General features: G+C 33.7%; 7 protein-coding genes across 9 annotated transcripts; 4 read left to right on the top strand and 3 right to left on the bottom strand.

Annotated features, from left to right (window-relative positions):
• Positions 1-24,708: 24,708 nt before the first annotated feature.
• On the bottom strand, positions 24,709-240,415 carry LOC129938618 (uncharacterized). Of its 2 annotated transcripts, none has more exons than XM_056046283.1 (9): positions 239,354-240,415; positions 155,696-155,805; positions 133,219-133,317; positions 115,320-115,455; positions 114,954-115,090; positions 105,974-106,178; positions 101,620-101,761; positions 38,809-39,149; positions 24,709-26,363 (listed from the first exon to the last, which is right to left on the bottom strand). In XM_056046283.1, the coding sequence occupies exons 1-9, from the start codon at positions 239,433-239,435 to the stop codon at positions 26,215-26,217; spliced, it is 1,401 nt and encodes a 466-aa protein (XP_055902258.1). In that variant the 5' UTR covers positions 239,436-240,415; the 3' UTR covers positions 24,709-26,214. The 2 variants fall into 2 exon arrangements, with proteins under 2 accessions (XP_055902258.1, XP_055902259.1); XM_056046284.1 differs by lacking the exon at positions 239,354-240,415 and adding an exon at positions 212,678-212,791 and having other exon boundaries at positions 24,710-26,363.
• LOC129938620 (uncharacterized) lies at positions 57,430-58,854 on the top strand. The gene is made up of 2 exons (XM_056046286.1): positions 57,430-57,565; positions 57,635-58,854. Exons 1-2 carry the CDS (start codon positions 57,551-57,553, stop codon positions 58,784-58,786), a joined length of 1,167 nt encoding a protein of 388 aa, XP_055902261.1. The 5' UTR covers positions 57,430-57,550; the 3' UTR covers positions 58,787-58,854.
• Positions 82,309-83,856, top strand: LOC129938619 (keratin, type I cytoskeletal 9-like). Its single transcript, XM_056046285.1, has 2 exons — positions 82,309-82,462; positions 82,533-83,856. Exons 1-2 carry the CDS (start codon positions 82,448-82,450, stop codon positions 83,751-83,753), a joined length of 1,236 nt encoding a protein of 411 aa, XP_055902260.1. The 5' UTR covers positions 82,309-82,447; the 3' UTR covers positions 83,754-83,856.
• LOC129938617 (ice nucleation protein-like) lies at positions 84,519-86,366 on the bottom strand. Of its 2 annotated transcripts, XM_056046282.1 has the most exons (3): positions 86,227-86,366; positions 85,729-86,170; positions 84,519-85,686 (listed from the first exon to the last, which is right to left on the bottom strand). In XM_056046282.1, exons 1-3 carry the CDS (start codon positions 86,239-86,241, stop codon positions 84,587-84,589), a joined length of 1,557 nt encoding a protein of 518 aa, XP_055902257.1. In that variant the 5' UTR covers positions 86,242-86,366; the 3' UTR covers positions 84,519-84,586. The 2 variants fall into 2 exon arrangements, with proteins under 2 accessions (XP_055902257.1, XP_055902256.1); XM_056046281.1 differs by having other exon boundaries at positions 84,519-86,170.
• Positions 120,627-123,906, top strand: LOC129938616 (mucin-19-like). The gene is made up of 2 exons (XM_056046280.1): positions 120,627-120,671; positions 120,730-123,906. The coding sequence occupies exons 1-2, from the start codon at positions 120,648-120,650 to the stop codon at positions 123,799-123,801; spliced, it is 3,096 nt and encodes a 1,031-aa protein (XP_055902255.1). The 5' UTR covers positions 120,627-120,647; the 3' UTR covers positions 123,802-123,906.
• A 15,131-nt stretch (positions 240,416-255,546) lies between the features above and the next one.
• Positions 255,547-264,564, bottom strand: LOC129942702 (uncharacterized). The gene is made up of 8 exons (XM_056051752.1): positions 264,348-264,564; positions 264,098-264,255; positions 263,919-264,026; positions 260,592-260,661; positions 260,131-260,346; positions 259,882-260,036; positions 259,703-259,816; positions 255,547-255,683 (listed from the first exon to the last, which is right to left on the bottom strand). Exons 1-8 carry the CDS (start codon positions 264,501-264,503, stop codon positions 255,563-255,565), a joined length of 1,098 nt encoding a protein of 365 aa, XP_055907727.1. The 5' UTR covers positions 264,504-264,564; the 3' UTR covers positions 255,547-255,562.
• A 7,950-nt stretch (positions 264,565-272,514) lies between these two features.
• Positions 272,515-286,961, top strand: LOC129942713 (uncharacterized). The gene is made up of 9 exons (XM_056051761.1): positions 272,515-272,770; positions 273,225-273,702; positions 278,791-279,003; positions 279,079-279,348; positions 279,440-279,459; positions 279,719-280,033; positions 285,781-286,360; positions 286,440-286,658; positions 286,712-286,961. Exons 1-9 carry the CDS (start codon positions 272,515-272,517, stop codon positions 286,959-286,961), a joined length of 2,601 nt encoding a protein of 866 aa, XP_055907736.1.
• Positions 286,962-288,358: the final 1,397 nt, after the last annotated feature.

A 288,358-nucleotide genomic window follows, 5' to 3' on the forward strand; every position in this document is an offset into this window, starting at 1 on the left:
GCAGTAGTGAATGATTTGCTTATTTAGGGAGAATTAAAACCACATTTAATTAAAAAAAATAATTGGTGCAAAGGCCATATTGTGGTAAGGGCTGATAAGCAACATCATTCCTAATGTTTATGGCACTGCCATGGTGGGAAATGAATAAAGAGTTGACAAAAGGCGCTTGTTGGTTGAATCCCAGGTCCACCCGGACAGTAATCCCATCATAAATTAGTAAGTACGGATCCTTTTTTACTTATTAATTAGATCCTCAGGTCTAAAAAGTCCGTAGTCGGATATAGGGCCTCGACTTCTTTCACAAGCCATCTTGTGCAGTTTCTATATAGCTATGTGTTTGATCTCTCTAAGCTATCTATGCGATGCAACCTCGAATGTATTCGCTACAGGTGCTTTTCGGTCTCCCTGCGCTACTCTTCTGCCCTCTTCTGCTTATCGTTACCGTTATTCCCCAGGTGAAGAATCCAAATAAATGTACACATTTGCTCGGAACGATGGTAACTTTTTCTCCAAATTGAGAACGCTATTTCTTAACTCAGCCGTATTCGGTTCCGCCTTTAGTAGCGGAAATATTTTCAAAATACTGAAAACCGTCGTTTGTTTCTACTCGTTGTTGAGTAATATTCAAATGTTTATCATCAGATCAATTATCCTATGAGATAGCAAGCATACATCGTCTGCAATTTTAGATGTTCCTAGTCAGAGTCCATCTTATCCCTTGATTTTCTGTCAAAGCTGCCTGCAACACTTGACTGATCACCAAAAAAACAGAATTGGTATGCGCCCTGTAAGTGTCCACTTTGGACTTTAAACTCTTTGACATCCCACCTCAAGTGCGTGGTCTATTTTTGTCATTGTAGAAGTGCAACTTCGTGTAGTTGTCAACGAGTGCGGTAGACTTGTCAAATTGTCAGCTCAACATATTTCTTTAATTGCATTAGAATAAACGCAAAGAGAGGTAAATCAGCTTAAAAATCCAGGTCTACAGATCTTATCTTAAATCAAAAATAAATCAATTTCCTTTGACCCATGAAATTCAAAAACAGTGTAAATTTTGACAGATCTTTATAAAAAAATTGATTTATGCACTCCATGGAAAAATAAATCAATCCATACTTACCAATTTTGTTTTTGTTTTAAGAGTCCCTAAAAGTTCTTCACAATGGTTGAAGAATAGAAAAAAAAAACTCAATTTAAATGCAACTTAAGTAACTTTTAATAAAAAGATATTCATGGTTACATTATTCATTTTGTTTTATTTACATTTACATATAATTTTATTCTCTTTCTTAAAGCTTTGAAAAATAACTTGTCCTCTATTCATTAACACACACATTGCCAATTCACAATTTTTCTAGTTATTTTTTTTTTTAAGTTTTTCTTTTTTTGTTATAATTTTGCGAGTAACGAATAGGTGAATATTTAGATTCAATATTATTTTGTTTTTAATTTTGTATGTTTAGATGCCATGGTTTTAATGTTGAATGTTAAATGTCAAATGATTTGAATGATGATTGTTTAAAGTGGTGTGATTCATGATTCGGAACAGAATTCAAAAATCGAATTAAATATAATTAACTCGGAGGGTTTTCGGTATCAACAGATTTGTATATAATTTGAAACTTAAAAGAAGGAAGTTTTATTTTTCTTATTTTTAAAAAGGATAATGGCATTTATATAATTTATTTATACGTTAACATAAATTTGCAATTTATTATTAATTTAATTTTAATAATAATTAATAACGTACGCGCATCTCATGCAATAATAAATACTTTCTTTCTTTTTGTTTTATAAATATTTTTATTTTGTTTGGCTTATGAACCTACATTTATGAAAAGTTTTGATTTTGTTTTGTTAGTTTGCTGTTGTATTAAAATTTCGTATTTTGTTTTTAATTTTTAAACAATAAATAAAGTTTTGTTGTGTGGATCAATTTTTTAATAATAATTTCATTTTTATTTTTATAATAAGGTTATGGTGAATATTTTAATAATATTTATGTTTTCATGTGTAAATTATAACAACAATACATTTATACATTTCTCTCGTATTTTTATTTTTTAAAGTATCATTAGGATTTTTTTTTTAATTTTTTTGAGTTGACAAACAAATAGTTTATATATTTTTTAGTTTATATATTTGGTATTTATAGTTTTTTTTTCATTAATTTTTCAAGGTATTTGTCCTTGTAACACAGTTAAATTACAACATTAATGATATGTATTGTGTATTGCTATGACACTTAAACACCGGATTCGTTTTATTTTTGCACAAGTATTACAATGAGTTTGTTTTGTTTAATTGTTTAAATATTTGTTGTTTGTTTTGTTTTGTAGATATGTCGTAGTAATTTTTAAGGTTGGTATTTAAATTGTTTAATTTTTGTTTTTTAAATGCGCATAGAAAGATTTTTATAATATATTTTAAAAAGCTTAAGTACTTTCTTTAAGTTTAAGTTTAGGAAAAGAAAAATTAACATAAATATAAAATCAATGATAAAGAAGAAAAATTATGTTTTTGTTGCTCCGTTGATTTGCGTAAAACATCGTTTGCATAAATATTTTTTATTACTGAATTTAAAAAAAATATTTTGCGTAGGTTCGTGGGGGTGGTGGGATGTGATGGGTGGAATTTTTGGTATGAATGTAGTAAAATGCTCAGTTTTGGTTTTCTTATTCGCGTTGTTGGTTGATTTATTATGATGATTGATTGCAGGTATTTCATTGGAATATTACATACAATTTATTTTATTTTTGGCGGCGATAAGATTGCGCTTATGTGTGGATGGGGAAAGGAATAAATAATATGTCTTTGAGAAATGGAAAAAATGTTAGCTAAGGGATGTTTAATGGATTCTGGGCACAGAAGGAGATTTTAAATTTTAATGAAGGTATACGTAAATCTAAAAATACACCTTCAAATTATGCGGAATATTTCCGATTGTCAAGAAGAGGGAGCTGATTGAATAAACTTAGAATTTTATCTGAATGGGATGGACACATTTTTGTATAAAAATAACTCTTTTTCTTGAAAGTATAAATAGGGATATGAGTAATTTTTGCCTAAGCCATAAATGCGATTAAAATAAAACGTTTTTAAGAATTGAAATATGTTAAATGTGGCACGCACACGATACGGTCTACAAAAACAAGCTAAACTGATACTCATGGCTTAAAAATAATAGTAATATATGCGAACGGTTACTTGTTAAGCCAGTCTTTAACAAATTTCGATCTCAATCGGTTTGATTTCGGAACTGCACACTAAAGTTTGAGATCTAGAAAAGGGAGAAAGGGTTTGACAGGAGATGTCGATGCACATTGGTTTTGAATTATTAAATATTGCTATGACTGGGAAATACAGAGTGTGGTAAGGCATTCCACGTTCACGTAGTACTGTTAAAGCCGACAGTTTGGCCGAAGTTGGGTAAGCATTCCTAGAATAGCAAGTATTACGGTTGAACTGTTTAAGGGGAGGACTGAAACTGAATAAAACAAGTATTTACTCTTACTTGCCAGCAAATACTTGAGAGGCTAGTAAAACCCGGAAAATGCCAATTTTGGTGTGAATAAACGCAAGTAAATAATTTTGTAGCAAGTAAATATTCGTCTGTTCGCAAGTCAACCCGACCCCACGAAAGATGGCTGCATTTATGAACCTGCGTGGTGTGCAACGTTATAGAGATTTAAGTCCCGATCTATCTAAGGGACTTCTACGGTTTGAGAGCAAAAACGTAGATTTTCTCACTTTGCACTTTCTTGATGAAAACACTGATGCAAGGGGTGGAGGATTAACTGCACGGAATAAGATGGAAATTTGTCTGAGATGATCCAGGATTCCAAAGTGGTTTTGCCAATGACATGAGGGTTGAAAAAAGTACCGTCAGCAGAACGTTTGAAGTGTATTGGATAAAATAGTGTGGAAGTCTGAAGATTGGATTAAATTTCCACGCATTATTGAAGACATGGATCAGGCCAAGGCAGATTAGGCTTCAAAATTTCGCATTCCGACTGTCATTAGTGCTAAAAACAGGAAACAAAACAAGTCACAACATTAAATGATGCGTAGTCTGTGTGGCGCTACAAGTATTTACTTGACTTTTTTGGGAATTCAGTTGTTTCGCGAATAAATACTTGCTAGTATACCCTCTGGTTGACGAGTACACGGTCACAAGTAAACTCGACGCTTTATTCACATCGGTTTACTTGGAGTTTAAATACTCGTTACACCTTACTTGTAAGTAAATACTCGTCGTACACGTATTTACACCGCCCATTGGCTATTTCTCTAGAGCATACACCTTTAAAGCAAAGGTAAGAAAGGGTGAGACAAGAAACTTTACGACGGTGTTCAAGCTACGCAAAGGAACTAATAATGATATTATCATCAATACTGTTGCAATACTTGCAGGAGCACCAGCCCAGAGATGTATACTCAAACTTTGCACGTATATAAGTCTTGTAGAAAACAGCCAGATCAGAAGGAAAGACACATTTCTTGCAGCACCTTAAAAAACCCAAACACCGTAATTAACATCCCATGGGGACATCGCGTATGTAATCGTTCCACAAGAGCTGGTTGGTAAGTTGATGCAAGTGTCATCCAAGGGTAATGGCAATGAAGTATTATCTCACTTTTATGAATTAAAAGTTTCAGGCAGGAGACTATTAATAAAAATGAGAAAGAGTGTTGGAGATAAAACGGAACCCTGGGGTACACCACCATTTATTTCTTGATTTTCAGACTTGAATCCATCTATTACTACTTGTTTAGAACGATCCGAAAGTTAATTACTAATCGAATGAAGGAGGGCTTCATGAAAGCTCAAAGCATGCATTTTCAATCAGAGACCCTGATGCCAAACGCTTTCAAATGCTTTGGAAATATCAAGCGCAATAATCATACTTTCTACCAAACGATTTTAGGATATGCTCCACTGTTCGGTGAGATGAACCATGAGATCACCAGTGGACCTATTGCCGCGAAAGCCATATTGTCACGTATTGAGAAGCTTTCGAGATATTTCTTATGCTAAAAATTAATCTGCGTTTCCATGACCTTGGAAAGAAGAGACATAAGTGCAATCGGTTGGTACAGTTAGAGTATGAGAAAGATTCACTTTTTTGGGAATGGAATGAACAAATGCTGTTTTCCACTTGCTCGAAAAGTCCTGAGAAGTAGGACAGATAAAAAAGATTACGCAGTAGTTTTACCAGTGTTGAAGAACACCTCTTCAGAACAATAGCTAGAATCAAACTATGCGTTTTCTTTAGGTCTGATGTGTTTCGTTCCGTTCCCAAGAGTATCAAACTTGTTATCATATCAGTGGTGTTGTCAACGTTACTATCGAGGAAGCTTTGCGACCGGTTAATGGTCCTTAAATAAGAATTGAGGACGTCCCAGTTGACTTTTTCTTAATGCTTAACGGTTCTCGTAGGACCTCTTTCTTTAATTGGACAGTTTTAACACCATGGTCCGATGTGCCTAGAAAAGAAAGAACACTGAAAGTATACTTATCAGTGTCTGAGGTAAGAAACAAGTGAAGATTGTTTTCTGCTCGACCTTCCACGTCCGAAATTCGAGTGAACTAGTTGACCAACTGAGTCACATTCCATCGGGTATTGCTTGTCCCGAATATTAAAGCCATAAAGATTTGTGTTGATTGAAATCGCCCGTAACAACAATTTTAGTGCGAGGATAGGGCGAAACAATTCTTTGAATGGAATCAAACAGAGCATCAAACTTGCGGGAAGTTTATATTCTGTCTAGATTAGGGCTTCAATAAGGGAAGCAATAGTGGTTATTTGCGTAAAATTTAAACCACATACAATTAAAGAAAGAATTGGTGCAAAGACCTGATAAGTAAAATCATTCCTTATGTATATGGCGTGGTTATGATAGGAAAAGAATAGTAAGTAAAATATTTTTGAAGCTTCAGATAGATATTTTTAAATTCAAAAAATAACTGAGAGGACATTTTTAAAAATTAGTTGAAAAATTAGGATAAAATGTAAATACATACTATCTATATAAGAATCAAGAATAGTTTCAAGATGTTGTTCTTTAACTTTCGGGTACAGTCCACGAATGTTTCCAATAATAAGTAAATGTTCAAAATTCCTACAGCTTTCTAATTAGTAATTTGCTAAAACTCTCAAAACAGTAGATTGTCGACCAAAAACAAATTTGGTTTGTATTTTAAATTTTAGAAAACTTCTTAGAAAAAGTAGTCGTAAAGAGTAAGTTAAAGTTAAATAAACACACCTTCTGGTTTAGATCATACCATTATTTAAGTTACAAATAATGACACTATGACTTTGTAATATATTTAAGTGTATAGGTAAGCTATATGAAAGTCAGAAACTGTATATTAATAAAAAGGAAATCTTCATTTTCTTCAAAGTAAAAATGAAACTTTCTCGAAACTATAACAATTTAAATAAAATGTTCAATACATTTTCCAAGTTAATAATAATTAAAATCAAAAATGCGCCACATCCAAGGACCATTTCTAAATGAAACCGCTAATTGGTTTCCTAAACAAAACAGTATTTTGAAAAACTCAAAAACAGAACACAAATCACATTTTTCTGACTAAGTATACATCGTTAAATTCAAGTTTCTTAAGCAACAATCTTAAGTCATTTTTAAGTGTAATCAAGTCTTTTTGAAAAATCCCATCTTCGAGTTGCAACAAAACCATAAAGATTTAATTAATGAAATTTTTTCAATATGAAAGTATAAGAGATAAATTAAAAAAAAGTCAACATTTTCTAAACGCTGTCATAATAAACAATTTAGACAAAAACAACATTAATAAAATACCTATGTATGTCGAAATATGGATTTTTTCCAATGAAAGTGTTTTTTGTTTTTGAATGAATGGATAATGGGTAAATGATTATCAGCAATCTGTTTGCATTTCTTTTATCTCTCATTTCTCATATTTTATTTTATTTTGTTTTTTTTTAATTTTTCATCCATTGATTTCTTAATAATTTTGTATTCTTATCTATTTCTCTTATAATTAATATATATAAACACATCTATGTGTATTAGGTAAATTTTCATTAATAATAATTTAATTTTGTATATAAGTTATGTTAGTTTTACATGTATAATGTATGTACTTCTGTCTTATTATGTAAATATATATATATAATTAGGTTACTTACTTTCATTATCTTATATTTTATGTATATATATTTTTTTGTGATTTTTTCATATTTTTTTCTTATTTAATTTTATTTAGTTAATAATAGACAGCGTAGCATAGGAAGACGTCAATACCTGCATAAGACATTTTAGCCATATTTTTTTTTATTTTTTTATTTTAATATAATTTCTCAGTATCCATTAAAATATTTATTTTTTTAAAAAAATGTTTTATTTTATACTTGATTCTTATTTTTGTTTTATTTAATTTTACTTATTTCATTTAACATTGTCTTGTTGATGTTGGTTTTATTTTTTATTTCAATTTTCTTCTTAGAAAAACAAAAAACATCTTTTGGTAATAAATTTTCTATGTTTTCTCTTTTTTTATAAAATGTTTATATAAATAAAATTTAATATATAGTTTGTTTTTTAAATAATATAGTAGTTTTATTTTACATATGATAAATATAAAAAAATTACATTTTGCTAATTGTCTTATGATTCTTAAGATCCTTTTGGATTTTCATAAAGTTGTTTCATTTAATTGGTTATTAATTTTTATTATAATTTTTATTAAATTATATTGGACTGCTTTGGTTTTTGTTTTTTAAGAATATAATAATGGAAATATATTAGGCTGCAGGTTGAAAGATTATTAAATTGAAAAATAAATAAATAAAATTATAGAATCTTACAATATTATAACGTACCCTAACTACTAATATTGTTTTTCTGTTTAATGTGAACTTATAAGTCTTAAAGCATTGATTTATATACATGGTAATTTTAGAAAGAAAACATTTTAATTTAAAGTGCGGATAATAATATTAAAGATCATATGAGAAAAATATTAAAAATGAAAAACAAATTAGAAGAAATAATAACTAGGGCAGTAGATGTGACAATAAAAATGGTTGCAGAAGTTGCAACTGCAATGTTATTTTTTTATTTGACTTTGTTTGTAGTTTTTAAAAAATTCGCATGGAATCCAAAGATATCAGTGTGTACCTTTAGGCACTAACAAACAAATACTATTTCAAGTTCATAAAGTAAGGCTAGAGTAAATTTGACTATGAAAGACTATAGTCGCTTTTTCGAAAAAAGGCTTTTAAATTTTGGATCCAATAGATCTGTATTTGTTTCCACAGATACCGTAGATTGGTACCAATTTTAGATTAACTTGTGGATTCAAGACGTAAAATTTCATCGTTACTATTTTTTGGAAGGAATCAGGAATAGACATATGAATATCCGGATAAGTTAATTTCCGAAGTTGAAGAAATTAGAGAGAGTCTTGATAAGAACAATGTGACTTTCCTCACACTTTTAGACTTCTCAAAAGCATTTGACACCGTTGACCACCATATTTTATGCACCAAACTACGAGATAAATTCCAGTTCGTGTCTTCATCAGTGAAACTAGTTTTTTCATATTTATCCTCAAGGTATCAAGCAGTCGTTGCTAATAATCAAACGTCTACCTTCCTTCCGCTTAGTCGAGGTGTCCCCCAAGGATCAATTTTGGGACCTCTTCTATTTACCATGTATATAAATGAACTGCCGTCTCTAGGATTCAACTCGTCATTTCATATGTATGCTGACGACGTTCAACTTAGATATAGCTGTTCTCTAGGTCTAATTGAAAATGGAGGTTATGAGATAAACGAAGACCTAAATAAGGTCCTACACTGGTCTCAATCTAATGGGCTCTGTTTAAACCCAACCAAAACAAAATGTCTTATTATTTCCAGAAACCCATTAGAAACGACGTATTTTCCTCCAATACTGCTTAACAATATTCCAGTTCAGTTTGTTGAATCTGCTAAAAACCTAGGAGTAGTATTTAACAGAAACCTCACCTGGACAAACCATATAAATACGACAATTGGAAGAGTGTATGGAGGCTTACGAATGTTATGGACCACCCAAAAAATTACCCCAATTAAAACAAGAATGATACTAGCTAAATCACTTCTCATTCCCCTATTACTATACGGTTGTGAAATTTTTAGTAATTGTGATTTCAGGGACAAAAGGAAGCTTAATGTTGTTTATAACAGTGTGGCAAGGTATGTCTCTGGTCTGCGGAGATATGAACATATTTCTGCATACTCGAAAATAATACATGGCGCCTCTCTAGAAAATGTATTTGCTTTAAGAACTTTATTAATGCTTCATAGTATTCTGCAAACAAAAAAACCACCATATCTTTATAGCAAAATTCAATTTCCTCGTTCAACTAGAAGTTATGATCTGACTCCATTACGCTATTCTTACCTTGTTTCTAGTCGTCAATTTTTTATACACGCGGTTCGATTGTGGAATTCCCTACCCCTGCCCATAAAGATGATTGGATGCAGCACTCGGTTCAAGACGAGACTTAGACAATACTTTGGAGACTCTCGATGATAAACTTTTTCGATTATATTTAACTAATTTTATTACCTTTCAATTTGTTAAATGCAACTATTCTTTCTTTTTCATTTAATTTATCATAAAGTAATTTTGCATTTTGTTTTTTATTAGTTTTTAAATCTTTCTTTGATAATGTTAATCAGTTTTTTTTTCACTTAACATCATAAACATTTTTAAATAGTATGTTAATACTGAAACTTGCGCTATCTTAAAAGATATTGTATCTTATTGTGTAAGCTAATTCCATCAAATAAATAAATAAATAAATAAAATCTTCTTAATTCAGAATAGTCATTTTTGACTTAAATGTGACACTTCTTCAAAAATACAATTAAATTTTAAGAATGCATCAAAATAAACAAAAATCTACTAAATAAAACAAAACGTACGTCGAAAGTGAATTTAAATCACTTTTCAATTTCACGTGAAATGTAATTGCATGTTCTTCAATTAGATCGATTTCGAAAACTTCGAAATAGCATCGAACTGTCAGAAATGAAGGATTATCTATTTTTATTATGTTTTTGAATTAAAATGTTTGCTGTTTTGAAGATGGATGCAATGTTATTGACAATTTTAAGTGAAAACAATTGAAGAGAAAAACTAAAAAGCCGAATTTTTCCAAACAAAAAAAATATAATGAATTTACTTGACACAATGTAAGTGTGTGAAAATTATGTAGAAAAGCAAATTCTTGATTTCCCCTTTAAGCTTTCATTATAATTTTAGATTAAGCAAAGACAATTTTTTTTAATACCTTTATCGAATCCTTCAGTTCAAAAACTTGTTGGAACCCTCCGATTCCTAGCAGAAGTAAGGTATCAAAGATCAATTCATAGAAATAAAAATTGTGATTTGAATGCGATCAAAAAATGGGACAAACCGAAATACAGAACATTCATTTGCATGTTCGAAAATCCAATTCAAAATAACGAATTGTGTGAACACCCAAACTCACTTTCGCAAACTAGATTCCCAATAAGTAAATGCAGAACATGAGCATTTCCTCCGTATTTATTTCTGAAGTGAATTTATGAAAACGTATTCTTGAGAAAAAAAAAATGTACTTTTCCAATTTTGATCTCACGAACCAATAACGCTAGGGACTTGAACTAAATGTATGTTATATATTGTAACCTGATACCAAACAAATATATTTTTTGAAAAAATCCAAGAAACGGTTTTTTTTATAAATCAAAATAACTGAAAGAAAAATTGTCATTTCGAAAACTGAACGAATAGAAAATGATTTTATCTCCAAAAAGATTGTGTGCAACGAAAAATAACGTTTTTAATATCTGGAAACATTTTTTGAGAAAAATCAAATTAACGGTTTTTTATAAAAATAAAAACCTAAGAAAAACATTACTCAAAAAATCGATTTGACACATTTCTTACAAAAAATAAAAACCTAAACAAAAAAATTAATATACGTTGGTAAAAATTGATTTTCTACTAAAATATCTTTTCAAAACTTTGAGATATTGGCTTTTGTTGGTTTTGATCAAGTTTAAATATAAAAATACATTAGTAAACATTAAGAAAAACATGTTTTAGGTCGTTATCGCCCAATTTCCTGAAAAGCTTTAAGAATCAATTTAAAACTCGTTATTTTTAAAATATTTAGAACTCGAGTATTTCTTCACATCTAATCATTTATGTGAAACACAATTTTAAATCATTTTTGAATTCTTGGCATTTAAAATCTTGGTTAAATCAAACTGAGTTTTAACGTGTTTTTTTGCTATTTTATTTTGGATTTAGGATTTGATATTTTCACTTTTTTCGAAATAAAAATTGTGCTCCCTTTTTTTATTGTATTTCGTTTAAAGTTGGTGTTATTATTTTTTTGATAAATGAATGAAGATCAAAAGACATTAGTATTTTAGGACGAATAAAAGCTTTGTAAATTATAGCCAGATCAGAAGGGCTAAGAAACTTCTTGTATCGTCGGAGAAAACCTAAACACTTTGCAGCATTTTTGGCAGCATTCAGAGCTTGATGCCAAACTCTATCAAATGCCTTTGAAGTATCAAGTGCAATAATCTTACTTTCTACAAAACGATGTAAAGATTTGTTCCACTGTTCGGTGAGATGAACCATGAGATCACCAGTGCACCTATTGCTACGAAAGCCATACTGTCGGTCTTTAAGAAGCTTCCGTTCTTCAAAATATTTCTTAAGCTGGAAATTGATCAGCGTTTCAACGACCTTTGTGAGAAGGGACGTTAGTGCAATTGGACGGTATTAAGGGAGAGGAGTATTAGCCTTTTTTAGGGACAGGCTGGACAAATGCAGTTTTCCATCCACTCGGAAAGAAACTAGTAGAAAAGACAGATGGAAAAGCTTACGCAGTGCTTTTGCCAGCGTTGAAGAACACCTCTTCAAAACAATAGCGGGGATACTATCCGAGCCAGCGGATTTGTGAATGTCAAGATCTTTTACTACTCTAGCAACTGTACCAGTGCGAAAGAAGATTTGTCCCATAGAAACGCTTACGCTTTCAAGTATACTAGGAGTCATGCATTGTTGGCAGCATCGAATTAACAGGAAACTGTGCTGCAACAAATTAGCTTTATCAATCGAGCTTACAAAAGGAGTGTCATTGGAAACGAGCGTAGGAACTGACGATGACGTAGTGTTGATCACATTTTTTACAAATGATTAGAAATTTGTACTAACTTTTATGACTTTGTAGTATTTTATGCCGTGATTTCTGGCAATGCAAAAATTTAATGCCTCGTATATGTCCGTGATAGGTCTTTCTAGCTTGCTTGAACTTATTCCAGTTCTCCTCAGTTGGGTTGGCTTTGTAATTCCGGAAACTTACATATTTGACCCTGATAATATCTTTACAGCTCGAACCAAACCAGGAGTTTGGCATGAGAAATTAGCAGATATGATACAATGGTCTGATGTGCCTAGAGGTGATAATACACTAACCGAATATTTATTACGATCAGATGTAAGAAACAAGTCTACAGTGTTGGCGGACTGACCTGCAACGTCAGGAATCCGAGTTGGCTCGTCAGTCAGTTGACAAGTTAGTTAGTCAGGTGGCTTAACTCAGCAAAAATCTCGACACACCTTCCTTCGGATGTTGTCTGACGAGAATAGCGCAGCCACGAAGAATTGTGTACATTAAAATCGCCCGTAACAACGATCTCACTGTGCGGAAAATAGAATACATTTCTCCTGATAGAGTCGGTCAGCGTTTCGAATTCTTTAGAAGTCGAATTGCTATCCAGACTTGGGCTACGATAAATAAAACACGTGTGAATGATGCGCCTGGACGGTGCATTTAAACCACATATAGTTAAAATTTGTGTTGGTGCACTGAAAATATTTTGGTAGAAGTTGATAGGAAACATCATTCCGAACATATACTGCTAGACCATGATGAGAAAAGAATAAAGTCAGTAAGCTATAACCGTAAAGGTTAAACTCCGAGTGGTCAGTGGTTTCACCAACCTGAGTTTCGCTTAGTGCCAAAACAGCTGTCCTGTTCAAAATAGTATGAATGTATGCAGCATTGAAATTTGTCCTAAGCCCATGAATGTTGCTTTACTGAACACAAAACTAAACAGCCATCACATTTTTGTTAAATCGTGGTTTTGGTTTTGTTTGTGTTGTTTATTTCCTTTTTTGTTTATAATTACTAACTAGTTATTAGTTATTTTTATTTTATTTGTCTTATGTTTTTTGAGCAATAATTTTTAATAAAAACAATATTTTTATCCAATTGGAAAGAAGAATTCTTGACTTTTTTCAACATTAGGCTTCGGCTGAAAATTTTCTTTCAACTTAATAATTCGGCTTTGGCTTCTGCTGAAAGTCGTGCACTATTAAAAATATTATCTACCAAAAGCTCGTAGGGCCCTTAGTGGCATACATCTCTTAATAATTTCGCTTAGAAGCAATATCAGGGATCGAGGAGACCCACAGTTTATATGCCGAATCCGAACGACATAGTTGAGAAAACACTTTTCGCAGCAAAAACTTCTATTGAAACACAATTACTAGCAAGAGGCAGTACTTCGTCGTAAAAACTCAAGAAGGTACAGGCCGGAATTTAAGGCCGTTACCATCACGTCACAAGTAAAAATGAATTAATAATGTATTTAAAACACAATTGTACATTACTTCCTATTCAATGTCATGAAAGAGTATCAAGGCAATTTTCTCAGATTCATTTAACTTGATGCTTCTTTCAAAAACGAAAAGAAAATAATACCAAAATTTGACCTTTTCATTCCTTCTAACTTGATTAACTTGTGGCATTTGAACTTGAAATATAGAAAAACAAAAACAATATTTTTTATTACAAGCACGAAATCTACAAGTTGATATATAAACAACTTATAACTAGGACTCTGGGAAACCTTAAATGTGTACATAATGTACAATATACATTTGAAAAGTAGGTATATAGGGTAGCATAATATATGTGTAAAAATTTAATAAAAGGGAAAGAAATATTTATATTAATTTAACCTTTTTCCATATGCAAAGGATGTATGTCGTCTAGTTTCCGAAAATACCGACCTACTTTACACGAAAACACAATGCATGCTCAACTATTAAGACTAATTAACTACAGCTTATGCCATTGTTATACCTCTATACATACATACGAGTAGGTTAGTAGGAATAAAACTCGCATCAAGGGAAATATTCTTCTACTGCTCTTGACATAATCATAATGGAGGTGACGTCAAATATAAAGTCCTGATGAAAAAAAAGAAAGAAAGAAACTTAAGTGAATACATTTACTTTTTGGTCTACATCTGCGCATCCATTTTGTGGTGATGATGTGGGGATGTGGCGGCGACGACGACGGACGGACGGACGGACGGGGACATCTATGAAAAGACACAGTGATACATCTTCCTCATGTAATTTTCATTTGAGTTCATTATTTATGCGATACCGTTATATGTTTGTACACAACTATACACTCAACATTATGTTGATGTACCTACTTGTGTACACCTACACCTTATTGTAGAGGGTGGATCAAAATTTTCCTTATAATTTGAAAATATCATAGCTCTTCTGTTTAGGGTTCTTATCGAACGCACCGAGATTAACTTAAATAACCTACAGAGCTTTAGAGAAACCAAACTAATAAACTAAATAATAAAAAAATTTAGTATAAAAATAAATATTCGATTTATTAAACTCAAGAAATTTATTGACATAATTTTAATGTTCGAAATCCACTTTCTGTGCACATCATTATATGGCATGGTATAGGACGATTTCGTCAACAAGGTGCTGTAGTTGAAGCGACTAAGGTAAATGTGGAATGCATTCAGTTTTGTGGAGAGTCCAAAAACACCTACACGAAGGCGGTCTCAACGTGCTGTATCCCGCAGTTCTGCTGTACCGTACAAAATCCAATTTAGCAAGACTTAGAGTCAGCAGTATGTTTAGTCGTTTACAAGAAATGGCAAAACAACAAAATGATTTTATTCAACATCTCATAATCAGTGACAAAGCTCATTCATTTCCACTTTAATGGATTCATTAACAAACAAAATTTCTGATAATGGGTCAGAAACTCAAAGGTTTATCTTTAAACACAATGCCGACAATAATGTAACCACATGACCAAAGGTATCGCTGAACTTTGATCTAAACATTGGCGAGGCCATCAATTGCTGATAGTGCTAACTCTTAAATCCACAATGGCATTATCAACTTTTCGGTGACCTAATAATTTCATTAGACTTTTTTTTTCTGCGGAGTTATTTGAAGGGCAAAGTGTATTTAAAAAAACCCATCATTATCCTTCAGCGAAAGGAGAACTTTCGTGGTAAAAGACAGGCTCTAATCCCAGACATCCTGCTGTTACGAAAAACGCTCCAGAAATATTCATCTCTTTTATTTTAAAGCGTCTGCTCACTTCAGGATATTAAAAGTTAATACCGATTCTTTAAATTGGGAAGTCATTTTTTACCCACCCTTTATTTACAAACTTGCCTACAAACACAAATGCTTAAGTGCATATCTAATTGCAAAGTGCTTGTGTATGTGTGTGGATTTTATAGAGGAATGTAAACAACTATGCGATGCCTTCAAGTGCTTATGCCGGAAAAATATCAAGAATAGTTCATGGCTTTTAATCCATGATGGGCATGCCTCTACCAAACTAATGCAAATTTTGGTAGATTATACGAAAGATTCTACCTGTACTGTACTGTACACCCTTAGGCATATAGCCCTCTCTATAACACACACAACAGCATGAATGTAAAGGTAAAACGTAGGTATACTCGTACCTACTATTAAAGTGTTGAGATGAAGTGATGAACTTTGAAGTGAAGACACATAATTTTATTTAAGGACAATGTAAACAAAACAAAAACAAAAATTCCAAGGACTTTCAAGCAATGGAACTTGTGGTAATACGTATTCGTATTTTGCTTTGTTGAGATGAATTCGGATTACAGTCATTTGCTTACAGTCATTTACTTTCAAAGCCAATAAGCTCATTTACATTTTAGCTATAGGAACATAATACGAGTATGTAGGTTAGGTTAGGTAACATTCGTTTGGTTTTAAAAGGCTCAAATAAAATATTTCGGACAAACGATTTTTTTGAAAACTGAATCTTAAACATAAAAATAAATTCATGTGTTTTATGAAATACTTTTGAAAGGAATCTCGAAATCTATGTAATCTAGCCGTTCAAATGCTTTCACTGTAATTGCTCTATATCTTTTTAAAAGGCTCATGATGTTGATTGTGCTGTGGCAAAAGCCTCCGCAATATGGGTTATAAATACCTTTCATAAATTTGTACATAATTCAGAAAAAAAATTGCTGTATGAAATCTAACTTATTGGATGAATGTATGTATGTCATTTAGGTTTGATTTATAGTCTTATGTAACATTTTTTTTAAATACAAAAATTTAATGTTGGAAAACAACTTCTAGCATATGGAACGTTATTCCTTCGACAATTACATGAATTTTTCTGCAAAGAACGAACAGAGAACTTTTGACAAATTTGGTAGTCAAATTGATAAATTTCAGAAAACGACCGAGATAGCTAATAGGACAATTTTCGGTTGTCAATTTTGAGATCTGAAATATATCGTTTACGAATAATAACTTAAAGTTAGTTGTAACGTTGTTTTTTTGCAAAAGCAGTTTTACATCTTTAATTATAAAAGACTTTCTTTACCTGGGTGTTACCCTTATCCATCAGATGGCTGATTTAAAAACTTATTTATGAAATCCATTAGAACAAATCTAAAAGGCAATGTATATTTGACATTAAAAATGGTCTCCAGTCCTCACCATGCAGCGGTTGACTCTTGTTCAGAATTTACATCAGCCATTCCAGCGATCTGATAGATAGCCTAACTCAGGGAATTGCCTACGTCAACGACCTAATTGCGTAAAGAACGGTCCCAAAAATTGAGGTTATCAAGACAATTTTGAAGCGTGACGTCGACAAGATTCAGCAATATTACGATGAATGGAAATTGAAAGTAGAAATGAGAAACTATTCTGTTCAGAACTTGAGAAAACTAGTTGCTGTGGGACGAAATTGACAGCCACCGGCTAATAAAAGTGGAGTACAGTATGTTGGCATTTAGTTTGTTCAGTATTTGTATTTCTACAGACATATGAGTGCTGCTATGGACAGAGCTAGGTGAGCTCTCGCCCCCAAAAATCTGGTTTTAGCAGCCGTCTCCTTTGCTACATGACCCTCATCTAGCCGATGATTGTCTACATATGGTTCCACGTTATCCCATGTCAAATATAAAAGATTTTGGTATTTAAGAGGCAATGTCTTAATTACAAAGGTTGCTATTCCCACCAAGTTCTATGGAACAGCAATGTCCCCGACCAACAGCTTAATTTTTGGGGCTTATTTTACCAATAACGAATACAACGGAAATTCGCGTTAAAGCCCTATCGCGCCAGTTGGTTTCGAGGGCTTATACAGGTAAAAGAGCTCGTTTACAACGTATCGTAGAACCGTAGATATGCGACTCCATAACTGCCGAGAAGTCATCGCACTGGACGGAGTTAAACGGCTTTGGTTGAGTAGGATACAGGTCCGATAGAAACTGGAGAGATATTGTGAAGCAAGATGAGTAAGATGGTTAAATTATTCAAAGCAGCAGGTGATGACTAGGTAAGGAGCACGCACCAATTCATCAAATATTGTCGAAAGAAAACATGCCCCATAAGTGGAATCTGAACATAGTTAAGCCAATACACAAAAAAGGAGACCCTCTGAATTGCGCCAACTACAAGGGCATCAGTCTAATGAAAATTGCATATAAGATCCTTTCTGCCGTATTATGTGAGCCTCTGAAACCGTTCGTTCGTCAACAACCTGATAGGTAATTATCAGTGCGTCTTCAGACCAGGAAAGTCCACTATTGATCAAAATTTAAAATACGGCAGGTGTTGGAACAAACCCTGTAACATCAAATCAATACCCACTATTTCTTTATCAACTTAAAAGCCGCGTATAACAGAAGCTATAGGCAAGAGTTTGCAGAGCAATGTCCTTGTCAAACTTTATCCGTTGGTACAGACAGAATGACGATATAGAATGCAAGCTGCTCTATAAAGGTCGGAAAATATCTCACCAATGCATTTAATGTCAAAAAAGGTTGTTGACAAGGAGATGCACTGTCATGAGACTTCTTCAAAATCGTTTTGGAAATGATTGTATGCAAAACTCAACCGTCATCCAAAGTTCTATCGAATTAATCGCATACGCCGATGATATTGAGATAATTGAAGGTCAAAGCGTGATGGAGTGCTTTTTGGGAATTGCGAAGAAATGGAAGAAGATGGGTTTAGTGGTCAATGTCATCAAAAAAGGACATTGAATAACGACATCTTATACAAAACGTCACAATAGACAGCTATAACTTTGAAGTAATTAAGTACTTTATCTACCTTGGGACGTTTTTTTAATTCAGAAAACGTTACCAGCTCTGAAATCAAACGAAGAATAGCTCTTGCTTCTTTGAACTTAGAAGGTAATTGAGTAGTAAAGTCCTTTTGCGAGCATGTAAAATCATCATCCATAAGACACTCATCATCCCGGTTCTCATTTATGACGCTAAGACCTGGACCCTTTTAAAGAAAGATGAGTGTGTCTTAGGATGCTTCTAGAGAAAAAATTCTGCTGGTAATTTTTGGTCCCGCACGCATAGAAGGAGAGTATACAGCAACACGGCCTTACAGCGACACTTACTTGGTTAAAGAATAAACATCCGACTGGTGGGTCATGTAGAGCGAATGCACGGACAACAACGCTCCAGCCTCCGGAATCCAATAACAGTAGATAAAGACCGCAAAGCAGGTAGCGTACCAGGTGGGAAAAGGTCTTTTATCTTTTCTGAAGGAATTCAAATAATAATTTCGGTCACATCTACAGAAAAATATAAAGCAACGTTTTAAATTATTATAAACAATATTAATAAAAATTATAAAGTTAAATACTTATAAACGCATATTTTCCATGATTTTTATAAACAATCACACTAAATCTAGCACACTTAAAGCACGATATAATATATATATATTTTTATTTTGTTTTAACTCTTAGGGCAATAAGAGAATATGGGCTATAATGTGAAGGGCTTCATTTTATTTTAAATTTTTTTTTACTAAATATACAAATATTTATAACTTTTAGAAAAACATATTTTTTTATTTTTCATTAGTTCTTAATGATTTCTATCCATTTTTTAAAAGTATAATTCCCTAGCTACGATTTTATCTCAATAGTTTGATGCTTTTTACACTTATCTGATAACTACTTATAGAGCAGCTACCACTGGTCACTGCTATTTTTATTTTTTAAATATAATTTAATTATTTTTTTTCTTTTAACACTTTGGTAGATTGAAAATGTTTTATAGTATACTTATTTTCAATACAGAGAAATCTGCTGAAAATTTAATTAATTTAATTTAATTTAATTTTTATTTTTGTATTTACAATAGTTATAAACATTTATCAATTTTATCTAACAATTATTATTATTTTATTTATATACAGGAGAAAAACTTAACGTTATATAGTTTAGTTTTATTCTTTTATTTAATTTGTTACAAATTTTAGCCAATTATGGAAAATTCTAACGCTATTTAGTACAAAAAATATGACCCTCAAGGTGTCGTGACGTGTCGGTTGGATTTTAAATATTGATGGTTTATATTAATAATTTTCCAACCCCTCTTATTTGTTCAATTGACAAAGTTCTCTTCGAACAGTTAAGTATTGTTTTTTTTTATATTTTATTAACTAGATATTTTTAAATTTAATTTAAAACTGATTGTTTTTTTAAGCTTCATCGTTTTTATGTATTTTCATTTTTTCTTCAACAAAATTTGAATTCTTTTGTTTTTGGATGTGTCAATAGAAAAGTTTCGCAAAATATGGGATGCACATCAAAAGTTCATAAATATGAATTTCTCAATATTTTACTCAAAAATAATTGTTTGTTAATTTCCTTTTTGTTTTTTGTAGGGTGGTTTCAATTACAATGCTGTATTAATTTGATTTTTTATTTCCAACAACTAAATTGTTGTTATAATGTTTAATTTTGTTTTCTTGGTCTTTAATTAGGGATGGATCATTTCCATTCTGAATTCTTCTAAGATTTTTGTTTGGTTTCAACTCTGTAAGGGTTTTTGAGTTTGTTTTTTTACTGTAATTTCCAAATAGATTGATATTCGTTCGTATTTGACAATATTTTAACAATTTTATAAACAATTCTTGAAATCCTTTTAGTTCTTCTTTTTGCTTATTGAATTTTTAACAGGCAGGTACGACGAAAATCTGCACCAAATTCTTCATTGAAATCTTTGTATTTTTTTTAAACATATAGTTGACAAAACAATTGATAAAAATAAAAACAGAATTTAAAAAAGGCCAACAAATATCTCTGATCAATATTATCCATGATATTTATTTAATAAAATAAAAAGTAAAAATAATATTGAAAAACATTAAATAGTGTATTAAATAACGTTCACTCACTTTTAAAATTTTAAACTCTCGCTCACTTTTAAAATTTTGAACTCTCATCACGAGCCTAAAGTTTCTTGAAGACAAAATTACTGTTTTTAGAATCAATACCTAAAAAATGTTCAAACTGTTGATTATTTTTATAATTTTTGATTTAATTAAATTAAATACAGAAGTCAGTCCAAAAATATTCATAATTATATTAATATTAGAACATTTTCAGTAAATTTCTTTTTCACAAAGAACACAAAAGTGGATTAAAATTTAGATTGGAAAATTAAACAAGAATGCAAAAATTTAAATGATTGTTTTCAGCAGTTTAAATCTTTGAAAATTATTATTAAATTAAATTATTTTATGTTTAATTGATTATTTTGTTTTGTGTGTAAATATTTAATAGGCAATGATTTTTATTCCTAAATTTGAAAGTGACCAAGTTATACAAATACGAGTATGTTAATACAGGCACATATTAAAAATTAATTTTACTACCCGTGTTTTGTTGGAAAACCTATCAATAGTAAAGTAGGATTTTACACGAATATCAAAAACAATATCCGCAGTATGAAAACTACCGATAAAAGTTAAAGTAAAATCTTACTACGGATGGGTTTTTGACATTTATACGAGTCTCGAATGGATCTTATGTGATTTCTTTTCATTGGTAAGATTGAAATCGCATTTGTATTTTGATGGCTGTGTTCGTTGAGTATTTGTTAATGAAAATGGACTAACTGGGCTTATTTCGCAAGAGAAAACAATAGATAAGATATTTAAGTTTTGCTTTGTTCCAACCAAAGGCTTATGTCAGTTTAGATTAAATAAATCTTGTTAGTGTTTCCACCGCAGAAGAAGATTTAAAAATGGTTAAATTTGACAGCACTTTGATAAATGATGTTTCAATGTTTCTTATGAAGTGCAAGTGAGATAGTTTAATTCGTGTTAACCAATGAAGAACTGAATTGTTCAGCACCATATAAGATTTTTGCTAACCACTCCATGTGCAATTTTTTTTTAATTTGAAAAAAAACTATATTTTTTGTGCACGAACACGCAAATAAACAGACCATAATGCATTATCTGTAAAACCAACTTCTCTCCACAGGTTTTTCTTTACAAATGTTGACTCGACTCCGATCCCGGACAGAAATCGAGTCGAATCAAGCCCATTTCAACTTGATTCAGTTATATAAAGAATTGAGGCGAGCTTCAAGCTCGCTTCAAAACCCCATAATAATTTAGTAGTCTATGAAAAAACCCCCTACTTGAAATTTTGTATTTTATGTCAAAGCTGCAATTGTTAAATGAACTTTTTTTTTATAAAATCTGAATTTCAAGATGTATTCCTAACATTTCTTCTTGAAAATTGTCCATTTTATTAGCTGAAGTTAATTTTAGCTTTTAATATTCACAAATTTCTTGTATTTGTGTTTCTTCTTTCAGTTATAAAAATTTTTAAATACAAAAATGTCACTACTGCCGATGGGTTTTCTTGGGAATTTTCTACTATACTATTTATAGAATTCCAGAAAAATACGGGTATTGTTCAAAAATGTAGATTTAAATCTTAATCGAAAATCATGATAAAAATACAACAATTTAATGTTTTTTTATATTTGGTTTAGTTTATCCAAGATTTATTTGAGTGCCTGACTAAGTTTAAAAAAAAGATTCACTTCGTTACACATGAATAATAATACAAGCTTTTTTAGTTTTTTATATGACGATATTTTTCAATGTTTTTTTTTTGGAAAAACCCAAATGTGGAATGAATGAGGTTTATGTTACAAACAAAATTTTTCGAGTAAGTTATTAAACAAAAGTTTTACGATGGTTTTTGTCGAAGAAGGAAATAAAAAGTACCTATTTTTTCGTGTCACATGAATAGGGACAAGATCTTCTTTACATATTAGCTTGTTTGAAATCAGAGAAAAGGATACTCTGATTCTTTGAGAGCTTAGTACGAGATAGAATCAAGAAGTATGGGTAGAAGTAAGGGTATAACCAAGGTTGAAATAGGACAAATTCGAGCTTACCGGGATCTTAGCAAAATTATCCGTTTTATAGCCAGCGAAATTAGAAGTACTCAAATATTGTATACAACTAGACGCAAGAGCCACGCCTTAATTTTGCAACATATAACATCTGATGGAATCGAGCATACCATAAGCCGTCTTTAACGATTAAAACAAAATGTGATTTGGACGGACCTCGTGAATATAACTGCTATTTCCATGATTTAAGAAGGAATAAATCTATCTTGAAAAATGGCACAGGAAAGGGGGTGATGTAATGGTATGGGGAGCAGCTCGATTTTCAAAGCTCTAAAATAATGCAAATCACTTAAAAATCGATTTTAAAACGAGCTTTACCGCAGTTTTTAAAATTATTGGGTGGACAACGATGGACTTTCCAACAAGATAATGCACCAATATATGCCACACGAACAACAAAAGCCTGGGCCTAATATTCTCATGATTTGAATATCAAGGAAAATATGTGTGGTTGGCTTTCATAAAAAGTCTACAAAGGAAAACGACAATACCAAAAAAACGAACAGATTATTGAAGCCATTAAACGGTCCTGAACACAAATTTCACTCAATTATCTAACAGCACTCTATGAATCCAAACTTGAAGTAATGCAGAAATCAGGAGGCAGCACACAAGACAAAAATAAAAAATATCTTAGCTGAGGTAAGTTTTTCGTCGATCGTAGAAAAAAAAGAACTCCTTACGTCAAGGCTTGTATAGCAAAAATATTTGAATCCTATGACTTTCCCCGTCGTTTGGAATCTACGAAAGCCTCTACAACTTTAATATTTGCAAGAAAATCAGCATTGACCCAACAATTAAAAAGATAGATGTCTAGTGAAACCCTCCTTGGCTATTCTCGAATTAATCCATCAACGATGCACTCGCTCGATTGAAAAAAATTCAACTCCGAAATGGATATATCTCCAGCATTTTATCGAATTGATCAATCTTTTCATCAGTAACAATTGGTACCCCTTTCGCTATCGTTGACCAAGACATTAATTAATTTCTTCAGAAAAGCTACCACCATTTTTCTCTGCATTCTCAGCCGAAGCCTTAGCGGTTTAATAAACGACGCAATTCGCCTACAAATCCATAAAAAAAACAGTGATATGCATGGAAAGTTTTTCAACTTTAGCCACCATCGAAAATAATCGATTATCTTACATTTGCAAAATCTGAAATAACGTCATCAAACTTGAAAAAGCAATAACGATATTTTGGTTGCCAGACTATATCAGAGTAAAAGGCAATGGAACAGTGGAACAGGAACAGCAACTTAACAATTTCAAAATACCAACCTATACCAGAAATGATATTTTAAAATTGACTTGCTCTTATTTGCATTATACAAAATTAATAGATTGGTCTCATTATCATCACCACTATTCTTTTATCAACCAAAATCGCAGCTCAATTATCTACCCTACATCTATAACGCCTGCAATCATGAACAAACGCTTTACCAGGTTAAGGATTGGACATACCCAGCTCTGCCACGGTCACCTACTAAATAAAGACCCTTGACCCGTTTACCTCCTCTGCCAACTTAATATCTAGCCCACCATCCACCATTTAACTACAGACTCACCGAAAATCAATGAAATTTTTTACTAATTTTTTTAACAATAATCTACAAAATTTCCTTTTGTTTTTTTCCGAATAACAACCAATTTTCAAAATATTAAAAGTATTTAATATACATCAGAATATTCAACCTTTACTTACTTAGAACCTCTGCGGGGCGGTGGAAGTAAATACTCTTATTTATTTCGAGCGCCTACTTGCAGCTGGCAACCTAAAACATCATAAAATTCAAAATACTACTTTTATCATTTTAGCTACAAGCCCTATAGTTGCTATTAGCTTTTACCTAAACCATAAGATTTATTGTTATTTTTTTTACTTTAAATTGTCTTAAAGGTAAATTTAGATCTTGTCTTGTTGGGATCTTTTTAAGACCATCTTCGGAAAAACCATCATAAGACTTGTTTTTATCAACTTAATCCATAGATGTATGCTTGCTAGATATGTAAACCTCATTCATTCCACATTGGGGTCATTGCAAAAATCCTGTTTTTGAAAGAGATATTCAAATAAAATCCGAAAAAAGCTTATTTAAATGAAAAACAAAAATATATACAAATTATTTTTAAAATGGAAAAACACTTTCGGCATTATTTTTAGATTTCAGACATCACAAAACAGGAAACCGTTGACACGCTCTGCAAATATAAACTTAGTACAAATCTTTTCTGTTAATATTTTGAAACAAAATAATATTGTCAGATTTTCCAATTCATTTCACTGATTTGTTCTTCATAAATTCAAATGCAATATTAATCTAATTGCATCGAAAATTCTGTCTCACTGAAAAAGAACTATAGAATTTACATTTTTAGAATTGACATTTGCTAACAATTTTTCGGAATTGGAGATTTTTGGTATACTTTTTGCCAACTTGAATTTGAAAAATGTATATTAATAATAAGATTGTCACTATTTAAGATTTATAAAATTTAAAAAGTGTACCTATCTGTAATATTCTAAGGATTCAAATTATAGCAAAACACATTTTATTAAAAAAAAGTTAAGTTAACTACTTCAAAAGTAGTATTTAGAAAAACTTAATAAGATTGAATTTTAACAACTTTAAATAATTGTAACCAAACTTAAGTCTCATAATTAAGATGGTCGTTTAAATGAAAGACCAATAAGCAAAACCTCTTAATTGATTTAAAACAAATCCTCTATCTACTGATTTTCTTACAACGGTCTTTGTTTTTTTTTTTTTTTTTATTAGTGTTTTATTTTTATATATCTTTAAAATAGTTTTCCTTTTTTCCTACAATTATAATTATTTTGTTTTATTTTCTTTTATTCTTACAAAAAATAGTTTCACTTCGAAATTTCTTTCAAATGTACAAAGAGAAATATACAATTAAATATTACAATAAAAATAAAACAATGTTCCCCATTTTTAAATTAAAAAAAAATTATACAATCTCCTAATCATTAGATACTTTTTTTACTGAATGTCTTCTATTTTATGAGCTTTTGTTAATAGATTTCAGTTAATGGATTTATTTTATTTTATTCTAACACAATTTCTCATTATGTTTTTATTTTTTTTGTCCCATTTTTCATTTATTTTCTTATGAAAATTATTTTATACAAAAAAGTTTGTTCATTTCTTTTACATTAAAAAATTATTGTATTTTGTTCACTTTAACAAAAATATCTTAATATTTAATCATTAATTTATTGTGGTTGAAGAGTTTTGTTTTTTTGTTTGGGTTTTATTGTTTTTACACAACTTAAACCTTAACGCACAATAATTGTTTGACATTCATTTTTTAAGTTTTTGTTTTTTGATATTTTTAATTATTACAAACTCTCCTTTATCTTTACAATAAAAAATAATATCAAAATTTTTGTTTCATCAATTTGTTTTTAGTACTTTTATTTTGTTTTTCTTTATCATAATTTGGTAGGTACGTTGTTTGATCGAATAAAAATCTATTAACTAAAAATGTATGTATAAATATGCTTAAAAATAAGTTTTTAAAAAATGATTGACAGTAATTTAAATTCTTAAAAAGATTAAACAAGATAAGAGTGTTGTCACTGGCCATATGTGTATGCTTGAAGCGAAGGAACCATTCCCTAGTGCGGCCATTCCGATGCTGGGCGGTGTTGTTTCTGAAGCAGTCTCTGGTGGCCTTTCGACGTCCACTGAAAAGTAAATAAAAGTGATGTTTTGAAGATATTACTTGAAACGTTTCTGGGATCTCTAAATTCTTGATAGTGAGATATTAATTTGAAATTATCTTGTCTTAGAAAAAAGTTGACCATATTCCTGACCATTTGCAGATAAGATTAACTTTAATAAAATCTTCCCTTTCATGTAAACTGTGGTAAGTGGCTACAACTACAAGGACAAGGAATTATAAGGGTATACGAAATATGTTATTAAGTTCCAGGGTAAGTTCTTATAGTGTGAAGTTTATTTTATGATAACCCAACCATGAGAAAAGAATTAGGGACAGGAGTGGATCAAAAGATTATGTGTTGTTTAATGTTTACCAAAACTCCATAAACGGGATTTTTCAACGCAAAATAAGAATACAAAAAAGTGAAAGCTGTGAAGGGGATATGAACTTTTGAAGGCCTTGAGTTTTTTTTTGGGACAATCTGCTTATGCAAATTTGGGTATCGTCGTATAGATTTTGCAAAAGAAACTTTTGGGAAGTTTTAAACAGTAGATGGCATCTAGTTACTTTGAATATTAATAAATTAATTTTTTTGGTCAAACGAAACTTTTTGACCAAGACCCGAAATAACTTTTGGGAGGTGATGCACACATGTCGAAGAAAAAACAAAGAAGACATCTTTTGTAGGTGATTATTTGTTTTTAATTTTTAGTTCTGTCTAAAATCTTTAAGTATCCAATATGTTTCAATAATGAAACCCTTTTGCTGTTTTTGTAGATGACAGCTTGTTTTAATCGAGTTATGTTTCTAGGAAATGTCAAAATATGAAGTTGTAATTTATTTAAAGCTTTACTTAAAAGGTATAAATATTTAGGTCTGTACTATTTGAAAATCGAAAACATTCTGGTGTTTTGGAACAATTTCATACAAGGTCAGCCTTATTTTTAAACAGGCAGATGTTTCTCGGTCTAAATCTTGACAAAAGGTCAAGTATCCGCGGAATGAAATGATGTAGCTCTATGCTTGAAGAAAGTTAAAAAATATTAAAAACTTATTTCCAAAGTGAGTCCCATGTAGCCAAACAATCTGCTTTAAAATTAAATGAAATTTCAAATCCAACTTCAAAATGAATGCAGGTTATTGATATATTTCTTTTTAAAATTTCAAATCGGACTCACATTCACATGTTTTTTTTTTTTTTTAGCGCACTAAAGGGTTAATGAATACCCTTATATTGATTAAACACAATGCGAACAATTGGGAAAGGTGGATAGGATTAGAAAGGAGAAACCGATGCACATTGGTTTTGAACGTCTGCACATTGTAATGAGTGGAAAATAATGAACCTGGTAAAACATTCCACATTCGTGTAGTGCAGCTAAAGAAAGAATCTCTGTACTTAACAGTACGTCCGAAATTGGGCTCTAGGGTAATCTGATGGGCATTCCTAGCAGTACTGGTATTACGGTTGAATTGTTTAAGGGGAGGAAAGCAGCTGGCTGTTTCAATAGAGCATTGTTTATAAAAGTAACGATAAAACAATGACAGGCATGACGCATGAGACCTTGCGGCTGTGTTCAAAAAAAACAAATGTAGAATGTAATGTAAGAGAACGATGTTCAATAATTTTTAGAGCTATTTTCTTCAATTCTATTCAGAAGACTCAACTACGTTATTGGAGCACCAGCCCAAATATGCGAGTTATACTCAAGTTTTGGACGAATGAAAGCTTTGCAAATTATGGCCAGATCACAAGGGGTAAAAAACTTATTGCATCGTCGGGGAAAACCTAAACAAAAAGCACCGTTTTCATCGATGTCAAATATGGAATCACTCCACAAAAAGTGGTGTGTGATTTATTTATTTATTTAGCTTAATACAAGCTATCATAACTTAACTTAACTTAAAACTAGCTTAACATTTTTTTTTTTTTTTTTTTTTTTTTTTGCAGTTCTTGTTATCAGTTTTCAACATTAATTCATGTGGGCCCTAAGGCCCACATCAAAGCTCTTTAATGTACAAGAACTTACAATTTTGATTTTACTTAACTTAAAATTACAGGGGACAGGGGATTCGGACTCAAAAAGGGAAAAAGTAAAGGGTATCTTTCAGATGGGATTTGGAAATGTTGAAATCGAAAACTACCATAGCAGCGTTGCAGTGACGAAGAATTCTGGACATTGGTTCAAAGTGCCCGTAATTAGTGCGGTGATGAGGGATATAGAAAAGGGAAACAGATCGCAGATTTCGAGGGTTAGTGTTAAGATGAATATCACTCAGGAGTGCCGGGGAATCTATATTGCCCATTAACAATTGGTGAGCAAACAATATATCAGCGTTTTTGCGTCTAATATATAACGGTTGCAAGCCTATCAGTTTTAGTCGATCAGCATAAGGAGGCAAGTTGGATGTATCATCCCAGGGGAGGCCACGTAAGGCAAATCGAACGAAACGTCTTTGAACATTTTCAATTCTGAGTGAATGGTTTTCATAAAAGGGAGACCATACTTGGCATGCATATTCAAGATGTGGACGGACTAGGGAAATGTAAAGCGCTTTAGTAACATAGGGGTTGGAAAATTCTTTTGACCATCTCTTAATAAAACCGAGAGATCTATTAGCTTTATTAATAATTTGGTCAAAATGGGAATGGAAATTCAGGTGTTTGTCACACATAATACCAAGATCTCTAATAGAATCGACTACGTTGACGGCGTCATTAAGGAAGTAGTATACTCTATGAGATGGAATTTGTTTGCGCGAAAAGGTCATTTGTTTACATTTACCTACATTTAACTCTAGGAAATTATGCATGCACCAAACAAAAAAGATATTAAGATCATTTTGTAAAAGTAAGGAATCAGATGGAGTAGAGATAATCTTAAAAATTTTCTTATCATCCGCAAACATTAGGATATCTGAGTTTTTTAATTTAAGACAGACATCGTTAACAGATAAGACGAAGAGAAGGGGGCCAAGGTGACTACCTTGTGGGACTCCAGAAGTTGCATGTATAGGACTGGAGACTGAGTTACGGAAAAGGACTCTATAAGTTCTATTCGCAAGATAGGAGCTTATCCAGTTTATAAATATAGATGGAAAGCCTAGAGCTCTTAGTTTGAGATAAATTATGTTATGGGATATTTTATCAAAGGCTTTGCTGTAATCAGTGTATACGACATCAACTTCTTTGCCATTCTCAAGGGCTGACAAAACTTTGGATATAAATTCAATTAAGTTAGTCGTAGTGGATCTACCTTTAAGAAAACCATGTTGAGCGGGGGAGAATAAAGGCTTGCAATGGAAATAAACGGAATCATAAACTAAGCTTTCAAAAAGTTTTGGAATGCATGAAAGTTTAGCAATAGGTCTATAATTGTTAATTTCAGTTTTATTGCCTTGTTTATGAATGGGAAATATAAATGAATCTTTCCATATATGAGGAAACACACCTTGGGAAAGAGAGAGTTCAAAGAGTGCAGTTAGAGGCTTTGACAGAGAATGCATACATTTTTTTAGAACAACTGATGGGACGCCATCAGGACCAGGGCTAAAGTTTTCTTTGAGGCTTACGATTTTGGCAAGTACCATTTCTTCAGTTATTGTAAACGATGAAAGGGAGGTTTGAGTGCAACCATCTAAATAACTAAAGTAGTGTGGATCAGGATCATGCAGATGTTCAGTATACGATTTGCTAAAGTAATTAGCAAATAGATTTGATATGGTTGTTGGATCAGAGTAGATTATATTGGAGAAACTCATTGAAGGTGGAAACCCATCAGATTTACGTTTGACATTTATAAACTTGAAAAATTTCCTTGCATCAGAAAGAAGGTTATTTTCCATTTGGTTAAGGTATTGGTTATAAAGGGATTCCCTTAATTCAGAGAAAGAATTATAGGCGAGAAGATAGTTGTTGTGATCAGTATCAGATTTGGACTGTAAAAAGATCTTCCAAAGCTTGTTACGGGTATTTCTTAGGCTACGGAGCTCTCTGTTGTACCAAGGGGGAGCGGAGGTGAAATCTTTTCTACGAGAGAACGGTACTGATTCTTCAATACAGTACGAAAGAATCAAATAAAACCAATTTGTAAGGGACTCAACTGTTAATTGGAGGGATCTTAATTCAAAATCGGCTGAGCTAAGAAGATTGTTAAGTTTGGAGAAATCAGCCCTACGAAAATCATAACAGTAATTTTCCATTTCAAAAAAGTTGTCTTCAAATTCAATGGGGAAGGAGAGATTAAGGGGTGGATGATAGCGATCCAAGGTTGAGAGAAGATGAGGGCTCGGGGATACAACACAGTTATCGCAATCAGATGAGAATATGAGATCGAGGTGTCTCCCCATAAAGTTTCCTACTCCATTTAGTTGAAAAAGACCACAATCAGACAGACGATCAATGAACAGCGATTCAGATTCAGAAGAGATGTTAGTTGGAAAGAAGGATGTCTGATCATCTGAGGTGGACCAATTGAGATGGGGAAGATTAAAGTCACCTAGAACGATGATTAAATCATTAGGTTGCACTAGTTCAAGCAGATAATCAATGGCATTAACAGCGGCTTGGTATGCTTTAATTTGTTGGGCTGGCCGAATGTAACAACAAAGGACAAAAAGACAAAACTTAGGGAGTGTAACCTTAGCTGATACACCTTCAAATTCGATTGAAGTGGGAATACAGAGTAATGAACTTTCAAAATTATTAGCGATAGCTAAAAGCACACCACGACCGTGTGTATTACTCGCACATTCCACGACATCCATTCGATAGATGGAATAGTCGTTAGTGAAGAGTTCAGTACTAAGGATATCAGGTGTGAGGTTGGTTTCGGTAAGGGCAAAGATGTCATAAGGAAGGTTTTGGGAGTTATTAAAGACGGCAGAAGTTTTAGACCTTAACCCTCTTACATTTTGATAGTAAAGGCTAAGACATTTAGGTTTAGTGGTCTTTAGGTTAGGAGCGATAGTATTTCTTCATATCTGCACGGGATTTTTGGATATGAGATAGTCGTTTTGAAGAGATAAAAGACGCAAAAGAGGTAAGGTCTTCTCTCACTTTTTGAGGAGAAATTTCAAGGCCATCATGAAATTTCAAGAAAATTTCCATAAGTGCATCACGTTTGGTAGGGAGGCCTTCTTGGGAGATTAAAACCTTAATGTTTGTATTTGTTTTACCTTCAAAGCAAACAGAATCTGGTTTGTCGTGCAGGAAAGCTAGGTAAAGACGAACATTATTGTAGATTTTGTGGTCTCTAAGACGGGACATAACATACCGATCATTAATATTGGCCTCAGATAAATGTTTAGTTAATTTAACATTTGGAGGGATCATTGGGTTAAGGAATCCTTGAGGTTCTTGGGAAACTGATGAGGAAGAAGTAGGGTTAATGGTGTGAGAATGAATGAAATTTGTATAAGCGGGTATTTTAGCAGGAGCATCAACCATCGGAGAGCAAAAACCAAGACCCGGATGAGAGGTTTTAAAAGAAACTCGTTTGGGTGGAGGCTTTACAGATGTGGGAGAAGTTTTTCGTTTAAGGGACGAAAGTTGGTTGGAGAGAGAAAAGTTTGGAAAGATTTGTGTTTTAAGGGTCCAGTTAGTTTCAATATTTTTTTTGGGATAAGGTTTGATATTAGGTTGGTGATTAGGTTGGGGATTAGGTTTAGGACTAGGTTTAAGATTAGGTTTGGGATTAGGTTTGGGATTAGGTTTGGGAATAGGTTTGGAATTAGGTTTAGATTTGTTAGACTTAATTAGATTATTATTGCTACTCATACTGGAAAGCCGCATTTGCCCAATTTGTAAGTATCCTTTTTGGTGATGAAACATCCAGTTATATTTGGAGGGAATCAGGAACTTGAATCTTCTTCCAGACAATTGAAGACATTCGCAGATATTGACACAGTATTCTCTTTTGAAATAGGAGCGAACCCATGTAGCATCAGCATATCCGGGACAATTATTAAGCACGAACCATGTATTATTAGCAGATTCAAGCCTGCTTAGTCTCAAATTCCAGTCCGATAACTTCCAGGAATGGCCACATTTGTTAATTATTTCCTCCTCTGCAATAGTATTCGCTGAGGTGGTTTGTTGCAGAGAGTCAGCAGCCGGGTTTGCCGCAAGAATTTCATCACGAATGGATACGTTCGCGATATCACATGACGGTATGCCGGGTTGTTTAATGATGTCGTAGAGAAGCGATTCAATTTTTTGAGATTTAACATTAAGGCTTTCAAGCTCGCGGTACACACTCGTATATTTCTGTTCTTGATTGCTTATATCGTAAGCAATAGATATGAGTGCCGTTGAAACCCGAGTAAGCATACAATTAATGTTTTCGAATTCGTTAACGAGTCTGAGGTTTGTAACTTCACTCATTTGATTGGAGGAGGGGGAGAGCCGTGATGACGAACTTTGCAAACAGCAATCAATATCAGATTTTAGTAGGTTTAACTGGTCAGACAAGTTTTTTTTCAGATCGTTTGCCGACCAAGTAAGCACCTTTAACTTATCGTCAATGTCTACACGAAGAGAATTCAACCCACCTATGACGTCACAATATTGTTTTTCCAAAGAACGTATCGTGGAAAGGCACTGCGTAGACGATTGTTGACATTGGATGTTTGAGTCCTCAACACTGTTACAAACATGATCAAATTTCTTGGAGAGATTAGAAATTTGATCTTGGCAAACCGAATGTTCGTTAGATAGGGATTCTTTTAAACATTGAATTGCAATCATAATATCCGACACAGATATTTTATTGCATTCATCGCAATAAAACGCAAAATTGCGTAGATAGTCTTTTAGGTAAACACTCGCCTTTCTGGCCAAGCCAACACAAGAGGGGTGTAAGTATTTCCCACAAAGGCCACTGCACTTTAATAGTTCCGCGTTTGAGTCAACGATGACACACATTTTATTGGCGCACGACATAATTAATCAAAAAAGAAATAATATGGTTTTTTTTGTTAAAGTTATTGTTTAGTTGCTTTTAATTTTTTCTATGCTTGTTAGTACACAAGAAGAAAAAAATGCTGGTGTAATGGGAAACGGCGATGGGCAGTAAAGTAGGTCGGGTAAGAATTATCACACGCGCTGCGAGTATATTGATATATATATTTTTTTTTTGATTTGTAATTGATTAATTGGGGTCGGTAAAAAGGTGGCAAAAGGCAACTGAGGAGCGAAAAGAAAATGCGACTGCACTTGACGAAGGTTAGGTGTATGTGATGTTCATACCTAGGTCTTTTAGTTGTTTAATCTCCTCGATACAAGCACCACCCATGGATAGTGGCACTGGGGGAGGGTTACGCTTTTGTGACAGAAGACATCATTGAGTTTTCAAAACATTAGATTCTACACGGTGTTTGATTCCTCATTGGACAATGCTGACAATATAGAAATTTAATGAGATTATCATACGATGCCGTTCGTTGGTAGTCCACATCCTTGGGACAAGAATGAGAATCTAAAAACGAGCATGAAAAGCTGAGAGTAATGTCATCAGCGAAACAATTTAGTGGGTTCGAAGTTTTAGACAAAAGATCATTCATAAAAATAAGGAATAGCGTCGGAGACAAAACGGAGCCCTGGGGCGCACCAGCGTTTATATTGTGGATATCAGATTTAAACCTGTCCAATACTTCTTGAATTGAACGGTCCAAAAAGTAATTTCCAGCCCAACAAAGAAGAGATTCATCAATACAAAAATCACGCATTTTCGATAAGAGAGCTTGATGCCAAACTCTATCAAATGGCTTTGAAATATCAAGCAATAATCTTATTTTCTCCAAGACGATGTAAAGATTTGTTCCACTGTTTGGTGAAATAAACAATGAGATCACCAGTGGGCCTATTGCGACGAAAGCCATACTGCCGGTCATTAAGAAGCTTCCGTTCTTCAAGATATTTCTTAAGCTGAAAATTGAACAGCGTTTCCATGACCTTGGAAAGAAGGGACGTAAGTGCGATTCGAAGACAGTTTTAGGGGGAGGAGGATTCGCCTTTTTTGGGACAGGCTGGACAAATGCCGTTTTCCATCCACTCGGAACGAGACCTGAGGAGTAGGACAGATGGAAAAGCTCACGCAGTGGTTTTGCCAGCGTTGAAGAACACCGCTTCAGAACAATAGTGGGGATACTATCCGGGCCAGCGGATTTGTGAATGTCAGGATCTTTTACTCGTAGTTCTCTAGTAACTGTACGGGTGCGAAGGAAGATTCGTCGCATGGAATAGTTTACGCTTTCAAGTACAGGATCAGTCGTGTCACAGCAAACCATTGTGCAAGCAAATTGGCTTTATCAATCGAGCTTACAAAAGGAGTGTCATTGAAAACGTAGTGTTGCGCACATTTTTTACAAATGACAAGAAATGTATACTACTTTTGGGACTTTGAAGTATTTTTTGGCGTAATTTCTGGTAATGCAAAAATGTATTGCCTCGTATATGTCCGTGATAAGTCTTTCTAGTTGGTTTTATTCCGGTAATTCCGGAAACATACATCTTTGATTCTAATAACCTCTTAACAGCTCGAATCAAACCATGAATTTTGTTTAGGATCTCATTCCACAAAGAATTAAGTTTGTAACCATATCTGCGCTGGAATCTACGTCAATATAGAGGAACCAGTTAAAATTTCTAAAGAAGTCGTTGCGACCGTTCCAGTTGGTTTTTTCATATTGCCATATGGTTCTCGTAGGTTTGTTTTCCTTAACTGGGGTTTCTTGGCATGAGAAATTAGCAGATATGGCACAATGGTCTGGTGTGCCTAGAGGTGATAATACACTAACCGCATATTTATTAGGATCAGACGTATGAAACAAGCCTAGAGTGTTAGCGGATTGGCCTGCAGCGTCAGGAATCCGAGTTGGCTCGTCAACTAACTGAGTCAGGTGGTTTAACTCATCAAAAATCTAGACACACCTTCCTTCGGATGTTGTCTGACCAGAATAGCCAAGAAGAATTGTGTACATTGAAATCGCCCGTAACAAAGATCTCATTGTGCGGAAAATGGGATACAATTCTCCTGATAGAGTCAGCGCACCAAATTCGTTAGAAGTCGAATTGCTATCCAGACTTGGGCTACGATAAAAAAACACGTGTGAAAGATGCACCTTTGAACGGTGAATGTAAACCACATAAATTTAAAATTTGTGTTGGTGCATTAACCATATTGTGGTAGAAGTTGATAGGCAGCATCTTTCCGTAAATAAAATAAATTGGGTGGCGCAACAGCCCGTTGAGAACTAGGACCTAGTGACTTACAACTCCCAACCATTCCTGTGTGCAAGTAATGTTGTCAGGAATGGAATAATATACATAAGTATGATTTCAAAAATCTGAAAGAAACCTAAACCATTTTATGTTTTCAACAGGAAGAGACAAAAAGGTGTGAAAGTTTGTTTAGTTCTTGTAATGCATCTGTTGTCAACACAATTCTATTTTACCAAGTGTTTGAAATATGGTTATTACAAAATATAAACAAAATTTTGAAACGGGTATTTTTAAAACTTTAGCAAATAGTTAAAATGAAAGTTTCGTTTCCAAATCAGAGCGAAAAATTAAGTCCAACACGTATTTTTCAAAACTATCGAAGTTTAAAATAAAGGTTTGCTCAAAACTTCATTGAGAGTCAAGTAAAGATTCATAACTTATGAAAATTTCCAAACATTAAGGAAGATACCAAAATGATTTAAATTGTATCTAAAAGAGAAATATTTGTACTTAGGAAAATCATTTCTTGCTAAAACCCAATCTTAAATTCTTTTTAGCATTATTAAGGGGCCATTTATTAAAAACCTGATGTGATGGACACATTTCAAGGCGAAATTCAACTTTAAGACATCTTAATGATTTAAAAAAGTATTGTTTTGTTTGTGGGACAGAAAAAAACGCTTTACCTTAATCAGCTGAAAAACTTTAAGTTTGAACTCAATTAAAACAATGGTTTTGGACTGTAGAGGCTAGGACGGACAGATAGATGGATGGAATGGGGGACCCACTTTTTTCCAACTTCTATACAATCGTAAAGTTTGATTTAAGCCTTGAGTATCGAATGTAAAAATAATGAGAGAACTTAAAAATCAGACTCTTGCAAGACTTAATGTATGTTTTTTGTTTACCCTGCAAATTAAAATGAATATACTGTTTGTACTGAAATTTAAGGTGTATGTCACTTTTTATTTTAGCAAAGCTTAAAAATTCTAATATTCCCGGTAAGAGCAAATACCTGCATGCGACTCATTCGTGCATGTTTAACATAATTTCGCTTTATACCCAAGTACAAAGATTCACCCTACTTACTTCCACCTAAAATAAATTAAACCAATAAAATCTGACGAATCAAGCCACATAATGTACCCTTCATGTCGTTCTACACTTTTATTACCAGCATATACAATGTCTCTTAATAGATCCACCTTCGTCATAAAAAAATAAAATAGGTTTCATTTCAAAACCTGAGAAGAGCCACGCAGTATATTACCTTGAAGACATGCTCGTATCTTCAGTCTTCTTTACCATTTAAGCGTCTGGGCTGCTTTCAACGTGTTTCAATGATCAACTCTCTACTATGGCCATTCAATGTTCCTTCCTTACATAACTTCTTAGGATTCTTTCAGCTTTTTTTTCCGACGACGACGACGTAGTCCTGGCAGGGAAAATGTTTTGTCCCCATGAAGATGTTGGGCATAATATAAATTATTCTTTTTGTTTTGTGAAAATGAATTATCCTAAAATGTGTTTCATTGCCAACCATAAAAAATGTAAAGTTATATGGATGGATTGAATTGCCAGGATCCTAAACAGATGCAGACAAAAACGAAAAGACGAACGAAGAGAAGGGAACAATAAAAAAAGTATTATAAACTCCTTCAAAAATTCTTATTATTTATTACATCGTCGCCATAGTACCTACATTACCCATGTACCCGTAATGTATAAATGAAGAAAAAGGTTGGGTTGGGCATACAAATTTGATTCCATTATAAATAATTTATAATCTACTTTACTTATGAAGATTTTAAGTACATTTACGGGTAGGATGGTACGTGAACATTGTACAATTGCAGATACTTTGTTGCTTATTAAAACAAGGATATGCTCTTAGTATAAGGAAAAGTTCTTTAATTGGCAAGGCTTGACATACAGTGAATGTGATGGAATTTTTTATGAATATAGCAAACACTGTAATTATTGAAGAGTTGAAAAGAAGAAAGCGTAAAGTGACATTTTTAAAAGTTATATATTACAATAAAAGTCAGCATGCTTAGTTGTATGGAGAAATTGATCCTGTCAAAATGTTTAAATGTTCGTGTCATTTTGATACTCAAATTTTATTGTGACATGAACATTTTCAACATTGCATGCTGTTTTTGAGTATTTTACACAAATTTAAAATTAAAAGAGGCTGGAACACAGCCCACATTCTAACATTCCATCCGTTCCCAACTTTGCATTTTTATATATACTCTTTGAGCATTTGTCAACACCAGTAAAAATAAATTTATATGGGCATGTATTGAACCCAAGACCTCTGGCATGTCAGTCCTACTCATTAACCATTCCGCCTAAGGTTCAACTAACAAACAATCATAAATGCTTTTAATCAAGAATTATCTTATTGCAATGAATTAGGTTTGTATGATTTGGAATGATTAGGCAGAAACAGCAGTTCATCTCTAAAAGCCATCTTTTAAGTTTGATCACGGAGAGAAACACATCTTTAAGACGTAAATAAATTGGTAAAACATTGACATTTAAATGAAACATTAAGTTTATAAATAACTTACGAACAATGAATTAAATATTGAACTGAATCCAATCTTTGGAAGCTATGCGGGGAAATTTTCATTTGCAAATTTTCAAATTATAAAAAAGTCACGAATATGCCTAACACTGGATACAAATTGAAAATTAACCTAAATGTATTAAACAAAGGATTATCCCGGAGAAATTCACAATAAGGTAAAAATGCAGTTATTGTTCTTTCAATTTGGGTTCGGGAAACAAAAAGGTCTACAATTATTTAAACCCAAGCGACGTCCCGAAGGTAAAAAAACACATAGTTTACTCCCAGAGCGTAAATTTTTACACTTTGTTGTTTCCGTGTTACAATTTCCAATAAATTTTGTGTTTATATAGAAAAGGACAATGTTTTCATGTAATTTCCTATTTCTTTAAATATTTTATTAAATTTAAAAAGCAAACAGTTGATATTAATCCGCAAGTTTTTGTCGCGTGTTTTCCCTTAACAATTACATATTCGTATGAAATTTCAACAAATTTACAAAAACTAGGAAATGACATGAAAACATGAATTTGCTCAACACTTTTAGTCTTTTTTTTTCGTCCTTAGGGGAAATAAAATATTAAGGTTCAAATAAAAATTAAAAAAGAAACAAAAACAAAATAAGAATTTAAGATCATGAAAAGTTGTTTGGTATGGTTATACACTCACCTTTAACCGAGTACGTTTTGTAATCGGCATATTGTTCGCCAAGGCCGACTTGTGTCGGTATTGTCGCCAGACACGTTATTTCCAGACGACCATTGCTCCCAATATGCTGTTCCCCTAATTCCATATTCAACTGGCTAATGGAAAACATACCCATTGCCATTAGATTGGATGTAGCCGATGGTGTAATTGGGGTCGAACGTAATGGGAAGTCACCACTGCCTGCAAGTGCATTGTAAATACTGGCCATAGCACCAGAACTCGAGCCAGCCAAACCACTGTTGCTCCTTAAAGCTAGTAGGTTAGCTCCACTACTTCTCCTATATTTACGGTTTGATGAGTTTCTGTAAAAAGATATAGATACATAAAGGTTAGGTTTACACAACATAACATGGATAAAGTTTATTCGAAGGTAATATAAAGGACTAATATTAGGAAAGTACATATCCTTAACCACTTTAGTAACAGAGAAATACCTAAAAGCAATTGAGGAGAATTGTAAATTTTCTATAACTATGATAAGATGTTTTTATAAAGGTAGTCAAAATGTTTTTGTGTCGTTACTCTTCTTCATAAAATCAAAAATTCTTTATTTAGTTTTAAAATTAACGCAAAGCTTTGAGAGCATTAGAACATAGAGATTTCAAGCTGTACATTATGTAGTCGGCCGTATTTGAGTGGTAGGCTCTGATCATCTCATTGGCACAGGAAACGTTTTCCACTAAACAACTTATTTTATAAAATATGATCCATTATTAAGAGAAATTAAATCCACAGTGTAGGTCAAAAGTGACTTCCAAATATAAAAATCTCTCTTCTTTTTCAAAGTACTGATAAACAAAATGTTGGAAGATTAGCTAAAAATGATTTTGGTGTTGATGGCAAGATTTTGTCAACAAGGAGCTGCAGTTGATTTTCCTCGTGCTGGAAAACATAACACCGCCTGAATTAAGCCCTGGCAACAATTAAAACCAATCCTCAAGAATGTGTTGTTTGTGCTTACTTACTTACTTACGGTGGCACTTCAGGGGTCTAAAGGGTCGACCTGGGCCGTAACCAACATGCGTCTTCAGAGAGCTTAGTCCCTAGCTAGCTGTCCAGTTTCACACGTCAAGTTGGTAATTGTTCTCTCATTTACGGGCGGCACCTAAGTCGTGGTTTTATCTATGTTCCACGCCGTCCCTCGGGATTGGATCCGAAGACCTTCCGGGTTGGATTGTTGAGTAGATATCCATTAACTCTACATGACCCAGCCATCTAAGTCATTGGATTCTTATTCTTTTAATAAGGTCAGTGTTGCTGTACAATTTGTCGTTGTATCTTCTCCTCCACTCTTCACTGGAGACGGTACCAACGATCACCCGAAGAATTATTCTCTCTCGAAGCATTCTAAGACGATCCCATCTTTATTTAACAGGGTCCAGGCCTCATCATGACAAATGAGAACCGCGATGAAGACTTTAATTGCCTTGAATTTTCAAGAGCTATTCTGCGTTTGATTTTAGCTGTCTGAATTTATTGCGGTGTCTACGAGTAGGTAGACAAAGTCCTTAACTACCTCAAAGTTAAAGCCGTCCATGGAGACGGTTTGTCCAAGACATCCCCGTTCAACGTCTTTTTTTGATGACAGCATAATTATACTTGATTTTTCCCTCATTAACCACTAAACTCTTCTTTTTCTCCGTTTCCGTGGCAATGCTTAAAAGCCATACACTGACATACGCTTTTAACTTCGAACTATGTTATATCATCGGCGTATCTGAGTAATTGGATGTAATTTTAGAAGATTGTGCCTCAAGTGTTGACATCAAATGTATAGAGGGAGATCTTTCCAGACCTTCATAAGGCAGCGTGCATTCTGTAGAAACGGGTAAGTTTGACCGTAATGACAAAACTAGACATTTATCGGTAACGCTCTTCCCTATAGATTCTGTCATACGAGGCTTTAAAATCGATAAAGACATGGTGGGTATTGATTTGAAGTTCCTGGGTTTTTTCCAGGATATGCCATAACGTGAATATTTGGCCGATAGTGTACTTCCCTGGTCCAAAACCACACTGATTTGAACCTATACTTATTACTCCAGAAAGGATCTTCTAAGCGATGTTCAGGATACTGATGTGCCTGTAGTTGGCGCAATTCAGAGGGTCTCAATTCTAGTGTGTGGAAATTCCACTCATCGGGTATGCTTTGTTCTGACAAAACTTTGCAGATGAGTTGGCTCATACTCCCTAACAAGTCATCGCTGGCTGCTTTGAATATTTCGTCAGCGATGCCGTCAGCTCCAGCAGCTTTATTGGACTTTAGTTTCATATAACTATCTAGACTTTGTTTGCTTCATTTAGGTTGAGTGGTTTTATCACCCTTACAGCTGAATTTGATTCGTCATTTCAGTTAAATAATTTAAGAAATGGGTTTTTCCATATTCTCGACAAAGACGGTCCTACTACGTTGTTCCCCTAACCATCCTTACAGGTTTTTGCAGCGCCGCCCTTTTGTATGCCTGTTGCTTAGCTGCTTTCGCTTGCCGACACTCTTCGTCAAACCAGGGGTTTTGCTGTGGTGGCCGTGTGAAACCAAAAACTTCAAGCAAGATAACATTGCTACTGGTTTCCAAAGTGCTGGCAGCATATTACTTCTTAAGAGGTTGTTAGAGACTCGATTGGAAAAGAAAATAACAGTCTCTTGCTGTTGAAGCTATCTGAGGTCGAATCTTCTCACAGTACATCCTTGTGTTGGCTTAGATCGGGGTATCCGTAGGTTACAACGAAGAAGTGGCCTAATCAATGTTGGCCCTTTAGAAGTGTCGTACGCCGATCGCCATGTGGTCAGTCTTATTAACAGGCGATCTCCATGTCCCCTTGTGGATATCAAGATGTGTGAACTGTGTAGGTACTAGAAGGTCTGGCCGCGCCGGTTGGGACATGCACGCATATGAAGCTTATGTTTGCATTGGCTTTGATGTGGATGGTTGATATTCACCGTGGGGCACTAGTCTGCCATTTGAACATCGTACATATACACATAATTTTATATTCATTATTGAGCGGTGCGCAAAACCCGTCCTTATGTTAAGTGTCTCAACACACCACCCCCCCTAATTAAAAGTCTGGTGCCTATTTGCTACTCTTACCAAAGACACACAAAGTTTGGACTAATTTCCTTCCTCTTAATACGACGAATATTGCATTCATTGAAAAAAGCAAGTATCTAAACTCGTAAGCTTACTCTATTTATTTATTTAGCTTAATACAAGCTATCATAACTTAACTTAACTTAACACTAGCTTAACATTTTTTTTTTTTTTTTCTAATTCAGCGGTCGACTTTAAGCAACTTGGAATTCTATAAGTAGATATGATGATAACTTTTTCTGCTTTATATACTTTCCAACATTTCTTAATTAAATAGTTCTATTTAATTAAATTTTCAAATTAAGTTTAATAAAGAATATTCTTGAAAATATTTGGTAAATCTATAGAAATGTTGGTTTCAGTTATTCTCAGTGACCTAGAGAAACAAAATTAAATATTAAGAATTCAATGAATGCAATTGTTCCTTCCTAAAATAGTATATTACCATGCATATGCAAGTATATATAAGCAATTGATTAATATTATTTGAGTGTAAATAAATGAAACACATCTAACTTATATAGGACCACAACATTAATAAGTATTCGTATTATGATGAGTTGATAGTGTTACTAAAATATGGTATGGTTCTTTGGAATAAACTCAATTGTATGTCTCTTTGAGCTCTATTTGAGCCTTTAACTATTACCTTATATTTCGAAAAAAAAGTCCCATATACCTGTTATATCTGATAACCCAATTTCTGGGAACTGCACAACATGTTAGTTTTTTCTTTTTACACTAACATATATTTGCTATATCATAATATATGTACGAGTATATACATATATCATCAGGTATCTTAATCGCAATATTGGTTGTTACTTTTGCTTCTGAAGATGGCCATGATTGATTTTCAGATATCCTGTTTGCGTTCCTACAGAAAATATGTAGAACGGAAAATGCAGGGTGTATCTGTGTTTGCGTATGAGGAAAACTCTATTTCAATCTTTATCTTAAACTATTATTATTATCCATAAATAAGTGCCATAAGTGCCATAAGTATAGTGCAGAACTTTAAAGGTGTAATGTTTGCTCTATAAGAAAAAGGATACGGTAGAGTCGTTATTTCAATGATTGCTTCATCCGTGAGTTTAACTTTGCTGGCAGGAATATAGTCTGAGATATGGAGTTGCATCTTTTAACTTGATTTTAATATGAAAACATTTTAGTTCTTTACTGTTTAACTACAATAAAACAATGGTATAATTATACAAGAGATATTTTAGTTTCATTAACTTGGTTTGAATTAAATAACCGAATAAAACATCAACGTTCATTTCCTTTTTATTCAAAGTATATGGATACAATTTTCTCGGACTAATAATTAACGGGAGTGTAACGTTCGGCTTAACCCTTATGATTCGTTACACCAAGCTAAAAAAAGGAATTAGAGGTCTTAAACTTTTCAACAAGGAACCACCTACAGAGGATGAATCAATTAATAGAAAAGTGCAATGAATTTCGACAACCATTTGAAAAACCAAAATCCAAACGATATTAGTACTTTTAAAAACTTATACAAAAATAGTGTAGCACCAATAATAATAGAACGTTAATTTATAATTATATAATAATATAAAAGGAATAAGGAAAAAACATATGGTATAAGGACATTTGAACGATTTCTAAACAACCTTATTTCTACAAGAGCTGTACACGTGGAGAAGATGACAACATATATCACTAGCTTTTGCAAAATTAACAAAACAAAACCACATTAGAGCATATTATAACTCTGGGCGATGACAAAATTAAATACGTTGAAGACTATATAATATACTTATGAAAAATCAAATCTTTTAAGAACCAAGAAAAGCAAGAAATTAACAGACGAATCACAAACAGCTAGAAACAATTCTGTAGTCTCATACAGATTTTAGAACTTATTCTATAGGTGCTCACATAAGGATTACAAATCACGAAGAAATCAAACAAACAATACCCGCATTATTGACAAAATAGCTATTAGTAAAAAAACTTGAATTGAGTTAAGCAGGACATATTTTTGGACTTCAGGATAAAGTATGAACTAGTGGCGGTGCTTCGAACGTTAGTTTTCTTGGCGAAGTAATTATTTACTCCAATGTGGCTTTCCTTAACTCGACTTTAAATACACCAACCAGAACCAGAAGCAATATTGAAAAACTCTCTAACTGACATGATAACCTCAGCAAAAAGTCTGAAGATATAGACACATCATGGGTTTTCACTGTGGGATAGTAAGTTTACCCCGTGTAGTCTCAATGTAGCCAGTATTAGGTGTTATCGAAAAGGGTTGAGAAAAGACGGCCTCTAGAAAATGCTTCAAAAATAAACAGAAGAACATCTTTCTCTATGATACAGTATAGAAGAAAGTCGAAAACCAAAACGAAAAAATCCTGCTAACAACTCATAAACTTCACCTCTTGATTGATAAGCTTTTTCCTTCCTCTTATAGTTTAACTAAGCTCTAAACAAACATCTAGTACGAACTATAGACAATTGAATTTAAGAGTTACTCCTTTTGGATATGCAATCTTTTGTTTAGTATACTTGCGCACAATTGTTGCATACTTCTCATAAGTAGGAACAAAAATAGTTAACTTAACTAACTTACTGTCGATAACAAGTAAATTAATGTTACATGAACAAGTTGTTTGAAACTTAAAATATGAATACATTATTTTTCAGTTGATTTAATAAAGGGTTTTCAATTGGAGTGGGTAAATTTGGGTGTGGTGGCCACACCCAGATTGGTGGGTGGCCAAATTGAAGGATTCCAATTTTGGCCAAAAAATCGAGGGGTATTTTTGGAGGAATGGCTGTGTTAACAAGCAAAAACATCAACCCACGCGAGGTTCACCAAGTGATAATGCATCCTTAAAAGGTTGACGTTTGATGTGGCTGGGTGGTGTTATTGGTCCGCACTTTTTTCAAAACGACGTTAGTTGAGGTCACTGTCAACAGTGACCGCTAAATAACGATGATAACTAATTTCTTGTGGTCCAAATTGAACCATATGGACTTGGACGACATGTGGTTCCAACAGGAAGGCGTAATGTTATCTATCTCAGTGGTGATGGGAATTGGCCATCAAGGTCATGCGGTTTGACCCCGCTAGACTTTTTCCTGTGGGGTTCCTTGTAGCCGCAGGTCTATGCAGGTAAACCACAATGGACCCATGCCCTAAAGGTAAACATAACAAAGGTCATCGCTCAAATTCAGCCGGATCTATGCTAAACAGTCATTGAAAATTGGACCACTCGAATCCGTTCCACAGTAAGAAGTCGAGGCGGGCATTTGAATGATGTCATATTCCACACTTAATGTATATACGACTTTTAAATGAAAAAATAATGTTGTTAACACACAGCTATATTTTATTTTAATTTATTTATTGAATTCGTTAAACAAACTTACGTTAAAACTTAAGACTAATATTACATTTATTCCCAGATCAATACTTTTACAATGGTTTAAGCAATTTGCAAAAAAAAGGTAAACTGAAGTGTTGAAAAAATTTAATATAAATGTTTTACTTTTAAAATTATCGCTTACGGAATATTCCAAAAAGTAATACTTGTTGTAAACTGAAATCAATTGGTTGAGGGGACTGTTTTTACCATAGTTTGATCTTTTTGATGTAGGACGTAAAGGATCTTATCTTCAAATACTTGAACGTCTATAAATAAGGTTTAATTGTTCCAAAATTGATGGAGATATGACTGATCCATTGATTAATTTTGTAATAAAGCATAGCTGAATGTAGTCTCTGTGTTTAGAAAGCGATGGAAGATTTATGATCGTAAGCTTAGGATTTAGGGTGATGGAAGTTCGAGCCTATTGGAACATGGGAAGAAACGGAGGCAGAAGCGCATGAATCTTCTTTGTACTCCTTCTATTCTGTTTATATGGACTGAATAAAAGGGAGCCCATATTATGCAGCCATATTCCAATAATGGTCTAACAAATGTTATATAAAACAGTTTAAGAATATAAGGGTCACGAAAATCATGTGAAAATCGTTTTAAAAATCCGAGTGCCTTATTTGCTTTTTTAATTATATGTATAGTCATTATGATTTCAAAAAGTAAATTTTGAGTCAAGAATAATACCTAGGTCGGTGAAAAAAGAGAGTTTAATCAAATAAGAAGAGTCAAGAGTGAAAGTCAAAACATTTTGTTTGCGTAAAAGCTTATTTATTTAGTAAAAGCTTATTTATAAAACACCATTCGCGAAAACTATTAAGATCATCTTGTAGGAGTAAACAGTCGTCAAGTGAGTCGATACGTTTGAAAATTTGAATGTCATCAGCGTAAATTAAAACAGATGAGTGTTTTATAATAGAAGCTAAGTCGTTAACGTACAAAATAAACAGTAAAGTTACTAAGTGGCTACCTTGTGGTACGCCAGAGTTGGTATTAAAAAATATGATGACTGCTCATTCCTAAAAACTACGCTGTATGATCTATTATATACGTACGACGAAACCAAACTAACAAATTTATCGTAAGAACCTTGGGATTTAAGTTTGGAAGTTACAGTTTTATGGCACAATTTATCAAAGGCCTTACTGAAATCTATGAAGACACCGTCAACTTGTGTCCGTTTTTTAAACCAATCTGTAACTGTAGACTTATTTTGAACAAAACCATGTTGACTGTCACAAATTATAGACTTAAAATTAAACAATAAGACCTTACAAATAATGGACTCAAATAACTTAGGGATGACGAACAGTTTTGCAACGGGACGAAAATTTTGTATTGTTTTCATTTCAACATCTACCCAAACCTATTGAAAAACCCTTTATTTTCACAATTCTTTTTAACTGAGAAAATTTCAAAAACTTTTAATTTACCTATTTCCTAATATTTTCTTTAAAATGGTATAAAAATCGTTCATCTGGTAGTTGTCTATTCCTATTTCCAAAATTGTTTTATTAGTGTATAGACTTATAAAACTATTAATTTAATTAATTTACATTAGACTATTTTTAACAAAAAAAATAAACATTTCTAAATGTCTACAATTTAAAAACATTTTAACACTTAAAACTTTCTGTCGTTGACTATGGTTTCAGAATTATATTGCCATTACCTAGCGTATTAAAGTTGGTATTGTAATAAAATGAAAAAGAAAAATATGATTTGCTATGATAAAGAGCTATAAATACTCTTCAGTGCGGCTGAGACACATCCCTTATGGTTGTTTGCTTTTTGCAATTTTCCTAAACTACTGTTCATGGGTCGTTAAATTTCAACTTGAGTTTTCATGGCTGATGGTGGGCGGATCTGAACGAAGGTATTATATGTTCGTATAATTAAAACACCTCTGCATTGAGAGAAGAAGACGTCAAAGGAAGTGATTTTAACTTCTTTTTAATGTACGCATATCCATATGCGGGCTAAAATACAAGTAGACATACATAGATACGAGTTTGTATAGGTTTAATATATTATTAAGCATATACAGTAATAGGCTGGTATAAACATTTTAAGAGTGGGAGTCTATATCGAAGAAGAACTAAGTAATGCTGTATGAGAGATGAGGAGGATGTTCTTGATGCTCTAAAGGAAAAAAAGGTTTGTTTTAATCTGAAGATTGACTTTTATTTACGACGATTCCCATGAGATAGGCGTAGATTGATGTAAATTGAAACAGTTTTAGTAGAAAAAGTTTTTAAAGGTAATTTTAGCTTGAGAGCAAGTTGAGTCTGTATTTAACTTTCACTTTCGTAAGTGGAGAGTGAAATAATAAAAATGTTAGAAAATATTAGCTTAAACAATTGTTGAAACTAGCATCTTAAAATATTTCAATTTGACTTTCATTTCGTTGAACAATGCACTCAATCATTCTATAAACGAAGCAGTCTAAAATGTCAAGAAATGACGACTCGACGAAGAAGAAATGCTTTGTCGGTATGCATGCTTGTAGCTATTAGGTTAGTGATAAGTATACTTAGATTTTAACGAGACTCAACTATACAACAATTTCCTTTTAAAAATGAAAAAAAATAACGCTGAAATTTGTAACCAAAAAACACCAAATCCAGGGTTGGATAACCGCAGAAAAAAGCTGATCTTTGTATAAGTAGAGATGCAATTTATAAAGGATGGAAGAATAATCTACGAAATGAAAGTTTCAAATCAAAATACAAAAAATTAGAAACTATGCTAACAAACAAAATCCATATAAAAAAATCGAACTTTAACAAAAATGAAATATTGAACTCAAAACATGATTCGAAAAAAACCTGGAGTATAACAAACAAAATATTGGGTACAAATAAAGCGTCTGTGGATGAAGTATTACAACACAATCTTAAACGTCTAACGTTGCTGACATCACTCAAGAACTTGCTGAAGTTTTCGCAACACAAACAAAAGTCATCAAAAATATGCAAGTAAAAAACATCAAGACAGCGTTGTTAACAACATTCTCAATGAATAGATGTAGGAGAGGCTGATTAAATCAAAATAATAATATACTTCAAAGTTTGAATCCTAATAAAAGCCCAGGTGCTGACAGATTATAGGGATGTGACAATAAATCAATGCAAACCTATTAGCACCATTGTTTCAACGAACTGTGAACAGAAGTTTGAAGTTTGAGTGTGTTCCGAAATTTTTTGAAGACTTCAGTCATTCGTCCCATCTTTAATGGAGGAAACAAAAGTGAAAGTCACAATCAAAGGCCAATGTTGAATAATGTCTAAGAAGTTGTTGTAAGACGACTAAACACGCTTATTGAAAAAGACTGCCTGCTGCAATCCAATCAATATGGATTTCAAAAAGGTAAAAGTACGGGAAGACTTCTTGGCGAATTCTGTAATACTGTTAACATGTGTCTTAATAAAAACCATCACGTATTGGTTATGTTCGTGGACTTCAGAAAGGCATTTGATACGTTGAATCACGATAAACTTTTTGGTGTCCTTAACAGAATTAGAATTAGGAGAACTCTATGGAAATGGATGGAGACCTATCTCATAGGAAGAACATTTAGAATTAAGGGAAGAAGCAGCACACATGGAGTACCACAAGCGTCAAAACTGGGTCCGGTCCATTTTATACTTTTAACAAATGCAGTTCTACGGATTTTTAAGGAAGGCACAGCTTTTGAATATGCAGACGATATAGCTATTGTTGTCAGGCACATGTGTTTTGAAACCGCGATGGTGAAACGATTTTTGATTAGTCATGAACGCAACCCAAACGAAAATTATGCACATTCGTGCACCAAACAAACAGTAAGAGACTGTCAACATTTTCTCTAAGATATGGAGTATTTGCTTGGGGAAATGCCTCAAAGACGCATGCAGATAAACTTGTTAACCTACAGAGGAGAATTGCAAACTATTTTACAAATCTTAAAAAAATTCGTGATTTTAAAAAACGTAAAAAATGTTTTTCTTAAATTAGCATTATGTATTTATGTATTTTTTTTAATTAATATAAAACTGTTTAGTATTAAAATTCAATCGATTCATATTCTTTGTAACTTCAACCACCTACAGATAAGCAAAGGCTTTCTGGCTAGCATAACTATTATTGTTTAACTTTTGAATTATGATCAAATAAAAATCTTTAAAAAATCAATCTATCTATATATCCTTCTATCTATATATCTATCTCTCAATCTCTCAATTTTTGGATCTATCTAAAAGCTTTAAATCGATACAGCTTACAGCATACGTAATATGTATATTCTATTATATTGACACATAACCTTCATTTATGAGAAAATCGATATTACTGGTAAGAACTAACTTCAAATGCACATTTAACAGAAAAACGATTTCCCTTTTTAATCTAATATTTTTCGCAACCAGAAGTCATTCCACGAATTTGAACACACAAAAAAAACCTAAAATATTTTATGTAGGTAATTATATTTAGTGTTAACGCTATGCCCACATAAGAAAGTACTAAGTATATTTTCATCGCACTTTTTAAAGCTATTCAATTCGTAAACCTATATATGAACTAAAAAGCCCTTAAAATCCATTAAAGCAGCCCCATTCACTCTCAGTTTCTAATTAGAACTATAGCATCGCGTCCTCCGTTGACATTGGTTCTATGCTTAGTCTTTGAGATATCCTATTTAAATCCCTTAAATAATTCAAGTATTTATAATTGCTATGAAATTTCCTCCACACACACTAAACACACACAATCGGATAGATAATAGAAGGCACATTACATGCAATCTTAAGTATATTAACGTACATTCACAACTACTTACACATAAATTCCCACATATAAATACCACTCTCCGATACCCCCAAACGCTACATCTACCGCCCCCGTCATTGCTCGTGGTACCCACCAGTCTTCGAAATAACTTTAATCCCTTGTTAAAACCATTAAAACTGGCTTTAAACTTTAATTAACTTGAGTACATATACCTACCTATCTATGTATATATAAGTAGTGTATGTATGTAATTTTGTATTTTTCCCTTTCTAAATACTTAAACGCTTATAGCAGAGCTGGAACAGAACTTTTATACCAGGAGCATGGAGCATGGAGCACCAACACCCGAAGTAACCAGCATATCGATTTCTTTGCTCAAACGAAAGAAGTAGGTTTGTGTTAGATGAGGCAGCCAGAGCGGTAGTGTGCCGAAGAACTATTAACAAGGACGAAAGATCCTTCCATTCGAAAAAGAAGAAGCTTCTCAGAAATAATTTTCGTTTTCTTATTTCCCTCACTAAGGATATCTTTTGCTTCTTTTTTGTTCACCCTTGAAGAAAAGTTTATGGGGCACATGAAAAAGAATATTGCAGGAAGCTTCTTCATCCTCCTTCAAAGGACAAAACGATGATGATTTTTCTCGATTTGCTGCTCTCTATGTAATGAAGTAAACTTTTAAATCAAAAGAATATGGGCAAGGGTATTCTTAGGAAAGTTTTGTACTTTGACAATTGAAAGCAACAAAAAAGAATTAAATAAAAATAAAATGTTCTATACCCAAACTTTTAGAAGATTTTCGTTTATATTTTTCTTTGTCCTCGTCCTTTATGGAGTTGTCAATATGACATGGACTTTATGTTGTAATTGAAAAACAATCCAGACTTAAAAACACTCTGTTAAAAAAAATAATATCTCATGTGACAATCTTTCAGATACAACTTTAAGCCTCTTTTTGCGTTCCACTCTCTCTCTCTCTATATAACAACCAACTTTGTCAGGCCAGAATTTAAAAAAATAAACTTCTTCCAGTTCGATTACTTTTGTTTTGCTAATTGCATCTGTATTACTTATTGTTATGTATTTACACTTCATTTCTTAATTCTGAGAACTTAGCAGATGTGTATCATTTCAAAATAACCACCACTCGTTATGGGTTCATAAACTTTTCGAAATACCAACATCGACAGGTTTTAGATGATTCTATGTAGATTCAGATAATGTAAAATTGGCCAGGAAAATCGATCTTTAAATCAATTTACGTTCTTGCTAAGCTATCATGAAAGTCTGCATCAATGGGCTGAAAAGCTTAGAGTGTTGATTTTATTTCGTTAGTGTCACGTTTTTAAACGGAAATATGAAGGTAAGGTATATTATATTTTATCTTTCGATGTATTGTTTTTTTGTTTTCAGTTTTTTGCTTGACAGAAGTTTGAGAATTATAAGCAAAGTTATCTTAAGTACAATACAAGGATATCAACATTTTTATACCCGCTCTTAAATCCATGTATACGCATTGTATAGACCCAGGGAAGAGCTCTACAAAGCAATGCCTAGTTTTGTCATCCCTGTCAAACTTATCCGTTTATGCAGAATGACGATGAAGAATGCACGATGCTCTATCAGGGTAGGAAGGGATCTCACCGATGCATTTGATGTCAAAAAACGTTTTAGATGAGGCGATGCACTTTCATGCGATTTCTTCAATATCGTTCTGGAAAGAATTGTGCAAAACTCAACCGTCAACACTAAAGGCACAATCTTCCAAAGGTCCATCCAATTACTCGGATACGCAGATAATATTGACATAATTGGAAGGTCAAAGCTTGATATCAGTGGAGTGTTTTTGAGCATTGCGACGGAAGCGAAGAAGATGAGTTTAGTGGTCAATAAGACCAAGTTTATGCTGTTATCAAAAAAGGGCATTGAATAACGACGTCTTGGACAAAACGTCACCATGGACAGCTATATCTTTGAGGTGGTTAGGGACTTTGCCTTCCTAGGCATCGCTTTAAATATAGACAACGACACAAGCACTGAAATCAGACGAAGAATAAGTAATGCAAATCGCTATTTCTTTGGACTTAGAAGGCAATTGAGTAGTAAAGTCCTCTCTCGAGCATCTAAAATCACGATCTATAAGACACTCATTATCCCGGTTCTTATTTATGGCGCTGAGGCCTGGATTCTGTCAAAGAAAGATGAGACCGTCTCAGGATGCTTCGAGAAAAAAATTCTTCGGATGATTAACGACGAACTATACGGGCTGTAGAGCGACACTGACTAATAGTTAACAGAATTTAAGTCCAACGGTTTAAAAAGGTAGGTCATGTCCAGCGGAAGGACATCAACGCTCCAGCCCGAAAGGTCTTCGAATCCAATGAATAGGGGCGGCGCAGTAGAGGAAGACCGCTACACAGACAGAGACAACTAGCTAGTGATTCACCTGGCTGGAAAAACTGGAGACCAAACTGGCTAGAGACGCATGTTAATTGAGGCCCAGGTCCACCCGGACTGTAGCACCACCTTAAGTAAGTAAGTTACAGACCCATAAGAAAGGAAGATGGTGGGAGAAAATACAACGTCGAACGGCTTCAATCGCAAAAGATTGCTAAATCATTCTACGACCTAGTCACAAGTAACCTCTCTCTAAGTTCTCTGCCGCCAAGACAATGTATCGAGAACTAGTGGCAACATTGCCAAGATGCAATTAAAGAATCTGCGTCTGACTTGCTGGGTTTTAAGCAGTCATCAACAAGAAAACAATGGTTTGATGAGAAATGTCGGCAGGCAAATGCAGCCAAAAATGAAGCACGCAAAGCGTCGCTGCATAGAATGGCGAGACCTGCTTATGACCTCTATCACGAGCAGAAGAAGAGAAAGGAACGGCGACTTTTTTGAAGGAAAAAATTTAAAAGCGTGCGGTCCAAAATGTTGAGAGGTTTAAAAGTAGATATGAAGTCCAAAAGGTTTATGAGCAGATGAAACGGAATTTACAAGTACATAAACCTCGAGCCGAAGGCTGCAAGGACGAAAGTGGAAACATCATAGTGGAACCACAGTCAATGCTAAGGATATGGAAGGACCACTTCTGCAGACTGTATAACGGCGACGACGACGAAATGAATTCAATTCCGCTGTCAGGCGGATGACAAAACATTCCCATCTCCCCGACTTAGACGAAGTAAAGATTGCCATATCTGATCGGAAGTCTAACAAAGCCACATTATCAACTGGCTTGAAAGCCAAGCTCTTCAAAGCATCTGGAGATAATTATAACCCATGAACATCAAATCGACACTAACCATCTCTTCATCAAATTCAAGACAACATATGACTGCACGTACAGGGATTCGAAAGTTCGTGCTTGGAAACAACTTAACTGAAACTTTCGATGTAAAAAGAGTCCTTTGACAAGACGATGCACTGATATGCTGTTTTTTTAACGTCGAACTTGAAAGAATTGTGCTAAGCTCATGCTCACATGTCACCACTAAGAGTACTGAGAGTGTGATTTCAATGGGGCTTTTGCGAGGCAGAGGCGGCAAAATTTAAAGGTTTATGATTGTAAAACAAAGTAACATCTCGGTCTAGGACTTTGTCCACCTAGGCTCCACCATGAACACAGAAACCAACACCAGCGCTAAAATCAAAGATAAAATTACTCTTGCTAACCGTTGTTTCTTGAGATTAAGAAAGCAATTTAGTAGTAAAGACTCTCATTATCTCCGACCTGATATAGCGGTGCAAAAGCATGCACTATGACCAAAGCCGATGCAAGCTACTTGGGTCATTTCGAGAGTAACTTTCTTATCGTGATCTAAAATCCTATGGAAGTTGAGTGGACGAGAAGATGGAACGATGAGTTGTACAGTGACGTAGACTAGGCCAAACGGATACAAATCCAACGACTGAGATGGCTGGGTCACGTAGAGCACATGGAAACCAATGCTCCAGCCCGGAAGGTTCTTCGAATCCAATCCTGAGGAACGGCGCAGTAGAGCAAAACCGCAACTCAGGTGGTGCACGCAGGTGGATGAAGACTACAACCAACTGAGCTGGCTGGAGACGTACGTTGGTTGAGGCCCAGGTCTGCCTTGGACTGTAGCGCCACTGAAAGTTAGTAAGTTAGTAACATGCAACCAATTTTGCAAAATTAACTGTTTTGAATACGTCTTTTAAATACAAACTAGGCCCCTCGTAGTAACCGTTCCACCTTAATTTAAAAAAAAGTTTTCACGGGTGCTGCATCTTGCAAGGAATTGCAAATCCTTCAAGAGTAAGTCTTGTCATGAAAAAGTGCTTTCTCAAATTAGGCGTTCGGATTCAGCATATAAACTGTAGGTCCCTTCCATCTTTGACAACATTACTCGTACACAGGAATGGATAGAGTTGTAAGTCAGATATAAATAAAATGCACGACTGGGTCGCACGAACTTGCTCCTGTATGTTAAGAGTCTGTTTAAAAAAGTACTTTTATAAATTTGAAAATATACCTGTAAAATAAGTTTGTCTTCAAAGATATAAATGCCATTTGATTTGTCAAAAAAACCGTGCGATCTTTGTATATGACAACCATAGTACTCTCATGAGCATAAACTTTTAGGGCGACCAGATGCCGAGTCGTTGGCGTGGCGTTAGTATCGAAAGTGGAGAAATTCAGAGGGAGCGAGAAGACAATATTATTTTCATTCCCTTAAGCAGCCAGCAGAATAAGGGAGATAAGATAATCCACCCAAAAAGTCAACACAATTTCCTTCATTTTATTTGAGTCTATCCTTGTATATGTTTTCACATAAAGAGCTTCCATATGATGGTTGATGAATTTGTTGTTGTTTTTTTATATCAATGCACTTTATATACCTAAAAAAAGGAAAAGTAAAACAAAATGGCTTAATATTGTATCTAATAAGGGGATGAAAGACACTTTTGCATGCTTACGACAGCTGTTTAGGATCTTTTACCGATATTTATTTATATTTACATTCATAAGTCTGCTTTTACTTGAGTACGATCTTTGTATATGAAAAATGGTTTCTTTTATGTATAAAGCTACGATGGGATTCATATAGATTCAACTAGTTCCTTAAAAGCTTTTTTCCTTTTGATAGCTTTATTGTAATTTCATATTAGAAGAACCAGGATGGAAAATAATAAGATAAGAAAGAGGCATGAATGTTTAAATTGTAAAGCGATCGCCTATTGGTTGTGTAGTTAGGTAGCAGGCATATAGTTCATTATGCAGATAGATAGATAAGGACATGTTTATGATGATAATGAAGGAATGTTATTGGTAGCTAAAAGGTATATACTAAATTCCTTACTTACTACAAGTTTTCAGCGCTAACATGGAGTTTTTACGTTCAGTTTATTTATTTTGTTAAACTTTAAAAAAAACAACAAGCATACGAACAGGTACAAGAAATTGCTATTCATGTGTTGTTTACAGTCAGGATTTTGTGCGTTTTGGATTTTAGTTATGAAGTGACACGTAAGCAGTAGTTGTAGAAGTTGTACGTAATACCTTTATAAATGGGTATAATGTGTATACGTTGAAAAAGTGATTCTAAGAGAAAATACATATATACTCTCTCTCTGGCCCGTTTCTTTAACTTGTAATTACTAAGTATTTATTCTTTTATATAGTCGAAGGCAAGTAAATCATGTGTGAAACAACGTTATTCGTAAAGAATAATATTTAAAAATCACATATACAAAGTTACCATGATAATACTTCTTGATAGACACTTTAAAATAGATTGTTGATTAAATATATCATATAAATGTGTACCAAATGCATTAATTTGGATTAAAGATATGAATGCAATTACAACTTCGTCAAAATAATGCGCTCTTTCGGGCTCATGCATAGTGAAAATATTAAAAAAAAAATATTTTAATATTCAAAATTTCACCCGAAAAAAAAGTTTGTCTTCAAAAATTTAAATGCCATTTTATAAATAAAAAAACCTTTGATTTTTCAAATTTTTTTTTTGAAAATCGTTAGAGCGGTTTTTTTTTAAATTAATTTTTTATATATAAAATTTTTAAATTTTGTTCTAAAAATATTTTTGGTATGCAGTTGTTTAGTGATTGTAAATGCACGCTATTCATTTGAGTTTCGTTAAAAAATGTTAAACCGTTTTTGAGATATAGAATTTTGAAAAAAAAAATTCAATATTTTCTTAAAAATCCAAACAATACAAAATTGCACTTTTGTAAATCAGATATTGTTAAGGCAGTATAAGAGCTTATTCAGAAAAAAAATTATTAAAATCGGTCTATAAGTTGCTGAGAAAATTAAAAAACAAAATAACGGTTCTATGAGCGGTACCTTTTCTGAGCAATACAAAAATATGTTTTTATTTTTAAAAGAATCCAAATAAAAAAATAAAATTTTAGAGGAAATTTAAAAAAAATCTATCGGTTTGTTTTTGAGAAAATTCGAATTTTCGTTTTTCGACCAAAAAAATTGTATGGGGGCCACTGTTAATTTTGATCTTAAAAAAAAAATGAAAAAAACGCCTAACGCGAATCTGCTCAAAACCTTAACTTCCAAGTTTGAACTCAATCGACCCAATGGTTTAGGCTGTAGGAGCGTGGACAGACAGACAAAACTGACCGGACGGAATCGCGGGACCCACTTTTTTCGACTTCTCTACCATCGTAATATCATGTTTGATTAAAATCTCGAGTTCGAAATTTTGCACGAATGCAAAACTTGCCATATAGTTCCTATATGTCGCAAGTAAAAATATTAAAAAGGCCTGTTCTCTTCTCATCCGCTTTTCCGATTTTATGAACAGAAAGCTTTTTAAAACTATAACAAATCCTAGATTTTCGGAAGTTAACAATGAAAGGCATTGAAGTTTATGAACCCGATTTTCAACACATAGTTCAAGTTACTGTGGGAGTTAACGGCAAACGCCCACTAACAGGTGTCAATTGCACCTTTGATGTATTTAACAATTATATTATTGTATTGAAATTTTGCATCTGTTTCATTAACATTTTTAATCGATTCCCCGTGGATACAACAATTCAAAATATAATAATTGTACGTTTATATTATAATTACAGTGGTTTTATTCAACATTAAACAAAAAAAATACAGTTACACAGTTCAAAAATTCATGACGTATTTAGCATAAATTACTAACTTCTTAAAAGTATAATAACCATAAAATACATTAAACATAGAAATGGTACATAAATCCATTTGTGGTAATCATATGGCACATTCCAATTCTGGGTTCAATGGTCTTATAAAACAGGGCACCAGTTAAGAACTGCTTTAGTTTTCTTCTATTTATTATAGTTCTACAAGAATAAATTAGATATTACGCCTGATATCTGACAAGTATAAAAATTCACAGTTTATCTAAACATCTAGTTCAGTTTTCGCAAGACATCGAGGTAGCAAGACGCACAAACATGAGATCATTCTTTGTAAGTTAGAACAATAAATTTACCTAAGCCTATACATTTTTGACTGTGAACTTATGTTTTTTGTTTTAGATTCTTGGATTATTAGCTGCATCAGCTAGTGCTGGTGTGTTGTCTGGTTACAACTATGGTCCAGGAGTATCAGGTATCCGTGAGGAGATTTTGCCTGCAGCAGCAAGTTCTTCTGGACACAAATCAGGACATTACAACAGCGGCAGCTACAGCAATGGTGGAATCATAAGCTCAGGAAGCAGCAACTTCAACAACGGTCACTACCAACAATACTCCATTGGTATTGATGATCTTGACTACGTTCCTCAGACCGTTCAATACAGCAAACAATTCTACCATTTCGACGCCCCAGCTGAAGCTCAATTAGAAGGAAGAATCACCAAGCAGTTGAGTAACTCTTTGAAGAAGAACCTCCAAGTTGTATTCATTAAGGCCCCAGAAAATAACGTTGCCACCAATGCCGCACTTCAGTTGGCCAAGCAAGCTATCGAACAAAAGACTGCTATCTATGTTCTCTCTAAGCAACACGATGAAGCACAATTGGTGGGACAACTCCAACAAATCCAAGAGAATGTACAGACCGCTCCTGAAGTTCGTTTTGTAAAGTACAGGACCCCCGAAGATGTTCAACGCGCCAAGCAATCCATCCAAGCTCAATACGACAACGTTGGAGGAGTTTCTGAAATCTACAACGGTGGATACGCCCCAGTTTTGAACTACGCTAGCGCCGGCAAGCCATTCCAATTCGTTTTCGGAGAACCAAACAACAAGGCATCTGGCAAATACTACAAGACAGTTTACAACAAATCAGGACCCTTAAACCTTAGCTCAGCTCAATCTAGCGGAACCGAAAGCTTGGCTTCAGGATCAGGAATTTCCACTTCAGGATCTGGATCAGCTAACTTCGCCCTTGGCGCAAGTGGATCAGGAAGCTTCACTTCAGGATCAAAATCAACAAAACTCGCCTCAGGCTCAAGCTTCAGCTCCCCTCAATCAATTGGAACATCAAGCATCATTTCCGAATCTGCACCAACCAACATCAAATCCGAATCAAGCTTTAGCTCCCTATCTTTCGGATCATCAAGCAACTTGGGTTCTGCATCTGGAGCAGCACAATTGAATGAAGCCGCTAGTTCTGCTGGTTCTTCAAACATTTCCGGAACCGGATCTTTCATCTCTAGTGAGTCGTACTTGCCTCCTCTCAAAAAATGAACGCGAAATCTAATAACACAGTATTTTCAATCAAAGTTTAATAAATAAATCAGCATTAAAAACTAAAATAGTCTTAATAGTTTCTCTCATCGCACATGTTAACAATATTAGTTTATTGTTTTTTTTTTTTTGTTCGTTTCAGAGTACAATGAACCAGCGTTTTTAGTTGGCTTCTAATTTGAATAGGAATTGCTATTAATTTACATAGTGGAGAATCTCAAGGGATTTAAAACAATAATGAATAGGCGATGATTCTGCGTGATGTATATTACGATTTAATTAATTCAATTTAATTAAATTGACGTTATTTGTTTAATTTTTGCATCAATTCTCGATAAATTGGTCGTTTTAAAATAGAACGAAATGCGTCAGAAAAAATAGGGTGTGGACAGGTAGACACGTTTTACATAATTAAGGCATCATTTTATTTAAAACTATTCAGAGTGAAGAAATTATCCTTAACAACAAATTTTAACATACACTGGAAACGACTGATGTGTCTATTAAACAATTTAATTAAATAAATAAGAAATTTATTCCAAAAATTAAAAAAAAAATTCTCTAACAAAATATTGTCGACAAAATCGTAAATGATTTTTACTTTTATCACACTTCTGAAAATATGCAATTGTGTTTCTAATAATTTTATAAAATTATTGAGAAAAAATTAAATTATAGTTTATATATCATTGTTATGCCATTTTCTGAAAGAATTTCTTAAGGCTCCTAAGACTTTGCAGGGTCAGAAGTTCATTTGGGTGGGTTAAAAGTATAATTAAATTGATTAGATGGCGCAACAGTTCGTTGAGAACAAGGGCCTACAGACTTACAACTGTTAACCATTCCTGTGTGAATAATGTTGTTATGGATGGAGTCGAACTACAGTTTTCAAGCCGAATCCGAACGGCTAATTTGAGAAAGCACTTTTCCATGACAATAATTACTCTTGAAGGATTTGCAGTTCCTCGCAACAGCCATGGTTAGGTTATGTTAAAGTTTCTGAAGGTAATAGGCTAGTTTAATTGTGATACCACATGAATCTTGAGGTTTTCTAATAAGCTTAATGAAACCAGTTTGAGTCCCTTGCGAAACATTAGAGACTGATCATTTTAATATGATTGAGATCGGTTAGATCAGTTTCTGAATTTCTTTTGAGAACACGCCTAGTTGCTTGGCGTGCTTAGACAATGCCCATGATCGTTTTAAATCTAGAATAGGCCACATGTTTCTTGCAACCTTACACGTGGTGTTGTTATTTCACCTCGTGTTTGGCTTCTTCATAGCATCTGGCACTAGCAATAGTTAACATATAGCGATTGGTAAGCCAGTATTAGCCAACCGTGGTATAATGGTTTGTACTGTACCATTTCTGATGGCGAGTTCATCTGCCTTTCAAATTTCTGGAATGTCTCTATGACCCGGCAGGTAGCAAAGGTGAATATTAAACTTTTGTGCCATCTCCATTAGAGATGATCGACAGATTTGACCCGTTATATAGTTTGGACAGACAGATTCTAATTATTTTACTACGTGAGAAAACACGAATATCAGTTGTTGATATCACATTTTCTTTAGGCCAGGACAAGACTTCTTTTATCGCCAAAAGTTCATGCTATACAATGATTCCAGAAAGATCGGGAAGGAATATAGAAATCTGGAAGTTTAAATCGAATTGGAGTTGGGGGATGGTGTAGTCTGTGTGAAGTGGTCCTGGACGCTCTCTTAAAATGTTTAAAAACTCACTTGAGAGATTTACTTTGACCATCTGCTAAAACCTGAATTTTAAGTGGGATTGACGAGAGTGCTAGTGCAGTTCACAAGAGGCGGTTTTGGTGACCTTTAGGCGTGGAGTCATTATTAGTACCAGCGGCAACAAGTACACCTTTTACTTATTCAACTCCAGCAGTTTGCTGCGGTACACCTCCAGCCCCCAATGATACACCAGATGCCTTTAAGATTCTTGCAGCTTGCCGCCTTTGCATTCTTGTAATAGAGGTGTACTTTCAATAGTATTGTTTGGGCCAATGTTTACAACTCTGCCAGTACTAGAATTAGGTATCGCTACCTTCGTACTCTCGTTGCTTCCAGTAACAGAAGAGCGTCCATGGATAGCAGATGCTACCTTATCTGTATTAGCCAAAGGTGAATCGGCAGCAGACTTCAGCGCCAAACTGCCACCCGGTCTAGAAGTAACACCGGTCTTAGCATTATCTTCATTGGAAATTGGTGACATCGGATTGTATACCGTTTTTATGTGAGAGAGGGTAATGATCGTGGAGTGTAATCGATATAAACGTTCTTTGGTTTCAGGATTCATCTGTATAAAGTTCTCGAGAAATAATGACCTTACTCAGTTTCTACAATTCGTTAAGTTAACGCTCAAGTAGAAGCGCCAAAGGCAAACACCCGTGAAAAAACTTTGGATGGCGTAAAATTGAAACTAAAGACATCTGAGAAGACAGTGCAACGCTCTAACCATCACACCAGGGGTGCTACTGCTAAGTTATGAACTTATCACCCATCCAAGTGAGACCAAAGTTCAGATAAAAAGTTTATACACTTTTAGCCCACATAAGTGATCCAATAGTCAGCAGGAGGAATGCAAACATATGTAAGTTTTAACACGTTGTATCGCAAATTATTTGCTTTCTTTCTGACCACTTTCTGGTACAATTTTTATAAGCCATGAGTTCAATATTTTTTTGAAAATGAGTTTAACAATTTAATTATAAGTTCGTAAATATTTTTTTTTGTGTAATACATGTCTCGGTTATGTCTAGTTTTTTAAATATTAAAATAGATTGTTAGTATGACTAAAGTATGGACTTTTGACTCACTTACATACAAACAATATTATAAACTTATGAACGACTGTATCTTGGACTTTTGGCGAGCTCGGGTGGCTTTAAAGACATTATGCACGTAAGGGCTTTAAACTTACCTAAATGATTAAAAAGCCTATTAAGAATGTTGGCCCATGGACTTTTGAACCTTTGTTAATGTGACTAATTATTTTAAAAGCTCTTTTTTGAATACTGTCCAAGAGGCTTAAATAAGTAACTGGAGCACCAACCCAAAGATGAGAGTTATATTCAAGTTTCGGACGTATATAGGTTTTGTAGATTGTAGCCAGATCAGATGGGGAGAAAAATTTCTTGCATCATCTAAGAAAAACCTAGAAATCTTGCCGCATTTTTGCCGCATCACGTATGTATCGCTCCACAAAAGGTGGTTGCTGATGCACGTTCCAATGATGTGGAGATTTGGAATTGCCACTAATGGATAGTTACAAAGAGGGTGTATTTCGCGTTAACTATACAATACAGCATTGGGTATTCAAAGCATTAAATTCCACTCGGTTTTTTATTCCCCATTGTGCAATTATATGTAGGTCGGAATTAAATGAGATAATCATTATTTTGCCGTTGCAGTTCGACATCCAACGAGGAGGGTTGGGAGTCTGTGAACGAATATGAAAAGCTAAGAATGCTATCGTCAGCGAAACAATGTATTGGATTAAAAGTAGCAGACAGGAGATCATTTATAAAAATGAGGAAAAGGGTCGGAGACAAAACGGAGCCCTGGAGCACACCAGCATTTATATTATGGGTTTCAGACTTGAATCCGTCAAAAACAAGTTTGTATTGAACGGTTCAAAAGAAAATTTCAAATCCAACGAAGAAGAGATTCGCCAATACCAAAAGCACGCATTTTTTTCTAAAAAAACAGACTTTATCAAATGCCTTTGAAATATCAAGTGCAATAATCTTACTTTCTTGCATTGATCGGTGAGATGAACCATAAGATCAACAGTGGACCAATTGCTACGAAAACCGTATTGCCGGTCATTAAGAAGCTTGCGTTCCTCAAGATATTTCTTAAGCTAATAATTAATCAGTGTTTCCATGACTTTGGAGAGAAGGGACGTTAGTGCTTTTGGTCGTTAATTTGTGGGAGAAGAAGATTCGCTTTCCAACTACTCGGAACGAGACTCAAAGAATAAGATAGATGGAAAAGCTTACTTGGTTTTGCTAGCGTGGAAGAACATCTCTTCATAATAATAGCGGGGCTACCATCTGGGTCAGTGGATCTTTAAGAACTCCCGGTACAGTTCGAGTACGAAAAAAATTGGTCCCATAGAATCATTATAAAAAAAACACGTCCAAGAACTGGTGGAACCATGACACTATCTGGTAGGGCGGAAATTTCGGCGAACTGTTTTACAAATAAGTTGTCTTTATCAATAGAGCTAACTAAAGAAGTGTCATTGACAACAAGTGTAGGAACAGAGGAAGAATTCCTCAGTTTTTTTACGAATGACCAAAAATTCTTACTGCCTTTGGGACATTGCAGTATTTTTCGCAGTGATTGTTGGTCATGCAAAAATTTGGTTTTTTTGCAACCTTCCTGATGACTTGCTGAAACCTTTTCCGGTTTTCTTCAGTTGGGTTGGCTTTAAAACACCGGAAGCTCACCACTTTCTCCTTAATAAACTCTTTGCAACTCGAATAAAACCTGATCTAACCTAAGGTTAAATACCTTCACCCCTATTCAGGATAAAGGCTTCCTATCTGCACTTTAGTCTACGTCGCTACCAAGGAAGCATAGCGACCAGTTAAAGATCCAGAAGAAATTTTTGAGACCGTCCAAGTTGGCTTTCTCGTACTTCCAAACGGTTCTCTTTATAGCTTTTTTTTTAACTGGATTTGTTTGGCACGAGAAATAAGCAGATATGACACTGTGGTCCGATGTGCCCAGAGGCGTCAATACACTGATTGTGTATTTATCAGGATCAGAAGTGAGAAAGAAGTCAAGTGTATTTACTGCTCGGCCGTTAACGTCTGATATTTGAGTAGGCTCATTGACAAGCTGAGTAAGATGGTTGATCTCAATAAAAATCTTAGCACACACTCCATCAGGTGAACATAGAAATCGCCCGTAATAACGATTTCAGTGTGAAGATAGAGGATAATAATTCTTCGTATAGAGTCAGACAGAGCATCCAATTCCTGAAAAGCCGAAACTCTGTCCAGGTTTGGGCTCAGCAGTATCGGAATCTTCACCTACTTGGGTTTCACTCAATGTCGAAATAGTTGGTCTGTTAAAAATAGTGTGTATGTACACAGACAGAAAATTCGATCTCAGCCTTCTCAGTTTAAACAAGTCTTTTTTTTTTCTTCTACAAAACATTTTCTAATGCTGATTTCCATAGTTGTGACCAATATGCCAAATTCTTCCTATTAAAGATGACTTTCCTGGAATAAAAATTTACTATAATGGTTAGCTCATGTTGAATTTTTTGCATGCCACATTTTCTTGCTAAGTAGGTTACAAAAAATCATCCTGAATTTCTTGCAATAAATTTATATTCACGAGAAAACATATACAATACACATTTTAATTTGCTTTGGCTCGAAGAACGGCCTAGATGGTACAGTACTGTATTGCTTTCAAGATTAGCTACCCACAAACGTATATCCTTGCTGGTTGTAAATGATTTTTTTAACGCCTACTACCTTTTTTATGCCTTATCTTAAAAAGAGATTCGGTATTTAATAATTAATTATAGTGTCAAATTCATTTCTACTATAAATAAACAACGAAATCAACATGTAAATGAAAGAAAAATACATTATACTCGTAAACCTACATATATGTATGTATACTTACGGTAGTATACATGTGTTTATAGATTTACCTATAGATAGGCATGATGTATGTTAATGCTTGTGTAATTGAATGAGATCCAAAATTAGATAAAAAATTTAGGACATGAATATTCGTAGAACTGATGAGGATGACGCAAATTAGTTCAAGAATAAAACAAGAAACAACATCAAAAAAATCCTTATGACGTCATATCACGTTGCCCTAGTCATGCATGATACCAGATAAAATATGTACAAGTACGCGATAGACATCATACAATACGTATTTCAAATAAGTAAATGATATGGAATTGTTTTCCCAATAATCCCGTATTTATTGTCATGGCATATTGATTTAAAACAAATCCAATATAAGAATAGGTTTCCAATAAATTGAAAATTTTATTATTATCTATTCTCAAAGCCAAGGATTTGTTTGTTTTTTTTTTCTTTTATGTTGTCTTACATTATTTAGATCATAAAAGTAGATGTGTATTTGAAATTAGTAATTTTTACGTCGTAAGAATTTATCGTAGATTGAATTTGTCTTGAAATTCATTTGATTAAAATTCATTATATATTTGATTACATAAATTAAGTTGGATTTAATTGAATAAAAGCATTTATAATAATACAAGTTAAAGCTTGGTCTATTTTTAGCTTCAGAATTGTAGTAAAATAAAACGTTTTAACAATAATTTTCATAACGAAAACTAAACCACTTCCCACACTTATAATTATGTACACTCAACCCACCATCACTAAAATCATGTTTCCATTCCTCAAGGTGTAATCTACCCCAAGTTCTTAGAAGTAAGGAGAACTGAACAATTTAATTTTAGAATTTCTTTCATTTCTACAGAATCGAGTACATTTTATGAAAAAATATCGCTGAAAAAAAAAATAATAAACTTCGTTCTCCGTGATTCTCATTAAATGAAGGCACAAGCTTGTAAGAGATTTAAGAAACAGTTTTATTGTGTTGTAAAGAACCGTGTTCGAGATAACATAACACTAGAAATCGTTTTGTTCTAAATTTCATCCTTAATTTGAAAATGTCAATATGATATTGTTTAAGGTATTTTAACACTTTAGTGCACAAATGGTGTCAAGTTCACATTTTGCATTAATTCTTAAACACACTTGATATAGATATTTTAATTATTTATGAACAAAATAACTTCAAAAATGTAAAAATTCGTTTTTAAATATCTGTCTTTCGTAGTCCTTTCAGCTTACATCTCTGCCCCTCAATACATTATCCCCTACATGTGAAGTTTATTTCAATTTAGATTTACGTTTATATCCCAAACGCGATCTGTATTGTTTTATTTAAGTTAACTTGTTTTGATCTTCAGGTTTATTCGCGAACAAATTAAATTTTGCAAAGTAGATAAATTTAATCAAAATATTATTTAGGTTGACTGCTTCGATATATAAATAATTAAAAATGACTTTGATATCCACATCGCGTAGACAAATATTTGTTTTGTTCAATATGCAAGGACTAATTACCATGTCAATTTCAGAAGTTCTCTCATTAATATGTTTAAATTCATTTACGACGAGCAAACCTTAACAATATAATTTTGTTGATTTTGTGTATACACATAGCAAAGTTAAAAATAACTCACTTGGATGGGATTGTTATGTTAAAGTTAATTAAGTATTAATTACAAAAGCTCACTAATAGCTAAAACTTGTTATAAGACTTAAATAATATATGTATACGAAAACAAAAATCGATTGATTTTTTTTTTCTCACGGATACGGATTACTGCTTGCCAGGAATTGACAAATCCTCTAACAAAGAGTATCTGATGCCACACAAAACAAAAGTAAAACTTTGATAGAACATTGTTGGTCATCTCTACTCCTCACCTGCCAACAATAATAACAATGAGCTAGAAAGGAAATCTTAGGCTTGTAGAGACTCTCCCATTCTCCACGAGTTTTCGCACCATCGAATTTAATTTGGTTTCATATTATGTTCAAGTGCTTTATTGATGGTATCTTTTTTGTTTTGTGAATTATTTCCGTCATGCCAAATTAGAAATATTATATTGATTTAAATTGTAGCATAGTTTGAGGAGTTAAGATAATATAAAGAAGTACAAAATTTTTAGATACAATTTGGTAAAATCAAAGTTGCCAATTTTATACATATGGAAAAATATGCTGTTCAAATAGAAGCTTTAAATTACACTTAAACAAAGTTTAAATACACATATAGTCAGGTAAACTTAACCTCAACAACTTAACCTCTTGAAGAATTCATGAAAATAAGACTATAAAAACATCATACTTTTAATTTATTCGTTGTTATGATAGTAATTTTTTAAAATTATTTAAAGCTGTGGTGACGAAAATTATGTAATTTTTCTATTCTATTCTAAGAACAAATTGTGGTTAAAAATAAACCCTGTCATTGAGTAACTTTCCATCAAAGAGTATTTAATATTTATTATATGTTCATTTATTTATTACATAGATATGCAAATGATCAAAGTGTTAATTTTGTGATGTTTTTGCAGACATAGGGAGGGCATTGTATCTTCTAGCAAAACAAAGGTTTAATTTATTCAAAATTGAGTGTGCTTGTGTTTAAGAAATGAAACAAAAATAGAAAATAATTAACATTTATAAATAGTAAAATTGGATAATGATTTGAAAATTTTTGATTTGTTTCTTTTTGCGGTTTTCATTTTATTATTGAATAGAAATATGAATTTTAAGAAGATTCATATTCATTAACCTTTAATAATGTACAAGCATATGTTTGATTTTTGTATTAATGTTAATGTTAATGTTTAAGTCAATGATATGCTGAAGTCATAGGTTTTTCTTGGTTCAGTAAAAATATGCTAAACAAATTCCTAACAAAATCATAGACAAAAATATGCAAACAAAATTTTCCAGTTTTAATGAAAAATAAACTAAAAATAATCAACACAGTCTCAAATAAATTAATTCAGACCAATAAAAGATATTGATGCAAATTTTAGGCCTTGAACTTGATTTTGATAGAACTTAATAAAATTAGAGTAAACAGACTAATATGGTTTCTGAAGGCAATCAAGAAAATGTTTAGGACTTATTAAAGTCTTTTGCTTATGATATTGATAATAAGAAGTAAAAAAAGGTGAGAGACTTTAGTTTTTTTTAGCTTTATTTTATGCGCTCATAAAGTTGGAATTTGATTTTATAAATTTTTGTTTTCATTTCATATTTATTTTTTAAATTATAGATTTTTATTTTAAATCTGAATAGGTTCAGATTAATTAAATTTATTTTTGTATGTCTCCACATTAAGGAAATTGTTTATAGGAATTATTGATTTTTTTTCTATCCGTCTATCCTAATTGGAATAACCAAACCATGATGTCGATGTAATGTGTCTTTTATTATGGTAAGGGTGGTCAATGAACTTACTTACAACTTGGATCTTTTACCTAAAATATTATGGAATAATACTTACGAACAAGTCTTCAAAGAGCGCTTAGATGCGTTGCTACTTAATCATTAATCAATGGATTTTAATACATTAGAAGACATTATTAAAAAAGCATATTGGCATAAAGGAAAGAAAAGCCAAGCTTCAGTGTATAAAGAAGGTTGGTTCAATTAAAGCTGCAAAAAAAGCAAGAGATGTGTCTTATGCACGACTTAAAGTTTTTCGCAGAACCAGTAGTAACATTTTCAAGAACATATATTTGGAAGTGAATCGAAGGTTAAAGGCAATATGTGCAGTAAGTAGAAATTATACTTTGAATCCGAAGCAAGAAAGTTAAGTCTAGCAATGAGCTCTTCTGAATTTTGGAATCTAGCTTGGATTTAAAATGGAAAAAGTATACTGTTAGCCTTATATTAGAAGTACCCGTGGCATGATGGTGCGTTAGACTGTCATGTCAGAGAGCTTGGGTTCGATCCCTGCATATAGGATTAAAAATATTAAAGTATTTTTCATAGGTACTGCCTCTTGCAAGGAATTGACAAATTCTCCAAGAGTAATTCTTTCTCAATTTAGCCGTTCGGATTCGGCTTAAAACTAAAGGTTCCCGCCATCCCTGACAACAGGAATGGCTGAGAGTTTTAAGTCACTAGGCTTTAGTTCTCAACGGGCTGTTGCGAAACCCAATTAAGACAAAAATTCAACAAATCTTGAACCGTACCCCAAAGAATATTTTGATGTTTGGCCATGCTTTCGGACAAAGAGGTACGGGGCAATAAGCTTATCCAAAAGCTGACTGTGTTGATAAATCAAGATTGTATACACATGAAAAAGTTAGTACTAATGACGCATCGAACTATAGAAGTATGTCCTCCCTTAATGCCACATATAAAGTTTTCACTGCTGCGCTCCAGAATCGACTTAAAGTGTGGATAGCTTCAAAAAATCTGTTAAGCGAATTCCTAAATGGTTTTGGATCTGGATATTCCACTATTGATCATGTATTTGAGATAAAAAGTATTGCTGAGTCAGTAGCAAGAAATAATAAATTATATCTTCTTTTTGTAGACTTCAGATCGGCTTTTAATACACTAGATCGCGATGCTCTTATTTAAAAGCTATACGGACTTCGTATGACTGAAAAGTTTGGAAAAACTCAGCAGTTTTGACTGGAAAAATAAATCGGAGTGGTTTGCAACTCAATCCGAAGTCCAATAAAGGTGCACCCTTAGTCCAAACCTTGTTGCTCTTTATATAAATGACTTAGTAAACTGTTTACCTGGTGGTATTGAATATGGAGGACTGCAAATCAAAGTTCTGCTATACGATATGTGGAACCTTGAAGTGAATCTGGAGAAATCCAAAGTCATTATAGTCAAGAAGGGAAATGGAAGAGCGAGTTCGAACGATTGTATAAATTTAATATCTTGTAGTGCTGAAGCCATGGCGGAGTCTATTTTATTCTATGCTGCATAGACATAGTAAGCGAAAAAAAAGAATCAGTTAAAAAACTTTTAAGGTTCCTCATCAAAAGAACTTTTTATCTTCCGCCAAACTTTATGAATATGTAGGAAACTGGGATGTCACTACTGTTCATCAAGACACTTAAATTTTAAATCAATTATATTCACATGGCGGATCACCATCTTCCTTAGAGAGGATGATATTTTGAGGAATGGCACGAGCTGGCAGAAAGATGCGATATGGATCATAGCTTAAGTACAGAAGAACCAAGAAGACATCGGTGTATAAGTTTATCAAAAAAGAAAACCAAAGATATAGAACTAAATAAAAAAGAAGCTGAAAGTTCTCTCCGCCGATCAATAATCATCTTTATTATTTCCAGAGCCAAAATCTTAATAACGTACCACATAGAAGTGTTCTACCAGTCCATTGTGATCTTTGTAACGGAAAAAAAAGGAGGATATCATACATTTTCTAGGAAAATGTCCAATCTTAAGAGAGATTAGACGAAAAGTATTCGGAAATGACTGTTTTCGTGTACTCCACTATTTAATGTGATGGATGTTAATAAACTATACACATACGTGAAGACAAGACTGCACTTAAATATATGAGCAACAAGAACGCCAACTTTTAAACAAATAAAAAAATACTTTTAATTAAAATAAAAATAAAAGTCATGGTAGAATAAGTTTTTGAATATATTTTAAATTGTAACTAATCTTTACCGAAATTCATTAATAAAATCTAGTCTAATCTAAAACATTGTCTTTTCGAAGCTAAACTGAATAAAAATAGCAGATGGGAAAAGTACAAGAGCACATATATTGATAAAAAGATAATTAGAGTAACTAGGTATGTGACTGAATCGAAGTTCCGTAAAAATATAAAGCAAATAACTCCAAGGCTCTAATGGATACCTCAGGAGGAAGAGAGATTCCAAGAAAGATTAAATCTTCACGTTGGGTCGCTGCCACCCCCAAGTCCCTCTGCAATTGACCAATTAGTAGAACAAACAAGCGAAATTATTAGATCACCTGCTTCCCGTATTAGTAGTCCCAAGCAGCTGCAACCCAAAAATAAATGGTTTGATTCCGAATGTATAAGGCTTAGAACAAAATCTTTCGCTATCCTTAAGTTATTTAGAAGATTTAATTTAGACCATTTTAAGTCTGCCATATCTGGAAGCTAACACAATATACAAACAGGCCTGCGAGGCTAAAAAGTTTAGTTATATACTTAATTTAGCGACCAGCTTAGAAAGGTGTAAGGTTTCAAAAAATTTTTTGTTAAAATGTACGGGAGTTGGGTGGAAACAATCGTATGTTTTCAAGTGTATTACTAACTGAAGTTGTGGCATCCCATTTCCGATCCTTGTTGACATGTCAAGATGACTTCCACTCGTTTCATTACGCTTGTCCAGACACAGTCGATAATTTGCTTGATTCTGTAATGAACTGGAACTTACTCTTTTAAGTCCCCTGGAATTGATGGCATTCCCGTGGAATTTCTAAAAAAATTCATCTTTAAAATACATGCAATATCTTCTTTCTTTCTATAACAACTTGTTCAATTCCGCTTGCATTCCCACGAGCTTTAACAAAGCTGTTATATTTTCAATATTGAAGAAAGGTGATGCTAGCTTACCTGAGAATTACAGAGGTATTTCAATATTAAATTCCAATAGAAGAGTATTTGCTAGAATCCTATACAAAAGACTTATCATTTGGGTAGAATCAAACAATCGCTTAAGTATGTTTTAAGCTGATTTTCGTGAGGGCTTTTCAACGGTTGTATTTTTACTCTATCGAGTATTGCTAGCAAATTTATCGAAAAGAAAAAGAAGATTTATGCTTGCTTTATCGACTCAAAAGCTGCATTTGATACCGTCACTCGTCACGCTCTTATTTACAAAATGGCCTCACTTGGTATATCTAGAAAATTTCTAAATATCTACGAAAATTTTGTATGTAGAACTTATGCTACAATTTGGGATTGGGCCGAGGTTTCAAATTGGTTTCAAACGACTGCAGGTGTTCCCCAAGAGAGAGCGAGAGCTTTAGGTACAATTTTCAGAGCAAGGGTTGAAATATTAAACTTTAATTATATTGCGAATCGGTTAGGTCTACCTCTCCTTTGCAATTATTGTAGCAGAAATGAGCATGAAGATATTAACTATTTCATATTTGTCCGATACTGCAAGAAATTTGAGGGCTCTATTTTCAAAATAGTGTCATCTCTAGAGAACAAATGTTTGGTGTAATGAACGAATCCGTTGGTTGGACAAATCTCTCTATGTCCTGTGACCATGCTTTGAATTATCGAAGAAGCTTTTCAACCTTTTTTTTTAATTCTGTTTTCCTAAAAATATAACTTACAAATTTTTAAAAATTTATAAAAATTTAAACTAAAACGCAAAAATCAATAGTTATTAAAAGATCATTTATTTTTCATATTTTTTCTTATAACTTATCTAATGAAAATCTACCAACAATTTATTTTCTTATTTTATTAAAGAAAATGTTATCTTCTAGCAGACACCAATCTTGCCATGTTCAGATATTATTTTGGTTTTCAAATTTAAAAAATAATTTTTTTTTTAATCAAATAAAGGCATAATAATAATAGCAAAAAGCAAAACGTTGTTCAAATAAAATCTAACATTCATCTGCTTACTAAAAGTAAAGACCCTGAAATCAAGCCTTGAGGTATATTTCTCGCAATTGGCAGAACCCGGAATGTTTGATTTTCAACTCTCAAACACCAAGGGAGCCTAAGCTTCCATTAAGTACCCCATTTCTAAAATGCGTCTGCTGATAAGGTAGGTTTGTTCCAAAAATAAGGTTTTTAAATATGGGCGGATAAGCAGTTAGGCCCAAGGTTTTTCTGCCCGCCCTGCTGATTTGAAATCTATATGCAAACCTCAATAGCTTCGTAACAGATTTTTTTCATTCGTCGGATGAGTTAGTTAGCCTTGCAGTTTTCTATATACCACGTCATACGCTTTGCATTTCTGGTATTCAATCCTGGTCGGCTAATGAGATAGGGACCGGTCCTGGACTAATGGTTTTAAGTCAGAAAGGCATGATAAATTTTAATCTTATATCCTATTTCAGTTTTGTAGTGAAACATTTATTTCCCTCGAGGTTTTCAAAAATTACATCCATAAGTCATTATCTTTTAGGCAAATTGTGGAAAATATCTTTAACTCAATTTTAATCTATTCAAGGACTGTATTTCAATTTCCAAATTTCTGTGATCCGAAATATAAGAACAATCTGACATATTTTATGTTTTGCTTGTATTTTTCAAAACTTACAGAGTCTTTTAACCTTTTTTAAGATTGAAAATAGTGTAAAAGAAAAAAAAGTAGATCCTGCAAAAGCTTTCAAGTAGTATTGCTGCATTAAACATCTGTCTCCAACATTTCCTTAGAAGAACTATTTGTTCTATGAACTAAATTAATGCACAAGACCATTAGTACGTCCATAGAACAAAAGTATAAGAAAAGGGGAATTTGTTATGGTTTTCAATAAAAAGAGAAATAATAATAAAAAAAGCATAAGAACATCCGTTTTTAGTTATTGTTGTGTAGGTTCTTCTAACTAAGCTTGGAAAATGACCATCATTGTTCAACGTACAAGGACATAGTTAAGCAAAAAATAAACTTTGCAAGCAATTCATAAGACTGTCTCTATTTCAGGTTACACTACTATTTCTATAGTATCGTTCCTTGTAGGAGGCCAGCAAGTATATTCTGGTAAAAAGTGCATATTCTAGTGTAATTATCTTAAAGGTTCTTATTGGGTTTGTGATATTTTTAGAAATCAACACAAAAATTCTTTTTCGAACTTGTTTCGATATTATTTTAAAATATTAAATAAAATACAAAGCGTCCCAAAAAAATATCTCAAGTATTACCTAAAATTTAAATTGAAAATTGAATATTCAATATTTTAAGTGTACGGTTACCTTATTCAAGATGTTCAAGATCTGGTCCCAAAATTCTATACCATAAACATCTTCGTTTCGTTACGTATTCAAAGCTGTCATCTCGTATTAAGAAGGTAGGAGTAACTTTCTCCTTAAGTACCAACAACACTAATGGAATCCTTATCTAATTTCAAGAAATTGTTGGTAAGTTGTCTTATACAAACTGGATCTGAAGACCATTACGACCGTGCCATTTTTATTGTTGTAGTTATGACCATGTTACTAAATCCTAATTTACCATCTTTATTTTCACGTTTCACTTAAAATATGTATTCCACTGGAGTGTGCGGTAAATCATTTTGACAACAATGAATTAAAAGGAGGTCGGTAAGGGTATGGTATGAAGGAGTACTGTATAATGCCATCACTATACGTTCGTTTCGCAATCTCGATTGGAAGGACAAAACAAGCCAAAATGTCTGCTGTAGCGTGCGCCTTCTAGAAAAGGCACCTAATTTTCGTAGTCTAATGGATCTTTTGTGTGCGACTCCTTTTGGTTTTATTTTTATATAGATATGTTTTTGTTACTCATTTCAAGGCATTTTTTTTTTTTATTTTTCAAACAGAACACAGAAGAGAAAAAACAGAAATATAAAGAAGGAAGAAAATAGGAAGCACAATGATGAGTACAAAGTTGAAATGTCCATTGTCCATTTATTCAGTTGTCAAGTACTTTATTATTTTTATTTCTCATAGTTCTTGGGAAAAAAACACCAAAATTAATTAAGATTGTGTTTTTGCAATCATCAAACCAATACGATGAAGTCTAACAAGAACAAGAACATTGTGTACTTGAATAATGATTTAGAATGCTAATCAATTTTATTCAATATTTTTTTTTTAATTAAACTGAAATCTTAAAAAAACTGTGGATGTGGACATCGATGACGGAAAACTTGGGCCAATCTTGAAATAGGCATCTTCCCACTTTTTTTGTTGACTCTTTCTGGATCTTATAACATCGTTTGTGAAATAAAAGAAATTTTGAAAATAAATCAGAACTGAAGTACCATAAGCACATTTTTTTTTAAGAAATGTGTCTGTTTTGGAAAGACCTAAATGTAATTTTCTATACATATTTATAAAAAGAAGCTAAGATACACCCCACACTGTTAGATTCCCATTTATGGTCTATGTTTTTCTAATGAGCCAAATGGCCATTTAAGAAACTTGAAAAAAAATCACTCAATACTTGAAGTTTAAGCTGTTTTCTTTTTTTTTAATCTGTATTGAAACTACCCTTTTTATTTTACCAAAAGTTAAAAATACTATTTTGTGTTATATGACATAAGTTTAAAGTCGATAGCTTTTTTTGTTCTCCCGTTATATGAATAGAAATTAGTTTTTAACATTTTTGTAAAAATTACATTACATGTCAAAAGTTGCATAAGATTCTTTTGGAATAATCAGTGTCACAAATATTATTTTTCGGTGCTTTGGATTTATGAAAAAAACTGCTTCTTAAATTTGTTCAAGTTCATACCAGTTAAGTATGTACGAACAATGTAACGGGTTATGCATTTTTAAAAAGTATAGGGCTGGAATGCGACATCTGACAAACTATTTTGTTAGACCAATTTTTTGTTTTTTCAGTTGAGAGTCTGACATTCACGAAAATAGATCGCTTAACTATCTCACAACGCATACACATTGTTAAAACCTCCTTCAAAAATAGTGCCACCTGTTTTGAGGAAATTATGGTTTACATAATCGTCCAACTGCGCAAGCGATTGGAAATATCGCTGCTGTAAGAGAAAGTTCTGCCGAAGATCCGAATGTGTTGATTCCTCGTCGTTCTTAAATCAGGGCTGTTTTACAGCACATTATGGCGTATTCTGCATCCATATAAAGTCCAACTTATATAAAAACTAATGCCAGCTGATCATTAACAACGACGAAGATACTCGTACTGTCGTCGTCAATTCGGAGCGTTATTGTCATGTGATAACCGACTTTTTTTGTGTGCTATTAAAGGAAGCAACTTGATTTGTGATTTATGGTCAGGATGTGGACGGTTTGAGAATGATTGCCTATGCAGATGAAGTTGCTATAGCAGCCACAGGAAAGCATCTTAACACCCTAAAAGAACTTTTATAAAATGCCTTATACAAACGTATACTCTTGGCGACTTGGACTGGGTGTCCAAAACCGATGTAGTTCTATTTTCGGGTGAACAAAATACATATGTTTACCTTTCCTATATTATAAGCTATTAAATCAAAGTTCCCAGAAGAGGAGTAGAAGATACGGTCTGGCAGTATAGTAGAGTGCTTAGAAAAAGCTAAAAAGCGCGACAAACAAAATAAAGTCGCTGTCACAATAATCGGTGTCACAACTGGGCACTGTCAAATAGGAAAACAAGCCCTGAGGGTGCTTCTGATTTTGCAGATGTTGAATGGATGAGGAAGACTAAACATTTCTTAACCTACTTTGTTTATACCCTGCTCCAGCTCAAAACTGTAGTATTACCTAGGAAAACTTATCTATAATGATCAAATGATCTCAATCATATTCAAATGATCAGTTTTCACGTTTTATAAGAGACTTAAACTGGTTTCATTGAGCTTAGAAGAAAGCTCCAAGATTCATGTGGTATTACAATTGGTCATTAAACTGTCCTTAGTGTGTCCTACTACATCACGGACAGCCACTTTAACCTAACCATGGCCTAGTAGCTTACAACTCGTGTCATATCAGGGACCTACAATTTATATGCCGAATGCGAACAGCTTATTTGAGAAAGCACTTTTCATGGCGAGAATTACTCTTGGAAGATTTGTCAATGTTCAGACACGTGAAAAAACTTTAGAAGCAAAGTCAAGGATTAAACCCAAGAGCTCTGACATGACAGTAACACGCATTAACCAATTTAAAACTTAAAGCTGTGAATTAAAAAGAACGCAACAAGATAATTTTTATGACTTACCCAAACTTAAAACAGATAATATGTAAGTTTCAGCTGTTATATAACTACAAAAATACCAAAAATATGTTATCGTGTAACTACAGTTTTAAAGATAGTGTCAAGTTCATTAGGTTCAGAACAATGAAACTCTCACATAGGTGAACACTCTTTCAGCATTAAGTAAGTTGGAAAATGCGATATATGTACATTATGATTTCAAATCAAACTACGTTAGCCAAAATATTTCCTTCATTACAGATAACTCAGCTTAATTACAGCACCAAGCTTCTATTCCATCAGCTCATAACATGGTATGGAAAGGTAGACTGTATTAGCAGGACGAGCACTAAAAAGTATCCCACTTAATTTGTAATCGGGCATGGAGCAATAAATAGCAGAAAAGAAGTAACGGCACCCTTAATGGAGCCAAGGCCGTAGTCTGCTATCGGGGACGTTATGCTCGAGAAATAACTTCCCATACAATGTCATTGTCGGGCTAAACTTCTGCTGGGGAAGTATAGTAAGATACGATGTTTATTTCTTTTATTTATTTAATTATTCAGCTTAATACAAGCTATAACTGAACATAACTTAATTTAACTTATTATTTTTTTTTTAGTTCTTGTTATCAGTTTTCAAAATTAGTTCATGTGTGCTCTAGGGCCTCTTTAATGTACAAGAACTAACAATTTTACTTTTATTAGATTTAGTTACATAGGGGTTGAAAAATTCTCTTGGCCATCTCTTAATAAAAACGAGAGATCTATTAGCTTTATTAATAATTTCTTCAAAATGGTAATGATCTCTAATAGAATCGACTACGTTGACGGCGTCATTATTAGAGATGTGATTTTTTTGAGCGAAAAGGTCATTTGTTTACATTTACCTACATTATACTCTTGGAGATTATGTATGCACCAAACAAATTAAGATCTATTTGTAAAAGTAAGGAATCAGATGGGGTTGAGATAATCTTAAAAATGCTCTTATCATCCGCAAACATATGGATATCTGAGTAAGACAGACAACGTTAACAGCTAAGATGAAGAAAAGGGGGCCAAGGTGAGTTCCTTGTGGGACTCAAGAAGTTTGATATAAATTATCTTATGGGATATATTATCAAAGGCTTTGCTGTAATCAGTGTATACAACATCAAATTCATTATCATTCTCATGGGCTGACAAAACTTTTGATATAAATTCAAATAAGTTAGTCGTATTAAATATTTCTTAGGAATCGAACCCAAGACCTCTCGCATGACAGTCCAAGGCACTAACCATTATGCCATGGGTACTACCTTTACAACAGATGGTAACTGCAAATTGAATAACACATAATCTAATCTTGAACAATTGAAAATTGAAGAGCAATAGCTCTTTTGTAATGACAAACACTTCTGGAAAATTTCATGTTATGACGTAATGAACTTTATTCTTATTAAATACCCGAAATAGCAAAACTCTTCAAAGAAACTTTTTCAAAGTACTTATTGAACATTTTTCACTTGATCCTATATGCCTCATATATAGGTAGATTTTTCTCAAACCTCATCATTCTCTTAATGGTTAATTTTAAAACTGGAATGGGGAAACTATGTCTACTCTGATGTATACATTAGTTTTCGAAGTATTTTTTTTTTTTTTCGAATTAGGTCAAAAAGGAGTCAACGTCGTTTTGGAGTACGTATTTTTAGATTATTTTACAAAAAATGTTAATATGTCGACAGACTTGTTGTTATTCCTGAAGATAAGACAACCAGTTAAAAGCTTACAGTAAAAATACCCTTGACTTACAATCTAATCTCACAAATGTTTGAGCCTTCTTTCTTTGAAACAATTGAGTGTATGAATAAAGCGAAGCAGATTTTCGCGATCTTATGAGACTTTGTCAACAATTTTTGGAACACCAAAAGGAATGAGTTCCCATTTAACTATTTTTCATATTGTTTCATACAAAACAAATTTATAAACTTTTTATTCTTAGCCAAGAAAAGAAAAGAAAAATATTTTTATAAGTCAGGGTCTATCCCAATGGAAACAAATCTAATTAATTAATTAATTAAGATTTGATTCAAAGGAATCGATACTACACTTTGAGATTATTCTTCACATTAATGTCTAAAATTATTCAAAATAGGCCTTAGGGATTTAAGCATTTAAAAACTTAAATTTGATACATGTACATTATGTCAAAAGCAGCCTATTAGGCTTCACCAAAGCCGCTAAATTTATACAACAAAACAACCCATAATATCATAGGTTTAATCACTCTTTAAGGGAAGTCCAATACTTCAGGCTATCACAATGGATCTATATTGATCTACACGGAGAGAATTGAAAAATCACTAATTGCTAAATTTTAGGTTGCAATTTACGAAAACCCTTTTTTTAGTAAATCAAGACGATTTTATTATAAAATGAATGAGAAAGTTGTAATTCAGCATTCAAATCTTCGTAAAATACAAAATTTTATAATTTGGTAATTATTATCAAAAGTTTTAATTCGAGCTTGTTGAAATCAAAGTAAATTGCAACTTTTGAGTCGCAATCTACTACTTTAGGGGAATAATTTAATTTGACTAATCATTAATCTTGTTTTGCGAAATGTATGCGGTGATTTAAGCATTCTCAATTCTCAAATCAATAAAATATAATCACAATAGGTATAAATATTCAATCTGCAATATTGTAATTTAAGAAAAACATATTTGCTGATTTAAGAAAAAAGCTAAACAGTAAATTAAAATTCTTTTAGTCTTAATCTAGTCTTTTCAGGGTAATAATTTAAAAATATTTATATGGTGATTTGCATGCACTCAATCCAATTTTTTATTATGTTTTTTTTTGTTACTTCGCTTACTATCTACAATACAAATACAATACGCTCTTCGCGCCAACCGTCGCGTCGTGGAGACGTGGAGCCACTTTTTTTGTTTGTGCATGCCAAAGTGCTATGCGTATTTATGCATTTACATTACATAGCTACATAGATTTTTGATTATCTCGATGGAAGAATTGTAGAATATTTCTCAATACCAATATTTGCTTTGTCTATTTGATGATATTTTATATTATATAAATATCATGGGCTCTTGCTGAGTTTGACAAGGTGGGACAAGGGGGGACGGGGGTCTATGGTAACGTGACTTTCGCCATTCATTAAAACATTTTTTATTAGTATTTCTTTTGACTATTTTTTTATTTTGCTGCTGCAGCTGGCAGTTACCCGTTGATATTTATTTTCCTTTGATGACGTCGTTCTCGGTGGCAAGTACCGCTTATCACGACACTATGAAAAAGGGTGTGGCCTGCGCACGTGTATGTTGATGGTCTGATTTCGATTCGATCGTCAACGTCGTCGATGATGAGGATGCGCAACGTTAATGTGGTTGTTGTTGCGCTCGTGCCCAAAAATCTGCTGGACGAAGAATAATTTCTTGTTAGCGCCGCCGTTGCTCTGCACATATGGTTGATGTGCAATAGAATTTTCACTTAGTGATGATGTTTTTGGGTGTCCCGCTCCCGAATTGCATTGTAGTGTATAAACACACATATAATCTTAGCATTTTCAGCTATGTATGTGGCTGGCTTTGCACTGGGCTTCTGAGTTGAAATTCCTGAAATTTCATATCATTCGATTCATTCGTAAACAGTCGCGCGTGCGTTAATATATTGTTTTTGTCAAGTGGTGTAAAAATAAAAATTTCAACAAAAAGGAAATTAATTGTTCATTTAACTATTTAATATCACAGATTTGGAATCCTTAAGGTTACTGAATGAAAGTGATTTGATAACACTATTTCCAACAGATGTGGGCAACCGGGCCAAATTGCGTTCTAAAATAGAAGATTGGCGAAACAGTGTAAATACATTTTAATTGTTTTTACCGGTTTATCTGACGAATAATTTTATCCCTCGGTGGGTTTATATAAATCATTTGTAAGAAATTCGTATAATTTTCTCTTAAAATTCCTTTTTTTCAGAAATTGAATTCAAAGGAAATGTTTATAAAATTAGTTATAATTTATTTAAAAGTGACATGTTTTTTAAAATTGTTGACATTGCTTTTTTTGATAATAAAATGTATATAATAGTTAAGGAAGTAATAATAGAAAGTATAGATAAGCACTATGGATGTTTTGTTATATCCCATATAAAAGAAGACATTGAAATATTTGACATCAATACTTTTGAGAGAAAACCTTTCCTGTGCTATAAAATAGCCGACGGCCGAGATGTCTTTAAACCTTCAAATATATTATATAATAAAACTGTAATATAAATAATAAAACTATCATGTAAATAATAAAACTTGGAGTAAAAAAAATAATAAAAATAGTATAATATATTTTAATTTTAAGTTTCTAAATTTGTATTTTTAGAAATAAGTTAAAAACAATAAAAAAAAAAAGAATTCTTTCAAATGTGTCGTTCTTTTATATACTATTGATTTTTTAAATTATTATTCTCTAGTACAAACAAAATACAATGGTACGGAAATGAAAAATGAGTAAAGGTGTGGATTTTCTTATTGCATTACTACTGACAGAAATTATTTTCAGTTTCCTTCATAAAGATAAAGATAAGAGTTTTCGTTCACAACTAAGAAGAGTAAAACCACTCAATTTTTTAACTACCATTAAACTTCAAAAGATAAGACTACACTCTTGAATTCAAAAATAAATATGATATATTTGTGAATTAAGAACGATAGTTTTTAAATTAAAAAGAAATATTCTTAAATTGCGACGAAAATGCTGAAAAAAATAAGCAAATTGATATTCAAAAGTTGCAATTACGAATATATTCATTGCAATTTGTAACAAAAACTTATAATTCGGCGCGTGATCAACTAAAAAAATATCCCTGAGAATACGAAAACCAATAAGTTTATGTTGTAAATCATAATGAAGATTGTTGATTTTGCAAAAAATTGTTCTTGAATCTCTACATGATTCCTTGAAAATAAAAAGTAAATTAATCTTTAAAAGCTACAAATTGCTGCAGAAACTGTTTAAAATTACGACTCAAAAGTTGCAATTTAAAGATAACTAAGTATCAAAACTGTGACTGTCATTTGCAAACTGCAGAATAACCTGTTTCAAATTACGACTCAAAAGTTGCAATTTAAAGATAACTAAGTATCAAAACTGTGACTGTCATTTGCAAACTGCAGAATAACCTGTTTCAAATTACGACTCAAAAGTTGCAATTTAAAAAAAAGAAGTAGCAAAACATTAGTTGTCATTTGCAAACTAATGTATATTGTCGCAGTCTAAGAAAACAAGGGTTGAAATTTGCCACTTGTGTGTGTAGGTATTTAAAAAAACGAATCATAATCTACAAGAAAACAATTTCAATCCACAAACTCCTGCTGAAATTCACGATTAAAATTAACATTAAATTGATACAAATTAATATCAAATTGCAATTCGCTGTTTGAAATATTTGTTTTCCTCGGTCTAATTATTGCTACTCAAATGTAGTGAAATATGATTTTTGAGTGTCAATATCTTCATTTTGCTCATTTTATGAAATTGCAAACAAAAAGTAGCAATTTACTTATTTCGAAGCCAAGGTCCAAAACTGGATTCATTTTTCGTGATTTGTAGCTTATTTTTCTTGATCTGATCTAAGAATTCTTTCCGTGTAAGTGTGGCGATAACGTCATCAACCTAACCTAACCTAACCATGTATGTGAAAAGCAAACAGCCAAATTTACCATTAGACGCGTTTTCAGTTTCATTTAATTTACGTCACAAATTGGTCACGGATCTATGGTGATTTATCTTCATCAACAAATTGTGTATTTGCCTAGAATAAATGTTTTGTTTTGTTTGAAAGAATATTCTAGCTTAAAGGGGTTTCACACTCATAGGATTGGTAACCACAAGAAGCTAACAAATTAGCATAAACATAAAATAAAAATGAAAAATTAAAAACTCAATAATGAATAAATCTATATGGGATTAAGGAATTTCTCCAATGTTCTAACTTCAAGAATTAAGCAGGCATCATCAGCTTTATTAAAAATTCATTTTTTGTTTGCTATTGTTGATTATAATAAAATTATGGTTTTCTGATTTTTTGGCCAGTTCCATCCTTTTGCAACTTAGAGTAGGTATATAAAACTCCCTGGCTCAGTGGAAGATCTAGTTCAGTTTGACAAGTCAACGAAGAAGTAAGACGTAAGAGTTAATCATGAGATCTTTCATTGTGAGTTCGAGCACTAAGCTTTTTTAGATTTTATTTTGAACATTTCTAATGTTTGGTTTAATTATTATAGATTCTAGGATTTTTGGCAGTTGCCAGTGCTGGTGTTTTGCCTGGTTACAACTACGGACCAGGTCTATCAGGCACCAGTTCATCTGGATCTTCTGGAAGCCTTATCGGACAAGGATCAAGCTATAATTCTGTTATTGGCAGCAGCGGTGGATCCAGTGGAGGGCTTATTGGTTCGGGAAGTGGCATTATTAGCTCTGGATTGGGAAGCTCAAGTGGATATGGAAGTGGTTTGATCAGCAGTGGAGGTTATGGAGGTAGCTCAGGAGGCAGCATTATCAGCAGCGGAGGTTATGGAGGTAGCTCAGGAGGCAGCCTCATCAGCAGTGGAGGATATGGAGGCAGCTCAGGGGGCAGCCTCATCAGCAGCGGAGGATATGGAAGCAGCTCAGGGGGCAGCCTCATTAGCAGTGGAGGATACAGGCAAGGTGGATCCTCTGGTACCACACTCAACATTGGAATCAATGCCCTCGACTCAGTTCCACAGACTGTCGAATACAGCAAACAATTCTACCACTTCACCGCACCCGAAGAAGCCCACGAAGAAGGTCAGGTCATGAGGCAGTTGAGCAATGTCTTAAAGAAGAACCTCCAGGTTGTCTTCATCAAGGCTCCCGAAAACAACGCCGCCACCAATGCAGCCCTTCAGTTGGCCAAACAAGCTATTGAACAAAGAACAGCTATCTATGTGCTTTCCAAACAAAACGACGGCTCTCAATTGGTTGGACAACTCCAACAAATTCAAGAGAACGTACAAACCACCCCTGAGGTTAGATTCATCAAGTACAGGACACCTGAAGATGTGCAACGTGCCAAGGCTGAGATCCAATCTCAATACAATAACTTTGGAGGAGCAACTGAGAACTTCGACGGAGGTGTTGCCCCTGTTTTGAATTACGCTAGTCCTGCTCAAGCTACCCAACAGTTCATTGGTGGTTCATCCCAATTGATCGGAGGTGGAAGCAGCTATGGATCCGGATCAGGTCAATTGATCTCTGGTGGTGGAAGCAGTACCTACGGATCCGGATCAGGTCAATTGATTGGTGGAGGAATCAGCTATGGATCATCAGGATCGAAAATTGGATCCCAATTGATTGGATCAGGATCCAATCTTAGCTCTTCTCAAATTATTGGATCAGGAACTGGATCATCATCTCATTCGATTGGAGGTTCTGGTTCAACCTCTTCTTCTAGCTACTTGCCACCAACTCCTTTCAAGAAATAAGTCTGAAAGTCTGTGTTTAAGTATGAAGCTTATAAAATTAAGATTAAATTGTTAGTTACTTTTTTTTGAATAATAAATAATTACGAGTATGAAGATTTTTAAATGACTTATTGTGTTTTGAATGAAGCTCTAATTACTTTTAAACGTTTTAACGCATCACTGGTCCCCTTGACAATATTATAAATAATACTCGGAATTTTAAAAAATTAAGCTTTAAGGACCATTGTAGTGTTTCGCTTTTTTTTTATTCGACGGGAATGTGCTTTTCAGTGTTACCAATGAGAAACACGCTCCTTAAAGCTTGTAAAAGATCTTCAAAATACTTTTAATTAAAAATATTTACTTGATTTAAAGTTAACACAAACTAAGTTCAAATTCGTACTAAAATGCTGATGAATTAATGAGCAGTGTATAGCTAGCAGCGTTTTTTAATACAGATAAGGAAGAATTTATTTATGCACAATCAATTTTAAAATATTGTACATTTTTTAATTCCATTTGCATTCAAATTTTGAGAAGAATATTGGAGAAGATGCGTATTTCAAGTTGAAAAACATTTTCGCACTTTTCAATTTTTAAACTGCCAAAGAAAAGTCCACGTGCTGTATAAGCTCTGTAAAATCTAAGAAACATACCTTACTCAGGAATACAAACTAGGTTGGGTTTTGAAAGTTCCAACAAAAATGTTCCTCAATCTTAGATCTTAAGTGAAAAATGCAAGACAACAAAATAAGATTAAAAAATAAAAGAAAAACATTTTATCAGTTAAAATTCTACTGTATTTCGTTTTATTCACTGAAATATTATTAAAATTACTTTAACATTATAACACTTTACTTTTTCTTCAAAGGGGGGAGAATTTGTGTTGTTTCGGGTGAACTGTAAGAGACTACATTGTTTGAACCCAAACCGTAATTTCCCGAATTCAGAATGGAACCACCATTGACAATTTTAGTTGAACTGATTCCAGATCTGTATATTGGGCTGATTGTTGATCCAATAGTCAATGGGCTGATGGTTGAACCATAGGTCAATGGGCTGATGGTTGAACCGATGGTCAATGGGGCAACAGTTGAACGAATTGATCCCACAACAGGGGTAGATCCAATAATTCTGGTTGACCCGATCGAAACAGGGGAACTTCCAATAATTTTGGTTGATCCAAGGCCAGATGATATCAAGGGACCATTGTCAATGATGGTGGTGGTAGGTCCAAGACCGGATCCCAAAACAGAACCACCTCCAATAATATTTGTAGATCCAAGACCGGATCCCAAAACAGCACCACCTCCAATAATATTTGTAGATCCCAAACCAGATCCCAAAAGAGCACCACCACTGGACAATGTACTGACTCCACTAGCGTAGTTTAGAACTGGAGCAACACCCCCATCGTATGACTCAGAAGATCCTCCAGTATTTTCGTATTGAGCTTGAATGATTTCCTTGGCGTAGGCAAGATCCTGAGGAGTCCTGTATTTGACAATCCTGACATCAGGTACGGTGGGTACGTTCTCTTGGATTTGTTGAAGTTGTCCAACCAATTGAGCACCATCGTTTTGCTTGCTAAGGACATAAATATCAGTCTTCTGTTCAATAGCTTGTTTGGCCAATTGGAGAGCGGCACTGGTTGCGGCGTTGTTTTCGGGTGCCTTGATAAAGACGACCTGAAGGTTCTTCTTCAAGACGTTGCTAAGTTGCTTGGTGACGGTTCCTTCTTCTTGGATCTCTTCGGGTGCCTCGAAATGGAAGAATTGTTTGCTGTATTCAACAGTCTGGGGAATTGAGTCTAGAGAGGGAATTCCAATGACGTTGGAAACTCCACCGCTAACGAGGCCGCTTCCTCCGCTGATGATTTGACTTCCTCCACCAATACCAACGAGTCCACTGCCTCCACTGATGATTTGGCTTCCTCCATTGATGAGTCCACTGCCTCCACTAATGATTTGGCTTCCTCCATTGATGAGTCCACTGCCTCCGCTAATGATTTGACCTCCTCCATTGATAAGTCCACTACCTGAGCCAATCAAACCACCAGCTCCAATAAGCCTACCTCCATATCCACCAGTACTGATAAGACCGCCTCCATTGCCAATGATACCACCTCCGTTGCTAATAATTCCACTGCCATAACGGTTTCCAATTAGTCCACTTCCATATCCTCCGGTACTGATCACACGGGTGTTTCCAGTGTTGATCAATCCGTTGCCAATGAGGTTTCCTGAACTGATGATACCACTGTTTCCAGTGGAAATCAAACGGTTTCCGATAAGTCCTCCAGTACCAGCAAGTCCAATATTACCAACCAAAGAGCTTCCACTTCCTTGCAAACTTTCAGTCAGTGGTCTTGCTGTTGTACTGTAGCTGTAACCGCTCAAGTCTCCAGCACTGGACGCTGCTACCAAAAAACCTAAAATCTTTAAACACACAGAATGTTAGAAGAATACAAATATTTTGCAAGGATAAAACTTACAATGAATACTCTCATTGTTGCGTCCTGCTTTGTCGTTGGATAAAGAGAAATGAACTAGATTTTACACTTCGCATCTTGGTTTTATATAGTTGCAGTCGATGACTCAAAAAAGCATCAATAGTTAAGAAGCCTGAAACAACCAAGCTCAACAAAAAAAAAAAACTCCTTTCAAAAAACAGGTCGCAAGTCCCAACTGGAGCTGTTCTAACTTGATTTTGCATCTGCATCTTTTACTTTCATATTGATACAATTGTTACTTTTTTGTATCGCTTATTAATATGCAAATTATGTATTTAATCCTAAATTTTATTTTAAATGCAAAGAACAAAATTATAAGATTTCTTTTATCATAGGTTAAAGCAAATTAACTTAAATATCAAAGCACAACGAACTTTAGTGCGGCAACTAAACGCAATTCTTTAAATTAGAAAGGTACTTAAAGAAGCAAGATCAAGATCAATAGTTTAGTTGAATATTAATTTGTGGTTAAAAGCAGACTTGTTTGCTAAAAGTTAAAAAATAAACCACTTTTAGTTTTGATCTTTTTTAAACATAAAGATGTAGTTTCTAAAGTCTAGTTTAAAGTTGGATACGTAGCTTCTAAAACCACTTAGCATGCTTAAAGCACTCTTCATATTCATTTTTAAATAAAATAAGTTTAAATAAATAGATAAACTTATCGGCAGCGAACTTAAGGGAGCTTCGGAAAATGTATGAAGTTCAACGAATAACTTTGCAAAGGTTTTTAAAAAGCGGTACTTAACCTAGGAGAGCAATAAAAATACTAGGGAGTTTCAAACCCGTGTTTTTAATCTCCCAGGAACAAGAGTTAGGCAACTATTTCTAGGATATGGAGGGTCGTTTGTTTGGGTTTCCCATGAAAGAATTTCGACAACTTTTATTTAAGGTCGCAGAAAAACTGAGCTGACAAATATAATATTGGGCTGATAATTCCTGGGAATGTAACACTAATGCTGCATTGAGAAAACCAACGTCTTTAGCTTGAGTGTTTGTGCGAGCTGCTGGAAATATGTACAGATTTTTATGTGATAGAATACTTAATGTAGATGAGACAGGGATCACAACAGTCGCAAAGAGTCTTCAACGACTTAAGAGCGGAAAATGTGCATAAGCGCTTATGGCTCGAACATGCCATCAAAATTATTTTTCCTCGCAGGAGAATGAAAATAGAGCTCATAGATGGAGCACCACCTAATTCATGGACTAAGTGTAATGAGAAGGGATGTATAACGAAAGACTTGTTTAGAAATGGATTAAAAAGTTTATGGAGTGGTCACGCGCATAGTAAGAGCTTCCCGCTTTGTTGCTTTTGGATTGACATGCTAACTATGTTTAAAGTTATTGATACAGCAAGGCATTATGGTGTGGTTATGCTTTGTTTTGAACCACAATACACTCATCGGCTGCAACCTTTAGGTGTAAGCTTTATGAAGGTCTTGAACTCATATTACGTTCTTGAAGTAAAAAAATGGTTAAGGCAACTTCCTGGAAGGACAGTAAATCACTATCAAGCTAGTCAATTTTTTGGTGAAGCCTATCTCAAAGTGGCTACATTTCAGTGGCTATAAACGGTTTCAAGAAAAATCCAGATGTTTTCGAAGATCATGACTTTTAACCATGCGAAACACCAACATTCCAAGTGAAGAGAATGTATGGCATTTAGATGGAACAGCTTTAGTTGACTGGATCAGCCTGTTTCAAATTTTTAAAAAATGATTCTTTGATGTAACCTTTGAATGTAAATATTTCAAAGACTGTCTCAAATAAGAACTCAAGTTCTGTGGGTGCTTAACCCTCAACATCTTCATATCCAAAAGCACCAGAAAAAAAAGAGTTTCAAAACGCAGAGAAAAACAGCTATTGTTATAACTGATTCGTCGTTCAAAGCTAAACTTGAGGCTGGTTTTAGAAGCATTAATTCTGTCTAAGGAACTGATGCCTTTAACAAAAAACGAAGAAAAACAATAGCATTTTCTGAAAGCGGTGGGGTAGAATTTCTTTATTAAATAAATCAAAAATAAATTCGGTGGCAACAGTCTTGACAACTAGGGCCTAGTATCTTATAACTCTCAACCAATTCTGTGTGCGAGTACTGCTGTCAGGGATGGAGGGGACCTACAATTTCAAGCCGACTCCAAACGGCTAATTGAAAAAAAGCACTTTTCATGATCAAAATAACTCTTGGAGGATTTATCAATTCCTCGCAAAGGGCGGTACCCGCTTTAGATGGCACAGATAGGGATTGAACCCAAGACCTTTGTTATGACAGTCGAACGCACCCTAAAACTATAAAACAAGTATGTAAACCGGCCAAGGCTAAAAACCCCATCCCGACTACCCACTATCAAGTGCCGATTAAAGCCACCAAAACTGGTTCTCCTGCTTCACCCTATCAGTTCGGTCCCGTTCGGACACAGCCCTACTGAATCGAACGAGCTATGACCGAACGACTTGTGCTATGACGTCCCAAATGTATAGGAGTCGCCTATCCACGGTTCGTCGTCTGACGTGGTAGATTAGCGGAACTGCCAATCTATCCCGTATCAGTCCGCTTCTATCTAAAAAGAGGAATGCCTCTGGTGGAATGAAGCCGCTCAAGCGTGCACTCTCAAAATACTTGTCGTTCGGTTAGAACGCCCCGAAAATTAAATTGTTGGTCGAAGACATAGCTCTTGCAATGTGTCCTCGAACGAGTTTTATCATGAAATTGTCAATGCCTCGTTGGAATAGTAATGCACATAAGAAGATTCGGCTGTTCGATATAAGCCGGTACAGCGTCGTCGTAAACACTGCCGCTCGAACACCCGAAACTTCTCCAACTGGGAAGGGGCAAGATTGAACCACACAGGACCATAATAAACGATCATTGGCCGTATGAGGGCCATGTAGCAAATTACCTTCACTCTGGGGTCAAGCCGACTGCTAAAAAAGCAGCCGTTTCGTCAGAGCGAAGGTTTCTCTGGCCCTGGTCAGTGCAGCATTTATATGTCTGTCGAAATATAAATACTGATCTAACCAGATACACAGTCGAACGCGCTTAAATCAAGCCACGGGTACTACAATGCATTTATTGAGTAGATTTATATTTTCCATCAAGAGAAGGATTGGTGTCCTGCAGAACCCACGTAAAGTGGGCCCATTTCTTTTGTGCTGTCGGAAAGGATGGAGATGACGAGTCAAGCCACTGTACACAGTTCCTTGCTTGTGCCAATTCCGCACAAGCTTGTTTTTGAAAATGGTAAAAAAGGTTTTTGTTATATTTGTTGCCCATTTTGACCCACTTTCCACTACAAATTTTAATTTTGGTTAAATGATCTTCGAAACAGACACATTCTCAATCCAGATGTCTTCAATATTTTTAATACAATTTCTAGATATATTTACTTCAAAACTAAAGCCCGTCTATACTCGCTTTATTTCTGTTTGGAATCTAATATTTGCATTTTTAATTAACCATTAAAGCATAAAATATTTTATGTTCTTTGCTATTACATATATTGGAGTTGTTTAAACCTCTCTTTAAAAGTTTTTAAAAATCTCAAAAACTCATTCATTGAACTTAAAATAACCGTAAACTTGCATTGTTCCCAAAGATAAAAGTGTGACATATTTTTACCTATAAAACTATTAAAGCCAATTAAAGACAAATTCGAGAAAGCAAAATGTACGAAAATTGGTTTGGCTAAATGGTTCCATTATACTTAAATCATTCTTATAATATTCTCGCTAGCAAAATCCATAATGTAATACAACATTTTGAAAATAAATTATTTATAAATATCTAGAAACCATCTTTGTAATGTGGTAATTAAAAAAAACTAAAACACTATAAAATTAGTTAACTACTTCTTAAGTGAGTTGAATTATCACCCGTAACGAGTCAAGAGAAGGTGTTACTTTTTCTTATAAATAATAAATAAGTAAGCAAAATTAATCAAGTTCTAAAACTTGAAAGATTAATCAGCCTTCTAAAGACACTTTCAGTTGACAAACAAAATGTATTGTTCTTTTTTGAAACCAGTTCTAGTTCTAAACCCAAAGAACTTAATATTATGCAACTAACAAAAGAACTATTGACACGAGAAAAAAGTTAAATAAATAAAATTAAAATATTAGCAATTCAAATTTAGAAATTGCTTTAATCCAACAATGACTAATTATATTGGCTGATGGTGAAATTTTCAAAATCTTTATTTTGTTTTGTTTTTGGTTTTTGAATTATGTAATGAGATATTTTGTGTAGATTGAACTTGAAAAAACCGATTCTTGATGGGATATTTATACATTTTGTCAAAAAAGCAGTTTTAGTGTCAAACTTGTTTTGTAGAAGATGCAATAAAAATAAAATAAAACAAACAAAACGGAAAAAATAAAGGCAGGTATATAATATGAAGTGATTTTTATCATATGGCTTTGGGCGTAGCGCAGGTGTGATCAAAATAAAAGCCTGTTCTTGAAATAATTATTTTAAAAAAAAATCCATGAATAAAAAGTGGTTCAAAATAATTGTAATTTAAGCGAGGTAACATTAAAAAATCAATATTTTGAGATGTATACTTTAATAAAATATTATTCGATCTTATGTTTTTAATGAGACAAGTATTGGTTTAATTTTAACAAACAAATAAAAACCAATGGAAAAGTTCGAAAAATTGGGGCCTGTCTCCGTACACCTGGGCAGTCAATATACTAGAACTTGAGCTGGATCCTAAACTAGTAGATCCTATTTGTTGATATTTGGTACAAAACATTTTGTGTGTGATTCCCCTTAAGTAAGGGTATAATATATTTTATTTTTTTTATTATTTAATCTAGAATTTATTCCATACAGCTATATCACTTTTTTAAAACTAGTTCTACAACAAAACAAAGTAAATCGAAGATAGTTTCGAGTTTAAGTTTTTTTTAGAATATATTCTAAAACAACTCTTTTTATATTTTTAAAACTAGTTCTACAGCAAAACTAAGTAAATCTAATATAGATTCGAGTTTAAGTTTTCTAGACGTTTGTTTAAGATGTAAGATGTGTGAAAAGAGGCAAAATTCGAATACAAAGCTCTTTGAAGGTTAAGGTTTTTAAGTTTATCCATTTGACTTTCTGCAAACAACCACCTTTTATGCTTATGAAAATTGTTGAAAAATTCAGTTTACCTTAATTCAAAACTACTAATCTTTCAAAGGCACTTATCGCAAAGAAAACGTCCTAAGTATTAAAGTCAACGAGTTTTTCCCTAGTTCTTAGACTTTTCACATAATGCGAACAAACAGCCGCTGATTCTGCTCCTAGAAGCACTTGACTTATAGCTTGTTTCACTATGTCATCATCCGTGGTGAGCCTTTTTTATACTTTTGGACCTTTTGTTATGTCATCCCTTAACTTTTCAAGGTGTTCGACTAATTCTTTGACATATTGAGGACCGTAAATTTCACGTTGAAATCCGAAATATATAGTCCTCACTTAGTTTTCTGGAGTCGAAAGACGAACAGTTTACTCTGGTTTAAATCATGTATTAAACAGCAATGTTGAACTATCATTTTCTGAGCTGCCCTCTGCAACAAATTCTCGGTTACGCACTAACGTCCAACGTCCCTTCTTTCCTTTAGTAACGAAGTGATATGTACCACAATAAAGGCTCTGATAAACAACAAAGCGTTAGGGCTAGAACGCATTTCTGTAGAACTGTTGCAAGCCGCGCCAAGTTTAGCGAGCTTGGGAAGCTCAGGGCTTTTTGAAGAGTGCAAAAAGAGAATGATAGATGCGATGATGACAACACCAAGAACATCTACGAGCAGTGTTTTAGCTACGATATTAAAATTGTCCTGTACAATTTTGATGTCAAGATAGGAACTGAAAGAGAATACATCTTTAGGGGAAAAATAGTTAATAACAGATTGCACGACAACACTTCCAAAAGCTGATTCAGACTTATTGATTTTGCTGCTTGGCAAAATGTCATGACAGCAAGTACGCGTTTTATATACTTCAACATCCACAAAGGAACTTGGAGTTCTCTACCTTCGATCGAGTCACAAGAAAATTATTCCGAAGTTCCCTGCCGGCAGCACAATGTATCGAGAAACAGTAGCAATATTGCCATCATGCAATCATAGAAGCCGACTCTGATGTGCTGGGTATCAAGCAGCCTTTCCTTGGCTTGATGAGAAATGTCAGCAGGCAAATGCATAGAAGGACGAGAGCTGCTCAGGAGCTCTATGAGCGGAAGAGGAGAGATGAACACCGACTTTTCAGAACCAAAAAAAAAGAGAATGAGAAGCGTACGGTTGTGGATGTTTACAGGTTCAAAAGCAGAAATGAAGACCGTATTAGTAGGTGAAACGAAATTCACAAGTACATACATTTTGAACCAAAGATTGCAAAGACCAAAGTACGAACATTATATTGGAATCGCAGTCAATGCTAAGGACCATTTCTGCGGACTGCATGACGGCCACGGAAAACCAAAATGAAAGTGAAAGGCTGTCAGGCAGGATGATCGATTAAATATAGACAAAGTAAGCTTACAATCATGTCCTCTCTTCTAAAAGACGAACTAATGTTTGCCATATCTAAGCTGAAATCTTTAACAAAAGTTTTGGATTTGGGTAAGGAGCATGCACAAACTTATCTGATGAAGGGAACCTCAGTATTGTTTGACCGATAGTGAAAAAAGAAGACCACATAAACTGCATTAACTGGACGAATCAGTTTACTTAACATGAACGTCTAAAGCTAAATGTCTACAACCTAATAAGTATTTGTCAGTGTGGTCTTAGACCAGGAAATTTTACAGTCGATCAAATATTCACACATCGGTAGGTCCTGAAAAAAATCCAAAAACATCAAATCGTTACCCACCATCCCCTTATCGATTTCAAGACCGCACTTAGCAGCATCTATAGGGACGAGCTTTATAGAAACATTTTTAGTTTTGGCATCTCTGCCTAACTAGTTGCGCTGCTTCATAAAGGTTGGAAACAATTTAAAAGAACCTTTCGATGTCAAAAAGGCTTTAGACAAGGTGGCACGTTGTCATGCGATTTCTTTAAAATTATCCTTGAAAGAATAGTTAAGAGCTTCCAAGTCAACGAAAGAGGCGATATATTTCAAAACTCTGTCAAATTACCAGCATTTCCTTATGACATTTACATAATCGGAAGAACCCAGTGTGATGTAAATGGGGCGGCGAAAAAAGGTTTACCGGTTAATGGGAGCTGCATACTGTCAACTATTCTGTTCTTATAAAAAACGGATTAGTAAGATGAACTCTGACAACACGTTAGCTGAAACGTCTAAACTAAAAAGGTGATGTATACTTTTTACCTAATTTTATAGTAGATATACATACATTATTTGACAACAATTGATGAAAAGGCTGCAAAACCGTGGGGAGAAAGAAATATCACACCATGGTCTCGCCATATTTATTAGGAATAATGTTGCATATCAACTTTTACCACAATACGGTCATTGTAACAACTCTCTTTTAAAACTTAAAAAAAAAACTTATACTAAACTTATACTGGTTAAAACTTTCCATGAATAAGAACATCATTCACTAATGTTTTCTTCTGTGTCCTCACACTGAAATTGTTATTAAGGGCGATTTTAATGTTCACTGAGTTCAACAATCTTAATCAGCTCTTCAATAAGCCTACTCTTATATCAGACGTTAACAGCCAAGCAGAAAATACCCTTGACTTGTTTCTCACTTCTGATCCTGATAAATACAGAATCAATACATTGACGCCTCTAGACACATCGGACCACTAACTTCTACAGTTAATGAAAAAGCTCAAAGGAGAACCGTTTGGCAATGAGAGAAAGCCAACTGGACCTGTAACTGGTTGGTAGCGACGTAGGCTCCAGTGCAGATATGATTTCTAGTATGACTCATCTGGGAATGGAATCTTTTATCCCGAATAGGGTTAAAAGTAATAAAATCAAAACTGGAAAATGTCCTACAAGCCAGGAAGGCTGCAACGCTTATATTCGAATGACCAAATTTTTAAATCTTAGTCGGTTTCTCGTTGTCAACGACACTCCTTTATTTAGATCTGTTGATAAAGCCAACTTATTTGCCAGGCAGTTCGCCTAAAATTCCAACTAACCAGATAGTGTCATGGTTTACCCAGTTATTGAACGTGTAAAGGATTCTGTGGGTCCCATCTTATTTCGTACTTGAACTATGGCGAGAGTTTTTAAAGATCTCAATATTCATAAATCTACTGGCCCTGATGATATCCCCGCTATTAGTATGAAGAGGTGTTCTCGTTCCGAGTAGTCTGCTTGTTCCGAGCAGTTGGAAAACTATATTTGTTCAGCCAATCCCAAGGCGAATCTTCTTCTCCCACAAATTATCGATCAAAAGCATAACGTCCCTTCTTTGCAAGGTCAAGGAAACGTTGATTAATTATCAGCTTAAGAAATATCTTGAGGAACGGACGCTTCTTAATGACCGGCAACACAGTTTTCGTAGCAATAGGTACACTGGTGATCTCACCGGACAGTGAAAAAAATCTTAACATCGTTTTGGAGAAAGTAAAATTATTGCAATTGATATTTCAAAGGCATTTGATAAAGTCTGGTGTCTTGCTCTTTTAGAGAAAATGCGTGCTGTTGCTAGTGTCGAATCTCTTCTCCGTTGGATTAGAAATTTTCTTTCAAACCGTTCAATACAAGTTTTTTTTAACGGATTCAAGCCTGAAACCCATAATATGAATGCTGATGTGCCCCAGGGCTCCGTTTTGTCTTCGACCCTTTTCCTCATTTTTATAAATGATCTCCTGTCTGCTACTTCTAATCCAATACATTGTTTCGCTGACGATAGCACTCTCAGCTTTTCAAATTCGTTTCCAGACTCCCAACCCTCCTTGTTGGATGTCGAACTGCAACGGTAAAATATGATAATCTTATTAAATTCCGACCTACACAGCATGTACAATGGGGAATAAAAAACCACTTGGAATTTAATGCTTCGAAAACCCAATACTGTCTTGTATCATCAAAGCGAGAAACACCCTCTTTGCCACTATCCATGAGTGGCACTTGCATCAACAAAACTGAAAATCCCGACATCCTCAGAACGTGCATCAGCAACCACCTTTTGTGGAGCGATCACATACACGATGTCGCCAAAAATGCCGCAAGATGGCTAGGTTTTCTGAGAAGATGCAAGAATTTGTTTCAACGTCTGATCTGGCTACAATTTACAAAACCTATACCTATACGTCCGAAACTTGAACTCTCATCTCTGAGCTGGTGCTCCAGTAACTAATTTAAGCCTCCTGGGCAGTATTCGAAGAAAACCTTTTAAAACGATTGGTGACATTAATATCATCAACTCGTTTACGTCAATTGAACTTCGAAGAAAAGATTCTTGACTCACCCTTTCTTACCGTTATTTTAATGGAGTATGCTCTAGTGAAATAACCAGTTGCATTACTCCCCTTAAACAATTTAACCGTTAAACCCGCACTTCTAGAAGTGTCCACCAGTTTACCCTTGAGCCTAACATCGGACGTACTATGAAGTACTGAGATTCATTTTTAAACTGTACTTCGCGAATGTGGAATGCCTTGCCACGCTTTATTTTTCCCTGTTATTGCAATGTTCAGGAATTCAAAATCAATGCGAAACCTCTTATCCAATGCTTCCTTCTTTTCCTAATACCCTAATGTACACACTGTGTCTTTTTCATATTAAGATATACAAAACCCTTTTAGTGTTCGCTTATAAAAATTTAAAAAAATATCGTTTATAAGTACATTGAAGAACTATATAGCAACCAATTGACACTATTTTATACGAGTTTGCAAGTGACAGTGGATTTCGAAATAATTGCATGTGACAGTCAGCTGACTCAAGAAGTCATAAAATTCTGAAGACCGAGAAACAAATAGAGAAGAACAGTTGAAGTGAATTCGTCGAGAATGGGAAAGAGTTGGATGGAGCTCATCGGTAACCGCATACGATGGCGCGTAGGAGTAGTTGAGGCCCTATGTCCCGCTTGGGATTACCTACACACTTTAAAAGTCTGAGGACCGAATTAAGCATAGTTATATATTATTTTGTTATTTATCTTGTTATGAAAATTGTTTTAAAAAATACTTTAAAATAGTGAATACCTAAGACTTTTATTTTTAAATAAGCTTGATATTAAGTTAAGCTTGGACAATGATATGGATATACATTTTATAGCAAAATAACTCCAAGGCATGTATATTTAATCGATATCTACTTTTTATTGCTTAAACCCAAAAACGAGAATTTTTAATTAAAACACGATATGGGTAACAACTGACAATGTTACAATATTCTACCCCAATAAAATTTTTTTATTCTCTATAACCTTTAACCTCTCTACCCACGATACCCAACTACTTCTACAACATAGCAAGAATAAAAAGTATAGTGTCATTCACCAACCATGCCCAATAACGGTTGCTCTCAAACCACCTGAGGCTAGACAACTAGAAAAGTCACGTCATCCGTTTGGTCTTATGATGGCATTTGTTAGCAACACCAAAGAAAACAATTTTTTAAAATCAAAATGAAAAAAAAACAAAACCCACCCTTTACCTTGTGAAACCCAAACCATTTGAACCAAAATACCTATGTACATAAATGAAACTGGAACAAATGGAGGAGGGAAAAATTAAAAGTTTTTTTTTCAGCCCACCTTTTTTTTACCCTATACCCAGCCTTACCTTGCCATCTCCGCTCAACTGCGACTGGGAGGAATAACATTCTTTTGATGGGAAATTCCTTTCTTTCTCGTCCATGGACGGATATCATACGGCCGGCCAGCGGCGGAGGCGTTATAGCTCTTTTTTTTAGTTTTTAAAAGTCTACAAAAAACCTCAACCTTTGTTGTGATTGTGTCAAAACGCCAACAGGTGAAAGTTAGCCCATAAGTTGACCCTTACGAATAGCTAAACGTCGTCGTGTCGGTTCCTTAGGCCAAAGGTCTCATAGAAGTCAACTTGGGACACACAAGGTTTTCAAACATTTTTTACCTTTTTTTAACTTCCGTTTTACCCATATTCTGTGTACTGTATTTATAGATTATATTGGATCGAAAAGCTTGGAGTTGAATTAGTGTTTATGAGTAATATGCATGCATGCCACTTGCCGACAAATTCCTTGTCCATAGAAAAAGACCAAGTTTTGCTGAAATGTGGTGCTAAATTGTCAATTTTTGTCGTAAGCAGTCTCGACTCCTTGCGACCATGCCGAGTACCTTATTTTCACATTTTAACACATGGAATTGTGGGCGGCTTTGGCTTGAAATATTTTCTTCACAAAATCATTTTATTTTTTTTTTTCAAAGCAAGAAAATCAAGTGAATTATTATGGCTATGGCTACCTGAAATATTTTAGCTTGCGTGCCTTCAATTTTAATTTAAAGCAATGCAAACGTTATGTCGATTATAATTAGCGACATAACCTTGTTATAACATGCATTTAAGGATTTATGAATAGGTAAGGTATGTGTTTTGAGCAAGCAGTTAATATGCAGTCAAGTAGCGCATGTACATAGGTTTAGGTATGGTGGGTACTGGGTGGGTAGCGCAATGAAGTTAAATTTGCATAAAAGCTTTAGCCTTCTTGTGACGCCTTTAAGGAGTGAACATACATGAAAGGCTTGTAATTCCCCAAATGTTTGTGTGTTCAATTATTTTATAATGCATAAAAGAGAATTGTAATTAACTTGTATAGGAAAAGAGGTACCTCGATGTAATACTTATGACGATGAAATTTTTATAGACACGTACTTGTAAAAGGTGACATTTTTATAGACACGTACTTGTAAGAGTCTAACAAAGAATTTGATATTAGGTCTTACGATAAAGTTATGTCACATGTCTTTGTACATAAGAGTATCTTGCTGTTGACGTTTTAAAAAAAATGTTTTTCCAATAAGAATAATTTTGGCGCTACCGACCTGTGTGAACTAGGGCCTTACTCAACAAATTTGATTATCTAGCTCCTCTACTGCACTATCCTGTGGGCGGGGATTCGTAGATTTTCCGGGCAGGAGCATTGGTTTACTTGCACTCTACGAGTAAGTGACCCAGCCATCTCAGTTGTTGAACAGCTCGCCGTTCCATCGTCTCCTCCCCTCCCCTTGTTTACATACGGGACTATAGGTCATCCGAAGAACTATACTTTCTCGAGATGGCATAAGGTACTTTCATCCGCTTTTGTCATAGTACATGCTTCTGCTACGTATAGCAGGACGGGGATAATGAGGGTCTTATATAGCGACACTTAGGTAATTCGAGAGATGACTTTGCTACTCAACTGCTTTCTTAGCCCAAAAAGAAAGAGTAATTCTTCATTTGATCTCAGAGCTGCTGTGGTTTTCGGTGTTCATAGCGGACCCTAGCTAGACAAAGCCCTTAAGTACCTCAAAGTTAAGGCTGTCAATGGTGACATTTTGACGAGACGTCGGTCGTGAGTATTGTAAGTCCTTGCTTGCCTTACTTTGTGTTGGCTTCATTAACCATTAAACACATTTTTTCCACCTCTGTATGAATGCTCACAAAAGCCCCGTTGACATCACGCTCATATATTCTGATTATGTCAATATCATCAACATACCTTAGTTATTGGGCAGACTTTTGAAAGATGGCGCCTCTTGTGTTTACATGAGAGATCTACACTATTCTTTCAAGGACCATGTTAGAAAAATCGCATGACAGCGTATCTATTTGTCTAAGACCTTTTTTGACATCTTGTCTTGCACAAATGGACTACTTTGGCATTGATGCCAAAACTAGATATGGCTCTATATACATAGCTCGTCAATGTAGATGCTCTCATAGGTGGCATTGAAATCGAAGAACAGATGGAGGGCGTCGATGTGATGGTCTCGGGTTTTTTCTAGGTTTTGCCGCAATATTAATATTTCATCGACTGTGGTCTTTTCTGGTCCAAAACAACACTGATAAGGATCTATCAAGTTGTTGACTATAAGATTTACACGTTTACATATTAATGCAGAGAAGATTATGTTAGAGACTTTTAGCAGAAAAGCTTTTGTTAGTCATGTTAAGTAGACTGATTCTTCTATAGTTAGCAATACTGAGGTATGCTTTCTCCCGCGCATACCTTACAGATAAGTTTGTGCATGCTCCTTTCCAAATTATCCCCAGCTGCTTTGAAGAGCATTCAAGCTATCTGCTCCAGCTGCTTTGTTAGACTTCAGCTTAGATATGTCAATCTTAACTTCGCCTTAGTCGGTAAGACGGTATTGTTGGCTCTTGTCGTCTTAATTGGATCATCATGATTGACAGTCTGCTGAATGGTCCTTTCATATCCCTTACATAGACTGTACTTCCACTTCGATTCGAGGTTTATGTACTTGTAAATTTCGTTTCACCTGCTCAGAAAACATCTCATCATCTTATCGTGCTCTCTCTATTTTCTTTTGAGAAGTTAGCATTCCTGTCTCCTCTAATGCTCATCGGAGCACTCATTAGTAGCTCTCGTCGTTCTATGCAGCATTGTCTTGCGTGCTTATTATTTGTCTGCATTTGCCTGCCTCATCAAACCAGAGGCTGCTTGAAACTCACAACGTCAGACAAGGCTTCTCTGTTTGTCATCTTGGCAATGTTGCCACTTATTACCGAAAAATTGTGTTGGCGGCAGAGAACTTCGATAGAGTTCTCTTTCGATTGTAGCCGTTCGACGTTGTATCTTCTTCCAGAATTGTTTTTTTTTGCCTTTGGTCTGGAAACCCAAAGTGCTACCTTGGGTTCAACGATCTAATGGTCCGAGTCGATGTCAGCTCCTCGAAAATTTCGGACATCTATGATTATGAGGAGAAACAAGTACTCGATCAATAGTTTTGGTTGCCAAATTATATACTTTAACGATTTAAACGTCCTGCCACGTCCATATTGAACAGAAAAAACTGCAAGTTCCCAGAAGTAGTAAAAATGTTTGGTCATTTGTAAAAAAAAACATGAGAAATTCTTCATATTTCACGGTTTCTACGATTGTTTCCAAAAACACTTTCTTTATTAGCTCTTTAAAGAAATCTAAACTCTGCTAGGAATTTTCGCCACCAATTCAATGCCGTGCTACCAGAGAGTGTTATGACTTAGTCTGTACTTGAGGGAGTAAATGACTTTATATGAGACCAATTTTCTTCCGTACTCGTACCGTAGCTTAAAGATCTCGAAATTTACAAATCTGCTGGCCTGGATTTGTCTGAAAAATACCTGCTATTGTTCTTCAACGCTGTCCCAACCACTATTTATACTTTTTCATTTATTTGACTCTTCAGGTCTTGCCCTGATCGAATGGGATATTGCGCAGCCCCTAATACATAAGACGTGAATTTGTATACAATTGTAATTATCCATCGAATGAACTTCGTCCGATTTTCCAAGATCATGCAAACGCAGAATGATTTTGAAATTAAGAAAGATCTTGAAGGTCGAAGTCTTTTTGATAGCCGGCTGTACGAATTTTGGTAATCTCATTACTCATCTCACTAAACAATTGACCAAATCCTTACACTGTTTTGGAAAAAGTAAATAAGAACATTTATATTTCCAAAAAGTTATACTCCTATCTCTGGGCCCTTGCCCAAGAAACCTTTTTAAGCCCTTTTAGAACGTATTAAACAGTTCAACATTTATACTCTTATTTCTAGAAATGCCTTCAGTTTACCCTTTGGTCGTACTGTTATGTAAAGATATTAGTTCTTTACCCCGTACTGCGCGAATGTGAAATGCTTTTCCATATTCTGTTTTAACTATTTTATTCATCGCAATGTTAAAGAATTCAAAAGCAATGCACATCGATACCTTAGATTATGGATCAGTAAAACTGTTGGCTAGATGTCTGGTATCAAGAGGTATTTAACGGCCCTCTTCTTAATTCGAGAATAGACCATGTTCGGAATCACTTTGATATACATCAAAACAAGAAGATCTGTATACTGATAACAACAAGAAAACAATATCACCGGTAGATACTTTTTAGACGAAAAATCCTCGTAAATTTTTGTTGAATAAATGAAATGTCCTAGTTCCTTTTAAAATGGGAGTAAGTCAAATTTAAAGTATCATACAGAGTCTGAAAAATTTTGTGTTGTTTCATTAAGAATTTAAGTCACTGGACCTTAAAGGGAAGATATAAAGTATGTTAACCTTATTTCGGTTTTTGATTTAAGTTCCATGTGAATTATGTCTACGGAAGTTGTGTTATCCCACCATTAGACATTACCGACTTTTTTTTCTGCGAGCAATGAATTTGGATGTCAAAATGTTAATGGTGTTATTAAACTTACAATTCTCCTCCTTTCAATAAAATCAATAAAATTATAAAACTTTATATTTAAACACTAAATAACTTACCTGTGTTTCCTTGTCTCTAAATATTTATTGTCAAAATTATTGTGATTCATTTTATGAATGCTTGTCAAAGAGCCGAAAGGATTGTTATGGACATTTGCTGAATGATGTTGGCCATGATGATTAGAATGGGCGATGAGGTCTTCTGAAATTTATAACAAAAAAAAGAAACACACAATAAATACAAACATTTATTATAAATAATTATACAATGGTAGTTATATCTGACTTGACTAAACAACAAATATTAACTTCAAAATTTGCCTTTTCTCTCAGTCTATAAATTTCTGTTTTTCGAGGAAACAGGAAAGTTTAAACATTAAAATCGTGATGATGAAGGTACAACCTAAATAAGTCTAAGTACTTGTTCAAAGTTGGACCACCTGCTGCCACAAAAGTAAACAGTCCAACACAACATAACACTACACCATCCTGCAAAGGATAATGGTTATGAGAAAATTCATTGGATTTCGCCCTCAGAACGTTGATATTTCCAATCGATTGGTTATTTCAATTTGAACATGATGACATCATTATCATGTGTTTTCCTATATAAATAAGTAATAAGGGCAGCAAAATTCTGTTAATGTGTCGGATATAGCTGTGAACCATAGTTAAGTCATGTGTAACGCTACAAAATATATGTACGTATGTACCTTTGTGTGAAAGTACTTAAACTTCTCCTATACGCCTACATGATGTAAATTTGGAAAGTAGGTGTATATAGTTACCTTTTGCTTTAAGGATGTAATTATGTGAAAATCAATACTTGGTATAATTTCTGGCATATATACAAATATGTAGTTTTTCTCTTAATATAAAACATTAAAACACGCATTCAACATTTCTGCACCTAGCTACCTCAATAAAAAAATAAAGTGATATATAAGTGTATTTAATTGAATTAACTTTTAAAATAAACAAATGAACATTGAGTTTTTTTAATTAAATGCAAATAATATGTACATATATCTATAAATACTGGAAATATCGATCTCGTAATGAATTTTATGAAAATTGCTTCCAATTCAATGGAGACTTTTTTTTGTGAGAGAAATGGGATTTTAAGGTTATAATTGTGTTTAATTCTCCTGCAGTGAAATAATGGAAAACCCTTATGTCTGAATTGCAAATAATTTATAAATTAAAGTTAATAAATTGCAGATTTTGAAAGTGTTAAATCTTTAATACGCAAGGGTAGCGCGATAGAAGAATCTTCTGAGGCCTACAGACTACGGAACATTCCTTGAACTAATAAAACCATGCCAAATTTTCAAAAATATGCAGATGACTATTGAAAACTTCAAGTAGAGAAACGCTGAACTTGCTACTGGATTTTTACTTTGCACGATGTCCCCTAACAGTAACTTGCATCAATAAAATTAGTTCAAGTTCCAATGTAACATACCAACAAGGTCTGATCACAAGTGACAAGCTGCAAAGGGCTCTCAACAGCTTCGAACAATCTAAATCTGCAGGAATAGATAGCATAATACCAGCCAAACTATAAAATGTCTCAGACATAATTGTACCAATCCTTAAGTCAATTTTTTCCAGCATTCTTTATTTAGTCAATATTCCCTCAAAATGGAGAGAAATGAAAGTTGTTGTCATACCCACAGTAGAAAAATGCAACCAAGTCAGCCTTAAAGAACCACAACCTATAAGTATATCATCATTCCTTAGAAAGATTTATTGATATTCATTTAAGGGCAAGTATTGATACAAGACTGCTGCCTATGTCTCAACATGACTATTGTAAAGGCAAATTGGTGAAAATGGCGTTCCATACCTTAGTGCAAACAACGAGAGCGCATTTGCAATCAAATGTTCTGGCTTAAAGAAAACGTGATATCAACATCTGATATCAGTATTTTCTCAGATAGTCAGGCCGCTATCAAATCTCTGGACTCTGTCTCTACAAACTCTATAACAGTCCATAATTGTCGATCATCTCTAATGGAGATAGCACAACAGTTTGATGTTCAACTTTGCTGGCTTTCGGGCCGGGCCATATAGGTATTCCAAGAAATTGTAAGGCAGATGAACTTGTTTATCTAATCACTAAAAGTAAACTATTACCAATCCAAGATGCTATCAAGAAGGCAAACCATAGGTCAAGAAAAACATGTGGTCTAAACTTGATTTAAGGCACACAAGGTGCTTGCTGTCTCTAAGCAGATGTCATAACCGGGCACTGTCAAATATTAAAGCAAACTACGCGGGTAGCCGTATTCTCAAATGACGTTTGCAAAAGTGAAATACCTAGGAGAATTCTTCTATAACGATGTAAACGATCTCAATCATATGAAAATAATCAGTCTTTAACGTTTCGTAAGGGACTTATCATTGAGCTAAGAAGAAAGCCTCAAGATTCCGGCCTTAGTGCGTTCTACTCCATCACGGAAAGCCACTATAACCTTGGACGAATGAAGGCTTTATAAATAACAGCTGAATCAAAAGGGGTGCAAAATTTCTTGCACCGGCATCGGAGAAATCTTAAGCAACTAGCAACATCTTTGGCAATGTCGGTGAAATTTAATAAGTTTCCTTGATGCAATCAGGGATAGGTGCAACTGGGTGGGATATGCTTTAAAAACAGGAGACGGCATTGAGTTTTGGAAGCATTCAATTCTACAAAGTTAATAATTCCTCATTGGACAGTACATAAGGTTCCATTGAAGTTCCATATCCGTAGGAGAAGGATGTGAAAATGGAAGCGAATAGCTGGGGTTTCGTCAGCGAAACAGTTTAATGGATCAGAAGTGGCAGATAAGAGACAGTTTATGAACATGAGGAAGAGATTTGGGGACAAGACGAGTTTCAGATTTAAAATCATACAAAACAATTTTATTGAACGTTAAGTTTCTAATCCAAAGAAGAAGAGATTCATCAATACCAGAAGTACGCATTTTCGATAAGAGATCTTGGTGCCAAACTCTATTAAATGCTTTTGAATTATCAAGTGCAATAATCCTTCTTGCTCAAAAACAATTTACAAATACTCATTGGATGTATATACCATCAAATCACCGGTGGACCTATTGCTACCAAAGCCATGCCGGCGATAATTAGGAAGATTTCGATACTCAAGTTAATACTTAAGCTTATAATTACTTAGCCTTTCCATGACCTTGGAAAGAAGCGACGTGAGCGCTATAGACGATAGTTGGAGGGTGAATATAATTCATCTTTTTTAGGGACACGCTAGACAAATGCTGTTTTCCATCTGCACTGAAGGAGACCTGTTAATGATTGTTACGGTAATTTTGCAAAATTTTAGTCGTATTTTGTACAGATTTATTCTATTCAGTCTTTTTATCTGTATAAGTTAACTTGAAAAACTATTTTAGAAGAGACAAACTTTTTAGCTTTGACAATGTTTGGAAGCGATGATATTATTAAAATAAAAACATGGAAAAATGTTCTTCCAAGTAATCTTAAACGACATCTCGAAACTCTAAACTATGGCGAAAAAATTGTGTAACTTTTGTACTATAAACCTTAAATACAAAAAGTACTCCGGGAGTTGAAAGTTTTTGGAAGCCCCTGATGTTGAAAATGTTTAATTTTTTCTATAATAACTTATTGTGTGATAACGAGGGAACGTTATATACGGCGATGACTACCTATTTCCTCTGAGCGCTGTGCGGCATACAGCTCAGAACACGTTATTCTAGAAATTCAGCAAGAACTATTCTAAATCATTGCAACTTTTCCAACCTTAGTTTATTCCCGTACGAATATTAAAACTAATAAAATAAACTTAGGAAGATTTACATTTTGAAAAATATGTTTGAAACATATTTTTTGAAGTTATAATTTAAATTGTGCAAAATAAATAGTAGCAATGTTCAAAAAATATATAAAATTAAATTAATTTTTAAACTCCAAAGCATACGATTTTAAAGTTCTTATAGCCAATCAAAAACTATTTGGCTTCAGGGGATAAGATATATGGTATACATAGTACATTCTATACGGGTAAGTACACTGAACATGAACAATACATGGATTTTGGCCTTTCCAAACTTTGTTCAGTAAACCTTAACGATTTACGAACTATGAACATGAGCACAATAACTGGAAGGACCATAAGCATACACTTTACACAATATATGTAGGTACGATACACATTAAAGGAACTGCATATGGTCCAATTTAAAGTCTGGTCCTTCCTTTCTAAAATAGGAATCGAAATAACTATAGGTAAAATTTTGTATCGTATAGCTTGAAAATATAATCATTAAGGTTCTCCAAAAGGCGGTGTTGGGATGGAGGAAGGAGTGGTTCTTAAAATTTATTTGTAACAACAAGGATGAAATTCAATTAAACAAAGTGCTAGCACATTAATTACCTCTCCAGTTGCTGCCACCCGATGCGATTCTCAGGCTCTTGTCGTATCTATCAACTCCTGGTAGATGGTATTGTTGAGGATGGTGATATTCGTGTTGATAATATTGTTGTTGTAGTTGTTGTTGGTGTTGCTGTTGACTCTTCCGATGGTTATTTTTGCCACTCATCGAATAGACATGATGTGTTCGTACATATTTTTCATCGACCTACATTATATGGCCAATTTGAGAGGGAATCAGTGATTTATTGACAATAACAACAAAAGGAAATATTTGTAAAAAAAAGTAGAAGAATTTCGAACATAAAAATACTAATGAGTTATTGATACCATTTAATATAATTAAAAATCTATTCTCGATGACACCACACCTCAAACGGAAAATATAGAGTTTAGAAATTCCCATACAGCCAAATGTCCCCATAGTTTGTTTTAAGTTAATGATGCACCCACCTAAAATATTTTATGGACTTCTGACAATAAATGTTTGTAAAAACTATCAATTCATTTTCTTTGAACATTTAACTAGACGCAAAAACTGTTTCCTTCTATTCTTATACTATTTCCAAATCATAAATTCACCAGGTTTTTCTTTAGATCAATTCAAATTCAGTCAATATAAAAGTTAATTGAAGTCGAAAGCATTACTGATTCGTAGCTTATATGGAGTCTTCTAAACTCCTACCCGTAGTACCCGTGACATGATGGGTACTGCGTTGGACTTGTCATGCCAGAGGTCTTGGATTCAAACCGTGCCTGTGCCCTTTAAATTTTTTTCACGGGCACTGGCTCTTGCGAGGAATTTACAAACTCCCCAACAGTAATGCTTATCATGAAAAGTGCTCTTTCAAACTAGCCGTTCGGATTCGGCTTGAAACTCTAGGCCTTCTCCATTCCTGTAAACTACTTACTAAAACAAACAAGTGTATTTTTCAATTCAAAATTTAAGCTCATGAAGTTTAAAGTTAAAAATTATTTGAAATTGGCGAAATTAAGAAATCAAACTCTAATCTAATGAAACGTTCTGTATGGTAAATTATTAAAAGTAAGGACTTATAAAAGAAATATTGACGAACAAAATTGCCAGGTAAATGCAATTCTAATAAGATTAAAATGCGCCTATTGCACCGAGGGTCACACCTCAACTGATCCTACTTGTCCAAATTGGACGAAAATTGTTTGCTTTAAAAGAAGAGCTTTCTTCTAGAAACAAAAGAACATCGTTCTCTACAATGACACCTCAGATAAACACTCATCAAATGTATGTACCAAATGTCAACGATTTCCCATCTCTTCAATTTCATTGATTAAACCTAAGCGCCGCCGATTTCTACTCAAGCTAATAAGAACGTTGCTAATCAATAGCAGGCTAAGTAAATTAAATTCTGATCACTTGCCTATAGGCATTAGTACGCAGATGAAACTAAAGGTCTGGCCCTCCAGGTTGGGTGTTGTGCCGTCGGGGTGACTTCCTGACCACGTACAAAATACCTTAGTTGGGAATCACCAACAACCCTCGGATACGGACGGATTTGCTTTTGACAATCCACGCAAAAGAAATAAGGACAACGAACTTTGGATCTGTACGTAGAATATTAGGTCCCCCAACAGACCACGTGCAGCCGAATAATTTGCGGAAGCCCTAAACTGCTGCAAGGCAGATATTACCACCATCCAAGAAGTGGGATTTGATGAACCGGCCAAACGCAAACTAAAAGACTGCGATTTATACTACGTCAACTGCTTCCGAGAAAAAAGACAACATCTATTTGGGTGGATTTTTCGTAGGAACTAGACTCAGGCAAAAAGTCTTGAGTTTCAACAGTGTGAGCGCGCGCATCACGACAATCCGCATCAAGGCTAAATTCCCCAACATAAGCGTATTCGCGTATGCCCCCAACAGAAGAGAAAGATGAAGACGTCAAATAAAAAACAAATACAATTCTTCGAGCTCTTGGACAAGGCTTATGAGCAGTGCCCTGGCTATGCTATGACATTAAAATTATCTTAGGAGATGTTAACGCCAAGCTAGGAAGAGAAGTCATCTTTGGTGGCGTAATCGGGATACAGGCTGCACGACACCACCTTCGATAACGAATTCAGGCTGATCGATTTCTCTGCTGGGCGAGACGTTCTGGTAGTTAGTACGCAGTTCACACATCTCAATATCCACAAGGGGACATGGAAATCTCCTGATCAATCAACTGTCAAAGTGTCAACCAGATTGACCACATTATATACACAGGCATACAAAGCGGCGCCGAACAGAAGAACCAGAGCTGCTCTCGAGCTATACGAGCAGAAGAGGAGAGAGGAACACCGGCTTCTTAGATGGAAAAAAAGAGAGCATGAGAAGCGCGCGATCGAGGAGATAGAGGGATGTCGCAACAGGAATGATATTCGTGTAAAAAAAACCTTCCAAGGGTACCAGCCACGAATCGAAGCATGTAAGGACAAGCAGGGGAACATCGTAATAGAACCGCAGTCTATATTGAAAACATGGATAGAGCACTTCTCAAATTTATAAAGCGGCGATGACGAACCGTCTGCTGAATTATTCAAAGGCGATGACTTGGTATGGAGCAGTAGCATGGTCGATTCTGAACATTGCATATAAAATCCTTTCTAATGTCAACAGCAATTCGTCAACAACGTGATATGTCCTCATGAGTGTGACGTCAGACCAGGGAAGGCCACCATTGATCAAATATTTACGTCAGATCATAGAAAAAAAACTACGAATTTTAAATCGATACATATAGGAAGGAGCTCTACAGAGCAAGAAGAAAAGAATTGGGCAAAACTCAACCGACACAACTAGAGGCATAATCTTCCAAAGGAAAAGATGAAACTCTCATTACGAAAAAAGGGAAGGTTGTTCTTGAAGAGCATTTGAGTTTATTGAAAGAGCTTTATCTGAATACTTAAGACATCTCTCCTTTGATGAAAAAGTTGTTGATAAAGCTGAAGGTGTAGTTATTGGAAGCGATGTAAACACGGGTTCCAAGGGAGATTTAATTCATCGTTTGGAACTAGAGCTATGAAAACCGTTGCAATGGTTCTTATGCCAATTGGATGCAAACGAACTACATTGAGACACTTATGTGAGCATCTAGATAGAACTACGACCGCACCACGTAGTTTTACAAGTATTTTAAGAAATAAGTTGAAAGACCGTGAGAACTTGATAGTAGTGTTATTACAGGCAGTCGGATGTAGCCTTCAGGATATCAACATTGACCAATGGTACTTATTTGAAATTTTTTTAAGCTAAAAGGGGTTTGTAATGAAAGTTTAAAGAAAAGAAAATCTGTTAAAGCCTCTCACTCACGATGGCTAACAACTGGGAATCGAATTTTAAGGCTAAATCTTTCAATTTTTACTCCATCAGAAAATCTACTATTGGCGGTCAATTTCATAATAAAAAACTGTACCCCAATGTGGTTTGAAATAAAAACTCAACGCCAGTCTAAAAACGGTACTCCATACCTTCAAAATACCATTATGTTGACAATGTCTGAAAATGTCTGAAAATTTAAAATTAGTAATTGATGCTGTTATTCAGAGAAACAGCTACTTTGGACATCGGGAAAATATTTAAATTGCAATAATTGTAGACGAAAGAGCTGCAATACGAGTTTTGGCTTTGTAAAGAGTTTAAAAAAGCAAGAGAGCAGCAGAATGGAGTTTACCCAAATTCAGTGCGGTCTTTCGTTGTACCAAAATTCAAATTTAATGATAAGGACTACATTGACCTAATCGAGTGGAATTGGGGTATTTTTTTTTAGTGGTTGTATTCAAGATCCTAAATTGATTAAAACACTTATTTTTCCTTACGGCGTTAAGATTGTAACTGGAGCTTCGGCTGCTGTTTGTTCCTCAATAAGACGTGATGGATTTATAAGAGCAAATATTTTGTTTAACTTGTAGTTTTTGCTGTTCTGAACTTGTTTAAACTTGTTTAATCAGACTGAACAATAAATTATTTATGTTCGAAAAATTAATTTGTATTCTATGTACTTTTTTGGATTCATGAGACTTTTTATTGACCTTGGGGCATTGCAAGATCAGAATTTTTTTTCAAAATGTTTGTTTGCCTGTTATTGTAATATATTGTGACAACTTTTGCTTAGTGCCCGAAAACTGAATTTTAAGAAAACAAAAATCGAGCCAATTTATTATGCACGTTCTTTAAAGTTTTAATATAACTTTTACATGCTTAACTTTTGACTGAAATCCACCCCTTCTCTTTGCATCTAATTATATCGACCATCGTTCTCACAAATATTTCAATTAAGTAAATTGGCGGCTTTTAAATATATGTAGATAAAGATTTAGCCCATTTCTTGGAACTTTCTATCAAATCTGTGCCTCCCGATTCTTTGTTCTTGACCCCAAAATTATTTTTGTATTAAATGTTTTTTTTTTTATGAAATTGATGATTTCCAAGCAAACATCATTATAGCTTCATATATCTTCATTCCATAACGACTCTTCATTTCCTTTCATAAATTTAGCCTAATGACACATTTTGAACACAAAAAAAGAGCAGTGCTACTATAAAATATAAATAATTCAACATTCTTTCAGTGAGGAAAATACTGCTAATGACATCATAAAATTTAATATTCAACGTTATAACTCTTATAACCTAAACTTCTACAATAACCGTTTGTATAACTTTTGACTTTGATTGTAAAAAACAAAAATTCAATTTTCATAAATTCGTTATTGGGCTGGAATTGTTTTTTCGACAACCGCTAAATTAATCAAATCCCCCAAGCATGGAAAATTTCTTCAGTCTTTATACATTCTTTAGGTAGGTATACAAATAAATATATATACATACATATGTAAATTGCCAATATTATTCAAGGATCGCCTTCACTTTTCCAAAGAAAAACCTACACCATATAGCGGCATTATTTACATAAATCATTTTAACAATTTCATTTATTTCACTTTACAAGAGGGAAAAGCTTATGGATAAGGTCGCAAAGCAAATAAATTGACATGCCATTAAATATATCTCGGAATCTTATTTCCATCTTCAAGGTTTTGCATGTAGATTTATGTATGTTAAATAATCATGTTCTCAAGTAGCATTTTTTGAAAAGCTCAAACAAACAAGAAAAATAAAATTAAGATAACAATAACGACAATGACAACGAAGCCAACACTAACTTGAGAACTGTCGAATTTTATTCACATGTTGTTTTTCAAACCATATTCTACCTCAAAATGTTGCACAAATTTTACGATTTAAAGTTCTTTCAGTACACAAGAGAATCTATAGTATTGTAGGTATACCAAAGATGCAACCAAATTTAATGTTATAAGGCTAATTCATAATTTATAGCTACCTACATATTTCCCTTCTGTTCTGATGTTGCTGAAACTGGAATCTGGAATGTGAGTTGGGTAAAGAAGATTGTAGGCTGCAGGATTACCTACGCTACGAGTATCTAAGCCTTTTATGTTGATGGTATGAGAGTTGTGAGGGCCGATTATGGTGAACGAACGTTGTTTATGTAACCGCAGGGATGTGTAGACCCATTTTATAACCAAGCAGATGGTAAAATTGTGAGCATCCAGTGGATAGAGGACCTATACCTAAGGACCTGCTACTTGTTGGGTTATGTTAGAATTATTTGTTTTAAATTTCCTACTCATACTCGTACACTTTAAAAGAGTTGTTAAAAGGACCGCATTTGGTAGAAAGAAAGTTAAAGGCTCCATGATTAATTCTCCATTGGTAATTCTTGAGTTTCTTGTCATGAAAATTGATTCCTAGTTAGGCGTTCGAATTTGGTCTATAAGCTGTAATTTCCCTCCATCTTTGGCATGATAAGAGTTGTAAGCCACTATACCCGTAGGTATGATAGGAAAGGTTATAGTGGTTGTCCGTGATGGAGTAGGACGAACTAATTCCAGTTAAATGGCCCATTGTGACACCACATGAATCTTGAGGCCTTCTTTCAAGCTCAATGAAACTATTTTGAGTTCTCTACGGAACGTGAAGCACTGACAGGATTGAGATCGTAATAGAAGAACTATTCTGTTTTTGAGCTAGACAGGGCATGTACAGTGGAAGTATAGAACTGTTCTGTCCTCTTTGTCATCAAAACAGCTTCTGCAAAAATCATTTAGAATACGCCTTGCCACGTGGCGAGCTTCCCTTTTCGAAAGTGCCCGGTTATGACACCTATTATCGAGCTTATATGCGATCTGCTTAGATATAGTAAGCACCTTGATCGCTTTAAATTTTGTATTGTCCCGATGTTTTTTGTGACATGTCACGTTGCGATGTTATTTCACTTGGTGTTTGTCTTCTTCGTAGTACCCGTAGCGTGATGGTTAGTGCGTTGGATTGTCATGCAAGGGGTCTTGGGTTCATTCCCTGGCTGTCCAACTAACTTTTTTCACGGGTGCTGCCTCTTGCAAAGAATTGACAAATCCTCCAAGAGTAATTCTTGTCATGAAAACTTGCTTTCTCAAATTTGCAGTTCGGATTCGGCATTTAAACTGTAGGTCCTTACATCTCTGACAGTATTACTCGCACACAGGAATGGTTGAGAGTTGTAAGTCACTAGGCCCTGGTTCTTTATGGACTGTTGCGCTACCTAATTTATTTATTTAGTTTGTCTTCTTCATAGCGTCTTGCATTAGCGGCAGCTATTCCAGCACTATCCAAAGGTAGTGGAATTGGTAGTATTGAACAATTTCTGGCAAGTTAATCTGCTTAAAATTTCTTTGAATGTCTTTATTGATCGACAGTTGTGGCATGTTAAAGAGTTTCCAGAAATTTGATATTGGCCTCAATATCTGAGAAAATATCAGTTGTAGATATCACTTCTTTATCCACCTCTAACAAGCTTCTATGATTGGTAAGGCGGAATGGTAGACTTAATGTAAGTTGTTCAGAGTACAGATCTTAACCAATAAGTTAAGTTTTATCGAATTATAGCTGGGGGATCGTGTGCCCGTGTGCTTTGGAATTCATTCTAAATACTTCAGAATTAAGGAGTGCCCATTGTTGTTGTAAACTTATAGCATTGAAGCTCTGAGCAAAGCTTGCTGCTTTTTGTTTGCTAAGTATATCAAGTCTAAGGTAGAGTAGGGTATCCTGGAGAGGGGATAGAAAAGCACCTTGTGGTGTCCCTCTACTAAGGAATCTTCTAGCAGAAGAGTTTTGATGTAATTATTTTTCTAGTCAGCATAAGTATTACCCTTGGCATGATGGTAAGTGCGTTGGACTTTTATGCAAAAGGTCTTGGGTTAGATCCCTACCTGTGCCACCTAAAGTTGTATTCACCGGTACCGAAGAATTAAAAAATTCTCCAAGAGTAATTCATGTCATGAAAAAGTGCTTTCTCAATTTAGCCGTTCGGAATTGGCATACAAACTGTAGGTCCCTTCCATCCCTGCAATTACTCGTACACAGGAATGGTTGAGAGTTGTATAATTTATTTTTTAATTTATTTAGTCAGCATTAAATGAATTAACTCCCCAAGCAAACAATCTACATTCAGAGATGTTATTGCAGATTTGTCCATGTTTTTAAAGGCGTCTTTGGTGTCAAGGAAAGCAACCGATTTGCATTTACAGTAGGCACAGTAGAAATAGACAGAAGCCTTGAATCAATACTTGCCCTTAAATGAATATCAATCAAATTTCTAAGGTCTTAAGAACAATTGATGATAGACTTATAGTTCGCAGGTCATTTGGGTTGACTTGCGAGCATTCTCCTGCTTGTCAAGGTGTTCAAAAGAAAGAGAAATGTCAGTAGACTATGGGAACTGAATTTGTTTTGTATTTATTAAGTTTCTTTTAAAAAATTGTGTTTGCAAAACATACAAACATACTTTGCGTAACTTAAATTGAGAACAAAAATTATTTACGGGAGCTCCCGCACGGGTATACGCTATAGTTGAATATGTTTTATTTAATATTGTGTAAGCTTTAAACTAGGTGTCGAATCTTTCACTCCACAAACAAGTGTTTCAGCCCCTTAGCATATTCACTGTTTCTTTGGAAGATATGCATTCATTCCTTTACCAAACCCTCCTTTGGCACCCTCAAGGTTAGGTCCGAGTCTAGAAGTTTGAAATGTTTCTTTTGCATTAAAATAAATCAGTCGTTGCCTTTCCTAGACCTAGGTAATTGCACTTTTCATTATGGCGACTTGAAGTAAGGCTAACTTTAAAAAAATTAAGCATATTTTACGATCTATGAAAACTTCGTGATCTTTGACATTTAATTTTTTAAAGTTCAAGTGCAATAATGCCAATTTTCAGCGGTTGTACTTTTAACCGCCTCGTACAAATATGTTGGTCTTATTTTTAAAAATAATTTGGTTTTATTTCACTTTGTCAAAGTGCAATATGATCAACTGCTGAAAAATGCCTATATTTCATTTTTGTAAAGTGCATTAAGGCCATATTTTGAAAGTTGGTCTTATATTTTAAGACAACAAAATAATGGTATGTAATCAAGTTTCGACCTCGTACTACATCTCTCATTTTGACATTTTGAGGTGAAACAAATATTTTACACTGGACTTTCAAAGCCTATTTCATGCCTATTCATGTGTGTATGCTAACTCTTTCCATTGCCGTCCTAAGTACAAAAAAAAAGAAATTAAAATTCATTGCCTATCTACTTTTACGGATACCAAATGACCTCATCCATATGCATTAGACATTTTGAAAACAAGAAAATACTTCCCTGCCGCATGAAGGATATGAATTTTTTGTTGTTTTTTCTTATTCCCTTTTTTTCTGTTTGTGGTTGAAATTTCCCTTTTCTCTGATTCAAAGGACCTACACGTTTAATTTTCAACAAAACACTACTTATAGCGGGTGCTAATTAGTGAGTTTGGTTGGAGTTGAAAGTATTTTCGCTAATTTAAACGAGTGTTTACATCTGTATGAGTGTATATATGTTTACTGTACGTATGTGAGAATGTGTTAGTTAGTTATACCTTTTTGCCATTAATTAACCAAGTTATGTGCGGAGCGGGATGTGCTCTGGTTGTATTACACATGGCTAATATACGTTCGCCTATAATGAATGGGGTCCTTTTGCGAAATTTTATCGTCGGTGGTCCTGTCTGGGGAACTGTAAACAAAAATAATAAATTCAAATATATTTCCTTTTTTTTGTTGTTTTTTGTTAAATTGGGTTATCCTCAATTTTGGGTAAAGGTAAATTTAAAATGAGTTGTATTTATTTTTTAATGATTCTGTTTTAAGTAAAAGGTGAATTTATTCATAAGATTTTATAATTTATGTTTCAAATGTAGGCATTTGTATGGTTATACGTTTATGAAGGTTAGAAAAATACTTACTGAACACGTTTAAATATTCATCGGATGATGCTTTAGTAAAAATTGGTGTGTCCGTTGAAACTTCACAGTAATAATGTCCCGACGCATCAAAGTTCAGTTTTTTCAATGTCACTTGTGTCTCGTTAGAGTTTTCAAACTGAAAAGAATACAAAATTTCTATTGAGCTCATTTTTACTTAAACAAGAAAGTTAATCAATCTTATTTCTTAAAAAAATTTAAATCAAAGTTGAATCTCATAAATTTTTTAAGACTTATCGAAGCCCCATTAAATGTTTTGACATCTCGATTTTGCTTTATTCAAAGTAAGTAAGTACCTAATCGTTAATCATTCGCTTATTAATGTATTAAGGATGGCTTCGATTTAACCTGATATGATGGATTGGTTCACAAATACGGCTTCGCACATCTGTTTGATGGTAATTTGTTTGTGTTGTTTATTACTTTATACATATTATAAAACAGTTTCATTGTATTAATTACCTTTTGTCATTAAATAAAAAGTAGTTTTTAGTCTTAGAGTATTATGGAGTGTCTATATGATGCAGTTATTTTAGTAATATAGGTAAAAATACTAAATCCGGTTTTATTTCTTCAATTAATTGAAATTCAAATAACGGTATGTAGATAATACAAATGAGAGATAGCTAATTAAAAATGTTGAAAACCGTAATTTAAATACCTATATGCACAACTTGACCATAAATCTTTTTGTTTTTTTGGCAATTTATATATTTTTTTTAAATGCATAAATTAAAAAAAAAATTAAATGTGAAACTAAATTAACACTCAATTATAAAAATAAAATATCACTTGAAATTGTAATATATTGTTCTGTTCCTAACTTAAAAAAGCGGTACGACGAACAATATTACTTACGTACGTACTATCTACATTAAAACGCTGATTAATTATCAGTCTACCGGTGATCTGATCACTTATCTAACCGAAAAGTGGAACAAATCTGTACATCGTTTAAGAGAGAATAAGATTATTGCGCTTGATATTTCAAAAGCATTTGACAGAGTTTGGCACCAAGCTCTCATCAATAATGCGTGCTTTTGTTTTTGATGACTTTTTTCTTCGTTGGATTAGAAACTATAGTTCTTACCGTTCAATACAAGTTGTATTGAATGGTTTCACATCTGAAACTCAAAAAGTAAATGCTGGTGTTTCCCAGGGTTCCATTTTGTCGCCCCGAATTCTTGTCTGCAACTTCTAATCCATTACAATGTTTCGCTGACAACCCCTTAGCTTTTCATATTCGGTTTAAGATTCACATCCTTTTCTTTAGGATTTGCAACTTCAACGGCAGCGTGTGATAAGCTCATCAAATTTCGATCTCAACTGCATTGTCAATTTTCTACACAATTCTACAGCACTGTGTGGAATTTAATGCTGATTTGATCACATATTTGATATGACCAAAAATGCTGCTAGGTGCCAAGAATTTTGACGACAGTGTAATTTGCAAAAGCCTCCATTCGTCCGAAACTTTAACATCTACAACTCGTATATCTGGGCAGGAGCCCTATAACAAGTTTAAGTTTCTGGGACAGGATCCAAAAAATCATAGGCGATAGAACTATAACCAAAAGAATTACTTCACTCTACCGGTATTTTTACATAAAGTGTTCTGTCGAGTTAGCGAAATGTATCCCCCCTCAGACAATTCAGTCGTAATACTTGCACTTCCTGGAATGTCAAGCATCGAGAATGTGGGATGCTGTACCAAACTCTGTTTTTCCCTTTAATTTTGATATTAAAAACTTTGACACCAATGTGCACCGGTATCGCCCCTAAAACCCTTTCTTTTTTTCCTTAAGCTCGCACTGTGTTTAAATTTTAAACATGTCAAAGGAACTAATATCCCCTGGAGTGCCCGTTAATTATTTAAAAAAAAAACATTGTACGTGAACTAGGGCCTCAACGAACAAACCTCTCCATCTAGCTCGTTCCTTAGATGTCTCAGTTACGCAATCCAAGTTGGCAGAGGTCACTTTTCACGTGTACGCTTCGATCATCAGTTCTCCTCTACTGCGTTGTTCTACGTTAATTCGAAGACTTTCCCTGCCGGACCATTGATTTCCATGCACTTAACTGTCCCAGCTATCTTAGATCACCCGAAGAGCTTTTCTCTCGAAACGACTCATGGTGCTTTCACCCGCTCTTGTCCTAGTCCATGCTTCTACAATTTAGATATATGTAGCAGGACGGAGCTGCTAAGGGTCTTTTATATATTCAAGGGCTTCACTACTCAATTGCTTTCTAAGCCCAAAGAAACAGAGCTTTGCAAGAGTAATTTTTCGTTTGAACTCAGCGCTGGTGTTGTTTGCTGCATTCACAGCGGAGCCCAGTTTTTCTTGTATTCGAATTCTTCATGGCCTTTCTGCACAAACGTATGAGTTTGGAAGATGCCAAAATTAGACATGTCTCTATTAATTCGTCCCTGCTGAATAGTGCTGATGCGTCCTTGATGAAGACAGAAAATTTTTCTAGTCTATTAGTTCATGTTAGGTCTCTTATTAATTTACCTGTAGAAATAGTCTTGAGTGAAATTTGGGTATACAATTTTGAATTAAGTCCATATAATATACCGGTATACTCTTTATTTGCCAATTGTAATAACTCATATTCTGCTGGAGGTGTAGCTGGGTATGTTAAGGATGGTAATATGTGCAATTGATTTAAATTAAGTCTCACTAGCGCTGACACAATGTATCTATCGATTGTGTTCGATAATTTTACCTATACTATACTGTGCTTATATAGATTACATGGATTTAATAAAAAAAATTCATTGACGAATTTAGCAATATTCTTAAAACTATAAAGACAAAAAATTTAATTGTTATTTAGATAATGATTCCGAAAATTATTTTTTTACAATGGCTTCTAATGGTCTTAAGAGTTTTATTAACGAACCAACCCGCGTGACCGATTCAACTGAAAGTTGCATTGATCACATATTTTTAAGATCTCATAAGAATGATACAAACTAATTTAGTGTCCATGATTTTAAGCTTACTGATCACAGAATGACTGTGCTTACTTATCATAGTATTCATATAAGTTTTGAGAAACTGAAACCAACAGCTAATCAAACGAAATATAAAATTGATTTTGAATTATTAAAAGAATGCTTGAAATACGAATTCTGGGAGCAAGTTTATTTAGAAAGTGACGCTTCCATTCTATTAGATCAGTTTATAAATATTTTACAAAACCACATAAAATCATGTTCCTTTGCATCTAGGCAAAAGTTCAGTAGCCAACAATTTTTAAGGCCTTGGATGAATTCTTATCTTCTTCATCAAATTAAAAAGAAGAAAAAAATAAGCATGAAATGTATGAAACATATACAAAAATAAAAAACTTAAGAAACATTATGGAAACGTATGCAAAACTGTGTCTGAAAAGATAGAAAATAATCGTAATAATTACTACTCCGATATGATTGCAAGAACTGATGAGAATTTACGAGAAGAATGGAGAGTAGTTGATAAAATTTTAGGGACTGTAACAATATCAAATTATTATATATAATATTATTTCTAATAAATGCAATTGCTCAAATTCTTCAGATTTCGAAGATATCCAAGTTCACAGCTTTATTTTTGAAGAGATAACTTCGAGAGAAATCTATAATGTTATTTTGGGCTTAAGAAATAGAAATCCATGCACGACTGATGGTGTATCAAGTGTATTTTTGAAACATATTGCCCTCTAAGTAGTAGACGTCTTGTGTTTCTTATTCAACCAAAGTATTTATAGGGGTTGCTTTCCTGATAACATTAAATGCGCCGAGGTTATAGAACTTTTTAAAGAAGGTTGCAGAAAAAAGATTTCGGATTACAGACCTGTATCTCTCCTCTCCACTTTTTCTAAGATCTTTGAAAAATTACTAAAAGTTCGTATTGTGTTTTTAGATAAATTTTAATTTTTTTGCAGCAATCAAAGTTTTTGTTAAATAGTTTTTAAGTATGAAATGAGTTCAATAACTGCCCAAACCATCTAAAGTTTTTTTCACGGGTACTGCTTCTTGGGAGGAATTGACAAATCCTCCCAAAGTTATTCTTTTCAAGAAAAGTGATTTTTCAAATTTGCTCTTGGGGTTCGTCTTAAAACTCTAGGTCCCCCATCCGTCAAAACATTACTCGAACACAGGAATGGTTCAGAGTTGTAAGTCAGTAGGCCCTAGTTCTCAACGGAAGGTTGCGCCGCCTAATTTAATGTATTTATTTTTAAGCCAGAGTAGTTTTCGGTGGTGACCCTGACCGTAATAACTAATAACTTAATTGAAATTAATTCAAACAAAAGAACTCAACTTCTATAATCATCCAATACCACGGCATAAAAGGCATAATATAGCACCAACCATTAATAATGTTTTGTAATTACAGTACAAATCATAGAAAAGTTCTTAATAATATTGTTATATTAATATAATATAAATAAAATATTCTAAATGTCACCAAATCAAATTCAAATTGTTCACTCAAAAAAAGAGAAAGTTGTTTCATTTGGTTTGTATCAGTCATTTAAAAGTACTAAAAAAAGGTGGAACTTCAAGTTCAAGAAAAATTATTTGATAATTCTCTTATTTTTGGCTCAGTCAGATATTTATTTAATAGCACAGAATAAGAATGTATTCACTTCTTCCATGAGATGGTCCTCCTGTTATAATAAAAGTGAAAATTGTAACCATTCATTAAGTTCTGAATGATATTATTTTTCATTTTCATGATTCATTTGGAAACAGTTTTTGGTTTTCTGAGTAACTTGTTTTATTAACATCCGGCATCTTTATCTGGGTTTTTTAGAATTTAGAAAAACCTTCCCATAAAAAAGTGATGAGCGCCATACGAAATATGATAAAGAAGAATAACTTAATCGAGTAAAATAATGACATTAAAAAATGACAAACAAACCTTAAGTGTAGATCAACATAACCATCGTTAGTAATAAGTTAATTTTCCCAGGTTAAGACAGCTACTTGGGCAGCTTAATTCTTGTTTTGGGTGACCAAATTTAGTTCCTATTGATCACGTCAATCTTATTTGCATATTCATATACCACGCTCATAAGAGGCTCCATCAAGTTAGATGTTTGTTATTTGTTGATCTTCAATCTTCTTACCTATTCTAAGAAGACTTTTTCAGATTATGTTAATATCGAGTCTATAAACATTCTTCAGTTTGGTTCTCTTCAATTAACAATTTGAGATTTTTTTGTTGTTGCTTTGTTTAAGATTGTATATAAAAATCAAACGTTGATTCTTGAAATGATTGTAGATTCAATTAAGTCTGCGACAGGGAAGGTAGCATAAAGATGAGGTCTTATACGAGTATTATTGTGAGTTGTTATAAACTTAAACAGCTTAAAATTGTGTACGTGATTACCCATTAATTAGGTTTTCAGTTTTTTTATAGTACAAGCTTGTGCAGCAAGTTTGGGACACCACGATGAAGTCAAAGTTTCAAAAACAACAGCTGAAACAAGTGTGCACTCTGCTGACATAAAACCAGAAACACCGCATCCTATTGGAAATCCAGTATCGGTAAGCGGACCAAACAGTGATCATCATCATGCCACAACAACATTAAACGAAGCAATAGGTGTTCAGAAACTGGAAGAAGCTATTGAGACTGTGCATCAAGAAAGCATTAGCAGCCCAGCTTCTGATATTGGTGCTAATACACTGGAAGCATTCAAAAAAGTAGTAACTTCCGAAGAATTGAAAGAAGAACTCCCAACAAACAAAGGTGAAGAAACAAAGAAGACAGAGGGCTTAACCACTGGCGAATCAGTCAAGCAAAACAGTAAAGATCTCAGCACACAAACTGCTAACCATATACACGCTAGACAAACAAATCAGCTAGTTGGATCTGGAAGTGAAATAATTCAAAATGGTGGATACTTTGGCATTAATAATGGCATTGGAAATGGTTTGCTAAGCTCTGGAGAAGGTGCCGTTAGAACTGATAACTTTGCCAATATCGGAAAACTTCTTCCACCAACACAAAATATAGTCTATAATCAAGGAATTTCTGGTAGTGGCGGATTAGTCAGCACTGGAAACCTAGTTAGCTCTGGAGGATTATTAAGTTCCAATCAGTTTGTAAATTCTGGAAGACTAGTTGGAATTGGTAATTCTGGAGGCATTATTGGCTCTGGTGGTTTGGGACAAGCTGCTGGCATTCTAGGAGCGAATAATGTTTTAAACAACTACCAAAGTGGTAACATTGGTATCGGAAGCCAAACTATTCCAACCTCTGTTGAAAGTAATCGAAGAATACTTATTGGTTTAGATGAACTAAACTCGGTTCCACAAACTGTTGAATACAGCAAACAGTTCTATCATTTCGAAGCACCCGAAGAGATCCAAGAAAGTGGGCAAATAACCAAGCAGCTGAGTAACGTATTGAAGAAAAATCTTCAAGTCATCTTCATCAATGCTCCCGAGAACACAGCAGCTACCAATGCTGCTCTCCAGTTAGCTAAACAAGCAATTGAACAAAGAACGGCTATATATGTTCTAAGTAAGGAATCTGAACCTGCACAATTAGTTGGTCAATTGCAACAAATCCAAGAAAATATTCAAAATAAGCCTGAGGTAAGAATTATTAAGTACCGAACCGCAGAAGATCTTGAACGTGCTAAACTGGAAATTCAATCGCAATATGAAGCTACCGGTGGCAGTACGGAAACTTTTAATGGAGGCGTTGTTCCAGTTTTAAATTATGCAAGCGATGCAGAAGCTTATAGGGAAGTCGGAAATTTGTTGGGAACAGGTATTGTTTCGGCGACACATTTAGGAGCCAGTGGCATCGACGACGGCCATCATGCTGCGAGTTCGAATGTTGAATCTACTATTGGGGGTCAGAATATTTTGGCAGGAAAGCAAGCTTTACTTGGATCAAGCATTGGTCAATTGAATCTAATTAAGAGCTCTAATACTGGATCAACGGGTCTTGTTGGAAGCGGTGGTCTTTTGTATTCAGGACCTTCAATAGTTTCAAAATCAAGTGGTTCAGTGCAAAGCACAACAATTACATCACCAGTTTTATTAGGAAACACTGCAACACAAGTAGGAACAAGTTCTGGATCAACAAAATTTTTAACAACATCAGGTCCCTTAATAAGTTCATCGAACTCTCTAGGCAGTAGTTCGATTTCTGGATCTAGCACTGGATACACACGAGAACTTGGAAGTAATTCGATAGTAGCACCAATATCAAAAATTCCAACTAACAGCGGTGTTGGACTTAAAACAAACGCAAACATTGCATCCGGAAGTAAAAGTAACACTTTAGTTGATGCTTACACTTTTAAAGTTAACGATGGTTTTGGTAGTAGCTCTTTGCAAAAATCACAAAGTGGATTGTCCAGTGGTCCATTAGTTGGTACAAGTTCTGGAATACCAAATTATATTGTGGGCGGTGCCCAACCCGATTCATTGATTGGTTCGTTAAAAGTTATTGGCACTGGTTCTTTAGTTGGCGGAAGTACTGGAACAGTTAAACAAACTGAAGGTAGTTCTTCTTTGGGCTCTATTCAATCTGGATTGCAAACAGGATTGAGTTCAGACTTAAACAAAATTGTAAGTGGAACAAGTTTCACTACTGGAAGTTCACTAGGATCAAGTTCTAGTTCATCAAATATTATTGGCGATGGAACATCAAATATCGTTGGAAGTGGTTCATTGTTGGGATCAAGCTCCGGAAGCAAAACTTCAACTTTGTCAATTGGAACTGGATCGTCAAACATTGTTGGAACCGGTTCATTGTTGGGATCAAGCTCTGGAAGCAAAACTTTATCAATTGGAACTGGATCATCAAACATTGTTGGAACAAGTTCAGTGTTGGGATCAACCTCAGGAAGCAAACCTTCAACTTTGTTAGTTGGAACTGGATCATCAAACATTGTTGGAAGTGGATCGGTTTTAAAATCCGATTCTGTAAGCCATGCTACAGGATCTAGCTCACTACATAGTACTGGGTCAACCAACACTATTGGAAGTGCATCATCGCAAGGCTCTAGTTCAGAACTAAGCCAGACTTCTGTTTCATCAACAGGAACACCCAAAACTATTGGAACTGGTTCGTCAGTCGGAAGTTATGCTTCCCACGTAACTATTGAATCATCAAAATTAAGCAACAGTGAATCTCTATCAAGTGCTGGATCAGAAAATCTCGCTATTAAAAGTAAATCAATTGGATCATTAGATTCCGATTTGGATGGTGTGTCTGTGTTAAGTTCGACAAAAATTGATCATGACCTCGACGTAACAAAAAATAGTGGTACCAAGAAATCAGAATCTGAAAGTGATTATGTCTCAGGACTGGGAATTGGAACGTCGATTGGTGAATACGTCAAAAAAGATGAATATACTGGTTCATCATCTGATAAGGTATTATCAGTTGATGCAAAGGAAACTTCGATCAGCAGGCAATATTTACCTCCGAGTTTAAAAAAAAACTAATTAAAGATATAACCAATGTTTTGATTATTCGTTTTCTTAAAAAGTAATACCTAATGTTAAAAAGTTTTAAAGCCTAAGATATGAAATAAATATGTATTAAAAATGGATGTTGCTTTTATTTCAAAACTACTTAACACTGAACCAATTTTATCAAATCATGTGTCAAATGAGAGAAAATTTGTCAAGAGAATTCGAAATGCATTTTAAGAATATACATTTATAATTTGTTGAAAAACTATTATTTTTATTATAAAGAAAACATAAAATACTGATAAAAAACATATCAACAGAAATGGTTTGTTTATTTGAACGGACTAATCGAACACACAAACCATATCTTTCCGGTTTATTTCCCGGTATTTCATATTTTTTGGAATGAGTTTTAGGATAAGCAAGGCCAAGGGATAAACCGTGCACAATGTTTTTTAAAAGGTGTGGACAAAGATGATCTGAAGAAAACAAAATCTCACCCCAAGAACAAAATGTGACACTGGTTAATCGAAGATTAATGGTTTGTTTACTTGAACGTAATGTCTGTCAGTATTGACGTTCTAACCAACACGTCGACGTTGCAGGTGATTTCTTAATTACAGCATGAAGTTTGTTTTGCGCTTATCAAAATGTTAAATCCATTTTTGCATCCTCTGCTCAAATCAATTCTTCCGATTATGTAAATGTCATCAGCACATGCTTGTAATTGGACAAACACCTCTAGTGTTGATGTAAATGATTTGAACTATTTATTCAAGGACGATGTTAAAGAAATAGCATGACAGCGCATCACCTTGTTTAAGCCTTTGTTGACATTGAAAGGTTCTGTTACAGAGAGCTCGTGAGCAGCTCTAGTTCTTCTATGCAGTGCCGCTTTACGTGCCCTTTGTTTTACTCCACATCAAACCAGAGATTTCTTGTTGAGGGCTGTTGGAAACTATTGCATCTTGTCAAAGTTGCCAATGGTTCTCGATACCCTGCTCTGGCTTAGGTCTGAAAACCCGACGTTCTACCTTGGCCCTGACGAGGTAGTGGTCCTCGAAAAATTTGGACCTCCAAATCTATCTGCGTGACAGTAGATTGATCTGAAGAACTCCAAGTTCCCTTGTAGATATTGAGGTGTGAAAAATGCGTACTGGATTCCATGACTTTTCGCCCCGCAGCACAATCAATCGTCCCTTCCCAGCTTGGTATTAAAATCGCCCAGGACAATTTTAATACCGGACCTAGGACACTGCTCATACGTTTGTCTAAGAGCTCGAAAAACATGTTCTTGGTTTTGTCAGCTTTATATAAGTGGAACCAGGATGAAAAACAAAGTTTGGGATGATAAAAAAATGTGTATCTATTATCAGCTTAAAAGACTAACGATAATCTTGAGAAAGGTCAATGTATTAGGTATGTGGAAAGAGTTATACAACTATGTTTTTAATTTAATTATATATCAAGAATAATCATTTAATAGTACAGTTATGCGATAGGTACAATAGCCGAAAATACTAAAAACCTTTTTTTTTAATCCAACCACTATCCAAATACAGTTTAACATAAAATAATCTAAAAAAAAACTGTTTGCAAAAGTAAACCATATCATTTAGCAACCTATTTATAGCTGAGTTTTTTTTAAACATTCAAGAAGTTGACATTTTATCCACCCTTTTGTATTTATCCTTTTTGCCATACCATTAAAAATTGTAAATTAGTTAACCCCGATTATATCTTTGTATCTATTTCAGCAAAGGCATTTTAATTTCTACCCAAGCCACGCAAATGTAATGTGTGTGTCTAAAAAAAAACAAACAAACACAACTACCTACACAAAACGCACTTATCTAGAAATCTTGAATTTGTTCATATATTTTACATTAAGTACATTGTGTATTACAACATCTAACAATATTCGTATTTGATTATAAATCTCGTTGCCTCAAAGTATAGGCAAAATAAACCTCCCTTCAATAAAAAGCCAGTGGGTATATTACAATTTATACAAAATACAAACCTCTTTCGTCTTCCAACAAAAGTTATTTGTTCCTTGTAAATGGCTCAAAGCTAAATGAGTTTTTTCTTATGTCTACATACAACTTGAAGTAACATTTCCTTACCAACGACATAGAACAACAACAACAACATGCAGAGAACACGACAGCAATGAGATACGAAATCAGGTGCTGTTGTTTACAAATAGATAATAAGAACACTCCAGGATCTCTACTTTTATATACATACGTAAGGACGTAGGTATATCCTTAACATTCGTATTCGTATACATAACATATCCTCTTTCTAAAATCCTACCTCGATTTGATGACATGATACCTTTATAACAACAACAACAGCAACAAGAGGGAAAAAATGAAAATTCTGTAACATCCTTAAAGCCATAATGGCTGATGGCAAGCGTATCTAAATGAACCAGTTCCATTGCCTCAGAGTCATAATGGTGCGCACACAACAAATGTACAATCGTCATAGAGGTATACAACAAAACTTAGGGAATATCAATACAGGATGAGCTTTGGGGCTAAAAAAAAGAGGATAACAACAATCCTTGAAAGGAATGGTTCCGCACAAAAGGTGTACTTCTGCTTATGCTACTGTGAACCAAATCACTTTTGATTTCCTCATCCACACGTACATACATATGCTATAAAATATGGCACTAATACTTTGCCAGGAGTGGATTTAGGCTTAAAATTGCTGTAGGAAAACTTCGAAGTTTATTTATAGCTTTTTTCTAAAAACAACAGAAAAGACACAAATTAAATGTAAATTTTATTAAGAAAAATGATACTCATTTGATAAAAGTCGGTCCTGAGGTTAAATTCTCTGAAACAAGAAACGCCTAGGGGAGTTTGTTTTTTCTTCTTGGATTACTTCAAACTTTATTTGAACAGCGAAAAATAATGATACTTTTTTTGTAAGGCAGCTTTTAATGCCTTACTCATTAGCTGCAAGCCTCAATTGTACCAACATTAATAAACGACCTACTGTAGAGCCTCATTTAATCAATCATGTTTGCCTTTTGTTTGCTGGTAATGATTCCACTTGAGTATTTGGTCTAATTTTTGATGTTGTTATCTAATAGCTATAATAGGTGCTATGTAATCGATGTGATAACAAGGCACTGTCTAATAGGAAAGCACGCCACAAGGCTAGGCTTATTCTCAAATGACTTATTTTGCAGAAGTTGTACGGATGAAGAAGAGTAGGAAACAGTTATTCACCCTATCTAGCTCAAAAACGCAAGAATTACCTAGGGGAATTCTTCTATAACGATCTGGATCATATTAACATATTCAGTCTCTCACTTTAGTAAGGGAATCAAACTGATTTTATTGAGCTAAGAAGAAAGCCCCAAGATTCATGTGATACAATGTGCCATTAAACTAAACGCAAGAAGTGGCCCACTTTATCACGGACAGTCACTTTAATCTAACATATCTAATAGCTACATATCGTTTGCTATTTAAATGAATTGTGCGTTATTTTGGATATTGCTTCTAGAATATTGGCGTCGAGGTCAGCTAAAGTGCCTAGTTTGTGAGATAGAACAAAGGACTTATTCAATGGTCTTGTGGCAGTTTATTGTTTTTAAATACGATTATTTCAAAAAGTAATTACGGTGCGAGAGTGAGTGGTATCATTTTAATCAATAGTCGTGCGGATTTCTCAGTTCAGTCACGTCACGATATCGCTTTGGATAAATGAGCTTCGCTCATTCGTCAGTTTCGTTCACACTTCGGTTTACGTTGAATAAGTAATGTGCCAGGTTCCGTGCAATTTATTCGGCAATGAACACTCCACGACCAGGTCCAGTCGATCTTCAAGGTCTCGCGAAAACATTGAAGTTAAATAGAGTTTACGTGAAAATCCACGAGTATCGATACGGAAAACGGCAGTTTTACTGGAACTTCCGAGAGCGATTATTCATGAAATTTCAAAAAAAAATTTAAAGTTCCATCCATTAAAAATTTAAATCGTTAAAGAATTGGAAAGAAATTGATTTTGTTTCACGCAAAAATGTTTGTGATTTTGGAACACTTTCTTGCTCTGAATCCCGTTGTTTTTGAAGCGACGAGGCTCATTTTCATTTAAAGGGGATCGAAATAAACAAAACTGTCATTATAGGGCTCAAAGAACCCATTACCCTGGATTGAAACATCAGGGGTAACTTTTTGTGCGTCTTAGGCACGCATGGGTTAATTTGACCATTATTTTCGAGGAGGCGACAAATGTGTATTTTCGAGGAGGCGACAAATGTGTATAGTAAGAATTACCGACTCATGATAACGGACTTTTTCTTGTCGAACCTGCAGGCTCATTTATCGTTTTTATCACACACATTGGTTCCAACAGGATGGTCCTATCGCACACACGATAACATTCGATGAATTTACTTCGAGAAACTTTCCCTCAAAAATGTATCAGTGGCTTTAAGGACATCCCGTCGACACCGAGGATCCTCGACTTAATCCCCATATATTTTTTTATATGGAGCTACCTTAAAGAAAGAGTTTACAGCAACTATCCCCGAACTCTTATTATCAATTTCATGCAAGAAGCAATTCCCTTGAAAAAAAAAACTTTGGATGGCATAGGCAGGGATTGAATACAAGACCTCTGGCATGACAATCCAACGCACTTTTTTTTTTTTTTTTTAAATTCATTTTTATTAATTCATTCTTAAACCTATCTTAAAGCTAGACAAAAATTCATAAAACTAGCCTAATTATCCATAACTTACAACTAACTTAATGGTCCCATACGGACACTCTAAGCTAAACTATAACACTTAATACTAATACCTTTCGGCCCTAAGATGTATTTTACTTCAATTTAAATTTTATTTATTTTTGTATTTATTAGAAAAGTTTGAGAAAAAAAAACTTATATCAATATCCTTTTTTACTTTTGCTTACAAACTATTTAAAATAAGGTCCTTAAATAAAACTTAAAACTAACTTAAACTACCTATTCTACCTATAAACTACTTAAAACTAGAACAACCACAGCAGCTAATCTAACTATCTAACATTTTTGTTTTTCATATTTTGTTGTCTATTTTTTTTTAATCCATGTTTTTTTTTTTATTTTAATGTTTTTTTTTTTATTTTTTTTTTTATTTTTTGTATATTTTTTTCTATTTCTTTTCGTGCCACCATGCCTATTCTACTTAAAACTAAACCCTAATACTATTAAACAAGTATGTAAGCCGGCCAAGGCTTAAAAACCCATCCCGACTACCCACTATCAAGTGCCGATTGAAGCCACCAAAACTGGTTCTCCTGCTTCACCCTATCAGTTCGGTCCCGTTCGGACACAGCCCTACTGAACCGAAGGAGCTCTGCTCCACCTTGTGCCATGACGTCCCGATTGTACAGGAGTCGCCTATCCACGGTTCTTCGTCTGACGTGGTAGATTAACGGAACTGCCAATCTATTATGTATCAGACCACATTTGTCTAAAAAGAGGAATGCCTCTGGTGGAATGAACCCGCTCAAGCGTGCACTTTCAAAATACTCGTCGTTCGGATAGAACGCCCCGAAAATTAAATTGTTGGTCGAAGACATAGCTCTTGCAATGTGACCTCGAACGAGTTTTATCACGAAATTGTCAATTCTGTTGATTCGAGCCCCGTTGTATAGGACCTCGTTGGAATAGTAATGCACATAAGAAGATTCGGCTGTTCGATACAAGCCGGTACAGCGTCGTAAACACTGCCGCTCGAACACCCGAAACTTCTCCATCTGGGAAGGGGCAACGTTGAACCACACAGGACAACCATAAACGATCATTGGCCGTATGAGGGCCATGTAGCAAATTACCTTCACTCTGGGGTCAAGCCGACTGCTAAAAAACAGCCGTTTCGTCAGAGCAAAGGCTCCTCTGGCCCTGGTCAGAGCAGCATTTATATGTCTGTCGAAATATAAATACTGATCTAACCAGATACCGAGGTACTTCACTACACTTTTGCTCGCTAATGGCTGCCCATGAAGATCAACGATGACCATCTTGCGCCAATTCTTGCACGTATCCCTCGTGGCCCTAGCCAACGGAGTCCGGAACAGAATTGTCTCCGACTTCTTGACATTTATTTTCAGTTTCCAGTTGTCGCAATATCGCTGAATCTTGTCGAAATCACGCTGCAAGAGAATTCTAATAGCCTAAACCTTTCTGGCCGTTCTGTACGCAATTAGATCGTCGGCGTACGCAATTGCCTTTGTAAGACTACCTATCAGATCGCTGGTGTAAATGCTGAAGAGAATCGGTAAAGACCCTCTAACCATACGGTGTCAAAGGCCTTTTCCAAATCAACCAGAACAGCACCTGTGCATTGTTGTTTTGATTTATTCCATTGGATATCAGAAAAGAGTTTAGACGCAGCATGAATTGTGTCATGACCCGCCTTGAACCCGAACTGTTTATCCGTAATTATTTTGTTGTCCGCAGCCCACTTAGTCAGAGCCCTATTAATGATCTTCTCGAAAACTTTGCTGATGCTCGGAAGAAGACTTATCGACCGAAGATTTGACGTGTTGGAGTTGTCCTTTCCCTTTTCCGGGAGAGGATGAACCACAGCTGTCTTCCAATGCACTGGATAATATGCATTATTCAGTGCATTGTTGAAGAGTGTGGTGTATATTTCAATTGCTTCCACCGGTAAATGTCTTAGTACAACGTTGGATATACCATCGACATCTGCTGACTTTTTGTTTTTTATTGAGTTAAAGATGAGCTGAAGCTCAACCTTCGTCACTAACAAGGGACTTGGTCCCGTTTGCTCGGACTCCAACGCACTAACCATCATGCCACGGGTACTACAATAAACTTATTACTTGGATAAATTTCGAAGGTCCGGTACAAATTTCCACACATAGTTAGCAAACATATGTATGATATTTTAATTTTGTCTTTTAATGGACTTTTTATTTTTTATAAAGTTGCACAACAGTCCGTTGACAACTACCAACCATTCCTGCGTGCGATACTACTGTCAGAGATGGGAGGGACCCACAGTTTTTTGTGCCAACAATCACTTATGGAGGATTTGTCAATTTTTCGTAAAAGGCAGTACTGGTGAAAAAGAACTTTAGATGGCATAGACAAAGATTGAATACAAGACCTATGCCATGACAGTCCAAAGCACTAACCATCACGCTAGGGGTACTACATCATTCATTTAAAAAAGGTTAACATTTTTCGGAACTTTTTAAGAAAGAAATATATGATATGTCAGTTGCTCGAAACGTCGGAAAAATGATTTACATTAATTATTGTAAGAAAAACGCTATCTACCATATTTAAAATAGCAAAATGACGTTGTTTTTGCACGTTGGGCTTCTGGTGTTGTAAAGGGTGATTTTTTAGCTATTATCTTTTTGTCAACACTGGTTTAATCAGTTGATGCAGGTTTCGTATTTTGTTTCACTGCCAAACATCTTCAGTTTGGTCTATAAATTAACCATAAATCAGCTCTTGCAAATTGTTGAATTTTATTATCAAAATGCGTGCTCTGTTTTGAAGGTTCTTTGCGCGCTTCTTCCATTTTATGATCAGTTTAATCGACAAACTGAAGCTGTTATTCGGGCTATTGTGACTAAATTTCGCACCAAATTTACATCGTTGGACATTAAACAACCATCGCGCTTACGTAGAGTGCGAACTGAAGAAAATATCGCAGCTGTATCGGCCAGTGTTAAGGATGACCATCGATTATCGATTCGTCGCGCCGTTCGCAGTAATTGGGCCTCTGTTACTCAACAACGTGAACAATTTTGGGGAAGGATTTAGGTGTGATGAATTTCAAAATATAGCTGGTGCAAGAAATAAAGCCAAGCGACTTTCTGCATCACAAAATTTTTGGTGAATGGGCTCTTGGAAAGTTGGACGAAGATCCGTTTTCTTACCGAAAAATTGTGTTCAGCGACGAAGCTCAATGGGTGCGTAAATAAGCAGAATTGTCGATTTTGAAGTGAATATCAGCCAGAAGCATTGCAAGAGCTACCAATGCATCCACAAAAGTCACAGTTTGGTACAGTTTATGGGCCGGTGGAATCATTGGACCGTACTTCTTCAAAGGTGATGTTAATAGTAACGTAATTGTGAATGCTGAGCGCTACCGTGACCGTGAGATGATATCCACTTTTTTTTTGACCAAAATAAAAGAGCTTGACTTGCATCATATGAGCTACGGTGCAACATGTCACACAGCTTGCGCAAGAATGGACTTGTTGAGAAGTGAGTTCGGTGAACATTTTATTTCACGTTCGGGTCCGGTCAATTGGCCGCTTAGATCGTGCGATTTAAAGCCGTTAGACTATTTTTTGTGGAGCTATGCTAAAGTTCATTTCTATACAGACAAGTTCGCTTCATTTGACGCTACCGGCCGAAATGGTGAAAAGAGTATGACAAAATTGGACAAAGCGGATGGGCCATTTGAGGCTCAGTTAAGGTTAACATTGTCTTTACCGATTCAAATAAATATTATATAAATTTTTCTGAATTTTATGTGTGGTTTTTTAAGCTGAAATCCAAAATATAAGCTGCCTTTTAAACATTTAAAAACATTTCAGAAGCAGACACACATTTTTAAATTTTTTCTGAAATGTATGTTTTGGTCTGGACACTAACGAAAGATTTTTAAAATTTGTCTCTGCTTTCCGTTCCCAAGTGGAAACTTTCAGAAGCTTTTCAACATTTATTCAAATTGATAAAAGTGAATGAAATAAAAAAAATTTTTGGGGAATTCATTTGAAAACAATTTAAAAATAAAATCCAAAAGACTGTGTTATGTCACAAATTTTCAAAAACACAAACTAAAAAAAAAGATGATACAGAAAAAATATTAAACAAATAACCAAAGATCCATACCAAAAAATAAATCAGAACAATTCTGAAATGGGAAACATTCAAGAAAATTTTTTAAAACAATGTTTCCTGTAATGTTTCTTAAGTGCGGACACACCTTTGAGAGTTCATTCAAGATGCTGCTAATGTAATTTTCTTCCTGCTGGATGGCACAAGGTACGTACAAATAATTCGGTATCATTCGCGGACCGCCCTACAAATTGTGTCTTACCTGGCGCCATGATGCTATAGCTTAATTGCTACACTTTAGGAATCCTCAAGTTTTTAATAAATATTCTGAATGAAGCTTAATGCCATCAGTGACTTTGACATTGACATTAAAAAGTACACATTTTAAAGAACAGTAATTGTGTAAAAAGTTCTCTTTTTAGTTTAAAAGAACTAAAGTCAACATCAAGTTTTATTTTGGTCTGTTGAAGTACGAAATACTGTTCCAATCAGTATTTTATTTGAATTGAGTTAATAAATCGAATTGTATGGGCCATTCAATGAAAATCGAAAGGTACGTCCCTGAAATACAATTTATATACAAAACGTAAAAAAAATAATACTCACGTCAATTTCGCCACCCTCCACGCTGGAATTTCGAAACGGTGGATTCCTTCCGTTGATGTATTCAAAAAATTTCCCCGTGTCAGCTTTCAGCCAAGTCACCTGTAATTGAAGGTGAAAGATTGTGGGTAAAAATGTGTTTTTGTTTGCGCCTTTTTTTGTTTGTTGAGGAAGACATAAATGAGAAATGTCACATGCCAGTCAAATGTCTAAATAATGCATTAATAAAAACTTTGAATACTCGATTTATTAATCAAAATCAACCAAAAAATAAAAACCATCCAACTGCCGCTGGCCAACTCGATGGGACAGACGCGACAGAAGGTTTGAAATCTACAATCTACATATAATTATTATTATTGTAATTTTTCATCCATCCTAGGGGATGATAGGGTACCCAGTTTCAAAAAAGGATTCGCCAGATTACTCACAGCAAAAACCACAATGCGGTATTTTATGTCTTTTTTTCTTTTTGATGGAAAAGGTAAAAGGATATCTACGCATTTTGTACCTCATCGTTAAGCTCCTGATATAGGCAAGGATTTGTTGAATTTAGATTGAATCGGCTTTCCGCTTGAGTATTCTGTGTCTTAGGCTCGATTAACGTTTTGTTTGTTGATTCATATATATATATGTATGTACATGTATAGGAATGTACATACATATGTATGTACATCGTATTATGGATAAATGATGATGCTTTCGGGAGCAATCACTTTATAAGAAGCTGATGAGGCTCTGGCTTATTTCACGCTGAGGTTGCGCATACCATTTGCCAGTTAATTTCAGATTAATGAGAATACAATTGTTCAATCTTGTACGCGTACATTTATAGATATTTTCGGAATTATTGAGACTTGACAAATAAATTGTTTTTGAAGAGTCGTATTATTGTTTTTTTACGACTTCGCATTAACGTTTTGCAGAGTGTTTAAATTCAGCTTTATCGAGGCTAAAAGAGAATCTTTATGCATATATTTATTGAGATGTATGTGGTTTTTGAATGAATGACTATTATACAATCATGAAGGTATATCACGTTTTAGTTCCATGTTGAATTTACCGTAAGATACCTATAACAATTAAAGGCTCTAAACATTAACTATATATTGGTTATTTATGCCCTTGTTTTGAGTCGAAATTTGATTAATTGATGGATGCTTTTAATGCTATATGGTAATACCTGAAAGGTGAAGATAAGAATAACCTGAGCTAGGTACTGATTTCATGAAGTTACTACACAATATAAATTTTATTGCTGCTGTACATTGTTACTAATTTACCAACCGTAATTGAACTTATGTTTAGTAAAATTAAAAACAAAATAATTAGTACAAAATAACAGTCAAATACAAAGACGCGAATTTTGAAATTTTCGAATTAATGTTAATCTTACCGGTGCTATCGACTCATTAATTTATATTCTTAAAAATATGCAACTGCAAGCTCGAATAACAACGAATTAGTTACAGTGCATATTGCAAAATATGATTTTAAATAAACCGTTTTTGAATGTAAAAAATCCTTTAGTTAAATTATTTTTTTTTTAACTACATATTTTATAATTTCGATTTATGTTTATTTCTACTTAGACACAACTTTACCATCGTTTGTTAAATTTTTATTTGTTCAATTAAATTTAAAAACAAATTAAGAGTCAAAATGAAGCAAACGATGACAAACGGAATTGAATATTAACTTTTATTAAAGTAATCTTTTCCAACAAAAAACTCGTAACACTTTTAACTAAAATTGCAAATGAACGAAAAAGAGAAAAAAAATGCAAAATTATCTTAGGTCGATAAATGGGCGCATTTACAAATATAATGTTAAGCCTAAATACAACTTAGAAAAGTAGTTTACAATTTACGTATTCAAAAAAAATACACTGCTCGATAAAATAACATATTTTCCGGAATTTGTTTGTGCTCCCAGTACTTTTTTACAATGATTAAGATGTCCTCAATTGGAATCTCAATTGTTCAATGGTAGACATGGTCTTATAAAAAGACACAAGGGTACACGGTTTTTTTCTCATAACCCACCTCTATCTACTCATTCCTACTCTCACCTTCCCTCAACTGTAGGTTGGGTTCCAACCCCAGCAGAAAGTTGTTGGGGGTAGCGAACGAGAGAGGGGAGAGCGTTGTTTCTACTAAGACATCTCAACTTATCCAGACGGCAGCGAAGGAATTTGAAAAATGAATTTAACGTAGGCGTCCCGGCGAAGAGGCAGACGCACAGTGCGTTGACCAGTCAACAACTCAAATTTTGACTGACTTAAGGGTTAATAATTGTCTCGTTACAATAAAAAATAATGTAAGGTCCAAAATTAAAAACTTTGATGGAAACTTGGAACGGAAATGGAAGCTATGTTCATGGAATCATACTCTTTTTAAAAAGCGACACGAGGGTTTGCTTAGTAATAATTTAACACTACCTGTCAGGATTTTAAATCACTTACAGAGCACATCGTCTTATGATTGACAACAAACTAGATGCGTCAATAAAGACGAAGAAAAGATATATGGCGGATCTTTTAGCCTTCAATTCAACTGAGGAGCTGAGATGCGCTGTGGAAGTTTCCGAACATTACTCTGGAGTTTATTTTTGTAAGATGGAAAAACATTACCACTTGAATATACGTTAGCAGTATACTTAAATCTTTATCTTTCCGAAAAAAATGTAATATATTGAGATCTTTTGTTAACAATTTTCATAAGGATTTATTTCCTAGTTCAAATAAGTTGAGAAATTTCAAAAAGCAAATGCTTCCGAAAAAAGAGAAGTTTCGGAAACCACTGCCTCTGTTGACGGTAGCAACAATATTTTATTTTTTTCCTTTTTATAGAACAATTAACTCCCAAGACCATAACCAAAAACGGCTATAGAACATATGTAACATTTTATCAAACCATCACCATCAAAAGCAACTAAGGAAATGAATTTGTTGCAAGTGCATGAAAAAACCAGTAATTGAAGAACACTTCCGATTTGGTTTATCCACTCTTCATTCATGTATGAAATGTTTCAAATGTTTATTGCATATAGGGTACAGACTTCCATTTAAATCATGGCGGTTTGAAAAAGACTCCGAAAACAAGACAGTGTTTGATTAACCCTGCATATAACGTGTTTTACTGTACGGTTAAAACCGTATAATGTGTAATTAGCCAATGCCGTCAGGTTTTTTGTCGTACGGTCAAAACTGTGCAGTATGAAACGAGCCTTAATATCGACAAGCCTAAGCCTGGTTTCGGTTCGACAAAAGATGGTAATATAGCAAGGAGATTTTTCAAGAACTAACAGATAACGTCGGAAATTACAGGAATTAATGAACGGCTAGTATAAAAATTTTCAATAGTCTTGAGAGTTTTGGCTTCAGGACTAACTATTGATATAATTGGATTCTCTGTATTACTCACTGAAGTAAGGAAATAATATTTACACCTTTGCAGTTGGTACTATATGCCAATAAGTGTGCATATACTTTTAATTAATGGGCCAGACATTATATCGTCTTTCGAAATTTCAATTGGTTTACTGTCCGAAGAAGCGCTTGAAGCAACAAATAAGGAATTCCGAAAAAATCGGCTTGGTCACGCAAGAAAGTCATCCCGTATTAACACTAACCAAGACATTTTGATGATCTTGCTTCTCAGGTCCGATTCATTAATTTCTATTTTTAGAAAAAAAAGCTGAGGTTATGTAAGGAAGATCAAGAAGAAATTGCTCAATATCTTCAAACAAGCGAATTTATTGATACCTCTTTGCCTTCTTTTACTTCTAGTTTTGAAGATATTGAACAATCTAAATCGGATTCTTAAATAATTGAAATTTAAATAAATACACACATATGTATATGTTTGAAATATTTATTTTTTGTTTTTATTTTTCTTTTAAAGTTGTAACAAAATCATTAAAAGTGGGAGGACATGACTTTTTGTGTGCTTCTGAACTAAGCTCCAAAATTAAATCCCTAATTTTCATTCAAATTATTCAAGTCGAATTTGAGATACATATAATCGACATTCAGAAGTGGGCGTGGCAATAGCATAAATATAACGAGAAGTTTTTTAAAACTCATTTATTATTGCATTTAAAACTATTTTTCTACTCAAAATGAGCTTTTAACTACGGAAAATAGAGTCTTGTCCAATTTCCCCATACGAACGACGACGGACGCACTGTAAGACGCGGAGGAAGAGGAGGATAATAACACCAAGGTTATGTTCTTGGAAAGAAAAGGCATCTTTGGTGGAATAACCGGAAAAACAGCCTGAAAAACAACATTTTTCATAACGGATTCAGGCTGAATTTCACTGCGGTGAAAAACATTATGGTAGCCAGTACGCGTTTTCCACACATCAACATCAACAAAGGAATTTGAAGTTCTCCAAATCAATCAACCGTCTATTTTACTCCGCTTTTAATTTCAGGTATTTCAAACGCTGTTACTGCCGGGCCATTGGCCGGGCAAATGTTAAGGCTAAAAAACCACGTCCTCAAAAATTACCCTTCAATCGATTAAAATATGTATTTATTGTTTTTGTTTATTTAATACATTAAATCCTTTTACTTGAGTATATAAAAAACAATTATAAATGTTGCATTCATAGACATTTCTTGATTTTGAGCCGTGAACGGACCATATTGCAATCGATGACGATAGACACGCTTCCAGCATCATGGATGTCCCAAGTTTCCGTTTTTTTTTAATGTAGGCATAATCCATATTTATTTCATAGAGTGGGAATCTTAAAGACCATTTGGTCTTTGCAGAAAGAATATAGCTTTGGCTTAAAATTTTTAATTCTTTTAGGACGGGGGGGCACTAGGGATATTAATTTTTCTTTTTTGTGCGCCTCAAGCTATATTTACTTTTTTTGGACGAAATTTAGACAGGAATTGGAAGAAATACACATTTTGAATTTTTATTTTTGAAAAAAAGGCAGCTTAAATAATGTTTACAAAATGTAAAGACATCGAGATTCTTTTTGAAATCGTAAATAAAAGTTTATAAGTCAGGTTTTGGTTGATGTACATGTGCTTATTAAAGTTTTATTAAAATGTAGGCTTTAAAAAAAAATCAAAACAAAAAAAATGAGAAGACGTATTCTGCATTTTGAAAAAAAATTCGGGGGCAATATCACACGACTCTTAGTTTTTGAACAATGGTTAGAACACTTTTAGAATCTAAAAAAAATATAAAAAGTTGGAATTTCGAAAAAAGAGGGATAGAATTTTTTTAAATTATGCCCATATCTTTTAAAATTTTGATCATAGAGTTCTAAAAGTTTGGAACGATTTTCAGAACAACCTTAAACCATTTTCAAAAATCGATTTTTGAAAATAGGGGGGATAGGTCAAAACAACTTTTTCGGGTCTAAGACCGCCATTTCTGGGCATTAAAAAAAAAACTTTTAAACAATGCAGAAATGCAGAACAAACCAGCAACAAGCTGAAACAACTTTCCATAATAGGAAAATCGAAAAAAGGGGGGCTTACTTCACGCACTCCAAGTGAAACGAAATTTCCAAATGCATGAACCTCGAATCAATGGCTGCAAGGACGAAAGTGTATACATCATAGTGTCTCCGCAGTCAAGGCTTACGATATGGAAAGACCATTTCTGTAGACGATGAACCGAATTCTGCAATCAGGTAGGAAGATATTTTCAATATAGACGATGAAAACCAACAATTCCGTCTTTTCGAAGTAGACGAAGTCAAGATTGCCATATAAGACCCTCATTTTCCCCGTCCACAAAACGGATGAAACTTAGGGTCTTGTCGAGAGAAAAATTCTTCGCGTGATCTACCGTCCCATTTGAATTGAAAGTTAGTATAGGACAAGTTGGAACTAAGAACTTTACGTGCTGAACAGCAACGTAGACCAAATGATAAAAGCCCAACTCCTGAGATGGCTGGATCACGTATAGTATATGGAAACCATTGCTACGGCCCATAAAATATTCAAATCCACGCCCACAGAACAGTGCAGTAGAGGAAGACCGCGGAGGATGTGCGCGCCACAAGTTGGAAACCTAACTTGGAGTGCACCGAGTTAGATGGAGAAGTTTGTTGTTTTTTTTCTAATTTTAAAATGTAACAACTCAAGAACCTGAGGCGGATTTGAAAAGTGCAATTTGATTATACAATGATGATACAATGAGCATTGAGATTGAGAGGCAGGTAACAATCAGGTCAATTGACCGGGAGTTTGAATTCGGGAATGCAAATATTTTTGTCAAAAAATAATTATTTATCTGCATGTCTGTGTTTGTGAAATGATTTGTGTACATACAAAGATGTTTCATTATATCAGCTTATTTATGAAGTATGATGCATTGAGTCAAAAGATTTGTATACTGAAATTCGAGCAAGATTAAAACAAAACATTAGGAGCAAAACCTCTCTTTTTGTCATAAAACTAAGTTAATTTTCATTAAATAATGGTCATAGGTACTTAAAGTTTTCCATCTAAGCCGTATTTATTGTTGTATGCCACGTATATTTTCAAAATAAAAGCAAAGTGTTTTCTAACTCAGTGTTGTCTGGTAGCAATTTTCTATTAAAATCTATTTAAACTAAATACTTCTAAGTGCAAAGAAATGCTATTGATTTATTTTAAGTCCTTAAACCGCAACTCTCACAAAAAGCGATCTTCACTGAATTCGACTTCAAGAGATGCAAAAAATGGAATTAAAATATACGCAAAATTTTATTTATTTTATATAAAATATATAAATTCCGTAGTCAACTTGCATTTGATGAATGATTTATAAGCTATAATAAATCACGTGTTACGTAACGACACTTGGATGATAGCTTATATGAAAGTTCAAAAAGACGCTGTTGCTGTATTTGCTGAATAATAATTTATTTTCAAAATATACATAACAGTATAGGTTACAGTATGCCTTACCTTATAATATAATGTGACTCACAGGAATTGAATTAGTTTGTTATGTATTCATAAAAGCACGTAAGTACTATAAGGGGTAGGACCATCCTCTACCTTAAAACAAATATATATTATCCCTCAATTCAGGAACTTGCGTAGTTGTTTTCTCATATTTAAATAAGTAAACGCATGTTTTTTTAATTATTCAAAAAAAACTTCCTATAGCTTACAAAAATTGCTAAACTTTTCCAATACAGAAGGGTTGAAGAATGCAACAAAATCGGCGTCTAAATTCAATAGTTTATTGTTGACATATTTCATAACTGTGATTATCAACCACCTTTTCTATTATTCTGTTCACTAAAAAACACCTCAACATATTTTGGCCATAACGTTTATAAATGATATTCCGCGATGTTTTCGACGTTGTTTGGATCACCTTTCTTATAAACAGGAAAAATAACTGAATTTTTGAACGAAGGGGAAATGAAGCCTAACAATGAAATGTGGTGTTGCATTTTTGAAGTGTTCATATGGAATTCCGTCTTCTCCATGGTGCTTTTCATTTAAATTCTAAAAGTCTTTAGAATTACTGGGCAGATTTAAAGGTTTAGCTTGAATTTTTCCAAATTCAGCTTTTTTTGTGCGACATAACTGCTTGTGCTTGAAGTTTGATTCAACGTATAGCATTTTCGCAGTTGTTTGGTATAACAATTGCGTAGGACATGTAAAAGGGCAAATGATTTAAGTCTTGGTAGTAACTTAAGATTTTGTTGTTAAAATGTATTTTCATTGTTCCATGTTTATACGAGAGGCATATGATCAGGATAGGTTTTAAAGTTTAAACTCAACTACAAATTTTGAAACCAAGTTAATCCAATCGTTATTCGCTGTGCAAAAGTCGATACAAGATTTCCCTTGTCCTCCAACAAAAGTGTAGTGGCTTACCATGATATTCTTGTGAAGACTTATTCTTCTTCATTTTATCAAATTGTATCTATCCAATATTTCGGCCAATTCCATCACAGCTGCTCCAAAATATTTTATACGAAACTCTTTAAAAACAGGACATCTTGCAATGAAGTGGTACATCTTTCCTCTCATTAAGATTGCAAAGGACGCATAGGATCGGCCAATCTGGTCAATGCGGAATGTATAATTTAAAATTAATAGTTCGCCCCTAAGTTATCATACTTATGAGGAAACGGTTGAGGAGGTATGTTCGTTCTTGAAGATCTAAATTTAGTTGACTGTAAATCATTCTATGTTGCGAAGATTGAGCTTCCTCTTTAACTTCTATACGCGACATGGCTTTACTTATCTTTTAAAATTGTCTTTAAGATCTGGCTTTTACTGGGTAAAAATTCGATACTCTAGACTACCTTTGGATGGCATAATCTTTTTAAGTACTTGTGACGGCAAGTCCATTTCCATTTAACAATGTAGTCAAAATGCAGCTTTAAGGTCCTTAAGAACAACTGAGGTTCAGTTGTTTCCAAAATGTAGCATGTAAATTGGAGTGCAAATTGGTAGCCGAAAAATGCGCTTGAAGAAATACCTGAGGAACCTTTCCAGCTCCTGGTATCCGAGTACTTCCCAACTGGATTCCTCCTCCGACCTTCTCCAAGATATTATTAATAAACAAAACAAATAGTATTGAGTTCAACACACATCCTTATTTAACTACCATTTCTGTTGAAAACTCTTCAGATGTACAATATATACTCCCCACCTCATATACATATAGGCCACATTAATTTCATACATCGGTCTGGCAAGGGGAACGACTTTACTTGATTGAATAAAACGCAGCTCGAAAATCCACAAAAAAGGCGTTAAGTTTTTGTTTCCTTCTTCTGAAGTTTTTTACAATGTTTATCAAACTGAATACTTGCTCTATAGTGGAATAGCTCTTTCTAAATCCTGCTTGAAATGCATTAAGAATTTTCCTATTAAAAATTAGGGTACTGAAAAGCTTTACAGGAGAATTCAAGAAGGAGATATCCTTATAATTTTCCGATACATCATACGACCCATGGGTAGTGGATACTACTCAAAAATCCCGTTTAACTCCTCTGTCAATACGGGTAAAAATTCTACTGAACAGTTCTTAAAAAACTCTACTGGAATTCTGTCTTCACCCGGTTCCCTTACCCATTTCATCATTGTTAATTACATTTTTTATCTCAGTAATCGAGAATGCTGCATCAAGAAATTCATCTTTGAAATACGGAGCTCCGTACTGTGGAAGCGGTGCAAATTGCGGCACGTTGAGTTATTTTGTGAAATAAATACGGAGTTCAGACGCTTTCAGTGATGCAGTAATTAAAATGGTTCTTCCGTTGATAGATTTGGCGGCTTTGCAAAATTCTGATAACTTTGTCGTAATTATAACGGTAATGTTTTGACACTCCAGACTTTTTCTTTTTTCAAAACAGAGTTATTTAAAGTTTTTATTGGCTTCTGCATACATTATTTTGAAAAAAGATGTGTTGAATTTCCTCAGCAGCCTTAAGAAAGCGAACGATTTTTTTCTGCTTTAAAAACTCATCGTCAAACTATCCCTGCCTACAAATATTATAAACCTAAGCTTCCACGCCTGCTGGGACATTTTTGACTATCATTTGAGTCAGGTCCTTTAGTTGTAATTGTTGGAATTAGTTATGCAACATAATGAAGTCTGTTTATAATTTCAGCCACTATGTCGATACTTTACAAATGTCAATGTCCTTGATTACTTATAAATATAAACCAGCCTAGGTTACGCCTTAAGATGCTTCATTCAACACAAAAAGTAAATGGTTCTCAAAGAATTCTGTAAGCAGTATTCCATTTCTGTGGCTGTTGCTGATTTCAGAAATATTTTCAGATTCTCATAACTGAAATTTTATCTTGCGAATGTAAGATTTGTATAGCAAAATGTTGATATCTACCAAATGGAGCATTTAATTCTTCAATGATCATAGTATTTTCTAGATGAGTGTTATTCGCAAAGGCAATTAAACCATCAAATTCACTCTGCCAGTTTTTTTTAAATACACCAACAATAATTTGAAGCAAAACTAAATAAAAAGTAACACTTAGCGAAATAAATTGATTTTATTATAACAAGAAAATAAATCAATTGAATATTTGGTAATTAATCCTGACCTCTTTTGCTGCTCCCTCACACAGACTTAGCCACTCAAAATTCGATTCACCAATTCCAATACAATCCACTATAATTACCGCAATTAACTTTCATTAACAAAACACAGAATATTGTTCACCTCTCTAAATACCGCACATTCCAAATTATTTGTACTCGGATCGCGCGATAAAATTTGCAATACGCCAATACGGGCGTTATAACTAAAACAAGCCAATTACGGCCACTCTGCTTGTTATTTGGTTGGGTGTAATTAGCCCATTGGCCCTCGACGCAAAAATAAAAGAAAACAAAACCAAAATTACAACAATAATGCTACCCCAGGAATCCACCACAAAACCATCACAATCAGCAATGTTGTCCTCCTAACACTCGGAAAGTCAATTTGAATTCTGAAATGAGACTCTCCAATCCTCATCCTTACCCACATCCCATCACAATCGTACATACAAATGGCCAAAATGTGACAACGACAGACAAACATCGACGAGACGAGCGACGCGACGATGGACAAGCTCACTAATTCCTAACTAGGTTTGCCTCAATAACGTTAAACTAAAACCCCCAAAACAAAGAAGGTGATGTGTTTACCTTCCTCAGGTCGAAATTACGAAATTACGAAATTAAGCGTAATGATTGATCCAATTGCACTCTAAGACAGAGGTGAAGACACAGCTGCTAGTGATGGAGCTGGAGGATTCATTTTCTCATCATTGGGATCATGGGTTTTGACTCCTGATTCACATCTAACTTATTGACGCACACTCTCGAAAATAAAGAAGGGAATCAAATGAAAGAAATCCTTTCAAAGTAAAAGAAAAAAATAACCCACAGGATCTACTCTTGAGTTTAAAATTCAATTTGCTAAAGCAACCTTATGAAAAAGACGACGAACTCGGAACTTCAATTGAACCTAGTAAAACCATTACCTATGTAAGTAGCTTTACTTTAGTCGCAGCTGCAGCAGCTATGGCATCAAGCACTAAACTTAAATCAATAATGTGAATCCCATTTTGTGGAGAAACGAAAACGAGTAAGATATGGAAGACTCTGGATCTGTATATGATGCAAGAGAGAAGAAGACCTTTCGAAAATCCTTTCCTAAAGCGAGAATTCATGCTCCACTTAAAAAAAAAAAAAACTATTTTTCTTTTCTTTTTGATTTTTTAATAAAATCTGAAATGCAAGGATTCTCATTGAGTTGAGATTGAGAGCGATATTATAAATAGAAGTGAAAGCTTTTTGGTTTTCTCGAAGTTAATTTTCACTCTTAAGTTGGTTGATACGCTTATTCCTGCTATAAATTATGAATATTCTTAAATAACATGTAGACTTTGTGTGAATAGATTAATAATATTAAAGTTTCAATAGTCGCGAATTCCTGTCAGGTAAAGAAGGGAATTTTAGTTCAATGAAGTTATTGTTAAGGAAGCACCGAAAAGTATACTCAAAAATTGAATTTTTTAATAAAATTTCGTTTCACGGCGGACTTCGTGAGTCGGGTGTCAAGCGTCAAATGTCGAACAGCTATACTGCACAATTGAAGTAATTGAATATTCCTTTAACTGAAAAAACAGTCACATTTTGTAGCGGTGGCCAGTTGACATCGCCACGGCAAGACATTACGCGGCCAGGAAATGTATCTTGCAATAAAGCTATATTCGCTCGAGTTGTGTGGAATGTGGTACCGTTCTGTTGAAACCACTTATTCTCCAAGTTGTATTCTTTAATAGCTGAAAAATAAAAGTTAGTTATCATACGACTATAACGCTCCGAATTGTCGGTGACAGTCGTTGCATTGTCGTTTTCGAAGAGAGAAGAGAGGCCCAATCGCGCACTCAGGACCAAATGGCCTCTCTTCAATTACTTGAGGTTTCTGAAACTCCGAGTACGACAAATTTGTTTAATAACATACAAACCGAGTGAGAATTGTGCTTCGTCGCTGAAAAAAATTGTGTTCGAAACATCTCCGTCCACCGCCAATCGACGTATCTACGACGTTGTGAACGGTTATGGCTTAAGCGATATTTTTAGTAATACGAGCGAATTTTTATTAAAACCATAATCTCTTATTAAAGCACGATAGATAAGCGATCCATTTTCGTAAATGTCAGACCCTCAATTGAAAAAAAATCGGTTTAACAAATTAGTTTGACAGATGTGGAATTCCAACCCTATACTTTTGAAACAGCAAAATGTATAACCTTTTATATTTAAATTGTATAAACTAAATTAAAAAAATACCAAAAAAGTCAAAGTTACATAAATTACATTTTTAAATATTAACTTGAGATTTTGTACCAAAAATATTGGATTTCTGATCAAAACTGAAAAGAACAATTCGTTAACTATTAAATTCCACCATTGAAACCATTTCTTTATGTCTATTAATTAAAAAATTGCTTGAAAATGAAGTCACTTTGAAGAACTATAGAAACTGTAAGAAATTCCAAAAATTAAAGGAATTTGAGACCAACTCAATATTTTGGAATTTTCTGAAACCTGAAATTTCAAAAATATAATTTTTAAATTTAAACTCAAAGTAAAATTTTGTTTAAAAAGTGCGACATAAAAACCGGTTTCTAAAATTATAAAGGCCCCCAAACTTTATCCAGTTTCGAAGCATCAACAATCCTCGGATACGGACGAATTTACTATTGGAAACCCACGCAAACGATTTAAGGACAACGAACTTCAGATGTTAATACGTGGAATGTAAGGTCCCTTGATAGACCACGTGAAGCCAAAGAATTGGTAAAGGGCCTATAATGCTATAAAGCCGATATCACAATCCACAATTACTATATCTGCAATCTAGGATATAGGAGTGGATGGAAAGGGTAACAAGAGGATGAAAAACTACGATATATATTATGGTGAATGCTATCAACAGAACCAACAAAACAACGCTTATTTGTATTGGGCTTTGTCATTGGAACAGGACTTAGGCAATAAGTCTTGAGCTACAGGTGCATCATCGATCGCCTTATGACCATCCGCATCAAGCATAAATTCGAAGCATTAGCCTGAGCACGTCCCCAGAGAAGAGAAGTATGACAACAACAAGGATCAGTTCTTGGAGCGTTATAAGTACTACACTAGCTATGACCTTAAAACTATCCTGGGCGATTTTAATGCGAAGGTATAAGAAGTTAAGACATCTTTGGTGGAACAATCTTTCGACAACGGATTCGGCTAATCGATTTGGCTGCGGACGAAACATCATGGTAGTCAGCATGCGTTTTCTATACCTTATCATCCACAAGGAAACTTGGAGTTCTCCAGATCAATCAACCGTCAACTAGATTGACCATAATGCAATCGACAATAGACACGCATCAACTTTTCCAGGAGCTAACATCGACTTGGAAGACTAACTCGCTGTAGCACTTCGGGTTTACAGACCCAAAGCAACACAGGGAGATGCTGGAGGAAGATACAACGTAGTACGGCTTCATTTGCAAGATATCGCCAAATCCTTCTCCGACAGAGTCACAGGTAACATCTTTCGAACTTCGCTGCCGAAAACACAATGTAATCAGAGACGCCGCTTCTGTCATGCTGGGTTTCAAACCGCCATCAAAAAGAAACTCCTGTTTTGATGAGGAATGCGAAAAACAAGAAGCAGTTAAAGCGGCGGCGCTTCAAAGAAGGACTAGAGCTGATCATAAGTTCTATTAGCAGCAGAGGAGAGAGGAACACCGACTTCTCAGAAGGAAAAAGAGAGAGAGCATAAGAACCATGCGGTCGGAGATGTTGAGAGGTTCAACAGCAGAAATGAAGTTAGAAATTGGGCACTCACATGTCACATGTTTAAAGTTTAAACACAATATAAAAAAAATCAAATCAAATGGGGTGGCGCAACAGTCCGTTGTGAACCAGGGCCTAGTGACTTACAACTCTCAACCATTCTTGTGCGCGAGGACTGTTTTCAGGAATGGAAGGGACCTACAATTATAGGCCGAATCCGAACGGCTAGTTTGAGAAAGCACTTTTTCATGACGAGAATTACTCTTGAAGGATTTGTCAATTCCTCGCAAGAGGCAGTACCCGCGAAAATTATTTTTTTTTTTTATTAAGGTGCCACAGGCAGGGATTGAACCCAAGACCCCTTGCATGACAGTCCAACGCACTAACCATCATGCCACGGGTACTACACAATAAAAGCTTTAGCAAAATAGGGAAGCATTAAAGATGAAATACCGATGCACATTGGTCTTAAATTTTGGAATATCATAATGATAGGGAAAAACTTTACAGGGAAAGCTTTAACCAGCATTCCACATTCTCGATGTGCGGCTTAAAAAATGATCTTTATATTTTACAGTACGTGCGAAATCGAGCTCAATGTAAAACTGATGTGCATTCCTAGAAGTACTAGTATTATGGCTGAATTGTTTGTGGTGGGAATGCAACTGGCCAATTCGACGGAACACTGTTTATAAAAATATCGGTAGAACAACAAAATGCTTAAAACATTTCGGCGGTGTTCAAGTGACGTAATTTTTTGGGTTATAGTTCTATCGTCTATAATTTTCAAAGCTCTTTTTTGGAGCCTTTCCAAAATACTTAAACTTGTTTGATTTTCAAGTTTTGGACGAGTGAAGGCTTTGTAAATTACAGCCAGATCACAAGGGGTAACTTACCAGCATTTTTGCCAATATCGAATATGTGACCATTCTATAAGAGGTACTGAATGTTGATTAGTTTCCGCCTTAACGACAGAAGACAGCATTAAGTTTTCGAAGCATTCAATTCTACATGGTTTTTGATTCCCCATTGTACAATCCTGTCGAGATCAGAATTTAATGCGCTGCCGTTGTAGTTCCGCATCCGAATGACAAGGATGTGAATCCAGAAACGAATATGAAAAGCTGAGTGTATTGTCGCCAGCGAAACAGTTTAATAGATTAGAAGTGGCCCGACAAGATATCGTTCATGAATATGAAGAAGAGAGTCGGAGAAACGGAGCTCTGAGAAACACCAGATTTTATTTTATTAATTTCAGACGTGAAACCCTCCAATACAACTTGCATTTTATGGTTAAAAAGGTGATTTCTACGTAATCCTACGAAGAAGGGATTCATCAATACCAAAGGCACGTACTTTCGATAAGAGCCCTTGGTGCCAAACTCTACCAAATACCTTAGAAATATCAAGTGCAATAATCTTCCACTGTTCAATGAGATAAACTCTGAGATCACCAGTGGACCTATTGCTAAAAAAGCCATACTGCCGGTCATTAAGAAGCTTCTGTTCTTCAATATATTTCTTAAGCTGATAATAATTAATCAGCTTTTCCATGAACTTGGGAAGAAGGGACGTGAGTGCTATTGAACGATAGTTAAAGGGAGAGAATTATTCGCTTTTTTAGGGACAGGCTGTACAAATGCTGTTATTTAATTTCATGAATGCCGATTTAAAAACTGATAAACATTAACAAACTCACTTAGGAAAATATTGGCAACAAAATTTTCACTCCGTCTAAATTGAAGTTCGTGACCAGGATAGATATTATTTTCTTTTATAGCTTTTATATAGAAGTAGTATTCCATCATCTAGGTATATCTATAAGATATATTTTTAATTAAAAAGAATCTTCAACTCCAGTACTTATTTTTCGTGCCCTAAATCATAGAAAACAATTTCAATGGAAATGTGTCTAGCCAAAGAACGAAATTAGGTTCAATGTATCAACAATATTTACAGACACCTTAAGTGGTAAAAACCTCCCACGTGTAGACAAGACATTATCATTTTACTCGGTTAAACAAAGTAAAACCGAATTTTCGATCCATCAAATTATCAAAACATTGTCTCAGGTAGATATTACAGTGGGGGCAGTATTTCAAAGACAGATATTCAAGGATTTCGATTTATATCAACAAGAAGATTTTTCCAATACATTTGTATAGATCCTATTAGGTCCAATGTTAAAATGTTGGAAATAAAAATTATTGTTTAATAAGACCACAAACGGTTACATTTAAAAATCTGCAAATATGTATTATGATTCTGCGACTTAAATAAAAGACAACACCCTTTCTAAAAATATGGCCACTTCTGTATTAATTTAATGTAAATGAAATATGCTGCTGCATACTCGTTTACTTTTATCAACCCTCATCCACCAAAAGCCAATGCCACGAGGCAGGTTAGGTTATATCGATGATATATTCATATTATGAGTTTACGAAAAAGTTTGTCGTTTATAATTTTGATAAAGATGAATTATGTATCATGAATGTTTTCCTTCCTTTCGCAACGTTTTCCCAAATCTGGTGTTTTAAGATTTTAAATCAAGGATTTTTTTGAAAATTTTTGTCAGGAACAAGTAAAGCAATTATGCAAAACCCAAACAACAATAAACGTTATCCGATATCCCTGAGTCCAATTTATTAGCCAAGGACGTTAGTTAAAGGAATTTTGATATTAGCATCAGTTTTATGATATTCAAAAGGAACAAAGTCTTGAGAAAATAACATGAACAAAATTTGTATTTTGGTCGAGAATGTAAAAAAATTTCCATGGAAACAACCTAACCAAACCCAGTATTGTCGACGACGACGTTCTTCGTCCTTTTCTTGTCGGTATAATATTCAGTTTTATTTTATCCGCAAAGTATTATTCAACCCAAACCCGAACCTGAACCCACCATACTATAAGGATAACAAAGAAAAATCCTTCGTATTACAGTAGCAGGTCCTCGCACTTATCCAAGTACATTGAAGAAAAACAATTGGTTAGGGTTGGGATCTTGTATTATTTATGAGATGAACGGTATGTCTATGAATACGAGTATATGCATATTTTTATGGAGAAAAAGCCCAAAACTTTTTCATATGTAAATTCAATCCTAAGAGCCCATAAAAACAACAAAAGCCAAATTATTACGTGATATAAGAGTATGGAGATGGAGAAACAAAAATATCGTATTTACACATAATTTGAAATACATGCATGCATAACAAAAAAACCCTGAACAAGATGATGTGGAAGGACGACGTTGTATTGTTATTCAAGATATTAGTAATAATAGTTGTTCTTTTTTGAATACTTTCGTTGTCTTCTTGACCTACGAATTTGTTCTGAATCTGAAAGCTGAGGACTTCGAAAAGATATAAAAGAGTTTTTGTTATTAAACATATCTACTCAAAACATTTATGATATTAGATTGTTTTTCCTTGGGTAAACAATGCCTCAGGCAAAACAATAATGGTTTTATTAATTTTTTATAGGTTTCAGTGTTAAAACCTTCAATTAAGCCAAATATTAATGATATTGACTAACTTTACTACTGATAAATGCTAATCCGCAATTAACATTTTTAATCAGGAATACATGAGGTTAATAAAAATAAATATTTTGGTAATATTTACTTCAGAAATTTATAGAAATCATTAATAAATAATCTTACTTAGTTTTTGGAAATTCTCATTAGTTAGGGTATCAGTGTTTTTTTGAATCTATATAAAGTTTTGAGCAAACCTTGAGTTTATTGTAATAGCTTAAAAAAAAAACCGAAAAACCGAAGAACATCAAATCGGCATCCACCATATCTTCATCGATTTCAAGGCCGCATATCCCAGCATCTACAGGGACGAGCTTAAAAGAAATTTTAATTTGTATTTGAGAGAATAGTGCAGAGCCCCAACGTCAACACTAGCGAGGCAACCTTTTATCTTTCAAAAATCTGTCCAATTACTAGCATATGCTGATGACATTGACATAATCGGAAGAACTCAGCGTGGTGTCAGTGGGGCTTTTGTGAGTATTGAGGCAGAGGCGCAAAAATAGGTTTAGCGGTTAATGTGAGCAAAACAAAGTGTGCTGTCACCAAGAAAGGACTTACAACACCGAAGTCTATGAACACAGAAAATAACACCAGCGCTGAGATGCAACGAAGAATAACTCTTGATAACCACTGTTTCTTTTTGCTAAGAGACCAGTTAAGTAGCAAAGCAGTCTCCCGAGCGATTTGAAGCGCGAAATTGGAGACACCCAGCTAAGGACCGAACTAGATGGAGAAGTTTGTTGGGTGAAGCCCTACTTCACACAGGACTGTAGAGCATCCTTTAGTAAATAAGTAAGCTTTGAAAAATACGTTTTGGAGTTTATTTGTTGTGGTGGTTTAAGATCCAAACATTCATTTTTACGTTTAATAAATATGATTTAAAATATAACCAGCATAAGTGTTCATATATGCGTTTCGCCCAATAAATCTATTGTTAATTATCACACATTTCGAACAAGTCCATATTTTTTAAATTTCAGAGAAATATGGTCAAATTACGTCCAATAATGCATACCTTGTTAATAGACGAACCAATTGAACCCGAATATGAGCTTCTTCAATGAAGATGATGTAGCGATGAAATTTATCATCTTGAGGCATCTTCTCTAAAGCCCAATCGAAAAATGTTCATGGTTTCAAATGTCTTAAATTGAGTCAGCTTGATCTTGAATAAATGTAAACCTTATGCAAAATACGCCATAAGACGGATAGCCATTTCTTGAAATGACGTGGAACTGACTAATTGGAAAGTGTTACTAGGGTCGGTTGTTATTGCCTGTCTACCAGGGGGAGAATTACGACTGAAGAATGCAGTCAGTGCTCTATAAGTTCAAGTCAACTCTAAATTTCTTAATAATTGCAGACTTTGCTCTTAATGTAATTCACCATGATGAAAATGCTGATTTTGTTTTTTTAGTAGTTAAGCCATTTTTTACACATCGGTACTGTTTTAAAAAAAGCTAATTTCAAACTGAGTTCTTTGTGATAATTTTTGACTTAAATTCTAGAGTCTTTTATTACACGATGGCTTTCAAAAACATTTTTCCAAGGAAAGTAAGCAACCAAATGCTGACTAAGTTAAAACAATTAATGTTTGATCAGCTGGTTATTGATGACTTTACCGCTACCGTAAGATTAATGTCGATTAGATCCACTTTGATATTCTGAAGTATTGAAGTTCCCTAAAAGATATAATGATTCTATGGCTTGTCTCGTTCTAGCCATTTAGAGGCTGTTGCTTGTAATATTTTCAAGTTCTACATTATTAGGGAAGTGCCTGGATTAGATTTTGTATCAATTTGATAAGAAGAAGACTGTGTCTCCTGTTCTTCCTCATCTGCAAATGACGTTCGGTAACAGGGTGCATTTGCTTTTTATAGTAACCCAGCAGGTCGTGACCTGATATTATGCTTACAAGCAGTCGTGAAGATATTTTATCTAGGTGGATAATCGAGCTTAAATTTGTTTTGTCATAATTGGGTCTTAGTTTACTAGTCGTGACACAGTTTTCAAGATATTTCCTAAGTTCTTGGCAGCAATAACATAGAAGTTTTCATTTGATTAAATTAAATTGAGTGGCGCAACAGCTCGTTGAGAATTAGGGCATATTAACTTACAACTTTCAACCATTCGTGTGTGCGAGTACTGTTGTCAGGGATGAAGGGGACCTACAATTTTTTAGGCCGAATCTGAACGGCGAATTCGGGAAAGCACTTTTAAGGACAAGAATTATTCTTGGAGAATTTGTCAACTCCTCGCAATACCCGTGAAAAAAACTTTAGATTGCATAGGCAGTTATTAAATCCAATACCTCTGGCGTGACAGTCCAACGCACTTACGGTAATTTCCACGGGTACCACGCTTTCATTTGATTGTTGTGACAAAAATCAATTTAAATGCTGCTTGACTGTTAATGAATATAGTGTTATCAGCCTGTGGTAGCGCCATAATTGCGACCTATTTTGCCCCGCATGTTAATGTCAATACTCCGGCTTCAAGAACTGAATAGATCGGGAAGTCTGATTAAGTTTGCAAAATTGACTCTCTAAGAGAAGAAACCTGCCACCCAGTCCAGCATCTGTTTTAAAGCCGTTAGTATGTATGGATATTGACTACTCATTCATGTGAAGAAAATTCGTTCCTGTTAGAAAAGATGGTGGCAAAGGTTCTGTTGAAGTGAAAACAGGGTATCATGTAGTGTGTGCTTAAATTTTTCCATATGAATACCTGTAGAAATGTTCTTTAAACTGTCAAAGCAATCATCGATTTGATGTACAGTTCTATAATTCTGAACAATAACACAAAACCTTATTATAAATGGAGTTTCTACAAAATTGGAGATCAGTAGTTGAAATCATTTGGAATATGCACTTAATCGAATTTTTCATAAAAATGATTTTAAATATAATGGCTAATCTATCAATGTCCCTGAGAACGGAATACAAATTTACTCATGGTCCACGTAACATCACTTAAAGTCAGAAATAAGTTGTTGTTGATAAATTTGTATAAGAAATAGATGCGAACAAAATTTAGCCAACCATGACTTTAATTGTTTCATGTTTAGTTTATAACTATAATATTTCTTTAAACTTAAGGTGGCGACACAGTCTTGTGTGATAAGGCCTCACCCAACAAACTTCTCCATATAGCACTGTCCTTAGCTAGCTCCAGTTGCACACTCCAAGATGGCTGAGGTCACTTTTCAATTGTGAAATGTTTTCCTCTACTATCTGTCCTATGGCAGTTGATTTGGAGGCTTTAAGGTTTGGAGCATGCTCTCTCTTGCTCTCTAAGTGACCCTGTTACGTCTACTTCGCTGTAAAGGGCGTCCAGCTGTTCGTTCCATTTTCTTCTCCGCGGAAATGATGAGGGTCTTATGTAGTGACACTTCGGTAGCTCGAGAAAAGGGCTTTACTACTAAAATTTCTTTCTTAGCCCAAAGAGACAGCAGTAAGCAAGAGTAATTCTTCTTTTCATATCAAAGCTGATGTTTTTTTCTGTGTTCATAGGTAGACGAAGTCCTTAACTAGCTCAAACTTTCGTAAGTCGATGGTGAAATTTTACCGGGACATCGTAGGTGTTGAAGTTCTTTTCTTGGTGGCAGCATGTACTTTGTTTTGCCCTCATTGACCAGTTTACCTATTTTTGCTGCCTCTGCATCAATACTCCCAAAAGCCCCAATAACATCACTCTGAGCTCTTCCGATTATGTCAATGCCAGCAGGATATGCTAGTATTTGGACAGGCTTTTGAAAAATAGTGCCTCTGGAGTTCACTTTTTTTTAGGGACGATGTAAAGGAAATCACATGACATCGCATCACCTTGTCTAAAGCCTTTTTTGACATTTCCAGGGTCTGTTAAGTTATCTCCAACCTTTCTGGAGCAGCTTGAATTGTCCATGTTCATCCCGCAAAAACGGACGAGTTTGGATGGGATGCCAAAACTAGACATAGCTCTATACAGCCCGTCTCTGTATATGTTGGCCTTGAAATTGATGAATAGACGGTGGGTATCAATTTGATGTTTTTGGGGTTTTCACAAGTAATGTGATATTTGATGGATTGTGGACTTCCCTGACACCACATTTATTCTAAAAAAAAAATTGTTTCATTTCTACATTCAGTTTTAATGCATTTAAATATGTGAATTGCTTGTTTGTTAAATATGAATTAAAATATATTCTGAATCATTAAAAGCACCTTAAAAGTGTATGAAACTCTTTATACCCTACGTTTGTATCTTGCAATAAAAAGGTTCATATGGCTCATTTTATTTTATTAGTAAGCAATCACAACAAAACTGTCTGAACTATCAAAATTTTTATATGCACGTATGCTTCCGCAAATAAAATATTATATTGAAAGTCTTATTCCGAAGTCAGCATAAACTCCGGGAAACGTAATAAGAAAACAACAACTGTCGTTAAACTTTATTAAATAAATTCCCAAATTATCAAAGTGTCAGCAGAAATTGTTAGAAACAAAAAATAAAATAAATATTTGGGTACATCTCGTATTATAATTCAACAATGAATCCCAAAAGTCTCAAAACAAAAATAGCTAAAGATACAGATTGCTTTTCAGTGGGTATTGATTTAAAACGTGGTCGTTTGTAGTGTGGCGTGGGTAGAAAGAAAATACGAAATAACGATCTGACTGTATCCTTATTTTTTATTTTGCAAACTTTGTGATCGAAAATACGTTTGTATCTAGTTTCTATATACCATCCAGGGCTTTTCCTTGAAGGTCAGCTATTCATTATTATGTATTATTGGTGGAATGGCATTAAAGGCAATACCCACAAAAAAGCAAATAGCTTAAATTTATACCCACACGTTCCTTAACATCGAGCCACACCTTGCCACTTTTTCAATATTATTCCACCTATATTCTTACATAGCATATCGATGAGGACGATATAACGACCATTAATTTATCGTTAAATTGGACAAACATTATAAAACGAGAACAAGCACGAGGACAAGTATATGACGAGGATGTTCTCCCAGGACACGTTCGCGTCGTCGTCGTACATAATGGTTTCTTAAATCAATTAATAAAGGAAGGTATAGGTAGGGTATACAGTTTTAACGGGTATTCGATGTAATGTATGTTTATTGTTTACCTTACCTTGAATAGAATGTCCGGCCTTACGTTATGTTTGCATTGTAACGTAACACTGGAACCTTTCTCCGCGTACTTCTGCATAACAAGTTGCACATCAAATTCAGATTGTCCATCTAAAAAATTGATAAGAAATTTAATGATTTTTTGGTAAATATATATTTAAACAAAATTTGAAAATTATTATCGGGCAATATTGTTAGTCTAAAAAGTAAAATGGCTTAAATGGCAGCAATGACTTTAGTATTAAAGATTATTTGATTTTTAGGTTTTTCAAAGCAGTGCCTTTTTTTATTCTCTTTTTATTTATAAGGATTGTATTAATTGTATATTTTAGTTTCTTCTTGGAAAAAAAAGCTATCAACAAATTTTAAAGGTGTAAAAAAAGTATGTTAAATTATGTCTGGTGGGGATTTGTTGTTGGAACTAGACTCAAGCAAAAGGTCTTGCGTTTTAAAAGTGTTAGCCATTGCATCACGACAATCCAAAACAGGGAAAGCTAAGGATAGTAAGCAGTTGGCACATCTTAATATCCACAAAGGAACATGCAAATCTCCTGGTTAATCATTTGTTAACCAGATTAACCACATTGCGATTGCCACACGACACTTCTCCAGTTTTCAAGACGTCTGAACATTCTGAAAGGTTAACATTGACTCGGACCAACACTTCGTTGGTAGATTCGGCTACGAATATTCCGATCTAAGCCAAAACAAGGTAGTTCTTAAATCGCAAGAGACTGTCATGTCCTTTTCCGATTGGGTCTCTTACAATACGAATCCTTTGCTCCCTGCATTAGGCATTGAAACAAGTGGCAATATTGTCTTGATGCCATCAGAGATGCCGCCTCCGCAATGCTAGGTTTACACCACACGAAGATCACAGCGAAACCACTGATTTGTTGAAGAATGGCGGCAAGCGCAAACAGCTAAGCAACATGTATACAAAACGGTAGAGCTGGACAGAAGAACCGAAGCTGCTAGCGAGCTCTACGAGCAAAAGAAGAAAGAGGAGTACCAGCTTTTCAGATGGGAGCATGAGAAGAACGCAATAGAGGAGATAGAGGCCATAACAGGAATGAAAGAGGTTCGTAAATTTTATCAAAAGTTAAAACAAACTTCCCAAAGGTACCAGCCACGAACCGAAGGCTACAAAGACAATCAGTGGAACATCGAAGTAGAAACGCATTCTATGCTGAGAATATGGCGAGATCAATTATTTTACGTTGATGACGAATCGAATTTCGCTGAACCTAGTGGACCCAGATTAACAATTTCGCCTACCCGACCTCGATGAAATGAAGATGGCTACATCAAAACTGACGTCCAACAAAGCTGCTGGAGCTGACGGAGCAGACCTACAGTTTATATGCCGAATCCGAACGGCTAATTTGAGAAAGCACTTTTTCGTGACAAGAATTACTTTCGGAGCATTTATCAATTCCTCGCAAGAGGCAGTACCAGTGAATAAAACTTATCAATGTAGCTTCAGACCAGGGAAGATCACCATTGAACAAATATTCACATTACGGCAGGTCTTGCAAAAAACCCAGGAACTTCAAATCGATACACAGTATCTCTTTATCGTTTGTAAACAGCATATGACAGCATCCATACGGAAGAGCTCTACAGAGCAATGTCTAGTTTTGTCATCCCTGTCAAACTTATCCGTTTGTGCAGAATGACGAAGGAGAATGCACGTTGCGCTATCAAGGTCGGAAAAGATCTCACCGATGCGTTTGATGTCAAAAAAAGGTTTAAGACAAGGCGATGCACTGTGCACTGCGACTTCGTCAATATCATTCTGGAAAGAATTGTGCAAAACTCAACCGTCAACACTAAAGGCACAATCTTCCAAAGGTCCATCCAACTACTTGAATACGCAGATGATATTGACATAATTGGAAGATCAAAGCGTGATGTCAATGGAGCGGTTATGAGCATTGGAAGCGAAGAAGATGGGTTTAGTGGTCAATGAGGGGAATACCAAGTATAGCTGTCGTCAAAAAAGGACACTGAACAACAACGTCTTGGAAAAAACGTCACCATGAACAGCTATAACTTCGAGGTAGTTAAGGACTTTGTATACCTAGAAACCGCTATTAACACAGACAACGACACCAGCACTGAAATCAAACGAAGAATAACTGTTGTACTTTGGGGAGAGCTATTGTCTTGGGACCGAGCTGGATGGAGATGGCTGTCGGTTAAGGCCAAGGTCCATCCTAGATTTTTATATTTTTGGGGCACTTAATTTGAGATTTACTTTGATTTTATGTAGAATAATACGAATTGAAGGTTTGAATATGCTTGGGCGTCCGATGCGAGCCTTATTATTCGTTTTTCCTATGAGTTTTTATTTCTTACAATTTTTTGAACGGTAGAGCCTTTATTAAATGTTTGCTTCTTTGTTCAATGTGATTCCTTACATTAAAATTCTTCAAATCTTTTGAAAGTTTCTTTCCACAAGAAGCTGTATATCAAAGTCTTATCAACATATTTTGCCATTAATAAGGTATTACAGGTGTTCAATTAATGGTGTGTATTTAATTTTGTGGCTAAATATGTATTTATAAAGGATATGTTAAATTACGTTTTACTGAAGCTGCATTTTGCTATCCATTGTTTGCCTTTATATTTTCTCTTTTGACAACAACCAAGTACCCCTAAAAATAAATATGAAAAAATACACCCCTATAATCTTTTACACAATGTATTTGTTGGTGTGTTTTATATCAGCTCGTGGTTTCGTCGTGTAGTACCCTAAGTCGCGTCGCGTCGCGTCGCGTCGATGTCATGGTTCTTGCTAACGAAATGGGATAACAAGAAAAACCATCTTACCAAACAAAAAAATGTCATCTATAAACTGAGCTGGGATAATACAAATATTGATTTTGTTATGCGATTGGAATTTGGGAATTGTCAATTGAAATGCTGGTCTGGATTTTGAGTGAAGGTATAAACGGCTATGGCCAAAATAATAGGAACAAAACTTAATTTTTGTTAATAACATTTGTTTAAGGCAACTCACATTTCAGTAACAACTCTCGTTTAGATAAGAAGACTTATGTCTGGTGTCTTTTATTTTTAATCATTTGAATAGGTCTCAATGAAATTTTGGTCTTTAAAGAAAATTATATAAGGGCTTTATTTGTATGAGCAATATATTAAATATTCCACTTGGACACGTCACCCAAGAGAAGAACCTAACCCTTGAGTATTGTGTTGTTATTTTGAAGTTTGAATTGAACATTGATTTTATTAGATTCAGGTCGAAAGTTTCTCAAAATGAAAGTAGAAACAACATTTTTTAATTCAAATTAATTAATTCCTCTTTTGAACATTTTAAATTCATTCCTCCATAAATTAATTATAATGTTTTTACTTTCGAGCTACCCGTAAAAAAACTAAAAATTAAGTTAAATAAAAGAAATGTACCTATTATTTTGCCTATAGCTGTACTCTACATGGGTACATATACGCGTACGCGTACATAAACTCCTTCATCATACATTATCTGAGCCTACCTACACCAAAGTTAATTTTATTTCAGCTTCAAGAAAAAAAGAATAATCGAATTCTCAATGTAAAGCTTCAAGATTAAATCGAAAAAGAAGCAATTTACGGTTTTACGTTAGCTGATTTAGAAATTTCTGTCAACCAGCAGTCAATTTCCGAAGTTAAACTTTCACGACAAAAACCTAACGAACAAAAATACAAAAAAAAACAAACCTTGCATCGATTTCAACTTTTGATTAGGACTTGAGAAGAAAGGTGTTTACTTTTCCTTTTTTTTAAAGCTTGTATGTTTCAATTAGTCAATATGATGACATTAGTCCTCAAGTTCCTTGATTGTTCATTATACTTTGAAGCATGAATAGAGTTTAGTCATATTTCTTTTTAAAAGTCAAGAAGCTAAAATTTGTATGAAATTCTTCATTACACATTTAATTGAATTTTTTACTCAATAACCTAAAATAATATCAGGAATGGGGAAACAAAGAGACTTTGACATTAATTGCAGCTGTCATCAAAGAATGCACATGTTAGGATGTGGATTCGTTATGGGCAATCGCCTCAGATCGAAGGTTATCGATTTCAAGCTGATAAACGAACGCCTGACTTGGATTCGATGAAGCTGAGCAGTCTAACAAAAATAAGTGTTACAACCTCCAGGAACGAGCCGAGTCTGGAGTGCTCGGTGACTTTAATGCGAAAGTCAGGAAGGAAAATATGTTTGGCAGACAAGTTTTAAAGCACAACCTCAACGAGACAACGACTATAGGCTTCCGACTAACCTACTTTGCTGAAGCTCATAACATAGTGATACGTAGATAGCACTAGTTTTCCCAGACGATCTTGAGATTTTCAAACTGAAAACCAAATCGATTACTTGCAAATAAGCTCAAGGTACGCATCTTACATCTTAAGCGTGTAAAACTTCAGGCATTCAAGAGTGGATTTTGATGACTTTCTTGTTGTTACAAAGTTAAAAGCACGAAAGAAAGTAAAGACCGCCCAGAGGAAGAAGTCTTCATTGAGCCATTGACTGGGAAATTCTCAGCCGTAGATACTCCCATTCACGATAGTCATCAACCATGTGGAATCAGTTCCGCGATATTATTAGGGAAGTAGCCGCGACTACCATAGGCTATCAGCCACCAAAGAAAAAGAATCCTTGGTATGATGATGAATTCGCATTACTGAAAAAGGAGACGGAAAATGCACAAATTCAAAAATAACAAGAGAAGCTAGAGGGGAGTACCGTGTAGAAAGAAAAAAGAGCACCCACAGCTTCTCAGGTATCTCGAGTAGTTCAGCACCACCACCAACATTCTAAAAACTGTTAAGCAGAAAGCATGTGTTTATAAAAAACCCAGTCACAGGGAATTGTAGACGTTTTAATCAGCTGAAATTGAATCATTTAGACGAAAGAAACGTTTAAAGAACCGTTAAGAAAGCCATCCACAAGCTTTAAAACGATAAATCCGCAGGCTCGGATGGCCAACGTGTAGAATTCTTCAAATATGGAAGTGATGTCCTGGCAAGGTGCATGCACCAGCTCATCCAGCAAGTGGAAAGTATTTCCGATGACAGATCAAGTATCTTAAAAATCTACAGAAAAGATATGATCTTTTGGCCTGCAAATATTACAGAGGCATATCTCTTCTTCATATTTCCTATAAGATCCTATCCAGCTTACTGTGGGCGTCCTTTAACTTTCTTCAACACTATGATCGGCACTTTAAAGTGTAGCTTAGGGCAAAAGGTAAATCAAATATTCACGTTAAACCAAATCCTTTAAAATAAAACCTGAAGTAGAGGTCCCTCTATCTTTTCATCGACTTCAAACCCGCAATGAAAGCATTAAAGCTTCTATGAATGATGTCTAAATTCAGAAATCAGAAAAAATTGATCCAGCCGCATGACGTTACAAAATACACGGTGCAACGCGAAAATTGATAACAACTCATACGAGCAATTCAGGACATGTGCAGAATTCAGCCTGGGAAATGCGCTATCATGTGATTTCTTGACATGTGAGTGATAAAGCAAAGTACATGCTATAAACAAACAAAGCCTCATCTCTCCATCACGGTCAATGACAAGACGTCACTTTTGGTAGCAGTAATTAAGAGGCAGTCCAGAAGTTTTCGGTCTTTCGCGGAATAAATATACAAAACTGTAGTTTTAACCGTTCTACTCGCCTATTAATGGCCGATAAGTAAGAAACGGGTATTGATACTGGGCAGGGCACTATAAAAAGAAAAATCCTTCGGCGGATAGTTGGTCCTACATGGGAAAAAGGCGAATGGGGAAGAAGATCAATCTGTGCTGTTCGAGTGGTATCAAGATGTGGATTTACTCCGAAGAGTCAAAAGACAACAAAAACGATCCAGCAAAAAAAATCTTCGAATTCATCCCCCAGATTCGAGGCAAACACGGAAGACCGAACTTCCCCTAACAAGTCCAAGCGGTTACTGACGCAAGAGGAGGGAGCTTGTTGGAGACCATAATCGAAAGAAAAACGCAATATCTCAGGCTGAAGTCCTCATTAGATTAGGAGCCCGATAAATAAGTCAATAAGTAAAATGCGAAAATGAAAAAGAAAGATATCTTCAGCCTACGTACAAATCTAGACTTTTCCAACTGCTTGTGATCTTGCACAAAATTTTATTTTGTATTTATTCTTTAAATTGAAGTCTCGACCAATTCTTTCCTTGTATAAATTTCATATCGAAAACTTAAACCTTCCTTTCAAAACCACATATAGTTACCGTGACCTTTTTTCTGTGTATGAATTAGAAATTTCTATAAGTGAAAAGTTAATTTCTATACTTGATTTGGGCAAGGATTAGGTATTTGTTCAAATATTTATGTATACAAAAATGTCTAAACTTCAAAGTTCCTATACAAAATTGTGCATGATTGTATAAAAATAGAGCAATTTAATTTTCATAACACATTAAAAAAATGAGCAATGAGGAAATTTCTAAAGTATTTCGTTTTGAAAAGAGGACCAATACCATGCAAGAAGTATTTTAACAGGTCCGGATTCAGTACCTTTATTGCCCGTTTTTATTTACTTTCGTATCTTTTAAAAAAATCTACGGAATTATTTCGGTACACATTCGTTTTAAGTTCTGGAATATTGGAATGACTTGGAAAGACAGAGTGTGGCATTCACGTAGTACGGCTAAAGAATGAATCAAAACTTGGGCTCGAGGGTATACTAATGAGCATTCCTATAATCGTTTTGCGGTTGAAGTGTTAATGGTGGAGATCATAACCTGTTAAAGTAGTGCTAAAAAAGTGTCGGAAAAGAAACTTTGCGATGACGTTCCAGCGAAGTAAAAGAACTAGCGATGATATTATGATCAATAAATTTAAATGCTTTACGTTCCATACTATCCAGGAGGCTTAAGTAAGCTGCAGGAGCAACCCCTAAGAGATAGAAGTTATACTTAAGCTTTGGACGTATATATTTTGTATAACAGCCACATCAGAAGGGGAGACAAATTTCTTGCATCGCCTTAAAAACCCAAACACCTTGCGGAATTTTTGGAGACATCACGTATGTAATCGATCCACAGGAGCTGTTGGGTGACACATGCATATGTATATCGGAAATATCGAGATGTTCAATCTCATTGATACAAATGCCAACCATGGAAAATGGCATGAGGGTATATCTCGCTTTAACGATAAAAAACAACATTAGGTTTTCCAAGTGTTAAATTCCATTCTGTTTAGGTCGGAACTTAATGAGCTTATCATAACATGCCGTTGCAGTTCCACATCTCACATCCCTGAGTCTGACATCGATTTTAAAAAGCTAAGAGTTATATCACTAGCGAAACAATGTATTGGATCAAAAGTTGCAGAGAGAAAGTCATTAATAAAAATGGAAAAGATTGTTATAGATAGAACAGAGCCCTGAGGCACACCAGCATTTATTTTGTGGTTTTTAAACTTAAACTCATCCAAACGATTTGTATTAAATGATCCGTAAGGTAATAACTAATCATTTATGTAGAAACTTTCGATATTCAAGATATTTCTTGAGTTGAAAATATCACGTAGGAGGCCCTGGTACCCATGACACGATGGTTAGTGCGTTGGACTGTCATGCTAGAGGTTTTGGATTCAAACTCTGACTTAAGAACTCTCATCTTAAGATTTTTCACGGGTACTTCCTTTATCGACAAATTGACAAATCCTCCAAGGTTAATTCTTCTCATGAGAAATGTTTTTTTAAATAAGCTGTTCGGATTCGGCTTAAAAACTGTCCCCCCATCTATGCCAACTGTACTTACGCACTGAAATGGTTAAGGGTTGTGAGTCCCTGGACCATGGTTCTCAACAGTAGTAGTATAACACAATAAGACCGACAGGATGACGTTTGTAAAGTCTAGTTGCTGAGGTCATATGTCAGCAGGTCTTTTCAAACATTAATAAATTAAAAGCCAAACTTTTGCTCATTAAATTGAATTTTGCAATTTTTATTATGAAAGAACTAAAGAAAGACACCTGAAATACTCTGTAGCCTTTATACCAGATTAAACCACCTAAAATTGTCATTTTTCATAAGCTGCCAGAGTTTATATTGATATCTTATTATTATTACTATTATTCAGGAGGGTTGTCCCTTTAATGACACACCGTTTTGCTTTGCCTTGTGAAGAAATTGTTTACAAAATATTCTCGAAAGATAAATTCTCGTATGCAACATGAAAAACAGGACGCAGACAATTCGCCTCATAGTGGAAAGGTTTCAGTGTTTAGATACTAGTAAGTTTGGAAAAGGGGACATTTTGAAAGGCACTTTTAACTTAAGAATGTTCGACTTAGCATGCATATAATAAATGAGAACAAAATTTGGTTGTTGAAAATAGAAGCCGGAAGCTGAAAAACTAAAAACCTTTTCTACTTGAGCTGTGACCCTTTATGAACCAAAAGTTCATCACTCTATCAGTTACCTAAAAGTATGGCATTTGTTAATGCTCTATTGGTAAATTATATAATATTTCTAAATTTAAATACAAACGAATCTGCCTGCAGTCTTGTGGCTTTAAAAGTTTGCAATTTATTATAAAGACCAAACTCTTTGGACTGTTAGGCCTTGAGCGTTTTTCTCCTATAATAATGCGGAATAATCCACCACTGACTCCTCTAGCTGAATAAAGGAAACAATTTCCGAAGGCGCACACTGGATGTTCCTTTTTATAAAAGGCTGAACTTTTTGTTGTATAGAGAAACGTCCGTTTAGCACACTTGAGGAATTTCCAAAAAGCTTCCATTTTCTACGTTAAACTTATGATTTTGGGAATCTCATCTTTGTGTGGTGGTGGAGCAAAAGAGAGAATAATAATTGTTAATGGCTTACGTAATAGTTTTTTCCGCATTTTGCTGCATTTTCTTTTTGATATTATAACTTGAAATTCAATTTAAGTATACAGCTCCTTTATCCTGATTTCACATAACTCTAACTCCTCTTAGTCTTTTTCATGGAATATGGTTGTGGGAATGGTGTATTTCAATCTCAATTTGTTTTAATTAGCATCTAGTTTATTCAAGCCACATTCCTCTATTATATACAATTCAAGTGAGATTGTAAATGGTCTTCGGCGTCGTCACTGTTGGTCTTCAGGCGAAGCTCTTCAAGTCGATTCGATACATCTTTTTGACAGTAAGTTCGAGTATATGTATGTATCAGTTGACACTACTTTACTTCCAAAATTTCCCATAAGAAAATTCAAATCCTTAAAAAGGGTTCAGTCAAGGCTCAAGGGGTAAACATCCAGAATGGTTATGGTGTTTGCTTTTGTTGGCCTTGGTAGTAGATATGTATAGAAAATAAATATTATTTATTTTTTGGGTGTGACACATAAAAATTAAGTGTTCTTTGTTTTCTTTTTATTGAACCTTGTTTACGTAACAATAATGGACTCAAATTCAAGCAAATATTTTAACAACCATAAGAAAGCACTTACTCTGGCTGAATGATTATTATTGTTATTGTTATTATTATTGTTCAAAATATTGTACAATAGTCTTTAATATTAAAATTATAAGTTCTATGAAATCTATACTTTAACGAATGTATAGGTTCCTGCTACGTGCCAAATATTAAGAGATTACTTTTCAAATTGGGAACATATAAATTCTGTTTTAATATGAAATATATTTTTATGGGAGCAACTTTAATATTTTTATGGCATTGGTTTGAATTTGAGGTAAACAATTTGGTAGAGTTTGTCTTATTGATGTTACCTGGTAGTGGTAGAAGCAGAACCATGTGTAACTTTAAAACTTTTATAGACCCCAAAATACTCAAGTTACGCAAGGTCTTGTATCGATAATATCTGCTAAAAATTTCGGAAAGAAAGAAGTATTAAAATCAAATTAATTTTTATTAATTCCAAAATATTTTTCCTAAATTTTAATTTTTTTTTTTTTGAAAAATTCAATTAACTCTTTTATTTACAAAATAAAACCTACACAAGCAAAAAAAAAATATCGGGGTCAAATATTAATAGAACGTATTACAATATAGGGCAATATTCATATTTCCCTGATACCTATATACATGTGTTTAAGCTGTTTTAAAATCTATGAAACAAACTGATTGAAAAAATTACGTTACGAGACATTTTATTATATTATATTTATTTATTTAATTTAAATTGTCCGATTCTGAATAAAGGGGACACATTAAACAGTACCAACTATAGAAGAATCAGTCTACTTAACATTGCTAACAAAATCTTCTCTGCCGTAATATATGAATGTTTAAAGCCCATCGTTAAACCAGGAAAGTCCACAGTCGATCAAATATTCACATTAAAACAGATCCTGAAAAAAAAAACCAAGAACATCAAATCGACAGCCACCATCTTTCATCGATTTCAAGGCCGCATATCAGAACATCTACAAAGACGAGCAGTAAAAAGCCATGTCTAGTTTTGGCCGTCGTCAAGAAGAGGCTTACAACATCGACATCTCGGTAAAAACATCATCATTGACAGACGTAACTTTGAGGTACTTAAGGACTTTGTCTATCTAGGTTCCGCTATGAACACATAAAACAACACCAGCGCTGAGATCAAACGAAGAATAACTGTTGCTAACTGCTGTTTCTTTGGGCGAATAAGGCAGTTGAGTAGCAAAGCCCTCTCTCGAGGGACCAAAGTGTCGCTATATAAGACCCTCATCATCACCGTCTTGCTATACGGTGCATAAGCATGGACAATGACAAAAGCGGATGACAGCACCTTGGATCGTTTCGAGAGAAAAGTTCTTCGTGTGATCTACGGTCCCGTATTCATCGAAGGGGAGTGGAGGAGTCGATGGAATGTCGAATTATACGAGGTTTACAGCGACGTAGACTTAGTGAGAAGGGTAAAAGTTCAACGACTATGATGGCTCCGACCCGGAAAGTCTTCGAACCCACACCCATATAGATCAGCGCAATATAGAAGACCGCGGTTCCACGTGTGTAAAAGTGACCTTACCAAAATTGTAGCGCGAAGCTGGAGACATGTACCTATTGACTGAGCTAAATGTAGAAGTTGGTTCCAACTAACTAATATAAGGTTTGAAAATATCTGTGTGTTTCCAAGTCTTAACAGCACCAGTTTGACTTACAAACAATTTCTCAACTCAAACAGAATAATATCAAGTATTTTGAAGATTTTGGCTCTCAAGCTAACGCATTTTATTTTGTGCCCCTCTACAATGCATTTTGTGTTGATTTAAGTGAAATTGTACTAGAATTGTTGTAGAATATACCTCTAACCTGTTTCTAATTAAACAGAGCTGCCGAATTCTTTACGATGTTAAATTAACACTCCAGTTCAAATGAACTCGGGTTTAAAATATGACTATGAATAATGAATACGCCCCATTGACTTCAAATTATTTGTCTCACACAAAAAAATTTTGAATGTTAGTTTAAAGTTCTTAAAGCAAGATAGATAGACGGGATGGGAAGTTATCAGTGTGGTTACCATCCTAGCCTAGGGTCTAGGGTGTCCATAACGTGTTTGAAAAAAAAAGAGAACATTTTCAAAAATTCAAACTTCTACTGTTATACTCCGCCGGCCCACCACACCATCATCCAAATAAAAGATATGATCAAATGTTCGTTTCATAAAAATATATTTTTTTGAAAGAACCAATAATAAATTACAAACTAATAATAATTAGTAAAACTAAAATAAATCTATGTACCTGTACTACATATCTACATTTAAATTTATTTGTAATTAAAAAATATCTTAAAAGAAGTTTAATATGTCAAATTTAATTTACCGCTAGAATATTTTGTCATAAAAACAGCAGAAAACATTTGGTCACTTTTATTTTTGTATGAATTCACCTACCGTTTATATTTCGAATCCGAACGGCTAATTTGAGAAAGCACTTTTTCATGACAAGCATTACTCTTGGAGAATTTGTAAATTCCTCGCAAGAGGCAGTACCCGTGAAAAGACTCTATATGGCATAGGCAGGGATCGAACCCAAGACCTCTGACATGACAGTCCAACGAAGTCAGTAAATGTTCGACAAAAATACTCCACGAAAGAAAGTATTCCAAACGTACGAACTTAAGTTCACATGGACAAACCGACATCTCTCTTAAAGCCATAGCATTTATTTATTTATGTAAACCACTTTCGGATAAAAATTCTATAAGACAGTTTGGAATAAAAACATTATTTTTATTTTAATAATCACACGAAATTTGAACCGAGGTATCACGAAAAGCTTCGATTAAGGGGTCGTTGTCTTCTAATTGTGTGCCGCCACCATTATTGAGGACAAAAACTAAAAGTTAATTGTGTCACAGAAGGGTATAGCTCCCCACATTACCCATTACACCTGATGTTCGGCTATGATGTCTTTCTAAAATAAGCTTATCCTTTCTCAGATCATAGAAATAAAGGGTTTTTCAATTGACGCGGGTAGATTTTGGTACCCCGTAGAGGCCATTTTGTTTTGGTGACATCTTTCAAATCTTTTGTATATTATTCAGTTGTTTTTTGCCAAAAAATCACGATTGAACAGCAAGTTCAAATGATACAACTTTTTTATCAAAGTCAGTGTTCGTTAATGCAAATGTTGCGCGCATTGTGCCCATTTTACGGTAGACGTGTGGCCGCCCTTCACAGTAGACTCCTAAACGTTTGGTGGCCAAATTTGAGACTACGGGTTCAGTAAACAAGAACTCGGCCTTTTACAGACTTCAGCTTGGCGAATTTTGCTTCGGAACTTGGGCCTACACCCGTACAAGATCCAATTGACCAAAGAGCTCATAGTTTTTGCTCATAGACAACGCCACCGCCGCCCACCTGTTTGTTCGCTGACTGGGCTTCAAATCGTTTGGAAAAAGACCACAATCTTTATTGACGAGGTGCGTTTTTGGATGAATGGCTGTGTCAAAAAGCAAAATTGCCATATTTGGGACGACACCAAGCCACGCGAGGTTTACCAGGTGATATTACATACATAATACATAAAGTTTGGTTTGGATTTTGGGCCGGCGGTATATACTTTTTTAAAAACGACGTTAGTGAGGTGGTAACCGTCAACAGCGAGCGCTACATAACAATGATATCTAACTTCTTATGACCCAAATCGAACGATATGAGGGTTAGGATATCTCTTTCAGGGGTGATGTGAATTGGTCAAGGTCATGCGATTTGATTGAGCTAGACTTTTTTCTGTGTGGTTTCTTGAAGTCGCAGGTCTATGCAAATAAACCACAATCGACCATAACACAGACCATTACTCAAATTCAGCCCGATGTATGCTGAAGAGTCATTAATAATTGAACCACTCGGATCCGTGCTATAGCAAGAAGCCAAGGCGGGCATTGGAATGTTGTTATATTCCACACTTAATGGTATAAATGCGCCTTTCAAAGAAAAAACTGTTTTGTCAATACCCCACATACAGATTGTTTTATTCTATTTCAATATCTGCCAGCCCTTATTGAAAAACCCTTGGCAAATTGTAACCAACCGCAGGTCAAGGTTAAGCTTTTTTCACCCGGTAAGACACGCGTTTTCATTCACTGCTCAAAATAAAATGTTCTCTTGCTAAATTCATCCGATGGTCTTTGTATAGCTGCCTTAAAACAGGTACATTTTTCAATTTTCTTTTCTGGATAGTATCACTTTTTTTGTATTATCTTTCAAACGTTGTTATTTTGGCTGATACTCAGCTTTTGGCTCTTATTTTAGGAGCTGGTTGAGTGCAATTTGAGACAAGCCGTAAAACTTACCACTTTTTTATAATGTTCTTGTACTCTTTTTGACTCTTATATATATATGTGGAAATTGCTGTTAAGTCTCCTTTCTATTCCACGTCCTGAGCATCTTTTTTTGATCTCTCCGTGGCTGTCACAGTCTTTCCAGAGTACATGCGCTTCAAATTAAATCAAAAGTTGTTGTCAACAATCTTGAAAAGTGTGAATTTTTAAAAGTTCTAGGAAAGTTAAAAAAACACAATAATGTTTAGAAAAATCCATGAAATCTTTGTTTGAATTGATAGTACGGTCGATATAATTTAATGTTTGAAGATTATTTCATGCAAATGTACCCCTTGACTGCGCCTCAAATGGTCCTTCCACTTAGTCCAATTTTGGCATACTTTTTACAACATTTCGGTCGGTATCTCACCAATAAATGCTTCAATGTTGTCTTTCAATGCGTAAATTGAAGCCTGCTTGTCTGAAAAGACATGAGCTTTAACATATCCCCACAAAATAGTCTAAAGGCGTTAAATCGCACGATAAAGGCGGCCAATTGATCGGTCCCGAACGCGAAATAAAATTTTCACCGAACTTGCCTCTCAATAAGTCCTTTGTTCAGAGTGCTGTGTGGCATGTACCACCGAGTTGTTGAAACCACGTGTCATGAAAGTCAAGCTCTTGCATTTTGAACAAACAAAAGTTGGCTATCATTTCACGGTAGTGCTCAACATTCACAATTACGTTACGATTCGCATCATTTTTGAAGAAGTACGATCCAATGATACCACCAGCCCATAAAAAGCACCAAACTGTAACTTTTTCTGGTTGCATTGGTAGTTCGTGCAATGCTTCTGGCTGATATTCACTGCAAAATCAATAATTCTGCTTATTTACGTACCCATTGAGCCAAAAATGGGCTTCGCCGCTGAACACATTTTTCCGGTAAGAAAGTTGATCTTCGGCCAATTTTCCGAGAGCCCATTTACCAAAGATTTTACGTTTCAGTAGGTCGTTTGGCTTCAATTCTTGAAAGCCAATTCACCTAAATCCTTCTGCAAAATTTTCAACGGTTTTCAATCACAGAGGCCCAATTGCTGCGAACGGCGACAAATCGATTATTGATGGTCATGGCGATATTTTCTTCCGTTCGCACTCTACGGAAGCGTGTTAGTGGTTTAATGTCAAACAATGTAAATTTGGTGCGAAATTTAGTCACAAAAGCCCGAGTACCCGCTTTAGTGGGTCGATTAAACTGACCATAAAATGAAAGAAGCGCACGATGAACATTCTTAACAGATTACGCATTTTGATAATATAATTCAATAATTTGCAAGCGTTGTTCGTTTGTACCAAACCAAACTGAAGATGTATCCTATTGAAACAAAACACGAAACGTGCGTAAGCTATTAAAACCAGTGTTGCCAAAAAGATAATAGCTAAAACATCACCCTTAAGATATACTTTACGAAAATCTTTTAAACTCCTGCACGGAAATATTTGCAATATGATATTGGGAAATGTCAATGTAAAATAAATAAATTGGGTGGCGCAACAGTCCGTTGATAACCAGGGCCTAGTGACTTAAAACTCGCAACTCCTGTGTGCGAGTACTGTTGTCAGGAATGGAAGGGACCTACAATTGTAGGCCGAATCCGAACAGCTAATTTGAGAAAGCACTTTTTCATGAGAAGAATTACTCTTGAAGAATTTGTCAATTCCTCGCAAGAGGTAATACCCACCAAAATTATTTTTTTTAAATGAAACATGTGAATATGTACATTGTACATATTCACATGTAGTAAAAGTATCCGAGTACAACCCATCCACCAGCTATGAAAAGTGAAAATCGATTCGAAAATGTTGGGCCTCATATTAAAGGTTGGCCGAAAAATCTAATAAAATAGTTACGAAGAATAATTTATGAAAACTGTTTTCAAAAAGAAAATCTCTTTAATGGAATATGAAAATATCAAAATTACCTGATATCAAACTGATAGATTAATTGTTTTTCGTAGAATTTCCAAATGAATAAGTGTTCCTGATCAAAATAATTATATTTCTTTCAATTATTAATTAAATGTCTCTGTTTTCTATATTTTACGAATTTATAAAGGAGTACACTTCATACAAGTTAAGTTACATTAATTTATTCTCTCTGTGTATACATACAACTCAACTACATAGGTATGTATGTATATGTGTATCCTTGTATTATGAAGTTATATTAATACAAAATTATAGTATAATAATAATCATACGACTTGAATACTTATGATATGTTTGTATGTACATATTTTACATTGTACGAGTATGTACATAGTATTATGACCTTATAGAGAAGTAAAACGGTTCTTGAATACAAATTACTTTCATTATCCTCCCCAATATATGTACCTACCTGCTATAGGTAGGCACAAACATATACATACACTCTATGTATAGGTACTTTTCTAAAGGACATCTTCTTCAAAAATAGTAATTCCAAACCTAACCAAACAAATGACACTCCAGTGGTGACATAAAGAACGGATTGCTAAAACCCCAAAATGGTGTCCTTTAAATTACTAACCTTTTTTTTTATTAGAATTCGTGTGCGAGTGGTGGCTGGATGGTGGTACGCTTTGTGGCGTTGCGTTGCGTGGTACGACGAACGACGCACGACGCGACGCGGCCGGCGCATAGAGCGGTATATTTTAATGGTTGAATAGTCGTTGGGCGACTCTTGGCTCTTGGGGTATTAAAACGAACCCTAATTCCATACGGAATTTCCTTTTCTTTTTCTACCATCACGATGACAAATAAAACTTTAAGAAATTGTTTCTTCTTTCTCGAACTCAAAACCTGAATTTTTTATTACGTCCATGCGGCAAATTTAGGAATGTTGGATGTTGTTTTGAAAACCCAAATTTATTCTATATACAGTGGTTGTCACATTGAATGAGGGGGCGAAGGCGGGAGTCAAGACATATCTTTGTAAACCTCTTAAAGTCAAATGAAGTTGAGTGAGAGAGATCATGGACAGTGATGGGTCGGTCTTGGTAATATTATGAGGGGTTGGTTGGGGGAGAGTATTCAAAGTTTTGGTATTGTATTATACGAGGTATATTGGATATTATTCATGAGTTGTTGAGTTGAATCTCAGGGCGTCGCGCCGCGTCGTGTCGTCTCGTCGGCTGTCGTTGTCATCGTCGCTCGTTGTAGCTTGTATATTTGCATGACTAATTTTTTATCTCTGCAGATGGTCTTTAATTGAATGAGGTTTTCAATTTAGAATTGTTTCTGTTAGTTGGTTGACTTTGGATAAGGTATGAGCGTCTTGCGTTAAACTTATATCTTGGAATTTAATTAGAAGTTTTATGGGGAGGATTTTTGAGTTGTCTTCTTTTGTTTGTAATAAAAAATTGGACATCGTTACGATAAGACTTAAAGGTAAATCTCTTTAAGGCATAAAACTTTTAACCCTTTTCGAATGAAGGACTGATAAATATTCATCCTCTCTGCGTGAAACATTTAAGACTAAAAATTGTGTTTAAATTCGCTTAGCACGTGGTTTCCTGGAAAAACTTACCGCCCTTCTTGAGTGAATGGATTCCACTGCAGTCATTATCTTATCGAAGCGTGTGCACAATCCATTGCCATCTTTCTATAAAAGCGTCAATGGTTTCCTGACCTGTAATTCTATAAAGTTTGACATTGAGTATATTATTGGACCAAAAAGCCCATTAAATGTTTCGAAGACTTATATTAATAAAGGCTTGCAGTTTCCCAGTAATAGTTGCAGTTATTTTCTGTAAAACAATACTGATTCGACGTTAAAGTAAAACATTCATAGCTCTGTTTTTGCAAGCTGAGAGATTTGTTCCTCTAAACAATAGACAACGGCACTAAAGCAGCCTTAGATTTTCCTTAACCGCTAGTTATATGTTCTTCGATTCCGCTTTTACAAACAATATTTCCAGGAAACTTAAAACTCTCTCCTCTTTTCATTGGTTATTGAGCAATGTTTTTCAGAGAGCATGAGTGAAGGGTTCTAAGGCTGAGTATCTTGATCTTTCTAGTGTTGAATTTTTGCTTCTCTGATGTTAGATATCAAGTAATATCGCCTGCAAAGTTTAGATGTTTTAAGTATGATGTCAGAGAGCATCTTATTCCTCCATTTTCTGTCAAGATGGCTGCACAACTTCTCTGGTCACCAATAAGAACAGAATTGGTGAGAATATTCAGTCCTGTCAGACACCACTTTGAATTCAGACTCATCTGAGTAAAATGTGACATTTAGACCCATCAGAAGTTACCTTTATAATAGAAATGAGATTATCTAGAATACTAAACCACTGCAAAGCCACAAAGCAAGTCAAATAAACTCATTTTTGAAGTTGTCAAAAGTCTTCTCAAAAAGGCATTTGAAGTGGTGACTTGATGACGACCTGTGAGGCGTTGATCTGCTATTAATACAGGAAAATTCATTGCAGTATCCTGCTTGGTACGCGTTGATAGAGAATCATCGCCACTATCATTCCCTTTTTGCACTCTTCGGAGAAGTTGTCAAAAGTCTTCTCAAAAAGGCATTTGAAGTGGTGACTTGATGACGACCTGTGAGGCGTTGATCTGCGATCAATACAGGAAAATTCATTGCAGTATCCTGCTTGGTACGCGTTGATAGAGAATCATCGCCACTATCATTCCCTTTTTGCACTCTTCGGAGAAACGCTCAGGGAACTATGTTACTTCTATTAGCTGTTGTAGTAATTTCCCGCTGGAGCTAACGGCATCGTTGCCGAAATATTTAAAGAAGCAGGTGATGACTTGGTAGGGAGCATGCACCAATCTCAGCATAGTTTGCCCGACACATAAAAAAGAAGACCCTCTAAATTGATTGCGCCAACTACAGAGGCATCAGTCTCCTTAACATTACATATAAGATCCTTTCTGCAATATTATGTGAATGTCTGAGGCCGTTCGTCAACAACCTGATGGGTCCTTATCAGTGTGGCTTCAGGCCAGGAAAGTCAACTATCAACCAAATATTCACACTACGGCAGATCTTGGAACAAACCCAAGAGCTTGAAATCGATACCCACCATCTCTTTATCGATTATAAAGCCGCGTTTACATTATCCATAAAGAAGAGCTCTACAGAGCAATGTCTAGTTTTGGCATCTCTGTCAAACTTATCCGTTTGTGCACAATGACGGGGGAGAATGCACGCTGCTCTATCAAGGTCGGAAAAGATCTCGCCAATGCATTTGTTGTCAAAAATGTTTAAGACAAAGCGATGCACTGTCATGCGACTTTTTCAACATCGTTCTGGAAAGAATTGTGCAAAACTCAACCGTCAACTCTAAAGGCACAATCTTCCAAAGGTTTTTCCAACTACTCGGATACGCAGATGATATTGACATAATTGGAAGATCAAAGCGTGATGTCAGTGGAGCGTTATTGAGCATTGCGACGGAAGCGAAGAATATGGGTTTAGTGGTCAATGAGGGGAAGACCAAGTTTATACTGTTATCAAAAAAGGACACTGAACGACGACGTCTTGGAAAAAACGTCACCATGAACAGCTATAACTTTGAGGTAGTTAAGGACTTTGTCTACCTAGGCACCGCTATTAACACAGACAACGACACCAGCGCTGAAATCAAACGAAGAATAACTCTTGCAAATCGCTGCTTATTTGGACTTAGAAGACAATTATCACCATGTATAAGACATTCATCATCCCGGTTTTCATTTATGGCGCTGAGGCCTGGACCCTGTCAAAGAAAGATGAGAGCGTCTTAGGATACTTCGAGAGAAAAATTCTTCGGGTGATTTTTGGTCCCGTATGCATAGATGTAAATGGAGATATAACAACGTACTGTACGGGCTGTACAGCGACACTGACCTAGTTAATAGAATTAAAGTCCAACGGCTAGGTCATGTATACTGAATGGACATCAACTCTCCAGCCCTAAAGGTCTTTGAATCCAATTTATAATGACGGCGCAGTAGGGGATGGCCGCGACTCAGGTGACGTACGCAGGTGGGTGAAGACCTCAACCAATTTGACGTGCGAAACTGGAGACAGCTGGCTAGACCGAGCTGACTGGAGACTCATGTTGGTTGAGGCCAAGGTCCACCCCGGACTGTAACGTCACCTTAAGTAAGTAAATAAGTAAGTAATTCCGTCACTTAACTTGTTGCAGCTTTTAAGAATTCTGCAGAAATGCTGTCTGTTTTTTTGTTTTTCAGTGTTTTCGAATACATGGTTTCAAACCAAAGTAAAATGTTCCTTCCACCTTCTTAACTGGTCCTTATCTTAGATCAACATATAAATAAATTAATCTTTCCCTGAGCGTTGTTTCGAGCTCTGAACATCAGCGAGCTCTTTGTTAAGACTGTATTAGGTTCAGCTTCACATCTTTTTGGAGCTCCTTTTACTTCTTAAACCGAATCGTTGGCGTAATTGCGCTTATCACATCTTACGCTACATTAAAACTCTTTTATCAGAACGTTTCTTTTTTTATCTTAAGCAGCTATTAAATGAGCTTTTAATTCCGTCCTTTCGTTGATCATTGCCCAAATCTCTTAAGAAGCCATGTGTTGGTTCTTTCTTTTACACGAATGACCTTCCGTTCAGCACCTAATATGAAAACATTTTTCACAGCAGTGGTTCTCTATGGCTTCGGGTCCCGTGCTGCTGATTGTTCTCAGAAGTTGTTAACGAGGGGTAGAGTCCTTCAGTCAGCTAGTGTAAAACTTGGGCATTCTGATGTTTAAATTCGATCTCTGAATTGTATTTGTAAGTCATTTATTGTTAGCTGCCATAAGATGGGGATTACGGGCAAGCCCTATGTCAGCAACTCTTCTATTTCTGAGATCAAAGAGACTGCTTCTGAAGCGTGCGTTGACTTATCGCAAAGTAATCTATTCGCTTGTATATTATTTTGCGAAACGTCTCGTGTTCAAATATGGTCCACAAGCTTCACTATTTTAACTACCAACTTCATACTTCCCCATGAGACGTGCCTAGCCATTCGTAGATATTGCAGACCTTAAAATTCAAGTCTTCTATTGCAAATATGATGCCTCCGAGTGGTGTGTTGTTGTTAGCGAACTGTAGAAGCATTCTTTCTCTTCGTCGTCTGTGTCGATCTCCGTTGGGGCAGAACTGTGTGATGGTGAGACTTTATGTACTCTGCTCTGGAATCTGGACTCCAAAATACGTTCACATAGTGGCTCGCATGTAATTAGACTTCTGATATTGCTGTTTTAGTTAGAAGCCGTACAACTTGAACCAGCATTTTAAACACTCTAAGGTGTCTTTCGGGACTTGCCTTGGCCGATCCCAACTATCGCATTTCAGAAAGCCCTAAGATATTTACCTCATGAACTCTCTCTCCAGTTAAAGGAATCTGGCGTTATGTTGGCTTTGGCTTCCAATAGCGTTCTCTCTTTCCAGAAACCAATCTTTGTCCAAGTACAATAACCAAAAGTCGTCCGAAGCGCTGTTTCCGATTTCCTTAGCCTTCCTTTGTTTGAAATAGTTAAAGAAACTTTTTATTTCACAATTGTTAGCAAGACTGAAATTTTGACAACTAGAATGGTTTTCAAGGAGTGAAAGTTGAAGTTATCCACGTGACCCAAAATTTGTGTTCATAAACCATTAATTTTCATTCAAAAATGATATCCTTAAGGAAGGTAGGAAACAGATGTGAAAAACAATTATGCAAAGAAAAGAGGCTTTACGATTTTTCCACATATCCTCCATCATATGCTTAAGACATCGCTCAAGATTGATGGAAATTCTACAATTTGACATTTTCCAATTTGACAGAGTTTCAGGCCAAAAAAATAATAATAAAATTCAATTTACCAAGAATATTACATTAAGTCGTATACGTAGACGTTCATCGCAATTCGCTATAAAAGTTTATGGCATTCTATATGTATGAAGCAAAAAGCCAATCGCAATCTGTCTCTCATCTCAATCAATCAAACAGTTCATTTCAGCCATTCCTGTCTTATTCAATATACTGTATATATAAACATCCTTTGTTTCTTTTTCTTTTGTTGATTCGTCACGAAAAGACTACATACGCACGTTTGCCTAAGCAAGGATATACGGTACTCGTATGGAGAAAATTCAGGAAATTGATTGAGTGACAATTCAAGGCGTAGATAGATAGATACCTTTTTGAATTATAGGTTTGTATCAACGCAAAAATACTTGAATGTCATATTAAATATTATTTCCTTTCTAATAGCACCGTAAATTCCTTTTATTGATTTAAATTTCAACAACAAAAGACCGAACCCAAAAAACCAAAAAACAGATTGTCTTCAATAAAAACCATTCCTATAGTCGTTCGTCTTGTTTAACTCGGTTTTTCTTGGCTTTTCATTCCATAGTCTGTACTAGGTCTTGTTAACCCGACTAAATTGAATGACTTTTTATATAGAGAGAGGGGATTTTCAATGTCCCCAGTGGCACGACGCGGCGCGGTGCCTCACGTCCAATAAATTAATTGTTTAACACCAACAATTGAATTGCAACACCAATTTCGGATCATATTTCATTTTTATTCGCACAAGTGGTGATTAATGGCAAATGATCGATTTGGCCCGGATTTCGTCATCACCCTTTTTTGCTAGCCAAAATTTCATTCCTATTCTACTTTCAGTAGGTAGGTAAATATACAGTTGTACACAATGAAATGAGCCATTCCAGGACTCGAATACAAAAACAAAAAGAAGTCATTAATTTCAGGGTATTTTTTGAATACTTGGCACAATGCCAGCCATATAAGAAAACTCATTGCCAGACCAAAACAACTATGGTTGGTTTGGTTCGTGGCCATGGTAAATGGTAATGTTTTTGGGTTTTTGGTTAGATTCGATAGAGAGGGTGGAGGGGCGGGCGGTAGTACAACGTGGTGCTCCATATAATCTACGAATAAGGTGACCATATTTTCTTCGATTTAAATTTGTGTAGCTTAAATTTATTTTAAATAGGTACTCAAGGATTTATTAATAATATTAATTATTTCAATTTAACACACAGTGCGAGCTTTTAAAAAATAGTGAAGGATTAAAGAGGAGATAATGGTGAACATTAGTCTTATCTTAAAGCTTTGGGTAAAGCATTCCACGATCTGGATGCGTGGTTAAAAAACCATTGCTATACTTTCGTTCATCCGAAATTGAGCTCAAGGATAAACAGATCAGCATTCCTGAAAAAGGTAGTATTACGGCTGAATTTTTTGAGGAGGGAAACATTGTTTGAAAGAAAAATTTCGACAGTTTTGAGTGACGTCAATGTTTTGGTTATAAAGGGTGATTTTTAGCAACAATGGTTTAAACAGCTGACTCACGGTTCGTGTTTTGTTTCTTCGTCTTACAAACGAACAACGCTTGCAAATTATTGAATTGAATCTGTTATGAAAGTTCATCGCGCGCTTTTTCCATTTTATGGTCAGTTTAATCGACCCACTGCAGCGGCTATTCGAGCTATTCTGACTAAATTTCCCACGAAATTTACATTGTTGGACATTAAACCCAAAACACGGTTACGTAGAGTGCGAACTGAAGAAAATATCGCAGCCGTATGATAGTGTTAATGATGAACATCAATTATCGATTCGTTGCCTTTTTCAACAACGTGGAAAATTTTGGCTTAGGTGTGATGCCTTTCAAAATACAGCTGGTGCAAGAATTGAAGAAGAACGAATTACCGAAACGTAAAATTTTTGGTGAATAGGCTCTTTGAAAGTTGGCCGAAGATCCACTTTTTTAACGACAAATTGTGTTCAGCGACGAAGCTCAATTTTGGCTCAATGGGAACATTAATAAGCAGAATTGTCGATTTTGGAGTGAATATCAGCCAGAAGCATTGCAAGAGCTACCAATGGAGCCAATGGTGGCGTCATAGTGCCAATCTTCTTGAAAGATGATAAGAAGTGCAACGAAACTGTGAATTGTGAGCCTTACCTTGAGATGATATCTAAATTTTTTTGCCCAAAATGCAAGAGCTTGACTTTCATGACCTGTGGTTTCAACAAGACGGTGCCACATGGCACATAGCTCGCGCAACAATGGATTTATAGATAGTCGAGTGAACTTTTTATTTTATGTTCAGGACCGGTCGATTGGACGCCTAGATCGTGTGATCTAACATCTTGTCAGACAGACAAGCCAGCTTCAATTGACACATTGGAAAACAACATTGAAACATTTATTCATGAGATTTTGGCCGAAATGTTGAAAAGAGTATGTCAAAATTGGACTAAGCTGATGAACCATTTGAGGAGCAGACAAGATCAACATTTGCATGAAATGATCTTTAAACATTAAACTATAGGGACCGAACTATCGATTCAAATAAAGATTTCATGCATTTTTCTGAATTTTATGTTTTTTTTTTGTGAACTTTACTATTTCTTTAAAAAAATCTCCCTTTATTAAGCAGACCATGTTAGTGCTCCGTTTAGAACTGAAATAACGCAACCAATTCAATGTGCAACACTTTTAATAGCCGATGACATTCTTGAAGTAGCTATACAAAACTCTAATGATGACAAAGCTCCTGGGGAGGACAGAATTCCTTTTGAATTTTGTAAACATCAAATTTCAAACCACAATTTTCTAAAACGCCTTACTTTCTAATTCAACAACATTTTTGAGATGGCCAACGCTCCCATGAGTTTTCGATCAGCAATATTCTCTTCCTTGTAAAAAGGCAACCCTGAAGATTCAACAACTTACAGGGTCATTTCAATTTTAAAGACTGCGAAAAAAACTTCAGTTCAGTATTGTTTACTAAATTTTCTAATTGGATTTAAAGCAAGGACATTTTCACTGAGTTTCAATATTATGGAACATTTTCAAAAATAATAGCAGTCATCAAAGCAATGTATAAAAAAAACGTGGCACGAATATAGAATGGAAAACGACTTTCCGGTGACTTTCAGACCTCAATGATAGTTAATCAAGAAGTATTTTTAGCGCGCTATTGTTCAGTCCATATACATAAACGATATAACAAACTCATTACTGGTCTCATGTATGCAGAAAATATAGTCTTCCTGGTCGAATCTATAGACGGAATGCAGCTGATAATAATTAGACTTCAGTGTTGTTGAAAAGTCTGAAAGATGGAAAGATTTAATGAATTTTTTTGAATTGTACTTTTTTTTTTGAAAAACTTTCCTATAGCTTTTAAAAAATCATCATTTAGTTTTGTCGCTTATCATTTTCAAAGATCTTTTTTGGATTTAATCGAAAAGTCTTAAACCTGTTTTAGAGGAATCTTCTCAAATACACAAGTTATATTCTAGTTGTGAACGAATGAAGACTTTCTAAATGACAGCCAAATCTTAAGAGGAGAGACATTTTTTGCATCGTCTCATGTACCCAGCATCTTTTTTGACAGTGTCGAATTTGGATCATTTCTTAAGAGTTGATCTGTGATGTCCCGTACAGGGATGTGAATCTAGAAACGAGTATGAAAAGCTGGTGGGACTGCCATCAACGTAACAGTTTAATAGAATAGAAGTAGCGGACAAGATATCATTTATGAATATGAGGAAGAGAGTCAGAGACAAATAGGAGCCCTGGGGAACACCAGCTTAGCACCAGACTACTTAAAACCATATAATACAATTAGTATTGAACGGTTTAAAAGATAGTTTCTAATACAATACCAAAAGCACACATTTTCGATGATGGAGCTTGTTGCCAAAATCTATCAAATGCTTTTGAAACATCAAGGGCAATCATTTTACTTTCTTCAAAACAATGTTAGGATTTGTTCCTCTGCTTCGGTTAAATAAACCATCAAATTAAACGGTGGATCTACTGTAGTACTCGCAGTAATTTGGAAGAATTTGCTCTTTGAAATTTTTTTAAAGTTAATAATTAATTACCGATTTTTATGACCTTGGAAAGAAGGGAAGTGAGTGCTGTTGTATGAAATTTGGATCGTTTTTAGGGACAGGCTAGACAAATGCTGTTTTTCATCCGCTCGGAAAGAGACTTGAAGAGTAGGTCAATGGGAAAACGTACGCACTGGTTTTGGCATCGTTGAAGAACATATCTCCAGAATAATAAGTGGGGACACTATCTAGGCCAGCGGATTTGTGTATGTCAAAGTCTTTCAGTATTTTTCCAACTGCATGAATGTGAAAGAAGATTTATCAAATAACATTGTTACCGCTCTCAAGTACAGGATGACCCACAACACTCTCTGGTAGCTTCGTATTAACAGCAAATTGGCTTTATCAGCTGAGCTTACATAGGGAGAGTCATTGTGAACGAGCGTTGGAACCAAAGATAACGTGGTGTTTTGTACGTTTTTTTTGAACAAATGACCAGAAATATTTAAAAACTTTGGGGCATAGTAGTATTTATTTGCCGTAATTTCAGGTCATGTACAAATTTATTTCTTAGAATATGAATAGGTCTTTATACCTTGTTTGAAATTATTCTGTTTTTCCGCAATGGAAACTTATACCTCTGATCTCTATAACTTCTTTGCAGTTCGGATCAAACCATGAGTTTTCTTTGGGCTTCATAGATTTTAGCATATTCAGGATAACATTTCTCATCTGGTAAATCTGTATTCATAATGTTTTTGGATAAATTTCTTAACACATTTAAGAAAGTTTATTATTTATTTATATAACTTTTTACCGAAAGTTGATCCATATTAAAAGCTCATTTAATGTAAGAAAATACAAATAGTTTTTTTTTTCGAAAACATAAATGGTAAAGAGCTGTAAGTTACAAAGCCCCAGTTCTGAACGGACTGCTGTGCCACCTTATTTAATTTTTTGTTGTAAGATTTGTACCAACTCTTTTAAGCACTGATTTCACAATCACATACAAATAAATAGCTTAAAACCAACATTGAGCTATTTTTGTGTGTTTAGTTCTTGAAAAATTTCTTGTACGAGTATTTAAGTACAAAATAATAAAGTTTTAAAATATTTATTTAACTATTACTTTATTTACATTATTACAGGTATGGTCACACCGACCGTATTCATATACAAAATAATACGCTGTTGCAACAAGTAATTGAATTTTTGTGGCTATTAGTTGCATTTTTTGCTACATGTTGTTGATTGTTTGCAAAAGCTGCAAACTTTGGGCTACTTGACTGAATTCCCACCCTCTCAGCCTTTGCCAATGAGCAACTTTTTGTTATTAAATAACTTCCTTATTCCTCTTTTTCTCATACAAATATTTCATGTATTATGCTCCCATTGAGTGATTAAATAGCAATTTTATGTTTAAATTAATGGAAGCCCTGCCAAAAGTAGTGCTACTGCAGTATTCCTTTGCTCCACACACATTTTTAACAATAAATAATAGTGCTGATTAATCATACTGTTCCATGGGAACTGCTACAACCCTTGGCTGATAAAATAATAATAATTAGGGTTTGTTGGTTGGTTTGCGTGTCAAACAATATAAAAAGGGGGCGCAAAATCTGAAAAAGCGAAAACGGAAAAATTCCAATCCTAAAAGTCCGCTAGTTATTTTATTTTATATATCAACCTAATACACAGCCATACATATTTCCAAGGATATGTACAATACTGTTGTAGCCATAGTAATTTTATGTTGATTTAGTTTTGATTTAATTTATGATAGAAGGAAACTGTGTGAATAAATTGTTGATTTCGTCGAATTTATGTTGACCCAATGAGTTTTTATGGTGAGAAAGTGCAACGAGCTGTCGGAAATATTTACCATTGTTGTAAGTAGAAATTGATTGCCTTTGATTGGTTGTTGATATTTTATTACATTTTATGACTGCTTGAAAGGAAAAATGATTGGTACTGAAATATGGTTTTTAGTTTGAAAATTGATTACAATAAAGTTTGGTCAAGTAGAAGTCCTTCAAAACTGATTGTTTAATGCTCACATCTGTATACGCAAAATAAGATAGATATAGGTGTAGAAAACATAGGATTAAAACTCTTATCCTCAAATTCTAAGTTAAGTTGTAGCTGCTACAGTCCTGTGTAAACTAGAGTCTTTCCCAACAAATTTTTCCATAAAGCTCAGTCGTTAGCTACGTCTCTTCAGTTGGGAACTTTAAATTCGGTGTAGTCTTTTTCCATATGTAACCGCCACCAGATCCGGGCTCTTCCCTTACTGCGCTCTCTGAAGGTGTGGATTCGAAGACTTTCCAGGCCGGATTATTGGTTTACTTACGCTCTACGTGACCCAGCCATCTCAGTCGATGGACTTTTACCTTTCTGGCTAAAGCTACGTCGCTGTACAGCCCATACAGCTAGCCGTTCTATCTTCTCCTCCACTCCACTTCTTTGCATACGGGACCATAGATCACACGAAAAACTTTTGACCAATGTGCTTTTGTCACAGTCCATAGTTCTGCACCGTATAGCATGATGAGGGTCCTATTTAGCGATACGAGGGAGGACTTCACTAATCAAATGCTTTTTTAGCACAAAGAAACATCGATTAGCAAGAGCTATTCTTCGTTTGATCTAAGTACTAGAGTTGTTTTCTGTCAATAGTGACGTTTTGGCCGAGACGTAAGTGTTGTCGGTTCTTTCCTGATGACAACACATGTATTCTGCAGCCTCTGCCTCAATACTCACAAAAGCGAAGTCGATAATTCTTCCAATTGTATCAATGTCATCAGCATATGCTAGTAATTGGACAAACTTTGGAAAGATAGTGCCTCTAGTGTTAACGTGGGAGCACGGCAATATTATTTCAAGGACGATGTTAAAGAAATAGGATGACAGCGCATTATTTTGTCTAATGCCTTTTATGACATAGGTTGACAAAGGTTCTGTTAAGTTGTTTCCAACCTTTATGGAACAGTGTGAATTCTCCATGGTCATAACGCACGACCGGACGAGTTTGGCAGTTATGCAAACAATTGGATGCTGTCATATGCGGCCTTGAAATCGATCTAGAGATGGTGGGTGTCGATTGGATGTTCTTGGGTGTTTTCCAGGATCTACTGCAATTTAAATACTTGTTCGACTGCGGACTTTCCTGGCCTAAGACCACACTAATAAGGTTGTTGTCGATGGGCTTAAAGAATTTACATAGTTTAAAGCAAAGTTAAATAGACTGATTCATCGATAGTTGGTGTAGTTTATGGGGTCATTTCCTTCAGTATCGGGGAAACAATACCATGTAGCGTATACACTTTTTAATTATATTTTACCCTTTCCTTTTTCTTCTCTGATATTCCATACAATAAGACGAACTGCAGCTTTTATATTAAAAGTTATCGTACAATTAAAGGGGAACTGATAAAACCGTCCCTTAATAACGTTTTCATGTTAGAAGCTAGTGAAGGAAAAGTCGTTAAAAATAATGTTTATTTTTTAACCCTTCTAATATGTGAAACACGATATGTCCTATCCTAATTTTGATCCCAGACAAAATTTCTAATCAACCTTTTCTAAATTATTCACATACTAAAAATTAGTCTAGTCACGCCATCTCCCATTACGACTTAAACCATTAAAGCGATTTAATGACCATTAGTCTGTCGCTTCAGCTGGCTTACGATATCAGAATATTTTTAAATTGTTTTAGAGTCAATAATATTCTTTCATTTATTGTAGACGTGTCCTATTTGTGAAAATTTTAACTTCACAATCATTTATGAATGAATTGATAATTATATGATAAGACGACATTATATATATGGGTAAGCGAAAAAGTTCTTCTTCCCCGCTTTGACAATTTGTATTACATAATTTACAAGCACTCAGGAGGTTATAAGTACCCTATATATATTCATATTCAAATATAGCACAAGCGTTAGGAAATTGGCAAAGTTCAAGGGAAAACACAGGTGCACATTGGTCTTAAAGTTCTGGATATCAAAATAGGAGGAAAAAACTGCGTTTGCCAAAGCATTGCACATCCACATTCTTGATGTGCCGTTAAAAAAAGAAGCTCTATACTTGAAAGTCCGTCCGAAATTGAGCGCAAGCGTTCCTGGAAGTTCAAGTATCACAGTTGAATTTTGTATGGGGTGCAATGCAATTGGAAAATTCTAGAGAACAAAATTTATAAAAACATCGGTAAAACAACGTAAGGCATATGCAACATCTGGGGCACAAGCCCAGATATGAAAGTTATATACAGTCAGATCAGAAGAAATGATACATTTCTGGCAATGTCAGAGGAAGCACCTAGCAACATATTTAGCAATTTCGAATATGTGATTATTCCATAAGATGTGATCTGTGATAAACATACCAAGTGCTGAAAGTTGATAAGTTTCTGGGATGCAAGTAGCATTTGGGATGAATTACGTTTTAACAAGAGGAGATATCATTAAGTTTTCGAAGCATTATTTTCGTATGCGGTTAAAAATTCGCCATTGCACAATTCTGTCAAAATCGGATATTAATGAGGTTATCTAATGCTGCCGTAGAATTTTAACTTCCGAAGGACAAGGACACGAATTTAAAAATTAATATAAAAAGCTGAGGGTACCTCCGTCAGCGAAACAGTTTAAAAGATTGGAAGGTGCAGAAAATAGATCATAAATGAATATAACAAATAGAGTCGAAGAAAAAACGGAGCCCTGTGGACACCAGCGTTTATTTTATGAATTTAAGACTTAAGGTCATAAAATGCAATTTGTATTGAATGGTTAGAAAGGTTGTTTCTAATCCAAAGAATAAGAATTCATCAATACCAAAAGCACGCATTTTTGATTAGTGCAATAAAATGATTTAAAAATTGGTTCACTGTATCAACTTCAAGATATTTCGTGAGTGTTATTGGGTGATAAGAGGAAGATGAGAATTTACTATTTTACGACAAGTGCTGTTTTCCATCCGTTCGGAAAGAGACTTCTAGACTAGGAAGGATGGAAAAGCTTAAGCAGTGGTTTTGGCAGCTTTGAAGAACACATAATAAGTGGGATACTCTCCTGGCCAGTGGATTTGTGTCAAGGTATTTCAGTACTTCTCCAACATTACGAGTGCGAAAAGAAAACTTGTCCTATAAAATCGTTTACGCTCTCAAGTCCAGAAGAACTTCTGACACTTTGTAGCGTCAAATTAACAGCAAACTGGCCTTCGATCAAATTGGCTTTATCAATCAAGCTTACACAGAGAGTGCCATTTGGAACGAGAGTTGGAACCAAGTGTGGTGGTGTTTTGTACGTTTTTACAAGCGCATACAATGATGTAAGTGTCAAGTTGGAAAAACTGACATAAGGCTCTACGGCAAGGGGTGCTTGATAAATTGAATTGGATTATCTTCCCAATTGCATACATTAAAGGACACATTTCAGACGCCCTACTATGTAACTCGATTCTACTTTGGATTCTATTCGAAACTCATTTCCGATTCTACTTTTAAATCGTACTACGTATGAAAGGAGAATTGGATGCCGGTTATAATAAATTGTTTTCAAAAAAATTTGTACTTTCGAACGAGTATCGAGTTGTTGTGATAAAATAACAAAACAAAACAAAACAAAAATAATAATCAAATTTTTGTACAGAATAATTATTACAAAAATTTACCTGGATGATGACAATCAATTATCGATTCGGTGTGATGCATTTCAAAATACACCTAGTGTAAGAATTGAAGCCGAAACTTTTGTTGAATGGGCTCTTTTAAAGTTGACCGAAGTTACGAAAAATTGTGTTCGGACTGTCGATTTTGGAGTGAATATCAGCCAGAAGTATTGCAAGAGCCACCAATGCATCCAAAAAATGTCACAGTTTGGTGCGGTTTATGGGCTGGTGGTATCATTGAACCGTACTTCTTCAAAGATGATGCGAATCGTAACTTAACTGTGAATGGTGAGCGCTACATGAAATGTGGTTTCAACAAAATGGTGCCACATGCCACACAGATTGTACGATTTAACGTCTTTAGACTACATTTTGTGGGGCTATATTGAAGCTCATGTCTATACAGACAAGCCTGATTCAATTGACGCATTAGAAGATAACATTAAAGCATTTATTCGAAATGTTGAAAAGAGTATGCCAAAATTGGACTTAGCGGATGGACCATTTGAGGGGTAGTCAAGGTCAACATGAAATAATCTTTAAACATTAAATTATAACCATCGTACTATCGATTCAAATAAAGATTTTTTTATATACGGTTCAATATTTGAACGTATTCTTAATGAAAAATATATACTTTTGTTTTAGTTTTGTTAAGAGCTATCGTCTTTCTAAAGACGGATTTATGTTCTTACTTAACACCATATCATTCGACATTACTATTCCAATTATCATTAAGTTATCAGCAGCATTGAATTTTTTGGCAACAAGAAGCTACACAAGAAATCGGTGGTGACAAGAAATTTTGAAATGAATGAGGAAGAGAAACGAAATTCCAAACGCTATTTTTGCAAACTTTACAATTCCCTGTGTAATTGGGTGGTAGATTTAACTTATATTAAACATTTTACTCACACTTTGACAAAAAAAAAATCACATGCCTTGTTTTGAATTCTACTTTCGAGTATCGTAGCTAGTTCCTCGTTTATTCGAAAGTTCATAAGAATATAGTTGGCACTACTAGAAATATTCGATTCTCGTTGGTTTGAAACAAGGCAAATAGATACATAGTACCAATTTTTCGTATTCGAGCAATTTCTTTATAGAATCGAGTTACCTAGTAGGGCACTTGAATTCAAACTCGAGAAACAGCTTGAAAATTTGCCAATTAGTCATATATTTCGTTATTAAAACTCCCTTTTCCGGCTCTTTCAGAAAACTATTTTCAACAAAAAACCTCACGAAAGAAAGAGCATTTTCTGAAGGGCATGTGAATGATAATATTATTGACTCTAAGTTTATACTTAACGGGTTTTAATTCGATATTCAACTTCTGTCAGGAATTTAATTAAGAAGACACAGCTATCAGTGTCAACTCTTTATAGTTTAAATCCTAACTAAAACAAAAAAGAGGATGGGATGCGAACCACACTGATAACGTCCCATCCCGTCTGTCGATATGTCTTGCTAAAAAATCTTTGTCCATATGTACTCGTATCAATTTTTACCAAATTTGTGTACTATTTTTTGTAGATTTTACGGAATTACGGAATATCGAAAACAATATTTTCTGTGAAATAAAATAATATTTTTAATTTTTGAGTTTTTGAGTAGAAACTAAATTTTTACCAAGTTTTATTATTGTTTTTTTAGAGTCTTATTTTTTGTAAAAAAAACTGTCAATTCGATTTTTCTCAAAATTTGTCCTAATGTTGAAAACAATATTTCTTTTTAGTAAAAACTACTAAGAAACTATTATCTCAGATTTTTGAAAAGATATTTGAGTCGAAAATCAATTTTTACCAACTTTTATTATTTTTTTTTTAGGTTTTTATTTTTTGTAAAAAAACTGTCTATTCGATTTTTCTCAAAATTTTTCAGAATGTTGAAAGCAATATTTTTTTATAAGATTAAATAAGTTTGAATCCTAAATTTCAAGTTTTTGAAAATATATTTGAATTGATATTCAATTTTTACCAACTTTTAGTAATGTTTTTTTTTAAATTTTTATATTTAGATTTTTCTCAAAATTTTATCAGATTTCGAAAACATTATCCTTCGATATTAAGGGTTAACCAACATTTTCACCTTTTTTTCAAACTGCCTTTCTTATCTTCTGGTTCTTGAGCTATGGACGACGAAAAAAACTTCGCGTACACGTACACACGCACGCACAGACATCTTTCTAAAAATCTTTTATTTCGACTATAGGGACCTTGAAACGTCGATAAATGTCAAAATTTTCTATTTGAAAAATCGGACCCAGTACAATAGCTTTCTATAGGAAGTTAACAAATTAGTTTTACATGTTACGAATCAACATCATTGATCGAATTATTTGATTTTTTCAATTAATCTCTCCACGATTAAGGATTGTTCTTCACTGATAAGTCCTATCAAAAAATACAAAAAATATTGACGTCCTCAACAGAAAACTGAGAGAAACACATTTTAATTATTGCGATGTCGAACGCACACAACACTCATAACTTCTCGTATTTCATGTCCTATATCTTCTTAATGTTTGAGCATTTCAAGATATCTACGCCTTAATTAGTCACGTTCAATTAAATTTATTCGATAATTTGAAGTCATGGTTTTATTATACTCTCTGAAAAGATAGGGACAAAAATAAAAACACAACTATTTAAATCCCAGAAAACTTAATTTAACGCATGACAAGGAAAGCAAACAACTACAGATAGCTGTGGAAAAGCTGTTGATTCCTATGCTATAGAAAATTTTCCACGTATCCATATCCACCGTTTTAAGCCATATATAAAACAACATGAAGGCCGAAACGGAAACGAAAACGACGAATGAAGACGACTCATCGTCCTTATGTATAAAATGAGCTCAGAGATAAAAATAAATCACAGACATCATCTTTATCAACTTGGATTCAATAAAATAAAAATAAAGTTTAAATCCAACAGAAGCAATAAATATGCAGATGGAACAGAAGAGAGCACATTTAGAAAAAAAGAAAATAATATAAGAGGAAAAACTAAGGGAAAATCCATGTGGAGGATATACATACAAAAAATGCCATTATTTTTCCCCAGCAAGCTCATACCTTCAATTCAATAAATTTACCTCCTCTGCATGAGCTCAGTGCTCAGTGCTCCGAGCTCCAATCTCCGGGCCAGCAGGCCCAGGCAGGCAGTGGCAATGGCAATAATTTTGACCTAAAAAACGTTGATAGAGCTTCGAATTATTTTCGACAAAATGGAATTACTCCTCGGACACCCCCTCCCTCCATCCATCCCTCGAATATGGGAGTCAGGTGCATTGCAATGGGAAACCGCCATTGCAATTTATCGCTTCTCAATTACAGCAATCGAAGTATGGCAGAACAGCAACTTACCTAGCTATACGCCTTCATTGGTAAACAGGACGCCGCTGCTGGCTAAGGGTGGACTAAAACAAAAAGTATATAGGGGGTGATTTAAGTTCGGCTTTGTGCAGTGCTGCCACTTTAATTAAGTTCATTTTTTTAAATAATTCAAAACCTCCCGTTCCCTAAAACTTACTCTTACTACTTCGTAAACCCTCAGCTTCGTTGTGGTATTCTACCTGATAAAAACGATAGAACAATATTCCAACAAAGTGGTAGCCCTTATCGAGTTTGAATAGGTTTGCGTGCTAAACGTGCAATCAAAGTTTTGTTCCCGAAAACGAGGAAAATTTGCAATTCGTAATTTATTACGAACATTATTTTCGCACCCATTACGGAACGTACACACAATCTGTAAAACAAAAAAGAAGAACGATGGAAATAAAAAAGTCTTAATGACGTTGGTTGGTAGGTTAGGAATAGGTATAGTCTCGGACGTGGGAGAATAATGTCTCCCAGACCTGACTGCTGCCTGATGCCTGTCAGCATTTTTTGAGGTTTGTTCGACGAACAATATCGATTTTCATGCCAAAACGCTCGCTTTATTTTCATTTATTAGTCTTTTTTTTTTGAGGTGGTGTCAGAGGCGTTCGTGATGAAGTTTTGAGGAGGTGGGGAATATAATAGATTTTGAAAACTTGCTATGCGATGCTCTTTGGGAAACGTGGAGAGTTTTGAAGTGGGTCTAAAGGAGGTATATATTATGTAGGTAGGTACCCACTACCTTTTGCATAAGCGCCCATGGTACTCATGGAGCTTTTTGGTCTCGTTTAATATCCTTGCTTCAAATTATGATTTCACAATGCATAATTGGGGTCTGGTAATGGATACGGCGTACATAACCTAACAGCGATGTATATAGTGGAGGTGCTTAACTTTTATAATACCCACTTGAGAAAAGTTTGTGGAGGTAGGTAAGCATAAGAAGGTATAGGCTAAGGTATATACTATCCTCTTTTTATTGGAATTTATTTGTGCGAAGAGTTTCTAGTCGATTTAATATAAAGAAAAACCTGCCTGAAGCCAGAATAAATTTGCATTGATAGTTATTGTTAGATCCTGCAAAGGTACATTTGAAATATCTTGAATTTTGGTAAGGTTAAGAAACTATTTTATAATATAAGGTAACCACCTTGTTAATTGTTATGCTAGCGAGAATTTATTTAAATTTAAGAAAAAAATAAAGTTGTTGGAATAATTATTTCGAAAGGAAAACTTTTGGTTAAAATAATAAAAACCTTAGGGAAAAAGTGTTAAGTTATTAGTAAAATTTGTTGATAATAATTTGCACAGTATATATCTAAAAGATAACCGATTTTGATCTCAACTTTTATTGTTTTAAAGCAATTAATAATTTGTGCAGGTATGCGAAATTAATTCTTACTTAAGTGCGAATTGTATTCAGCTCATTTATTTGAAATTAATTAAGTAAACGGTTTCCTAATAAGAGGTATAATTTTAAATATTATTTGGCAAGTCAAATCTACGCAAATACTAAACTGCACTTTCCGAATAAGAAATAAAGACAAAGGTGGAGAAATTGGAGCAGTTATAACACGTTTAAGATGTGAAATTCGAGAATGTATGTGGTGCTCAAGAACAACTGAGAATATTTCTACAGTCCACACAAGAACTAAAGCCAGATGAGAAGGGTCTTTTTTTTAATTCATTTTTATTCCTTATTTTTTTTTAAAACTATCTTAAAAGCTAAACAGAGTTCATAAAACTAACAAACAAATGATAACTAGCATTCTAACTTACAAATAACTAACTGGTCCCATACGGACACTTTAAGTTAAACAATAATACTTAATTCTAATGCCTTTCGGCCCCAAGATCTATTTAACTTCGTTTCAATTTTATTTATTTTGTATTCATTAGAAAATTAATAAAAAAAAACTAATAGGTATCAATATCCTTTTTCATTTTTACTAAAAAACTACTTAAAACTGGTTCACCTACTTTACCCTTTCAGTTCGGACACAGCCCTACTGAACCGAAGGAGCTCTGCTCCGCCTTGTGCCATGACGTCCCGATTGTACAGGAGTTGCCTATCCACGGTTCATCATCTGACGTGGTAGATTAGAGGAACTGCCAATCTATCCTGTATCAGACCACATATATCTAAAAAGAGAAATGCCTCTGGTGTTATGAAGTCGCTTAAGCGTGCACTTTCAAATACTTATCGTTCGGATAGAACGCCCCGAAAATTAAATTATTGGTCGAAGACATAGCTCTTGCAATGTGACCTCGAACGAGTTTTATCACGAACTTGTCAATTCTGTTGATTCGAGCCCCGTTGTATAGGACCTCGTTGGAAAAGTAATGCACATAAGAAGATTCGGCTGTTCGATATAAGCCGGTACAGCGTCGTAAACACTGCCGCTCGAACACCCAAAACTTCTCCATCTGGAAAATGGCAACGCTGAACCACACAGGACAACCATAAACGATCATTGGCCGTATGAGGGCCATGTAGCAAATTACCTTCACTCTGGGGTCAAGCCGGAGCGAAGGCTTCTCTGGCCCTGGTCAGAGCAGCATATATATGTCTGTCGAAATATAAATACTGATCTAACCAGATACAGAGGTAATTCACTACACTTTTGCTCGCTAATGGCTGCCCATGAAGATCAACGATGACCATCTTGCGCCAATTCTTGCACGTATCCCCCGTGGCCCTAGCCAACGGAGTCCGGAACAGAATTGTCTCCGACTTCTGGAGATTTATTTTCAGTTTCCAGTCGTCGCAATATCGCTGAATCTTGTCGAAATCACGCTGCAAGAGAATTCTAATAACCTAAACTTTCGGGCCGTTCTGTACGCAATTAGGTCGTCGGCGTACGCAATTGCCTTTGTAAGACTACCTATCAGATCGCACTAACCATTATGCCACGGGTACTACTCCCTGGACCGTAATACGAATACAAAATTTAAGATAAAAGCTAATTAATAAATTAGATCCCTATGTTAACATTAACATTTAGCATTTAAAGGAATAGCAAACACAATATCATGGCACTTAGAACCGCTGCCATCTTTTTTACACTCGTTAATAAACAATTCATTGCACGTTCTAGCCATAGCCTAACTATAATCCAAATTCACTGTTTCACCCTCTTCCATGTCTTAAAAATGCTCCGAATAGTGCACGCCCGGCCATCCGCAATATAATAAGCATTCGTCGACATAATTTGATACCTTAGAGTTGGCAATATTCCGAATAAAAACGGTATCGGCTACGAAATCATCCTTTACACATCGAACCGTTGATTCATTTGATATTCCTTGACACGCTGAAGGCCTGCAACTGATAAGTGACGGTATAGCTAACAAAATTAAAACTAACTCCAGCTTGAACATTTTTATTTTAATAAACTAATTATTATTGAAGCTTGTCTTTATATATTGACTGTTTCAGGCCTTTCGAATTTCTCCTTGCAGGGGTGGAGCAGTCCTGTTCTGATTATGTTATTGAATATTATTTATTTTCTTTAAAAAATTTGCTCAGCTGTTTCTTACTTTTCAACAAAATGTTTATCGTGGAAACGATTAAATTTCGAACAGTTATAATGGTTGATAAATATAAGGATATTGCTAAAATAGTATTGTTTTAAATCGCTCAATAGGCGCAATGCCACCATCAATACATATCCGCCCCAACGTTCCTTCTTTCAAAAATCACATTCACCCAAATTTCCCTAATATGCTCCCTATTAACTCAACTAACTTGTTTCATTTTTTGATCTCGGTTAAATTGATTATGTACGAGACAATTTGCATTGGAATTTTCCTTAATTTAATCAGAATCATGCATTACTAAATAACACGTGATTAAAATTAATAATATTTAAATAGATTTGACATAATTTTTGTATTAATGAGAATGATGGGAAATACCGAGGTGTGAATATTTTGACGTAATGTTCTTGTTCTTGATTATCGTTATTCATAATAATTAAAATAAGGTAATTTAAAACTAACTATAAATATAAACAAATAGAGAAGAAAGAAAGAAAGCTGATGAGATTAATATTGTTCCTACCAAAATTTAAAAAAATAAGGAAAAATCGATATAATATGTTTTCTTTTGATGGAATCTGACCCTTGTGAGCAATTGACAAACCCTCTTAACTTTAAGTGATTTATTGAAGGTTAACTTTCACTGTGTAGCACGTAGCATCGTGGTGGCGAACCGTTAAAACCACAATTCGTTGAATTCAATGCCATCCAATTCAGGCCAAAAGAAGTTGGTATAATCATCTTCATCCATCTGCAGCACATCCCGTTGTGATGAAAGCCATTACAACTATCGTCTTGGGTGCATATAAATATTTACCGTAAAAGTCATCAGCACAAAATCTTCAAACTGTGATATTTTTTGTATGTCAATATGAATAATTCTTTGTCTTTTTTTAAATAGGTCTAAATTGGAAAGATGCATTTACGATTTTGGTGTGGTTTAACGGATTATTTCCTTTAGGTGATTTTGCTCTCTAAACTACTTAAGAACTACTTAAGTCTATCAAAACTACTATGGTCCTAATTTATTCTTTAAAAAATAAATCAGGAAAATTGCAAATTTGGTTTTATATTAACGTCTTAAGTTCATTTCATTCTTAGTAAACAGTTTCGGACGGAAGTCCTGCTTGACTTACGTTAAAGAACTACTATAATTGTTGAACTTTTGGCCTGAGAAAAAATGAGTTCCTGTGATCTAGAGCAAAGTGAAATTGACTTTCTCTCACTGACAGTGGTATTGTTTTAGATTTAGATTGCATTGCCTCGAAAAATAAGCATCCAATTAAGAGTTTACTAAATCATTAGATTTAAATTTCAAATATTCCTCTCAGTGCCTCGGATTATTTTTATAATAAGCTTATATTGAACGCTATCAATCGTAATAACGCAATAAAACTGAATAAATGACACTCAAATGGTCTCAACGAATTCCTCAAGAACTTTAACTGGTCACTATGTTTTCTTATGAGTGACGTGGTTTCTAGTCTAGAGTATACATGGTTACAAATTTGATTCTTTGTGGAATAAGACTGTTTATCTCGAATAGTGTAAAAGCTATCAAATCCAAAGAGAACTCATGGTTCACTTCGAGCTGTAAAGAAGTTATTAGGTTTAGATATGTGAGTTTCCGTTGTTATAAAGCCATCCCATCTGAGAAACACCGGAATAATTTCAAACAAGCTAGAGAGGCCTATAACTATCATATTCGATTAATAAAATGTGTACAGTACCAGAAATTACCCCAAAAAGACTGCAATTTCCCAAAGGTGGTAAAAATGTCTGGTGATTTGTAAAAAACGTAAGATACCCCACGTTTTCTAACGCTCGTTCCAAATTGAACTCCTTATGAAAGCTCTATTGATAGAGCCAATTTGATTGATGCGCAGTTTGCTGTTAATTCTACGCTACCAGAAAGTGTTATGAGTTCTTCTGTTCTTGAGAGCGTAAACTATTTCATAGGACAAATCTACTTTTTGCACTCGTTCAGTTGAAAAAGTACTGAAAGATTTTGACATTCACTTATTACTCTAAAGATGAGTTGTTTAATCACTGCGTAGCTTTTCCATCATTTGAGTCACTTTTCAAGCCAATAGAAAACAGCATTTGTCCAGCCTATTCCAATAAAAGGTAAATCCTCCTCCCCCTCTAACTGTCGTCCAATATTACTTACGATCCTTTTTTCCAAGGTCATGAAACCGCTGATAAATTATCGGTATAAGAAATATCTCGAAGAACTAATGACAGTATATCTTCAGCAGAAAAAGGTCCACCGACAATTTGATGGTTTATCTAACCATACAGTGGAACAAGTTCGTTTTGGAGAGAGTAAAATTATTGCACTTGATATTTCAAAATCATTTGATAGAGTTTGGCACCAAGCTTTTTTATCGGAAAAACATGCTTTTGGTATTGATGAATCTCTTCATCGTTGATTTAGAATCTACCTTTCTAACAGTTCAATACAAGTTGTATTGGATGGTTTCAATTCTGAAATCCAAAGGGCTCCGTTTTTTCTCCGATTCTTTTCCTTATATTCATAAACTTCTAATCCATTCAAACGTCTTTTTGAGGACAATACACTCAGCTTTTCATATTGTTTGTGTTAGACTTATTGAATTTCAATTTGATCAGCATTGTCCAATGGGGTATTATCAGGAAAGTCCACTATCGACCAAATATTCACTCTACGGCAGATCTTGGAAAAAACCCCAGGAGCTTTAAATCGATACCAACCATCTTTATATCGAATTTAAAACCGCGTATGACATTTTTTATAGAGAAGAGCTCTACAGAACAATGTCTAGTTTTGGCATCCCTGTCAAACTTATCCGTTTATGCAAAATGACAATGGAGAATGCGTGCTGCTCTATCAAGGTCGGAAAAGATCTCACCGATTCATTTGTTGTCAAAAAAGGTTTTAGACGAGCCGATGCACTGTCATGCGATTTCTTCAATATCGTTCTGGAAAGAATTGTGCAAAACTCAACAACACAATCTTTCAAAGGTCCATCTAATTACTCGGACGCGCAGATGATATTGACATAATTGGAAGATAAAAGCCAGTGTCAGTGGAGCGTCTTTGAGCATTGCGACGGAAGCGAAGAAGATGGGTTTAGTAGTCAATAAGGGCAAGACCAAGTACATGCTATCATCAAATAAGGGCATTGAACAACGACGTCTTGGACAAAACGTCACCATGGACAGCTATAACTTCGAGGTAGTTAAGGACTTTGTCTACCTAGGCAACGCTATTAACACAGATAACGACACCAGCGCTGAAATCAAACGAAGAAAAACTCTTGCAAATCGCTGCTTCTTTGGACTTAGAAGGCAATTGAGAAGTAAAGTCCTCTGTCGAGCATCTAAAATCACCATCTATAAGACACTCATCATCCCGGTTCTCATTTATGGCGCTGAGGCTTGGCCCCTGTCAAAAAAAAGATGAGAGCGTCTTAGGATGCTTCGAGAGAAAAATTCTTCAGGTGATTTTTGGTCCCGTATGTATAGATGGAAATGGAGGAGAAGATTTAACGACGAACAGTACGGGCTGTACAATGACACTAACCTAGTAAACAGAACTAAAGTCCAACGGCTTAGATGGCTAGTTCATGTTGAGCGAATGGACTTCAACGCTCCAGCCCGAAAGGTCTTCGAATGCAATCCCGAGGGACGGCGCAGAGAGGATAGCCGCGACTCATGTGGCGCACGCAGGTGGGTGAAGACCTCAACCAACTTGTCGTGCGAAACTGGAGACATATAGCTAGGGACCGAGCTGGCTGGAGACGCATGTTAGTTGAGACCCAGGTCCGCCCGGACTGTAGCGCCATCTTAAGAAAGTAAGTTGGTATGGTGCCCCTAAAACAAGTTTAAGTCTTTTGGATAGGATCTAAAAAAGAATGATAGGCGATAGAACTATAAACGAAGAAATTACGTCACTCAAACACAGCCGCAATGTTTCATGCCTTTCGTTGTTCTCCCCGTATTTTAAAATAAAGTGTTCTTCGAATTAGCCAAGTTCACTTCAAAATATTCAGCCGTAATAGTAGCATTTCTAGGAATGCTCATCAGTTAGAGCTTTAGCTCAATTTCGGGCGTACCGTTAAGTATACAGATTTGTTTTTCTTAACCGCACATCGATAATGTGAAATGCTTTGGTCAACTCTGTTTTTCGCTTTCATTTTGGTATTCAAAATTTTAAGATTGATCTACACCGGTATCTCCTCTTTAATCCTTTCCTTTTTTCTTAAAGCTGGCGTTGTGTTCCATTTGACACATTTAAAAACCATGCAATCCTCCTCCTAATTTACGTCATCATTTAATAATGATATTTAGATTTCAGAATTCAACATAATGAAGTTACATCTTTTTAACTATTGACCAAAAATAATTAATTAAATTGTATCTACATTATATATGTATGTATGTAGGTTATAATAATGGTGTTTAAAATTGAATGTGCCCTGAAGAAAAACTTTCTGTCAGATAAATAATGCTTTTTGAAAACAACAAAAGCCCTCTACCAAACTTTTCAATATCTCTTTCCTTAGAATTCCTTCTTATAATTCCTGCAACGGCAACCCAACATTTTTGCATTCTTTCACACTCTAAGGTCGTCGTCTATGAAGGGGATTTGGATTTCAGTTCGGTTCGGTCTCAATTCAAATTGCAATGATCTACTATTTATTTAACCTAACACGTACACATAGTTTTTAAATAAAGAACGGACCATCACCGCTGCGGCGGCGGCGAGGCGGTATACAGGTAGGTAAATGTGCATTTTCAATGAAATTGCACGAATAAAGGGATACGTGATGCCACAAAAGTTTCCATAAAATAGACCACAAAAATTGCAATAAAACACAAACGACGCACGACGACGCGACGACCCACGGAAGATAGAGAATTGGGTTAGCTCATTTCAATACTACAAACATATTTATTGGAGCACTAGTTTGGACTCTACTTTCAAAATTTAACACGTACCAATCTAAAGCCCTATAAAATTAATGATATCTCTATACGTTTCTGAAAAATGCAATCCTTATCTATAAATTGGAATGCAATATGTTGTTGGTGTTGCTGTTGGGCCTTAGGGTTCGAAATTTGGAATTTTGGAGCAGGGTGTTTGAAAGAATACGCGAAGTAATGCAGTGTTTGAGTGAATGCAATTATAATTGAAATGCATTTTGAAAATGGTATTTTGTACGATTGCACTTCACGCCGACCCCTTTCGGGTAATTTAAATAATGATTATTATTCACATTGATATGGAGTGGACACGTTAAAACAATGTAGCCTAATTGCTTGAAAATCCAGCATTATTCAGATAAAAGCTACGATGAAATAATGAAGCTAAATTATTATTATTTCCATCGATCCACTTCATCACCCCCAGTCAGAAATTTTGAAAACGCATTTTCAAATTGTATTCCTACATATACATACATTGGAAAATGTTCGTAAATAAACATTAAAGTAATTTGTAGGTTGAGGTTTTGGGGTCGAATAGGTCATATTCGTAGACAGATAATTTTGGCCATCGTTTATTCGAAACAAACAAAAATTATAAGTGTTTTGTTTAAAATTCATGCTAAGGGCATTATTTGTGTTTAATCAATGCAGATTGAATGATGTTGTTTCGTTAATCAAAGCATTGATGATTTATTATTAATTAGTTGAATACATAGTATACATTATGCTCTGTGCAACGCTTTATATAACGAAACGTATATTAATTTTAAAAATTGAGTTTTTTTTGTATTATAATAACTATCAAAACACAGTTTGATTTGTATAAGGTACGCAAAAAAGGCTTTTGACCGGGTGGCAAGAAAAAAATCATGCAAGGCCGGATCCAGAAATAACGTAACTTGTATCTAAACCTCAAGTTTACATATTTCAAAGACAACTTTAGTTTTGAGATTATTTTAGAATACTATTGTCCTGCTTGATATGGTCTACCTATTTAACTTAGACGAATCCTATGGAAGCATTCCAAAATTCCAATAGGATCTTACATTAGCCATATTTAAGAGTTAAAACGCAATAATTTAAACGTTTTTTGGTGAATTTCACGCAGAAATGTTATGAAATCATGTTGAATCATAGCTTTTTCCAAAACCAATATATTCTGTTCTTGTTAGCATTTCTATAAATACGAAGAACGCTTAAAAAATATACATAAATGCAAAAGTCCAGAAAATGAGAAAGGTTGCCAGAAAACTGTGATCTTTTCTCTTAATAGAAATGAAAACACAAAACAATAATATAATCTGTTTTCAAGAATTAACTGGCTTTCTTTAAGTATTTTTTCCGTTTGGTGCTTGAATAAAGGAAATATGTAAGTGCAAAAACAAACTAATGTAATCAAATAAGTTGGGAAGAAACTTTGGTGTCACTCACAAACAACACTTTGCAGAACCTCTTTTTACTTCAGCTTTAACTTTAATTTAAAGCAGTATTAAAGTTTTTCCAAATTCTTAACTAAGTGAAAATAATATATTTTTAGTTGTTTTTGACAGCAAGTCGCTTTTTGGTAAATATCGTAAAAATTACTAACAAATTCTTAGATTTAACCTTTACTTATACAACTTTATTGGTAATACCAATCATGATTAAAGGAATGCGTTAACATTGAAAGTTAAAATTTGTTAATCGACCTTTTAGTTTGAAAATAATTTTAACATTTAAGTGAAACAAAACTGTCCAATTTAGTTCAAGGTTGAGAAGTTTTTGATAAAAATTATAGTTCTATGGGGAAGCCTAAATTTTTTTAAATACATTTTCGAGACAATTATTAATAATGTACTATATACTCAAAAGTTAGTATCTTATGGTGAGGGCAGGAAATTTCGGTCCCACAAATAATTTGAAAAAGAGGCTGGGATGCGACCCACACTGATAACTTCTCATCCCGTCTGTCCACTTGTCTTGCTTAAAAAATTGTAGTTTTTCGTGTTGGGTTGAAAAAGTTGTTGTTATTTTTAAAAACTTTAAAATTATTAACAATAAATTAAATAGTGCGTTGGACTGTCATGCAAGGGGTCTTGGGTTCAATCCCTGCCTGTGCCACCTTGATTACAAAAAAATTTTTCGCGGGTACTTCCTCTTTCGAGGAATTGACAAATCCTTCAAGAGTGATTCTTGTCATCAAAAAGTGCTTTCTCAAATCTGCCGTTCGGATCCGGCCTAAAATTGTAGGTCCCTTTCATTCCTGACAACAGTACTCGCACACAGGAATGGTTGATAGTTGTAAGTCACTAGGCCCTGGTTCACAACGGACTGTTGCGCCACCCAATTTATTTATTATTAATTAAATCGATAGAACAATTTCTTAAATTTTTACAAATTATGTGAAAATCAATTTTTACCAAATTTGCGTACTCTTTCTTGTAAATCTTATTTTTTAATGAAAAAACCTACTGTTGGATTTTTATAAAAATACTACCTAATATCAAAAATAATATTTTCTGGGAAATAAAAAAAAGTTTGAAGACAATATTTTTAATTTATAAAAGATATTTAAATAGTAAGTGCATTTTTACCAAGTTTTATTAATTTTCTTATTTAGGTTTTTATTTTTTGTAAAAAACTGTCAATTCGATTTTTCTCAAAATTTTTCAGAATGTTGAAAACAATATGTCTTATAAGATAACATTTATTTGAAGCCATAATCTCAAATCTTTAAAAAGATATTTTAATCGAAAATCAATTTTTACCAACTTTTGTTAATTTTTTTTTTTAAGTTTTTATTTTTTGTAAGAAAACTGTCAGTTCAATTTTTCCCAAAATTTTACTGAATGTTGACATCAATATTTTTTAAAACATAAAAGTAAATGAAAGCCAATATATTTTTAACAACTTTTATTAATTTTTTTGTTTGGGTTCTTATTTTTTGTAAGAATACTGTCAATTCGATTTTTCTCAAAATTTGTCCAAATGTTGAAAACAATATTTCTTATGAGTAAAAACTAGTTGGAAGACATAATCTCAAATTTTTGCAAAGATATTTGATTTAATTAATTAATTTAATGTTTTATTAGGTTTTATATTTTATACAAAAAAACTGTCAATTCAATTTTCTACCAGATTTGAAAAACGTTATTTTTCGTTGAACAAAATTGTTTTGAAGATAAAATCATTTTGTATTCGTAAAATTTTGAAGTGCCAAATTCTGTTTTCAGTTTTTTTGATTTAAAATAAAAACTGGTTATTGGATTTTTTTTAAAGTATACTTGATTGGTATCACGTTACAATATATTGTATGAGATAAATCAAGTCTCTAGCGTTATTGGTTCATGAGATATTTATAGTTACCCAAAATGTTCACCCTATTTAAACTGCAATTTTCTTGAGAGCCCTTTCTGCATTTTTCTGCTTTATTATCTGTATAACAAAATTTATTTGAAGCCGATATCTCTACTACGGACGAACGTACACGCGCATTTCGACTCTAGGGACCTTAAAACGTCAAGATATTTCAAAATATTCAATTTGACAAATCGGACCCATTACAACAAATTCCTATGGGAAGTTAAAAATATGTGGCTGGTCAGTTTTTTTTTTAAACGAAAGAGTTGATGTAATTGTTCTAAGTGGTTCGCACAATTTAAGTTAAATATGTTTTCGGTCGCTATATTCGAATAGTTTAAACAAATAGATTTCCATAAAAACATGCAACTTTTTTTTCAAAAATATTCGATCCGAAATCCGATCCGATTTTTCGAATTGAGGTTTCAGGTCAAAAGAATCTAAATAAACGCTTTGTATAGAGATTTTTGTGCGTGCGGGTACGTTCAGAAAGTTTTTTTTTTCGACATCTTTATCCCAAGAACCAGTAGAGACATCGACTTCAAAAAAATGTTGTTATAGCGCTAGCGGCTTAAATTTGATTTTTTATTATATGGATTTATTATCCCATGTGGGATGTGAAAACAATTCAATTAACGTTTCCTTATAATTTAAAAAAAAAATACTTATCAACTCGAATATTTCACGCACAAGGAATGATTTTATCTCCAAAAAAACAGGCTGGGATGCGACCCACACTGATAACTTCCCATCCCGTCTGTCGATTTGTCTTGCTTAAAAGTTTGTTTATATGTACTAGTATCGATTTTACCAAATTTGCGTACTATTTTTTATAGATTTTATTTTTTATGAAAAAACGGACTGTTGGATTTTGTAAAATAAAATAAGTTTGAAGCCAATATTTTGAATTTTTGAAAAGCTTTTTGAGTCGAAAGTAAATGTTTACCAAGTTTTAGTGTTGTTTTTTTTAGAGTTTTATTTTTTGTAAAAAAACCGTCAATTCGATTTTCTTCAAAATTCTATTAAATGTTGAAAGTTTGAAGCCAATATTTTATAGATTTGAAAAGATATTTGAGTCGAAAATCAATTTTTACCAACTTTTGTTAAATTTTTTTTTAGGTATTTAATTTTTTGTACAAAAACTATCAATTCAAATGATATGTTAACAACAATATTTTTTGAAAGATAAAAGTAGTTAAAAGCCAATATCTACAATTTTTGAAAAGATATTTAAGTCGAAAATCAATTTTTACCAACTTTTATAAATTTTTTTTAAGGTTTTTATTTTTTGTAAAAAAAACTGTCAATTAGATTTTTCTCAACATCTTTCAGAATGCTTAAAACAATATTTCTTCTAAGATAAAATAAGTTTGAAGTCTAACTTTTAAGTTCTTGAAAAGATATTTGAATCCATATTCAATTTTTACCAACTTTTGTTAATTTTTGTTCGGTTTTTAATTTTTTATAAAAAAAAACTGTCAATTCTATTTTGTTCAAAATTTTACTGAACAACAATATTTTTTGAAAGATAAAAGTAAATAAAAGCCAATATCTCAAAGTTTTGAAAAGATATTTGAGTCGAAAATCAATTTTTACCAACTTTTATTAATTTTTTTTTTAGGTTTTTATTTTTTGTAAAAAAACTGTCCATTCGATTTTTCTCAAAATTTTATTGAATGTTGAAAGCAATATTTCTTATAAGATAAAATAAGCTTGAAGCCTAAATTACAAGTTTTTGAAAAGATATTTGAATCGATATTTAATTTTTACGAACTTTGAGTAATGTTTTTTTTAGATTTTTGATAAAAAAACTGTCAATTCGTTTTTTCTCAAAATTTTATCAGATTTTTAAAACATTATTCTCCGTTGCTCAAAATTGTTTTGGAGATGAAATCATATGTTAGTCGTTAAATTTAGGAGGTGACAATTTTTTTTTTTCAGTTTTTTTGATTTAGAAAAAAAACCGTTTGATCTCAATTTCTTTGAGATCACGTTACAAGCTATTATATAAAATTTAATTCAAGTCTCTAGCGTTTTTGGTTCGTAAGATATTAAGGGTTAACCAAAATTTTCACCTTTTTTTTAAACTGGTATGGTAAAAAACCACCGACGCAATTTTCTTGAGAGCCCTTTCTGCATCTTTCTGTCTTATTATCTGTATAACAAAATTTATTTGAAGTCGATATCTCTTCTGGTTCTTGAGCTACGGACGACGAAAAAAACGTCGCGAACGTACGGACGTACAGACGTACGGACGTACGAACGTACGTACACACGCACGCACAGACATCTTTCTAAAAATCTTTTATTTCGACTCTAGGGACCTTGAAACGTCGAGAAATTTCAAATTTTTCAATGTGACAAATCGGACCCATTACAATAACTTCCTATGGGAAGTTAATAATTTTATTTAACGAAGAATACTTTTTGAATTCACAATTTTCTTACAAAAAATAAAAAAAAACTTAAAAAGAAAAAAATCACTAGAACTTGGCAAAAATACATTTCGGTTAAATATCCTTTGAAAAATTTAATTCTGGCTTCGAACTAATTTTATCTTATAGAAGATATTGTTTTCTACATTCAAAAATTTGGTTAAGAAATAAAATCTACAAAAAATAGTACGCAGAAATTGTAAACATTGATACTTATGTATGCTTAAAATGACATTTATACTTCACAGTGATTTCATTCTATGCTAAATTTTGTTTTTAGCGTAAGATATTGTTCTTAGAAAATTCTTATTTCTATTTGTTTATATAAGTAAAAAATTAGTTTATACTAAGAACTATATTCCAACATATAAAAAATACTGTTGGTAATTTTAGTTAATGTTTTAGAAAAATTCAATTGACAATATTTTTTCTTAGAAATATACGAAAACCTACAGAAACAATCAAAAACTGTTGAAAAATGGTTTTCGACCCAATTATTTTGAGATCAAACAAAGATTTTGACTTTAATTTATTTATTTCACGCATAATATTGTAATTAATACCTTACAGTTTTAAACAAGACAAATCAACAGACGGGATGGCAAGTTATCAGTGAGGGTCGCATTCCAGTGTCTTTTTTTTTTTAGAAAAACCCACGTTAAAAATTTCGTTTACACAATACACGAAAGCTTCAAAAACTTATAAAAGCGATAAGAAATGGTTTTCGACAGAAGCATAAAAAAATTGCTAATTGAATTTCTTTAAGAAAAAAGTAGTAACATTTCTCATTATTCTTTTTTTTTAAATCACAAAACACTAGCGATTGTAATTTATTCATATACATTTTATGATATGTAATTTGAAGACAAAAATTAAAGCCGATACCATTATTAGGTCGTGATATTTTCGAAGCCAACCAAAATGTTCACATTTTCTCAATAAAATGCAAAGAATTTTATTGAAAGCCCTCTTGAAGATCTTGATGTAAATACCAATAAACTTAATTCATTTCAAGTCAGTTTTCTGTTGTTTTTTCTTCAGATATGGATACAAGTACATAAACATCTAAGAACGAATTAATTGGATTCTAATGACCTCAATATGGCGAGTCACGTAAATAATTGTATTTCCTTTAATTCGTCGATTACAATAAGTTTCAACGGGAAATTGAAAATTTTCTTCGAGCATCCTAATTTTCCTTGTGTTTCATCCAAGTGTATGTAACGAATGTAGTTTCTTACTGAACACATATTTTTATTTGAAAACATGCATTTCATTGGAAATTAATTCATATTTTATAATCAGCTAAACGGTTACTTTATAGCCCTCCACAGGTGCCTATACTCTCCTTCTTAAAATTTCATTAGTTTTTTGATATTGCAAAAAAAGGCGATTGTAAAAAGAAAAACATAAACATTGACACGTAGACTATTTCTAAGCCAAATTCGTATACAGCTATGTTTTCCTGTTTTATGTCATTTGCATTTTATACCGCAAATTCGCATATAAAAAGAAGGATATGAATCAGGAGACGTTAAAAAGGAATAAAACTTCGTATATGAAACTGTTTCCTAGAATGTTTCATTTAAGTCTGTTCGTGACAAAGAAATATTAATCATCCCACGGGGAACAAATCGTTTATTATCCAAAACAAAAAATATGTAGTACGTCGTACATATGTATTTACGTTTTATGTAAGATTCAGAAATTAATTAAGTACACACTTGTGTAAGTAGTATAAGTTAAGGTATATCTATTCGTATTTTACGTACATAGCTCTAACGAAAAAATGAGGATAAGGGGGAGCTTGATTTAGATTCGCTAAGTGGTATTAACAGAAGTTTCGCCATCAAATCGAATTAATTTTAGTTGCGTGTCATTTCAAGCTACATTTATAGAGTATAAAATTACAAGTACATAGTATGGTTGTTGTAATATATTTTTACATATGATTGTAATGCAGGAATTTGCGGGAGACTTGTTTTTATACAGTGGAGGTCACATTTTTGAGGACATATTGAAAGCATGGATTGAAATTATATTAAAGAATTGTAGACGTATTTTTAATACCATACAACGACAGTCTCTAGGAAACGTTATATCATTATATACTTAATGAAAACCTTGTCTCAAAAATACCAAATAATTATTTAAAAAAAATGCTTTTAAAATAAGTTCGTTTCAAAAACTAATCATCTTACTGCACACAGCTAATTTCCAGTTGTTGTCTGAAGATTTAACCATTTCTGGAATTGCTGATACTTTAGCATTTTCTAATATTGACGAAGCAGTTTCAATTTTGTAAAAGATCCTTAATAATTGTTTAGAAAAAAAATTTCCTTTTAAGAAATCAAGAAATACTAACTTTAACCACCCTTGGTACACAAAAGAATTGAGTTTATTTCAAAACAAAAGAAATAACGCATGGAAAACTTATCTCAAAACTCTGTCTCCAATCAACTTCTCTGTTTATGTTGAATTCTTTAATGAATTTAAGTCTCTTTCTAATTTTTTATACGCTTGTTATGTTACTGATATGAGAACCTCTTTACAAGAGAATCCTAAAAAATTTTGGAAACTTGTAAACTTAAAGAAAAAATCAGTTGGCTTTCCAGTTAACTTCACTTACAAGAACCTTTCGTTAGATAAAACTGTTGATATCTGTACCGCTTTCGCAACAAATTTCCTTGAGTCATTTGTTAATAGCCCTCAAGAAGTTAATGAAGTATATTTTCCTAATCTTCACTTCTTTTCGCAAACTAGCTGTAGTCATCCCTGTGCTACAGAGTACGGTCCTTGATCTTTTATCTGCGTTGAATAATGACTGCTCAGCCGGTCCGATAGTATTCCCCCGATAGTACTAAAAAAGTGTAGTAATGCTTTATTTGAACTCCTAACGTTCTTATTCAAACTTTCTCTAAAAACAGGCAAATTTCCCAGTATATGGACGAAGTCATTTCTAACACCAATCTTCAAGAAAGGTAACAAGGCGGGTATAACAAACTACAGGCCTGATGCAAAGCTTTCTTGCATTCCTAAATAAATTGTTTGAACAAGTTGTTTGTGAAAATGTCGCAATTTTTAGTAAAAATCTCATTTGCGAACAGCAACATGGTTTTGTGAAAAAAAGATCAACCATTACTAATATCCGCAATATATGTTCAAACGCTTTAGAACAAGGTTATTAACTTGACTGTGTATACACAGACTTCTCTAAAGCTTTTGACCAATTAAGCCACGGAATTAATTTATTTAAACTCAAAGCTCTTGGTTTTCCACCGTTTTTCTTAGATTGGATTAAATCACACCTTGAAAACAGATCCAATGCGGTAAAATTTAGAAATTGTCTTTCAGAACCTTTTGTTGCTCAATCTGGTGTTCCCCAGGGAAGCCATCTTGGCCCGTTTCTGTTCATCCTGTCTATTAACGATGTATCGTCATGTCTACGCTCAAGTGAATTTCTCATTTTTGCTGACGATATGAAGATTATCAAAATAATAAAGTCCACTCATGATCGTATTCTTTTACAAGCCGACATTGATAGTTTCACATTTTGGTGTGGGAAAAATAGTCTTTTACTCAACCCTTTAAAATGCCAGACTATAACTTTCACTAAAAAACTAATCAGTAACGTATTTGACTACTGTATATCACAGCAAAAACTCTGTCGTGTCTTCACATTTAAAGATTTAGATGTACATTTCTGTTCCAACTTAGGGTTTACACATCACATTAATTTTATTGTTAAAACGGCAAGTTCTTTGCTTGGTTTTATAAAACGCTGGGCAAAGGAGTTCAATGATCCCTATGTTACTCTTTCTTTGTACAATTGCCATGTTCGTCCTCATCTTGAATATGCAGCGCAAGTATGGACTCCTTAATACGAAATTTAGAGAAACCCTAAAGGGTCTTCCTTGGGAAGATCCTTATGATCAGCCATCCTATAAACATCGTATTCAGCTTCTTCAATTTCAATCTCTCCATCAAAGGCGTGTTAATAATGACCTAGTATTTTTTCATCAACTCATTAATGGTGAAATTGATGCACCTTATTTGCTATCTTGTGTAAATTTGAATTACCGTGGCGGAACTCATCACCTACCTTCTTTTGATTCTATACGTATTGACTTCCGTAGAACTAACTATGGGAAAAATGAAGTTTAAAGTCGTATGAGCATTTTATATAATTTAAACTGTTCATCGATAGATTTAAATTTAAATAAGGTGGGATTAAAATCATTGTTTAGAACCAGTGCTCCACTGTCGTTAACGTCTGTATTTTATCTTATGTTGTTCTGTATTAATTCATGTTAATGTTAATTATGTTTTGTATTTTGTGAGTGTGTTAGGCTATAATTGTATTATTATCTTTTTAACAACTAACAAATGCACTTATGATGAGCTTCTGATCGTGGTTTGAAGCTTGCTATAAGCTAACTACTTTTTGAAATTCTGAAGTGAAAAAACAGTAAAATGCTGCAATGACTATAAACAAATAAGGATATATACTCAAAAAGTCGTAAAACAAAAGTTTAAGCAATCTTCAAATTTTAATAGGTACATACGATAATAAACAAAAAACGAGACTAGGAAGCGACGCACACAGCTAACTTCTCATTCGTGCCCGTCTATCGATTTTTCGAAAACTTAAGTAAAAATATAAATTTTTATATTTTGTGTGAGATAAAAAGTCATTTTTTGTTCTCATAACGAATCACTAATTGGTTATACACATCGATAATCATTCCAATTTTCATATACGTTGTGGTATAAATCACTTAAGGAGTCCAACGTATAGCTTGCTTATGTACAGAGGATCTCTTCGCTCAATCCCATCTACGGCACTGGATACCCTACTCTACGTTACACCTCTTACTAAGCAAACAAATAGCTGCAAGCTCTTCTATTTGTCTAAAAGCTTTATCCCAGTTAATTAACAGAGTACGAATGAAATTAAGTTTCTCATTCCACCTTCTCTTCATTGTAGCATAATCCAGACAGAACGTTTGGCAATAAAATAAGTCTTATCCTTGCTAAAAAAAAAAACGTGATATCAACATCTGATATCCGTTGAGGCCGCTATCAAATCTCTGAATCCTTTTTTTCAAACCCTATAACAGTCCATAACTGTCGATCATCTCTAAAAGACAACAGTTTAAAATTCACCTTTTCTGGGTGCCGGCTAATAGAGACATTCCAGGAAATTGTAAGCCAGTTGATCTCGCCAGCTGGCATACCAATCGCTTTTCTATACATGCCCTGCTTTAAGCTCAAGAGTGCAACGTACGTAAAGGCACACACAGGCAACATTTTAAAAATCTCTGCTTTATTTTCTCGAAACCTTGAAAATTCGAGTAATGTTAAAATTTGTAATTCAACAAAAATAAAATGCACGACTGGATCGCACGACCTTCCTTCTTTGTGCAAGGATATACGTTTAAAAAAGTATAATAAGTTTGTGTATTTGAATGAACTTATAGAATACACACCATTTTTTGTCCGTAAGCTAGTTTCCAGGTATGTCCTTTGTACATATATACAAAGGCGAAATTCATCCCAAGACACAACTCACCCTAGGACAACTCATCCCGGAAATGAAAAATAAAATGTAAGCATTGTTAACGAAAACAATTGTTTGTGTATTCAACTAGTTCGTTCAAAGCTTTTTCCTTTCGATAACTTTATGTTAATTTCATATTAGAAGAACCAGGATGGAACATAAATTTTTTGAAGATAAGAAAGAGGCAGAACATGTACACATGTTTAAATTATAAAGCGATCGCCTATTGGTTGTGTAGTTAGGTTGGTGTCTAAAACAAATAAAGAATATGTAGTTCATTAGCTTGCTCAGCTTTATGCAAATAGATAGATAAAGACATTTTTGGTATGCAGTTGCTAAGTGATTGTAAATATACGCTCTAAATTTGAATTTCGTAAAAATATGTTGACCTGTTTTTGAGATATAGAATTTTGAACAAAAAATTCAATATTATTTCAAAAATCCAAACAAACAAAAATTGCACTTTTGATATTCAAATATTGTTAAGGCAATATAAGATAATAAATTCGGTGACCCAACAGTTTGTTGAGAACTAGGACCTAGTGACTTACAACTCTCAACCATTCCTGTGTGCAAGGAATGTTGTTAGGAATGAAGGGGACCTACAGTTTATATGCCGAATCCGACCGGCTGATTTGAGAAAGCACTTTTTCATGACAAGAGTTACTCTTGGAGAATTTGTGAATTACTCGCAAGAGGCAGTACCCGTGAAAAGTCTTTAGATGACATGGGCAGGGATTGAACTCAAGACCTCTGGCATGTCAGTTTAAGCACTAACCATCATTCCACGGGTACTAATAAGGCAATATAAGAGCTAGTTCGAAAAAATTATTAAAATCGGTTCATAGGTTGCTGAGAAAATTAAAAAACTAAATAATGGTTATATGAGTGGTACCTTTCCGGAATAATATAAAACTATATTTTTCTTACTTAAAGATGCCACGTTAAAATATAAAAATTTAGAGAAAATTAAAAAAAAATCTATCCGTTTGTTTTCTAGAAAATTCGAATTTTCGTTCTTCGACCAAAAACATTGTATGGGGGCCACTGTTAGTTCTGATCTTTAAAAAATTAAAAAAAAAAACGCCTAACGCGAATCTGCTCAAAAGATTAACTTCTAAGCTTGAACTCAATCAATCCAATGGTTTAGGCTGTAGGAGCGTGGACAGACAGACAGGACAGACCAACGGAATCACGGGACTCACTTTTTTTTCGACTTCTCTACCATCGTAATATCACGTTTGATTAAAATCTCGAATTCGAAATTTCTTACGAATACAAAACATGCCATATAACATGTAGTTCCTATATGTCGCAAGTAAAAATGTGGCCACTTCTGTATATCTTTAGCATTATCTTTAAGTTGAGGTTAAATAATTGAGTAACATTTTCATCAACTTCGAAGCGAATCTACGTACATATGTTTTTGTTTATTTCTTTATATTTGTATATTTTATTTGCGAAGTTTGGATGTGTGTATTGTTTTGCATACCTACATATTTTTGAGAAAAGGTCTTGTATTTCAAGTATTTTGAAACATACACATTACACAATCTATAAAATAGATCTCAACTTTACGAACTCCAATTAATTGAATAAGAACAACTTCTTGGTGCAGGAGTCTAAGAACCAAACTTTCATTATCGACGAGATCTTCCAAATAAATCTTTCAGGCAATTAAATATGCTATAGAGACAATTTGTTAAATTAATGAACATAACCTAAATAAATTGACATTATATCGTGTTTTTCATAATAAGGACTTGACAACCTAAAAAACAAAAACACCCGACCAATAACGCATATTTTGCTTATTGACAAGCCATTGATCCATTGAGATAGGTCGACAGCTATGACCGAAAATTGGAGTTAACGTTATCAAAATTGCGGTCACCGACTCGGTAGACATTTTTTATAATTTGCAGACTTTTCTTTTTCATGTACTTTACCATGATGAAAATTTTTAGTTTATGGAATAAATTGACAGTGACAGTTCGATAATTGTTGAAAGGGTGTGTTCATAAATTAAATTCAAATTTGTTAAGCCCCTAATCTCAATTCTTGACAGTACGTCTGAGCTCAAAGAATTGAATAGGAGAATGCAACTGGCTATTCGAAAAAACATTGTTTGAAAGATACATTGCGTCAAAGTTCGAGTGATGTAAATGTTTCTGTTATAGTTTTGTCGCTTATAATTTTCAAAGATTTATTTAAAATTCTACCGAAATGACTTAAAATTAGCTTCTTAAATAAGGAAGATATATTTAAGTTTTGGACGTAAATGGCTTCGTAAATTACAGCCAAATCAGAAGGGATGAAAAATGTTTTGCATCGTCGGAAAAATCCTAAGCACCTAGCAGCATTGTCGAATAATGGGAGAAATTCAAAATTTATGAATATGAAGGAGACACACAAAAAAACGTTAAATTTAAGTTCCAAGAGACATAATTCTGTTCTTCCAAAGAATATACTCCCACTTACTCCATTGGGAAAATTAAATCCTTTTGTTCCAACATCTCTTCATAGATATTTCATCAGAGATCAAAGCTTGATGTGTTCCAACTTAAAATTTTTCGACATGTGCAGGCCAAAACGTAAGGCAGGATATGCTAATAATAATAATAATAATCCAAGTCGTAATCATCAGTTAAAACTTTGAAAACTTCATACAATCAATACACATCTTCATGGCCAACAACTTGAATCACAACTTTCTATGTTCCTTTGACATTTGTTCTTGACACTTCTACGAGCAACATGAATTTCAAGAAGTTTTCAATGTCGTATTCCTAAATTAAAAATTCATCATTCGGTCTACCCACATTGTTTCCGTCAGTTTGAATAACAATTTTCCAAAAAAAAAAAGGATTAAAAACGATGAAAGGCAAGTGTCCTTTGATCAATAATAATTTTTAGCTTAATGTTTTATGTATGGGTTGCAGTGTTGCCATTTGAACTTATTTCCAGTTTGATTTTGATTGCAAAAAGTGAAGTAAAGTGAGACAGCCATTAACTTTTTGTTTAAGCCCAAAAAAAACGAGACAAAATTAATTTATTCCAATTAATCCAAAATATTTAGCGAACAGTACCTAGTTTCATCTTATATTTAAGTCATAAAATATTTAAGTTGTACCTATTTGTAACATTAGAAAAACTGATTAATAAATTATTATTAAACATAGTTGGTGCGATATTGCGAAATATCAATTGGGTCAGATAGTCCTCTTAGATTACGGCTCGGAACATTGAAATTGACGCCAGACAAAAGGTTCAAATTATCAATATTTGCATTTTTATTCATATTCTGCGAATACCCTTATAATGATTATACACAGTGCTAGCAATTAGGACGGGAGGATAGGATTTGAAAGAAGATACCGATGCACATTGGTTTTGAATGCCTGCACATTGTAATGAGTGGGAAATATTGAGTCTGGTAAAGCATTCCACATTCGTGTAGTGCGCCTCAAAAAAGAATCTCTGCACTTTTTAGTACGACCGAAATAGGGCTCAAGGGCAAACTGATGCCCTTTCCTAAAAGAACGGGTATTACGTTTAAATTATTTGATGGGTATAATGCAATTGGCTATTTCATTAGAGGCATTGCTTATGGAAGTAGCGATAAGATAATAAAAGACATGAAACCTTACGACGGTGCTCGAGAGATGCAAAACTTTCAGTTAGACAACGGTCACCTATCATTTTTAGAGCTCTCTTTTGAATTCTGTCCAAGAGACTCAAGTTTGTTAAAGGAGTACCTGCCCGAATATGGGAATTGTACTCAAGTTTTGGACGAATATAGGCTTTATAAATTGTTGAAGGGGAAAAAAACTTCTAGCATCGTCCGAGAAAACCTAAATACTTTTCGCATTTTTGGCGATATCAAATATGTGATCCTCAACAAGTGGTTTGTATGTAATAAACATACCTAGGAGTGATAGATGTTCAGTCTCCTCGATGCAATTACCACTCTTGGATAGTTGCATGGGAAAGGGTTACGCTTTTGCGACAGTAGACAGCATTGAGTTTTCGAAGCATTGAATTCTACACTGTTTTCGATTACCCATTGGACAATGCTGTCAAGATCAGAATTTAATGGGCCTATCATACGCTGCCCTTGCAAGTCCACATTCAAAGCACAAGGATGAGAATCTAAAAACGAATATGAGAAGCTGAGGGTACTGTCATCAGCGAAATAATGTAGTAGGAAAGAAGTTTCAGACAAAAGATCATTTATAAAAATAAGGAATAGCGTCGGAAGCAAAACGGAGCCCTGGGGCACACCAGCATTTATTTTGAGGATATCTATATATATTTCTAACCCAACGAAGAAAGGATTCATCAATACCAAATGCACACATTTTCGATAAGAGAACTTGGTGCCAAGCTCTATTAAATGCCTTTAAAATATCAAGCACAATAATCTTGCTTTCTCCAAGACGATGTAAAGATTTGTTCCACTGTTTGGTGAAATAAACCAGTGAACTCACTGCCGTTCTTCAAGATATTTCTTAAGCTGAAAATTGATCAGCGTTTTGATGACGTTGAAAAGAAGGGAGGTGAGTGCAATTGGACGATAGTAAGAGGGGGAGGAGGATTTTCCTTTTTTAGGGACAGGCTACACAAATGCTGCATCCACTCGGAAAGATACCTGTAGAATGGAATAGATGGAAAAGCTTTCACAGTGGTCTTGTCAGCGTTGAAGAACACCTCTTTAAAACAATAGCTATCCGGGTGAATGTCAAGATTTTTAAGTACTCTAGCACCTGAACGAGTGCGAAAGAAGATTCGTCCAAAAGAATCGTTTACGCTCTCAAGTAAAGGAAGTATTGAATTGACATCAAAATGTGCTGCAAGCAAATTGGCTTTATCAATCGATCTTACATAGGGAGTGTCATTGCAAACGAGCGTCGGAACCGATAAAAACCTAGTGTTACGCAGAATTTTTACAAACGACCAGAAATGTTTACTACCATTGGGACATTGTATTATTTTTTGCTATAATTTCTGGTCATGCAAAAATTTAATGTCGTATATGCCCGTTACAGGTCTTTCTAGCTTGTTTGAACTTATTAACGTTTTCCTCAGTTGGGTTATCTTTGTACTTCCAAAAAAAATAGAATCTTTACCGCTCAAATCAAACCCTGAGTTTCATGAATTTAAGGGATTAAATAAAAACAAATAAAGGGGAACCAATAGATTGGAAAGAAACTTTTTTGTAGCACTCGCACAAGTTGCTGGTTTCAGAACCTTTTTTTACTTTAGTTCTCGAGAGATGCAATGCTTTCGTATTAATTGAATAGATATGAATCTCTTATTTCAATTAGCCATTAGTTTTTTACATTTATTTTCTTACAAGTCGTGTATAAATCTGATTTCTAGACCATCCAACACAAATTAACTTCAAAAAGTAGATTTCTTTGAATTTTTAACATCTTAAAAGTTTTTTTATTTAATAGAAAATACATTTTGAAAGAAAAATACCAAACCGCTCTAAGAAAGCCTTACACTTTTTATGCCCTTCAAAAAAAATAAGACGCAATTGAAGGCGAGTTTAAATCCCCCGTAGATGGTTAGTTATTCAACAGTTGATGTATTTGTACTGAGCGATTGGAATAGGGTTTGATTTCCTATATTTTCTATTCTTTTTTCAGTTCTCAGTTTAAAGTAGTATTTTTAGAAAAAACGTTTAGGGCATCAAAGCATACATTTTATTTTCATAACTATTGAGTATTGACGCAATACGATAAGTTTTCAATTCAATTTCAAATTTCAATTCTTACTAAATATTTTAAAAATAGGCTGGGATGCGACACACACCCTGTTTATCAATTTGTCTTTCTTAAGACTTTAACAAAATATTCATAGCAATATTTTGTGTGAGATAAATAATTTAAAGTTAATATCATTCATTTTTTCCTTGAATCAAAAACCATTTGTTATTAACGAAAACCATTTCAGTAAACGAGATTTTTAGTCGAAAACCTATTTTTACCAATTTTAGTAGCATTTTTTGAAACATTTTATTTTTTATGTAAACAAATACAGATTAAATTTTACTAAGAAAATTAAGCACAGAATTAAATAATTTTGAAGTCAATACCTTGATTAATTCACGAGATAACGAGAATCTGGCACCAATTTTTACCAATTTAGGGTCCTATTTTTTGAAGATTTAAATTTGTATGACTGTTCTTTCATAAAATATTTGTTTCTATAAGATCAAGTTAGTTTGAAGCCAATATTTTTAATTTTTAAAAAAGATATTCGAGTCAAAAATTATTATTATCAAGTTTTAGTAATGTTTTTTGGGTTTTGATTTTTTGCAAAAGCAAAACAATCAATTTGATTTTTCTCAATATTTACCACATGTCAAAAACTTTATTCTTTGTTCAAATTTTTTTGGGAATAAAATCATTTTTTTGGTTTTAAATTATTCGAGATCACGATTATTTTTTTTTTAGCTTTTTGATTTATAAAAAACCGTTAAACGATTCATGTTTTGAAGCACATCATATTTTAAAACTTAATTGATGTCGCTAGTAATATTGGTTCCTGAGATATTATGAGTCAAATAAAATTTTCACTTTTTTTCTTAAATGCTATAGTAAAAAACACCATAAACAGTACCGATTCCAATAACTTTCTATTCAAAGTTAATATTCTCCCTGCAGGGTGGATCATGAACAAAAACATGTGAATAATGTGTTTAGTGTTTAATTGCTCTTGACCATTCTAAAAATGATTTTTTAAGAAAAAAATCAGATGCCCTAGCTAAATTTTTCAATTTTGAGCTATGGCCACACTAGTGTCACCCAAAAGACTCTTAACTTAAAATATACTATTCGATTAAATGTCCCTTTCCTACATCAGACATCCTACCGACTTTGATCAGATGACTCTACATCGCTCCCATAGTTCATAAATTCTAAATCCTCGTAGGGTACAAAATTGTATATGTTTGAAATAACTCACATCGCTCAACCTCACAAACTTTTCCCATTTGAAAAGTCTTTCAATAAAAATGTAAAAAAATAATAAAAACCAAAAACCTTTAGCTATCTGTCATCGGCCAAACTCATACCAATGATTTATTTAGTTGTTAAATTGGAATGAAAATTTGTTTTGTTATACTACTTGATTTTATTATTCACCTTTTATATTATTATATTTTTGTTTATGTGAGTGTGGTGGCATTTTAACATACCAATAGTATAATGAAGAAGGAATTATTTTATGTTGTTGTTGTTAGTTTGATACAGTCACAGTCGGTAACTTATTACAAAGTCATACAAGTTGTAATAAAATAATAATAATATAAAGAAGTATGAGTATGTGAAATTGTTTTTGTGGTTGCGTGTTAGCACCGGAATAGTTTTTGTCACGAATAGCTTAATTGATTTACCAACGAAAATTTAATTGGAAGGTTTAAAGGGGTTTAGTAATACTCGTATATGTTTGGGAACGAGTATATGCGGAGAAAGCTCTATTATTCAAATTGTTATTTTTTTTTCTTTTTAATAGAAATTTTCATAAATGTATATTTTTATTAAATTATACAGCGGTACGCTATAACTAACTGTATGTATATGATATTTAAAAAAAAAAGCAAATGTAAAGAAAAAGCTGTCATAATTAAATTTATAAGAACATGCCACTAATTATATCCTTTATATTTTTTTGTTTAGGAACACAAGTCAATATTAGGTTTTAATAACTGCATAGTACCTTAAATAATTTAAAAAAACAGCATACATGATTCAAGGCATTGGACAACAATTAAATACACACATACACAAGACCATTACATACATACCTATGGAAATAATTAGTGTCTCAAGGTTTTCAATAATTTCGGATGTACATATGTACATATGTAGATGTAGAACCCGCCTCTACAATTAGTTGTATTTAAGTAGCACGTGGCTAGTCGGATGTGGAATATATATTTGAAGGTATGTACTTTATCCCATATTTCTTCGTTTTTACTTTATGGTTTATTATTTTAAGCCACCAATTAAATACGTAAATTCATTTATTTTTCTTTCAGTTTATTTTAAAAGAAAATTTGTAAAGTCAAATAAAAACAAATTGTAATCGGCACAATTTGTCGCATTAAAAATGTTTCGTCCTGCATATCTTAAGACCTAATGGAGATATCGACTTGAAATAAATTTACTGTTTTAGATAATAACTTCAAAAGATACAGAAAGGGCTTTTTAAAAAAATGGAGTAAGTGTTTTTTTTTACGAAAGCAATTTGGAAAAAAAGGATGGGATGCGACCCACACTGATAACTTAACATCCCGTCTGTCGATTTGTCTTGCTTAAAAGTTTGTAGCTTTTCGTGTTTTGTTTAAAAAGTTGACTGTTGAATTATTCTTAAAAATTTTAAAGTTACACAATACAACAATATTTCTCATATAATGAAATAGTTTAGTTTGAAAATCTAGTTTTGTTAAATAGATTTTTAGTCGAAAACAAATTGTTAAAAAATTTAAAAGCACTTCTTAAATTTTTACCAATTGGATGAATGAAATTAATTTGCGGGATATCTAGAACCGAACATCAACTTTTACCAAATTTGCGTACTACTTTTAGTAAATTTTATTTTTTTATGAAAAAACGGACTGTTGAATTTTTATAAAAAAAAACTATGAAATATCGAAAACAATATTTTCTGTGAAATAAAAAAAGTTTGAAGACAATATTTTTAATTTTTGAAAAGCTATTTGAGTCGAAAGTAAATTTTTGCCAAGTTTTTTAATTGTTTTATTGTTAGGTTTTTATTTTTTGTAAAAACTTGTCAATTCGATTTTTCTCAAATTTGTTCAGAATGTTGAAAACAATACTTCAATTGGAAGCCAAATTCTTAAATTTTTGAAAGATGATTGAGTCGAAAATCAATTTTTACCAACTTTTGTCAATATTATTTCGGTTTTTAATATTTTCTACAAAAACTGTCAATTCGATTTTTTCAAAATTTCACTGAATGTTCAAAACAATAGTTTTTGAAAGATAAAAGTAAATTAAAGCCAAAATCTAAAAGTTTTGAAAAGATATATAAATCGATATTCAATTTTTACCAACTTTGAGTAATGCTTTTTTAGATTTTTATTTTTTATAAAAAAAACTGTCAATTCGATTTTTCTCAATGGATTGTTTCAAAAAATATACTTCTTTGATTTCACGTTACAAATTATTATATTAAATTTAATTCAAGTTTTTAGCGTTTTTGGTTCGAAAGATGTTTAGGGTTAACCAAAATTTTCACCTTTTTTCAAACTGCTATGGTAAAAAAACCACATACGCAATTTTCTTGAGAGCCCTTTCTGCATCTTTTTGCCTTATTATCTGTATAACAAAATTTATTTGAAATCGATATCTCTTCTGGTTCTTGAGCTATGGACAATGAAAAATATGTCGCGAGCGAACGTACGAACGTACGAACGTACGTTCACACGCACGCACAGACATCTTTCTAAAAATCTTTTATTACGACTCTAGTCACCTTGAAACGTCGAGAAATGTCAACGTTTTCAATTGACAAATCGGACCCTTCCTATGGGAAGTTAATAAATGTTAAGTTAAATAGAATATTGACTTTCAAGTTGTTTCATGCTATTATATATTGTTTTTAGAGTTTTATAATATTTAAAAATAGTGTTTTTCTTTAAAAATGTACAATAATTTAAATCTTCGATTACATCTAACAAAAACAACAAAATAAACAATTAAATATAAACTTTTTCAATTTCTTTTGATGATAAAATCGACTTGTTACAAAAACTAGTATTTTAACATTTGAAGCGGGTGCCAAAGGGAAGTTATTACAGACCTTCTATGCTATTATCTGTAAACAAAATCTTGACTTAATTATTTTTGAAAAATAATAAAGAGGGATCCCGTCTGTCAAATCTACTTGCTTAAAAAAATATTAATAACATTAGTTTATTTAAGATAAATAATTTAAAGTCAATATCGACTTTTGTTCTCCTAATACTTGAAAGCAAAAATTATTTCTAATCAGTTTATTCTTGTTTTTGTATATTTGAGTGTTTTGTTAAAAATGTTGTTAGTTGATTTCAACTAATCTAACTGATCAAGTTGATCAACAGTAGTTTGCATATATAATACAAATCTATTTTTGTTAATGACATTTTTAGTCGAAACCCAATTTTTAACAATTTTAGAATGTTTTTATTTCTAATATAAACCATTGTAGATAGTATTTTGCTAGGAAAATTAAGCAAAGAACGATTCCATTTTGGCGTCAATACCTTCATTTAGTCACGAGATATCCGGAATCGAATATCAATTTTTACCAATTTTGCATAATATTTTTTGGAAGTTTTAATTTTTATGAAAAATAAACTGACTGTTGGATTTTGGTAGTACCCGTGGCATGATGGTTTGTGCGTTGGACTGTCATGCAAGGGGTCTTGGGTTCAATCCCTGCCTGTGCCACCTTAATTTAAAAAATTAATTTTCGCGGGTACTGCCTCTTGCGAGGAATTGACAAATCCTTCAAGAGTAATTCTTGTCATGAAAAAGTGCTTTCTCAAACTAGCCGTTCGGATTCGGCATAAAATTGTAGGTCCCCTCCATTCCTGACAACATTACTCGCACACAGGAATGGTTGAGAGTTGTAAGTCACTAGGCCCTGGTTCACAACGGACTGTTGCGCCACCCCATTTGATTTTTTTTTTGTTGGATTTTTATACAAATTTTACGAATTTCCAAAATAATATTATCTTCAAAATGAAATAAGTTTGAAGCCAATGTCTTAAATTTAAAAAAAGAAATTTAAGTGTAAAACAATTTTTAACAACTTTTAGTGATTTTTAGGTTTTTATTTTTCTTTAAAGAACTATCAAATTAATTTTTCCCAAATTTTTTCAAAAACGTTATTTTTTGTTGCATTTAATTATTTTGGAGATAAAATCATTTTTGTTCGTAAAATATTGAATATATTCAAGTTGATAGACGTATTGGTTTTTGTTCATTGCTATGGTAAGCAAAACACCCCCAACATTTTTTTGAGAGTCCATTCTACATCTTTCTGTGTTATTATCTGGTACAACAAAATTTGTTTTAAGTCAATACCTCCACTGGTTCTTGAGATATGGAGTTGGAGTTCGAACGTACGTACAAACTCACGCACAGACATCTTTTTAAAGTCTTTTATTTAGATTCTAAGCATCTTGAAACGTCGAGAAATGTCAACATTTTCAATTAGACAAATCGGATAAGAAGCTAATAATTAAACTCGGTTTTTGTAAAATTACAATTTTTTTTTTGTTTTTTGACGATACATTTTATTTAATTTTACTTGCGGTTTTTTAAATTGGGGCATTTTCGGTATGAATAAATTTAGATATAAGCTCTCAAAAATCTGGCGAACAATTTGATGAATCTAATTAGCTCGATAGCGAATATGTTTATTTGAGAAATCGAACGATACAAGTTCTATGCTCAGATATTTCGTTTATATTCTTGAGAATACCGAAATCTTAGCGAGATTTTATTTATTTATTTATTTATTTTCGTCAATCAAGTTACAAACTTTTTTATAGACTACATTAATAACAATAGAATATTCATACATCTTCGATATTTAAATAATAAAAAAAAATCTGTTACAACAGACTCAATAGGTCCATTTTTCTTAATTACATTTCGATTTACATTAAAGTCAATAGCTGAGTCAAATTCATTGAAATTTATACAAGCATTTGTGATTGGATTATGTCTAGCATAACTTGTACTATGGTAAGGAACATGTAAAAAATCGCCATCTCTCGGGCGGAAGCTACGAGTTGGAGCGTAAATATTAAACATTGATAACAACATTGGACAATCAATATTAGAACTGAGGACATCATAAGGAAAAAGGACAGAATACAATTTTCTTCTCAAAACCAGAGGTTTTAAGTCTATAAGAGTACATCTAGTCTCATAACATGGAACATCTGAATTTTTAGAAATTTTACGCAAAGCAAACTTTGTAAATTTTTTCTGAATCTTTTCAATACGATAAATGCTCGATTGAGTGTAGGGATTCCATATAACGCAACAATATTCTAACAGCGGTCTAACAAGAGATAAGTATAGTGTTTTTAGAGTATAAGGATCATTAAAAAGTTTTGAGTTTCGAACTATGAAGTTAGCTTTGGAAATGACATGATCTATATGAAGTGAAAAACTCATTTTGGAGTCAAAAATCACTCCTAGGTCTTTCTGACTATCAAGTCTCTGCAAAGTATCAAAATCAAGTTTGTATTCAAAAAACAAGGGATTTAAGATTTTTGAATAAGTAACAACACTACATTTACCGTTGTTAAAATAAAGTCCATTTAATTTACACCAAAAAAGTACTTCATTAAGATCATTCTGGACATTTTCCGCATCTTCAAGACATCTTATGCTGCTGAAGAGTTTAAGATCATCAGCATACAAAAGACATTTTGTGTGTAGAAGATATTGCGGTAGGTCGTTAATAAAAATAATGAAAAGGAGCGGTCCAAGATGGCTACCTTGTGGAACGCCGGAAAAGTTCATTATTTCTTTAGAAAAGACATTACCAATTTTAACATATTGTTTTCGCCCAACTAAGTAACTTTGAATCCATTTAAGAAGCACAGAGTGAAATCCAAACAATTCAAGTTTTCTTATTAAAATATTGTGTTGAACACGATCAAATGCCTTCGAAAAATCGGTATATATTTTAAGTATATAAATTCGAATAATAAAAACTCTTATTTAATTTCACCATCGTTTGTAAATTATTTACGAGAACAAAAAAAAATCTTTTTTTTTTAAAAAGGAAATTTTGTTATCAATTTTAATATTTCGACTTTTAAGAAAAACTTGCAAAAAAGTGCGTGGATTTTGCTGTTTCATTCCCTTAGCCTAATATAAGCTGTTTTCTTTTTCTTTCGAGCATGAAATTCTTAATGAATCTTTTCCCTGATTGAACATTACTTACTTGAGATTTCAGACTGCATACGAAATATTTGTTTCTGATTGTAGAAAGATGGACGATTTAAGGGTCTCAAAAAGGTGACTTTTATTTATATTCACGGTTAATTAAGATAATTTTGTTCAAACAGTTATTGAAAAAAATAGAACATTTTTTGTAGAGACGAATTTTCAGCACTAGCCATGTGAAGGTCTTATGTAGCTTCCGCCGTTCATTTTATCCAAAACTAGTAATGTTTTAAAATTAGAAAATTGTTTAATCACAGAAAAGAACCTAAAATATATGTATGTATATGAGGCAGTGAAATATTGTCGGAGTAATCATGCCATCAAACGTATGTATACATTTAAAATCATCATTTTGATGTAAGAATTCATGTTGTGTTATGATTTTTCTTACACTCTTCTTATTTTATTAACCTTTCAAGAAATTTGACAGCTTTTGTGAAATATCATTCAAATCGAATGTGATTCATTATTTTTTGTTATTTTCTGATAAAAACTGACAACAATAAAAGACAAAAATAAGAATGATACAGATTGGGCCTTGACTCCTCGCTTAGAGGTGTCCTTGGTTTTCAAACATACATACATATAAGTCATCAAAACAACAAAGACCAAATATTTTAACTTCAGCGTCATACGTAAAATGTAAAGACATTTACAAGAGGCATTTTCAAGTAATATTTATTAGATACTTTAAACGAAATAAACGCAGTGTCACACAAAATGACAGACTTCCTTTTTTATTTATTTATCGTTATTTTTATGGATAGCTGAAGTGTGTAGATGTAGATCCTCGTAGATGGATAAAACAAAAACTGGTCATTGAGAGGAAACTCAAAAAAGCAAAAACATAAAAGTGAAAATCTTTTAAAAGAATATTTATTTCGTGCAGGAATAACACACACCTATAGATTTAATGCCAGTGTCCTGTCAGTGTTGTAAAAAGTCCTTGATAGATGGTATTCTTAACATTATTCATACAACTTCAACTTTTCCTGTTTATTACTTCACTTAAGTGTATCGTCCTCCTGTTATGTGCGTATTAAGCTTTCATATCAATTTTATATGTGTGCTGCTTCTCTTGCAGGATAAGTGAATAACAAATCCTTTGGGAAATTAACAACGTGTGCATACTGCATATGTAATCTGATTAAGGTGATTTTATTTGGCGAGAAAAAATAAAAATAATTTTCTTTCACAACGAATTTTCTGAATTTTTCTTATAAAATTATGTTTGCTTGGAAAAATGAACTGAATATAAAGCAACTACAGATTCTTATAGTAGTGATATTTTAGAAAAAATACGACTTAAAAATAGTACAATTTTGTTTCAGTATGATTTATATTAAATCCTTATCTATTACAAATAATGTCAGTCTTATCAAACGTTTTCCTTTATCCAGTCAAGATTTAAGGTACTAATGGAACGCCTACTCTAGAAGTAAAATATCAAATTTTTCCTTATGAATAATAAATGAAATCTTAATTATGGAATTTTTTCATACACAGTTAATAACTCTTACGCACACTGAACTCGTTTAAATGTGCTGTGCGTTCAATACAATTAGATGTATGTACTTTGATATAATCTTACTACTAAAATCTAAAGGTGCGTGTCCATTGAGGTGACATTAAAACATACTTTCACATGAAACTGAATATAGTTTTAACTAGCTTATTTCTTTTTTTTTATAATTTAAACAATTCACAACAATGAAATTGTTTTTTAGTGTTAATTTTGGTTCTACAACAATGTGTACTTTTTTTTAAATTATAGCATATCTCGTTTTCTTAGTTCCAATTAAAAAAAAGGACATTTTGTAACCTTCAAAGAGTATTGAACTTTTCCATTGGTTTTATTAAGAACATTTATTTGATGGGAATGAAAGAAAAGATCAGACGAAACATTTTGTATATTTTTTTAATTTTTAATCTTCAAATTTCCATTGAAAGTTATTGTAATGGTTTCGATTTGTCGAATTGAAAATTTTGCTTAAAAGTTTGTAGGTTTTCGCCTTGGGTTAAAAAAGATGTCCGTTGAATTTTTCTTAAAAAAATTAAAATTACCAACAATAATTTTCTTATAAGGAAATAGTTTAGTTTGAAAATCTAGTTTTGTTAAATAGATTTTTAACTCGAAAACAATTTTTTAACAATTTAACATTTCTTAAGTCTTTGCACGGGTACTGCCTCTTGCGAGGAAGTGCCAAATTCTCCAAGAGTACCTCTTGTCATAAAAAAGTGCTTTCTTAAATTAGCAGTTCGAATTCGGTGTATAAACTGTAGCTCCCCTCCATTCCTGAAAATGGAAATGGTTGAGAGTTGTAAGTCACTAGGCCCTAGTTCTCAACGGACTGTTGCGACACCCAATTTATTTATTTTAAGAAACAACTCTTAAATTTTTATAAATTGGATGTATGCAATTAATTTGAGAGATATCAAGAACCGAACAAGAAGAAGAACTATTTTTTGTAGATTTTATTTTTTTATGAAAAAACGGACTGTTGGATTTAAAAAAAAAACTTACTGAATATCTCAAACAATATTTTCTGTGAAATACAAAAAGTTTGAAGACAGTATTTTTAATTTTTGAAAAGCTATTTAAGTCGAAAGTAAATTTTTACCAACTTTTGTTAAATTTTCTTTTAAGTTTTTATTTTTTGCAAAAAATTGTCAATTTGTACGTACGAACACACGCACGCACAGAAATCTTTCTTAAAATCTTTTATTTCGACTCTAGTGACCTTGAAACGTCGAGAAATATCAAAATTTTCACTGCGACGAATCGGACCCATTACAATAACTTCCTATGGGAAGTTAAAATTTGAAGACAGATGTTTGTGCGTGTATACGTCCGTACCACCGTACTATTAAGAAGCTTTTTTCATCGTCCATATCTTAAGAAGCAGAAGATGTATCGAATTCAAATAAATTCAATTATATAGATAATAAAGCAGAAAGATGCAAAAATTAGTCTAAAAAAATTGAGTGTTTGGTTTGGTATTGCAATTTAAAAAAAAGTTGAACATTTGGGTTGACCCAAATATCTCACAAACCAATTAAGTATATATTATGTAATGTGACGCGATACTGATTACATATAAGTTTGAGAATACATTTAATGAATTATTTATTTACTTATTAATAAAAAAAGAACTGAAAGCAAATATTTTTACCCTAGAATATTTTTTAAACAAGAATTTATTCTTTAACAAACCACAAAAACAACAAAAAACTGATAATAAATGATTTTAGACAATTCGTGAGGACAATAAGGAAAGATATTAACTTCAAAATATTTATAGCAAACAAAATTTAAAAAATGCTAAGATCAACCATAAATGAGTGTTCCAAGTAATAATTTTTAAAACTAAAAATATTTATTTTTAAGATACAATTTAGTATTATACTTTGTTTCTTATTGTTATAAGTCTTTTTTCAAATCTATTCAAAGTTTGGAGAAAAAATTTAATGCGCTTATTTACTAGTTTTCGAAAATACATTTTGGACTTAATTTTTTGTGCTGATTTCTATTCCAAACCCGTTTTCGGATATATTTTTTAATATATTTCAAAAACTTGATACAATAGAATTGTTTAGACGACAGCTACGTTACAAGAACCAAAATTGTGTTTGAATTGTTTTGCCTTTTTCTGTTGAAAATCATTTTAGCAAAAATAGTTAAGGGTTTCTTTTAATTTTGTATAGATGAAATTTAACAACTTTTGAATTGTTCTCGAATATTAAATAAATAAAATATATAGCGCAACAGTCCGTTGAGAACTAGGGCCTAATGACTTACAACTCTCAACCATTCCCGTGTGCGAGTAATGTTGTCAGGAATGGAGGGGACCTACAGTTTATGTGACGAATCCGAACGGCTAATTTGAGAAATCACTTTTTCATGACATGAGTTACTCTTGGAGAATTTTTCAATTCCTCGCAAGAGGCAGTAACCGTAAAAAGATTTAAGATGGCATAGGCAGGAATCGAACCCAAGACCTCTGGCCAGACAGTCCAACGCTCTAACCATCATGCCACGGGTACTACAGTTATTACAGTTATTAAACTCAAATATTATATGAAATTATATAAACATTTCGATCGAATAATGGAAAATACAATCACGGGTTTTATTGAAAAAGAGCTACCTTATTAATTTAGACAGCCTCAAATGTTTTCGATAAATGTTTTTCAAGCAAGTGACATCTCAAAAACCTTAAGTATATGATACATTAGTTTGGAAGTCAGATAAACTATAGGTCCCATTAATCGCTGACATTGCCCACACACAGCAATGATTGAGAATTGTAAGTCACAAGGGCCTGGCTCTCTACGAGCCGTTGAAATATTAAAATTCATTGTTGCAATAGACAAAAAAAAATAGTATTTATACAGAATATCATTTTGCCTAAAGAATGAATGGTCACCAAGCTTAAAGTGGAAAAAAAATATTTAAAAAACAACTTATACAGAAGTTTTTGTCCGTTTCTATTGTTTAAAAATAATACGACAATGTACATATGTAAATAGTATACATTGGTATACCTATATCCATATTAATATACATATGTGTATTTATTGTGACTGTAAATCTCATATAAAATATTCAAACTAAACAATAGAGATAATCCCAAGGATACAAATTCTACCAATCGTGCCAACCATCATAGCACTTGAAACGAATAAGGCACAATACCGAACAGAACAACATACCCGGCTCTGATACTAACACCCACACCCACACCCACACACTCATCATCATCGTCCTTTTTTTGTACGCCAAGGCGAATTGGCTTAACGAATCAAACAAAAAGAAGCCGAACAAAAAAAAACAAAAAGGACTAAAAGGACTAAAAAAATAATTCGAAACACAAACAAAGCGAAAAAGCACGACAAGCGATTCGGCATGTCGCATGAATAGAAATTAGAGCGAATTGAATTCAAAACGAATTTATTGTAAAGGATTCGGATTTGGTTGTTTTTGTTCGGGCTGTTTGATATTTCGAGTAAGAACAGTGTTTGCATTTGGTTTGTTGTTGGAGACGAAGTAGGTAGTAGTACCTATAGCTCCTAAGTCCCAAAAGACACACGAGCATCCAACTTTTCTTCGTCATCCAAACGTCCCAGGAATACAAGGAACACAAACGGGAAGGATTTGAGTTTGAGTTCGGTCGGGTTTGGGGTTCGTATTCGGGTACAAAAAAGGAAAGGACAGACTTGAGTTTCTGTGTGTGTGTGGAAAATAAATTGGCTTATTAACTTCATATGCCTCGTATGGCCATATCTCACACAAATTCACAATGACAGCAGGATTATCCTGATCCGATGACGGGCTTCTTTTTTAGTTGCTGTTGTTGTTGTTTTGGTTTCCTCAACCTTGTCGTCGATAAGATACGAAAAAGTTGTAAGAGTTGCCTCTGTTTATTGGTTTTTCTTATTCGCTATAACATTTGATGGGGTTGTGGTCAAGTCAAGGTTGAAATGAAATTACACAAACAAACCTACTCCCAAATAAATATGTATTTATTATTATGCAGGATCGGTGAAATATTGACCGAAATCCAACTTAGTTTGTTTTTGTTTTTGAATGAATACGAAATATTTTGATATGTGTTTTGGGATGAATTGAAATTGAATTTATGCAATAAATATATAAATTTTATTAACAATTCAGTAAGAAAAATGACATAGAAATTTCAAAGACAAGAAATTAATTGGAAATCACGTATAACAAGGGTCAAAGGTCATGAATATATTATTCAAAATTCAACAAGCTATTCATTTAAAAAAATAATTAAAAGTCGGATTATGTAACATAAAATAAGTTCAATCAAAATAAAGTGAAGCTTCTTAGCTAATTTAAGTATGGAAATTTAAGCCCTAAAGGTAACTTATGTGTCTTGCAAGGTATGATAAATGCAAATATGATACATAATTGTATTGTTTGTTGAAACAAAAATACTTTCACATCAATGGAAAAAGGAAATAAAAATCATATTTACCTACAAAAAAAACCAGTTAAGCAATAACACCGCCCAAGAAAATGCTTTGTTTTAAAATTGTTGTTTAAATTCCGAGTATTTGTTAAATGAAACTCAACTTAGTGAAAAAATACTTACACCTGAAATACGCTTTCAGTTAAATCATATATTTTTCATTGGAAAGAACCCTTCGGTGTAAGATAAACATAATTGGAATAAAATAATTTAAGTTCTATATTCCATATATCTCATACATTCGCTGATATCAGATTATAAGCTTTTTTAATTTATTCGGAATGTACTTAAGTGACATTTTTTACACTTAAGAGGGTTTTATTTCAATAGACAATTACTATGACATTTTGTAATTTCTCTCCAGCAGGGTTTTCGTACAAAATCGTTCTTTAGAAAATGTCTAATAATCGCAGTCTTATATTTTTTAAAATGAGTTTTTAACTTGAAATTACTAACAATACTTTGAATATGATGAAAATAAACAGACCATAATGCATTATCTGTAAAACCAACTTCTCCACACAGGTTTTTCTTCAAAATATTGACTCGACTCTGAACACTGACTGGAATCGAGTCGAATCAAGCTCATTTCAACTCGATTGAGGTATATAAAGAATTGAGGGGAGCTCGTTTCATACCACATGTTAATGTAGTAGTCTACGAACAAACAACCTTCTTAAAGTATGGTTTTTTTGGCTACTGCCGATACGTTTTCTTGCGAATTTTCTACTATACTATTTATAGAATGCCAAAAAACACGGGTAATGCCTTTATTTATTTACGATATATCGATAATTGAATATCAATTTTTACCAATTTTGCGTACAATTTTTTGTTGATTTTAATTTTATTTAAAAAAAAATTACCATTGAATTTTTATGAAAGATTTACTGAATATCGAAAACAATGTCTTATTTGATATGAAATTAGGTTGACGCCAATATTTTAATTTTTAAAAAGATATTTGAGTCGAAAATTAATGTTTGCCAAGTGTAAGTAAAGTTTTTTGCTGGTATTTATTTATTGTAAAAAAAACTTAAAATTCAATTTTTTTTCAAAGCTTAAATATTTTTTATAAGATGAAATGAAATTTAAACCCAATATATTAATTTTGAAAAAGGTACTTAAGTCGAAAATCAATCTTTACCAACTTTTAGTAACGTTTTTTATTTGTTTTTATTTTTTGTAAAAATGTAGAAAAAGATATTCTTCGTTGCATGTTTTTTGTTTGGAAAATATTTGAAGTGACACTTATTTTTGTTCAGCTTATTTTTTGATTTATAAAAAACATCGTAAGTTGCTATTTTTTCAAATTGCTATCACGTCACGATATACTTGTATAATATAAAATATATTTCAAGTCGGTAACCTGGTTCGTGAGTAATTTTGTCTGCATTCTTATCGGTAGAACAAAACTAATTAGATGTCAATATCTTCATTGGTTCATGAGATATGGAAGACCAGCTTTTAAATAGTTTTATTTTTCTTGATTGCCTTTATAGTAGGCACTTGTTTAAAGTTACAATTCTTTCCTTATAAATGGAAATTAACAAAGGTGATTCCGATTCTCAAAATCCTGTAACCCTTGTAATGTTGTGGATAGCTATAGACCTACTAGCCTACTTAGAAATGTTAGCAACATTTTTAAGAAAATTAGACTTCTTAAACATTGAAAGTTCTTGACGAAAACAATATTATTCCCCCGGAGTAGTTTAGTTTTCTCAAGGGTCATAATACGTTCCATCAAATAACAACAATATAACAGATGAGCGGATTTCATCAGGCGGAATTTAACAGGATGCGGAAAAAGCATTTGACTCCGATTGACATAATGCGTAGGTTTACAAATTTTGCAATAGCGATTTTCCAGATTACCTGATCAAAATAATTCAAAGTTTCTAAATCTTAAGACAATTTAAAAGATATTCCTTAAGAGTTCTTCTGGGGTCTTGTCTTTCTACAATTCTCTTCAATACTTACACCTACAATTTTCCGAGGCTTCAAAATTGTGAAATGTGGAATGGAATGCTTCTATTCTATTTCAAATCACATACAAAATGCTGAAGAATATTGGGAAAAGTCAAGCTATCTAATCTACAAGACTAAGAAAAGACTATTTTTTACCCAGCTCAAATTTAAAGTTTAATAACTATGATATTCGTACGGCTTAGTTCTGTTAAGTCGAGGAACATACACAAAACAATTGAAATAAGATAAACCTTGGAAAGGAATCGTCATTGAACCGCATGAAACCGCGGTTCTCAGATCGCCATTGAGTCATATCATTTCGAAGCTAAAAGTGATAAAGTAGGGCTCTGTTTTCCAAGTCGTGGCTGGGGCGAATGCTAACATTCACCTTGTACAATTTCTGGAAAGCAACTCCCAGTGCCTCAACTTTTTCCTTCGGTTCTACAATTATAAAAAAGTCATCGTCCTTATTCTGGATCTATTTGCTGTCTGTCCTGAGTACGTCTCTGTTCTATTCAGTTCCTTGGAGTTTCAGACACAGAAGGTCATTACATTCTCGTTCTTTGTCTGAATATCTTGTTGATTTTAAGGAACATATTAGGGACACTGGAATTAACTGACCAGATCTTGCGGTCCCGGTACTTGTTAATTGATAATCTCTAGTTCTCCTTAATAAAAAGTTGGACATTTTTGATGACGACTTCAGTGTCCTAACCTCCAAGTCATGTGCGTCTGCAAGTCTGTACAAGTTTTTGGGTCTTGTCAGTAATCCACTCTTGTTCCTACGTAGTGCGTCAATAGTCGCATTTCTGTAAGCGTCCATTTGGTCCCGTTCTTTTTGCTTTTTTTGTTATGTCCATGTGTTGTAAATGTTGTTCAATTTCTGTATTTGTCAGTTTTCTGTTGTTTGGTTAGGTTATGTCACTCGAACGAAGTTCTCTCGTAAGGGCGTTGGCGAAACGAGGCCAATGCATTCCTTCAGCTAAACGGGTTCGTTCGGAATATGCATTACGGCAGCCAGTCCGCAGTCCAACGCACTAACCACAACCCACGTGTACTACTAATTTCAAACATAAAAAAATGAAATAATTGAGTCATGAAATTTTACGAATTCAAATAAAGAAAAACTAATCATACAGTTTATAAAAAGTTTAGATAAACTAGTTTAGTGATAGATAGAACGCATGATTTTTAAATCAAAAGTGAGCAGTAAATAAATAGGTCCTCATAAGCATTTAATGACAAAATTTAAAGTTATTATAGCCAAATTATAAAAACATACGTTTTAATTGTAATTAAAAAGAAATTATCACAAACTGAAATTCTGTGTTCTTTTTGGACTTGTCCAAAAGTCCTTGCTAAACAAAAAAAAAGTGTCCTAGATAATGTATCTATAGTATATCTAGTTTTCAAGCACGAGTATTATATTCCATGAGCTGAGTATGGGAAAAATAAATTCAAATATATTTTCCTTGTTTCATTAACTATTCACACAATAAATGTACATTCCTAGGTAGGTTAGGTTCTAGTTATAATTACATATTCTTAAGAATAAATACGATACCAAGAGAATGGAACTATACATACTTTTATATACTTATGCTCTGCCAATGTATAAATATATGCAATCCCATAAGTAATTTTCTTTCAGTCAACACTCATAAATAATGTATTTTGAGTAGATACGAGTACAAAAACAAGGCAATCAAATAGTATGAACATAATATTTGCTTTCGAAAGACCAAAAAAAAACCTTCTACTCGGATAAAGAACCAATGAACCAATTACTGTCGTATATGTTTAGTGTTGTTTTTGGATATGAGCGTCTTGCTTACAAGACCACAGTGATACTCCTATGAGCTATACTTTTATTTAATGCCAATTGTACTGCTTGTCATATTTCATTACGAGCTAAGAAGTAGGCTAACTGATATCAAAGATTTATATAAACAAGTCTATAATATGAGAGTGAATAATAAAATAATATGGTCCAACCATTTTCACTTAACTTGTTTTTTTTTTTACAAAATGTCAAGAACTAAGAAACTATTTATTCATGTTTGAAACTTTCAGCTATCTTTGATTTTTATTTAAATTTTTTCGTATGTTAAAAACACATCACAAAAACCAATTCTGTTTAATGGAAAACAATACAAATTTTTAATTTATTTTTTCAATACAGTCAGGCAATTTAATAAAATGAAATATATAGATATGTTACTTTAATCAGTTCGAATGAAAAAACCAAACTGGGATGCATCCTACACTGAAAACTTCTCATTCCCAAAAAAAGTTTGAAGTCTTCATAATATTCCATTTCCTATCACTTTTTCGCTGTTTTGTTTCGTTAAATAAATTGTCAATTGAATTTGTTTAAAAGACTGATTTAAAGTTCAAAACAATATTTTATTTATAATAAAATAAGTTGGGTTTTGCAATATCTTTTCTCGTTCTTTAGATTTTTAGTCGACTTAAATTTACCAATTTTTGTATAAGATAAAATTAGCTTGAAGTCTAGCAATTTACTAATGCAAAATTGGATTTACCTTATTTCAAGCGGTTTTAACATCTTACTATTCGTTAACAATTTGCTGAAAAACTACTTTAACTTTTAACAATTTGCTAAATCCATATGACATCTGTATAATTATTCTTAGAAGAGCCGTGAATAGAATAGTGCAGTCTACAGATGGGAATTCCAATTAATAGGACCGTTTAAACATGTTTGCTTTGCTTGTTTTCACAAACTGTCACTTTTTAGACATGTTTGGATGATTGTTTTTTTAATAAAAGGCAATTACCAATTGAGTACTCAGCAAAACTAAAAGAAAGGTTAAAATTGTGGACTCCCTTAGTATTTTGGTAAAAATTGAACAAATTGCTAACAAGTAAATTGTTAAACCCTGAACAAAAGGTAGTTTAAATTTTGCTAGCATTTATACCAATTTGGTATCACATCACAATGTACAAATAATATAAACCAAAATTGAAGTCACAATCTTCACATCGATGTAATTATCTATAAAATACAATTTATTTGAAGTCGATACAGGTTAACATGAATATATAAAAGGCTCGATTTATTTAGATTCTATAGGGACTTTAAAACATCCATAAATGTCAAACATATCAAATCGACAAATCGGATCGATTACAGTAATTTCCTATTTTAAGTTAAAAATATTGTTTCCAATTTTATTGTAATTTTTCAAATTAAATATTTTAAAATTTTTTCACGCTTCAGGCGCCTTCGAAAACATTCGGCGCTCAAATTAATGTAAAAAAAACAGCTGATGGCAACTGTCAAATCAAATATTTAATTTTGAAATAAATTTGGTCGTGGTAAGTAATATTATTTATACAATCTCCTTACAAAATAAGAATTATTGCTTTTTTTATTTACAGGAAGAGAAAAAATGGAAACTTTGGGGGACCTGCGTGGCAACAGAAAACCGTTGTTATGATTCTCCTGCGTTTCAAACGCTCTTTCTAAAACGAGGAACTAGAATTCACTATGGCTACCGGCGTGACAACCTTGCTCATAGTTCGTAATAACGTTTCCAAGGGATGTATCTTTGAACACGTCGTCGCCACAAATATGTTCGACGTTTTCCCTTACTACTTGGATCGCCCTAGATAAGTGTGATTTTGGTACGGATCTGGAACTAGGAATTGACTTTTTCTGGTCCGGTCATAAGGGCCTACACAAAAGTGTTCAGAATCTTCTCAACCCCGCCTGTAAGTTGCTTGAACGGCCACAATATATGGGGATTCTGAAGGGACATTTGGTCAGCAGAAGCAATAGTCATAAGCTCAGTATTTTGAATTAAATTTGTTGTGAAAGAAGAAGAAAATGTTTTGAATATAATGAATTTTTATTGTAACAGTTTTGTTTGTTGTTGATTCCATGATATATTTTCTTCTTTTTCTCCTTAGTGAATTTTTCGGACCCGTTGAAGTTAACAAAGAGGATAGCTGCAGCCAAGCGAGCTTGTAGTTCTTGTTGGTTCATGTCGTGAGCCCATTCCACCCATCCCCAGAACTTCAGTTGAAACTCTTCTTCGAGACGAGCTAGTTTTACGTTAAAATCAATTTGAATTGATAAGAATTCGTTTTATTTTCACAAACATTTTTAGAAGAAAAAAACTTTTTACTCACAAATTTGTTCATCAATACAAAATTTGACAGCCGGTGTTAAATAAATTTAAATGTCAAATGAAAACAGGGTTTTGGGTTTGGTGTGAAAAGGCTATACATTTCCAAATCTATTGTACTGTAATTAGATATGAAGAAATGTATAAAACTAGTGTTAAGAAACAGTGATCTATATAAGGGATAAGGAAACAAAATTCTTCGGTAGTAAGCGGGTTTTCGAGAACGCCTTTAATGACTTAGTTGAACTACTTTATTACCATAATTTTTTTCTCTGTTTAGGCCCTAATTAACCTTGTAATTTATTCATTCATACCATAATTAACAAATTTATTTAAAAATTTAAATTCGGAGAACTTCAAAAAAGATGCAATTTAAATTTGAAGTTTCAGCATTGAGTTCAGCGACGGAAAGTGTCGCGATTTGAACAAATGTGAAAAATCAATTTTTAGTACATTTTTGCAGGTTCTTATATTTTTCAAAAAAAAAACTTTGAGTTTTACTGCGTTATTCCAAACGTAATTCTAATGTTTCATCATTTATCATTCTTAGATTACTCGAATTCACAAATTGTTTTGATTTATTCTAAGTTTGGTTTGTCATTTCATAACGAATTGATATTTTTCTCAACAACGTTTGAAAATCGTTCAAAATTTATTAAAAAAAAAAACAATGGTTTGGTTCATGCGACGCAATGAAAGAATCAATTTATTGAAGGACAATAATTATGGTGAAGGCATTGTTACGATTTTATTGCACTGTTCGATAAAATTGTCTCCGCGGAGAAGAATATTTGGCACTGCCTCAATTGCTGCAAAAAATAGTCCCAAAATTTAACTTTCACCTGGAATATACAATTGAAATCTTCATAATTTACTTAAAGCAATCGCTCAAAATTTTAAGAGATTTATAAAAATTTTTAGACCATTTTTAGCAATTTGAAAAACAATAAATTATGTGGCTCAACAGTCCGTTGAGAACTGGGGCCTAGTGGCTTACAACTCTTAATCTTAACCATTCTTCTGTGCGAGTACTATTGTCTGGGATTGAGGGGACTTACATTTTTAAGCTTTATTCGAACAGCTAATCTGAGAAACCACTTTTTATGGATTACTCTTGAAGGGAAGATTTATCAATTCCTCACAAGAGGCAGTACCCGTGAAAAAAAAAATTTAGATCGCACAGACAGTGATTGAACGAACGACCTCTGACATGACAGTCTAACGCACTAATTATCATGCCACTGGTACAATTTACTAGGCTAAAAAGGTGATTAAGCTAATTTTAAATGATTTTAACCTCCTACTATCTCTTAACAATTTGCTTTTCACGGAATCGTAACTTAAACTCTTAGCAATTCGCTATATCCATTTGACGTCCCTACAATTATTTTGATAAGAGCTGTAGATGAAATAGTCAAGTCAACAGTTGAAAATTTCAATTAATAAGTCCGTTTTCGCATAGTTGCTTTGTTGATTTTCATGAATTATCAATTTTAAGACATGTTTGATGGATGTTAGTTTTTTAATAAAAGGCAATCAGCAATTAACAATTAAAGTTAACAAAGGTCTACAATTTTACTCTCTTAGAAAATTGCTAAATATTTAGCAAATTGCTAATATGCGCCAAAATTTAGGCATATTCTAATATTTACGAGGAATTTTAGTTGAATTTTCACTTACCACTATTCTGCCCTCATTTAAATTGAATCAGTGTATATCGGTTACGTCGGTAATACAGCGCGGTATTCTCCTATTCACGTGGAATGCATACATTCTATATCGCATTGAAATGCAGTGGATTTGATGTCTGGTTTGTTAATTGTTGTTAGCAAAATGTAACCAAAAACTAATTTATTGTTAAATTCAAAATATTTGTTTTACAATCAAAATATAATTACAATTTTAGGGAAGAACGAAACTTTTTACATTTCTTTGAAGCGCTCTGTTTGATTGAGGATTTTCTTATTTTTCTGCTTTCAATTGATTAAAAAGGTTAATACTGTCCATTTCCAAAAATGACACAAATTACAGAATTTACTCTGTTTAGGTAAATTTAAGGGGCCTTCCACATGAGAGCGAACAACGAATGAAAGAATGTACGAACAAACAAGATTTTACTTATTTCAAAAAGTCAATTTCAAAGAAAACACATTTAAAATTATACCACTCTTAGTTTGTTTGTTGAAAAGAGTAATTACAAATTGAAAATACATCGCTGTCTGCGAATAGAAATAAAGCTCATTTGAAAGAAAAGTCAAAACATGCAAACATCCACAGTTCCCAGTTCGTAGCTCATGTGCAAGATGCTTTAAACTTAATTTTTGTATGACTAAAAAACGATTTATCCAACATTCTCATTTTTCTTCACATGAACAGCTGTTAACGTGAATGTCAAATTGGTTTGGAATAATGGAGTTCACCCGATAGATAGCAGAATGCAAATGCAGTGTGAAAGGGAATCTAATGGGTGAATCGAATATACGATCCACAGAATAGGCTGATTTTTACCTTAAAACCTAAAGAATAATAATTAATTCAGCTTAACTTATTTTTCGCTGACGATGAGAAAATACCCGTGTATTTTTGTTTTTTTGGCATTCTATAAATAGTATGGTAGAGAATTCCCAAGAAAACGCATCGGCAGTAGCCAGATTTTTATTAAAAATTGGTACAACTGAAAGAATGCCTGTCAGAATAATAATTCAAAAAAAAAACACAAATAGAAGAAATTTTTGCGAAAACCAAAAGTTAAAATTAACTTCAGCAAAAAAATAGCCAAAACTAATAAAATGGATAATTTTCAAGAAGAAATGGTAAGAACACATCTTTAAATTGAGATTCTATAAAAAAGTTAATTTAACAATAGTTTAAGAAGGGGTTCGTAGACTACTATGTACATTAACATGTGGTGTTGAAGCGAACTTGACGCTTGCCTCAATTCTTTAAATACCTGAATCGAGTTGAAATGAACTTGATTTGATTCGATTTCTGTCGGGGCTTAAAGTCGAATCAAAATTTGTGAAGAAAAAGTGAAGATAAGTTGGTCTTACAGATAATGTATTATGGTCTGTTTATTTGGATGTCTGTGTACGAAACATATTGTTTTGTTTTAATCAAATTAAAAAAAATTGCACATGTTCAGTTCTTCATTGGTTAACACGAATCAAACTTTCTCACTTGCGCTTCATAAGAAACATCGAAATACTATTTGCATTTTAGAAATTGCTGTCAAACTTTATCATTTTTAAATCTTCTTGTGCGGTGAAAACACCAAAAAGGTTTATTTTATCCAAACTGAGATAAGCCTTTGGTGGAAACATAGCAAAATTAATTATCTTTTGCAAAATAAGCCCAGTTAGTTCAAAAACCTATTCGTAGTATTCATACTGCAGATATTGTTTTTGTTATTCGTGTAAAATCCTACAATACTTTTGATAGATTTTCAAAAAAAATACAGATATTGAAATTAAATAAATTTAGGTTTATTAAATCACGTTATGAATTTATAAGTTGTATACACATTCCCACAAACGTGCCTTAACTTATTTATTGATTCTAAAGAATATTTTCCATAGAGGTGAGGGACCTTTAAATAACAAAGTTAATCCAACTTTTTATTATCAATGATAGTATAAACTCTCTGAAATCGGGATAAAGTCTCTGCTCCGCTCATAAATGTCATTAACAAATTTCATGAAAAAGGAACACCATCACATAAATAACTTCTAGTTCAAACAATACACAAGAAACCTCCTGATCCCAAAAGTAATTTACCTCAATCTTAATCCATACAGTTGAAAATATGTAAAATATGTACCTATACATACGTATAGGCGTTAACTAATATTAATTAAAATAACGTACAACCCAACTCCGCTGCAAAAATAACGATAATAACTCAAGAATTCGACCCTTTCCTGTCTTCGAAGCCTATAAAATGTTAAATATTTCAAAACAAACTCTTAATATACAATATTTAAATTTTACAAAAAAAAGTTTATTAATAAATAATGAATGTCTGTGAATCAGCAAAAATAAAATGTAACTCACTTGTTGGCTGTAAATAAATTAATCCCATAAAAACTACAATTATCCAAATGGTATCCATGCTAAATTGTTGAATGTATGACATTACGAGTTTTCTAAAAACGACAACGACAAAAAGTCAATTGACAATCGACAAAAAATAACTAAAGTTTTAAATGATTGAAAATTTGATTCCACTGTACAAAAATATTCTACAAATTCGCTAAAAATAACGCGTTCACTCGAATTTAATTAAACAAATCACCAAAAAACACTTCATCAATATTCACTTCACAAATTTCATTTGATTTTTATTTGATTAAAAAAAACTCAAAAACCATGCCTAACGAACTTGGTTAAACTTCAAAATCAATAGGTAGCTAATTGGATTACTAATTCTCACAATTTCAATGCACCTCTTTCGAACAAAAACGAATGCATTCACTTGAAAACCAAAAAATATATTTCGAATGTAAAAACGACCGATTTCGCACAAACCTAAAAACGACTCGAAAATTTCCCGGGAAAAACGGTAGGTAGGTAGTTACGTGAATCTTACGCCTACCGACACGCGACGCACGACGCAATGGCGTTGTTAATTTATCCTTTTCTTTTTCTTAAATTTAAAAAAATATTTTACTACTCAAAGATTTTCTTTGAGTTTGATTTGTTTTGCAAGCAAATTGCCTTTTAATTGGTTGAACCGTTGGGGCATTCACTTCCGGATCCGATTTGCATCAATTCTTCCACCATCATCATCAATTGCCCTTGTTTGTTATTGTTGCTTCACTTAGTCACATTCACATTGACATTCACATTCACGCACTTTTTATTCGATATTAATTATCATAAGACTATGCAAAAATTGTGGAATTGTGGCGGTGGTGTCGATGTCGATAGCGGTGGAAGTTGATGTAATTAGACCTAGACGCTAAACGCTAGACGAGGAGGGTATTCCAGAGACAGTGATATGGCAGAAGGTGCGAAAGGACCTAATGCACAATATAGTGATATCTTTTTTTTAATTATAATTCACTTATTCCTCCACTCTTGACCCGAGAGAATTTACAACACGCACTTGTTGTGCCCGACTATAAAGTTTATCCTAGACTGAAAGGTTCCTTTTCTGGAAGAGCACAACGACACAAAGTTATGGAAGAATCCTGTGGAGGAGTATAGAGGCCTTCCAGTTTGTATATTTGCTCCCAGGTTCTGATGAGGCTCTGGCTTGGGCAGTGAGTGGTGGGTGGATGTGGGTGAGGCAAAGGGTAAAGCTCATTTGTTGCGCCTCGAATTTGCAACAGTTTGGGAATCAACAATCTGTTTTGAAAGCAGAAAGGAAAACTCCTCGCATGAGCTTTTTGAATTTACTTCCAGTTGGCGGGGGCCACCAGAACCGTTATTGGAAGTAAACTTTGGAATTGGAAGTTGTGGGAGTGTGTGTGTGTTGGCTAAGGACATGCGTAGGATCAAGAGGAGCAAGCATGTAGAATCAACAGGCAGTTGTTTGCCATTTTTCAATGCGATGTTAAGGACCTGGAAAAAAGATAAGGTGTCGTCGGAGGACTTTAACCAAGCTCAAGCGATTAGTTTATAAGGTCACGCTGTATGAGGGTGCAGTTCGTCGTCGCAAGGAGCTGTGGTGGCTGCTGAGAGGGTTCACCGCGCAAGACCAATTATTTTTATAAAATGAAAAATAAAAAAATAAAAGGGATTATGTTTCATGCTTCTAAAAGAGAAATTTGAAGTGTGAGTTGTGAGAAGGCAGAAGAGGATCCTTTATTTTTTCTCAAAAGCATAATTCAATGGAATGTTAATACAAATTTTTGTATTTCATAACAGCTACTCACATATCCCAAGGTTAGATTGTGTTAACATTGTTTAATGACTAATGCCGAGCATGACCTATACACAAATCAATCTCTAGACTATGGAAAGTGGAATATACAATGTGTGGTTTGGTTACAAGAGTACATGGTTGAATGCTGGAGTCTTGAGGGGAGGTTAAACGAAATCGACCGACGAACTTGGGCGCTGTAGATTATATAGAAAGTGAGTAGATTATAGGTTATGTCGTCTGTGTCCTGAGTGTGTTGAAAAATGGGTGAAGACCTTCTATATATAATTGCGGGTGGGTGGTGGAAATTGAGGTGGATAATGATATGGTATATAATGTTATTATAATTTAATTTTTTTATGTTTTTATTTTTATACGAAAGACTTTAAGGTTCAATGAATTGATTAGCTGTTCTTTAGACGTTCTGCGCTGTATGGAGGGAGCTTGTTTTTTGAGTTAAGTGTATAAGTAAAACTCATTAATCGTTTATTTGCCTATGTCTAGAGCATAAAGAAACCAGACAAGAATTTCGTTTTTTATTTTATGATAGAGTATATCTTCCTACAACCCTCATCAGAATTGAGACAGAGGTTAGGCTGTAAGTCTTCTATTTTTAATGAGAAAATGTAAAAGTTATAAGCAACAAAAGCCTCTTTGACAATTTTTCAGCTGCTGATAAAAATGTGTTTTGTTTTTTTTTCTGAGACCTTGACCGAAGTAGAAAATGAATAAGCAAGATTTTTGTCAGAACATCAATCATTTTTTTGAAGGACAATCTGATTTTATGAATCTTATATACCGCACTTCATCTTAACCACAAGTCATGAACTTGATTCAAATTTTATGTTTTTATAGAGTGCATAGTTAAATCTGTTGAACTTACCTGAACAGACTAAATTAAAAAATGGTCAAAAAAAGTTAAGACGGGGTCTTCTTTCAAGTATTCCAATCAAAAATCAGCTTTGATTAGTTTAATTTTGAATTGCTTCTTTTATGTGAAACAAAAACCAGAATTATTTCTGATATTTTTAAGTTAGAATTTTTCTTAGCGATATTAATTAACAGAGCAATGTTTTTAAAGATTAGTTTGGTAGTATTTTGCATTATGTAAGAAAAACAACATAAAGTCACTTTTTGGGATTTTCAGAAAAAGATTAGAAATGTTGTTTTTGGTTATTAGCCCATTAAAATAACATTGGCTGTCTTACAATGCAGTCTTTTCCTTTTTAAATAGTGGGTCCAAGCCACCGCCAGTTTGATTTTCGTATAATAGTCAATGTGTTCCGAACGGAGCCTATTTTTATGATGGTCCATGCGACGACGCAGACACGAGATTGTATGAGAACCAGAAAAGAAAGACATAATCAAGTTTCCAGCTTATCACCTTTTATTGCGAGGTTGACCCCTTTTTTCTTCTTATTTTACTGGACTATTTATGCAATTTTAAAAAGTTTTGAAATAAACCAAAGAAAGAGTAGGAAAGAACAACACAAGTCATTAGAAATCAAACATGTTTTAAAAATTTGTCTTAAAAAAAAGCAAGTAGGGCGGTTTTAACAAAACATTAGATTTGAATCATTAATTGAAGGACTCCTTTAAAGAAAAAAATGGAAATTTTTTTAAACTTGCCCAAAGCAAGACATACAAATTATTTTTATTCTTCTTTATTTAATAAAAAAAATCTTTATTTCTTAAAATACTATTACAATAATTAATATTAATACAAAGGATAGCACTGCACTGCTCCGCTGATGATCACCAACTGCCCACTTGGCTGTCGTACTGTTTCTTCGGAGCATAATAATGCTGATCATCACTTTTGGGTGGCAATATGGTTTGGAGATTAAGAGCAATGAAATTGCTGATGCTGCGATGTGTATTGATTTCCTTCTGTCTTAACTCCCCTCTTAGTTCAAGTTTGAACGTCCTCGTTCAATTTCTTCTGCAATAGCGTGATTTATGCGTAGGCATGCCTGTTCCATCAAATCATCTTGAGATTCTTGGTTTTGGTTTGTATTGTATGCTCTTTTTAATATCGTTATTGTGATAACAATTAAGAGTGCAAACATGGTTGTATATGTTGGATTATCGTACACTTCTTGCTGTAGAAAATTTAAAAAGTTAATGTTTTGTATTTTTAAATCTTCGTTTAGTGATTCAATATATTGTCCAATTTCATAGTTTGAACTTGAATATCCCTTTAGGAATTGTTTTATTTCGTAAGATGGGTTTTTGTATATAACTTCATGAATACAAGTTTGGTTTTCGAAGGTAACTAAATTAGTTCCGTAATAAGTGATGTTATCAACAATGTGTTCTCCAGTAATTAATATGGATCCTTCCAATATGACTTCTATCCGTGGATTGTGTTCTTTGATTTTGCTGCAAGTGGTTTTTTGGTTGTTTAATAGGTTTGATAGGCAGTTGGCGTTATGGTCTAATTTACAGTAGTAGTTGTTTAACTCTATTTTACATTCTTTAATATTTGTATAGTTATTTTTGCAGAGGGCAATTTGATTTGGTATGATTATTTTTCCGTCAATATGACTTATTGCTCTAACTTCAAAAAGTTTACAGTTTAATGTTATAATAGGATATTTAATTAGAATTACAATGATATCCTGTTTTTGCATAATTTTAAATTTGGATACATCTAATAAATCTGAAATAGATAGTGATACATTTTCATGTTTGATTATATTTTTAATTTCTCTTAAACTTAATATATTAGGATTTAAATTTCCAAGCTTAGATAGTGATATAGTGTTCACTAAGTTTTGTAGTTCTAGGATGATAATTTTACATTGTTTGGTTACAATATCATCTATGTGGTTTTTTGATATACTTTCCATTAATTTGAATAATTTGGAATTAATCATAAATTGTTTATTGTTATTCTCGACTAAGTCGTTTATCTTATTTTCGATTATTATTTTATCATTATGATCAGGAGATCCTGCAATATATTTCCAAATAGTACCGATTGTTTCGATAGCTCTTTTATTACGATTAGTTAAAGTTAATTGGTCTAATAGGGTTTCGATAATAGAGAAATCTATTTCGTGTTTTTCAGTGTATGGAGTACCAGGGTATTCCGTTTGATCGTGATGCTTTATCAAAGCTTGTTTGGATTCGTGTATTATTTTTCTTATATTAGTTAGATTTGTAACATGAAAAAGATTTGCATCATCTTCGTATATTAAAACATTGTTATTATTAATTAACAAGTAATCTTCTCTTGAATAATCGATTACTTGAGCTGCACAAGCTGTGATTGATAACAGTAAGAGGAACATTTTCTGAAATTATTAGATTATTTTTAAATTATCTTTGTGAATTTCTCTTCCATTTCTTAATTTAATAGTATGACCTAAATCTTCCTTTACAATTATTTTTTTGAATTTGGGTTTTATTTTTCCCCATCTTTCATTAGTTGTTTTTTCATATGCAATACAATTTTCTTCTAGTGGAATTTGTTTTCTTTTTTTATTAAATGTTCTTAAAGTTTTTTCTTGTGCTGTTTTTAATTTATTGAAAGTATCTGAATGGTCTTTTTCGTTAAATAATATATTCATAGGTTTTTCATTAATTACACAATGTATAGTTTTATTGTATTCTAAAGCTGATTTGATTAGTACTTCTTCTAAGTCTACTATTTTAAATTCTTCTCTAATGCATCTAGCTAATTCTTGGATTGTGCTGTGCACTCTTTTTACCTGTCCATTCGATAATGAATGTTTGGCTGGAACATAATACATATTCATTTTTTGACGTTCCATTAACGTTTTGAATTGTTGGCTTGTAAATGTCGGGTCATTGTCGCAAGTTATGTTAGTACAATTAGGAAATGTTTGTAAAATTTCTAAAACTTTGATACCCATGTTAAGTTTGTTTTCTATGATTTTAATTATTAAAAATTTAGAATATGCATCTATGCAAGTTATGACTTTCAATTTTTCGAACATCATTACATCTAAGTGTAAGGATTCCCCTTTGTTCTTAGGAATTGGTGCCTCACCAATTGGTTCAATATGGGCCTTCCTATTGTATTTATTCCTATTGCAAATTTCACATGATCTTACATATTCTTCTACCTTCTTTTCTAATTGAGGGCCAATAATACATTTCTTCTATTTGCTTTATGTTTTCTTTTGAGCCTCTGTGTGCCCTTGTATGAATTTGTTCTATTATTATTTGTTGGTCGTCTTTATTTGTTATATCATTGACGAAATGTTTGCAACGAATGAATTTATTTGTAAAAACATCTTTTAATTCATAAATTACCTCTGCATGAGTAAATAATGCTACTGTTCCTGGTTTAAGGAATTCTTTGAACAATTGTTTTAATTGTGAAGGGTCTGAATATTCTATAAGGTGCCTTTTTTTGTTAGGAAATGGATTCAGTTGTTCATGGATGAATTCTGAAGCTTTATTAACAACAATTTGTTGGTTAAATTGATTTATAGGTTTGTTTAATATTTCAATGTTATCATGTTCACTGCTTTCGGCTGAGTGTGTTGTAGCGTGGTTTGATGATGAGTCAGATATTTGATTAATGTTTTGTCTAGATAATGCTTCTGCTACTATGTTTGTGGTTCCAGGTTTATAAATGAATTTTGGTGCATATTCCTCGATGATACTATGCCACCTTTTCATTTTCGAATTCGGGTTTCTTTTAGAAACAGCGTAAGTTAAGGGTTGGTGATCCGTGTGGATCTCGAGGTTTGTGATACCGTAAAGGTAATTTCTTAGATTCTTGAGTGCATAAACGATAGCGTAGAGCTCTTTCTCGTTTGTGGCATAACATTGTTCTGTTTTGTTTAGGGTTTTTGATATGAAGGTGATAGGTTTCCCATCTTGAGATAAAATTGCACCAATTGCATCATTAGAAGCATCGGTTGTTAAAGTAAATTTTTTTTTCAAAATTTGGCTGTGTAAGCTCCACTTCGTGCATTAAATAGTCTTTTAATGTATTAAATGCTTTGACCGCATTTTCATCTAATATTATTTCAGTTTTTTTTGCTACATGTGTAGAAATTTGTCCATTTTCACTTTTTAAATAACTTGTAAGGGGTTTTGCTATATTGGCAAAGTTTTTTATAAATTTTCTATAGTAGCCTATCATTCCGAGGAAACTACGAAGTTGTCTTAGTGTATTTGGTTGTGGATATTCTTTAATAGTTTGAACTTTTTCTGGGTTGGTTCGAATTACGTTTTGTGCTACGATATAACCCAAAAACTCTACTTGATCTTTATATAACTCTGATTTTTCTATAGAAATTTTCATATTTGCCTTTTATAGTATATTAATTATTTCGTTTAAGTGATTCGTGTGATTTTCGAGAGTATCTGAATATATACAATGATATCGTCAATGTATACATGGCAAATTTTGCCTATGTATGGACGCAGTATGTCGTCCATTGCTCGTTGAAAAATAGAGGGGGCATTTTTTAAGCCAAACGGAAGTCGTATATATTCATATTTTCCGTTATTTATAGAAAAACTAGTTTTTTCTATGTCTTCTGGTTTCATCATTATCCGATGGAATCCAGATTCAAGGTCGAGGGTTGAAAAATATTTTGCTTTCCCTAGGTTAGAGAGTATAACACTTGTATCGGGTATTGGGTATTTATCCGATACAGTGTGTTCATTCAATTTTTTGAAATCAATTACAAGGCGGTTTTTTGGCGTTCCGTCTTCATTTGTTCCTTTTTTAGGAACGACCCAAACAGGGCTGTTATAAGGACTTTTGGAAGGCCTTATTATATTTTTATTTAATAAATCGTGAATCTCGTTATTCACAAATTTATTAACGCCTTAGGGGTAGGGGTATTGTTTCGTCCATATAGGCTTTTCTGTATCTGTACGGATTTCGGCGATAACATCGGTCTTAAATGGCAAAGTCATATCAATGCTTGAGTGGATATCCGAAATCCTTTTAGTCATTGATTCAACCAATCTTTCTATGTCAATATCTTTTATATTATTTACCTTTTTACTTACTTCTTTTTCGGTGAAAAATATTTTTTCACATTTTGTATTATATTTTATAATTCTATTTTCTAAATCAATTTTTGCATTTATATCACTAAGTAGGTTGATGCCTATAAGCGCGTCGAATTCTAAATTGTTTATCACGTAAAATGTCGTGATTGTATTAAATATTAATACTTCGTGATATGTTTTTATTATTATTTCTCCATTTGGAGTGAGGGCTCGTTTAAATATAGGGAGGCTAATTTCTTCTTGAAAAATGTTTGGTTTACAATAATTACTATTAGCTCCGGTATCTAACAGAATACGAATGTTTTTATCTCCTAGTCTTCTTTGAATGTGGGGCAATCCCGTCTCATGTCTAAAAAATGATCTGAATCTTCGTTTAAATTGTTAATTCTTTCATTTTTGTTTGGTGGTGGTCTATTCGAATGTCCACTATAGTTATCTTTTTCTCTCTTGAATAGAGGTCTTTGGGGATTATTGTATAAGTTTTGATCAGGTTTTTTCCATTGCCAGTTTGGATTTTTATTGTATTGTTCAGGATTGTGTCTATAGTTACTTGGACCTGGTGGTACATTGTATGGATTCTGTGCTGTATTAGCGTGTATTTGTTTATAGTGATTTACGTCACTTTTATTCGTAGGTCGATTAACTGAAGAGCCAAGAACCATTGGTTCAAATCGTTGAGACAACTGTCTGTAATCATTATTTGGATATCGAGCGAAATCACTGTGTGTTGTTTGCATGTTCCGTGGAGGAAATCTTAAATTGTTGTTAGGTAGTTTCTTAATATCATTTGGTGAACTATACCTTTGTGCAAAGGTAGCACGTGATTTATTTGATTCCAGTTCTTGAGCTTTTGCTAGCGCACTTGGTAGATCTGGGGGGCAGATTGAGGATAAAATATCTGAGAGATTTCCAGACAAGCCTGATATGAATCATTGAATAATTACAAATAGAAGTGGACACCGAACATTGCTCAAACGACCATGCGACTTATGAGCACCCAGTGAGTACTATTAGTAGCTTGAATATCATTTTCATGATATTGGTTTTTGTATATGCTAATTTAAATGCTAGAAAGGTTTTTGTATACAAAGTCAAAAGGGATTAAAAAAGTCCTTTTGGGATCTTTTTTGAAAAGGACACTAATATCAATGTGTACACGTTGAAAAAAAAAACAGTAAGAATAGGTACACCTACATCTTTGGAAGAAAAATGAATTATCAATCCAGACATATTATGTATGTATGTATATGTATTTCATTTGTGTTCATCATATATGTAGATACTTTTTGTTGTAAGTTTTTGTATTTTATTGAGTGCGGTTTTGTCTACGGGTCGATTGAAATTTGTAGTTAAAGTAAAAATGTTTTTTTTTTTTTTTTTTTATAATTAGCAAACACTTGAAGGGTTTTTTATACCTTTAATATGCCAAAGACACAGTGTGAGCATTAGGAAAAGAGGGAAGAGTGGGATAGGAGGTGTTGGTGTACAGGTTTTAAATTTCTGAACATTGCAATGACAGGGAAAGATAGAGCGTGGCAAGGCGTTCCACATTCGCGTAGTACGGGTAAAAAAAGAATCTCTGTACTTCATAGTACGGCCGAAGTTGGGCTCAAGGGTAAACTGATGGGCATTCCTAGAAGCGCGGCTATTACGGTTAAATTGTTTAAGAGGAGGAATGCAACTGGCTATTTCACTAGAGCATAGTCCGTTAAAATAACGGTAAAAAATGTCGGTAAGGATGTCAAGATTTTCCGTTTCGTTGATGCAAGTGCCACTCATAGATAGTGGCAAAGACGGTTTATCCAAAACAACTTGTTTTGAACGGTTCGAAAGAAAATTTCTAACTGCCAAACGGTTCTCTTTGGAGCTCTTTCTTTAACTGGATTTGTTTGACACGAAAAATTAGCAGATATAACAATAACACTATGGTCCGATGTGCCTAGAGGCGTCAATACACTGATTGTGTACTTATCAGGATCAGAAGTGAGAAACAAGTCAAGGGTATTTCCTGCTCGGCCGTTAACGTCTGATATTCGAGTAGGCTCATTGACAAGCTGATGGTTAAACTCAGCAAAAAACTCAGCACACATTCCTTCGGGCGTTGTCTGGCCCGAATGGCGGTATTGGTATTATGGTATTGTGATAATAAGGATTGTTTAAATAAAAAAAGTTCAGGTGTGCCACAGTTTCGACTGCCACAAAACGAAGGTCTAGCCAAAATTTGGCTAGTAAACTCCGGAAATAGCTATTCCGAAAATCTAATAAACAATGAGCCAATTTTTATTTGTGCAGACCATTTTAATAAAAGTGAAATATGTTTGAACAGCATAAGATCGCGATTGAATATGGATGCAGTTCCTTATAATTGCAAAACCGCAAATTTGATGGCAATAAAACAAAATAAGAAAGTTTATAATAGGAATGTAACGTAAGTTAATTTAAATCACAAAATAAATATTTCCATGAATATAAAAAAATTGATGTTTTGTTCTCGATATCTCGTGAATAATAAAAGACATTGACTTCAAATTATTTTCATTTATTGTTAAAAAAATTTACAAAAAGCGGTGCAGCAGGTATGAGATACCGTTATTAATCGGTATATATTTTGTTTCTCCTAATGATGTAGTAGATCGTATACTTATTTTAGCTCAAATAAAATTTGAATACAAATCATAGAAGCCACAATGGTATCAAACAAAATAGATCAAAAATGGTTAAAATGATTTGGTATGTTATTTGCTTTCAATTAAAAGGGGTGAAACGAACGAAATTTATTCAGAAAAAAATACTTGTGTAAATTATAAGAATGAAGGTAAAACCTTATCTTCGGATAGGTAAAGCTATCCTGTTCATTTTATTAAATAATACTAACCTTTTTTAAAATTATAACAAAATAAAAAAAGGAATAACTTAAATCTAAGTTTTTAAAGCAAGCTTTAAAAAATAATTTACCTAGTTTATTTATTAAGATAAGACTTTGCAAATAAATTTCTTCAGTAAAGGCATTTAAAGGTTTTTAAATAAACTTTAACAAAAACGGAATACATATAATTTATTTTATAGTACTTATATATGCACATAAATAATGCATCACTATTTCTTGAAACTTTTTTAACAATTATTTATACAATGCCTAACTTAAATCAAATAAATTATTTTGTCTTAATTTTGTTAAGGAGACATTGAAAATAATAATGAAATAAAAGAAAATGATGAAGAAGAAAACACGTGTGAGCTTGATGACTCTGAAAACGAAGAATTAGATCAAGAAGAGTCAACTCAAAGCAGCATTAATGAAATGTCCTCAACATATTTTGCAGGATATATTGCAAAATGTGTGCTTAAGAAAAATGACTGTGATTTATGTAAATTGTTTATGGTCAAAAGCAAATTTCAGCATAACTACGAAACAAGGGAATATTTAATAAAATTTCGTCAATTTGAAAATACAATTAATGGAGGCTTGACGATTCCCACCACGGAATTTGTAAATTATGTTAAATGTATTGTGCAATATTTTGAGGAAAACTTTGATTCATTGTGTTTCCAAAAAAATCTTTTACAGTCCTTATGTAATATATTCAAAACCAAAGAAAATTACCTCTGTATAAAGCGATGTATAATAAGAAGACAACTTCTTTACCACTGACATGTGACTACAAAAACTGCTTAAAGTCAAAACTACTTCCATGCAACCGTCACCCTAAAGCAAAATAATATCACAAAAAAATACGTAAAAACAAAAACAAAATAGAAAATTAATTCTTAAAGCCATGTAGGTATGTAAGTACCTACCACAAAATGTATATAAACAAATTTAACAATGCAAGATGAAATTGTATGTTATTCGTGTACGCACAGTGCACTGGTAAATGGTAACATGATCCAAAATGGCTTTAAGAATCCTTTTTTACTCTACTTTGATTATATCTTTTTTTCTGCACTCCAAAGTTTTTTGCTATAAAGCAAAGAAATCTGCCAAAAATACTACTAAAATGGTTGAAAAATCTAATAGGTACGGCCCCCACTTCTGTTATATATATATATACATATATACCTCCATATATATGTATGTTCCTACTAACCTCCATTTGTGCAATTACCTACCTAACATTAGCCTAAACAATATACCTACCTACCTATGCTTATATATGTACATTGTAGAAAGTATGATTCGTCCACTATCCCTATTTTCAGAAAAAAAAAGAAATTTAAAAATAAACTCATCCCAACCCATATCAAACTAACAACGAAATTGAAGAAATACTCACAAAACATCATCATTTTCGTTTTATGAATGAGAACGAAATTTAAAAAAGGAAAACAAACCTTCAAAATACATTTTCGGCAGCGAACGTGATTTGGCCTTGAATGCCACACACATGTATACCTACACAGTTGTTATTGTTGTTTTTTATTCTCTTTCTCGACAACAAATTGTGAGTAAATTTCCCATAAGAAACAAATCTGTTAAATTGGGTGTTGTATTTGATAGACTGAGATACAATAACTCGCCGGCGATACTAGCGACTTATGAGCATTTGAGAAATAAGTGTCGCCATCTAGAGCAGGATTTGCCCGGTGTCCCTTCTATTTGTAATTATTCAATGATATGAATGTTCTCAAGGCGTTTTGCCTATGAATCCTACATAGTTCATGTGAAATGGGTGACTCATTTCCGGGGGTCATCATGGTCTTATTAATGATTAACGTAAGTTTTTCATTTACTTTATTATAGTAGTCTAATATCTCCATAGACCCTTGTCTTAACACACTTAGCTCCTGCTCTAACATATGCAGTGGCCTTTTATCGGCGTAAGCAATCTTGCCATAATTGCTTCGAAGTTTAGTGTTGTACCATGATTGGTCAAAATGTCATTTGCACTATGCAGAATTTTATTTCTGAAAATGGTAAGTGCTGCAAAAAATCTCCTACTGCCTTTTGTATATAGGCTAATTGAGTTGTAAGCGGCTTCTCTCCAGCTTAAATAGGAACTTGCGTTGCCAGAAAATTCAGGTAACGACTTTATAACATCTAACCCTTCGTTATCTTGTATTGTTACATCTATAGTTTGCTTTTCATAATTCTTAACTACATTAGAAGCTCCTAAATCTTTTAGTTTTTTATTTAAGTGTTCAATTTCTTTAGAAAATTCGATTTGTAGTAAGTTTGTGTTATTTAATAATGCTTTCGCGATTAAAGCTTCTACTTCCTGTACGTTTGACATTCTGTTATTAATTACTTCATTTTTGTTTAAATCTAAATTTTTGTTTGCAGTTTGTATTTTAACTTTTTTTTGCTTCTTGTAATCACTCATAAATTTTTTAAATGTATCGGACATTTATTCATCTTAAAATATAATTTCTTACTTATAATATGTACATATATATTCTGCACTTTCTTCAATCCTTGTTGAATATATGGCTGTTTTTTGTTTATGGCGAAGACACTGATTTTAAATTGTACGTTATTTTTTCAAATTAACATTAAAATTGGCCTATCTCGCCGGGGCCTCCAATTATTTTTATTCTTCTTTATTTAATAAAAAAAATCTTTATTTCTTAAAATACTATTACAATAATTAATATTAATACAAAGGATAGCACTGCACTGCTCCGCTGATGATCACCAACTGCCCACTTGGCTGTCGTACTGTTTCTTCGGAGCATAATAATGCTGATCATCACTTTTGGGTGGCAATATGGTTTGGAGATTAAGAGCAATGAAATTGCTGATGCTGCGATGTGTATTGATTTCCTTCTGTCTTAACTTACATATATCTTCCCAAAATTATTTATTTAGAAGTAAGGAATATAAGTTTATAGTTATGTTTTGATCGAAAGTTTCAAAAATGTATGGGTACAGCCAAAAACTTTTCAAAACAGAAAAGCTTATGTGGCTCGGGGATGATCATTTGAACAATTAAGGTTGAATCTTCAGCTATAAAAGAACAACGTGGTTGTTAATGCTCAAATTGCAATTTACAATTCTGAGTTGTATGCCAATTTCACTATTCTAACAAAAAGACAAGAGCACAATTCGTCAGAGTATTTTTAAAGAAATCTGTCATTGTTAACTTAGTTGCCATCCATATTTCTGCAGCTGATTTCTCAGAAGTCAGAAAATAAAGATGGACGGAACATTTTCTTGTGAAAAATGTGAATGATTCAATGCTATATTATATGGGCTGCGAATTATATCGGTGGAAGTTCTGGCAGTGACGTTTTCAAAATTTCTACAGGAAGTTATTATATCAGTATTTTTCGAATTGAATATTTTGCAATTTTTACACATTTCAACCTCACTAGAATTTAAATACATGTTATTTTATCTAAAAATAGCAAATATAGTTTAAATTAAATTTTATTCTTTTTGGCATAAGGCATTTTATCCCGATAGGTTAAAATCTATCAAACAAAAAAAAACTCATGATTTGATTCTAACTTTAGAGATGGTATTAGATTTCCGTTGTTTTAAAGCCAACCTTTCTGAGGAAAGCTGGAACAAGTTCAAACAAGCTAAAAAAAACCTGCAACGGTCATATTTAACGGACCAAATTTGTTCATGAGCAGGAAATACGGTACACAATTTTACAATGTTCGAAAAGGTAGTACAAATTTCTTGTCATTTGTAAAAAACGTTCAATACACCCCTACATCCTTGGTTCCAACGCTCGTCCAGAATAACACTCTCTATGTAAGCTCGATTCATAAAGCCAATTTGCTTGAGGAACATTGGCTTGTAATTTGACGCTACTAGAATGAGTCCTTCTATTCTTTAGAGCGTAAAAAATTTTGTGGGACAAATCTTCTTTCGCACTATTGCAGTTGAGAGAGTATTGACACACTTTTAAATACAAAAATCCGCTGGCCCGGGTAGTATTCTCACTATTGTTCTGAAGAGGTGTTCTTCAACGCTGGCAAAACCAATGCGTAAGCTTTTCTATCTTTGCTACTCTGCATGTTTCTTTCCGAGCCAATGAAACCAGCATTTGACCAGCCTGTTCCTAAAATAGGCGAATCCTCCTCTCCTCCAACTATCGTGCAATAGCACTCACGTCCCTTCTTTCCAAGGCTTTGAAAACGCTGACTAGTTCTCAGTTTTTTAAATATCTCGACGAACGGAAGCTTCTGAATGTTTGGTAGAATGGCTTTTATAGCACTAGGTCTACTGGTAATTTCATGGTTTTTCTCACCGAGCAGTAAAACAAATGTTCACACCGTTTTTTTGATATTTCAAAGGGATTTGATAGTTTGGCCTCAAGCTCTCTTTTCAAAAACGCATACTTTTGGTATTGATGAATCTCTTCTTTGTTAGATTAGAAACTACTTTTATATCCGTTTAATTCAATTTGTGTTGGATGGTTTCAAATCTTAAACTCATAAATGTTGGAGTCCCTCACGGCTCCGTTTTGTCTTCGAATCTCTGCCTCATTTTCATAAATGATCTCTTGTCTGCCACTTGTAATTTATTAAACTGTTTCGCTTTTCAGCTTTTCATATTCAGTTCTAGGTTCACATAATTGCCCTTTTAATGTTGCCCTTTAAAGGCGAATGTTAAGCTTATTAAATTCCAATCTCTACAGTCTCCCAATGGGGAATTTTGAACCGTTTAGAATTTGCTTCAAAAATATAATGCTGTCTCCTATCGTCAAAGCGTAACCCAACCGTGATACTGCTATCCATGAGTGGCACTTTTATCCAGGAAACTCATCGTCTTTCAAGACTCGGTATGTATGTTTAGTACAGAGCACATCTTATGGAATGATCACATATTCGACAATGCCAAAAGTGATGCTAGGTGCTTAGGTTTCCTGCGACGGACGTTGGAAGAAATTGTTCACCCCTTCTGGTCTAGCTGTAATTTACAACGCCATCATTCGTCAAAAGCTTGAACTTAACTAGCATATCTGGGCAGGCGCCCCAAAAAAAACTTAAAATCTCTTGGATAAATTCACAATAGTACTTCAAAAATGATAGTCGATAGGACTACAACCTAAATATTTACATCCCATCAGCACCGCAGCAATGTTTCATGCCTTTCATTGTTGCATTCTACCCACTTCAGCCGTAATACTTGCACTTCCAGAAATGCTCATCAGTTTTCTTCGATCTCAATTTCGGGCGTACTGTAAAGTATAGAGATTCTTTCTTAAACCGCACGTGGAGAATGTGAAATGCTTTAGACAACACTGTTTTTCCCTCTTTCTTTGTTGTTCAGAACTTAAAGATGAATATGCACATAAAAAATACAATTTAAAAGACAGTTAAGTGTTAAAAGCGAAAAAACGTTGGTTCCAATATGCCATAATCATTTCTTCGTTCAGTTATAGTAGAAATTACAATAAAACAAAAACATTCACTTAAGTTTTTTTTAATTATATTTAAATATCGTCAGTAAATGGTGATATGCTATTGAAACTCAAAGGACAATGGTGATGAAGAATTTGTTCACAATTTTCGTCTTTTAAATATGAAAAGTGCTTTCGATCATGATCATTTAGTCTGAAAATAAACAAAAAAAAAAAAACTAACTAATACATCATAAATAATTTTGTATATGTATATAAAGGTAATTATTACAAATATTTAAAAGTTTTAAAACAAATTTGCGTAATTAATAAAAAACAAAAGTGCATTTTTACTGAGTCTTTATGATTCCCTCTCATCACTCTCTTGGAATTTTTCTTCAAAATCATCAAAGAATGATAACATAGTAGGAAATTTTGAATAATAATTATTTTAAACAAATATATTTGAAAAACAAATAGACTTTCATTGCCAGTACATTAATTCACAAACATAGAATTATGTTGATTATATCTACTTGCATATGTCCATTCCAAAGAAATGCTTCTGCCTCTTTGGCTTACACATCCCGCAAGTTTCTCAGAAATACTTATTTCGATATTTCTATGTCTTTATTATTTACTAAAGGTATTGAGAATTAAATTTCCTAGATTCTTTACCTTAAAAGTATTAAGAGTTCCAGTTAATTCAGTACCGAGAAGAAATAACATAGAGGAATTCATTTTCTATTTAATCGTTTTGATGTTCTTTGAAAGTATAAGGGAGAACATTTTACAATGTTGGAATTAAATTAGATAATTATAAGGTATGCCTTTTTTGACACCTGAAAGGTATTTTCATTTTGCTTTTACAAAGAAAAATACTACAAAACATTAAAGTATGTATTTGTTTAAAGTAGTTCCAATCTGTCAACAGAATTGTATTAAACTTTTCAGAGAAAAATTGATCGCTTTTATGCTTAGTTATCCAGCTTCATAAAACATAAAAACGGTACAATTTCTTGACAAAAACACCTAAATAAGCTTGGTTTCCTATTTTTACTGATAGTTTTAGGTCCTTCGTCTAAGCATCTTCGTAAAAAATACTAAGGGCAATTGTTTAAATTTTGTTTAGGAATTACTCAGAATAAACATACTCGTAATCTTTTTGTTAGAGTCACATGTATCGCTTAAAAAATTTTCTGTGCCTTAATATTGGAACTCCCAACGCCTACCGTGTTGTTTTAGACTAAGAAAGTCCACAGTTGATCAAATTACATTACGGCAGATCCTGGAAAAAACCTAAGAACTTCAAATCGACACCTGGTATCTAAACATCAATTTCAAGGCCGCATATAACAGATTACAAAGGGATGAGCTGTATAGGGCCATGTCTAGTTTTGGCATCCTTGCCAAACTCGTCCGTTTGTCGTCGCGCTGTTCCAAAAAGGTTGAAAAGAACTTAACAAAACATTTCGGTATCAAAAAAGGCTTTAAAAAAAGGTGATGCAATGTTATGTAATTTCCTAGACATCGTCCTTCAAAGAATAGTGCAGAGCTTCTACGTCAACACTAGAGGCAAAAGTCTGTCAAATAACTGGCATATGCTGATGACATTGAAATAAACATTGAAATAAAAAGAACTCTGCGTGATATCAATGATTATTGAGGCAGTGGCGGCAAAAATGTATTTAGTGTTTAATGAGGGCAAAACAAAGTGCATGGTGTCATCAAGAAAGGACCTACAACACCGAACGTCTTGGTCAAAACGTCACCACCGACAAACCCAACTTTGAGGTAGTCAACACCGCTCCACGATTTTTGCGGGGTGATTAAAAAATGTAGCAAAATTAAAGCTTCTATCCAGTCGCGTTTACAACTTGCTCAAAATCATTGTTCAAACGTAATGAAAAATCCTTAGCATTATAATAAGGATTTTTAATTAGTTGGGTGCCTGCGGCATGACAGATCGGATGTTGGTGATTGCCTAAAACTTGGTTTAGGCCAGAAATGCAACTTTCTTGCCAAGTCGAAGTTTTTGCTCTACCTCCTAGTGGTTTCCCCTACGCAATGATTTGTGTATTCCTATATACATAAGTTAGCAAAAATTGCAAGGGTAATGTCTCCTGACTCTTCAGGATAGGTTACGGTGATGAGCACACTTCGTAATTGAACTCCATCCCGCTAAGAAATCGTAACTCCCCTCGGATAATTAATGATAACTCGTTGACGATTTTTACCTATGGTACCCGGACAAAGATTGTTTTCCGGAATGTGAGGATGCTTCTGTAAGCAGGAAGTGAAGGTCCGCACAATGCCATATTCCTCCAATTAGAGAGAGAATTTATGCGGTTAGGGTTAAGCAAATACAAGTCAACGACACGTAACATTGTACTGCTTTACTCTGCTCACGATCCAGGAAACGGCAACCAGAAACCTTATTTCGTATGAACCCCATGGGGAAAGCCTTTTTAAAGCTAGATTTCAGCAAGGCCCGTCGCCATTATACAGTGGTACGCACCGACGGAGCTCGCATCTGTGGAAGAGAAAGAATGCTTTCATAGTCAACTGGGATCCACCTACAACAACACTCCCCGCTGAGATATTATTTTGATTATGGGAGACCTTAATTCTAAGGTTGGCAGTAACAACAACGGAGTGAGGCATTTGATGGGTGTTTACGAAGTCGTTAATTGCAATGATAATGTTGAGACGTTCATTGACTTCTGCAACGCTAATAATCTTGTGATTGGTGGCACAATATTTGAATACAAATAGATGAGATCGTTGTCGCAATTAAAGCTCTTAAGAACAACAAAGCGGTAGGACTTTGCCTTCTACTTGCCGTTGCCAAAATAGTAGAAAAAACCATACTGGAACGCATCAGAGAACACCTTGCCGAACAAGTAGGATTCCGCGCTGGATCCTTCTGTATTGATCATATCAACGCTCTGCGGATCATTATTGAACAGTGTGTTTCACCACTACACCTGCTGTTCATCGACTTCGAGAAGGCCTTTGATAGCGTTGACAGGGAGAATATCTGGTTAGCTTTAAGGCATCCCAGAAAAACTAATTGAAACCATTAAAGCTGCATATGATCGATCCAAGTGTCACATTCTGCACGATGGTGGGTTGTCAGATGATTTTGAAATCCGAAGCGTAGTCATACACGGCTATATTCTGTCGCCAATATTGTTTTTGTTGGTGATAAGCGATGTACTGCGCTAAGCTCTGTCAGATAGCGGAGGGATCCACTGGACTTTGACATCCTTTTTAAAGCACTTGGATAACGCGCACCATTTTTGGTTCCTCTCTTATAGGGTGGAGAGAGAAAAACAAAAATTATCAGACTCGGAATCCGACCATCCCCTCACACAAATATTTTCTCGCAACCGGAGGAAAAAGTGGACAGCTTATATTCGCTTGGAAGTATCGTTTCCATCGAAGGCGGAACCGAACAAGACGTCATCTGCCTCATCGGCAAACCAAAAACAGCGTTCAGTATGCTGTCAATAATTTGGAGGAGTAACTCTATCAGCTTAAGAACAAAACTACGGCTGTTTCGCATAAATGTCGAATCTGTGCTTCTTTATGGGTGCAGCACTTGGAGGTTTACTTCAGCCATAACAAGAAAGCTGCAAAACTTAGTGAATAGATGTTTTCGTAACATCCTAAGGATTTTCTGGCCAAACTGTATTTCAAATGAGGTCCTTCATAGAAGGACAGGTCAGGAACCTATAGAATCTATAATACGAAGGTATAAGTGGCAAGGGATTGGACATACCCTTCGAAAAGGTAACGACTGCATTGCAGGCCAAGCAATGCAGTGGAATCCGCTCACACAAGAAGGAAGAAGAGCTAGACGACCGAGAAGCACATGGCGCAGGACAGCCAAGGCGAAATCAGCGTCACTAGGCGTTGGAGTGGAGCTGAAACACATCTCCGGAAACCGTAAACGATGGTGAGTAGTTGTAGTATGCCCTTTAAGGGGTTCCCAACGGTTTTAACAGGTCTGAGGACCTAAGTAAGTAAGTAAATTCTTGGCCAAGGTATTTTATTTCTTGATAAAACCATACGTCCAACAAAAACACCCTCTATAATCAAATAAATATAATCTTAATCTTACTAAACTTCTTTGTATGATCTATTTATTCAATCAACTAACAAAAACTAATTTAGCCAATAACAATTACGATATATTTTCACTGCACAAATTCTTTTTACCCAACTTACGTAAACAAATACCGCAATAATTTAAATAGCATTCCATTAGCCATTTCTCCATCAGGTTTTCGTGTTGCAGTACAAAAAGCTTTTAAAATACAAGCTTCACCATCTAATCCTTGACTTAAAAACAAAACAAAATACCATTCAAATTTTACAAATCTACGAGTTTTTAAACAAACACATACTAGTCCAAAAGTTTTTTCAACATTTCGTACGTATCTCTACGGAATGGTCTAAGAGCCTTGTTTTCATTCAACAAATTCATATTTGCCTTCCAGCCTGATGCATGAGCCCATATTGCTCCCCACGTTACAACATTCACTTTATAATTAACACGAAACTAAAAAAAAAACAATATTTTGTTTTATTTATTGTTCTTTAGTTTTCCAATTTAATTTCAAAACTAATTGCGAACTCCACAAAAACAGACATACAAATACTCGAGTTTGGTCCAAAAAATCCAAATACCTTCGAGGACGACTAAGTATTGTTGTTGAATTGGTTTTACAATTAATCCCGTGTTCAAAACATTTGACAAACGATGCCGTAGCGAAAAACAGAGATAGTGTAGTAAATAATTTCATTATTTTGTGGGATAAATTATTTTTTGAAATCGGTCTATTTTTTATTTTAATAAATATAATGTACTTCTAAAAACTATCAATAGACAACTTAAAAGAATAAACTAAAATGATTGCTAGAGAAAATGTTATTGGAATAAAGTGTCGCATATGAATTCCAAAAAATATTTCTATAGCTTGTTAATTGTTTGTAAGGTGATAATTGATATCAACTATAAGTATGTAGGTTTTGTAGATCACGAGTCTGTGTTATTTTAGGTATTGGTTCAAGCAGTTAACCTTATTTGTATATATTACCGTTTTAAGATGTTTACCCAAGGTGTCGCATGGAAATTATTTAGTAGGAAATGTTTGAATATTTTTAAATGATTATTCAAGCTACTTCTGTGAAGAAAAAAATGTGTGAAAATTTATTCAATCATAATCAGGTCGTTTATATTTTTGTAATTATTTTTATATTTAAAAAAATATTAACGTTTACAAATTTCAAAAATTACATGGCCTACAAATTTGGCAAAAGGAAAATCAATACTGAAACAGTCTGTTTTTGAAGTCTCAACTCAATAGAAATAATCAGTTTTTCATCTCATCTGTACATCAACTGCTTTATGTAGCTCAAAAACGCAAGATTTCAAAATCTCATCATATTAATATCATCAGTCTTGTACAGCTCGTACAGCTCCTCCGCACAACTTTTAGGCGTACGGGACCGCATATCACAAGAACTTTTCTCTCGAAACGGCCCACTCAAGGTGTTTTCATTCGCTTTTGTCATAGCGCCTTTCAGAAGGACAGGGATGATGAGGGTCTTATATAGCGACAACTCCCTAACTACCGTCTTACGTTGTTGACGTTTTGACTAAGACGTGAGTGTTGTATGTAAATGCTCAAAAGGTAGCAATGTGCATTCAAGAGGACACAAGCGTCCACAGCTTTTTCTCAAAACCCACCTTTGTCTATCAACTCTTAGTCCCACCTCCTCTTGGTGAACATCAGGTGCCTAGTACCTCACCTGGAGATTGGGTTCCAACCCCAGTGGAAAGTTGTTGGGGCAGCAAACGAGAGTGGGGGAGAGGTGTTTCACTAAGGCACCTCTCCTTATCCAGACGGCAGCGGAGGAATTCCAGAGATGGAATCAACGGTGGCGTCCAGTAAGGTTGAACTACATAGTGAACACTTTATAGGGCTTTTACGACTTATTCTGAGCCCAGGCTTATAAGGAGCCTGTCCTTAGAGTTATACTTAGGATCAGGCCCACAGATTGGGGGTTGTGCCGTCGGGGTAACTTCCTGACAACGTAAAAATCTCCTAATTGCGAAGCACCAATAAGTCTCGGATACGGACGGATTTAATGTTGACAACCTACGCAAAAGAACTAAGGGCAATGAACTTCGGATCTGTACGTGGATGAGCCGGGAAAAATAGGAATGAAAACTGCGACATTTACAATGGTGACTGCTACCGAGTCTGCATCAACGAGCGCCTTCTGACCATACGCATCACGTCTAAAAATCACGGAAAAAAATTGCATGAGAAGCGTGCGGTCGAAGATGTTGAGAGATTTAAAAGTAGGAATGAAGCTCGAATTTTTTTTTTAATTGGCTTTCTAGTAATACTTTTCACTGCAAATATATGGTCCGTCGTTGAGATAAACATTTGAAAACCGGATTAAAAGATTAGTAGAAAGTTTCTGTCTTCGATCCATTTTGTAAACCTTTTATAGAACAAAAGGAATGTTCCTTTAACTGTTTAGAATAGAAATTCCTTTCTAATATTCAGGTAGGTTTTTATTTCCGTTTTGTAAATTGCAAAGATAACTGCTTTGTGTATTTTGTGTGGAACGTACAACTTTGTATCATGAACCGTTAAACCCAGTTTTGCCCCATCTGCCTCAATACTCACAAAAACATCATTGACATTACGCTGAGTTCTTCAGATTATTTCAATGTCAACAACATATGCCAGTAATTGGAAAGACTTTTGAAAGATAGCTCAAGACGAAAGACGATGGTATGTCCTTTTCCGATCCAGTCTCTAACAACCTTTTAAGAGGTGTCAGTCTGGCTGCATTAAGCATTCAAAACCAGTGTCAACATTGCCTTCTTCGGAGAATCCGGTTCTGAAGTGCAAGGTTTCTCACGGCCACATCAGCGAAACCTCTTGTTTGACGAGGAGTGCCGGCAAGCTCACAGCGCTGCACAGAAAGACCAAGGCTGCTTGCAAGCTCTTAGATCAGAAGAGGTGAGCGGAGTACAGGCTTATTAGATGGAATGAGGTTCTTAAACCAAAAGGTAAAAAAAACTTCCTATGTGAAGTATGTGAACGTCTGAAGCCGTTAATCAAAAACCTGATAGGTCCATATCATTGTGGCTTCAGCCCAAAAAAGTCCACTATTGACCATCGAACTTCAAATCGATACCCACTATCTCTTTTTATCGATTTTAAAGTAGCGAATGACAGCATCTATAGGGAAGAGCTCTACAGAGCAATGTCTAGTTTTGGCATCCCTGTCAAACTTATCCAGTTATGCCGAATGAGGATAGAGAATAAACGCTGCCTTATCAAAGTCGAAAATATCTACCGATGTGTTTGATATATAATACAAGGCTATGCATTTTTATGCGACTTCTTCAAAATCGTTCTGTCTACTGTTAGCACTAGAGGCACAATTTTCCAAGGGTCCATCCAATTACTTGCATAGACCAAATATCTTGACATGATTGCAAGATCAAAGTGGAATGCCAGTGGTGCGTCTTAGAGCATTGCGAAGGTAGGTTAAGTGGTCAATGAGGTCAAAATATATGCTGTCATCAAAAAAGGACATTGAACGACTACGTCTTAGATAAAATGTCACAACAAACAGCTTTAACTTTGAGACGGTTAAGGACTGTGTCTACATAGCCGTTTTTGGACTTAGAAGGCATTTGAGTACTAAAGTCCTTTTTCGAACATCTAAAATCAACATCTATAAGACACTCATCACCCCGGTTCTCATCTATTGCACTGAGGCTCAGACCCTTTTAAAGATAGATAAGAGCGTTTTAGGATGCTTCTAGAGAAAAGTTCTTTGGAGAGTGGAGTAGACGATGAATTGTTCGAGGCTGAATAGCGAAACTGACCTGGTTAAAAGAATAGGAACCTATCGACTTGGTCATGTAGAGAAAATCAAAGAATAGACATCAACCTTTCAGCCCGGAAAGTCTTCGCATCCAATCCCGAAGGTCGGCGCAATAGAGGACCGCGACTCAGGTGGAACACACCTTAACAAACTTAGCGTACGAAACTGGAGACAGCTAGCTAATGCCGAGCTGGCTGCAGATGAATGCTTGTTGAGGTTAAGGTCCGTCCCGCACTGTACTGCTACCTTAAGTAAAGAAGTAATTAATTTGATCACTGGAAGTATAACTGATAAATGGGATTACAAAGGGAAAGGAAAGTTTACATAACTAAAGTATTGGTGTAAATTTCAAACCCCAGTTTGTCCACAATTTAAAGATCAAGTAACTCATCTCATACATACCTACAGATCGCATTATCTATACACTTTTGAAAATTTATCGAATTTGGTACACAAATTTTTAAAAAGCAGTATTCAAAAAATATTTAAAAAATGATTTAATAAGAATTAATTAGAGACTTACGAGAGAACGGTCTTAAATGTCTTAAACAAAATTCCTCCTTGGGATGAATCACCTTTAAAGGATGTACAAAAAGATTTCAAAACACATGCTTTTCCATCGAAACCATGTCTAAAAATAGAAAGAATACAAAACTTAATTATTCACCTGATTTTTCTCATTCCCACAAATATTTCACCTACCTATCCATAAATGTTTCGAGCATTTGAAAAATATCTCGCTTTAAAGCCCGCTTAGGCTTTTTTATATCATTCTCGATGGGATAGTTTGCTCGAAATCCGATGGCATAGGAAAAAATTGCGTTGACATCCAATATGTTATTTTTTACATTTGCACGAAACTAAAAGGTAAATATTTGTTTTGGTTTAGGTCAATTTAATTGAGTTCGTAATAAAACAAAATAAACATTGATAGCAGAATAGAAAAACATACAAACATACGACTTGATTTCAAAAAATCTAAATAGCGTTTTCCACGTTCGAGTTTGACAGTTGTTTTATTCAAAATGCCGTTGGCCTCTTTTATCAAATTGAAAATGGCAAGCACTGCACAAAAGATAATAAATTGTTTAAAACTAAACTGCTTCATGGTAAATCAGGGAAGGCACTGTTGACAACTAATTGAATTGTGTACAGTTATAGGTAGGTAGAGGTTGTTAGTATGTATAGGTATGGGTACATGACACTGCACTTTATCGAGCGGGCAGAAATTATATTGGAATCATTGAAGAGAAGTTGGTTAATTGATTCGTGACAACGCGTTATCTAAATCATCGAATTTTATTCCAGACTCTGAACCCACACACTGAGAGAAAATGTTTTCTGATCTTAACCGATGTAATCAATTTCCTCGTCGTTTAAGCCTAAAATAAGCGCTAGAAGAATCCCGGGTTAACCTACTGAAATTTACATCTTTTTGAGAATGAAGTAATGCAGCTTAATTTCAATTCGTTTTAAAGAAGAGGAACAATTAAAGTAATGCAAAAGAATTTTATAAACACGTACATGTACATTTAGTCGGTTTATATTTCTGGGAATTAGGTCTGTAAGTTAAGCAGACTGGTTGAATTCAATTTTTATAGAGTTTTGCAAAAGTTAAATGAGTTTAGGAAAATGGAACCATACAAAAATCTACTCTAAAAATACGAAAATTTAAAAAAAAAAACAACTTTTCAATTGAAAAAATAAGCTGGGATGCGACCCACTGTTTCCGCGTATCAATTTTTCTAAAAAATTACCAAAATAAAAATAAGTTGGGATGCGACCCACACTGATAACTTGCCATTCTGTCTGTCGATTTGTCTTGCTTAATTAGGTTTGTAGGTTTTCGTGTTTCGTTAAAAAAGTTTTCAATTGAATTATTCTAAAAAAAATTAAAATTCATAACAACATTTTGCATATATAATGAAATAGTTTGGTTTCAAAATCTGTTTTTGTTAACGAGATTTTAATTCGTTAACCAATTTTTACCAATTTAAGTAGAAAAGACATTTGAGTCCAAAATATTTAATTTCTTGTTAAAAAGCTTTTAATTCTATTTTTCAAAAAATTTTATCGAACGTTCAAAAAATATTTCAAATAAGATAAAATTATATGTAAGCTAAAATCTCAATGTTTTGAAAAGATATTTGAGTCGTAATTCAATTTTCAATAACTTTGAGTAATGTTCTTAAGTTTTTATTTTTTTATAAAAAAAAACTGTCAATTCGATTTTTGTCAAAATTTTACCAGATGTTAAAACATTATTTTTCCTTCCACAAAATAGTTTTGGAGATAAATCATTTTTTACTCGTAAAATTTCGAGGTGACACATTTTTGTTTTTTTGATTTATAAAGAAAATCGTTAATTGGATTTTTTTTTCAAAAAATATACTTGTTTGGTACAATTTATAAAAAGTTTAATTCAAGTCTTTAGAGTTTTTGGTTCGTGATATATTTAGGGTTAACCAAAATGTTCACCTTTTTTTTAAAACTATTATGGTAAAAAAAACAACCAACACAATTTTCTTGAGAGCCCTTTCTGAATCTTTCTGCACTATTATCTGTGTAACAAAATTTATTTGAAGTCGATATCTCTACTAGTTCTTGAGCTATGGACGACAACCAAAGCGTCGGGAACATACGGACGTACGAAAGTACGTACACACGCACGCACAGACATCTTTCTAACAATCTTTTATTTCGACTCTAAGGACTTTGAATCATCGAGAAATTTAAAAAATTTTAATTTCAAATAATACTTACGTTGAAAACCTTATTTTACAAAATTTTAAGTAGGTTTTCGTGTTGAATGTTTAGCTTAAAGTTTGTAACAATATTACAAAATTTTGATTCAAATAACTCATTTTGTTCTCGAGATTTTTAGTAGAGGTCTATTTTTATCCATTTGAGAAGCATTGTTTAAACGTTTCCTACATTAACAACAAAATGTTGCACAGAATGAAATAGTTTTAAAGTCAATACCTTACTTTATTCCCAAGATATTTCAAAAGAACATTAGTCTTACCCAATTTTGTGTATATTCTTGTTTTTAAAAACAGTTTTTTTTTTAAATATTACTAAATATTTAAATCAATGTTTTATAGTCTAAAAGCTGAGGGCTTATTTTTGGCGTGAAAGGAACTCAGTTGATATTAAAGTTGTAGGAAGTATTAGTAAAGGTGATAACAGAAACGTTCGTCTGCCCTAATTTTAGTGGGCACGTTACTTAAAAAAAATCCATCAAAAGTACTCATCTTTCTTTGTCATCCATATCTCTAAAACCAGTAAAGATATCGACTTCAATTCAATTTTGCTATGCAGATAATAATGCAGAATAAATTCGAAAAATGTTGTTCAACCCAAAATATTATTGTGTAGTAAATTGTAGCGTGATTCCAAACTCATATAATATTAAAAAAATTAAATAAACTTTTTTTTCATAAATCAAAAAAACTGAAAAAAAATAAGTGTCACCTCGAATGTTTTACGAAACAAAAAAAAAATTGTATTTGTAGCACTTTTTACATCTGAAAAAATTTTGGGAAAAATCGAATTGAATCTTGGTAAAATTTTTGACTCAAATATCTTTTCAAAATTTAAAATATTGGCTTTGAATGTAATGAATCTTATAGAAAATGTTAGTTTCGACATAAAGTATAGTTTTTTTATAGATCAAACACTCAGATTTTTCATAAAAAAATATACTGTAAGAAAAAAGAACGCAGCACTTTTCCTGACAATAATTACTCTTGGTGAATCTATCAATTCTTCGAAAGATGCAGTACTTTTAAACTTTAGATAGCACATGGAGGGATGGAAACCAAGATCTCTGACATTACAGTCCAACACACTTACCATCATACCACGGGCACTGCAAAATGCTACTAAGATTGGTAAAAATTGTTTTTCGACTAAACATCTTGTTAATAAAAATAGATTTTGAAATCAAACTATTTCATCATATACAAAATATTATTGGATGAGAAGTCATCAGTGTGGGTCGCATCACCGGTTTTTTTTTTAAGTATAATAATAATACTCTGGTATAGAAGACTTTTCGATTAATATAGATTTGACTATGCTACATGTCTAATAAAAGAAATTTTTTTGAAAAACCTGTGATTGTTATTAAGTTTGTCTGGAAAATGAGGCTACCTGTAGGTGTTGGTCGTCATCATGCACATATTCGAACTCAGGAAGCCAAGTATTTTTGAAAGCCACTAATCTCAAGTGGTTTTCCAAAAGTCTAAAACGCGTTTTTGGCTACCTCTGCAGGATAAATGTGACTGACAACGACTGCTTGGTCAATATTTAAGAACAGCGATGCATTTGAAGTGGTTTCCCTGCCTGTTTTAATTTTCGGTAAAGTTTTATTTTTGATGCACTTTTAATAAGAAATGCGGCCACTACGTGCCGGCCAGTCATATTGACAAGGATGCTCTCGAACTTTTGAAGGCACGTAATGACATCCCATTTGTATCTTATACTTCCGCCATCACAAAATATGTAAGCTCAGATGATTCTTCTGATTCAGAATAATTGCATATTGTCATGTACTTTGTCGTTTAAATCATTAAAAATTTTCTTTAAATAATCAGTTAAATACAAAAAATGGTTAAGAACATTTTGTAGCACCCGCACACACAAAACCTTTTATTTATATTCTATGCTGGGAAGCTTATAATGTCGAGAAATACCAACTTCTCGAAATCAATTCAACAAATCGGACCGACAACAATAATTTTCCATGAGAACTAACAAAAATTTCTAGAATCCGACAGTAAAAATGTGTTTTCAAAACATGTTTTAATTTTTTATTCAAAAGATATCAGAAATCAGAACCAAAGCAAAATAATGATGGAATATTTTCAAAAACTTAAATACCATTTGATTTCTGTAAACAGCTATAATTTTTCAAAATGTTTATTCGAAAATTGTTAAAGCGGTGTTTTTTAAAATTGATTTTTTATATACATATACAATTTTTCAATTTTAGTTAAGAAAATATTGTTGGTATGAAAGACAGACAGGCAGACAGAATCGGGGACCACGTTTTCTCGACTTCTCTAACATCGTAATGTCATGTTTGATTAAAATCTCGAGTTCGAAACTTCTTACGAAGGCAAAACTTACCATATATTTAGTTACTATATGTAATATGTCTCAAGTAAAAAGAGGTTAGTTGGTAGCAACTTCTTAAAAAGCGGTTAAGATTAAAAAGCTTAAATTTATTTTTAAATCGACTGAAATTAAAGTAAGTGTAAGTATTAAGTTATCATGGTTCTTTTCTCCAAGTGCATACAGATACTTAAATAAAGAGAGTATATTGACATTTTCAATTTGCACTATTATTGGCCTTCTATAATTTCCTCAATAAATGAGATCGAGAATTATTAGGTGTTAAAATTTGACGTTAAAGTTCAATAGCCGAGTAGGTAAGTTCTTAATATTTTTGGATTTTATTGATTTTCATTTAATTTTTTTTGGTAAACAATGCATAGGCCATATGAATCAATAAAAAATAATTGTGAATTGTGAATGCGTGAATTTCTCTGGGTTTTTCAATTAGGGTGGGTAGATTATAAAAATGTCAATCGTGGCGTTTGCTGTGTGGCACGTAGCGCCTTCCTGCTGGAACCACATGTCGTCTAGGTCCATATGGTTCAGTTTGGGCCATAATAAATTAGTTATCAACGTTATGCAGCTCTCGTTGTTAAAATTGGGTTCCTCTTGCGCTATTTATGTGAATGAACTCTGATCTCCAGGGTCGTGGCGATGTTTTCGGCCGTTCTCCGTTTACTGAACCAGTCGTCTCAAATTTGGCCACCAAACGTTGAAGAGGTGACAGTGAAAGGCAACCACGACTACCGTAAGATAGAAGCAATGCGCGCAGCGTTTTCAAAGGATAAATGATTTTCGTGGTGGTGTTATTCCCCCTGATGTTTGTCTTTTTCATAGCGTCTTTCATTAGCAATAGTTCTTGAAGAGATTGGTATGCCAGCATTAGCCATAAGTGGTAGAATGGGTTGTACTGTGCTATGTACCCAGGAAAGTTAAATATTACACTGTTGTGCCATCTCCATTAGAGATGATCGACAGTTATGACTTATGAACTATTAGTTTGTAGAGACAGAGCCTAGAAATTTAATAGCGGTCTGAATATTTAATAAAATACGGATATCTGATGTTGATGTCACGGTTTCTTTAAACAAGAACAAGACTTTCTTTAGCCAGAATGATCTGGAAGGAATATAAAACTGGAAGTTTCTGTCAAATTGCAGTTAAGGGATGGGTAGCCTGAGTGGTTTGATATTGATTCTAAATACTTAAGAACTACGGAGTGGCCAATGGTTTTGTTAACCCAATGCGATGAAGCTTTGAAAGAAGAGCTGTTTTGACTGTTTCTTTTATATTACGTTTCCAATTTAGTTTTTTTTTACTAAAATAAGGCCAAGAAGTTTAATTTCATACTTTGAATATAGGGTCAACATATGGAATTTTGTATATAGGAATATATCGGTTTTATGTGGTTTGATACCATGTCCACACCGATCAGCCCAAAGTATTAGCTTATTCATTTCGTACGAGTTATGTTGGGGTGTTAAGATGCTTTCATCTGATGTTGCTATAGCAAAAAATATTTGAGGAACATTTTTATTTCTATTCATTATTTTTAAATTTTAAAAGATAAAAAAGTGTTGTTGCTTATGCCGAATCATCATGGCAAGTTACACGATTGAACAGCACATTCAAATGATAAAACAAATGTTGCCCTCTTTGCGCCCATTTTACGATAGACGTTGACTGTCGACTCTTCAACGTTTGGTGGCCAAATTTGAGACGACCGGGTCAGTAAACAATCAGCCAATATTCGTAAGTTCAAGGAACGCAAGATCGGCCGAGAATACAGCCGTGGTCCGTGAAAGTGGACAGCAGAATCCGAGGAAGTCTATTTCTCGCCATGCACAAGAACTTGAAGACTTAAACTCGGTTTCGGGGCTTGGGCCTACATCCGTACAAGATTCAACTTACCCAGGAGCTCAAAGTTCACGACCATATACAACGCCATTTATTCGGTGACTGGGCTTCGAATCGTTTCAAAGAGGACCCCAGTTTTTACCAAAACATCATCTTAAGTAACGATTTTTTGGATAAATGGTTGTGTTTTCCCATATACAAGCAAAATTACCGTATATGAGACGACACCTCAAAAGCTACCGTTTGGTGTGAACTTTGGTCCGGCTAAGTAATTGATCAGTACTTTTTTGAAAACGACGTTAGTGAGGCGGTCACCGTCAACAGCGAGCGCAACATAACGATAATAACTAATTTCTTATATCCCAAATTTAATTGCATGGACCTAGATGACATGGAGTTCCAACAGCACTGCGTTACGTGCCACAAAACAAACGCCACGCCATTGACATTTTGCACGAACTAGTTTAGGGTAAGGTTATCTATCGCAGGGGTGATGTGAATTGGCATCCAAGGTCATGCGATTTCACCCCGCTAGACTTTTTCCTGTCAGGTTTCTTGAATTCGCAGGTCTATGCAAATAAGCCACAATCGACCGATGCCCTTAAGGTGAACATAAAGGGCCATCTGTCGAATTCTGCCGGGTCCATGCGGAAGAGTGATTGAAATTTCAGATTTGTCTCACCGTAGAAGACGCGGCGGGGATTTTAATGATGTCATATTAGACACTTAATGGCACCTTTGAAATAAAAAAATAATTTTGTTAATACCTCACACACAGCGTCTTTTATTCCATTTCAACATCTACCCGCCTTTATTGAATAATCCTTTAGGATTAAATATAACAGCTTTTTTTAATTTTTAAAGTTAGGAAACTTTATACAACTTAAGAATTTAAACATTTAACTTAAGTTAGAATCACAAAATGTCTGTATTAACTTTTAGGAACTCGCAAAATGTATCTGACTTCTGAGTTTTTGAAAGGAGAATGGCCACATTCTATAAATTTGTGAGTTTTGTGGGAACACCAATGAGAAAGCAAATGTTTCTTAATATACATTGTTGATATTTTTTAAAAACGATTGAGGAAAATTCGAAAAGTATGAGATTAAAATTGGAGTAATAAAAATCAAGTAAATAGATGTTTTCCACTAATCATATAACTTTTTACTAAAAGACTACATTAAAAAGATATCACAAGATAATCAATATATCTGGGAGACGGTATCAATATTTTTGATATTTACTTAGTATGTGTTCATAAAACTGGTTAATATTTTGGTGGAGCTATGATTTAACCTTTTTTTTTATACAAATGACTAGCTTAATTGGTACTAATCTCTTCTGGGCTTACGCACTTGGCCTTGACATTGTCCTTTCCAAAAAAAAGATCAGTCGAAATAATAATTCCGTTCACCAGATCAAGGTTTCTTTATTTATTTTCACAAACCTTCATTTGTAAGAAGGGTTCCGATACGCAATTTTTAATAAATGGCAAAACTTAAAAAAATTCACATTTTAAAACATCTTGTGAACTGCTTAACATTATTTGCTGAGAACTATAAACTAATTAAATTCTTAAACTTATCAATAGATTCTATAAATTAAAATTATTTTTAAAAATAGTCAACACACGTAAAGTTTAAATTTAATCCATTTTACTTTTAATCATTGTTGTTTTTTGAACTATGCATTTGATGAAATTTTTTTATACTTGGTTTGAATTCCGTATACGAAGAAAGTAAGTCTATTTTCTTAGAAACTATTTTCGTTTAAACTATTGGTCAATGGAAATAAAAAAAATTCAATTTTAAATTATTCATGAATATTTTAGAATATAACATCTAAAAAATTCAAATTAAGTTCGAACGAACTCTTACAATTAACAAGAACAAAATTTACTCATAGTATAATGGAATACCAATGACAAGAAGTATTTATGGGTTAAACATTTTTGACAGTCTTGTTTTGATTTCTTATTCACTTTGTCAAATTTGTCTTAGTCAGTTCATATTATAAATATTGTGGTTTGTGTTTTTGGTTTTAAATTTGAAATGTCAAAGAAAACTTTAAAATGTACAAAACTTTTGCTATCATCTACAATATTAATAGCAGGAATATGTATTCTGTATAATCAATCAGTGATGGAACATAACAAAATTCTAAGCATAGTGTTTAATAAAATAGATTTTGAATTTCCGATATTAGTTCGAAAAAATCATAATGTTCAAGAAAATAATGTGATAAAAGCAAAAAGTCAACCTTCTGATGAATATAATTCCTTAAGTTCATCTTTAAATCAAAGCTATGAGGATAAGAAAAAAAATTCATCTCATGAAACATTACTTTACAGGAAACGTCGTTACTTGCAATTCCCCGAAGGAAGCTCCTTGCAATTAGGTATGACTATATTTAGACTATGTAAATTTGTATATTTTTCGTTCGCTTTTATAAAATTATATTAAAAACAAAATTGAGATAATTATGGAAACTTAAGTTGAAATATGTAGATGTGTTAAAATTTATTACTGGATAGAAATATACATTATAAAGTTTTCTGCAGGTTCTAAGTTCTCGAAATTCAACATCTATCATAACTCGACTTTAAATCATTTAACATATTTTCAAATTTAATCATAAATTTCAACTTCATTCATTTATTTCCCTGAAAGTAGAAATGTTAATGAAAGATTTATTAGTAATACAGAGCATCTGCTCTGCCAATGCGTTATTTAATATAGTTAAGTGACTAATAAAACACAAAACTTTTCTTCCCAAATTACATTTTATCTTAAATTTCAAACTATACTTTAACATTCTAATATTTAATCGTATTTATTTTTCTTAATTTCAGTGTTTAATGTTCTCCTTCCAATAATCGACTACACTAACTACGCTATTTTAGGAATAACTTGTGCTCTTGCATTCGAACTACCAAGCAAACCTCTTAGTGAACTTGAGGATGAACTAATTACAAAACTTAAGAAAGAAAATTATGGATTTTCTAAGAATCACAATAAAAACGATCCATTGAAATATAGTGATGCAAGTCATCATATTGAAAACCACCTTAAAGATACGTTTTCGAATTTAATATATACTCATCCATCGGAATATGAATATCAAAGTTCATATAATTCACCATCATCAGAGTTGTATTTAAATGGAAATAATAATTATATTTCTGGACCTTATAGTCCTGGCTTTAATAAAAACATTCCAGTGCATTCTTACTATCATCGATATAACTCACCCTATAATAATCTTAAAAATGCTAAATATGATGCGGGGAAATTCTTTGAGTCGTTTTGGAAACCAAACTACTTCAAGAGGTAAGCATATGAGCCCATTTTTAAATGTTTAATTTATGACAATACAAAATATGTGCGGAACCAAAAACATATGAAAGTAATTTTGTGTAATTTTGCAATGAAATTGTCCGTCAAATTTTGTAATTTTTTCAATTAGATTTTATTAATAAATCAATTTAAAGGCTTGAGTGGAAATAATATTTTATTTAGCAGTTCAAGTTGTTCTTGACAGTTGCCCTATTTATTCAAAACAAAAAAAAAACTAAATATAGGGTTAATTAAGTACAAATTAGTTAGACACATTATTGAATGCGCAAATGTATGTGGCTTTTGAGATCGGTGCCTTAAAAGTTTAACAAAATATTAATATTCATAACAATATTTTGTGTGAGGTAAATAATTTGAAGTCAATATCTTTCTTATATTTCCTAATACTTCACTTAAAACCCTGTCCTTTTTTTGTTGTTTTTGTCGGTTTTCGTGTTTTGTTAAAAAGTTTTCAGTTGATTTTTTTCTAAAAAAATAACTAAAGGGTGTCCCAAAATTATTTGAATCTGCCGCCATTTGTGCAATGAAAAGTTGGCAACCCTGAAAAAAAGCAATTTGACAGCTAACAGTATAGGGTTATTAAAAATGGAGCGTTACACGATAGAACAACGTGAACGAAATATGGTCGGAATAGTGTTTTAACTTCGTCAACTGTGAAGAGATTAATTGAAAAATTCATGGAGACTGGATCCGTTAGAGACGCCAAACACACTGGTCGTCCAAAAACAAGCCGTTCAAATGTGAATGTCGAAGCAGTGCGTGAGAGTGTTGCTGACAATCCAGGAACCTCAATTCGACGTCGTGGACAAGAATTGCAAATTTCAAAAACCTCTCTACAGCGTATACTCACCAAAGATCTGTGTCTTCATGCTTACAAAATTCAATTAACACAACAATTGAAGCCTAATGATCTAGGACAGAGAAGAGAGTTCGTCGAATTGATTATTGAACTACAACAAATGGACCCTGATTTTTCGAGCAAAATCATCCTAAGCGATGAAGCACATTTTCATCTTGATGGCTTTGTCAATCGCCAAAATTGCCGCATTTGGGGTTCGGAGAACCCACATGTGATTGTCGAAAAACAAATGCATCCACAACGCGTGACTGTATGGTGTGGATTTTGGACCGGAGGCATAATTGGGCCATATTTTTTGAAAATGATGCTGGTCAAGCAGTGACTGTTACTGGTGCTCGATATCGCGACATGATTACACAGTTCTTTCTGCCAAAATTAGATGATATTGATGTGTCCAATAAGTGGTTTCAACAGGACGGTGCCACATGTCATACAGCCCATGAAACAATTCAATTACTGCATGAGACATTTCCAGGTCGTGTACTCTCTCGTTTCGGTGATCAAAATTGGCCTCCTAGATCGTGTGATTTAACACCATTAGACTTCTTTTTATGGGGTTATTTGAAATCACAAGTCTATGTCAACAAGCCCACAACCACCCGTGTATTAAAGGAGGAGATACAACGCTGCATCAACGAAATTCAGCCACATTTATGCAGAATGGTCATGGAAAATTTCAACAAAAGAGTGCGCATGTGCATGCAAAGCCGTGGAGGCCATTTGTCCGATGTGTTATTCCATACATAACCTTATCCTATGTACTTTACGAGTCAATAAAAATATAACTATCAAAAGACTAAAAACGGCGTTTTCTATTTAATTCAAATCTTGCATTAATTTTGGGACACCCTTTAAAACTTAGAAACAATATTTTGCATATGATAAAATAGTTTCATTTGAAAAATTATTTTTGGCAACGAGATTTTTAGTCGAGAACCAATTTTAGTAGCATATATTGAAAATTTGTATTCCTTATATAAACAAAGGTACATTTTTTTTTGAAATTAGCACAGAATAAAATCAATAACATCAATTATTTACGAGAATCAAAAATTATTTTTTACCAGTTTTGGGCATTATTTTATGTAGATTTTTTAATGCAAAAATTGACTGTTGGATTTTTATGAAAATGTGACTGCATGTCGAAAACAATATTCTCTGTAAGAAGAAATTAGTTTGAAGTTAATGTGTTATATTTTTGAAAAAATATTTGAGTTAAAAATCAATTTTTACCAATTTTTAGTAATGTTATATTTTAGGTTTTTTATTTTTTTGTAAACAAATGTCAATTAAATTTGTATCAAAATTTTACCAAATGTTGGAAACACAGGTGACAATTAAATTTATTACGTTTTTTCGATTTTTACACAGTTTTTTAAAATAACATCAGTTTCAATATTATTTAATTCAAGTCGTTATGCTCGTTTCAAACTACTTACACGGTTTTGACCGTACGCGTACGGCGAAAAACCGGACTGCGACATTTTGTTAGAGGCGCAAAAAAGAGCATATACGCGATCATATTATATGGTCACAGCAAAATTCCGGCGCCGCTCCGTGTAGCAACCGTCTACTGCCACTACAGTATATGGCAGGTGGACGGCGGCGCGATAAGCTTTGTGGCGTACGTGACGAAATGCATGTTTTCACATCATACGAATTTATTCGTCTAGCAGAGTCCAAACTAAACTAAAACTAAACTTAAACTAAACCTGTGAAAAAGTATAATTAGCACAGGAACCGTGCATATATCGTGTTTTACCGTACGGTTAAAACCGTAAAATGTGTAATTAGCAATTGATTCGGTTTTTTGCCTTACGGTCAAAACCTTGTAGTGTGAAACGGGCTTTATTGCTCCGTGATTTTACTTTTTTTAAATTGCTATGGTAAACAAAATTCTCATTAAACTAAACTCTCACTCTCGGTTCTTATCGATCACCGATTACAAGCATCAGTGAGCGTGGTATCTCTACTGGTTCTAGAAATATGGACGACCAAACAAAAATTCCCGAACACGGTGACGTACGGACGTATGCACACATCTTGTCACGTGAATAGTTTCAAGCTTTCTTCTGTTGTTTATTTTACGATATTTTGCAATGATTGCATGAGGTATGTATTAAGCTTATATTGCAATCAAAGTTTTAGATTAAGTTGATAAATACAAGTCTTATGGCGGTTTTTTCTAAGAAGGTCATAAAAAGTACCTGTTTTTTGTATCACATGAATAGGGACAAGATCTAAATTACTTATACATATTTATTTAAACAAGATGCAAAGTGGCATGATGTTAAATGAGTAGAATTGTCATACTAGACGTCTTGGGTTCAATCCTTGCCTTTGCCATCTAAGGTTGTTTTACACGGGTACTTTTGCGATGAATTGACAAATCCTCCAAATGTAATTCTTGTCGGATTCTGAGTTGAGAGTTGTAAGAAACTATATTTTAATTGAAACTAGAATTTCAATTTAAATATTATCTTACTGGGACTTAATTTTCCGAGGATTGATATTTTAAACATTTGATTTGAGTTACCCTCATATAAAGAATTCGCAAGGTGTGAGGTCTGTTAACCGAAGTGGACAAGTTATGTGTCAGTATGTTCAGTTCATTTGGAAAAACAGTCTTTAGCCACCCACCATCCTTGAAATTGAGTTCGGTTGAAATTCATAAATCGAATGGAAATACAGTGAATGTCTCACCTTGGTTAAACAAAATTAGGATCCATTTCCCCGCTTGCTGAAATGGCACACCAAACTGTCCAGGAGTAGGTCTATTTATCATTGTGACTTCTTAGCTAAATGTTTGTACCCGCAACCAGATTAATTGCGAGCTTGGCCCAACACTTGGTCGTTGATTATTAAAAAAGAGAGACGCGTACGTACCACACAACTCTAATATTTCTACATTGCAAACGCTCGGAGTACTACCCAACTAACTGTAATCTAGCTAACTGTAATCTAGCTATAAAAAGATCTAAAAGTTCCGAATCAGTCGCGAGCGGTTTTTTTAGGTATTGAACTAACCGATGATACTCATAAATCATTAATCAATCGTAATTTACTGTGAAAATGCAATTGTTGCGTGAATATAAGCCTCTCTACGATCTTTTTCTAAGGATTCGAGAGATTAAAAATGAAAGAAGTAATACACATTTTAAATCTGCTGAAAGAAACACTTACTGAACTTCTTTCACCAAAATAAAATAAATAATTTCATCACATTAAAACAAACTGGTGTAATCAATAATGTTTCTGGTTTGCTTATGGGAGCCATCTTGGACCCCTACTTTTCCTAATTTGTATAAATGACCTGGTATTTTACTTAATTTTAGCCGACTTCTTTCTGTTGATGACCGCCATGACCATCTTTTAACTCTGTCATGCTAAAGGTCTTGGGTTTGATCCCTGCCTGTTCCATCTAAAGTTTTTTTTTTAGGGGTAATTGACAAATCCTCCAAGAGTAATTCTTGTCATAAAAAGTTCTTTCTTAAATTAGCCGTTCAGATTCGGCTTAAAATTGTAGGTTCCCTCCATTTCTGTCAGCATTAGGTACTCGCACACAGGAATGGTTGAGAGTCGTTAGTCATTAGGCTCTAGTTCTCAACGGACTGTTGCGCCACTTAATTTTTACTCTGTGCTGTAAATAAGGCTACTCAAAGATAATTTATCCCCTTGTTCCGATGGATAGTTTGCATGCAATATTAATAAAAAAAAGGGTAGCACCCTTTTTTTTGTAAACCTCATTCAGAACTGTTCCGTCTTTCCATTTCTCAAACTATCTTTCTAAAGCTTTGGAAGGATTCCTTTATTTTTCCTGTTTATAAAAAAGGAGCAAGAAGTTAAATGATGATAGCCAAGTTTTCTTCGAATGCTTTGTCTACGACTCTCTCTATTTTCACTGTAGAACTATTCCTCCTTTCCAACAACTTGGTTTCTTAAACGGGAGATTTAATTTTTCAGACTTGGACAAAAATATATACAAGGAATTGTTCAAGACTTATTTTTATTTTGTGCAAAGTTCGAATGATATTTATTAAAGCTGTTTTCTAAATAAATACAGCCAAAATGAATAGGGGTATTAAATTTTATTTAAATAAGGACTTAAAAACATGCACTAGAGCACCTGTAACAACATTCTTATTGCTTGAAAAAATAATAATAATATGTTGATTTTTATTTAACTTTACTTTCCTCAAAAGCCCTTACATTCGACGCCAAGATGAAATTCCCAAACGCAAAGAGCACGCTGTCTATCATATCATGGGAAAGCGGAGTATCCATCATGGAATAAATCCATCAACATCTTTTGAAGGGAATACCTTTTGGCTTAAAAAACTTGACCAAATTCATTTGCAATACCATCGTTCATCTAGACATGAACTATATTCAAAACTCGAAACTATGCTTCACAGGTTCGGATGGCTTGAGCTTTTTAATTAAGATTAATTTCATTAAATTTTCACTAACCTATGGTACATTTCTTACAGACAAGGCAAAAACGGAACTGAATGCGTACTAAGAGCATTATGTGAAACTGGAAATAGACGAAGTGAAACCAAACCTGGTGAACTAGTGACCGAAATATTTCGAGCTGTTTTTACCCTACCTAAGGAATTGCAACCATCGGAATCAGGCAAATATAAAAATTATAACCCTGTGCATAGAGCCCGAGATGATGCTCATTGGAATCAAAAGAATTGCTCCGAAGCATATCCGTTATGTGAAAATTTTATATGGGATGGTAATTTTAGAATTTAGCGGAAGATTTTTTAAAATTAAATAAAGTAAAAAGAATGCAACAAGAAGTAACTATGTTAAGTTTCGTTGAACTTACACATAAACCAGTAGCTATAGGTTATTGGTTGCAAGTAGAGTAGACATATTGAAAATAGTAATTAGCATATTGAACCAGATAAGGTGATAATTAACACTACAGCATGACTTCACTTGGTTGTGAAGATATTGAAGATCTCATGACTTCTGTGACCATTTAGCAGAATAATCATACCTCAACACCTCACGCAGACGGCAGTTTACTAAAGTTCATTGGCTCTATTAAATTAAAAAGTAAATATTTAACAAGGTGTATTATTGTATTTTTATTTATTTATTTGGTTTATATTTGAGTAATACATTTTTTGAAAAGTGTTCCAAACATTGTGTTTATCTTTTTGACATTAAAAATGCACTTGTCTAATAAACAATTCGGGAAATCAATGAAGTTTATATTCATCACATTGTCGTTTCTTATTTGTGTTAATTTTGTAATGATGGATGAATTAATGAGTGGAAATAATTACGAGGGAAATAAAGTTGAGATGGGTCCGTCTGCGTCGCCGACAAAGCCCCAAACCTTTCGAAACAATGAACAGAAGAATACGGAAATTCTTTTAAGAAAAAGGCGATATTTGACTTTTCCGTCAGGAAGTTCTTTTCAGTTGGGTAAGTGATAGGAATCATATGTAATTTATTTTCACGAAAAGGTTGTACACACTTAATTGAAAAGGCCAACAAGCGTTGGGCTCAAAAAGTCCATTATTATACCGTCGTTCCATCGTTGTTTTTAAAGTAGAAACGTTCAATCACAACACCAGACCCAAGAGCACCAAACAGTGACTTTTTGTGGATGTGGAGGCCTTTCTTCAATTACTTGAGCATTATTAGAATTCCAAATAAGTCAAATTTGTTTATTAACATACCCACCAAGTGAGTAATGTGCTTCGTCCCTAAAGATAATTTTGTTTGAAAAACCGACGTCCACTGCATTTTGTTCAAGCACCTATTCGACGTATCTACGACGACGTACGTTGTAAATGGTCAAATTAAAGTTAAGGTTAGAATCAATTGTAAATCCTAGATATTTTAAATTTTACACTGAATCAATTTTGAAACAGAAATCGGAACAAGAACCAACAGCTTAAAAATTAGGCCTACCACAACCATGTAAATGAAAGTTGAATTGTCTTCAATTCGATACATGAAAAATTAAATTGTAATTGATGACTAGAGTTTTTAAGGGAAATTATGTAAGTTCTTTTTTTACTAAGAATTAACTCATGCACAGAAAACTAAGTTCTTATAATTCCGAGAACTTTTTCAAGTTGAATGTTACAGTTCTGTTCTGAACTAATGATCTGAAAAGTAGTTACTTCTAGGTAATCGTTACTTTAGAAACTTTTTCCAAAGTATTCGTCACTTTTGAAGTATTACCTACTTAACAAAAATAAGTGAATTAGGTACGAACAGGACTCAATTTCACAAATTTTTAACTTCCCATAGGAAGTTATTGCAATGGGACCGATTTGTCAAATTGAACATTTTGACATTTCTCGACGTTTCAAGGTCCCTAGAGACGAAATAAAAGATTTTTAGAAAGATGTCTGTGCGTGCGTGTGTACGTATGTTCGTACGTTCGTACTTCCGTACGTCCGTACGTTCGCGACATTTTTTCGTCGTCCATATCTCAAGAACCAAAAGAGATATCGATTTCAAATAAATTTTGTTATACAGATAATTAGACAGAAAGGGCTCTCAAGAAAACTGCGTGGGTGGTTTTTTACCATAGCAGTCTAAAAAAGATGAAAATTTTTTTTAACCCTAAATATCTTACGAACCCAAATTGCTAGAGACTTGAATTAAATTTTATATAATATATTGTAAAGTGATATCAAAGAAGTATATTTTTTGAACAAAACCCATTTAACAGTGTTTTTTATAAATCAAAAAAACCGAAAAAAAATTTGTCACCTCTAAAATTTTACGACTAAAATATGATTTCATCTCCAAGACAATTTTGTGCAACGAAGAATAATGTTTTTGGCATCTGAAAAAAATTTGAGAAAAATCGAATTGACAGTTTTTATTTATAAAATATAAAAACATTACTCAAAGTTGGTAAAAATTGAATATCGATTCAAATATCTTTTCAAAAACTTGAAAGGGGATTGCTCATTTTATAAGGGACATCCGGCCCGGAGTGTACACCAATGAATTTGGTATCAAATTAAAGGTTGTTCTAAGCCGGATATATCTGCAAAAATATTTTGTCGATAACTCATGGGAGATCCGAGATATTTGAGATTGAAGTTCGAAATGTCCAACCATTTAAAATCAGCACTTTTTCGACATAAATGCCAATATCTTTGGATATAGAAAAGCTAGAAAAATCAAAAAGGTATTAAAATAAAGGTGTCAAAAATATCTTTCAAATGAAACTAAAATTACATTTCTATGATTTATATATTTTGAGTTATTTTTAATCAAACCTTTGAATAACAGCATTTTGTAGGCAAACTTTTGTACAATAATATTTTTTAAAATTCAATGATGATATTAATTTTTTTGGCACCAATAAGTGGCTTATTTCACAACCTTTATTTCATATATAATTTTTTAGGGTTTCTTTAACAATTTATTCATTTTGCCAATAACAATTTAAAAATATGCTCCCAAAATACAAAAAAATATTATACCTAACACTAAAATAAAAATAATTCTTATAGTAATAGTGGAAAAATTAAAACAAAAAATAAACAATTCTTATTAAAGTGGTGGAAATATTAGAATAAAAAAAGAAGTTGTTATCACAATAACGACAAAACAAAACTAAATTAATTCAAAGAAAAATAATAAATAATTATAAACTAAATAATAATTCAAAGAAAAATAAATAATTTTAATGGCAATGGGTTTGACAAAACATAATTCTAATCTGAATCATAGGTCACTAAAAGGTTGTTTATAATTGAGAAGGGGGTCTTAAATTGCTCTCATATCTTGCCCAACGTAAAAACCATATTATGGTCATAACATGAGCACAGCATCCAACCGTTCTTCAACCTACTAGGCAATTGCAATAATATTGTTCAAACGATTCTCTGCCCTGTTGATAATTATTATATAAAATGTAAACAAAATATACTCTCCGGCTTATATGCCTGTTTTGATTCCTACCACGTAATAATTTAGCATATCTTGTAGAGGGTAAACCATGTTTATTTCTATAAGATATGAGCCATCATTTCGGATATGCTCCCCGTAATAAGATCGCGCTTGTTTCAATTGATAGGTTCCACAACTAAACAAAATAAGTTCATTATAACTTAAGCGTGTATTTTGGGAGCATATTTTTGAATTATTATTTTCAAAATGAATAAATTGTTAAAGAAACCCTAAAAAATTATATATGGAATAAAGGTTGTGAAATAAGCCACTTATTGGTGCCAAAAAAAATTAATATTATCATTGAATTTTAAAAAATATTATTGTACAAAAGTTTGCCTACAAAATGCTGTTATTCAAAGGTTTGATTAAAAATAACTCAAAATATATAAATCATAGAAATGTAATTTTAGTTTCATTTGAAAGATATTTTTGACACCTTTATTTTAATACCTTTTTGATTTTTCTAGCTTTTCTATATCCAAAGATATTGGCATTTATGTCGAAAAAGTGCTGATTTTAAATGGTTGGACATTTCGAACTTCAATCTCAAATATCTCGGATCTCCCATGAGTTATCGACAAAATATTTTTGCAGATATATCCGGCTTAGAACAACCTTTAATTTGATACCAAATTCATTGGTGTACACTTCGGGCCGAAAATGAGCATACCCCTTTAGACTTCAAACTTATTTTATCTTATAAGAAAATGTTGAGAAAAATAAAATTGACAGCTTTTTTACAAAAAATAAAACCTAAACAAAATTAATAAAAGTTGGTAAAAATTGACTTTCGACTCAAATATCTTTTCAAAACTTTGAGATAGTGGCTTTTATTTGCCTTTATCTATAAAAAAATATTGACATTCAGTAAAATTAAAAAAATAAAAACCGAACAAATATTAACAAAAGTTCGTAAAAAATGATTTTGACTCAAATATCTTTTCAAAAATTTGAGATAATAGCTTCTAACTTATTTACTTATAAGAAATATTGTTTTCAACATTAGGACAAATTTTGAGAAAAATCGAATTGACAGTTTTTTACAAAAAATAAAAACCTAAAAAAAAATTAACAAAAGTTGGTAAAAATTGATTTTCGACTTAAATAGCTTTTCAAAAATTAAAAATATTGGCTTCAAACTAATTTTATCTTATAAGAAATATTGTTTTTAATATTCGACAAAATTTTGAAAACAATCGAATTGACAGTTTTTTTACAAAAAAAAACCATACAAAAAAACAATACTAAAACTTGGTAAAAATTTGCTTTCGACTCAAATAGCTTTTCAAAAATTAAAAATATTGGCTTCGAACTTATTTTATTTCACAGAAAATATTGTTTTCGATATTCAGTAATTTTTATATAAAAATCCAACAGTCCGTTTTTTCATAAAAAATAAAATCTACAAAAAATAGTACGCAAATTTGGTAAAAATTGATACGAGTACACATAGACAAACTTTTAAGCAAGACAAATCGACAGACGGGATGGGAAGTTATCAGTGTGGGTCGCATCCCAGCCTCTTTTTTTTCAATATATAAGTGCAACTTCGTGTATACATATTAACGATTAAGGTAGACTAAGAGCCAAATCTATATCTTAAATCAAAAATAAATCAATTTCTGTTTCCCCATAGAATTCAAAAACGGTTAATTTCTGTTTTGATAGATCCAGGTCAATAATAAATGTATTTATTTTGAGCATAATGATTGCTTAAATAACCAATGCATTTTGTTTTCTATCCATAATGCCCTGCACTCTGAAAATATATATATTACTCTTAGTTTAATTACATATGAATTAGTTTGATCTAAGAACGTATAAGTTAGATTACAATGCAACCTATCAGATTTAGTAAGCAAGTAGCCTTTGTGGTGAATATTTTCAATTTGGGCTTAAACTGTAGAAGTTAGACTACGGCGCCACCAATTCGATTTAGAATTTCTGTTCTGATTTTTGGTAAGTAAATTTCGTTGTGAATATTTATTAGTTTGATCCGAAATTTTAGGCCGGCCTCAAGTAAATTATTGGCTAAATTGTCATGTAGCCAAAGACGAAAGACGAGATCTTTTTGTACAAATCTTAATTTCTGTATAAATAAATGCAACACATACTAACAGTATCAACAAATTCAGAAACTCTTTCACTTTCTTGTCCAATATTTCATTTTCATAGAATTATTTCTAAAATCGTAATCAGTTTCAGTATCATTAAGATGTATTTCGTATCAAAAATAAACAAAATAAAATCCAAAAATATTTTTCAAATGCAAATCCAAAAGTAACTAAAAGTTATCAAACCCAAAATTAACTAGAAGTAATCCCATTTGACTGGTAATCTTTACTCAAGTAAATAATCGATTACTTTGATTACTTGAAGTAATAATGTAACGATTACTTGGGATTTCTCACATCACTATTTTTAATTAGACTAGCAGGTAAATGATATATCTTCCGCAAAAGCCGTAGGAAGGCCATTCAACTGCAACCTAAAGAGAGAGTTAATATAAACTAAAAAAAAAACAAGGGACCGAGTACGGATCTCTGAGGTACTCCAAATTTTAGATATCGAGCTTCACTCATTACACCATTTACTACTACTTTTTGAACTTTTTCTTTAAAATATGACTTGAGCCGTATAGGTCTGTAGTTTGACATATTTGTTCTATCTCCTTTTTTATAAAGAGGGATCACCTCCCCGCATTTAAATTATTGAGGAAAACAGCCATGTTCAACACTTAAGTTAAATAAATATATAACTTAACATATCTGAGACATAATAAAATTATTTTTTTTAAAGTTACTAGTTGGATCCTTTTCAGATTAAACAAAAAATGTTATATTTTTTAATCAGTCAATTTTTTTTTAAACCACCTACTTAATTTTTCTAAAAGTCTGTACTGCATCTTTTGATAAGACTATCTGTAAGACAAAATGCTGGTTCTTGACTACAAAAGGTATCCCAGACAGGCGAATTGAAGTCCTTATGATGATTGAAGACCTAATAACGAGTTTTAATTCACGTAATTAAAAATGAGTCAACATTTCAAAAACATTTTAGATAATATAAACAACTTTAAAACGTAAGAGGAATCATTGTTAAATGGCAAATGTAAATTAATATTTTAGCAGCAGGATGTCCAATGGCAACTGTGACAGCTGCTAGGCACAAAAATTGGAAAATTATGATTGTTTTCTTATCAATTTTTAAACATGTAACCATATTCATAATACTTTTTCTTTCAGTTTACGATTTAATCATTGGTGTTGTGGACTATACAAACTACTTAATTCTCGGTGTGACATCAGCCTTAGCTTGGCAACTGCCCAGCGATGCCCCGAGTGAAATTGTACAACATTTGAAAGAAAAACTCAATGATGGTACCCTTGGTCTGGCTCGCAACGATACAATAGAAAATATTCAATACATTGAAACCAAACCAAAACTAAAACAAAAATATCCCCACAAATCGGCTTACATCACAACTTATTCGGATCCATCTTTTCTAAAACCACAATCGTCCTCATTCTTTTCTAACAATCAATTTCACCCCCCAATGCATACGAAATACTACAACTCTGGTCCGATTTACTACACCAAGCCAGCATCATCGGCCTCCGGCAGGGTCCTTTCAAGGAAATACCCACACAACAACAACAAAAACTATCACAATACAGATAACCATTCAATACGAAGGAATCCGCTCACAGAATGGAAATATGGCAAAATAAGAAAAGTTTCAGCATCAACATCATCGCCATCATCATCTTCTTCGTATTTTCATCCTTCGAAGTGGTCACAATGGTGGAAGAATTCTGGTAAACGGTATTTATATTCAAATAAATCTCACTCAAGGACATCATTATTCACTCCTTTCTCTATCTCCATGCTATTGTTTTGTCAGGACGTCTTCTTCTTCATCGCATGGAAGCAGAAGGCCAGTGTATGTTCGGCAGCATAAAGTTCATCCTGTATTTGGAAAGAGAGGTGTAGACAAGCACAATCGACAAAAACGTCAGGGCATTGATGGGCCATCACTTACAAAAATCGACAAGATTCATCTTCGATACCATCGCAGTACAAGACAGCAGCTTTACCTCAAAATCGAGAAATATTTAGAGACGTAAGTTTAAAATACTATGATGGAGCTTCGAATTACTTAACTTTTTTTTCAAGGCACAATAAAAATGGCCACGAGTGTGTTTTGAAGGCGCTTTGTGAGACGGGTCAGAAAAGCCACGAAAAGGAGCCAGGGACATTCGTTGGAGAAATAATGAGATCAATTTTTACAATGCCAGAAAGCGAGGATCCAGTTTATAGTTATAAGCATAAGCTGTATGACGAAGCACATGCTCATGATGGAAATTGTGTCGAAAGTTTTCCACTGTGTCCGGATAGTCTTTGGAAGGCTGACTTTATATTTTAAAATAAAATAAACAAACGTATACCAAATGGAAATGTTTCAATGTTTTTTTTTTCGGAAATAATCAAGTGATGAACTTTTTATGGATAAGATTATTTAATTCTATCCGTATATGAAATATGACCCCTTAAAACAGTGGATTTATAGTTTTGGGGTCAATTGACACGATTAATGTGTAATTGTTTAAATAATTGTGACTCAATTTTTTTGAAAAAAATTATTTGACACTCGAAACAAATTTGCTTTTTAAAAATTATAATCCCTCTTTGAACTTGAGCGACAGTTTTGAAACACAAAATCATGCAAATTATATGTATTAGTTTAACATATAAATTTCGTTAAAAAGTGGTAACCTGTTTTTGGGATATAGAATTTTGAAAAGTAAAAATAATTGGATATTTCTTGTATTTAAATCTGTTCTTTAGTTTCTTACTTACTAACCATACTTAATGTGAAGCTACAGTCCTGTATGGACTATAGGGGAGCACTTGTTTCCATACGCTCTTGGTGGAAAGTCTTCGTCACTGTACAGCCCGTACAGCTCGCCGTTCCATCTTCTTCTCTACTCACCTTCTATGCATACGGGACTGTGGATCACGCGAAGATGGGATTTGTAGGTAATTTCTTGATGACAGCACGTACTTTGTTTTGCTCTCATTAACGTTGAGTTTTTCCGATTTTGCGAATGTCATCAGCATATGCCAGTAATAAGTTGACGGTCTCAATAATTATTTCAGGATTTTTAAGTGGTCACTATGCTTCCTCGATAGTGACGTTGACGCCAGCGCTGATATGATCAAAAGTTTCATTCTCCTGGTAATGAGATTTTATACCGAACAGGGTTAATAGTATCAGACCCAAGGAAAACGCTTGGTTTGATGCGAGCTGTAAAGAGGTTATTAGGGTCAAAGAGGAAAGTTTCCGTTGCTATAAAGCAAACCGTACTGAGGAAAGCCGCAAAAAGTTCAAATAAGCTAAGAAGGCCTGCAACGCCCATATTCGACGGACCAAATTTTTACATGACCAAAAGTTACGGCAAAACAAATTTTTGGAAATTTGTAAAAAATTGGGAATTCTTCATCTTCTTCGGTTCCTACGCTCGGTTTCAATGACACTCCTTTTGTTAGCTCTTTAGATGAAGGTAATCTCTTTGCTAGGGTGTTCGCCGACAATTCTACGCTGCCAGTGAGTGTACTTGAGTGAGTTAGTGATTCTATTAGAGCAATCTTTTTTCGCACTCGTACTGTGGCAAGAGCTCTAAGAGATCTAAACACACGTAATTAAGCTAGTCCTGATGGTATCCCCGCTATTGTTCTGAAGACGTGTTCTTCAACGCTGGCAAAACCACTGCTTAAGATTTTTCATCTGTCCTACTCCTCAGTTCTCGTTCCGAGTGGATG

This window comes from Eupeodes corollae, chromosome 1 (assembly GCF_945859685.1).
Source record: "Eupeodes corollae chromosome 1, idEupCoro1.1, whole genome shotgun sequence".
In the NCBI taxonomy this organism is placed as follows: Eukaryota; Metazoa; Arthropoda; class Insecta; order Diptera; family Syrphidae; genus Eupeodes; species Eupeodes corollae.

What these genes read in the sequence shown, in the direction of transcription:
- LOC129938616 (XM_056046280.1), top strand. Translation starts at nt 120,648, where the DNA reads ATGAGGTCTTATACGAGTATTATT. An exon ending in GGTCTTATACGAGTATTATT is followed by an intron (nt 120,672 to 120,729) that starts GTGAGTTGTTAT and finishes CCCATTAATTAG; the next exon opens with GTTTTCAGTTTTTTTATAGT.
- LOC129938618 (XM_056046283.1), bottom strand. Translation starts at nt 239,435, where the DNA reads ATGTCATACATTCAACAATTTAGCATGGATACCATTTGGATAATTGTA. An exon ending in GGCCGGACATTCTATTCAAG is followed by an intron (nt 133,318 to 155,695) that starts GTAAGGTAAACA and finishes CTTCAATTACAG; the next exon opens with GTGACTTGGCTGAAAGCTGA. An exon ending in GGGTGGCAGCAACTGGAGAG is followed by an intron (nt 101,762 to 105,973) that starts GTAATTAATGTG and finishes TATAAATTTCAG; the next exon opens with AAGACCTCATCGCCCATTCT.
- LOC129942702 (XM_056051752.1), bottom strand. Translation starts at nt 264,503, where the DNA reads ATGAAGCAGTTTAGTTTTAAACAATTTATTATCTTTTGTGCAGTGCTT. An exon ending in TGAAATCAAGTCGTATGTTT is followed by an intron (nt 264,256 to 264,347) that starts GTATGTTTTTCT and finishes TTTACCTTTTAG; the next exon opens with TTTCGTGCAAATGTAAAAAA. An exon ending in ATTTCCATGCGACACCTTGG is followed by an intron (nt 260,347 to 260,591) that starts GTAAACATCTTA and finishes GATAGTTTTTAG; the next exon opens with AAGTACATTATATTTATTAA.
- LOC129942713 (XM_056051761.1), top strand. Translation starts at nt 272,515, where the DNA reads ATGGAACATAACAAAATTCTAAGCATAGTGTTTAATAAAATAGATTTT. An exon ending in GATGGTAATTTTAGAATTTA is followed by an intron (nt 279,349 to 279,439) that starts GCGGAAGATTTT and finishes ATAAACCAGTAG; the next exon opens with CTATAGGTTATTGGTTGCAA. An exon ending in CTATAGGTTATTGGTTGCAA is followed by an intron (nt 279,460 to 279,718) that starts GTAGAGTAGACA and finishes TTTATATTTGAG; the next exon opens with TAATACATTTTTTGAAAAGT.